Source organism: Ceratotherium simum, chromosome 4, assembly GCF_057802395.1.
Source record: "Ceratotherium simum simum isolate JZ-2026a chromosome 4, ASM5780239v1, whole genome shotgun sequence".
In the NCBI taxonomy this organism is placed as follows: Eukaryota; Metazoa; Chordata; class Mammalia; order Perissodactyla; family Rhinocerotidae; genus Ceratotherium; species Ceratotherium simum.
Window position 1 is genome coordinate 7,416,535 of NC_141903.1, and position 287,697 is coordinate 7,704,231.

At 49.2% G+C, this 287,697-nt stretch overlaps 4 protein-coding genes across 5 annotated transcripts; 1 reads left to right on the forward strand and 3 right to left on the reverse strand.

Annotated features, from left to right (window-relative positions):
* Positions 1 to 2,525: 2,525 nt before the first annotated feature.
* Positions 2,526 to 43,005, reverse strand: ATP6V0E1 (ATPase H+ transporting V0 subunit e1). Its single transcript, XM_004428517.3, has 4 exons — positions 42,829 to 43,005; positions 37,008 to 37,055; positions 9,483 to 9,612; positions 2,526 to 3,019 (listed from the first exon to the last, which is right to left on the reverse strand). The coding sequence occupies exons 1-3, from the start codon at positions 42,930 to 42,932 to the stop codon at positions 9,519 to 9,521; spliced, it is 246 nt and encodes an 81-aa protein (XP_004428574.1). The 5' UTR covers positions 42,933 to 43,005; the 3' UTR covers positions 2,526 to 3,019; positions 9,483 to 9,518.
* A 7,729-nt stretch (positions 43,006 to 50,734) lies between these two features.
* RPL26L1 (ribosomal protein L26 like 1) lies at positions 50,735 to 58,729 on the reverse strand. Its single transcript, XM_087429409.1, has 4 exons — positions 58,655 to 58,729; positions 58,187 to 58,363; positions 51,789 to 51,929; positions 50,735 to 51,053 (listed from the first exon to the last, which is right to left on the reverse strand). Exons 2-4 carry the CDS (start codon positions 58,352 to 58,354, stop codon positions 50,925 to 50,927), a joined length of 438 nt encoding a protein of 145 aa, XP_087285535.1. The 5' UTR covers positions 58,355 to 58,363; positions 58,655 to 58,729; the 3' UTR covers positions 50,735 to 50,924.
* A 6,198-nt stretch (positions 58,730 to 64,927) lies between these two features.
* On the reverse strand, positions 64,928 to 171,308 carry ERGIC1 (endoplasmic reticulum-golgi intermediate compartment 1). 2 transcript variants are annotated; one of them, XM_014786102.2, is made up of 10 exons: positions 171,192 to 171,308; positions 120,426 to 120,487; positions 113,759 to 113,831; positions 103,792 to 103,886; positions 99,584 to 99,708; positions 91,040 to 91,144; positions 86,191 to 86,251; positions 81,065 to 81,165; positions 78,399 to 78,521; positions 64,928 to 66,594 (listed from the first exon to the last, which is right to left on the reverse strand). In XM_014786102.2, the coding sequence occupies exons 1-10, from the start codon at positions 171,209 to 171,211 to the stop codon at positions 66,487 to 66,489; spliced, it is 873 nt and encodes a 290-aa protein (XP_014641588.1). In that variant the 5' UTR covers positions 171,212 to 171,308; the 3' UTR covers positions 64,928 to 66,486. The 2 variants fall into 2 exon arrangements, with proteins under 2 accessions (XP_014641588.1, XP_087285536.1); XM_087429410.1 differs by lacking the exon at positions 171,192 to 171,308 and adding an exon at positions 122,983 to 123,149.
* A 49,306-nt stretch (positions 171,309 to 220,614) lies between these two features.
* Positions 220,615 to 223,924, forward strand: DUSP1 (dual specificity phosphatase 1). Its single transcript, XM_004428518.3, has 4 exons — positions 220,615 to 221,220; positions 221,496 to 221,641; positions 222,237 to 222,456; positions 222,893 to 223,924. Exons 1-4 carry the CDS (start codon positions 220,854 to 220,856, stop codon positions 223,261 to 223,263), a joined length of 1,104 nt encoding a protein of 367 aa, XP_004428575.1. The 5' UTR covers positions 220,615 to 220,853; the 3' UTR covers positions 223,264 to 223,924.
* The last annotated feature ends 63,773 nt before the right edge of the window (positions 223,925 to 287,697 follow it).

Sequence of the window (287,697 nt, forward strand, 5' to 3'; positions counted from 1 at the left end):
CTAATGATCATCCCAGGAGGCCACACCATGTTCACCTAGGCAGGCTTTGGAGGAGGGACATTTCCAGCATCCTTTTAAAGAGCTAGCTGAAGCTCCTCCATTTTGGGCCCCGGCAAGCACTGGAGCAAAGAAACTGTCAAAGGGAACATGATTTGCAAGCACCCATCTCAAACATTGGTCATGTTGTAACAGAAGGGTTCAGTTATTAGGGATGAGGTGAGGAGAGAATGTACATCTGAGTTTACATATTAATTGCATTTAACTTTCTCAAGAATTTCATAAATGAGGAAACAGCCTCAAGGGTTAAATGACTTCCTGGGCAAAGGGAACTTACCAAGTTCCCTCATAAAATCTGAGTTGATTTCACCATTCTGTCATTTCAACAACAGTAATGTAGCTGGGTGGTGACAGAGTACCAGTACTTGACCTTCAGGAACTTGCAATCAATCTTTCTGGGACGTCTTTGATCTCCAATTTGGCTAGGAAATGAGCTCCTCTCCTCTCCATAGGCTTTATGCTGACGCCATGAGGGCGTCCTTAGGAGTAAGTCCCAATAGGGTTTGGAGAGAACTCTCTAGGTTCAGACTTGAGCTGCTGCCTTTTTAGGGCCTTTTACCTCTCTAGAAGGCTTACTGAACAGGATGTTCCCTACAAGGGGACAATCAAAACCTCCCTGGCACAGCACCAGGCCCGTCAGTGCTCACAGCGCTGTTTCCCACTGTTATTAGTGCAGTCAACACACTAATCTTCCTTACTCCTGTCTGTAGGAATTGGCTCCCACCAAATGGCAAATGAGCCCAAGAGCAAAAGCAACGTCATTCCAGTTTACTTCCCAATGTCTAATTTACATCACTCAGAGCGAATGAGAAGTACAAAAACAGATCAGTATAAAGGGACAGAATAAGGCAGAACGCAGGGACTTGGATCAGCCAGGGTTGTGACCCCGGCCTTCGACTATGCCGTTAAGCTGGAATGTGCCACACCATGATCGTGAACGAGAAGAGCTTCCCAGAGCTGCCCTCCATCACCGCTGCAAGCATGCCCCAGCCAAGGTCTGCTGTGCTGAACCCATGGAGGCTCTCTATCAGCTAATGCCAAACACGGAGCTCAACACAGGCAAAAGCAACATTCAAGGGAAGTACCACTACGTCAGGGACATCATGAGGTCAGCTTCAAAAACTTGGTGGTCTGCTGGGAAGCAGTCCAGGGTGGGAGCTGGGAAAGTTTCACACTGACCCCTGGTGATAAAGAGCTGCAGAGCCTGACGTGAAGAATCCAGGTGCACAGCTGCACTGGAGTCAGCCTTCCCCCTGCGGTCAGGACGCCAAGACTGTGGCATCGTTTTATGTACCCACAGTAACCACCAGCATTGCTTTCTTAGATGGCAAATATTGATTAAGGGTCAAATAAGTTGCTCTGACGGGAGACAGCTTGGCCATGCACAGTGGCAGAATTATTCCTTCCCACCCGAGACCCAGGGTTGGCTCCTGGCCAGTGCAACTCTGAGAGAGACAGGGTCGCAAGTGAGAAGTGCTCTAGAGTAGAAATTAGAAAACATGGACCCTACTACTCCCCAGTCTGCCTCTAACCAGCTACATTAAACTGGGCAAGTAACTCTCCCTGTCTGATTCCTTATCTATAAAACGATGGGATTAGCATATATCACTATGGTCCCTTCAACTTCAAATCTTCAGGCTTTTATGGATTCCATGAAATTAGCTAAAGAGGCCCTGTTGCTGGAAATGCAGTGTGGAGTTGCCTAACTCTCAGGAAAACCTCAAGTTCAAAATGAAAGTAAAGAATGGAAAAAAAGAAACGAAAGCAGGAGAGTCACTTCAACTCGAAACTCTCTTTGGTCATAAGAATAGCAAAGCAATGAGTTCAGATAGTTTGGGAGGAATAAAAATGCAAACTGCAAAACAGGAAATCCACTCTTGGCTGGCTGTCAAAAAGCCATGGGCTGGTGAAAATTTTAGATCCATTTTAATTTCTTAAAACTAATAAAGTCCCCAAATTAGTGAATTCTTGAGATGCCTGGTACCAAAACACAGAATTACCGTCCCCATCCCAGGCTTTTTAATCACTCTTGATTTCTTCAGTCCTATTTCTGAGGGTGTGATGGTACAAGGAACTGCTGGCTCCACCTTGACCCCGCGGCTGGGACTGACCCTCTACCTACACACCATCATAACCACTTTTTTATGGACAATGATCAAACATGGCTTTGTATCAGAGTTCTACGTATACCGACCTTACCTTTCAGAATAGCATATCAGCTCTTGAACTTGCAGGGACCCCAATTTCCACATCTTTGATTCCTCCCATGCCTTGGCTACAGCAAGCACTCAAATGTTTACTGAATGATTCAGAAAAGTACTTACCAGTCTCTTCAGGTATGTCAAACAACACGGCCAGGTTTATACATCCGACCTAAGTTTGAACTACAAAATCATTTTTTAAAAAGGCATTATTATCTAGAGATAGAAAAGCTTATAAAAATGCACTTAACAAACACCGAAACCAGATTTCCATAGAAAGCAGAAAAATAATTTATTCAAAAAGATGGCAGAAATAAGAAATTCTTCCTGAAAATATACTTTGGTGTAATTCTCTTGGGACAGATCTTCCCTCTGAACATGCTCTCCTACTGACTGCCCCACTGGAGTCTCACTGTCTTGCAAGTTTTTAAACACTTCGCTGATTCCCATGTCGTGAGCAGGCAGGAGCCATCTTCAAAATCCACAGGTTCCCAGGAGAGACTACTGTATTTCTCAGAAAAACAGCACCTTCTATCTCAGAAGAGTGCATAAACATTTTATGGAGTCAGCACAGTTTAGGTTATGTAGGCACATAATTCATCAAAGTGTAAAAAAGGGGACAGGAAAAATACTGCATTGTAGAATAAAATATTCAAATACGGTGTGAATGTTTAAGGCAGCTGATAGTCAAAACAGGAGAGTCAAGGAAGGTGCTCTGGGTTTGGAGGTGATTTTGCGTCTAGAGGAATTCTCTTCGTGACCTGCAAAACAAAGCCATTCTAGTAACTAGTCCTTACAATTTCCTCAGGAGGGCAAAAGGTTAACATCAAGAAAGTCAATCAGGCCAACAATTTAAAATACACAGTTGCTCAATAAACACTTGAATGAAAAGTGGGCTCAATTAATGTGCAAGCGTGGGTAGGTTTTGCAGGGCTGTGACGAAACATTACCAAGGATGCTGCTGAACTGGGGATCATAAGTCACGGGCTGTGTCACAGGACCAAGAAGAGTGGTGCTAAGTCTGATTGTACTGGAATCTAATGGGTTCCAAGAACCTGTATTTTCCCTCCCCCTATTACAGCAAGGAAGCAAGCTTCCCACAGGCGTGGCAAGCTTTTCTCTGTCAGACTCCCACAGAGCAGGCTCCTTGGTACTCAAGGTTGCTCCTGGTTTGCTCCCCGTTTTTGCCACAAGTGTAGGTGACAAACTTCTAGAAGCTTAAAGCTGCAACACCACCTTTGCAGAGCTGGCAAACACTTAAAAACAGGTATCTTCACACATTAAACTAACAGTGGTTGCATAAACTCCTCTACATAAACCTTATTTTATAAGGTTTATATAAAGCAAGCCACATACGCTACTTTTGTTTTGTTTTTTTTTATAGATTTTATTTATTTATTTTTTCCCCCCAAAGCCCCAGTAGAGAGTTGTATGTCATAGCTGCACATCCTACCAGTTGCTGTATGTGGGACGCGGCCCCAGCATGGCCGCAGAAGCAGTGCGCACCCGGGATCCGAACCCGGGCTGCCAGCAGCAGAGCGCGTGCACTTAACCGCTAAGCCACGGGGCCGGCCCGACATACGCTACTTTTGAAACTAAAAAACCAATAAAGAGAAAACAAAAATGAAATAAATAGTGTCTTTCAAAGGCAATTTCCACAGAAGGCTTGAGTTGGCTGGTGTATAAGAAAACAAGCTGATTATGACACATAATTTGCCAGAATGTTGAGCTTAAGTGCAGGTAGGGAGAGGGGCTCGTTAAATTCGGATGAGACATGGTTTGCAGCAGTCAGGTCTGAGAAGAGAGAGAGAGCTGATGGGCCCTTGAGGTTTTCCAAATCAGTGGGCACCACCAGAAGAATCCAGAGCGCGGTGTGATGAAATGATAGGTTTCGGGGCCGGTCCGGTGGCACAAGCGGTTAAGTGCATGCACTCTGCTGCAGCGGCCCGGGGTTCGCTGGTTCGCTGGTTTGGATCCTGGGTGCGCAATGACGCAACGCTTGTCAAGCCACGCTGTGGCGGCGTCCCATATAAAGTAGAGGAAGATGGGCATGGATGTTAGCCCAGGGCCAGTCTTCCTCAGCAAAAAGAGGAGGATTGGCAGATGTCAGCTCAGGGCCGATTTTCCTCACACACACACACAAAATGATACGTTTCCCAAGGCCTGGGGCCCAAGGTGCCCAGAAGTGAACAGGAGACTGCTGCTAATAAGCCTTACTGGTGCAAGCTGGGGCAGTCCAGCCGCCCTTGATGGTGGAAAGCACCAGACTGCTGGGGTCCCACTAAGGCAGGACGCTGCAAACAAAATACATTCAACTTGAGATGGAATCAGAGACCATTTTTACAATGCACTAGGACTGGAGGAAGAGGAGAAAGAAGTGATTGAATAGGTTCAGACCCTAAGTGACACGGAAAACTACATCAGGAACCGAAATGGAGACATGACTGAATTTGAAGTGGCTGCAGAATCTCCAGTCAGAGAGGTCAGAGTAAAAGATACACTTTTTAACCACAAAACACGTTGCGCTGTTTAACTTTTCAAAAGAATGGCTTAATTTCAACCTCTCAACAGATCACGCACCCCTTCAGAGCCCACAGCCTCCCCTGAAATCCCCTCTCAGTACCATGCACCTCATGAGCACTCAAATATTTTTGGAATGCATAGAAAAACAGCTCCCTGGGGCAGAAAAGCCTAATTACCAATACCTTCTATTCCTCTTGTGTCCAGACTTTGTAATAAAATAGCATTTCTGCCCTTTAGGACTGCAGTAAACCCTATTAGCTCATCTAACATATTACAATGGTGTGTTAAACCGACTAACTTACAGGACACGAGGTGTGAAGCCAAATCCACTCCAAGGAGATTTCATATAAGCATCACACCCCCAGGGTGGTAGGAAAATGGGACATGGACAAACACGGCAACCTTGATGTGACAGTTCCATAAACATCTTAGGAATGTAGGAGAGGCAGACAAGGCTGGCAGGGGGCGAAGATGGAGTGAGCAGTGTTCTTGGAAGTCCTGGGCAAGATTTCCAGCCAATGAACACAACATGCCATCACTCAGCCTATCAGCAATAACCAGGGCTCAGCTCCTCAATACACAAAAGAAGATCAGGGCAGTGAAAGAGGCTGAAGCAGCACTAGATCAGCGAGGTGTTGAATGTGTTGAAAGACCCATTCAATTTCATCTGTATAAAATCATTCTAAAGCGCTCATGACTGCTCCTCATTTTTCTCTGCTGAATACCATGCCTGGCTTACACCTCCTACTTTTTAAATCGGGCATCTTAAATCATGTACAAAACCAAACACCTTTCCTTACCAGGGGAAGACAGGCCTAAATCTGGTCTCTGCACTCCTTTATCACCTCACTGTTGTGTAAACGTACAAAGTGCAAAAGGGAATGTGGCTCAATCTTCTGATTTTACCACCAAGAAAAGTGAAGTCCTGTCTTAAGAGTGCTATTTGCTCCACTGCTAGGCAGAGACTGGATCTCTGGATGCAATCACTCCAGGGGCCCAGCATTATGGTGCTACTGTAGTCACCACCTCAAACGCAGAATAAAAGTGACATGGTGTTCATCATTAGGGTTTGCCTGGCTGTACCCTCCTACTTCCCGGCATTTTGCATCTAAAGAAACAATCTTTAACAGAAGGGTCTCAAGCAGCCTGGGTGTCTGCTGTGGACCAGAGTGCACACTTCAGGAATCAGCCAATTAGGTTCACAGACAAGTGAGACTGAAAAGAATGGGCAAGTGAAACCTTCAGACCCACACACTCATGTTATTTGGGGCCAAAGGGCCCAATTTTCATATTACAAGGGAAGGAAACAAGGCTCTGAGAAGTTAAATGAAAAGAAATAGTGGAAGGAGATCCAACTCTGAAGCCTGAAGTTCTCAGCTTTAAACCCCAACCAACATCCTTACCTAACATTCACTATAGTTAAAAGGAAGGATGGGAAACAAGTGAATGTGATGGAAAAAAGGCAGGTAAAAAAAAAATTATCTTATGAATCAGATTTAAAAAAAACTAAGGGAAATCAAACTCCTTTGGACAAAGACAGAACTCTAAGAAAAAAAAAGCTGACTAGTGACCTATTAGGTTGGCAAAAATCCAGGTTGTGAGGAAACAGGTACCCTCATATATTGTCAGTGGGAATGCAAAAATGGTACAATCTCGATAGAAGGGAATGTAGTAATATCTAGAAAAAGTATATACATACCTTTAACCCAGAGAGTCCATTTTCAAGGAATCTAACACACAGATCACTGGCAAAAATATAAAATGTCACATGCAGAGGACAGCACTACGGTTTTCTTTTTTTTTTTTTTATTTTTTTTAAAGATTTTATTTATTTATTTTTTTCCCCCCAAAGCCCCAGTAGATAGTTGTATGTCATAGCTGCACATCCTTCTAGTTGCTGCATGTGGGACGCAGTCTCAGCATGGCCGGAGAAGTGGCGCGTCGGTGCACGCCCGGGATCCGAAGCCGGGTCGCCAGCAGCGGAGTGCGCTCACTCAACCGCTAAGCCACGGGGCCGGCCCATTACGGCTTTATTAACAATAGCAAAGGACTGGAAACAATCCAAAAGGACATCAATGGCTGTAGAAAGAATTGAGGAAGATCTCTACACACTGATAGAAGCAATCTCTAGGATATATTGTTCAGTGACAAAAGAAAGGTACAGAGGGGCTGGCCCGGTGGCGCAAGCAGTTAAGTGCGCGTGCTCCGCTGCGGCAGCCCAGGGTTCGCTGGTTCAGATCGTGGGCGGGCACCGCCGCATCGCTTGTTAAGCCATGCTGTGGCGGCGTCCCACATAAAGTAGAGGAAGATGGGCATGGATGTTAGCCCAGGGCCAGTCTTCCTCAGCAAAAAAGAGGAGGATTGGCACTGGATGTTAGCTCAGGGCTGGTCCTCCTCACAAAAAAAAAAAAAAAGAAAGGTACAGAACACTATATATAATATCTTTTCTGTAACAGCTGTGTGTGAGGGGAGGATGGACACATATGTGCACACACACACATATATATGTATATATATGAATGTATGTATTTGCTTATCTTCGCAAAATGAAAACTGGAAGGATAGATTTCTCTGAATCTATCTTGTTTATAATTTTGACTTTGGAAATATGTTTTACATATTTAAAAAATAGTAGCAAATAAAAAAATTACTATGAATTGAACACAAAATAAAACAACTTAATCTAACTATATATCAAACTGATAACCACTAGAGGAAATAATTATTTCAAGTGACCATAAAAAAAAGCATTTTGTTCTTTTTTGTTCTAAGGACAAATAAAGCAGCAAAGAAATCCTAAGGTGCATTCAATAAACTTATAGTTAGTAGTTACATTGGTGTTATTTTGAAACTACTTTATATGTATTGTAGAATAATGAAAGTAAATAATTAAGTTACTGTCTTTAGGGCTGGCTCACTGGCATAGAGGTTAAGTACTCGCGCTCCGCTGCTGGTGGCCCGGCTTCGGATCCCGGGCGCGCACCGATGCACCGCTTGTCAGGCCATGCTGTGGCTGCGTCCCATATAAAGTAGCGGAAGATGGGCACGGATGTTAGCCCAGGGCCAGTCTTCCTCAGCAAACAAAGAGGAGGACTGGCATGGATGTTAGCTCAGGGCTGATCTTCCTCACACACACAGAAAAAGTTACTGTCTTTAGGAGCCAAGATTTTCAGCATATGTGAATGATATTCAAACCAAAGAAGTTAAGTAAAAACCCTGAAATGTTAAATTCAAATTAGAAATACTAACATGAACTCATGACTTTTTTTCTTCTTAGAAGTACATACTTCTTGGCTCTGTCCACCGTAAAGGCTTAGAAGCAACAACACCCCAGCAGAAATGGACGTACCTAGGAAGCAGATCTTGGTTTTTAAATACCATTCCCACTGAAAAAAAAACCAGGGCCAATTGGGCTTGAGGACTGACTAGTGAACCAGGGATCCTTGCAGTGGGAAATTTAGAAAGCAGCTGGAGGAACAGCTGATTTCAAGTCTGGGACAGAAAACATACAAACAGGGATCTGGGACATCTTGATATCATCAGAAAGTAAGGAAAATATCCAAGACTACTATCAAAAGGACACAAAAGCCAGTCTAGACAGGCTCCCATAGGCCAAAGAAAGAATAATTGGATATAAAAAGGTGAATAAATGTAATTGATTAAAATTAAAAAGGAAAGAAAAGAAAACCTCACTGGATACCCTGGGGGTAACTTGGGCACCAACATCTTACTCTGAAAATTAAAAGAAAAGAACTAAATACGTATTCTGCTTTTCCTGTATGATCTACATTTCAAGGTTACTAAATAACCCTAGTTGATGAGAGAAAGTTCATCTTTATAGAAACATTTCATCTAATCAAATGTAGAAGTAATGACAGAACTAGAAAATCACCCTTCTATAATTGCTACTGAAATGCTTAATTCAGGCTAAGATCATCAATGGATAAAACCACTGGATGAAGGTTGACAGAGAACTTTACAGCTGGAGGGACCAGGCTGTCATTACCTGAACCCACTGATCATCTTAGCATCACTAAAGATAGGAGAGCCAGACGTCATATCTCCTGATATGAGGCGATATGAAGGTCACATACCACCTAAGAAGTACCCTTGCCAAAAAGGTTGAACCAGAATCTAGTCAAGCATTTAGCACTGACTTCCATTTATCAAAATAATGGAGGTAGAGGAAGACACTAAATGACAGGTTGTCTGACTCTTAGCCTGTGAATAAATCTTTCCACTATACCACTCCTTACCTCTCTGACCTTCAGAACCAATAAAACCTGCTATTTTAAGACCAATTTTCAGAACCACTTCCAAAGCATTCCAAAGTCTCTCTTTATCTAAAGCATTCAGAAGTGCCCTTAATTTTATATGTCAGCCACTTCTTAAAGTAGCTGAATCTTGCAATATCAAGTATAAATAATCACGTTCCTGAGCTGTGTCTGATAGACTGCATGCAAACTTACTTTATTTAAAGAGCAGGGTAATAGCAGAATTTAAGAGAATCTTACGGATAAATCCTTTGGTAAAGTGAATGGCCTAAGTTTCAAATTTATTTCTGCTCTTCAGATCATGTCTGCTTTCAGCAGCCTGCCCTTGCCAAGTGTTAAAATTTAGCCACAAAATTCTGAGGAAAAGTCAAGGCAAACTAGCTGACTGACTGACAAGACTGACGTGGAAGGTCAAGGGTATCGTTACCTCAATGACTGAGCACTAGACAGCGGGTCTTCTCCCTCAATGCCAGTGATGCTTGAGATACCAGATGGTTTCATTTTTCAGCTGTGGTCCAAAGAGAGGGTTGAGTTGGGCCAGAATTGCAATCAGCCAACTAAAAGAACAATGGGGGAGAATGACAACAAAAAGTGGTGAAATCATGTTGGAACTAGACCATTTTCAATTCGGATTAAAAAAAAAAAGTGCTTCAGTAAAACTTAAATCTATTCTGTTGAGACCAAACCTTTAATACACTTAAAGTTCATAACACATTGTGCTGATGGGAGCATGTCGTGCAACAAAATGCTTCACAGAACACACCCTGCCTTCATTTCGATACATATCAACAAAGCGGTGAGGTTTCATCACAGTATGTCTCTGTCTTTTCTCTCATTCTCTTAATTCCAAGTATCCAAGGTTTCCTGGATTCATGTATCTTTACCTCAGAGTGTTTTTACCTAATCTCAATTTATCATCATCACAACTTCCAGGCTCAGGGTGTCACGTTATCCATTCTCCAAATGCTAAGACCCACATGCCCATTGTTACTGGTACAGCCAAGGTTAAATTTCAGCCCACCATCTCGCAATTAGACTCCAAAACTTGAGCTCACCTTCTCTAATCACCATCGCCACTCAAATATGTGACACATCTTTTGAGCCTCAGTGAAGCTGAACCAAGTGGGCATTTAATTCCTCCTGCTTACTTGAGAATCTAAGTAACAAGGTATTCCTCTGTATTATAGACTAATTATGGAGGAGTACAATCGTGTTACATATTACCTCAGGGATGGGAGTGAAAAGCAGCGCATAGTCAAAATTGTTTTTAAAATGTTCTTATACTGCTCACAAAGTTCTGAATAAATGGTTTTATATCTGATAGAGTAATTCATATACCTAACGAAGTTTGAGAATCACTGAGTTAAGACCAAAGCAAAGAACAAAAAGATAAGATAGTAAGCAAATGTCTGGCCATTCCAACCATTCCAGGTTTTACTTATTAAACAAATATTTAACGAGCACCTACTAGGTTCCCGGCCCCGGATACAAAGGAGAAAATGAACTATCACTACCCTCACAAAGCTTACGTAATATAATGTCTGGAAGGAAACAAAGTGGGGTGAAGAACAGAGAATGATGGAGGGAGTGGGGCTATTACTTTGACAGGGTGGTCAGGGAAGGCTTTTCCAAGGAGGCAACGCTTGAGTGTGGACCAGAATGAAGCAGAACACACGCTGCCTCTAATTCCTATTCAAAGCACATGAACTGATTAGAATTTCTCTCATTTTCTGGGAGTAGGTGTGGTAAACCTACTCCTGCCTCCATCTCCTGATCTGGGAGAGTGGCTTTTGGTACAATAATCTGATACTGCTATCCTCTCTGCATGGGGTACAGGGAATTGCTGTCTAAGGAAAAGGAGATATATTGCTACAGCAGTCTCTTTCTAAAATTTAGGGCTTGAAATTCCCCTATAAGAGGGAAACGAGCCAAATCCAACCAGGCCATTATCTGGTTGGACCTCTTTTCTTCCATTTGCTGTCATTTTTAGAGCTCTTCCAATCAAAGGATCAAAAGCTGACTCTCATCACCCACGGTCAGACTGCTGGAGAATCTGCCAGCCCCACACCCGAAGCTTGCACTTACAGAAACAGTGCCCCTATCCTCCCCACCAAAGGAGGTTTTGTGACAGGAAACACGATACCTGAGAAAATCAGGCCAAAACAGATACCTCAAGCTGACTCACTTTATAAACAAAAACTTAATTCAGATGAGATTCTCTGATCTGTCCTTAGAACTAGAGTATTAAACACAAATAAAATACCAAGACTTATAGTTAAGGTTTAACATCTATCCGTCACTGTAAAAAGAAAGAGGAGGAGAGCACAGGCAGACACGCTGAAAAGCTCTGTGACTGCAGTGAACACTGACAGTGCAGAGCTGGGAGTCATGGAAAATTCCACACAGACCCAGGACTTCCCCAATCCCAGCAGGCAACAGAAGCTGACTGTAAAACAGTTGTCCATCTTTTCGTAAGAGACTGAAGTAACTGGCCAATGCTTAGAAATCTGAATTAAAAATATGTGAGAACCTGAGCTAGTCTGTCTCCTTTCCTCACCAAAAATACATAGTACCGAATAAAAACACCATCTCCCAGCACTCTTTATGAGCAGTGCTTCTCAATCCTGGCTGCACATTATAATCACTCACGGAGCTTTTAAAAATTACTGATGCTATACTTTACATGTAATCTTTCTTTTAATTCTCTCAGACACAGTTAAGGAAACTGAGGCAGAGAGAGGCTAGATGGTTTGCACGTGGTCACAATACTAATTAGGTGGTGGTAGCTCCCGAAGCAGAAATCAGGTCAGACTAATATTCTCACCACAGAAATGACCTTCTGAAATATTTTAACTGCCGACATTTCAGGAGGCACCAATTTAGCAAAATCTAAACTGTCTGGGAGTTAAGAAAACAAAGAACCCATCTGCTGATTACTGATTAAGTCCATCACAAGCCTTTGGTACCTGAGGGAAAGAAGAAATATCCAGACAAGAACGATGTTCACTTCGCTTGCTGAGATCAGTATTCATAAACTTTTTTGAATTTAATTTTATATACTATTTTTAATGTTTCAAATCAAGGAAAACATCTCACTTAAAAAAAACCCCAACAAACCACAGTCCAAGAAAATTCCTTGGGAAACAGCCCAGGCCAGTTCCTTTGAAATTTCATGGAGGAATTATCCCCCTTTAAGCAGCTGAGCTCTGTGCCTGCCCTTCTGACTACCACTTGACTTAAAATTTCCCTTTAAAGCTGATAAACATGGCAGAGAACTGGAAGAAGAAAAAAAAAATCCATTCTGAATTGACGGAAGTGTGTGGAGGAAGAGGTCATATTCCAATGAATCTATTACTTCATGTGTCCAAGAAAAGAGAACCAAATGTACCCTTCATATTTGCCCAAACTGTTCCACATGTCTCCATAACCTGAAGTCCAGACTAAAACTAACCATCTGAGATTATTCAAACTACTGAGGCAGCTATGGTGCAGTAATATGTTTCAAAAAATTGCAGAACTGGAACGGACCAGAGGTTAAGTCCATGTTCCTCATTTTAACAACGAAGAAACTATGTCCTAGGGAGCTTAATACCCTACAGTGAATCAGTGATAGAGCTGGAAGGGGAGCCCAGGACTCCTGAGTCCCACTCTACCAGGCTGCTTCCACAGGGTATTAAGGATGAAACAAATGAAGGAGCCTAGGAGTTCCTCACTGATTCCACAACCATTTACCAATGCCGTGCTCCACGTCAGACTCTGAGGATGCAAAGAGGAATCGGTAGGGGCCACCTCCCAGGGGCCCATGAGCTTAAGGAGACAAACCAAGGATAGTAGTAGAGTGTGCTTCTGTAGAGATATGCACAGCAGCTTTCATTCTACAAACACTCTCTGGCCCCTTATCATGAGCTCAGCTCCTGGTTATTAGAGTTCTCCAAGCATAAAACACGCCCTCCCCACAGAGAAGCCTATACTCAGCTCTCTCAAATCTTGCTTTGTTCTTCTGTTGCACATTCAGATATGAGAACAGGGAACAAAGGCATGGTCCTTCCTGGTGATGCTTAGATCTAGTGGATAACTGCCCGGCTTCCCTGCTGGAATGGGAGAAGTCTGGCTAGGCCTTCTCTTCTGATCCACCGTCCCTCCAGCGAGGGCCATGATAGGAGTGATCTCCATCAGTGGGCTCCTTAAGAGACAGCAGAGATGCAGGAAATCGACTTGTCCCACTTCCACCGAGACTGACCTCTGTCAAATCCCCTCATCCCAATCCAATGACACAAACTCTTTCAAGAGCAGCAACGTTATTAGATGCGATTAGAAAATACGGGATTCAGAATTAGACAGGGTTGGATTTTAATTCCAGCTACACCAAATATTAGTGGAGCGACTCCAGGAAAGTGACCTTATATTGTAAGCCTCAGTTTTCCGTTTTGTAAAGTGAAGATAATAATCCCTGCCTCAAGCTGTTTAGAATTAAAGAGATAATATATAAAAGTGCTCTGTGTAGTAGCTGAAAAATAGATGTTCAATAAATACTAGTTATTCCTTCTCTTTGTGAGACAGCTAAAAATGTATTCATGCCACGGGATGAAACACAACCTATTTACTTTACAAAGGAGTTTCTCATGTAGCACTGAGTCATTCGCGTCTCCACCTCCTCTCCCACCCCCAACTCCTCGGTGGTAGGCAGAATTCTAAGATGTTCCCCCAAGACTGCCAGCCCCTGGCATATACACACTGTCTAAACCTGGGATGGTGAATATGATAGGATAGCCACTCCTGTGATTAGATTATGTTATATGGTACGGCTGCCTTCAAGAAAGGGAAATTATCCTGAGTGGAACTGACCTAATCAGGGTGAGCTCTTAAAGGGGACAGGACTCTCCCTGATGACAGGTATTTGGAATGTGTGTATCACTTATGAATTTACTGCCAATCAGCTTGGAACACATCCTTTAATATGTGCTCTGTAATAAATAACTGAATTCTTTTTTCTCCTTTGAAGTGAGCACAATGTTAAGCTTTCTCAGCAGAGGGAGCTGGAGGGACACTGCAGGTACGGGCTGGAAGGTGGCAGAGCAGGCATGAGGACATTCTGTGGAGCCTGCACAGCCTGAGGCCCAGAACATGGCTGCTCTCTGATCTTGTGGCCTCGGCCTGGAAATAACCTTTCTGCAGCCTTCTTGACTTGGAAACCAGAGCCGCTGCATGACCTACAGGCTTTGAAGGCCTCCTGCTGGCACTGGCACTGAGACTTCCACTACATACCAATGCCACTGACTGCCCGCTCTCCTGCCCGTGTACTCCAGAGGGTGGCCTAGTGCTTGCCCACCATCTCCAGACCAACTCCAGCCTGGCCAAACCAACTAACTTCTCTACATCTTGGTGGGCTGAACCACCCTTCACTAAAGAGGTTTGAATCCCCCCCAAGCTTATCCTTCCTTGGGTGCTCTCCCTCAGCCCTAGGGTACCACATAGAGTTTCCTGATATTTACTTGTTTGTCATAGTTAATAATAATTATGTTAAACTTCCCCTGCTTAATCTACTGTGTGGTTTTAATCTTCTTATTGGACCCAGATTGCTACAGGATGAGAAGGATTGACACAAAGGAGAATCTCTGTGGCTGGCTTTGAAGACAGAGGTGACACATGGCAAGGAATGTGGGTGACCTTTAGGAACTGTGAGCTGCCCCCCACTAACAGCCAGCAAGGAAACGGGACCTCAGTCCTATACCCACAAGGAACTGAATTGTGCCACAGCCATGGGAGCTTGGAAGAGGGCCCCAAGCTGCAGATGAGAAAGCACAAACTTACTCTCCATTAACCTTCTGCCAACCCTGTCTCCACCATGGCCCTTTCAGAATGTAGGAATATGCCTTATTTTTGCCAGCTCTAAATTTGAAATATCTTTCCTTTATTTTCTCCATATTTTCTATACCAGGACTTCCAGTTCAATATCTGTAACAATCTTCTTATCTCCCAAATTATAAAGGAAAGGATTATAAAGTCAGAGTAAGAAAATTAAACTTTTTCATGTAACAGATAATAATATGCTGGGCCAGGTACCTAGATTTCCCTTCCACTATAAACAGCCAAGATATCCAAATATTTTAACTGTATCCATGACAGAAACGTAAGCAATTCTCAGACCAAAAAACTAAGAAAAGGCAAGTACCCAGAGAGGAAAATGAAGTGACTGCAGGTTGCTTTCCACACCTTGCAAGCACAGACAAAACCAGACAAACCTGAGCTTTTGTTTTCAGACCTCACAGGGCCTGGGAAGCAGTAGACAAAGCCTAGGGGCCATACAAGGTAGAGAGTCTAATGTAAGTTTCATTCCCCACCCCACCCCCAAAAAAGCTGAGACTCCCCAAAGGGTTCTAAGTAAGGATAAATTAGACTGTACCCCCTCAAAAGGAATGCTAGGAAAATCAACTCTCTCAAATAGAAGCACCAAGAAGGAGAAAAACACTGCCACTGAGAACTGGCCTTCACGAAGGTTTGCAATTCAAATTCATTCTACATGGTTTTACAAAACCACATACTGAGAATTTTACTTAATTTAATGCCACACTGGTGATGGCCTTAGGCATCTGGCAGAAGCAATGTAAATCCTTTCTAGAGGAGCCCACCTTCATACCAGGCCTCAAAGAAGTCATACATATAAAATTATAGGGAAAATGAAGAGCTGGCAGTCAAATATAACTAAACACATATGGAAACAAGGCACCACAACTGAGAGCCAGCAAAGACAGCAAGAGCAGACACAGACCTACAAGGACTTCAGATACTGGAATTACTAGACAACAACTAAAACTAAACTATGTCTTAAGAAATAAGATAAGCTTAAAATATGTGCAGGGAGAAAGAAGCAAGGAAGGGAGGGAGGGAGGAAGGAAGTAACGGAGGGAGGGAGGAAAGAAGGGAGGGGGAAAACAAAATCGTAAAAGAAGCAAAAACAACTTGTATAGAAGTGAGAAAGATAATAAATACCTGAAAATAAACAAGTCAATAAGTGAGGTTCTGGTTCTGGTAACAGCACAGTAGCTTATATCAGACTCATCCTATAGACAGTAACTATAAACTCTGAACAAAATATGAAAAACAACTATTTGATGGTATTAGAGAGTGCTCAAAAGGAGGCAGAAACTGGAGGGGCCTGATCCTTGAAAGAAGGAAGCCACACGGGTACCCTGATACAGCACTTCCCTGAGGACACTGTCCAGGTTAGGTGTGAGGCAGGAGAACTGAAGCACAAGCAAGAAGCTGCCGTCTTATTGGCTTGAGGCATCAAAAGATGAAGCTCAGAGCTGCCAGAGCAGGTGTAAATTAAGAAAGGAAAGCTCAGGGCCGGCCCCGTGGCTTAGCGGTTAAGTGCACGCGCTCCGCTACTGGCGGTCTGGGTTCGGATCCCGGGCGCGCACCGGCGCACCGCTTCTCTGGCCATGCTGAGGCCGCGTCCCACATACAGCAACTAGAAGGATGTGCAGCTGTGACATACAACTACCTACTGGGGCTTTGGGGAAAAATAAATAAATAAACTTATATCCTCTCCTCTGTAAAAAAAAAAAAAAGAAAGGAAAGCTCAAAAAGAAGTTGCCACAAAGGGGTGCCCCAAAACCTGTGTATAAATTCCCCTTAACTCCTTGGCTGATCCCTGAACCAGGTATGTGCCCAGAGAAATGCCAAGAACTGGTGGAAAACACTGAGAAAGCTGAAAAGACAGACCAGAGATCTCAGCTGCTGCCTACCACTGGGGAAAGAGAACCTGGAGCCTTAAGTTAGAGGGGCTTGGTGTTTACACCAACATTTTCCATCGAAACCCCAGAAGGGCCACAACTTACCAGAGAACTCATTCTAATCTAAGGGCAAAACTGAAATAGATCTGCCTCAACAAAGTGTAAAATCAATCCTCCTACAAACTTAAGGTGATCAATTAATATTTAACTGTTTGTGAGAACAGAGTTTAACCTTTTTCAGAGGAACACAAAAATCCCGAGTCTCCATGCTCTATAATATCTAGTACAGTAGTCCCCTTTATCCATGGTTTTGCTTTCCACAGTTTCAGTTACTGCAGCAACTGGGGTCTGAAAATAACACTACGTCATCCACCTCACTTCATTTCATCATGTAGGCGTTGTACCATCTCACATCATCACAAGAAAAAGAAGAGTGAGCACAGTACAATAAGATACTTTGAGAAAGAGAGAGAGCCCACATTCACATAACTGTGATTACAGTATATTGTTATAATTGTTCTATTTTGTTATTAGTTGTTGTTAACCTCTTACCGTTCTCAATTTGTAAATTAAACTTTATCAGAGGTATATGTATAGGAAAAAACAGTATATATAGGGTTTGGTACTATCTGAGGTTTCAGGCATCCACTGAGGGTCTTGGAACATATCCCCCACATATAAGGGGGGACTACTGTATTTAGTAAAAAATAGATGTGCAAAAAACCAAGAAATGTGATCAACAGCCAAGGACAAAGGAATCAAGGGAAATGGATTCCAGGATGACACAAATGTTGTAGTTAAAAGGTAATGACTTGAGGGCCGGCCCCGTGGCTTAGCGGTTAAGTGCGCGCGCGCTCCGCTGCTGGCGGCCCGGGTTCGGATCCCGGGCGCGCACCGACGCACCGCTTCTCCAGCCACGCTGAGGTCACGTCCCACATACAGCAACTAGAAGGATGTGCAGCTATGACATACAACTATCTACTGGGGCTTTGGGGGAAGAATAAATAAATAAATAAAATCTTTAAAAAAAAAAAAAAAAGGTAATGACTTGAAAGCAGCTCTTATATAACAAGGTTGGTTAGAAGATGGCAGAGTAGGAGGATCCTGAGCACCCCTCCTCCCACGGACACAACAAATCTACAACTACAAGTAGAATAATTTCCTCAGAAGGAGATCTGGAAACTGGATGAAATGAACCTCCACAACAAGGAACGACACCAAGAGGAGTGGAAGAGGCAGAGATACAGTTCTGCTGAAGAAAAAACCACACCTTAGCCATGGAGATTCACGGTCAGGAGTGATCTCAAACGTATGGAGCTTTTCCTGGAGGAGTGAGGGATTCAAGCTCCACATTAGATCCAGCACAGGAGAGATGAGACCCCAAAACACCTGGCTTTGAAAACCAGCAGGGAATATGCCCAGGAAAACTACAGAACTTCAGGGAAAGGAAAACCTGCTCTTAAAGGGCTCACACACAGACTCGCTCGACCTGGAAATCAGCACAAAAACACCAGAGAGAAAAGTGCACAGTCCATTGGCAAAAGAGACTCACTTACTAAGCTTGGAGTGCCTCCCAGAGAAGCAGGAGGCAGCTGGGACAGCCCCAAAGGGACTGAGACAGTGGTGGCAGCCATTTTTGTGATCTAGTTCAGCTGTGCTGATGTCAATGCTGGCAGGTGCCATTTTGGAATCCTCCATCTGGCCTGTTAGTTGGGGGGGTTAGGAGGGGCTGCCCCACCCACTAGGGCACCTGAGGGAGTCACGTGCAGCTAGGCACCCACAGGGGCTTGTGCCGCCCACCAATGAGCTAGCAGCAGTTGCCCCCAGCCTAGCAACCAGCCACACCATGGGCCTGCCCTGCCCACTAGTGAGCTCGCAGCAGTCATGTACCACCAGGACTCACAGCCAGGTGCATGCTCCTCCCAATAATGTGCCCACAGCAGCCACATGTGGCCAGGACTTGAAACCAGCAAGCCCAGGGGCCAGCCCTGCCTACCTGCTCGACTGCAGCAATTGTGACCTTGCCACAACAGAAGAGCACACACAGGCCACACAGGGGACACCCCTGGAACATGTGGCATGGGTGATGAGAGGGAGCACACTGCTGGACCCCATAAGACATCTCCTAAATAAGACCACTTTTCCCAGATAAGGAGATGCAGCTGATCTACTTAATACATAGAAATAAGCACAGAGAAACAGGCAAAATAAGGAGACAGAGGAATATGTTCCAAATAAATGAACAGGACAAATCCTCAGTAAAAGAACTAAACAAAAGAGATAAACAACCTACCTGATAAAGAGTACAGAGTAATGGTCATAACAATGCTCACCCAAATCAGGAGAAGGATAGATGAACACAGTGAGAACTTCAGCAAAAAGATGGAAAATACAAAAAAGAACCAATCAGAGCTGAAGAATACAATCACTGAAATGAAAAATTCACTAGAGTGAATCAACAGCGGAAGATGAGATCAGCAATCTGGAAGACACAGTAGAGGAAATCACCCAAGCTGAACAGAAAAAAGAAAAAAGTATTAAAAAAAAATGAGGATAGTTTAAGGGACCTCTGGGACAACATCAAGCGTACTAACATTTGCATTATAGATGTCCTAGAAGGAGAAGAGAGAGACAAAGGGGCAGAAAACTTATCTGAAGAAATAATAGCTGAAAACTTCCCTAACCTGGGTAAGGAAACAGACATCCAGGTACAAGAAGCACAGAGACGGGGCCGGCCCCGTGGCTTAGCAGTTAAGTGTGTGCACCCCACTGCTGGCAGCCCAGGTTCGGATCCCGGGCACGCACCAAAGCACCGCTTGTCCGGCCATGCTGAGGCGGCGTCCCACGTACAGCAACTAGCAGGATGTGCAGCTACGACATACAACTATCTACTGGGGCTTTGGGGAGAAAAAGGGGGAAAAAAAGGAGGAGGATTGGCAATAGATGTTAGCTCAGGGCCGGTCTTCCTCAGCAAAAAGAGGAGGATTGGTGTGGATGTTAGCTCAGGGCTGATCTTCCTCACAAAAAAAGAAAAAGAAAAAAAAAAGAAGAAGCACAGAGAGTACCAAACAAGAGGAACCCAAAGAGACCCACACCAAGAACACATTATATTAAAAGGTCAAGAATTAAAGATAAAGAGAGAATCTTAAAAGCTGCAAGAGAAAAGCAACAAATTACATACAAAGGAATGCCCATAGACTATCAGCTGACTTTTCAGCAGAAATTTTATAGGCTAGAAGGGAGTGGCATGATATATTCAAAGAGCTGAAAGGAAGAAATCTACAACCAAGAATACTCCACCCAGCAAGGTTATCCTTCAAATGGAAGGAGAGATAAAGAGTTTCCCAGACAAGCAAAAAGTAAAGGAATTCATCACCACTAAACCAGTCTTACAAAAAAATGTTTAAGTGGAAAAGAAAAAGCAACAAATAGAAATAAGAAAACTATCAAAGAAAAATATCACTGGTAAAAGCAAATATATAGTAAAAGTAGTGGATTAACCACTTATGGAGCTAGAAGTATAAAGGTCAAAAGACAAAAGTACTAAAATCAACTATTTGCAAAATAAGAGATTAATGGATACACAAAATTAAAAGAGGTAAAACATGACATCAAAAACATAAAACATGGGGGGTGGTAAAAAATGTAGGGCTTTTAGAATGTGGCTGAACTTGAGAGACCATTAAATTAGTATAGCCTGCCAAATACATAGGTTGTTATAGATGAACCTCATGGTAACCACAAACAGAAACCGATAAATACACAAAAAATAAAGACAAAGGAACCCAAACATAACACTAAAGAAAGCCATCCAAAGGGAAGGGAGCAAGAAAACAAAAAAGGAACAGAAAAAAACTACAAAAACATCCAGGAAACAAGTAACAAAATGGCAGTAACTACATACCCATCAATAATTACTTCAAATGTAAATGGACTAAATGCTCCAATCAAAAGACATAGGTGGCTGAACGGATTAAAAAAAATAAGACCTATATATATGTGCTGCCTACAAGAGACACACTTCAAATCTAAAGACACTCACAGACTGGAAGTGAAGGGATGCAAAAAGATATTCCATGCAAATGGAAACAAAAAGCAAGCTGGGGTAGCAATACTTCTATCAGACAAAATAGACTTTAAAACAAAAACTGCAACAAAAGACAAAGAAGAGCATTTACCTAATGATAAAGGGAATGATCCAGAAGAGGATATAACACTTGTAAATATCTATACACCCAACATAGGAGCACCTAAATACATAAAGTAAATGTGAACAGATATAAAGAAATTGACAGTAACACAATAATAGTAGGGGACTTTAGCACCCCACTTATATCAATAGATAGACCATCCAGACAGAAAATCAATAGAGAAACATCAGCCTTAAATGACACATTAGACTAGATAGACTCAATAAGATATGTACAGAACATTCCATCCAAAAACAGCAGAATACACATGCTTTTTGAATGCACATGGAACATTCTCCAGGACAGAGCACATTAGCCACAAAACAAGTCTCAATAATTTAAGAAGACTGAAATCATACCAAGTATCTTTTCTGACCACAATGGTATGAAACTAGAAGTCAACTACAAGAAGAAAGCTGGAAAAGTCACAAATATGTGGAGATTAAATAAAATGCTACTGAACAACTATTGAGTCAACAAAGAAATCAAAGGAGAAATCAAAAAATACCTGGAGACAAATGAAAATATGACATACCAAAATCTATGAGATACAGCAAAAGTGGTACTACCAGGGAAGTTTACAGCATACAGGCCTATTTCAAGAAACATGAAAAATCTCAAATAAACAATCTAACATTACACCTAAAGGAAACAGACAAAGAAGAACAAACAAAGCCCCAAATCAGTAGAAGGAAGAAAATAATAAAAATCAGAATGAAAACAAATGAAATAGAGACTAAAAAGCAACAGAAGAGATCAATGAAAGAGCTGGTTCTTTGAAGAGATCAACAAAATTGACAAGCCTTTAGCTAGGTTCACTAAGAAAAAAAGAAGGCTCAAATAAATAAAAATCAGAACAAAAGAGGAGAAACTACAACAGATACCACAGAAATACAAAGGATTACAAGAGAATACTATGAAAAGCTATGCACCAACAAACTGTATAACCTAGAAGAGATGAACAGATTGTTAGAATCACACAACCTTTCAAAACTGATTCAATTAGAAATAGAGAATCTGAATAGACTGATCACTAGTAACGACACTGAAAAAGTAATCAAAACCCTCCCCAAAAAACAAAAGTTAAGGACCAGACAGCTTCCCCAGTGAATGGTACCAAACATTCAAAAAAGATTTAATACCTATCCTTCTCATACTCTTCCAAAAAACAGAAGAGGACAGGATGCTTCTGAACTCATTTTACGAGGCCAACATCACTCTGATATCAAAACCAGAAAAGAATTCAAAAAAAGAAAATCACAGGTCAATATTGCTGATGAACATAGATGCAAAAATCATCAACAAAATATTAGCAAACCAAATACAACAATACATTAAAAAGATCACACACCACGATCAAGTGGGATTTATTCCAAGGATGCAAGGATGGTTCAACATCTGCATATCAATCAATGCGATACATCACATTAACAAAATGAAGAATAAAAATCACATGATCATCAGGGGCTGGCCCTGTGGCCAAATGGTTAAAGTTCTGCATGCTCTGCTTGGTGGCCTGGCTTCACAGGTTTGCATCCTGGGTGGAGACCTACTCCACTTGTCAGCCATGCTGTGGAGGTGTCCCACATACAAAATAGAGGAAGACTGGCATGGATGTTAGCTCAGGGCTAATCTCCCTCAAGCAAAAAAAAGAGGAAGATAGCCAAAGGATGTTAGCTCAGGGTGAATCTTCCTCACCAAAAAAAAAAAAAAAAAAAAAAAATCACATGATCATCTCACTAGATGCAAAGAAAGCATTCAACAAGATTCAGGATCCATTTATGATAAAAACTCTCAATAAAACGGGTACAGAAGGAAAGTACCTCAACATTATAAAGGCCATATATGACAAACCCACAGCTAATATCATACTCAGTGGTGAAAAACTGAAAGCTATCCCCTCTAAGAATATGAACAAGAGAAGGGCACCCACTCTTATTCAACACAGTACTGAAAGTTTTAGCCAGTGCAATTTGGCAAGAAAAAGAAATAAAGGGGATCCAAATTGGAAAGGAAGAAGTAAAACTGTCACTATTTGTGAATGACATGATTCTTTATATAGAAAACCCTAAAGAATACACCAAAAAAATATTAGAAACAATCATCAAATACAGTAAAGTTACAGGGTACAAAATCAACATACAAAAATCAGTTGCATTTCTATATACTAATGAACTAGCAGAAAGAGAAATCAAGAATACAATCCCATTTACAATTACAACAAAAAGAATAAAATGCCTAGGAATAAATTTAACCAAGGAGGTGAAAGACCTGTACACTGAAAACTATTAAGACATTATTGAGGGCCGGCCCCGTGGCTTGGTGGTTAAGTGCGTGCGCTCCGCTGCTGGCGGCCCGGGTTCGGATCCCAGGCGCGCACTGACGCACCGCTTCTCCGGCCATGCTGAGGCCGTGTCCTACATACAGCAACTAGAAGGATGTGCAGCTATGACATACAACTATCTACGGGGGCTTTGGGGGAAAAAATTAAATAAATAAAAATTATATAAAAAAAAGACATTATTGAAAGAAATCAAAGAAGACATAAAGAAACGGAAAGATATTTTATGCTCATGGACTGGAAGAATAAACATAGTTAAAATGTCCATATTACCTAAAGCAATCCACAGATTCAATGCAATCCCAATCAGAATACCAATGACATTCTTCATGGAAATAGAACAAAGAATCCTAAAATTTATATGGAACAACAAAAGACCCTGAACAGCCAAAGCAATCCTGAGAAAAAGAACAAAGCTGGAGGCATCACAATCCCTGAATTCAAATTATACTAAAAAGCTATAGTAAAACAGCATGGTACTTGCAGAAATATGGACACACAGATCAATGGAACAGAACTGAGAGCCCAGAAATAAAACCACACATTTATGGACAGCTAATCTTCAACAAAGGAGCCAAGAACATACAATAAAGAAAGGAAAGTCTCTTCAATAAATGGTGTTGGAAAAACTGGACAGCCACTTGCAAAGAATGAAAGTAGACCATTATCTTGTACCATACAAAAAAATTAACTCAAAATGGATTAAAGACTTTAATGGAAGACCTGAAACCATAAAACCCCTAGAAGAAAATATAGGCAGTATATTCTTTGATATCAGTCTTAGCAGTATCTTTTTGAATACCATGTCTACTCAGGCAAGGGAAACAACAGAAAAAATAAACAAATGGGCCTACATCAGACTAAAAAGCTTTTGCACAGCAAAGGAAACCATCAATAAAATGAAAAGACAACCCACCAACTGAGAGAAAACATTTGCAAATCATATATCCAACAAGGGGTTAATTTCCAAAATATATAAAGAACTCAACTCAACAAGAAAAAAAACAAAACAACCCGATCAAAAAATGGGCAGAGGATCTGAACAGACATTTTTCCAAAGAAGATATACAGATGGCCAACAGGTACATGAAAAGATGTTCAGCATCACTAATTATTAGAGAAATGCAGATCAAAACCACGAGATATCACCTCACGCCCGTCAGAAAGGCTATTATTAAATAGACAAAAAATAACAAGTGTTGGAGAGAAAGGAAACTCTCGTTCACTGCTGGTGGGAATGCAAATTGGAGCAGTCATTATGGAAAACAGTATGGAGATTCCTCAAAAAATTAAGAATAGAGCTACCATATGATCCAGCTATTCCAATTCTGGGTATTTATCCAAAGAACACAAAAACATTAATTCAAAAAGATATATGCACCCCTATTTTCACTGCAGCATTATTTACAATAGCCAAGACTTGGAAACAACCTAAGTGCCCACTGACGGAGGAATAGATAAAGAAAACGTGGTATATATATACAATGGAATACTACTCAAGCATAAAAAAAGATGAAATCTTGCCATTTGTGACAACATATACAGGGCCGGCCCTGTGGCTTGGTGGTTAAGTGCGCGCGCTGCGATGCTGGCGGCCCGGGTTCGGATCCCGGGTGCGCATCGAGGCACCACTTCTCCGTTCATCCTGAGGCCGAGTCCCACATACAGCAACTAGAAGGATGTGCAGCTACGACACACAACTATCCACTGGGGCTTTGGGGGGAAAAAATAAAATAAAATAAAATCTCTGTGACAACATATACAGACCTTGAAGCTATCAGGCTAAGCGAATTAAGTTAGACAGAGAAAGACAAACACTGTATGATTTCATTCATATGTGGAAGATAAAATAACAACAACAAACACACACAGATACAGAGAACAGACTGGTGGTTACCAGGGGGAAGGAAGGTGGGGGAAGGTGAAAAGTGGTAAACGGACATTTGTATGATGATGGATGGAAACTAGACTTTTGGTGAACACGATGTAGTCTATACATTAAGCCAAAATACAATGATGTACATCTAAAATTTATACAATGTTATAAACCAATGTTACCTCAATAAAAAATAAATAACTGGGCCAGCCTGGTGGTGTAGTGGTTAAGTGCACGTGCTTTGCTGCAGCAGCCCGGGGTTCGGATCCCCAGCAACCACTGATGCACACCGCTTGTCAAGCTATGCTGTGGCAGTGTCCCACATAAAGTGGAAGAAGGTGGGCATGAATGTTAGCCCAGAACCAGTCTTCCTCAGCAAAAAGAGGAGGATTGGCATTGGATATTAGCTCAGGGCTAATCTTTCTCACCAAAAAAAACAAAAATAAATAAATAATAAATAAATAAATAAAATAAAGCAGCTATTATACATATTTAAGGACTTAAAAGAAAAATTGGTTATAAGGAATATACAAATTAGGAATCTCAGAAAATAAATTAAAACTATAAAAAAGGACCAAATAGAAATTCTAGAACTAAAAAGTATAATATATGAGCTGAAAACTCTCTGGATGGGCTATCAGATTGGAGATGATACAAAAAATAATGAACCTGAAGAAAGATCAACAGAAACTTTCTTTTTTTTTTTTTTTTTTTTTTAAAGATTTTATTTATTTATTCAGTTTTTTCCCCCCAAAACCCCAGTAGACAGTTGTATGTCATAGGTTCACATCCTTCCAGTTGCTGTACGTGGGACTCGGCCTCACGTTGGACGGAGAAGTGGTGCCTCAGGGCGCTCCCGGGATCCGAACCCGGGCCGCCAGCATCAGAGCGCGCGCACTCAACCGCTAAGCCACGGAGCCGGCCCAACAGAAACTTTCAATGTGAAAAAATAAGGGAAAAAATATTAGGGAAAAAAATCAAACAGTCTAACATAGGTGTAACTGGAGTCTCAGAAGAATAAAAAGACTATAGCAGAAAGAATAGAGTCATGTGTTGCATAATGATGTTTCAGTCAATGACAGACTACATATACAATGGTGGTTCCATAGGATTAATATCATATAGCCTAGGTGTGTAGTAGGCTACACCATCTAGGTTTGTGTATGTACACTTTAGGATGTTGGCACAATGACGAAATTGCCTAACGATGCATTTCTCAGAATGTATCCCATCATTAAGCGACACATGACTACAGAAGAAATATAGGCTGTAATTTTCTCAAATTTGGTGGAAAACATTAACCTACAGATCCAAATAGCTCAGCAAACCCTCACCAGAATAAACTCAAAGAAAACCACCCCTACACACACCATAGTCAAACTGCTGAAAACCGAAGAGAAAAAGAAAATCTTGGCCACATCCAGAGGAAAAAGAACGCATAAAGAGAAACCATTCTTCACGTTAACAGCTGAGTTCTCAGCAGAAACAATGAGGCCAGAAGACAATGGAGGAGCATCTTAACGTTGTTTGAAAGAAAAAAAATCCTGTCAACTCAGAATTCCAAATGCAGAAAAAACATCCTTCAAAAATGAGAGTGAAACAAAGACATTTTCAGATAAATGAAAGCTGAGAGAATCTGTTGTCAGCTGACCTGCCCTACAACAAATAGTAAAGGAAGTTCTTCAGGCTGAAGGGATAACAGAAACTCAAATCTACAAAGAGAAATGAGAACTCTAGAAATGGGAAATACATGGGCAAATAGAAAAGACTTTTTTCTCTTAATTTTTTCATAAGGCATATGATTAAAGTAAAAATTATAACACCGTAGAAAGGGTTTACAACATATACAGATGTAAAATATACGATAACAACAGCACAAAGGATGGGGAGTAAATGGAATTATATTGTTGCAAGGTTGTACATTTTACCTGAAGTGGTTCTATATTAACTCTCAGTAGACTATGAAAAGTTAAGAATGCATATTGTAATCTCTAGAGCAACCCTAAAAAGAAAATATTAAAAAAGTATAGCTAGGGGCTGGCCCAGTAGCGTAGTGGTTAAGTTCACGCGCTCCGCTTCAGCTGCCCAGGGTTCGCCAGTTCAGATCCTGGGCACGGACCTACTCACCACTCATCAAGCCATGCTGAGGCAGTGTCCCACATAGAGCAACTAGAAGGATGTACAACTATGACACACAACTATCTAGTGGGGCTTTGGGGAGAAAAAAGGAAAAAAGGAGGAAGATTGGCAACAGATGTTAGCTCAGGGCAAATCTTCCTCAAAAAAAAAAAAACAAACCTGTGTCCAGTGAACTCGTGTATCCACTCATCTGCTTAAAAAAAAAAGTATAGCTAAAAAGCCCTTAGAGAAATTAAAACAGGGCCGGCCCTGTGGCTTGGTGGTTAAGTGCGCGCGCTGCGATGCTGGTGGCCCGGGTTCGGATCCCGGGTGCGCATCGAGGCACCACTTCTCCGTTCATCCTGAGGCCGAGTCCCGCATACAGCAACTAGAAGGATGTGCAGCTACGACATACAACTATCCACTGCGGCTTTGGGGGGAAAAAATAAAATAAATAAAATCTTTAAAAAAAAAAAAAAAAGAAATTAAAACAGAATACTAAAAATATTCAATTATGGGCCGGCTCGGTGGCTTAGCAGTTAAGTACCCACGCTCTGCTACTGGCGGCCCGGGTTTGGATCCCGGGCACGCACTGATGCACCGCTTCTCTGGCCATGCTGAGGCCGCGTCCCACATAGAGCAACTAGGAGGACGTGCAACTATGAGATACAACTACCTACTGGGGCTTTGGGGAAAAAAAAAGGAGGAGGATTGGCAATAGATGTTAGCTCAGAGTCAGTCTTCCTCAGCAAAAAAAAAGAGGAGGATTAGCACGGATGTTAGCTCAGGGCTGATCTTCCTCACCAAAAAAAAAAAAAAATTCAATTAACTTAAAATAAGGCATAAAAGAACAGAGGAACAAAAAACAGATGGGACAAACAGAAAAAAATTAACAAAATAGTGGACCCAAACCTAGCTATATCAATAATCACATTAATAGCATATGGAATATCCATTTGCCAATTAAAAGGCAAAGACAGAATGGACAAAAAAGTAAAACCCAACTATATGCTGTCTGCAAAGACGGCACATTCTAAATATAAAGATAGGGATACAATGAGCATAAGAAAGGTGGTATGATTACTAATATCAGACAAAGTAAAAATCGGGTCAAAGAGTATTAAGGATAAAGAGGGATGTTTTATAATGATAAAAATGTTAATTCATCAAGAAGACATAACAATCATAAATGTGTATGCTCCTAATAACTGAGCTTCAAAACATATGAAACAAAAATGGAAAGAATTAAAAAGAGAAATAGAAAAATCCATAGTAACAGTGATGATTTTAACACCCTCTCTCAGTAATTAATAAAAGTTGACCAGAAAACTCAATAAGGAAATAGAAGATTTGAACTACCCTGACCTGATGTTTATAGAACACAACACTCAACAACCACAAAATATACATTCTTTTCAAGTGCACATGAAATGGTCATCAAGGTAAATCATATGATGGGCCATAAATTAAGTACTAATTTCAAAAGAGTGGAATCTTACAGAGTGTATCTTCTATAAGATATCTAGAAAAGCACCAAATATCTGGAAATTGAACACCATACTTCTAAAAAAGAAAATATAGCATCATCAAAATTTGTAGGTTGTAGCTAAAGCAAAGTTTAGAGGGAATGTTATTGCATTAATTGCTTACATTTAAAAAGAACAAAGGTTTGAAATCAACGATCTAAGTTTCTACTTCAAGAAGCTAGAACAAGAGCAAATTAAGCCCAAAGTCAGGAGAAGGAAGGAAAGAAGAAATAAAAGAAAATCTAAATAAATGGAGAGATATACCATGTTCATGACTGGACAACTCAGTATTGTTAAAATGTCAGTTCTCTCCAAATTGATCTACAGATTCAACACAATCCCAATTAAAATCTCAACAGGCTTTTTTGTAGAAACCGACAAGTTGATTCTAAAACTCATATGGCGGGCCGGCCCCGTGGCTTGGTGGTTAAGTGAGCGCGCTCCACTGCTGGCGACCCGGGTTCGGATCCCGGGCTCGCACCGACACGCTGCTTCTCTGGCCATGCTGAGGCCGCGTCCCACATACAGCAACTAGAAGGATGTGCAGCTATGACACACAACTATCTACTGGGGCTTTGGGGGGAAAAAATAAATAAATAAAATCTTAAAACTCATATGGCTATTTTAGAACAGACAAATAATTTTGAAGAACAAACATGAGGTGGGACTTACACTTCTTGATTTCAATATAAAGCTACAATATTCAAGAGTGTGGTATTGTCATAAGCATAAGACTTAGACAAAGAGATCAATGAACAGGAGGGATAGTCCCGAAATAGACTCACACGTTTATGGCTAAATTATTTTGAACATAGATGCCAAAGCAATTTAATGGAGAAAGGAAAGTCTTTTCAACCAAAGGTGCAGCAACAAATGGGTATCTGTATTGGGAAAACACTAACAACAAAACAAAGTTTGACCCCACCGTTCTAGTGCCTGTGGCCCTTGGAAGGGGTCGTGCCTAACTGCCAAACCCTCTCCACTGCCAAGCTATTGTGGAAAGCCTTCAGGTCCAAGTCCTTGCTTAGTAACAGGTCTCATTTCTTAGTTTACCTCAATTTTTGCCAGAAAAAATTTTTCCAAACCTCCCAGAACCATTTATTATGGACCCAAATTCCATCCCCAGACTGCTCTGCTCTCACCACTAGATCCACCTTCCTGTCCTTCCCTTTCTTCCAAACCCTTGCACTGCATTCTCTGTAACTTGCTCAGTTATCTGCCACTCATTCACACACCTCCTTCTATTCTCAAACTTCCTGTTGCCTACAGCTTCACTGAAACCTGGCTCCCCCCAGAGGCTCTCTCAAGCAGAGAAGGTTGCTTATTCTTGCACTAGATAACTCAGGCTTTGGCAACGGGGTTAGGAATTTCTTTGCTCTCCCTGTGCTGCCTCCAGACAATTCTCTCTCATTCTTGCGAAAAACTGACCTCTTTGGGGTGCATGTCTGCTGATTTAGCAATCTCTCATCCCTTTTTACAGTCCAGTCACTTCCCCTTATTCAACAGTGGAGGCTCAAGGTTGCCCTTTTCTGGCTCTTCCTCATCTAAATGTTGGCATTCCTCAGGTTTGGCCCTATCCTCTCTTCTCTTTAGGGTAGGGTTTCTCAACCTCAGTACTATTCACACTTGGGGAAGAATTAATTCTTCCTTTGGGGGAGGTGGCTGTCCTGTGCAGTGTAGGATGGTTAGCAGCATCCCTGGTCTCTACCCACTGGATGCCAGTAGCAGCCCCAGTAGAGAACCACTGCCTTAGGAAATTACATACATTCTCACGGCCTCAAATCTCTCTCCTTACATCCAATTTCCCATCTGACTGATATGTCTTAGAAGTTTTAGCATGTCCCCACCTGAACTTTTGTTTTGAAATTCATCCCGTCCTAAGTCTTCACCATCTTAGTAAATGGTCCAAACCAGAAACCTGGGAACCATCTGACTCCTCCCACATCCTATCCATCGGCAGGACCAATAAATTCTACCCCTAAATTACCTCTCAAATCTGTGCACCTCTCTTCATCTTCACTACCATCACCCCAGACCAAACCAAAGATTTCTCACCCAACTGAATGTAATAATCTCCTAACTCGTGTCCCCACTTCCACGCTGGCCTCCAAGCAGTCTATTCTCCACAGAGCAGCCCGAGTGATCATCTCACCAAATCACTCCTTTATTAAAAATCTGAAAAGATTTCCAATTCACTTAATATAAAACCTAAACCCCTTACCCTAGCCCATAAAATCGTATACAATCTGGCCCTTACCTAAACCCCAAACCTCCCACTCCCCTGCCTCACTATTAAACCCCAGTCACATAACCCTCCCATAACATTCCAAGCTCCTTACCCCTCAGTGCCTTTGCATTTGCAGAAGACCCTGCCTGCAGTTCCCCCCAGGGCTGACTCCTCCTCCTCCAACAGGCTTTCTGTGATCACCCTGAATAAATCTCTTGCTCTCTCCCACTCTCCCTACTGTCCTCTGTTCTCCATCACAGCACCCTGTCTGGCCCTTTAAAGCACTTGCTCACTTTGTCTATTACAAACCAAGAACCACCCGGCTGCTGCTGTTGTTCCTCTGCTTGTCTGACTCCCCTCACTAGACTGTCAGCTCAGGAGGGCGGGATCTGGTTCTCTCCTAGATAGCCAGGACCTGGCACAGAGTAAGTGTTCTATGAAAAGCTTACTGGATGAACTCCAGGTGAGGCTGGATAACAGGCTGCTCAACAGACAACTATAAATAAGAGATACAAAAAGAAAAACCCAGTAAAGGGAACAAGCAAATTAGCTAAAACAACACATTGCTTCCTCTGGCTATCCATGTGGGAGCTCTGAAGCTGAAAGAAGCAAGGGCCGGAGGGCCTCACATTTCAGGAACAAGCTTAATTTGAGTTACCCAGTGTTTTCCATTATTGATGCTGCTGTTTCCTGTTATTAGCAGACATCACCAAATGAGATAAGAGATACACCCGCAAAAATTACCAATCTGTGGAGAGACAGAGACAGACATTCCACCTATACAAAATACATGTCCAGTCCTGAAGGAGCTTCAAAGCTAGAGGGAAGACAGGGAGCACCAACCAGTTAACAGAAGGTCAAAAAAAACACAGTGCTTCCACTGGCCAAAGATGGGACAATCTGAACACCAACAAGGCTATTAATTATACTGGGTTGAAATACCTCAAATATGTTTAAATGTATCAGATCATAATGATACTAACACAAAACAAAAATCATTATTCACCACTGGAAGATGCTGGGGAACCAATTCATTATTTTGAAAACTGGTAAGTAAAGAGAAAACTACACATATGCCCTAGCTTTCCTTTATGAACTGTTTTCAGTTATTTGGATAACGAAATAGTTGATGAAGTAGATCTTTATTTATGGGCATGTTCTAGCTAATGAATAAACAAAAAATTATAGAAATAGAATATCATCAATTTTGTCAACAACTCAAAGAAAAATCAGACATATGTACCTCCTGATGAAAGCACCAACACCATTTATGAAACAGACTTACCAAAAAGCTGAACCTGAATGTGATCTAGCCCCTAGATATGACTACCAACTTACAGGAATACAGAAGAAAGAACACATTAAACAACACCATGGGTATGCAATTAACAAAGACCACTACGGAAAACTACGGGGCAAACAATCCAGTTTTTTTCTATTAACATATGCAAGAAAAAAAAAGAGAGATATGGAGAAGAAACCAATAAAGACAGACTTGAGAGACACAGTCACCAATTGCAATGCATGGTCTTTATGTACATCTTCATTCAAACAATAAATGTAAATAAATAATGAGACAACCAGGGAAATTTAAGATATTTGATGGTATAAAGGAATTAACTTTTTTGTGTGTGATATGGTATTGTGGTTATACTTGAAAAAAAGAACGATTATCTTTTAGAGATATATACTGAAATATTTATAGATAAACTGATATGTCTGGGATTTGCTTCAAAATAATCTGGGGCAGAAGGGGCAAGTGTGTGGAGATGAAACAAGATGGGCCATGAGTTGATAATTTTTTTTTTCTTTTTGTGAGGAAGATTAGCCCTGAGCTAACATCTGATGCCAATCCTCCTCTTTTTGCTGAAGAAGACTGGCCCTGGGCTAACGTCTGTGCCCATCTTCCTCTACTTTATATGGGACGCCGCCATAGCATGGCTTGACAAGTGGTGCGTTGGTGCCTGCCCGGGATCCAAACCTGCAAACCCTGGGCCGCCAAAGCGGAGTGCGCGAACTTAACTATTGTGCCACCTGGCCGGCCCCAGAGTTAATAATTTTTGAAGGTGGGTGATAGGGCAAATGAAAGTTCATTATACTATTCTCTCTACTTTTGTACAAAGCATACAGTAGGTCTTAAAAGTCCAAAAACAAAAAGTTAAAAAAAAAAAAAAAAGCATGCTATAGTAGAGCATCCCAGAAACTGACCAGCTTGTGGCTACTTAGTTGGAAACCAAAGTGGGACACCCTAGCCCTGGGAGGTGATCATGTCCTGGGCCCAAACTGGTTCCAGAGCCAGGACCAAAGGAAGGCTGGGCTCAGCTGTGGATCTGCAAATTCCTGGACAAGCAGACCGAAGTTCCTGCAGGTCCTTGTGTGACGGGTAGTGTTAGGGGGCTAGAGGGGTAGAGGGACTTGCTTGGGGTCACGGAATAGGGGTTTAAGGGAATGAGTAGATGAGGGAACTTCTCTGGCTCTTTGTTTACTGTCTGTCTCCCCTCACTGAAGAGGGCAGGGGAGTACATCTGTTTTATTCACTCACTGCTATATATCCAGTGCCTGGTACATAGTGGACTCTAAATAAATATCTTGAGTGAATGCACTCTAATAAGGCCTAACAAAATACACACTACAACAGCCTTGTAAGCAAATTGTGCTTACAAGTAACATACAGTTCTTTGAATTAAAATAATTTACTAAAAAAAAAATCACTGGTAATATTACTTTACATTTTTCTTGTCCTATGTTATAAGTTTTCACACACAGCATCTTATTTAAAAACTCACAAAGCCATCACACAACGTAATCAGGCCAAATATTATTCAGCCTAGAAGAACCAAGTCAGTATCTCTTTTTCTATATCACTCTGCTGGCAAGATTTCCAGTTAGTAAAGTACTAAAGATATAGCACATTTTCCAAGAAGCAATTGTATCTTCACAACACAACAATAAATTTCTAATTTACCCTGAAGATGTGAGTTTTGTGACTCTGGGTAAGCTACAACATAATTTGACATTAAAAATTGACCTAAGACCAAGAGAAAGTATAGAAATCGTAACTAATAGGATTGTACACTTAAGAAACAAAAGTGATCTTGTGCCTCAAAAAGTAAACCAGATGTATAACATTCAGACTTGCCTCTGCTGAACTATTAACACAAACTGGTTCTACTGGCCGAGATCTTGATTTATTCCAACTTCAAACAAGTTACACCCCATGGAATCAAACCTTAAACTAGAATAAACTGGAAAGAGAAAAAAATTGCCACAAACAGAAGGCTATTTAAAGGTCCATGAACACATTTCAAAACATGACTTTGTTTAGGAAATCCAAAGTCTCTTTGGGTGTGTCTTACTTCAAAAGAGGTGTTTTTAAGAAAATATATTTACTAGTGCCAAACAGTGAGTTTTCTTTGAATTTCAAATTTATTATAGAATCCCACTCCTTTGTGGAATAAGGTACGTAAAATATTTGGGGTCTGAATTCCACCTATATGTTTCAGGCAAATATTCTGCTAAATACAATATATGATCAGGTTTCAAAGAAACAAAATGAAAAAATAATTTCATAAAGTCTGAACTACTCAACTCATTCCTCCATAAAATGGCCTCCAGAAGCACTTAATGTTGGTACACTGTACCACCTTTATCAATACGCTGATGACTTTACTGATCCACTGTCAAGAGAGCTGCCACTAGCACTGGTGGACAAAGGAAAAAATGGTCTAAAATCTAGACAGCAAGAGGTAAAGGTTTATGGAGTTCTCAGTCAAGTCACTAGGACTCAGAGGGAAATAATTTCCAACCAAGTCCAAATATTCATTTTACACTTGAAAATGAAAAATAAGAGGCATGAGGCTGATTGGAAGGTTTTTTCCTGTTTGTTTTAAAGAGAATATCATAAAAATTAACCAAAATTCAAAGATGATGGAGGACCAGAAAGTTACAAAACATTTGCACCCCATCTTGGTTTAATCTCAAGTCATTCCTCTGTGTGATCATCTTCTCTTTTTTAAGATCTCACCACCAACCTCACTGCTCATACAGCAAAGATCTTCAAAAACAAAAACAAAAACAAAAACAAACCCAAAGGCCTTTCCCATCACAGGACCACTCCCTGGCTCCTGGATGGACACAGAGCTCCCTTGTTCAGATTTCTATAGGAGATTCAGTAGGATAGGCTGGCGTTCAATCACCCTTACTAAAATGATGAATGCGTCATGACGCATGCATGTACTTCTTTCTCATTTACTCTTCAGAGATGCACACAGCTGGTGTACGAGTTCCCTTCATAGGTTACCTGTCAGACATCCATTCTGGAGGCTGAACTTGCACCTGAAAAAGCCTCTTTTACCTCTCCAACCAGAAAAAAAAGTAAGGAAGCCCACTTGAGAAAGCCTTATCACCTAAACCCCAGTGCTAAAGCAGCAAAACACCACCACCATCGTTTAGCAAAGCTTGTACAGGGCATCATGGTTCAGCTTTAAACTCTTAAAGCCGCTCTTACACAAGTGACTGAATGATGGACCAGACAGCCAAAATTCACAGGAACAACTCTGTCAGGGGTGCATTTTGACCCATGCAAAGAACTAGAATTGGCTCATACCCACATTATTTGAAAAACCTTAGGGAAAAGCCCCAAGATTTAAGAAGTTCATAGATTCAGAGTCACAGAGAGCCAGGGCCCTTCATCACAGGATTAGAACTGTTCCTTCCTACCTCACACGGGCACTCAACAACAGTCTGGCCAACACTAATACTTTCCATAGAAGGCAGTCTCAGGAAGCTAGAAAGCTCTCTTTTAAGAAAAGAGAATCACTGGTTCAAAACTCTAAAAAGAAATCCCTAGAAGGATGCATTTTATGGTATGTGAAATATACTTAATTAAAAGAAAAAGGAAAGAAAGAAACCACAAGGCCTTTGAATATTCTGAAGTGGTTATTTTCTCCACGAATACTCAGTTTTTTTCTGGGGCTTGACTCCTTCCATTCTTCATGGAAGGGGAGAATGTAGAGCAGAGTTGAAAACATCTTTAAAAGTTCAACTGCAGTTCTGCCATTGCTGACACTCATGAGCATAAAGAACAGTATTCCAAAAATGTATGTTAAGGAATTACCTTACAAATCCCAAAATAGTTTTCATTCAATGGTTTATATAAACTATATAATCTATTCAAATAGATGCTAATTATCATACTTTGAAATAGTGTACAATGAATTGTTTAAAAAAATTATCCTTACTCTACTTGATTACAATTCTAACCCAACTTCTGTTGACCAGATAAACAAAAAAGTCATAATAAAGAATGGCTTTATTCAAACACGTGGATAAAGAGAACAGATTAGTGGTTACCAGAGGGGAAGGGGGTGGGAGGATTAGCGAAAGGGGTAAAGGGGCACATGTGTATGGTGACGGATAAAAATTAGACTATTGGTGGTGAGCACGATGCAGTCTATACAGAAACTGATACATAATAATGTACAGGTGAAATTACATGTTATAAACCAATATGACCTCAATAAAATAATTGGGAAAAAAAAAAAGAATGGCTTTATTGGCTTCCTAGTGAGATATTTAAGTGAAATGAGAAGGCCTAAATACTTCAGAATAGTAAAATATAAAGTAGCACAATGACAATTTTCAGCTGATTATAAGCTTTAAATTTGTGCCAAATAAATTACACTTGTAATACCAGAAGAACAAAGCATCTGTACAGTTCTTACGTAAATATACTGAATATAAGAAAAGTATGCTATTTTCAATCGAAGGACACTATTTCTAGGAGTTACATGAGGCACAAGCTCCAATGAAACAAAAGTATAAAGTTTCACAACAATCTTGCTCCAATGATTTAATTTTCCATCCCACAAATTATAAATACCAAGAGTAATTACTTATTATTTTAGGAAAAAACTACTTACAAGAGAAACATACTTACAAGAGATAGCAGCAAACTGAACAGGTCACCAACATGGTGATGATAACTCTAAAAAAAAAAGAAAAATGCAAACATCATTAGATAACTCGCAAACTATGCAGACATTGCAGGATGGATTGTGTCTTCCCAAGTTATCAAACTGGCAAAGACTGTGCACCAAGAAAATGGATCTGAATCTGTTCAAACACCCAGTAGACTGCAGTGGGCCCCGGGTGCACTCACAAGAAGTTTAAGTAAGTAATTAACATTTGTATTTAAAGGGATTTGTATTGATGCCACAGCTCAGATGTCTAATCCAAATTCATCTGAAACTGAACAGAAAACGCTGCAGTGACAATTAGTTCTCTGCAATGAAACGACACTATACTTCTAAAAATATGACTCCCTAGCATTGACCTCTCCCCATCTCCATCCCTGTCTGAAAGAGTTAAACTTGGATCTCTAATCAGCTGAATTTCTTTTTTTTTTTTTTTTTTTTAAAGATTTTATTTATTTTATTTTTCCCCCCAAAGCCCCAGTGGATAGTTGTATGTCGTAGCTGCACATCCTTCTAGTTGCTGTATGTGGGACTCGGCCTCAGGATGAACGGAGAAGTGGTGCCTCGATGCGCACCCGGGATCCGAACCCGGGCCACCAGCATCGCAGCGCGCGCACTTAACCACCAAGCCACAGGGCCGGCCCCCAGCTGAATTTCAACATTTCTGAAATTGAATTCTCGTCCCATAGGCTCCCCTTATAAATTTCCTACTCCTCAGAAGAAGCTCTGCCATTTCCACCCACCTGCCCACTCTCAACTTGGTCATCTTTTTGTTCATGCCTCCTCTGTACCCTCTGTCACCAAATGCTGTGGATCAGTCCTCTGAAGCATCTCTCCCTATGTGGATTTCTTCCTTTCTGACAATTCCCACTGTTAGCACTCAAATTCATCAGGTTCCCCTGGCTAAACTAACTGCTAGCAGATTCAAAACTTTCTTCCTTCTCCTTCATTCTATCCACAATCACCTCAGGTTAATCTTTCTAAAATACTCCTTTCACAAACCAGCCCTGATGGCCTAGTGGTTAGAGTTTGGCGTGCTCCGCTTCCGCAGCCCAGTTTTGGTTCCCGGGCACGGAATCATACCACTCACCTGTGAGTGGCCGTGCTGTGGCATCGGCTCACATAGAAGAACCAAAAGGACTTACAACTAGAATATACAAGTATGTACTGGGGCTTTGGGGAGGGTAAAAAAAAAGAGAGAGGAAGACTGGCAACTGATGTCAGCTCAGGGCGAATCTTTCCCAGCAACAAAAAAAAGTATCTCTTAAAATATTCCTTTCCTCACATAACTCTGCAGCTTAACACCATTTTTTTTTTCTTTTGGTGAGGAAGATTAGCCGTGAGCTAACATCCGATGCCAATCCTTCTCTTTTTGCTGAGGAAGATAGGCTCTGGGTTAACATCCGTGTCCATCTTCTTCTACTTTATATGGGACCCCACCACAGCATGGCCTGACAAGCGTTGGTGCATGCCCAGAATCCGAACCTGTGAACCCCGGGGCCACCAAAGCAGAGCGTGTGCACTTAACTGCTATGCCACCGGGCCAGCCCCAGCTTAACACCTCTTAATGCCCACCATCATCCACAGGAGTAATTTCCAAAGAGGGATCTCCATACTCCATGGAGTAAGCAAGACTATCTCCTAGAATGCAAGAAGCAAATATCAGAACTCCTATTTATATGTATTTTTAACCCATCCTGTAGAAGTTCTGTGTGCATGTATTTTTCGTGGTTAAATAAATTAACCACATACTCCAGAATATGCCACATTATGAATGGCACATTCATTCGTTCATTCATTCAACAGATTTTCACTGAGTGTCCAGTACACACCAGGCTCTGAGGAGAGAGCAGTGAACAAAATGGAGGAAATCCCTACTCTCGGGAAGTTTACGTGAGCGAGGGGGAGACAGACAACAAACAAGACGAACAATAAACAACAACTACCTATCTATCGTTGGTAGCCAGATGGTCCGTAAGTGCTGATGGAGAAAAATAAAGCGGGAAACGCGAAGAAGGGTACACAGGGGCTTGGAGGGTGGGGTTGCAATTTTAAAGAGCGTAGTCAGGAAAGGACTTGCTGAGGAGGTGGCATGTGCACGACCTGAAGGAGGTGAGGGAGTGTTCCAGGCAGGGGAATAGCAAACACAAAGGCTCCAGGTGAGAGGGGTTCAAAGAGGAAGGAGGCCTGTGTGGCTGATCGCAACAGGGGGTGCCCAGTAGGAGGTGAGGTCAGAGGTATCTCAGAGTCCCTGAAAGGAAAGGGGAAGCTATTTGGAGGGATTGGAAGAGAGAACGACAAAATCTAATTCAAATTCTAATAGGACTTTGCTGCTGGGCGGAAACAGACTGGGGAGGAGGGGCAAAGGGAAAAGCAGAGAAACCAGTTGAGGGGGAGGGGGAATAATCCGACGGACCAGGCTGGTAGCAGCGCAGGTGGTGAGAACTGGTCAGAATGCATACATTCTGAAGGCAGATTCTTCAAAACACCCAACTTTTACATTATGCTTATAATACACAAATAAATATGTATGAGGGTTTGTGCTAAAAACTTTAACAGGTGCACAAAAATGTTTGAACATCTACAGGATCAACTCTAGCTCCTCACTTGTAATCACTTCCCTCCACTCACCCTCCTCATCTCTCTCTACTTTCAAACAGCAACTCTTCATTCCTGGAGACAGGTGCCCTTACAGTCCCCCCAAACACATATGTTCATTATTCTCCATTCCAAGCTTTTGCTCATCTTTCTCCAGTCCCTTGCCCCAACCTGGAATCTCTCAGTCTTCTATCTTCCCCAAAAGACCATCTCAGAGCTGAAACGGCCAAGACTCCTTTGTATTATCTGCTTAACAGCTTCATTTCAGAAGCTCCCTCTTTAAAATATCAGCTCTGAACGTGCTGCTTCTTAGTTGCTGCATGCTGAAGTATTTAGGGGTGAAGTGTCACCATGACGGCAATTTACTTTCAAATAGCTCAGCAAAATTGTATATGTATGTATAGGTATATGTGTATGTATGTAATCTACACATACATGTAAAATACATGTAAAATACACATACACATACACACACTCACGTATTTACAGATAAAGCAAGTATGAATATGTTCCCAATTATCGAATCTAGGTGGTGGTACACAGCACTTGTAGTACTCTTTCTACGTCACTGTACATTTGAAAAAACTGGAGCTGACTAAACTCCTGGCACACATTCCTGTGCTCCACCCCCACCCCCTCCCCCACATCTACTGCTCAGGGAGCCACCGTGAAAAAAGCTGAAGCTTTTAGAGAATCCGTGGATTCCCAAAGAGAAAAGGGAAATCACGAAACACAGGAATGGTCAGGAAAGCTGAATCCAGGCACAGACTGGATTTTATCCGGCCCTTCTCGACTTGTAGGAGAGAACAGGGTTTGCTGTAGGTGTTACACAGATTCAGGACAGCTTTCTCCTTTGCCTTTTCTCCTCTCTGCCTCACCAGGTCCTGAAAACCTCCTCATCACCCAATTTTCTGCATTCCGATGGGCAGGGGTCTCAAAGGGAAGAGGATTTAACCTCAAACTCTCCCTCCTTCCCTTCTCACACAGCACCTTTACTTATCACCTTAACAAAGGTGTTTTTAATCCTTCAAATCAGACATGCTCTCAGAAATTAAAAATTCATCATAGTCCTTGAAGCCATTCAGCTCCTCCATGTATTTAAAAAAAAAAATTGATTTGCAGTCTTTTCTGGAGGTAAAGAGGAACTAGTACTAATATTTCCATTTTACAATGAGGAAATGGGAAGATGGAAAAGTTAACTAAACTGTCCAAGGTCACAGGGATCATCCAGCTAAGAGCAATGTTTCTCAAAGTATAACACAGTAACTTCTAGGAGACACTTCGAGTTTTAAGACCTGCTCAATCCTGCCAAGAGCGGGAAACAGAAGGATGGTGGTGGCGGCCGAGAAGGAGACCTGGATAACATATCGCTAGCAGGTCAAATACCTGAATAAACGGAGCTCACATAGTACAGGAGGGGTTTCACAACCCTGGATAATAGTAGTGGCACCAGGGCCCAAGGCTGGGCATGGCTGACCCCAAATCGGGCGGACCTGACTCTTTAAGAAAGGAGTGGTCAATGCTACCAGTACTTAATTAATAAACGCTTGAGTATGAAGGCTGGAAAGGCAGACAGTACAGTAATGAAATAGTTGAAGACAGAAACACAACAAAGAAGTATTTTGTTGTTCTCTAACTGCAGTAGGAAAACCAAGTCTAAGAAATTAAATTTGGGGGTCGGGCCTGTGGCTTAGCAGTTAAGTGCTCGCGCTCCCCTACTGGCGGCCTGAGTTCGGATCCCGGGCATGCTGAGGCCGCATCGCACATATAGCAACTAGAAGGATGTGTAACTATGACATGCAACTATCTACTGGGGCTTTGGGGAGAAAAAAAAAAAGGGATGAAGATTGGCAGTGGAAAAGGGATGAAGATTGGCAGTGGATGTTGGCTCAGGGCCAGTCTTCCTCAGCAAAAAGAGAAGGATTAGCATGGATGTTAGCTCAGGGCTGATCTTCCTCACAAAAAAAAAAAAGAAAAAAAAAAAGAAATTAAATTTGGTTAATACAAATTATTTTAATAAACCCAAAATTCTGACAGTCTACATCATCTATTACAGGCTGGAGAGATGACCCTACATAACTGGTGTTAAGGGGGGAGGGGAGGGGAGAAAGAGGGGACCCAATGCTAACCTAGAAATTCATCTACCATTTTTCCTTTTTAAACAAATTATGATTTACTTTTAAGCTAGACAGAAGTAACAGATCTAATATAAGTTTATTCCAGTAAGCAAAAGGGGTTCAAGTCACAAAATATTAAGGAAGTAATAACCTTTTCTTCCTATAATGTAGGCAATAGAATTATCCACTCAACAGACTATGCAGGCAAAGCACTGTGAAGCCACCAATTCATTTCAAAGAATAAAGCACGAGACGGTGTTTCTGACGAACTGTCACTTCAGTCTAAGTCTCACCCCACATGATCTGGCGCTGAGAAAAAATGACTAAAAGGCAAAAGAGGAACCAGAAAGAGGGTGTTCCAAAGCCGCTTTGAAGATAAAGCTCTATTTCATACTAGAATAAAAAGTCTACTTACGAAGTAGACAAAGCTCTATTTAACAAAAAAGTCTAGGAAAAAGTGCCTTTCTTAACCAACCGTTCTAAGAACTCGTTACTCTCACATACAAGGGCGGTAGCGCCCTCCGAAAGGTGTGACGCAGGGGTTTCTAAACAATACCTCCTGCTGTTCGGGAACTAATCTCGCTTTAGCTCAGACCCCACTACCTCCTGGCGCCCACTAGATGCAAGGCCTGGGCTCAACGTCGTTGCACAAGCTTGTCCTGTGCAACTGCGACAACACGTGAGGCAGAGGGCAATTTCTGTTTTATTTATTTCATCCTTTAAAGTTTAGGCAAACGAGGCCTCATTTGGGTGTAGGGCAGGGCTAAAGAGGCGAAAGTCGTTGGGGACGAACCCCGACTTCTCCTTGAGTCTGTATAAACCCATTTCCGACTGCACCCTCCGCACACAGGACCGTGATGAGAAAAAAATTCCCCTAAAACTCCTTTCCCAAGGAGGGTCCATGAGGTCACCGTGCTCACGCTCGGGCCGGGGACACTGAAGCTCCTGCGATAACGAAGTCGGGGTGCTGCACGGGGGTCGGAGCCTGGCTCTGGCGTGGGGGCCACGCCGGCAAGGTCGCCCCCTCCCCCGCCCGGCCGGTCCTCCCGCGCGTCCCTCGCACGCTTACCCCCGGTTGGGACCCTTAGGGATGAACCAGGGCACCAAGAAGCCGACGAAGCCCCAGAAGACGCTCATCACGATGAGAGGCACCGTGAGGCCGCTGTACGCCATGGTCGCTGCCCGAGCTGCCAGCCCCTGCCCGGCGGCCTCACTTCGGTCCCACCCGGAAGTGTCAACACCCGGCCGCGCAACCAGCGCGCGCAAAGCCCCGCCTCCCGCGCCCCACGTGACGGAGCGCCGGACTCCGCCCCCTGGGACTGGGAGACAGCGCCCGGCCCTCGCCCGGCCAGTCTCCAGACTAGCTCTTTCTTGTGGGACGTTACTCACCCTGGAGCCCCACAACTAAGGGTCCAGACACCGGGGGCTCAGCAAAGTTTTCTAAAAACGTGGCCCTTTTAGGAGAGGAGTGTAGTTATTTACAGCTTTATCTTCTTTTTATGCAACAGACATATATGGGGAACTTAACAATAGTTAAGTTACTGTTCTAAATTCCTGTGTGCCGGGCAGGGGGCTGTGAGCTTTAAGTGCCTGAGCTGTTTGAACACCTCACTACAGTCTATGAGGTGGTTATAATTATTATCCCCACTTTGCAGTTGAAAAAACTGAGGCCCAGGGAGGAGGTTTAGGATCTTGCCCAAAGTCACATGTCTAGTTAGTGGCAGAGCCAGGATTCAGCCTCCAATGGTGTGGTATTCAAGGCCAGTGCTCTTACTACTGCACGACTGTACATTTTGTGCAGTGTGCCAGGTTCTGGGGTGACAGAAATCAATTAGACCCCTAAGGGAGTTCACAGGCTGGTGATGAGGTGGACTTGCAAGCAGGCCACTCAGTGCAGTGTGAAGGGAGAGTGGAGGAGAGTGCAGGACCCTCCACCTCGCGCTGTCCTCAGCTGGGCCTTGAGAGAGGAGTAGAAATTAGCCAAAATAGTAAGGAAAAGATAAACACGAAGTCTCTAATGCTTGCCAAGGATTTTCACACGTTAATGATAGTTTGTGACAACCTTAGAACAGGAGGAAACCAATTCTCAGAGAGGTTAAGGAGCTTAGTAAAGCTCACAGGCAGAAGCAAGATGGAAGCAGATTATAAACTAAATCCTGCGTGTTTCACCGAGGACCATAGTGTCCCTATGATAGTCACATTTCCTCACCTCGAATGACTTCCTGATTTCTTTCTTCACCAAATAGAATGGATTCCTGGATTAAATGGAAAGTTAGACCCATAATCTTTAATCTGTACTAACTCTTCAAACATGATTCCAAGCCTTTACATGACCAACAAGGTAGGAAACTAGTCACCTTTGCGCTCATACTGCTCCCTCCAAACTCAGCCCAGCAGAAATTCTGTTGTCCTTACATTTCAGTCCAAGCCCTGCCTTCTCCAAGACCTGTTTCACCTTGCTAGTGCATCTCTTGTAGCCTTGTACTTGTGTGTGTATCTTAAGCAACCCTCTACTGGAGGGCAAGCTCCTTCAGAACAGGCACTGTTTTAACTGATCTTTGCTCGTTAGGAGCACTCTATCCATAAAATGTGCTCAATAAACACTTGTGCAACTGAATTGAATAGTTAAGAAAGGGTGAGACCAGCCAGAACTAAATTAGAGGAAAAAGTTTGCTCCTTCTTTCTCCCCATTGCTTTTTTCTAAATTTATTTTTTTATTTTATTTTATTTTTGTGAGGGAGATCAGCCCTGAGCTAACATCCATGCTAATCCTCCTCTTTTTGCTGAGGAAGACCGGCTCTGAGCTAACATCTATTGCCAATCCTCCTCCTTTTTTTTTTCCCCAAAGCCCCAGTAGATAGTTGTATGTCATAGTTGCACATCCTTCTAGTTGCTGTATGTGGGACACGGCCTCAGCATGGCCGGACAAGCGGTGCGTTGGTGCGTGCCCAGGATCCAAACCCCGGCCGCCAGTAGCGGAGCGCAAACACTTAACCACTAAGCCACGGGGCCAGCCCATAAATTTATTTTTAATTGTGGCAAAATATACATAAAATTTACCATCTTAACCATTTTTAAGTGTACAGTCTGGTGGTGTTAAATGTATTCGCCTATGTACCCAATCTCCAGAACTTTTCATACCGACTAAACAACAACCATTCTCCCTTCCCCCAGCCCCTGGCAACCACGGTTCTACTTTCTGTTTCTACAAGTTTGACTACTCTAGATACTTGATGTAAGTGGAATCATACAGCATTTGTCTTTTTGTGACTGGCTTAATTCACTTGGCATAATGTCCTCAAGGTTCATCCATGTTGTAGCGTGTGTCAGAATTTCTTTCCTTTTTAAGGCTGAATAATTTTCCACTGTATGTATATACCACATTTTGTTTCTCCACTCATCTGTCAATGGATATTTGAGTTGCTTCCACTTTTTGGCTATTGTGAATTTTTTTCTGTTTCTTAAATAAATGCATATATTTTAAGTTGATCCTGTTAAGTCTAACTTTTGCCTCACCTTCTCAGCAGCCTCTTTGAGATGTTGAGGATCACAGGGATGACACCAGTTCTGTCTAAATCTGTCCGTTTTATCCTCTGTGAAATGAGAAAAATCCTTAATCTTGGTATTATATTTCTGGACTAGTATTGGCCAATAGCTCCCTCTATCAGTCAGTCTGTCAAAAATATTTTATCACATGTCCCAAATGAAAACTGTGGGGAAGGTGAGAAACTAGGATTCCGTGATTCTGTCTTCAAGGCATTTGGAGTCTGCCTCAGGAAATAAATCAGACTCTGGGCAGTGTGGTGTGTGGACCCCTGGGGGTCCCCGAGACGCTCCTCGTTTTCTAACCACCAATCTGTGTGAGGCTGAATTTTCTTCCTATGCTTCCCCCAAAACAACATATTGCAACAGATTGAATGCAGAAGAATTATAAGAATCCATTTATCTTCTATTAAGCCAGACATTAAGGAATTTTACAAAAATGTAATGTGTCACTCTTCTTGCTGCATTTTTCTGTTTTGTTTTGGAAGAAATAGTTATTTTCCATAAAAATGTTATTTCTGAGCCAGCCCTGATGGCCTAGCTGTTGAAGTTCATTGTGCTCCACTTCAGTGGCCTGGGTTCGGTTCCCAGGTGCAGAACCACACCACTCGTCTGTCAGTAGCCATGCTGTGGTGGTGGCTCACATAGAAGAACTAGAAGAACTTACAACTAGAATATACGACTATGTACTGGCACTTTGGAAAGGAAAAATAAAAGAAAGGAGGAAGACTGGCAACAGATCTTAGCTCTGGGCAAATCTTTTCCAGCCAAAAAAAAAAATAGAGCGAGATCTCTCCTTTAAAAAAAAAATCTTATTTCTGTTAACATGTTTTGGGCTTATTATTATTATTTTTAAAAGAATGTAAAATAAATGTTAAAATTTTGTTTTCATTTCTAATGTGGTAAATTATATCAATAGATATAACCCACATAAATAAGCTCTTTGGGTCCTCAATAATTTTTAAATTAGAGGAAAAGCCTCAGAGGCAACCCCAATAGGATAAAGTACACAAGAGCTGACTGAAACAGTATAGTGCAAACCCCACCAGACCCCTAACCAGGTATGTGGAGTTACACAGCCATGGAGTCATAAAGCTCCTTTCCAAGCTGACCTGGAAGCTTGGAAGCTGGTAGAGAAGCTGAAAGCTCTAGCATGATTCACTACTCATTTGCTCAGCACGTATGTGGGGAACATGCACTGTGGGCGGCCACCACTGATGACAGCAGCTACATTTCTTGAGTGATGGCCACGTGCCAGGCATTGACCTAGGTGCTTTGAATTACCTGTCTCATTCAATGCTCACCACACCTAATACAGATATGATTAAATCCATTTTACATATTAGGAAAGAGAGGCTCAGATTTGTCACTTACCCGAAGTCTAGCTGTTTTAAGTGACAGAACTGGGATTTGAATGTAGGTCTTCATAGCTCCTCTTCTTCCCACTAAGCCACGCTTCCCCTCCTATTTCAAAAAACCTAAATTATACACCACTTAACAAGAAGAGACTTTAGAAAATCTGTTCCAGAATTAGCTGCCCTCCTACTAGGGACAGGCTAGGATGTGATTGATTCCATTATTTCTGAGGGACAAAGAATATTTTATTTATTATTTGTGCATGCTTATATTGTAATTATGGTGTTCAGGCAATAAACCAGTCTTATATAGCTGTTTAAATTTGGACGACCTGCCTTTCTCATGAAGACTTCTTCATGGATCAAACTTTTAGTGAACACCTAATCATATATGCATAGATTATTTCTGGAAGGATTCAAAAGAAACTGGGAACAGTGACTGCTTCTGGGGAGAAGTGGGTGACTGAGAGTCAAGGTGACAAGGAAACTTACTTTTCACTGTATACCATTTTTATGTTGTACCATATATAAGTATTACTTCTATTAAAAAAACTAATTTAAAAGAAAAGTGAAGACCCAAGTCACCACCAGATGGGAACTACTCAACATTTGTAGCAGCAGCAGACAGAGTACAGTGGACTCTGTTAGTAGAGTTCTGTCTGGTTCCCGGAAGATCCAATTACTTGCCTCCACAACTCACACTGAAGGCTCTGTAGCGGAGCATCTCATGCCTGGGTGTGATATGAAAGCAGACATTCAGAAGCAGTCATCTGAAGTTAAAAAGTCTGGAGTCTTACCAAAATAGCACAAGGGGACTCACTCAAGTGAATGGACCTCTGCAAATTTGATGAAAAAGTCAGTAGGAAACTGCCTAATTCAAAGTCATTCCAAGAAACATGTTAAAACCCCAGGGCCTGAACCTTGATAGGCAGACCCACCCATCTCTCATTCTCCAGTTCCCATTTCCTGCAGCAGCCCAAACAAAATGCTGCTGCTCTTCAACCCTCCCCTTCGTTCAAAAACCAGCATTTGGGGGCCGGCCCGGTGGCGCAAGCGGTTAAGTGCGCGCGCTCCGCTGCGGCGGCCCGGGGTTCGCTGGTTCGGATCCCGGGCGCGCACCGACGCACTGCTTGGCAAGCCATGCTATGGCGGCCTCCCATATAAAGTGGAGGAAGATGGGCACAGATGTTAGCCCAGGGCCGTCTTCCTCAACAAAAAAAAGAGGAGGATTGGCGGATGTTAGCACAGGGCTGATCTCCTCACAAAAAAAAAAAAAACAAAAAAAACCCAGCATTTGTCTGAACTCCCCTGAGAAAAACTTTTCCCTTTGCTCCTGCAAGCAAACCCACTGCCAATCTCCTCTAAAAGACAATAGCTAAAATTTCCTGAGTTCACTGTGCTTGACATGCACCATCTCAAGTAATAAGCCTGACAACTCTATGAGGTAGGTACTCTTTTTATCTCCATGTTATAAATGACAAAACTGAGGCCCAGAGAGGTTAAGCAGTTTGCCCAAGGTCACACAGCTGGGAATTGATGGAGCTGGGATTAGAACTCACGTTTGATGCTGAGTTCCTGCTCTTGATCATGCACTATTATTCACATGGCTAGTATAAGCAGTCTGGTATGACTGGATGCCTGTGGGGGGATTACAGTTCTCAAAGCTCTTATCTATCACTTGCATTGAACGAGTTGCTGAAAACAAGCCAAGTCTGACTCCCAGGAAATATCACAATCTAAGTTCACTGATGAGAGTAATGGCTGGAGCCAGACCAGACATCAGAATATGTCATCCTTACTATAAGTTTAATCTACTATGAAATCTGACTCGCATGCAAATTTTGGGGTCCTAAAACATGCTGGTCGAGAATAAAGACAAGACTCAAGTTAGAAAAACAAACTACACATCTTGCTGGTTGACCTACTCATTATAGTCACTAGACATACAGCTCAGCATGCTCATAACACAGCTGCCCGGTGTGGGTCACCTACTCTATTTTACGTGCTGTGTATATATACTTTCCTACATCCATTTCCACAATTTCCCAATCCTGCCTGGTCGTAAGCATCACACAAGAGCCATGTGAGAAATACACAAGCACACGAGACCTGAAGAGGTCTCTCATCAGACCCACTGCATCACAGACTCTCCAGGGAAGGGGGTGGAGACTAAAACCAGCAAGTACCACGTGACTCCTACAATCAGGCGAATTTGGTGGACTGTTACATTAATTTTCACAACCTTGAACATAAGCGTTTTTAGCTTCTTACCTAGATAGGGAAACAGGCTCACAAAAATGACTGTGCAAGGATCAGAGCAGGATTTGAATCCAGACCCATCTGGCTCCAGAGCCAAGACAGTATTGTTCTGTCTACTCTTAATGCCAGAAAGTCAGAGAATGTAGATCAAGTTTTGTGGTTTGTGATCCCACTGATTTCTTTTGTGAAAAATCATTACCTCTTTGAGTGCAGAATGAATATCAGAATTGGAAATACAAGTAAACTGAACAATAATAGCGATATTAGCATTTGTATACTCACAGCTTTCAAAAAGGGCTCAGAAATAGCCCATCTGATCCTGGCATTTTCCATGAGACAGGAAGGCAATGCAGGTATTACCATCTGTTTTACTACTGAGAAAATGGAAGCTCAGAGATGAGTAATTTGCTCAAAGGCTTCTGATCGTCCAGTGGCAGAGTTGGGATTAGCGTTTAACGGCTGGTAACCATGCTTGTCCCACTAAACAGCACTTCTGCTTCAGATACATAGGTGCCTCTCCGTTCCCTACAAATGTCCAGTCGCTTAGACTCCAGTAAGGGGCTGACAGACTGACAGCAGAACACCAAAACAGCTGGCTAAAATGGCAAGTGAATGGCCTTGGATGTAGTCAGCCCTGGGTTCAAATCCTGGCTCTTAGTTCTCTGGGATTTGGACAATTAACCTGAGCTCATTTTCTTCGTCAGTCAAAATGGGAAATAACTCTGATTCAATCAACCTTTATCGAGAAACTCCAATGTGTCAGATAAGTCCTGTGTTACTAGAGAGCCATAAAAGGCTGTTTGATCCATTTTAATCAATAGATTATTCATCACAGAGGCAAGGGAAGATTTTAGATGCGGCTCTGGAGCTAAATCTTAAAGAGTAACTCCAAGTTTGACCTGGAGTCTAAAGCTCAGATGCTGTGGGGCCCAGGCAAATAGGGTACATGAGTGGAGCAGGCTGGCTAGGGAGGAGGCAGGTCCCCGCTCCACACAACTGGTGCTGTGCAGGACCAGGGCCCCACGCAGCCAGATGAAGCACAACATCTGGATCTCTCTGTGGAATCTCCCAAGTTTTAAATGTTGGAAATTGATTTTTAAAAATTATGAAAACAATAGAGGACAAACTATATCTGTCTGTGAGCCAAATCTTGCCTAAAGGCCATCAGTTTCTTGAGTTAGCCTCAGGAGAGAGGAGGGGCATTTCAGTTACACGGAAATGGCGGTTGCAGAGTCCCGATCTTGGGAAGGGCAGCCTGCTCAGGGAGCTGCACACCATTTGGTTTGGCTGGAGCATAAAGGACAGGAAGCTGGCCAGAGAGCACTCTGTCAGACCTGAGACATGGGCGTGCCAAGCAGCACCATCGCTCAGTGGGGCCTCAGTGCATGCCACTTCACATCATGACCTCCACTGAGTGAGACAAATCCGTGCATCAGGGACCAGAGCCCTGTCCTGTCCATCCCATCAGCATGAGGGTCCAGGCAGGAGCAGGGCTGTCCTACCACTGCTATTTTTTTTTTTTTTTTTGCTTGAGGAAGATTGCCCCTAAGCTAACATCTGTATGACTCTTCCTCTACTTTATATGGGACGCCACCACAGCATGGCTTGACAAGCAGTGCGTAGGTCCATGCCCAGGATCCAAACCTGCGAACCTCACGCGACCAAAGCACAGTGCACAAACTTAAGCACTATGCCACCAGGCTGGCCCCTACCACTGCTGTTTTAATGCTCTATAGATGAAACATATGAAAGACTGGCAAAGAGGAATTGATAATAAGATGGATTGTATCTATAAAACAATGCAAATTCCACTTGGAATTAGGAAACATTTCCAATTTTTATTCATAAAATTATTAATCAAAACAGTAAAAGTAGATTTACAGAGCCACATATCAATAATAAAACAGGAAAGAAATAAAATGTTCCAGAGACACCTTGAAAAGTTTCAAAGGAATACACACCAGACTAAAAATCTACAGTTAAACCGTGGTTGCACAACAGGTTATAGTCACTCTTGCATCTTCTCAATAAGTTCCTCCTTATATTTGCCTTTCTCTTTTCCAACTTGTCGAGATTTAGCTTTGCGTTCAAGAATTTTTTTCCGATCTTTGTCTAGTTTTAGCCTGGTGATAACCACCTGTTAGGAGGAAGAAAACAAACAGATTTTTATTTTTTCAAGTGAAAAGATTTATAACCACAATTATTCTGTAGAGGAGAGCTTCCCTCAACAGCAGCAGCCTGGGTTCCTTCTGCTACCCAAACTCCTACCGGCTAACTCCTGAGGACCTAGGAGACCATTCAGATAAGTTTAGGGATAGGAAATATCATTTAGGATGGGAAAAATTATATTACCAACATGTTTCTGGTTTGTCTATTTTCTCCTGTCAGGCAAAATGCTGTTTAAAAAACATCTGTATTCCCACCAGCTACTGGGCAATATAGTGATCATAATAAGGATAAGTAAGACCCCAACCATCCTCCCCTTAAGGATCTGAAACTCTGGAGGACAGAGACCCTACAATACAGTGTATAAAATGGGAGTGTGAAGGAGGAATGGCATATTCCATAGGTGTGAGGGTCAAAGGAGGACATGCTCTCTTCTCCCTCTGGACATAATCTAGTGGGAAGTGATGCCTGGAATGCCTGGAACCCTCTTACTACCCGCTTGAAGACAGAGCCTTCACCAAGGATAACAAAACAGACAAGGAAAGAATCTGGATCCTCAATGATATCACTAAGCCAGTGAATCAATCACGACTGCCTGACCTCCCTCTAGAAGCCCGTGCCAGGGCCACCTGTATAAACAGTACCGACATGTCAATAACCCTGTGCTACGCTACATGGCTGCTACCTGGCCAGTGCTGGGCCGTACCTTGCTCGGGTGGATGCCCACGTGGACAGTGGTGCCGTTAGCCTTCTCACGTTGCACCCGCTCGATGTAGATGACATATTTCTTTCTGTACACCTGCACCACCTTGCCGATTTGCTGACCTTTGTAGTGTCCTCGAACCACCTAAGAGAAAATGCAGCAAAGAATTCCCCCCATTTCTAATGCATGACCATCACAGTGAGGAAACTGATTATCAGGAACACACAGGCTAACACACAACTTTTTGTACAAAAGCAGATTAATCCTCGCAGTCAAAAGTCAGCTATTTTTTGGTATAAATCTGCTCTGTTATTCTAAGTCAGGTGGAAATTCTTCACCTGAATTTTTTTCTTCTCTTATCTGAAAAACAAAAAATTCCTTGAACTAGGATGGCTATCACAGAACAAGTCCTGAGAATAAAAACATAAAATTTAAGAAAAACTATAATTACTCTCAAGATCTAAATAAAGAGTGGTTAAAGACATACTGAGACTCTCAGGCAACCATTTAAAATCCGTATTTTCAAAAAATAATTTATGACCTAGGAAAATGCTCAAGATACAGCCTTTAGACCAAAAAAAGGAGAATACAAAGCTATATATAGAATATAGTCTGACTCTTGTGTGTATATGTTTCATATATGGTATATAACATGATGGGATGGAAATATATCCAAATGTCGAGAATAGCTGCTATTAGTCAGGAAGTAGGATTACAGACGATTATTTTTTTAATTTATATTCTTCCAAATTTCAATATTTCTACAATTAATATAAATATTTTAGTCATAAAAAAACTAAAATGTTAAATTAAAATCTAATGGGTTGTTATTGTGTATGCACTAAACATCTGCTCACGTTCCAACCCTATTAGAAAACCAACTAGATTATGGGTTTCCTGAAGACAAGAGCCTTTTAAACAGTAGCCACGATATAGGTGATGCTGATTGATAAGCATAGAGGAAATACCACATATAAAGAACTGAACAATCTCGATATTCCTAAAATGTACCTAGACTGCTCAGCTTACTTACCAAGGCGTTTTTCAGGTTGAAAACAGAACAGCCATGCCTCACTGAAAACCCACCACACTCTAGATCACCAGAGACTCTCACATGGAAAAGTCTGTGAAAAGACTCTATTAACTATCCTCAAGACTGAAGAAAGACGTTAGTAAAACGAGTCTAAAGGAACAGTGGGTTAAAGAGAAGTGGACAAACGCTAGACCCAGTGAGGAGGGGGCGGGATAAGACTAAATCAACTGAACTGGAAAGGTGAGGGAGAAGAGGCAAGGATGATATCCAGTCTGGCTGGGCAACTGATGGATAGATATGCCTTTCCCAGAGGCATGGGGGATGGAGGAAGAAACAGGTTTCAGGAGAAACAGTTTAGTTTAGAACACGTTGATTATGAGGCATCTAGCGACATTCTAGTGGAGAATTCCACACACAGCTGGAAGGCCAACTGTGTCAGCAACAAAGACCTGGGAGTCACCCATAGTGACTGTGACTGAAGCCTGATTCTGCTTGGGATCTGGTGGTATAAGAGGGCAGAAAGTAGAGATCTGAGAAAAGCCAACATTTTGGAAGAGCTTGCGAGAGAGACTGAAGTGGCCAGAGAGAATGGGAAAATGGGGGACTGTGCTGTTAGAGTAGCCAAGAGAAGAATGTCAAATGCTGCGGAACGGTTAACTAGAGGAAGGATATAGGAATTGATCTGACAAGCTGGTCCCTGGTGATCATGGCTAAAGTGCTTTCGGCGGAGCGGTGGGATGGAAGCTGTCTACAGTAAGGTGATGAGTTCAACAGAGGTGAGAAGACAGTCCCAAGGAGCCTGGCTCTGAAGAGAATGAGACAGAAGATATATGCTCCAGGGAGATGTGAAGTTAAGGGAACGTTTTTATTTTTAGAGAAGGAAAATGTGAATATATCTAAACGCTGATGAGAACAAGTATGGAGGAAAAGTTAAAGGAGACCATGGAGTTCGGGGATAATGGACAGACCTCGAGAGGAGAGGAGAGACTGGAGGACCACACAACATACAGTGGCAGATGGATTAGCTTTAGAGAGAAATAGAGGCATCTCTGTCATTGTAACAGGAGAGAACCAAGACAAGAGAGGCGGACCTGCAGGTAAGTCAGAGCGTGTGCAGCCAAGAGTTCTGAAAGTTCCTGGATGATAGTTTTAACTTCCTCTGTAAAGTAAGAGGAATAGTCACTGCTCAGAGAAAGAGGCAGGTGAGGTTCAGAAGATCCCAAGAGAGAAAAGGCAGTTTTAACAAACCCAAATGGGACTATTTCATTCTCCTGGTGGAGAAGTGTTTATCCAGTACAGCCTGTGGAGTCAGACCTGGATTGGAACGTCATTTTCTGTATTATTTCTTTATTATTTAACTCAAGTTTCAGTTTTTTCGTATATAAAAAGGAAACAATTCCTACCTCATAGGCATTCAAAAATAACAGCTCCTCCTCCCCTGCCCTCCTTGTCTTTATCTCCCCTTCCACTTCCATCCAGTCAATAATTTTTTCATTCATCCAACAAATACTGACTGTGCCCGTTGTGTGCCAGGCTCTATAATGAGGTGAGACAACAAAAAAGAGAAGTTCTCTAGCATCACGGGGCTTAGTCTGATGGGTGGTAAGCAGTTAACAAGTAAACATACAAATATACGATCACTAACTGGAACATGGCACATAGGGACTTCCTGGGATGATAAAATGGTCTGTCATAACTAGGGTGATGGCTACATGGTTTTACATCTGCCAAAACTCGCCTGTGCATTTTACTGTATGTAAATTATGCCTTAAAAAAACAGATCTCGGGAGCTGGCCCCGTGGCTTAGTGGTTAAGTGCGCGCGCTCCACTGCTGGTGGCCCGGGTTCAGATCCCGAACGCACGCCGATGCACCGCTTCTCCGGCCATGCTGAGGCCGCGTCCCACGTACAGCAACTAGAAGGATGTGCAACTATGACATACAACTATCTACTGGGGCTTTGGGGAAAAATAAATAAATAAAGTTAAAAAAAAAAAAAATCTCGGTATTCATTGTTATGAAGGAAAATTAAAAGATGCTATGCTGTAAAATTGATTCAAGTATCTGGGAAGCCTTTTCTGAGGAACTGACATTTAAAATAAGACCTGAAAAATGAGGAGTTAGTCAGGGAAAGGGGAAAGGAAGAACACTCCGGGCAGAGGAAGCATTCTGGGCAAAGATACAGAGGGAGAAAAGATCAAGGCGTATTTAAAGACTGGAAAAGGCCAGGGTGTTTGGAGTAAAGAGCACGTGAGGGATGGCAGGGTGAGATGAGGGTGGAGAAGCAGACCAGGACTGGCTCACAGGGGCCGTGTGTTAATGATTTTAGATGTCACAGTAAGCACATCGAGCACCGCTGATAGGTTTTAGGTAGCATCTGATTTACAAATAATACCCCTCTGTGGAGAATGCCTGACAAGGGTAAGACTGGAAGCTGGAGATACCTTGAACTAAACTGGAAATGTTGGGGCCGGCCTGGTGGTGCAGCAGTTAAGTGCGCGCTCTACACTGCGGCGGCCCGGGGCTCACAGGTTCGGATCCTCGGCGTGCACTGACACACCGCTTGTCAAGCCATGCTGTGGAGGCGTCCCATATAAAGTGGAGGAAGACGGGCACAGATGTTAGCCCAGGGCCAATCTTCCTCAGCAAAAAGAGGAGGACGTTAGCTCAGGGCTGATCTTCCTCACAAAATAAATAAATAAACTGGAAATGTCAAGAACTGGTCAGATTCAAGTCTTATTTTAGAGGTAGAATGAGCAAGACTTAGTGATAGATTAGAAGAAGCGGGTGAGGAAGCGAGTTGTTAAGGATAATTAAAGGTTTTTATGGCACATGCAGGCGAAGAAGAGTTGCTTATTGAGGTGTGGGAGATGGGAGGAGAATCCCATAACAGAGGCAGCAGGAGTGTTAGGATCAAGAATACTCCTGGGTAAGAAGCTTGAAATGTCTATGAGACATCTTCATAAAGACATTCAGGGGCCGGCCCAGCAGTGAGCGGTTAAGTTCCCGCGTTCCACTTTGGCGGCCCGGGGTTCGCAGGTTCGGGTCCTGGGTGCGGACCTACTCACCTCTCATCGAGCCATGTGGCATCCCATATAGAAGAGCTACAACTCTACAACTAGGATACACAACTATGTACTGGGGCTTTGGAGAGAAAAAAGAAAAAGGAAGACTGGCAACAGATATTAGCACAGGGCCAATCTTCCTCAAAAAAAAAAAAAGAAGAAAGAAGGAAAGAAAAAGAATAAAGTACGTTTGCAAAAAAAGACGTTGAGCATGCAGTTAGATCCTCAGCTCTATGCTTGGAAAAGTGGTTTCGAGTGGGATATAGAAGAGGGAGTTGTTGACATAGAGAAGACATTTAAAGCTCTGGGAACAGATATTATCATCTAGGCAGACAACGTAGGCAAGACGAGGTGTTAAACCAGGTGCAGGCCTTGACGCACTGCAGTATTTCGGGATCAGACAGAAGAGAAACAGCCGGCAAAGGAGCCTAAGCCTAAAGTAAACTGAGACTGGACTGTCTCAGAAGCCAAAAAGAGACTATTCAAGAAGTAAGGTGGAGCCACTTATGCCAAACGCTGCTGAAAAAGTCCAGGATGATGAGACCAAGATGTCTCCACTGGATTTAGTCGTAAAGAGCCTACTGGTGACCTCAGCCAAAAGCAGTTTCTGTTAGGTAGTGAGACAGAGATCAGACCAGAGAGGGTCTAAGAGTGAACGGAAGGTGAGGAAATGTAGATAACTCTTTTGAGGAGGCTGGCCATACATGGAGAGAGCAGTAGCTGGAAGGAAATGTGAGGCTGGGAAGAGAATCTAAATTTTCTAGTTCTCTTGCAAAATCAAAGAATTTGACAACAATGAGCTTGCATTTCCCTAAGGCAGCAATGGGCTGAGATATACAACTCTCTCCTTTAAAGATTTTATTTATTTATTTTCCCCCCCAAAGCCCCAGTAGATAGTTGTGTGTCACAGCTGCACATCCTTCTAGTTGCTGCATGTGGGACGCGGCCTCAGCATGGCCGGAGAAGCAGCGCGTCGGTGCGAGCCCGGGATCCGAACCCGGGTCGCCAGCAGTGGAGCGCGCTCACCCAACCACCAAGCCACGGGGCTGGCCCTACAACTATCTCCTTTAAATGAGGCATGAGCTCTCCAGTTGCCATTTTCTGGTCATCAGCCCATTTCTATTATTTAATTTGCCTAAGTTGCCCCAATACACATTTGCGATTCTTCCATTCTAGAACATTCTGATGGGAAGGATCCAGGAGAGAAGTTGAAATTGTTGATCACACCTCTGAACTATTCTTTCTACTCTTCCTGTCACACCCTCTGCTTAAATGATCCCCTACTTCCAATCTTTTCCTTCTAAAAATGTTCCTCAAACCTTGACAAGTCCCAATGCCTTAGATGATACACCATATCACTTAAACTTGTCGCATTTCATTCTCTAAAACAATGGCTCACAACTAGGGGAAGTGCTGGGGGCAGGGTGGATTTTGTCCTTGATAGACATTTGGGAATATCTGGAAATATTTCTGCTTGTCTCAACTGTGAGGAGGTGCTACCAGCATCCAGTCGGGAGAGGCCAGGGATGCTGCTAAACATCCTACAATGCACAAGAGAGCTCCGTATGACAAAGAATTATCCAGTCCAAGACGGTAACAGTGCCGAGGTTAGGAAACCCTGCTCTAAAATGGGAGCTCCGTGGTAACAGGGGCCTTGTCAGTCTTGTTCACTGCTGGTGTCTAGAACAGCGCCTGATAAGTGCTCAATCAATATTCCTTCAAGGAGTGAATCCAGCCCCTGCCTATTTCACTCACTCCCCACTCCCCTTTCCCTACCACACATCCCAAGCTCCAGTCAGGGAGAACACAGGGCTTACACTTTCCCACACGGGCCATACTCTTTCTTGCCTCTGACTTGCTGCTGCTTCTCCATTCTCTCTGCCAAACCCAGTACCATCAAATGCTCAGCCTCCACTAAACTCAACCATACCCAATCATTACTCTTATCGCAGCACTTTCTCTGCAGAATCTAGTTCAAAAAATCACCCTGAGCAATGCATAGCAAACCAATAGCCACAGCAAATCAGCAGCTAAATCAAAAAGCAGAGTTTGGCGTGGCTGACATACTACTTTTAAAGAAATTATTATTATTAACGAACTGAACTTGAACGCTCTTAATTAAGTTGGGCAGGCACTCTGTTGGCTCTGGGCCCCAGCTCCGGTCTCACACATCTGCAGACCATGTTACTTGCTAGGGTCCTGAGGGCATGGGAGGCCCCCACGTCCAAGCGCACACGACGGTCTCAGGCAAAGGCGGCGCCGGAGCGCCACGCAGCTGGGGACCCAGAGCCCGAGGGAGACGCACCTGGACCTCGTCGTCCTTGCGGATGGGCATGGAGCTCACGTTGTACTTCTGCCGCAGCTCCTTGGAGAGCGGCGACGACATGATCTTCCTGCGCACGTGCGAAGGGGCATTGAAGTGGCGTTTGCGGTTTTTGCTGCGGTCCGAAGTCACGAAGGGGTTGAACTTCATGGCGACCGCCTGCAAACAGAGGGAGCGAAGGGGTGTGTAGTGAGGTCCCAGGGCCCGCTCTCCACCAGGACGCTCCCCACCCCTGCGCAGGCGTCCTACGGGAGGAGGCGGCCTCGACGAAGGCGACTGAGGGCGGACCGGCATGTGAGGGCTCCGCCGGACACACAGCGTAGGGCGTGCGCGGGGGGCGCGCCTGCCCAGAGGGGGCGTGGGAAGAGTGCGGCACTGGGGCCTTGACGCTGACCCGGGGAGGAAGGCTCGGGCTGGAGAAGAAGGCACGGTTGGGGGTCAGGCAGAGACCTGGGGAGGCGGGGAGTCCCGCGGCACGGCGGGGAAGGGTCCTATGGGGCGGAGGGCTTCACTCCGAGAAAACAGTACCTCTTCCCCACTTACCTGGCGCCGGGCCGGAAGTGAGGCTGCCTTGCCGCGCGAGCGTAGACAGGAAGCGGTGCCCCATTCCCGTCGGAACTAAACTGAGTGGCGCCCCCTGTGGCTTGGGGTGGGATCGCAGTGCCTCGTTCCGAGGGGCCGCGCAGCGCTACCACGAAGCGCTGGCGTCGCTGGGGAGAAGGGGCATACTTCTGTCGGGCCTGCAATAGAGGCTTTTGATATTTTTTGTTAGGTACACCAATAGTGTCTTTCCTATCCCAAACTCTTGCTTTGCCTCTGTTCCCCTCCACAGAGGTCATCTAGGCATATTGTCGGGGTGCTTTAAACATCATGATGATCCAAATGCAATCTGCAGACGTGCTGCTTCAAAATGACTGAAAAGCCTGATCAAAATGCGGATTTTCGTGCTCCATCACAGTCCTACAAAACCAGACAGTGGTAGGTCAGGGTCCGGGAATCTGAATTTAAGGCAAGCACTCCCTGCCCCCTACGGGGGCAGAATTTTGAGGCGCACCAGGGTTTGAGGATAGTTTCGAATCAACCACCTGGCTTTGCAAAACTTCCCCCCAGGTTTTTAGTACTGTTCGGGAGAGCTGGGGTTGTAGAGTCAGGCCTGGACCCAAGTGCCTCTTCATGTTGCTGGACCTTGGAGAGACGCCTCCTTGTTTCTGAGCCTCGGTTTCGTCATCTGTGAAATGGAGATGCTCTTAGTAGGTGCCTCAAAGAGTTGTTATGAGGACTAAAGGAGTTAATCCTTTTAGAGTGTTTAGAACAGTGTCTGGCACAGAGCGCTCAGTTACAGTCAGCCATTTTTCCTACTATAAGCGGAGGTGTATGTGTGGAGCTTGCTCCAGAGCGGCCCTAATGCCGGGCCTCACATTCACCACAGTCCTCACATTCAGACTTTTTCCCTTAACTCCCAGTGACGCAAACTGTAAGCTTCGTGTGTTCGATGTAAACGCGCGCTATGCGCCACGCCGGCTGGAGCTCGGGTTGCGCAGTCTCCCTTTTTCAACTCTGCGAGAGCCTTTAGAAGACGCCTACCCGCTCAGCTGGGACTCTGCGGCCCGAGCGCCTGGGGTTTGCGGACTCAGCCCTGCCCCGCCCCTCCAGGCCCCGCCCACCCCACCGCGCCCCGCCCACCTCGGGCCTGCCTTGTCCCCGCCTCGCCTCGCCGGGTTGTGCCCCAGCTCCGCCTCCCGACCCGGGAAGGCTGCCCGGTGGAGCGGGCGCCACCCCACGGCTCCGTAGGCCGAGACACCCTGCGCGGCCCCGGGGAATGAACGGTCTCAATCCTGGCTCGGAGACTCCCATGATTGATTCATTCATTCACTTAATTCATATCTATAGATCTTCCTCGGCATAGGATGGGGTTACGTCCTGATAAACTCACCTGAAATTGAAGTAAGCTGAAAATACATTGAGTAAGAAGTTGAACAGGATCAACAGTTTTCAAAGATTTTGTAAAAGCAGTAGAAACCTTTACAAACTGTTGTTTCACAAGATGATTTGTGTGTGTGTATTTCAAAAGGAAAAAGAAAAAAACCCGAAACAGTCCGTGTCAATGTAGACATCTTCATCCTTTAGTAAATCTTTGAAGTAAGATGAATCCCAATGCCGACCTCATCCCAGAGTTGTGCAATTCAACAATACATTGAACTCCCACGTTGGGGCCCAGCATCACAAAGTCGAAAAACATAAATCGAACAATCATAAGTCGGGGACAGTCTGTACTGAGCACTTACTTTGTGGCAGATGCCAGACAGAAGTCTGTGGTGCTCAGTTAACAGATGGACACCCTGAAATTCAGAGAGGGAGATGTCTTACCAGACTCAGGCAGGTCCCGTGCTCTCTCCAGTTTACTAGTGTCCCCTGAGATGAAATGGTGAAATTGTTAAACACCAGTATTTACTAATACTCTGCATCAACCAGGGCACCTGGCTTGATCCTTGGACTTGCTGGGTCCTATTCTAGGTTTCAATCCAGACCCCTTGCAGCCAGTATTGGAGACCTCTGGCCTTCAGACTCAGGGAGGATGGCCACACCTGGGCTGTTTGCAGAAGCCAGGGCAGCAGAGTAAGTACAGTGAAAGTTGATGAGGCAATAGCAACTGAAAGGCCACCCATTGTGTGTGTGTCAGGCTCCAAGAGTAAGGAGGTGGGAGAAGATCCGTAGGTGTTCTCACAACAAAAAAAGAAGTGGTATTATGTGAGGTGCTGGAGGTGTTAACTAATGCTGTGGCAGTCATTTCACAACATGTAATAAGTGTATCAAATCAACACGCTGTACACCTTAAACTTACACAATGTTATAGGTCAATTATATCTCAATAAAGCTGGGGGGAAAAAAAGGAAGTCACTTCCCATGGGCAAGGCAGGAGCAGACACTGTTATGACTGAGTGCACATGGAAGGTCAGAGGGTTCTCAGAGCAGCCCTTGCAGTGTTCATCAGACCCAAGCCCCTGATAAGTTCGTTCGTTCAAGCATTCATCCACTCACTCACTCACTGGCTCCTTCTCTGTTCATTCATTCACTTCTCTGTCACGCTCATTGATTAACTCATTCACACAACACATCCATGCATTGCTCATTAAGTTAATCATCATTTATTTGGTACCTACTTGGCACCACAGGTACAGGGCTAGATCAGAGATCTGGGGGGGAGTGAGATCTGGTCCCTGCTCTCAAGGAGCACAGAGCCTCACTGTGAAGGGCAACCATATGAGGACAGATCATGACAACCCAAGATCATCAAGGTGTATTCATGATCAACCAGGGCGGGGAGGCATTTCTTTATCCCCAGTGTGGCTCAGTAGAATTAAGACAGGTGCAATGACATCAGGTAAGATGCCTGAGGCTCTGTCACTCTAATGAGGACTTAGTGGGATTGGCCCTTAGAAACATGCACAGAGACTGGGATAGAAGCCTGGGGACCTAGCACAGTGGCTGGCACAGAGGAAATGCCCAGGAAATGTTTTTATGTCTCTGAGGCAGAGGGTGATGTGGTGGGGAAGTATGTGAGCCCTGGATTCCGACTGACTGGGTTTGGATCTGCATCACTTCCTGGCTCATAGCTTTCGATAAGATATTTAGCCTCATGGTCACTCACTTTCCTCATCTGAGAAATGGGAATAATGATAGTACTTACTGCATCAGTTTGGTGTCAGGATTAAATGAACCCTTAGCACAATGTCTGGCACAAAGTAGGCACTTAATAAATGGTAGACATTTTTTATTAAATGAATGAATAATAATGGCTAATCTTGTGAGGCTGAGCATTTAGTCAGGCATTGTGCTAATAGCTTTACAAGCATTACCTCATTTAATCTGGTAAACAACCCTCTGAATTGTCCCCTTTACAGGTGAGAAAACAGAATGAGATGGGAGCAGAATATGAACATGATCCACTATTAGATACTCAATATGGTTATTGTTATCTTGCAGCTGATACGACAATATTGAAATAATGACGAGATCCATAATCATTAAGATAGAAAGGTGTCTATTAAGTGAGGAAAAAAGTAACTTGCAAAAATAATAGTAACAGCATGATCCCATTTTGAATATGGAATGATGTCACCAAAATGTTAATAATGATTATCTCAGATTAGTGGAATTATGGGTGACTTTAATTTTCCCTTTTGCTCTTTTCTGATTTTCCTCCAATGGGGCTATGAGCATATATTATTTGCGTAATTAAAGTCATGTTTTAAGGGTTTTAAATTCTTGTTTAAGAAGATCCCCAATGTTCAATTTATAGCTTTCCTCTGCAGGCTGTTTAAAGGAAGAAAACAAAAGTACTCACACTACTTTCAATTTTCCCTTTTTTTGGGGGGGGTCAGTTTTCCCTTTTGACACAGATAAGAGGATCTTGGAGATGAGGGGGAACCACACAATTCTTCGTAACCCCGGAGTTAGGCGGCCGTGGGTTTGAATTCCAACTTTACCACCTGCTGGCTGTGTGATGGAGACAAGTTACTAAGTTTCTGTATTCTCATTCCTAAAAAGGAGGTCACACCCCTCTCGTAGGATGGCTGTGAGGATTAAGAAAGACCAGGCCTAAACAATCTCTTTGCCTGGTACGTGGAGAACGCCCAACCAATGGTGCCTATTACTGCAAGAGTTAAGACAAAAATAATTTATTTTGGTCAGAATAAAGTGCGTAACCTCATCACTCCATGACTGACAGAAGACAACTGCTAGGGAGGGAAAAGGGTCTTGGGTGGATGTTCTCCTCCACATGGCCCCCTCTCACATTCCTGGACCGCTGCATCTATCTGCTGCAGCAGCTAATGAACCAGTTTCTTAAGAAGGGATTAGGACCACCGGTGGCCTGCCCCATTGAGAAAACGTCTATTTTTGTTTCTGGCAAGAATCAAAAACTAATTTGTGACATACAGTAATAAAAACTAACTACAGCTGCCACTTATGAGCCCCATTGCTGCACCCCACTTCTTCCCAAGGTTCACACCTGCTCTGCGATACCCACCCAGGCCACGTGGGCCAAAGCCCTTGAGCTTAACTCTTCACTGACGCCCCTCTGTAACTCCACCTCTCCTGCATCTGCAACATCCTCAGGAGGAGCCATTTCCGCCTGAACCACCACAGCCCTAACCTATCACCCACGCCTCTATGGGTTTGTGCTGTAGTCCCTGACTGGGAAATCCTCTTACAGGAAAACACTGTAATCTGCACTTGGTTAGATAACTGAAAGAAATAGTTTAAGGAAGAAATAAAAAAAATGACACATACAGAAATGTTTTACGTCAACTTAAAACATTCGCCAGTCTTCTGAATCTGAAGCAAGGCTTTTTCAGTGAGAAACCTGCATTGGAGGTCTCCTTCATTTTCCTCATATAAACCATGTCCTTAAATAAACCAACCCAAGAGTTCCAATTTCTGGTTTCTTTAACTTGGAGTGAGAACTTAGACGCTTTTAATGTGAATGCAGAATCCTCAAGGACTTCCCCTGCCCCCTAAATCTTTTCGGGGGTCTTGTTCACATCTGATTCAGTAGCATTTTGAGGAGGGGGTGGCAACTCACTTTTATCAGGTCTCTCCAAAGTATTCAACTTAGTTTTAGTAGCTCCTTTCATTTTCCAATCATATTTATTGGTTAACTAAGTCACATCAGTACACCATAAAGCACAGCTGGCATAACCAGGTTTGGGAACCCACGTAACTGACTGCCTGGTAGGCATATTCCTCTTGACCACTAGCTTTGAGTGTCACAATAACTCAGGTATCAGACAGGATGTTCAAAAGAGAATGGGGAAGGTCAATGACAAGTTTCTGGCAGACTGTTTGCTCCCACATTCATCTCTGATGTGTTTATCCACGTTCGTGCTCTTCCGGGGGAAGGCCTCGAAGGACTGCACAGCAGGAGGGCAAGTATCCGTTAAGCCCCTTTCTCATAGCTGCTGCTGATCTGCTTTTGCGGAGCTTAGGGTTGAAAAAGGAATGCCAGATCCCTGGGAATCAAGAATTTATGAAATACCTTTCACTGATGCAGCCCTTAGCTCAAAGCTGCGAGAAGAGGTTAGCACTGTTCTCAAGGAGATTATATTCTGTTGGGGGATTCTACGGCACAAGTACCATTTTTGAAAATTTACCATGTACCGCTTTCCTGCACATGTGAGCTCATTCTGATCCAGTATGATTTACTTGCATATTATAGATTTAATTTCCGCAACAGCCCTATGAGGTTATTACTATCCCCATTTTCACCAGAGGAAACTGAGGCACTGAGAAGGACCTGGCCTGAGGCTGCACAGCTCGAAAATGGCAGATCCAGAACATTCAGTAGGGATTCAGTAAAGGAAGGGCTGCATCCAAAGGGTCTTGACTTTCGGATCCTCCTCACAGATTTTTTTCCACATTTCCCAATTCTCTCCTCTGGAATTAAATCCCAGGCCGACTGTGACTCCAGGCTACTCAGCCACAATCAAGTAGAAAGAAACACACAGCAGTATTTCTGAAAATCAGCCTTTTAATCTATTTGAAACCAACGAGTGGGGAAAGAGCTAAAACATTTTGTTCCCTGGAGATTTTGTTTAAAAGAACGGGTCAGAGGTGTCTCAGAGGAAACCGACATCCCATATGTCCGCAAGAGTTTTTTTAAAAAATGCATAAAAGTGGAATTTCAGCTCATGTGCATGCCACACATCTCCCCACCCCGCCCTGCCCACCCTCTACAGGCTCACGTATTCACACACCAAAAGGACTCCTTCTGTAACTGGGGAACAGAACGTAAAAAAAATCCATTCACTGGCCACAGATACCAGAAATAACCAAATGCAGTTTACATTCACAACATCAGTCAACTCATATGCAAAAGGGGAAGCTTTTCTAATTGGAATTCTGAGCCCAACATTACAAATGGCAGAGACTTGAGCTATCCATAAAGATAATTTAAAAACTCCTTCCACTGGACACTCCCCTTAATTACAAAAGTATGCAAACAATCTTGATATAAATGGAAAACAGGCGGGCAGCTCTTTCCCTGGGAGAGGAGGGCATACCTAAAATTCCCTGCGTGGAATTAGTGCCTGGACCATTGCTGCTCCCTTTCAGGACTAAAGGGGAAGGATGAAGGGGAGCAGTGGGGTAGGGACCCACGCCAGGAGCACGTGGGGAGACAGTGGGGCCGCCCAGGGACAAGGATCATGTTGGTGTGTGGCCAGCCAGTGGGTCAGCTCAGTGGCAAGTGGGCTACAACTGAGCTGCAGAGAGGTCCCAGTGCTGTGCACCCCTGGGAGCCCGGAATGTGGACGTCCACAGCCGGGAGATGGGCTGATCTGCTTTGCTTCCCCCACCTAAGGCCTTGGGACTGACGGTGGCCGTCTGGGAGAGGCCGAGACCTGATTATTTTAGGGTTGCAGAGAAGGATGCTTCCCATCTGGACATAAGTGCACAAACCACGTCTGCTTCTCAAAGGATGACTTCCCAGTCACAACCAGCCCCTCCCCTAAGAGATGCTGTTGCCACACAGCACAGGGGCCGAGGCACATTGGCACAGGGTTAAAGAAGCAAGGTGAGAGAGGAAGGGAACTTGCCACCCGCCCACTGACCAGTGGGCAGACTTGAGTCTCCGCCGCTGCTGCCCAACAACTGGGCATCTGCTTCTTGGGAGAAAAAGAAAGGGATGGGGGTAAGGGACTTGAGGCCTGGACTCGAGGTCAGGCAGGAAGGGTTGGAGCGGGAGTGAGGGTTCCATCTACAGCGCCACATCTCAGGGCCTTGCCTGGGAAGTACCATCTTGTGTTGAAGGCGCCAGGCGGGAGGTACCTTTGGACAGCCTGGTCCAAAGCCGAGAGCCCAGGTCTGTGGGTTGGCTGTGCCAGGGGAGAAGCCAAGCGATTAGTGTGTCCAAGTGGTGGGGGCTTCGAGATTGTCAGAGGCTGGCTGAGAGCTGGTCAACGTAGATTCTGGGCTGTTCTCCTAAGAGGAAAGGGACTGCAGCCCTCAGGAGTGGTCCCCAATATCCCTGAGCCCCCCTTGCCTGACTCTGATCTTGGGGCTCTACAGAGAAAGGGGCACCACTACTTCAGGCAGCGTAATTCGTCTAAAATTAAACTCGGGGAAAAGAGGTAGCTGCGAAACCATGAGCCACCCCCACCTCCTACACCACCACTTTGGGACACAGCCAGATCCTCGGCCAGATAGAGGGCAGGAGGGGACAGGGCGCTGGAGGCAGGGCTGGCGGTCTCCCTGGGTTCTCGGCCATGGGGCTGGGCGGGTTGTCAATGCATCTTGCCCAGCTGAATCTTCTTCCAGGCCTCTGAGGCTGTGAAGATACATGAGTCCAGAATGCCGGCAACAGTGAAGGTCCCACCAATGATGGCACAGATCTGAAAGGGGGGAAGGTCAGAGGTCAGCACTGGAGCGAGTGCCAGGCCAGACCCCTCCTAAATCATGAGATGATGAGCTCAGAGATGATGAGCTCAGCAAGTACAGATGCTCTGCCCCATTATGCCCACCACATGATAACCATTGGGGTCTGGAACATACTTAGGGCTCAAAAAAACCCATTTGTTGGATGACGAATTTAATAATAATCATAGTAATCATCAACTCCTTTAATTCCCATATTAACTCTCTGAATGAGGAAGGGGATTATTAGACCCATTTCACAGATGAGAAAACTGAGGCTTAGTTAGGTAACTAAGTTCACACAGTAAGTAGCAGAGCTGTCACCTGAATTCAGGTGTGTCTTGACCCTGGAGCCTGCGGTCTTAACTTCTACTCTAAATTTATCAGATATTCATAATCCCATTTTCAGACGAAGGAATGGAGGTTCAGAAAGGCAGCACCACTGGCCCAAGGTCATACAGCCAGGAACCTGAACTTGGGTCTGACAGGTCCAGGCCCAGTGCTGCCTTGACTGAGATCTGGGGCGGGCTGACTAGGCAGCGCTGGCCTGGATGGCCCGGAGCAAGAAATAAATCTCTCACGCTCAGAAGCCTGAGCGTTGTATCAGTGGGATGGGTAGTAATCAAATAATCATACCAATAAATGCAAAACAGAACCCAGGCAAGTGCTACAGATGACAGATGGGCCTACGGTGCCACCAGAAAGCTTATATTAGGGCAGAGTTCCTTACGGTATCACACTATTTACTTTTGGGACCAGATAATTCTTTGCTGTGGGGGCTGTCCTGTGCATTGAAGGACATTTAGCAGCATCTGGGCCTTTACCATCAGATGCCAACAGTACCCTCTCCTCTCTGTTGTGACAACCAAACTGTCTCCAAACATTGTCAAAACTGTCCCCGATCAAGAACTGCTGTAGCAGTGGGATGATAACGAACGCCACCTGTGTGTCCGTACTTCCTAACCTCCTGCCACATAACAACATAATGCCCACAACAGACGGACAGCGCTCACACAGCACCTTCCTGTGCCAGGCACGGTCTGAAGTGCTTCCCGCCTCCCACCTCACCATCCCCAGGCCAACCCCAGGAGGTCAGTACTACTCTTATGCTGATTTTACAGCCAGGGAAACTGAGGCAGAGACACTGAATCGGTTGTCCAATGCCACAGTGATTAGTGGCTGAACTGGGGTTCAAAACTTGGGAGTCTGCACTCTTAATGTGACACTTGCTGCTTCTCAGGCATGAAGCGCCCCGCTGAACTGAAGTGCTCACTTTACCTTGAAGTCGTCAGAACTCCACTCGTGATGGACAAAAATAATGCTATGTTTTACTCAAAAATTTCTGGTCTGGGCCGGCCCCGTGGCTTAGTGGTTAAGTGCGTGCGCTCCGCTGCTGGCGGCCCGGGTTCGCATCCCAGGCGCGCACTGACGCACCGCTTCTCCGGCCATGCTGAGGCCGCTTCCCACATACAGCAGCCAGAAGGACGTGCAACTATGACATACAACTATCTACTGGGGCTTTGGGGGAAAAAAAAAAGGAGGAGGATTGGTAATAGATGTTAGCTCAGGGCCGGTCTTCCTCAGCAAAAGGAGGAGGATTAGCATGGATGTTACCTCAGGGCTGATCTTCCTCACAAAAAAAAAAAATTTCTGGTCTACCTATCAGTTGGCTTCCTGGTGCTATAAAAAAAGCAAATTATGGATGATAGAAGATAAAAGAAGTTCACAGAAGATTTGCAAGGAAACTTTTTTTTTTTTTTTTTTGCTGAGGAAGACCGGCCCTGACCTAACATCGTACCCATCTTCCTCTACTTTATATGGGACGCCGCCACAGCATGGCTTGACAAGCGGTGCGTCGGTCCATGCCTGCGATCTGAACCTGTGAACCCCGGACCGCCGAAGCAGAGTGCACAAACTTAACCGCTATGCCACCACAGGCCAGCCCCTGCAAGGAAACTTTAAATGTATTTTTCCCCTTGAGAACATACTTTATGCCATTCATAAGAACCAATAACACCCATCACCCTGTATGCCTAGGAGGGAGGCACCTCTTCACTCACGTACCCATGGGGCCCAGAGAGGGAAATAATTTGTCCAATGTCATATAGTAAGTGTGTGGCAGAGCCAAGTCTGTCCACTTCCAGAGCTCTCACTCTTTCTCCCATGCCACATTTAAGCGACACTTAAATGACCACAGGACTCAGGAGAAGCCAAGTTGGACAGCCCCAGAGGGCCCCCGAGGCCACCCTGAAGGCACCGCTGGGTAGCTGGCCAGTCACTAACACTCGACCACTGGAGGGCTCTGGGAGATGGCAGTGCCTTAATGGATCCTCTGGCGCCACGTGGAGGAGGCCGGGAGACACAGGGGAGGCAAGAGGGAAGTGCGAATTGAACAGGCGTTTATTTTTAAAATGATATTTCCAAGAGATGAGCTAAGTGGAGGCCTGTGAGGCCCAAGACAGACAGAGCAGGTCTGTACGGAGGGCTGTAAGTGGAGCAGCTGGCATTCCAGTAATAACAGCCCAAGAAACCAGAGCAGCCCCCCAGGGAAGGAAGAGGACGGGGGGCGCTGGGGAGATTATTATGAAGTGTTTTCACCAGGCACGGCCTCTCCCTGCCAGCCTAGGAGCATGACGCAGGGGCCCTTTTCAAGGAAGATGACGGCAGGGAAGCTGACTTATTTCGGTAGAGTGGATCAGATGATGGGAGATTTTACACCACAAAATGCTTTTAGAGCTTGGATCAGAGGATAGGAAAATGTGACTTAAGTACAATGAAGCAAATAATAAAAAATAAAAAATAACCACACACACACATCTATATTCATCTGCACACTCCAGAACCCGAGTGTGCCTATGATTCACATACACCTGGCACCCAGTCTGAAGCCTCCTTTCACTGGGCTGGCCCAGAGCAGGAGGCAACAACATGTGTATTGATGTACACAAGAAACACACAGCTGTGGGGAAACTGAGGCCCTGGGAGCATGGACCACTAAGCAGCAGACCCTGTCCCCGAGTGAGTCTCTGTCGGCCTGGATCTCAGGAGGGCCTGCAGTGAGCTCCCCGTGTACCTACTGATAGTTCCCAGCTCAGCCGCCTGTGCCCTATCACCCTACATCTGTGGAACGTGCTGGTCACCAGTCAACTGAGGGGGGGAATTCTGGCACATTCAGGGGGGCCCCTCAAAAGCTGAGAGAAATCTAGCAGTCTGCCTGCTGCTGCCATGGCCCCCTGCTTTCATCATTTTGCCTTTCGCCTGTTTGGGTGTCCCTGACACGCTCGTGTCCCCAGGTGGTGATTGGTGTGAGGTGAAGCGGGCATCGTGAGGAGAGGTTCCTGGGGTGCTCTCAGGCTGTGGTGCTCCCTGGATTCTGACACATGGATGGCCACAGAAACCCCCCCACCAGGAGGTGACCACATCTGGACTTGTCCAAGGAAGTGGTCAGTCACGGCCCTCCCTCGTCCTGAGAAGGCCACAGTTCCTATGTCTGAAACATAGGGAAATAAAACATAGCCATGAGGCTGCACCAGATGGTGTGTTTGTCTCTGGAGTCAGGCCCTGCACTGGTGATGGCAAGATAACAGGCTTCACCACATTTGTGATTCCTTGGCTGATGTGGGGAAAAAATGACCAACCACAGATGTCAGGAGGCTGAAGTGGATCTCAAGAACAGACTGAGGAAGGGGCTGGCAGAAGGGAGGACACTGACTTGGCATATCCCTGACCTGTGGGGACGGGGCCCAAGATGAACACAAATGAATAAAAATGAAAATAAAGCAATTCATGCCCACGACATGTAGTTTCCAAGGCCTGCTGCTCTGCAGGCAGAAGCGCTAGGGGAACCAGGCCTCCATGGGGCAGAGAGGCTAAGAGCCATGGACCTCCTCACTGTACACTCTGGACTCAGGCAGAGTGGGGTGAGGGGAGCACTGAGGAGTCCACCGGGGCCTAACCTGCTGTGGCAACAGAAAGAGCTTGGCCTGTGGAGGCTGAGTGGTGGCTGTCACTGACTAACTCCAGCCATGGGAGAGCCTTTCTGGGTCTCAGTTTCTTCATCTAGAAAATGGGAAAACGACCCCTACCTTGCCAATCGTCACGCTGCGGGAAATGCCTCCGAGCGCCGGGCACCTAGCAGGTGCTCAGTAACTGATACCCGACCCCATCTTTCAGTTGACCGGAAGGCTCCAACCTTGTTGCTAAGATCTGAGATTCTCTAAACTTCTCTGAGACCCACTCTAAAAAGAACAAAGGGTAAAATATCACTTACTCCCCAGAGCAGGCCTGTGGGTCCGACTTCCATTTTCTACCTGGCTCTTTAATCAGAGTACAAGTCAATTCACAGACAGACAGGACAGCAAGGGTGTCCCAGGCACCATCAGCAGCTTCTTGGCAGTTGCCCAGGCCCCAAGCACTCCAAGGGCCCACTCTACAGATGGGGTAACTGAGGCCTGGACAGGTACTTCCTCCGGTAAGCGCCAAGAACGTCCGTGACAAAGAACATCCCTTGGGGGCAAAGCACCTAGGCCAGAGGTTCTTTCCTTACTTTGGCCAGTCAGGGACTCCTCATGTCTCCCTAGGCCCCCCCTCAACCCTACTGCTTCAACTCTTGTTTTCCCAAGTGCCCAGGGGAGAGAAGACAGCAGAGGTACCTGACACACAGCAGGCACTCAGTACACGTTCACTGAGTAAGTCAAGGAGTGATTAGGTGAGAAAGAATGAATGAGGAGTGGGTGAGTGAGTGCAAGAATGAACGAATGAATGAATGACTTTTCAGGGGAGAGCAGAATTCCACGCCCAAGGCCGGGGCAAAGGTTGCCCACTCTCGGGCGTCAGCCAGGAGCAAGGGTGTGGAGGAGGAGACTCAGGATGGTGTAGCGAGCCCTTACATCACCCCAGCTCCCGGTGCCTGAGTTCCTTACTTTTAAAAATGGGAAGGCTACTCCTCACCCCTCAGGACTGCTGTGAGATTGAACAGGAGTGTCCCTGTCACACATGCACCCTTGAATGCCTGTTCCCTTGGTCCCTCACTACTGCCATACTCTTGTACCTCACAACCAGGCCCCGAGGCAGGGGGACAACCTGTGGGTGTGTGTGTGGTGGTGATGAAGGAGCAGGGACACTGAGCCAGGAAAGGCCACCACAGCCAGCACAGGCAACTCTACTCTGGTCAGCAGCCCCAGCTCCAGAAATGAAAACAAGGACAATTCGATATCCAGGCCCCAGTGAGTCTGAGAGGAGCACAGTACTTTGCTTTGACCAGAAGTCATCAATAATGCCCCTTTGTTCTTCAGCAGAGACTTCCTCCCGGTGGCTCTGCCAGCTTCCTGGCCTCCTACTGTGGAGAGAATGAAGTCAGCTTGTCTACCTTGAAAAGAAGGGTGTCTGTGTGTATTTCTCTCACATTTTAATTACGGCTCTTAATTTCTTATAATATGGAAAGGATGTGTTCCAACCACACTGACTAGAGGGCTGAATCCCTCTGTTGTTCCGGCAGCACTAACGCTGTCCAGGCCTCGCCCCTCCGCCTCCACTTACTTTTCCATAGTGTGCAATGTAGAAGCACCACCCCCCCGCCCGCACCGGGGGGAAGACTGCAGGCTCTGGAGTAAACATCTCTGGGCTCCGATCCCAGCTCTGAGACCCTGGCTGCGAAAGCCGGTTAACCTCTCTGAGCCTCAGTTTCTCTCATCTGTAAAATGGGGCCCACTCTGAGGACGGAGATGCCCTCTTGCTAGCTGCCTGCTGTACTGCAAGTGCTCGGAAACCATTCATTCACTTTCCTCGTCCAGTCAGCATTGCTTGAAATGCTTGTGGAAAAGGCACGGTATGAGGAAATAAATAATGAATTGGAGTCCCATCAGATGCCAGTGGCGGCAGACAGCCTGGAGCCTGGGATGAGAACACCCAAGCCGTCGCTAGATGGAGGTGGGGGCGGTCGTGGAAGGGAGGCTGGTGACTGGGCCCTGGTGAGGTGGGGAGGAGAGCATGTGTTGGTCTCTCCCCAGCGGTGTCACACCTGGCAGCCCCCCCACTCCCACCCTCTAGTGCAGGGGCTGGGGAGGGAGGAGAGCGGAGTCCTCTCCCCGCCATTTTTACAATGGCTGCAGCTGCAAAATACCCACCTTCCTCTCTGAAAAAACCCACCTCAGTTGAGCACCTACTGTGTGCCAAGCCTGAGACGGCACTTTCTTCTGCTTTCTCATTCAATCCTTGCAAGTACTAGGAGGAATGGGGTGACCTCCATTTCACAGAGGGGAAAACAGAGGCTCAGAGAGGGATTGACTTGTCCAAGGTCACACGGCTACCAAGTGGGTGAGGGTGATGAGAATCCAGGTCTGGGAGGCTGCAAAGGGCCTGCTTTTCCTGTTAGACCACCTGCTGCTCCCCCAACCTGAAGGCTCCCCTCAGTCTCCGTCTTCGTGCACGGACGGCTTCTTTATATTTTGTTTCCTCAGTTCTGTTAAGTTTTACCTATCAAATGTCCTGAAGTCAGGGGTCCCATCAGCAAAGTTTATGAAGAAGCTGTGTGGCCGTAAAAATAAGTGTAGTTTGTAAAATGGAGCCATTCCATTCTAATATCCCTTATATACATCTCAGAATCTGCCTCAGAAAAGCAAGCACCAGGAGCTTCTGCTCCAACTGAGAAATCTGTGTGCAGATCAGCTGGAGCAATCTGTCTCCAGTTCACAACCTTCTGGAAGATCTAGCTCTGCTCAGACGTCCGGAAGGATCTGAAGTTTTTTGCACGTTGCCAGACCCGAATAACTGAGCTGCTAATTTGGGTTCTGTTCTGTTCCTCAGATAATAGAAACTGTCCTGGGGGGTGGACCAAGGTGCACACCCCTCTATCTGACTGCTCATTGTCTGACACCCATTTATCACCCACCTGGAGACCAGGGATGACTAAGCCCCAGCCCTGCCTCCCTGCAGCTCACGGTCCTGGGGAGAGAGACACACGGAGGGACGTCTGAGTAGGTGAGAACTGAGGCTCTGAAAGGGCTTTTGTGCTGGTCCAGCTACAAAGCTGCTCTTTTCCCAACTCATACGTTAGTGGGTAAAACATTCCGTCTCCTCTCAATTCTTTTCACCGTCCCAGGCACCTGCTGCCTTCTGTCTATGACAGATTTGTGCAGGTGCCCAGATGAGTGAAAGGTAATCAGATATGGGCAGGCACACTAGTAAACCACCAGCCAACCAGTCTCAGATGGACAGCTTGCATTTTTTTTACAGTTTGTATGTGCGTGACTGTGATTTTATCACACATGTTCACAATATCGCTTTGTTTCCTGCTCTGATATTTCTTCCTGAGTCCCAGGATGGAAGTCACTGTATCAAGTGACCCTGGTGTCCTACCAAGGGCTCTGTGGCTTCCAGTGGCTCTGTTGCTGGAACATCCTTGAGAGCCTTTGTTTTTTTGTTTTGTTTTAATTTTTTTTTTTAATTTATTTTTTTCCCCCAAAGCCCCAGTAGATAGTTGTATGTCATAGTTGCACATCTTTCTAGTTGCTGTATGTGGGACTCGGTCTCAGCATGACGGGAGGAGCGGTGCGTCCGTGCGCGCCCGGGATCGGAACCCCAGGCCGCCAGCAGCGGAGCTCGCGCACTTAACCGCTAAGCCACGGGGCCAGCCCTACTTGAGAGCCTTTGTTCTGGAAGATGGAAGCTCCCAAGCTGGGTGGGGGTGGTGGGGGATGTGGCAGAGGCAAGCGTTGGGGTCAAGTCCTAGCCTTGCCATTTACTGGCTGTGTGATCTTGGATGACTTTCTTTACCTCTCTGGGCCTCAGCTAATTCATATATAAAACAGAAATGATAACATCTACCTTGGAGGGTTCCTGGGAGGATTAAAGGAGACAACTGTAAAATTGCCCAGCACATAGGAGATGCTTAAGTGTAGCTCTATGATCACTTCTTCAAGCAGCTGTCCCTTGTATATTTCTGAGCACCTCTGTCCAGGCCAGGCCCTGCACTGGATGCTGCAGACACAGAGGTGAATCAGACCTGGAGCTCATCACAATCAGGCCTGGCAACAATGAAGCACAACCTAAAGTTTGCGGGATTCTTCCACGGGCAAGGAGCACCTTCAGGGCAGGCACTCTGTCTAATTCATTGATCCCTGCTGCCCAACGGGAGCATGTCACCACCAGCCCATACTTTCTGGTGGCCAAACCTGTCATGGCCATACTGGCCCAATTTGGTACATTGCGACTTCTGGCTGTTCCCCCCCAATAGAATAAAACACACAAGGAAAGAGATGTGACACCTCCGAAGCCATCCAATCTGTCACCACCACCCACTTGAAGGCAATCTCAAAAATGGGGCTTCAGCAAGTGGCAGGGGCAGGGGACAAATGTGCATGTGTGGGAGGAGGCACTCTGACAGGGATCGCTTGCATATGGTTAAACACCATCTGCTTATTCTTAGTGGTGGAATTTTCTGGAATAGCACAAAGCGGAGGTCTGAGCAAGTTGTCCTGGGGGCCCAAAGAGAGGAGCCCCGGGGCAGCCTGGTGGAGGCTTTCTGGAGGACGAAGGCTCCTCCGCTAGGCCTCGGGATGAACAGGTCCTTTCTGGCCATAAAGACCCTAGAGGGACAACCCTGAATCAGCCAGGTGCTTGATACTTAGAAATGCACTGGGGAGGCCCCACCTGCCTCTCCCCTCCACACCCACACCCCTCTGCTGCTCCCACCCCTCATTCCAGCCCACCCACAGCTGCCTCGGCAGCCCCGCAGCCGCCACATGACGACATCCTGGCCTAAGACCCCTCTTCAGCAGCCCCTCTGAGGAGCTATTTGCAGAGGCCCCCATGTGGGGCTTGGGGGCTTTGCACACAAGTGTTAGATTCTAAAAAGAGAGAAAGAGAAGTCACAGCAGGTGCCTCCACTTCCATCCCGGCCCCACCCCACCCCTCGAGGGCTCCAGGGGTCTTTGTGCTGTGTGTCTGCCTGCGAGCGCCATCCCCACATCTGCTGCCCCGTGACAAGGGCCTGTGAAGCTCCACAATGACGCCATCTGCCAGGGACAGCCGGCTGCCTCACTCGGGGCTGACCCCACGGTTGCCGTGGCAACCAGGATGGCAGCGTGAGGCCTCTAGAAAAGCCAGCAGGCTAATGACGTCAGGAGGTTCCCTGCAGCCGGCCCTCACTCAGGTGGAGGTGGATGGGGCAGAGATGAGGAGGGGCCGGGGGCCAAAGGCGGAGGTTCGGGGTCTCAGAGGCGTTCGGCCTCTGGGCGGTGAAGGACCTGCTCCTCCCCTGTGACGTCTCAGGACCTCCAGCTCCCAGAAGTCCATCCCTGTGGAAAGAGGCCGCCTGGCCTTCACAAGACACGCTATGCTGGGCACCTCTGCACGTTCTCTTCCCCTGCTTAGACCCTCTCTCCTTCACTCACCGGTCTAGAAAAGGTCTCCTCACCCTTCAACACCTCTCTCAGGATTTCCTTCTTGGAACTTTCCAGAGGGGACTCTTGGCCGCCGCCGTGCCTGATGCACAGCTCCACTGGAGCCCCCGCTGGATGGGACCGCAGCTCTGCGCGCTCACCCATCTCCCCCACCAGCCGGGAGCAGCTTGAGGGAAGGGAACAGCTATCCCTGCTTCTCAGCAAGGGCTCAGCACGCGGTAAATTTTAGCAAATGTTTAGTGAATAAATGAAGACACTTCATTCCTCAGCCACTTGCCAAAGGGTTTTAAGGCTCAGAGCCTCAGCTGTCTGGCGTGCAGGAGCAAATGAGAAGGGGGACATGAAGATCCTTCTCAAGCCACCGTGATGTGTGGGCTTAGGGGTTTCTCTGCCACCGTCAATGCCGCAGACCCCAGGGCCTCTGAGGAGCAGCCCACACCTGCACAGAGGCACCTACTCGTGTCTTCGTTTCTGTCTTATTCTGGGTCTGCAGTAGGAGTACAGGGCTAAGAATCAGCACCAAGACCCACTTGGGGTGCTACCCTGTGGGGCCTCAGGTAAAATCTCTTGCTCACACATTCTCTGACTTGTGGGTTGAAGGGTTTGTGCGTCTCCCTCCAAAGTGGCCGACTCAACTCACGCGTGCACCAGATGGTACACGCAGGCCTCCCCTACTTCACATCCTCCCAATCTTTGCAGTGGCAGGTCTTTCATTTCTGCCAGTCTTTTAGGATTGAATTGGGTCTTGTTTTGAATCTCATTCCTCCAATTTCCAGTGAACTTGGGCATCTTTTCACTGCCAGTATGGTCTCTTCTGTGAACGACTGAGTCCTTACCCATTTTTCTTTTTGGTGACTTAACTTTTTCTTACTGATTTATAGGAATTCTTTGTATATAAATTCTAAAGATTACTCCTTTCTTGCATGTGTGGCAAATATCTTCCCCCAATCTGTGCCTGGTGTTTTAGCGTTATGTTAGGTGCCCTTTGTTGATCATGAGTTTCAAATTTTTATGGAGTCAGAGAATATCAAAAGGCTGTTCTGAGGCTCACAGAAGCACCAGACTTTTGACGCCCTTTGTACCCACATGACTTTCTGTAAGTGCAAAGAGCTTCCCTTTCTTGATCTCCTACGAGGCCTGGGCATAGGAAGAGTTGGGATTATCATTCCTATTTCATCGATTAGGGGATGGAGGCCTTGGTGCCAACATCTGACTCTTCTTCCTCCTAGCACCCACTCCTCCTGCTTCGACTAACTGGCCCCTGAGTTTTCTCTTGGGGAACTCCACCCCCTCGCAATCCTTGTCCTTGTGGTCGGGGTGGGGCTGGCCAACTGGAGCAGTCCATTCATTCTCCAGGCCACAAGGATGGCATGGGACCTGAGCTGGGCCAATGACAGCACTATCCTATCCAGGACCTGGGGTGGAATTACTGAGAAAGAGGCACTTTCTATTGGTAATTCTATTTGAAAATGAAGCCAGTACAGAGGAAAGCAGGATAAAGAAAGACCTATCTCGGACAATGTTCATGCCTGGATCTAGCCATGCCTGAGGCCTACTTCTCAAGCCAGCTCGATGTGGGGTTCTGTCTCATCTGTAACAGAGTCCTGACTAATACAAATCTAGTCAGAGCTGGAAATGAAAGATCCAGGACAAGACCCCTGATCTTGAATCATTATTAAAAGTATGAAGTGGTACTGCAGAGAAGCATAACGGCCTTCGGGCCTCAGTTTCCAAATCTGTGAGGGAGGGATAATCACCCATCTCTTCTACCTCAGCTGACTCTGGCTTACCAAACATCTCCAGGCCTCTTGGCTGAAGCAGGGCACTGTGACCCTGCTGTTCTGACCTCAAGGACATTTTGAATGGGAGGCCAGGAAACAGTATACTTGATAGAAAAAATCAGCATCGAAGAAAACTGACATCAGCTTGAAGCTGCCCCACAAAACACTGGACTTGATGGAGATGACAGAAAAAAAGAAAGAAAAGAGAACAGGCAGGAAGGAAAGAAAGACAAAACCAGACAAGATCAGCAGCTATAGCTGGAACTGAGACGTGGGGAAAAATGAGTCAAATCTTCACTGTAAAATTTACACAGAAAAGGATAAACCCTGCTAAGAATAATTTCCATAAAAATAAAAATCTGGAGAAAATTATGAACATCTAATTGAGCTATATAAAGATCTGCTTACGGAATTACATTGATTTAGTGGCATTCCCTCTGGAGAGTATTTTCTTGATGAAATGTCATTGGTATTGACATGATTCTGACGACATTTCCAAACACCCTGAGGGTCAAGCCCCCTGAGTAGAGCCTGAGCCCCTAGCCCTGCGGGCTGTGTCCTGCTTCTTCGAGGACCGGTGGGGGCGCCCCACCCACTCACCGTGGTGATGAACCTGTACAGAGGCTGCCGTCTCTCCGTGTACTTGACCGTGATGGGGCTGAGGTCGTAGCGGAACCAGATGGCAGGGATGATGCGGCCCGTGTGGCTGTAGGCGACGTACTCCTGGGGTGGAGGAAGAGAGAAGGGGGGCGGGGGGATGTGAGAATCAGACCCACAAACCACATCTCATGGTGGGTGGGGGCTGGATCGCAGAGGGTCCCCTGGGCTGTCTTCCCTCTCTTCCCGCCAGAGCCACACTCCACCGGCCCCTCCTCTCACACCCCTTCCCCCGGAGGCTCTGGACGGGCAACAGTGCTGGGGGCATTTTTGAACCTTTTGGTGGCTTAGAAATTGACAGTATGACCTAGAAGCAGAATCAAAATATGGATCTGAGAACAGAGATGTAAAAGGACAAGTGTGATTTGGGCTCCGTCTGAGTAAAGGCCTATTTCCCCCTTCGACTCCTGGGCCACGCAAAATCTATTCATTTATTCAACGATGGTTTACTGAGCACCTTTCCTGTGTGCTCGCCCTGAGCTGGCTGCTGGGGACCTTGAGGGGAGTAAGCCCTGCCCCATCCCCAGAGGGGTCACAGTCTGGAGAAGGAGGCAGATGTAAAAATATCTGCAATACTGCAGCATCATATGTGCTGTGAGAGAGGGACACAGAGTGCTGAGGGGGCCATGAATGAATGACCAACTCTTCCTGGGGGCGTCTGGAAGGCTTAGTGAGGAGGGGACATTCTAAGCCACACATGACATCCTGAGGGGTGGCAGTGGGGGGAGGGGGAGGGGGAGGGGGAGGGAGAGAAGGTCAGCCCTGCCACTAGCCTTCCTGAGAAGGCACCGGTGGGACTTAAAGGATGCTAAGGGGCTGAATGAACAGTGTGTCCTCTCTGATCTGGGCACTTTGGGATGCTGAAAACCTCTGGGCTACTCTCATTCGTCTACATCAACTGGAGACCAAACTAAACCAAAGGGGCACTCCCAACCCCAAATGCTAGGGCCCGAGCCCTGAGGCTTCCTCCAGGGACACCCCAAGACCTGCCCTCTCTGTCGGATTGCCACCGGCCCTGCAGCCCCGCCTGCTCACAGGGCAGGCTGGGGCCAAGGCCACAGAGAGAGCTGAGCAAGCTGTTCTGGCTGCTGGGCCCTTGCCAAAGCCTTGGGGGAAGGAGCCTTGGGCTAAGTAATATCAGCTTTCTCCAGGGAGAGCTGATGGGGCAGAGTGACCGGCTGGGTCACAGACCAGAGCTGAGGAACAGAGGAAAATAACGAAAAATGGTAGCAGCAGGTATCATTTACCCAAAGCCTGCTTTATGGGCTAATCAGTTTTAAAAACATCACCTCATTTGCCAGCAGTCTTACAAGGTGGGCACCATCCCCGTTTTACAAATGAGTAAACTGAGGCATGGCGTGGTTATGTGACTTGTCCCAGGTCACATAGTGAGTGAGTGACTGAGCGGGTCTGATCTGGCAGTCTGCTCCACAGCCCAAGCTCTTTCCACTCAGACTGCATCCGCCTTCTCTGTTAGATGCTCTCAGCACTTGAGGGTTACAACGAGATGCCCTCCAAGAGACAGTGAATAAAAGAAAAGAGATTCCTTCTGGAGAGTTACACCAGAACACCAGCACAGGTGGATCAGAGCAGAGGGACAAGTCACCCAAAAGAGAGTAGCTCCCAGCCCGGCTGACCCGAAGGCTTTTGTTCAGACTGAGTGGGTGATGTGATCAAGAGGCCTGGCTCTGGAGCCCAAGGAGACCCTGGTTCTAATCCCCACTTGGCCACTTTGTAACTCTGTGACCCTCTCTCAGTGCCTCAGTGGACAAATCTGTAAAAGGAGAATAGTCTCAATGTCAGAGCTGTCATGCAGACTGGAAAAGATGTGGAGAGGGACAGCTTAGCATAATATCCATCCCATAGCAAGTACTCAATAAATGATAGCTGCTACTCTTAATCTTATTATCATAATTAATTGAACTAAACGACATATCACTTCTAAGGGGTTTGGACAGCCCTGGAATAGAAGAAAAAGGAGAGGCCCGGTGGTAAACGGAAAGACCCACCCATCAGGGTCTACAGAGGGGCCTCAACCAACAGGCTTCAAGCATTCACGGTCCATTGGCGGGGTCATCTCCGGGGAGACCTGAGGCTGTCTGGGCTTGAAAACACTAACTGTTGGCCATTCCATTCCACTGGCTCTGACCATGCTCTGCTTCCCACAAAGGCCTGCCTGCTTTTCCATGACTGAGTATCGGGGTCCTGGGCCATCCCAGTGTGATTCTTCAGCCTCATGATTTCGGATAAAGTGCTTGTGCCCTGAGAGCCAGAGCATGTCGTGTGCTGGCCAATCAGGATCCTGAGTCTGAAGGACTGGGGCCAAGTGCAGGGCTGTGCAGACATCTGCAACCCCTGGGACCTTGAGGGAAGCCACCTGCCTGCTCTTTCTTAAACAGATCACACCCTATCTCCTGGTTAGACTTCCTCCCCTTGACTCTGAGACTGCCCTCTCATCTTTACCCAGGGACAGAGCCTGGCCACAGCAGCCTCCCAGGAAAGGCCCCTGAAGGGAACCTGCGGACATCACGCCCAGACACTTGTTGCCTCTGCTGTCGGCCAGCAGAGGGCGCGATTGCACGCAGCTGGGCCCAGGCGCGGCCGCATACCTTGTTGGCCACCGTGTACTGGTAAGAGTACCGCTGCTTGCCACTCTTGTCCTCGTAAACCGTGGGCACGATCTTCAGGATGTAGTCGTGGGAGGCAAGGGCTGTGGGAAGAACACAGCAGGATGAAGCAGGGATGGCTGGCAGCTTGCCTTTTTTTTTTAATTTTTTGTTATTTTTTAAATTAAACTTTTTATTTTGAGATAAAGAAATAATACAGAGAGATCTCAAGTACCCTTGATCCAGGTCATCCCAATGGTAACAGCTTGCAAAACTATCTACACTCTCACTACCAAGATATTGACATTGATACAATTAAGATACAGAATGTTTCCAGCACCATAAAGATGCTGCCCTTTTCTAGCCACACCCTCCTCCCTTCTAGCCAAACCTTTCTCCTCCTTAATCCCTGGCAATCACTAATCTGTTCTCCATTTCTATAATTTGTCATTTCAAGAATGTTATATAAACGGAATTATACAGTACATTTCCTTTTAGGAATGGCTTTTCTTCACCCAGCATAATTCTCTGGAGATTCACCCAGGTTGTTGTATAACTATACATGTCCGTTCTTTTTCACTGCCGAAAAGTATTCCATGGTATGAACATAACCACTCACCGGTCAAAGGACATCTGAGTTGTTTCTAGTTGTTACCTATTACAAATAAAGCTACTACAAGCATTTGTATACAGATTTTTGTGTGAACATAAGTCTTCATTTCTCTGGGATAAATGCTTAGGAGTGCAATTGCTCGGTTGTTGCATGTTTAGTTTTTAAAGAAACTGGCAGCTTCTTCTATGTCATTTCAACCCTAAACCTGCTTGGCATCGCCAGGGGTGGGAGGGAGGGTGAGGCTCACTCCCCACATTTTTACTACCAAATAACCCCTCTTCATCTTTTCCCCTTGGACAGGAATTGAGAGACTCTGCCTGTCAGTATCTTGACTCTTGCACTGCATATAATATTAATATTCTGGAAGCGACCCAGATGTCCATCAATAGGGCTGAAGAATGGGTGCTGGGAGAAGGCCACTCTCCAAGAGGTACCGTTAAGTGGAAAGGACCAAGTTACAGAACAGGGTGAACAACATGTTTCCATGTACTGGGGGCAGGGAAGACTCTCTCTGTATGTGTGAATATACAGAAGAATTTTCTGGAAAGATCCCCAAGAAACTATTAGCAATTTAGGCTCTGGGGAGGACGTTAGGATTTGATAAAGGTCACACTTCATTGTGCACTCTCTGATCCTATTTGAAGATTTTATTTATTTATTTTCCCCCCAAAGCCCCAGTAGATAGTCGTATGTCATAGCTGCACATCCTTCTAGTTGCTGTATGTGGGACACAGCCTCAGCATGGCTGGAGAAGCGGTGCGTCGGTGTGCGCCCGGGATCCGAACCCGGGCCGCCAGCAGCGGAGCGCGCGCACTTAACCGCTAAGCCATGGGGCGGGCCCAGATCCTATTTGAATATTGTTATTTTTGAAACAAACTGGGTTTAAGTTTTCAAAAGAAAGAGCCCACCAACCAGAAACACTCCATCTATGAAGCATTGATTAATTTCTTTCCCCATTTTCAATTAACGGGAGATCAGTTCTGCCTCCACCGGGCCTTGTCATATTCCACTGTAACTCGTACCCCACCCCGCTGGATGGGGGAGGCTGCAGGGGGCAGGGACTGAGCCTTACCCATCCTGTGTCCCCAGAACCCCGCGCAGAGCCTGGTACGGAGTGGACAGTGGCAAATGCTTACTGAATTAATGAACGGATGGAGGGACGGCTGTCAGAGGCATGAGTGTAACAGCAGATGGGTCAGCTCCTGATGAGCATGAGGCAACCAGAGTCAAACACCAGGTTGACAGAATGCTGGCCCACAGCTGCCCAATATCACCCGGGAAAGGTAGGGATTCCCTCAGGCTTCTGGGATGCTAAGAGGCCCTCAAGGACCCCTCTATTATTGCCTTCTAGAATCTCAGGTCACGGACCATGGAGCTACAACAACACAGAGATTCAGGCCTGTGGGCTCTAATCCTGGTCTCGTGGCTGAGTCGGTCCTGAGTCCTTGGGCTCACCTTCTGTAAGAGGGTAGGGGAGGTCGATGGCGTTCACGGCCTCTGCCTGCCAATACCACATCTTGGTAATGAAAGGACAGTGCTTCCTCAACTGTCTCGAGACCTGACTCCTCTGAGAACCTGGGACAAGCCCCGCAGCCTCAGCCCATGAAGACCCCAACACCCCTCTGCTGAAGCCCGCAGCGCTCCCCAACGTCAGGAGCGCTAGAGTCACCCGGGGTCTAAAAGGCAGACACCGGGGCCTCACTCCAGAGATTCTCACTCGGGGGTCTGGGGTGGGGCTCAGAACCTGCATTTGAAACTAGGAGCCCTAAGATCACCACTGAATATAGTGTTCCAAACGCCCATCGCCCAGGCTAAACACTTGAAGGAACGAAAGAGGGAATGCCTTAAGAAGACCACACCTCTATAGTCCTGTTAAAATTTGTATAAAACACAGACGATCACACAGAAAAAAATAAAAATCACCCATGAATCCACCATCCACAGAAAACAGGGATTCGTATTGCCATGTATAAACTGCCAGACTTCTATTTATATGTAGATTTATGTTTTCCTAAAACTGGGTCATACCGTACCTTTTTCTAAGAACTGAACCTTGCAGACACTGTTTGAGGCCTAAGACACAGACTGCAAGCTCCAGTGTTTGTTCTATTCGCCTCCATAGCCCCTGGCACAGTGCCTGGCACACAGCAGGTGCTCAATAAATGTTTGCTGCTGGATTGCCATCGAGGTTCTGACACCTCACAGTCGGCGGCCGCACGGACCCCACGGTGTGGCCACGATCAGTGTCCTCTACTAGCTGCCGAGGCTGGCACTGGCGCTCTCCCTCATTTCCACCCTTGTAAACAATGACCTAATGAACATTATTTTCCTACGTCTTTGCACATTCTCTTAATTATTTCCTTAGCTTGCTCTCCTATGAGTAGAACTGATGACTCAAAGGCAATAACCATTTTTAAGGCCTTTGATACAATTTGCCAAATGCCCACCAGACACTGCACCTAATTACACCCACGTGGATTCCTTGTCAGCTGACCCCTCCTAAGGGCTGCTGGCTCCAACCTGATCCAGGCAGGCCCACACACCCTTCTGGCTCCCTCCCACCCTCCCTCCCAACATCTTATTACGGGAAAATTCAAACATATAAAAAGTAGGGACTTGAGGCGTGAACGCCCACGCACCCACACCCCAGCTTCAGGAATTAACAGCACACGGCCAGTTCTGCTTCATCTCTGCCCCACCGCTCCTCCTCCCCCATTTTATTTTGAAGCAAATCTCAGACATCACATCAATTCACCCACTAATATTTTAGTTATGTCTCTCTAAAAGATAAGGACTCTTTAAAAAAAAACCACCACTACAATGCCATCATCAGAGCTAAAATATCAACCATCACTCCTCAGCATCTTCGAAGAGAGAGGTCTGTGCCGGGAAGAAAAATAGGTTTGTTACTAGAGTGCGGGTTACTTTAGATGAGGTGGTCAGGGAGGACCTCTCCGAGGGGGTGGCGTTTGAGCTGAGACCTGAATGACAAGAAGTTGCCCCCTGGGAAGACCTAGGAGCAGAGGGACCCACAAAGGCAAAGGCCCAGCGGGGGGACAGGGCTTGAGAGCTGAAGGAATGAAAGCCAGCCCTACCCTGTCTGTGGGTTAATCTAACGCATTTTCCTTTCCACCAAAGCCAGCCGGCGATGGCTTTTGTCACTAGCCCCAGAGCAGGAAAGGTTTTGTGCCCACGTCCTCTATTGGCTCGCACACTCTGGCCTTCCTAGCTGATCCTAGTCCAGCACCAGGCAGCGGAGGGGTCCATGCTAAATGCAAGTGTGTGGGAACAGCCGCCTTGGGACAACACTCTGCCCTTACACAGAACGATCACGACTACCTCACCACGAGGAGCATCATCTCCCTCTGCTATGATCGGACATTTGCTGCTAGAGGCAGCACGCGTGGGCACACGCCCAGCTGGGAAGCAATTAATGTAAAGCAAACACCGTAAATATTAAAGGCGTTACTGTGATGGTGAAAAACCAGAAACCACAGACATTCTCCATGAAAAGGCACTACCTGAGCACAGCACGGCAGAGCTGCTAGATGGGCAATCACGCCTCGGGTACCAATGGAGAAACTGTACGGAAACTGTGGTTATATAATAATGCAAAGGACAAAATCAGAAGGTAAGGCGCTATCTACGCTTGGAAAAAATGACTCCTGCTCACTGACAAGGAGTCCCAGGGACACAGAGAAACAAAAAGCTTTGTTGTGGGGGCAGGTCACGGAGGGATGTTTGTTTTGCTTGGATTTCTGACTGTTAGAGAGTAAACGTATTTTGAGAAATGATAAATGATATGTGGGTGAGAAAAGGGAGCCCAGGTCAGAAAATGAGAAAAGTCCAGATAACCTGTCCTGCAGGATCCACCTGTAGACAGGCCTCCCGGGCCCAGTCTGTGCACAGGTCCAAGGCCCCACATGCGTGTGCATGCGTGTAGGTGTGCACGTTCTTCTGTAGGGATGTAAAGATGTGGTGCTCTCTTTAATCCGGGCCGAGGTGCCGGGGAGCTGAGGAGGAAGCGGGCTCAGGGAGGGGCCCGTCATGGGTGGGAGGGGTTCACGCACAAGGAGAGGGTGGGGTGCGGGAGGCAGCCCAGGCGGCCAGACCAGGCTGAGCCACCCGCAGCCCTGTTCTCAGGGTGCCACTTGGAGCCAGGATGAATTCTGGCTCTGCCATCATCCCTGGGATCTAAGGTGATTATCTCAATCTACAGCAATGGCGGGCACCAATGCTAACAATAACAAAGAGAGCAGCTGGTGTTCACTGAGCACGTGTGATGTGCCTGGGGCTGCCACACACTTTCCCCAGGACCAGTCGCTTTTCTCCCCTTCTCTGTAAGACAGGGACGATTCCTCCTTGCTCACAGGCTGGCTGTGGGAGTGAAGCATTAACAGCTTGGCTTACAGTGAATGCTTGAGAAACGTCCCCTCCCCTCCCTTCCCCCTCCCCTTCTCTGCTGCACTGGGAGTCCCCGAGCAGAAGGCTGCTCCCAGGGATACGGGGTACTTACGGTTGGAGGTGAGTCTGTCTGCTCCCCCAAGAGCATTGAAAGCTCCGTGGACGTTCTGGACCTGTGGAGAAGCACAATAAGGGGACTGACTCCACGGTGCCGCCACCTCCAGGCCTGGCCCTGGCTATGGGGGGATGGCAGGTGCAGCCTGGTTTAGGGACCTTACCTGTGAGTAAAATGGGGATCCAGCAGGGTCTATCTTGTGGAGAAGTTGTGGGTAGGATACAGACACAGCACAGGGCTAGCACATGGTAGGCTCTAGCTTGCTTCCTATTCTGAGTACCTACTATGCGCCACTCTGTCCTGGATACTTCATGTCATCTCATTTAATTCCCCCCGAATGATGTACCATGGGCCCATTTTACAGAAGAGCAAACCAAGGCTTGGAGAAGCACCAAACTTGTCCAGTGTCCAGCAGCTGATAAGTGGCTGAGCCGAACTCCAAATTCACGTCTGTCTGACTTCAGCCTGAGCTCTTTCCACTAAGCAACACAGAAAACTCAAGCAAAGATGGACCTGGCTCCCAGCAGGCTCCTCCTGAGACACCCACAGCCCGCTGAAAGAGGACCCAGGCTGCTGGCCTCCCACCCCCTCTGCTACAGGGAACACATAGCAGTTGTGAAGAGACCTCTTCTCATGGCAGCCAGCCTGGCTGTGTCCCCCTACAGGGGCTGCTACATAGTGGAGCAGAAGGCCACACCCAGCTTCTTCTCTGAGGATGACAGGAAACCAGGTCAGCCTCAAGGAGAATCTAAAGCAGGACAAGGCACACCTGGCACATGGGGCATGCCACTGTGGGCACAGTTAACAGAGGCTGCTGAGCTAGACACCCTGGAAGGCTTCCTGGAGGAAGTGACACTAACACCAAGATCTGCGGGAAAGTGGGAAGTTAATCAGGCAAGCAACACATGCAAAGGCGTGAGCCTGGATACTGAGGGGGTAAGGAGTGGGAAGGAGCAAGGTCAGAGAGGTGGGTGGGGACAGGCTCCTGCAGAGACGGCCATTCCAGGAACAGTGGGCAGTAGCTGGGTGGCCTGACTGATCCCTGATCCTGGTCTCAGCTGATGTTTACTGAGCACTTAACAGAACTGCACACTCTCAATAAGCCCAAAGGAAGATGTGTCCATGTGCTGCCTTGGGACTGACCATGTGACGACTTGGTTTCTGACCCAAGAGGACAGTGGTTTTGGAGACAAGAGTGCTAGAATGTTCCCTCCCATCATCACGTGTCATGGCTTTCTCTCACATTCATCTATATGATTATTGATTAACTTCTGTCTTCCCCTCTAGACTGTAAGCTCCACACAGCAGGGACCATGCTCATCCTCACCAATGTGGGCAAGGCCTGGCACGCAGTAGGTGCTCAGTAAAGATTTGCTGCATAGATGGATGGATAACAGATGGGCAGATAGACCCTCAGCTAAGGTTTTTACATTTAAAGAAACCCTATTTCCACCATAACAATGCCTAAGCGGAAGGCTGGCACCGTCCTTCTGTTCTGCCCACAGCACACAGCAACACAAGACGGCTCCCTCTCCTCCCCAGTCCCTCCTCCTCTCTTCTCCTCCGCCCTGCTGCAGCCCGGGGCCTGTCTCCCCTGGCCTTGGCTGCAGCCCTTCCCTCGCCCCCCTGCCTCCAACCTTGCCTCATGGGCCTGTCTTCCACACAGCAGGTGGGTGCTCTTCCTAAGACCCCACCCTGCCTGGTCAGCCCTCACGTTCCTAAACCTAACGTGGGTCTCCTGCCCCACACAAACCCAGCTCCTTGCTCTCCTCCAGGTCGAAACTTCTGAGCCCTCTCAGCCGACTCTAATGCCCTCATTCCCTGGGTCTTTTGTGGACAGGATACCATTCTGATGTCGTGGACACTTGCCGATCCATTTTTTTCTAAAAGTAACCTGGAGGGTCTTTTATATGAAAATGACCAGTTGGGTGTGTCATACAGCGGGTGTTCTAGGAGAGGGGTGATGTGTAAGATGCCCCCTGCCCATCAACTTCCCTGTCCTGTGCTTGGCCAAAACCTTCTCATCATTCAGGGCTGGCTTAGATGTCACCTTAGGGGTCACCTCCTCTGGGAAGCCCTCCCTGACCTCCAGGCTCGGGGATACCCTGCCCCTGCCCTCACGTCACTGCCCGGAATCCTAGGCCTCTCCAGTCCTCAGCCCCCAGTCCTACAGGATCCTGTTTATTTACACTGGATCTCTTCTATGGTTGAGGGTGAGAAGCCTGTATTGTTTATTCATCATGTAGCCCCAGGGCCTGGCACAGAGCCTGACACAGAGCAGAAATTTCAGGAGGGGCTGATGAATCCATGACTGTATAAGGCATAGTAAAGGAAGACCCAGGGCTGGACACACCTGGTTTCTTATGAGCTGTGTGATTTTGGGCAAGTTACTGAATCTCTCTGACCCAGTTTCCTCATTAGGAAAAATAAATCCCATCCAGCATCCCTGAGGGAGTTTTTGTGAGGATTAAACAAGGGGTCATCTACAATAGTGTCCTCTGGGTAACAAAGTGCAGGCTGAAGGTGTCAAAAGTTCCCAGGAGGAAGGAGTGTGCTGTGGTGCAAACACTGTGTTCGAATCCTGGCTGTGCCACTAAAGAGCTGACCCTGGACTCGTGACTCTGTGCCTCAGTTTCCCCACATGCACACTGGGGTTCACAGTGCCTCCCTTCCAGGGCTGTTTGAGGATCTGGTGGGCTGGTGGGTACACAGGCAGCTGGGGTGCTGCCCACAGCTCAGTGTGTGGAAGGCCCTCAGCCACCACCTGCCTGTGGTCTGTCAGGCCTGACCCGCTGGGGTGGTGACCCCCTGCGCGCCTGTCTTCTCCGTGGCTGAGAGTCCCTGTGGGCTGGCAACATGCTGTATCCTGTGAGCCTGGTGCAGAGGAGGGCACAGACAACAACAATTGTAATGGCTTGTTTCACTGGCCACTCACTCGGCACTGGGCATTGTTCTAAGAGCTCCACGTGCATCAACAATTTTATCTTCACTACAATCCTAGGAAGCAGGTACTATTACCGTTCCCATTTTACAGATGAGATAACTGAGGCTCAGGAGGAAGAAATAATCTGTCCGAGCCCACACAACTAGTAAGTGGGAAGCCAGGACTTGGCCCCAGAAAGGCAGGCTGGGAACCTCCAACCAGGAGGCCCTTGGATGGAGAGATGGGGGGTGTGGGTGAATCCTGTGTGAATTCGCCTGCAGGAAGCAAATCCATAGGCCCAAGGCGGCCTTGCTTCAATGAGAGTGTGGACAGGGAGTCTGGCCGTGGCTCCCAGGGAGGCAGGGCCTTCTCTGTTCCTGAGCCCTGTCTCCAAGAGGAAAGCCTCTGGGGTCTCCAGAAGGACTGGAAAGGCAATGATGAGCCACTTGGGCTGGGCACAAGGCACCCAAAGGGAAAGAAGCACAAGGAACATGTGTGTGTTTGCAGGACAGTGCATGCTCAGGAGTGTGTGCAGGGGAAGCAGTACCAGCAATGCAGCCCGAAGCCAGAATCTGGATGCAAACCTAGGCTCTGCAGCAGACTGCACCCTCTCTGTGCCTCAATTTCCTCATCTGTAAAACGGGGACAATAAAGTACCTACCTCTGGGGCTGCTGAGGGAGTGAAAGAGGATGGTGCTTGTAAAGTATGGTACTAAGCACACAGAGGCATTCAACCAACATCAGGCATTCCTGCTGTAAGTGGGTATCTGCACACGTCCGTGTGAGTGGGGCAGTGCGTGCAGGAGTGTGTGTGTGGGGGGTTCTGTACGTGAGACATACCAGCCTGGTGAGTCTGTGGTGTCCCTGGGTGGTGAGTGTGTCTGTGTGTGTAAGGATGATTACACTGGCGTGGGGGAATGCTTGTGAGAACGCCATACACCCAGGTGTGTGTTCCTGTGGTGTGTGTGCTCAGGGATGGGTTTTAGGACGTACGTACAAGCACACATATGTCAGGGCACATCTTTGAGAGTGTGTCTGATAAGTGTGTGTACGAGTCTGAGCAGATGTGTATGCACACAGCTGTCATAATGGTATGCGCGTGTGTGCTGGTGGGCCTGTGTGGGCCGTGTGCACATCACTGTGCCTGGGGGCACCCGCCAAGCAACCCCAACCAGGAAACAGATTCTCATCAAGCAACTCTCGGGGTCAGGACCCGGGTCCCAAACCCAGCATGGTGGCCGGAGCAGTTACTTGCCCCTTCTGAGCCTCATTCCCTCTTTGTCAAATAGGGTGTAAAAGAATTTCCCTTTTGCACCATGGTGCGGGGCGTGGAGAAGAGAGCCCATCAAGGCTCCCTGCCTGCAGCTGGCAGAGCCAGGGCGGTCAGGGTTTGCTGCCATGGGGAGGAAACTGCTGGGGCTGGGCTGCCAGAGGCGGCCCTCTAGATCAAAACAACAACGAGGACTCGCAGAATCCTTCCTTCATGGCGCTCCCCTATGTAATGGACGTGGGCCCTGGGCAGTACAGCGGACAGGTACTGTGACGGGGAGTCAGACAGATCTGCTGGGGGACCCTGGACGACGGCTCTTCTGGGCCCAGCTCCAGTCTGTAAAATGCACTGTCCCCTCCTCCCTCCAAGGCTGCACCGCACAGAGAAAGCACTCGCGCTCAGGACTTGCTCCTGGAAGCGAGTCCCCTCCCCAGCCCCAGGTCTCAACCCGAGGTTCCAAGTCCAGCATGCTGCTGAGGATACTGTGTGCTCAGAAGGAACAATACAAAGGAGCTGCTGGATGGAACAGAAGCTCAAAGGGGGGGGACCCCTCTGGAAGGCATCCCTCTGTGACCAAGGAGGACAGAGGCTCTGGGAGATGCAGCCCCTGTACGCCCACCCCGGCCATGCCACTTTCACTGTGCTCTGCTCACCTGTAGCGTGTCCCCAAAGGAGAGCTTGTGGATGACATGGGTCATGTCTGGGTTCTGTGGCTGGGCTGTGGCACTGTGTGTGGACACGTGGAAGTTGCCCGGGACCTGGGGGAGAGAAGCAAGTTTCAGGAGTTCAGTTGGCTGCCCCAGACGGTGGGGTGCAGAGCTTCACCCTGGAGTCAGACAAATCTGGATTTGGATCCCAGTTTGGTCCAAGCCATGGGACTGTAGAGCAGCCACTGCCCTTCTCTGGGCCTCAGGTTCCTCATCCTCAGAATGGGAGCAATAACAGTAGCTACCAGAGGGGGCTGCTGTGGTATGGGGTGAGCGAATGCATGTGAAGCACCCAGCTGGGCGACTGGCACAGGTCAGGGCTCAAAACAGCAGCTGCCCACCATCAGCTCCCTGGGTGTTGGCCCCACGGCGGGTTGGGGGACGACCTCGGGGCCCACAGGCCAACAGGGCTTCCTCAAACTCCAAATCCAGATCATCACTCACCCAAATTTGCCCTGTCACCCTAGACTGGGGGATCCTTGAAGGCAGGACTGCGGTGGCCTCCTTTCCTCCCTGGGTCTCGAGGCCTCGCAGAGCGCAGCCCCTGAGAGGTACTGAATGAGTGTCTACAGAATGAATGATGCTGGTGATAATCCTGTGGCAAGGACCTCCACGATTCTCCCGGAGCCTCCCTGTTTCACCAAAAGGCCCCTCCTCCTCCCAGCTGCTCAGACCAAAACCCTTGGCGGCATCCTGGCCCCCTGTCTCTCGTACACTGACCTCCCACCCGTCAGGAAATGCTGTCCGCTCCGCCTTCAAGATGCCCAGCATCTGACCTTGTCAAGTCTCCACTGCTCCCCCGGACTGGACAGCGGCGGCAGCCTTCCCACTGGGCTCCCAGCTTCTGCCCCTGGCGCCCCCAGGCCTTTCCCAACAGTGGCCAGAGGGGTCCTTTGAACCCTACATTTGATGCTGTCATTCCTCTGCTCAGAACCCTCCAAAGCTTCCATTCTCTTGAGTCTAAGCCACATCCTCATACGTCCGCAGGCCACGTGCGCTCTGGCCGATGGCCACTCACTCTGTCCAGCCTCCCTGCCTCATCTCCCACCACCCTCTTCTCTGCTTACTCCCTCTGGCCACACCGGCCTCCCTGCTGCTATGGGAAGGGTGCCAGCGAGGTCCCACCTTGGGGCCTTGTGCCTGTGCCCCTTTCTGGAACCCTCTTCCACATGGCTCTCCTTCACCGCCCTCAGGCCTCTGCTCAAGGCACCCGGCCCCCATTCCCCAAGCCCCTTGCCCTGCTACAGCCCTCAGGATCACCGGCCACCTTCTTCTCGTCTGTCTCCTCCCACGAGAACATAAGGTCCTTGCTAGCAGGGGTTGTCTGATGTGTTGCTGGATTCCCTAGACCCTGGGGCCGAGCAGGTGCTCAAGAAATGTTTACTGAATGAATGAACAAATGAATGAATGACATTAATCCTTAAAATGGCGTTTTTGACTTTGGCACCTGGTAATTCCCATTTTACAGAAAAGGAAACTGAGGCTCAGAGCAGTGAAGAAACTTGCTAAGGTCACATGTCAAGAGCTGCAGTTCCAGACTCGGCGCACTGAAGCAGGACATGACACTCCCTGCCACGGAGACCTAGATGCCATTCACCTCAGCAGCCCTGGGAGGACGGCTATGTGGAGCCAGTCCTTCCGGAGGTGACAGGTTTGGAGTGAGACAAGAGCCTGGCCCTGGACGAGTCCCTGGCCTGCTGTGACACAGACCTGGAACAGAAAATGAGACTCCGCGTGACCCACACTGGACCAGAGGGACGCACAGACTGTGGGGGCCATGGGGAGGGCCCCCAACTCAGCTGGGGGTGTTCAGAGAGGGCTCCTCACTGGAAAAGGCCCCCTTGTGCTAAGGCTCTGAAGCCGAGTCTACACTGCTCAGGAACAGAAGGCAAGGCATCTGGGCAGAGGGAAGAGCATGAACGAGTGTGCAGGTCAGAAACTGCCCAGTTTGTGGGCTTGTGTAAGGAACTGAAAGAGGTTGGTGTTACTGAACCCCAAATAAAAGAGGGGCGTGAGGTGGGTAGCACCAGGAAACAGAGGCATAAGAGGGAGGTGGGGCTGTTTAGCAAAGGCCCCAGATGCCACAGTGAAACACTCAGGGTTGATTTTATTCCAGCTCAATGAAGGTTTCGTGAGCTGCATTAGAGGAAGGAACGTGGAACACGGTTTACAGCTCACGCGCAGCAGCCCACCCAAGCCCGCTTCGGTGGTAAGCACGCCTGTCCCAAATGCGAGGCCGTGGACTCCCACAGGAATATTCCTGTCTTCACTGGGACCTGAGCTCTGGACTGATGTGGGAGGTACTAGGCTGAAGGCAGGCCCAGCCTCCACGACGCACAGCTGAGTGTGCCATGGGCTAGAACGGTGCCTGGGATCTGAGCCTGGGGAGCCAGAGGAGGGGGCAACCCAGCGGGTCAGGGTGAGCAGACACGACAGCTCGGCAACATCTCCCTGGAGGCACCACATCGCCCGCTTCAGGGGCCCGGTTACCTGTGGAAATGTAGCAGCTGAGTCCCACACGTGGGCTCTAGTCCGGCCCCACTGCCTAGCTGGGGGACCTTGGGCAAGTAACCCCGGTGCCTCTGTTTCCCCACTGGCAAAATGGGGATAGTTACCACAAAGGGGACTGGGAGGATTAAAGGAAGGGCTGAGTGCAGAGCCGATGGCAGTTGTTACTGGGCTGGGTTCACAGGATGAATGTGTGTCCTCAGAGCCAGCAGGGAAGGGCCCTCCCGGAAGAGGGAACAGCATGTACACAGGCAGAGCCTGGGGAAAAGCCCGTTGTATTTTAGTTATGTTTTTTAACTTCATTTTTACTTATAAATAATACCTGGATATATTCGTATTATAAAAAATTCGTGTGATATAGTCAGGACTAAAGACCCTGTTGCCCACCACCCCCGGAAGTAAGAAGCCGACAGCATCAGGCGTGCGTCCTTGAGAGTTTTTCTATGCAGTGACATGGGGCCTCCCGCAGACCAGGCCGTGGGCAGAGCTCAGAATCAGGTTTGGGGCCTGGGCCTCAAGCTCCCGGAGTTAAGTGAGTCAAGGAGGTTGGCTCCTGTGCATCTGCCACCCGCGGCCACCCCTCGAGGCTGTGACTCAGTGACCCACCCCCCCAACAGGGAATCCATCACAGGTGGCTGACTCATGCCAGCACACGCTGGGCTGAAGACAGAAAAGACCACGCTTTTAGAGCCTGTGACTTAGGAACCTACGTCAGTGTCTCTGATGGATTTTAAAAACACATAGATGGAGCCAGGCGCCAAGCCCCAGCCCATCCTGCCCTCCTCTTGGGGAGTGGGGTGATTAAGCGAGGGGTCCAGGCTGCCGGGGGCTGCTGGTGCAGCTCAAAACATGCCAACTCTGACATCTGGCCGCTGGCCAACTTCCTGATAGACGGATAAGGAGGCCCCAGGGCAAGGGTAGGCCTGATGAGGGGAGACAAAGGGCTGGGGGCCGGCTGCTGAGCTCGCCCGCCCGTCATCACAGCTGGCTTTCTTATCTGAGCACCCCTTGGTTGAGAGCTTCTCGAAGGCATGAACCCTTAACAAGGGAGAGTGGGCACCTCCACTCCCTCCAAGGGTTGGGGGCAGAGGCTGGCCTGAGCTGTGACCCGGAGTGAAGATGTCAGCAAGAAGCAGCAACAGGCAGCGGGTGCAGGAAGAAAGAGCGGGGGCCCTGCGGCCAGGCTGCCCGGGGTTCAAATCCAGCTGTGGGCCCTTGAGCAGGTCACTTAATCTCCTAGGCCTCACTGTCACAAGAACTAAATGAGTTAACAAAGGTAAAAGGCTGGGGAAGAACCCAATAGGTGGCAGCCATAACGTGTGGGCTGGCGTGACCTTTTCCTAGAACTCCCGGCCCTCCCCGGGCCAGAAGACCTGCTTCTTGGATGTCATCCACACACATTTTCCAGCACACTTGTGCCCACGGGAGGATGGGTGCCAGCTGATGAGATCATGGACATGCCTGCTGACTGGAGATAAGGCAGGCCTGGGAAGGGCACTGAGGCTTGTCCATCACCACCGTGTTACGTGCTATCTGTATTTTAATTCGTTCCTGTCTCACACCTGTGAGGTCAGTATTATTACCCCCATTTACAGATGAGGAAACTGAGGCTCAGAGAAGCTACATTGCCCAGAGTCATCCACCCAGCGAGCGTCACAGCCAGGATTCTTGACCACAGGTCTGTCTGACACCAAAGAGCAAGTTTCAGTTCACCCAGAGCCAGCCAGCTGGGGGCCCCCACCATAGCCTGTCTGGGGGGCGCTGACTGCAGTCTTAGGTACGTTTCCCAAGGTGGGGGGGTGTGTGGCGTTGGCCGTCTCCTGTGCCCACCCCACGCTGGGGTGCTGAATAAAGCTGGTCCTTCCTTGTTCACTGGCTGGGGCTTCATGTGTTTTTACCCAGGTGATCACATCCCCTAGGGGAGGTCCCCACGGTTGGGAGCCTTCCCTTACCATCCTGTCTCCACCATAAAGGGTCCCCTCCTTTATTCTCCATCATAGCACCCCCTTCATTCTCATGGCTGCTTCATCAGAATGACATGTTGGCTTGTTCTGGTGTTTACCTGTGGGCTGGCTGTCACCCTGTAATAGACCATAGGGGACACCAAGGGCAGGGACCACGGCTGTTTCTCTCGGCACTGCACCCCAGTGCCAAGTGTGGAGCCAGGCATACAGCAGACACTCAATAGTATGACGTACAAGTGAATCAGCAAGGGCGGGGGGCAATGGTCAAAGAAGTCAAGAAGTGAAACAGATAATAGCAACATAAGGGTCATGACAGAGGGGGTGGTCACGGGAAGGGGAGGGCTGGCTTCCCAAGGGGCGCACGTCCACCAGACATGTGGACGAACAGCAGCTCTCCAGGCACAGAGGTGGGGACAGAGAGACGGTATCAGAGGTAGAACAAAAGCCTGGCCCACCACCAGTTCACCCACCTCCCTGCCCTGTGCCCACAGCCCTGCCCTCCCTCCTCTCCAAGGCAACCCTCCACTGCGCCTGGGTCCCAAGAACCGGCTGTGCAGCAGCCCCGTTCTCCCCCACGTCGTCGGCTTTCCCCTCACACCGGGGTCAGTGGTCCGCCCTGCCCTCGCAGCACCGGGCCTACTCTCTGATGTGTTCTCTTCTATTCCGGGCCCGCCCACGCCTGGTTTCCTCTACCTGTCTGGCTGCTCCCTGTCCTACCTTTTGTCACTCCGCTCCCCATTTCCTGACCTCTAAACACTGGAGTGCACCAAAAATCAGTCCTCAAACTGCATTCCGACAGAGACCTAGGTTCTTATATTTCTGGTGCCGTGGACCTTTCGCCAGTCTGGGACACCTATGTTTTAAATGCTTAAAATGTTTTGAATGCATAACATACAGAGGATCACAAAGGAAAGAAATGATATTAAAATATAAAAAAGAATATTTGAATATGCTTCTTTATTAATGCAGTGAAGAACAAGACCTGGTCATAGGTCAACTAATTACTGTAATTTCCAAGTGGTGGTGATATAAACGTATCTTGAAATTATCTGCAACAGTTTTAATGGGACGTCAATATTGGCAATTTCTATTGGTGGCAAAGTCAGGAGTGCTGCTAATGCTACTATGGTTTGTTGCCTATGTTCATCATGGAAGAAAATGCTAAATTTGAGTGAGAATTTAGTAAAAATAAACATGTCATTTTTCCCCCATCGAAGTTCACAGGCACTTTGCAATTCAATTCTCACTCCTTGGGTGTCTGTGGACCCCAGGTTTAGAACAATGTCCTACACCCTCTCCTTAGGTAATCTAGCTTAGATCAATGACCCTCAAACTCTAGTGGCATCTGAATCCCCTGGAGGGCTTGTTATGACAGAGTCAGTGGCTCTGGGCGGGGCCCAAGAATCTGCATTCCTACCCAGTTCCCAGGGGACGCCGGTGTTGGTCCGGGGGCCCCACTCTGAGTAGCAATGAGCCAGACTTTGACTGCCAACGTCACCTATTCACCAATGACTCCCACATTTACATCTCCAGCCCAGAACTCTCTCCTAACTCCAGAAGCACACCTCCAACTCCCAATTTAACACCTCTAATGGGAACCCCAAAGGAAATACGTCCAGAATAGAACCAGTGATTTCCAGCCTTACCTACTATAGAATCCATGAGCTCACAAGCTTCCATATGGAGAAAATGGGACCACTTGGTTGTCAAGACAAAACCCTAAAAGGTTTCCTTGATTCCACTCTTGCCCTCACCACCCTCATCCAGCTGATCAGTGAGTCTTGTTGACTCCACATCCCTCAGCCGGCCGCTCCTCTCCAACTCCACTGCCACCACCACTGCCCGTGACCTCTGCTCCTGGCCCCGTCCAGGTGCCCCCACACAGCTGCCAGAGAGACCTTTCTAAGATCCTGCTGTCCAGCAGTACTTTCTCTGATGATGGAAATGTTTTATACCTGCACTAATACAGTAGCCACTAGCCACGTGTGGTTATTGACCACTTGAAATGTGGCTGGTGAGATGGAGAGACTGAATTTTATTTAATTTTAATTAACTGAAATGTAGCTAGTGGCTACTGTACTGGATAGTGTAGTTCTAAAGCATAAATCCGCTTGCACTGCTTCCCTTAAAACCCTCAAATGGCTCCCCATCACAGCCACCATAAAATCCAAGTCATAGGGCACAGTGAAGACCCTGTGCGGCAGCTAATGTGCAGAAAGAGTCCCCATGAACCACGCCTCCCAGCCCCCACGCCCTTGGGTAGTCCCCTCCCACCCGAACCTGGGCTGGCACGTGACTCAGTGTAACCCATAAAACGTGGCAGAAGTGACATTCTCTACTTTAGCATCCAAGGGAGCCCTGAGCTGTCACAGAAGAAGTCCACCCTGCTAGAAAGACCACATGGAGAGACCCCATGGAAAGGGAGAGCCCTGAGACTAGGGGAGAGAAAGATAGGTCCAGTCTTCCCAAGCACCCGGCCGAGGCTGCAGACCCCCCTGGGGCCTGTGGGAAGGGAGAACACACGCCCTGTCTAAAGGGGTGGTGGCTCCTCAGCTCCAGGTCACTGCTGCTAGTGGGACACGGGACCAGTGTGGCCAGGGCCTCTGATTTCTAAAAGCCAGAAATCTGGACTCTCAATCTCTCGATATTGGCTCTGACGTGTTTGGCTGTACAGGACACATGTAACTTGTCTCTGGGCTGAGTGTGGCCAGTGAGTTTGCAACCTCTGATTCAGATGGCAGGAAGGGTGTTCTGGGTAGAGACTACAGGAGGGCAAGCAGAAGCCAGGAGTGGCCAGTGGGTCAGTTTGGATGGGACTGGGAAGGGGAGGCATGGGACACAGGGATAGCTGTGTGGCCTTGGGCAAGATACTTAACCTCTCTGGGTCTCAGTTGCCTCATCTGTAAAATGGTGCCACCTCACAGGGTTGTTGAGAGGCTCTGCTGCGATGATACATAAAAGGAGCTGAGAAGAGTCTCCCGTGGGGTTCCTTGGCACCCCCAAACGCACGGCACCCGCATCCTTAAGATCTGAAGTTCCTGGTTCTAGCAGTGAGATGATGGTGGCACCTGGACTGGACGGGCCCTTTGGAGCTGACCAGGTGCTTCCAAACCCACCCCTCGCCCTCCCCTGCTTTACTCCTCATCACAGCACCTACCGCCCAGGGACGCGCTTTTCAGCTTGTCCACTGCCTGTCTCTCTCCACTAGCGCAGGAACCCTGCCCACCTACTCCTTGCGTTGCCCAAGAGCCGACAGCCCACCCTGCAACACAGAAGGTGGTCCATGAAAGTTTTGTGAATGAATGAATGTGTAATAGCTCATCTAATCCTCACACAAGCCTTGTGAAGGGCCGGCCCCGTGGCTTAGCGGTTAAGTGCGCGCGCTCCACTGCTGGCGGCCCGGGTTCGGATCCTGGGTGTGCACTGACGCACCGCTACTTCGGCCACGCTGAGGCCGCGTCCCACATACAGCAACTAGAGGGATGTGCAGCTATGACATACAACTATCCACTGGGGCTTTGGGGTGAAAGATAAATAAATAAATAAAATTAAAAAAAAAAAAAAAGCCTTGTGAAGTGGGTGGTATCATTATATTATTATCATCAGCACACCCTCAACGTAAAGAGGTAAAAACCGAGGCTAAGATGGGTCAAGTGACTTGTAGGGCACTGCCTGGCCAAGAGCGGGTAGAGCTGGGACTCGAGCTCACGGCTGCAAATCCTAAGGCCTTCTCACCACACACTGCCTTCCCCAGTGGGGAGAAGAGCAGCCCCTTCCTGAACCAGCCAGCAGGGGCTCCACACCTCAGGGGCCTGGAACGGGCTCCACACCTCAGGGGCCTGGAACCCCTACCCAGAGTCTCAGGAGGAACCGCCAGGCGCCTGGATGCTGGCTCTCAGCTTGCCGGGGACTCTGCGGGGAGGCCAAGTGGGCGCACGGCTCCCCACCAAGTTTCAGGGAGGAAAGGGATGGAGGGGACGGGGAGCAGGTAAGAGGGGCCCCCGCAGGATCTCCGTACCTTGTTGATGCTGAACTGTCCCTCGAAGCGGCAGCCTGCCCCGTTGTTCAGCGGGATCTTCATCGAGTTGTCGATGTGCCCCACTTCGTGCCTGCCCATCTCATCCTGTATGTCGAGCCCGACCACTGCAGGAGCCAAGGACCGAAGAGGGTCAGAGACCCCCAGAGAAACGGGGGGAGGCTGGGGACCAGCCCCTCCTCTCAGGACCCCTCCTTCATCCACTCCATGGAGCTCACGGTCTGGGGCCCAGAATCACAGAGAGGAAGTCAGCCAGCAGAGGAGGACGACAAAGCGATGGCTGGACCAAGAGGGAGCAGGCCCACAATGTCCCCATCTCCTGCCACCGCCTGCGGCATGAAAGGAGAGGGGAGAAGAGCTGGGGAGCCAGCAGCTAATGGGGCCAGGGATGGAGGACTGCGGGGTACAGGGGTGATGACTGCTGAATGAGGCTGCAGGGAGGCAGCGGAGGGTCAGGGTTAAAAAGGTGCCTGACTTCACTCACATGGAAGATAAACAAACACAGATAAGGAGAATAGACTGGTGGTTATCAGAGGGGAAGGGGGTGGGGGAGGGCATAAAGGGTAAAGGGGGACATATGTATGGTGACGTATGGCAACTAGACTTTTGGTGGTAAATAAAATGTAATCTACATAGAAGTCAAAATATAATGATGTACACATGAAATTTATATAATGTTATAGACCAATGTGCCCTCATTAAAAAAAGGAAAAAAAAAATAGGGCGTCTGAATCCTGGCCCTGCCTTTTACCAGCTGTGCAACCTTGGCTGAGGCACTCAACCTTTCGCTGCCTCAGTTACTGTCTCTGTAAAACGGGGGTGATGATAACTACACCCTCCTCAGAGGACTACAAGGATCACATAGTTAATATGTGCAGACATGCTCAGAACCAGCTCTGATGCACAGTGCGGGCAAGTGCTAATAAACATCAGCACTTAACTATCTCAGCCTCTGGGTTCACTGGGTGGACAGGCTCAGCAGTCATGCATTCATTCATCCTTCATTCATTCACACCTCCTTTACTCAACGCCTATTCCTTCAGGCCCTGCCCTCCAGGAGCCTGGGCACTTTTGTGGGTTCCTTAGTTCACTAAATGGGAAACGTGGGGCCTGGAGTCCTGGCCCTTGACTCCAATGTCACTCTCCATCCCCTCACTGTGACTCAGCTTCCCCATCTGTAAAATGGGCCAACTGCATTCTTTGAGATGGCCCAAGTGGTAAGGGGGAGGGCGGCTGTAAACTATGGAAATGCAGGAATTTCCCTGCAAGAGGCACTAGAAAAAAAGTTGCAATACAGAGAAAGAGCAGCTGGAAGCAATTTTAAGGGAGCCAACCCTAAAAGGGAAAAATGGGAACAATCCCGTGTTCCTCAATAGGGAAGGGGAAGTGAGTGAGGGCCCGGCCGCAGAAGGGAACGTGATGCAGCTATTACAAAGGGCACTCACGCGTTTGTAGTGTGTGGGGATGCTGCTGCCGCAATGCTCGGTTTAAAAGAAACGCAAGCAGGTCCCCATTTGACTCAGCAGTTCCACCTCCAGGAGCCCGTCCTCCAGACACACACGTGTCCAGACGTGTGCACAACCCTGCTCTGGGCAACCTTAATTGAAATCGTGACAACTGGAAGCAACCCAACTGCCTGTCAACTGGGGACGGGTCAATGGAACATGGAACAGCCTTCTCCGGATGCTGTGCAGTAGGTACAGGAATGAGCTAAATCCGTATGTGGGGAGGGGCAGCTCAGAGCGGGGCAGTGGCTAAGAGCGTGGGCTCCTCTGTAGTTCCTGGCTCTGCCCCTTACTAGCCGCGGGACCTTGAGCAAATCACCTAAGTTTTCTGGGCCTCAGCTTTCTCCTCTATCCTAGACTTGGGAGGATTTTAAAAATTAAAACAGCACTTACTACGTGCTGGACATTTTTCTAAGTGCCTTTTATGTAAGAATGCACCACCTGAACATCCCTGTGGGGAAGATAATATTATCAGACCCATCCTATACTGGGAGACACTGAGGCACAGAGAGGTTAAGTAACTTGTGTGAGATTTCATAGCTAGGAAACAACGGAGCTTGGACTGGCACTCACCGAGTCTCGATCCAGGGCCCACACCCTTTGGCCGCTCTGCTAGAACACTCGCGTCTTAACGCAGTAACACAGCCAAGGGATTCAGGACAAGGCCCGGCCCGGCGTAAGAGCCAAATATACGGCAGCTGTGGTTATTATTTTACTAATAGTATGAGTAACGCAAGAACAGCGCCAAGGTGTTAGCAGAAAAAACAAGAAACCCCGGAAAGGTCCCATGTCATTGGGTCCCAATTATGTAAAAAGAAAAAAAAAACCCAAACGTGATAGATGTTGATAGACAGACAGACACACACACAGGGGTACCAGCAGAAGCTTCCTCTGGGGTGGATGGCACCCTGGGGAACACCTACTTCTTTTACTTTTTTCTTTATACATTTCTGTATTTTGAACATGTATCTTTTTTAAAAACAAAAAATGTATTCCTGTATTAGTTGTGTAACAAAAAATATTGTTTTTAAAAGCAGGATATGAGATTGCACACGCAGATGATCTCAGCCATGTTTAGAAAGGAGGGCCAACAGGGCGGAACGGTGTCAAATGTTAACCGACGCTGTCACTGGGGGGTGGAATTATGGGCGATTTCTCCTCTCTCTGCTGCTCTGATTTTCCAAAGGTACAATGATGAGCATGCTTTTTTTTCTATAGTAAAAATTTGAAGTTCTTTTAAAGAAAAGCCAGGGCGAGGGGCTTGAGTGGGAGCCGCCTGGGTTCGGGTTATAGCCCGGCAGAGCAGCAGGACCTGGGGGTGGTGCAGCCAGCAGCTTGAGGTCGCCCGGTCCCTCCTGGGCCACGGCCCGGAGCTGGGACGGAGCCTGGAACCACATCCCTTCCCTCCCCTGGCCCACTGGTCCCAGCCCTCTGGCCTGACTAAGAATTTCCTTGTTCCAGAGACATAACCAACTCCTGAATGAGAAGCTGCCAGACAAATTATTTTTCTAAGAGAAAGAGAAAAAATAAAAATAAAACCAACTTATTTCAACAGGTTCCTTGGCTCAGGGCCCACTGTGGATTCAAAATGGTGACGTAATTCTCACCAAACGCAAAAACAGGGCTGAATCTCTCCCTATCGCTGGCCGCAGACCCACTCAATGTTCTGCTCTCGGTAGGAAGGAAGGGGGTGGGAGGAGAGGAAGGGCCTGCATCGGGTTATGTGCCAGGCTGGGGCAGAGGGATGGTTAGAGCCCCAGTCCAGGAGGGGACACCCAGTCCACTTGACCCCTAACAAGTCTAGAAACCAGCTCATCAGACCCTCCCAACAACTTCAGGCACTAGACAGCACTACACCCATTTCACAAATGAGGAAACTGAAGCTTTGAGAGGTCACCTTCATCAGGGTCATGCAGTTTTAGTGAGCAAAGGAGCCAGAATCTGACTCCAAACCAAACTTCCCATGAGTTTTAAGTAATTCATTCTCTTGGTGGAAACAAATGAAAAAAACAAACAAAATAGAGTGAGAAGTAAAAAAGGAAATTTCCCAACGGCTGCTGACAGCTCAGAGCTGCATCCTTTCCAGGTGCCTGCTCTTGGCTGGCTGGAGGTCTCCTTGCCTTGAGATGCTGGAGAGGTTGTGTGACCCCCACGCTCCCCCACACACCACCCTGCAGCCATTAGCCAAGGATTTGGATAATAGCAGCCCGGCCCCCTTGGGGCTAGATGGGACACACTGAGGTGTCATTCCCACGTCATAGCTCCCCGTGGGATCAGGCTGTGAAGAGACTACACCTCTGCTTGTCCTCTCTTCCCCCTCGCCCTTCCAGGCTCCTCCCGAGAGCCCTCGCTCAACAAATCAACAAATCGTGCAGAGACTCTCAGGCTCTGCTCCTTGGGAACTTGACCTAAGGGCCATCCCCGACCCCCACACCAACATGGCTCCTCTTCAGAGGCAACCCTTGTTAGCAGTTTCTTGATTTTTTTTTTTTATTCCAGAAAACCTCCAAGTGCATGCACATTTGATCACATTCTCCCTCCAAGAGTGGGGAGAATCTGATGCTACCTGTTGTTTGCAGCGTGCCCTGCTCGCTTCACTTGTCCTGGTTATCTCGCCATTTCTGCACATGCAGCTCTGCCTACAGAGGTGTCCTGCTGGAGCAGAGGGCTGCTGGGAATACTCACATTCGCAGTGCAAATTGGGTAAACTGATGTTCAGGCTGACGTCGATTTTGCCGCCACTGTCCTTGTCTGGGTCATCGACGTAGAGCTCGTTCACGCTGAGGGAGACAAGTAGAGAAGCCTTCGCTGAGATGGGAGCTCCCGTCCCGGCTGCAGGGGACAGCCAAGGGCCACTTCACTTAGTGACCACTGCTCAGATAACCTGGACCCCCATCTGAGAGAAGTCTGTGCCTGCTCCGGCATGGGGAGCAGGGCTCCCACCTCGAGGGCGCTCTCCAAATGCTCGCCTTACCACCTAGAGGGAGGGGAAGGGCGGGCACTGAGAGCAGAGCTTTCAGTGTCAGGCAGACTCAAGTTCCAGTCCTGGCTCTGCCGCTTTCTATGTGAACTCGAGCAGGTGACTCCCCTCTGCGAACCCATGTGTGAAATAGGGATACCACCACCCACTGTTCATGGGGTGGTCTGAACACTTAAATGAGAAATGTGGGCCTTACTAGGGATCAGGGCCTGGCACCAACGGGCACACAGCACCTTACTCCCTCCTCTCTTGAGCTCCCTTCCCACCCAGCTGGGAAGTCGGGGACTCCCTGGGTGCTCATCTTCAATGTCCCAGCTCTCACGAAGCCCTGGGGCGGGCACCAGGTCTGAGACACGACTAGAGTAATATATTCGTTTCCTGTGGCTGCTGTAACAAATTATCACAAAGCTAACGGCTTAAAACAACACACATTTATTATCTTAATGCTTCTGAAGGTCAGAAGTCTAAAATGGGTCTGCAGGGCTGTACTCTTTCTGGAGGCTCCAGGGGAGAATCCATTTTCTTGCCTTTTTTGGCTTCTAGAGGCCACCTCAGCTCATAGCCACCTCCTCCATCTTTAAAGCCAGCCCCAGAGCATCTTCTCTCCTCTCTGACCTCGTGATTCTCTTATAAACTCTTGTGGTTTCATCCTGCCCACCTGGGTAACCCAGGATGGTCAGCCCATCCCAAGACCCTTGACATAATCACATTTGTCAAGCTCCTATTGCCGCGTGTGTTAACATAGTCGCAGGTTTCAAGGACGGGGACGTGGACATCTTTGTGGGGGAGGCACAGTTTGGGGGCAGGAGGCTCCATGAACAGCCATGACACCTTGCTATTGGTGACAAGGGCGCCACAATAGGATCTGTTAGTAACATGCATTTATTTAACAAATACTTCTCGAGCACCGACCGCCAGTCAGGTACTAGAGACAGTGAGGAACAGACAGCCGTGGTCTCTGCCTCCATCGAGCTTACAGACACCACTCGTCTCCTAAACCAATACCTTACACCACCGTGATGACCGCTTTGATGGAAAGCTGAGGCACGTCATGAGAGAAACTATCGGGGTGACTGACGTCTGGGGAGAGTGGGCTGGGCAGACCTCTCTGAGGAGATGGGAGCTGAGGTCTGAAGGATGAGGCGGCTGCCCTGACAAGGAGGAAGGGAGAATTCTTGGGATGGTGTGTGCAGACGCCTGGGAGTGGGAGGGCACGGCTCTGGGAGCTGGAAGAAGGTGGTTGTGGCTGCAGTGTCAAGCACAGGGAAGCATGGTGGGTGACGCGGCCGGAGAAGGGGCGGGGCCACGGTGAGGCCTTCACACTTGACCCTGAGTGCAGAGGCATGGACAGGCCTGCCCTTTAATAGGCTCCTTCTGGCTGCTTCAAGGACGACTGACCGGAGGGGCCACCGTGCATTAGGGAGAGCACATGGGAGGCTGCTGCAGTAGCCCAGGTGAGAGATGGCGGCCTGGACGGGGTGTGGCGGGGATGGAGAGGAGGGAGGGAGGGATGCCGGGCAGGCAGGACTCGCTGATGCACGGGGTGTGGGGGTAGTTTGAGGGAGGCATGCAGAGGGCCAGCCACGTTTCTTTCTGGAACCATTCGTTGGGCTGGGAGCCCCTGGAACAGGAGCGGGACTGGTGGGGAGGGATAGTACCGAGTTCCCGTGGCCGTGCTGAGCTTGAGGTGTCTAGGAGACATCCCTGAGGAGCTGCTGGGTGCATGTCGGATGGCTGTCTCTGAAGCCCACTCCTGATTCTCAGATAACTCCCCACGGGGAGAGGGAACTGAATTTAAAGGCTGAGCTAGTGGGCAGTGACAGGGCAGTGCTGGAGGTGGCCGGGCTGTGGTTATTTTAAACACTAATTAGGCCCCTTGGGTGCCGTCCACAGGCTGTAAAGGAAGATTGCCGGCTCTAAACAACTGGACTCTAGGAGGGCCCTGTAAACGGCCACTTTGGGAAAGAATGAGTGGAGCAGGGCAAGGGAACTCGCTTTTACTAAGAGCCGGTCTCCGTGCCCCTAGCTCCTCGTGTGATGCAGCTGGAGCTCAGTTAACAAGGAACGGCAGGCTCAAAAGGATACCTGGGACTTGTTTCCTTGTAGGGGTCACCAGGATATTCCCAGAGACAAGAGAGCGACAGGGGCGGCTTAGCCTTCAGACTGCTGCACCTCCAGCCCACTAAGCCAGGAGAGGCCCAATCGGGGCCTGTGTGCATTCACGTTATCCCATCTGCCCCTGTGAAACGTCCTGATCCCCACTGCAAAACCAGGAAAGGAGGCTCAAAGAGGGTGAGTCCCATCCCCAAGCTCACACAGCAGGAAATGGCCGAGCTGGAGTCCCACCCCAGGCCTGCCTCCTGCCCGGGCCCCAGGCTCGCCAGGGCTCCTGCTGCCTCCCCTCCCTCTCCTCCTCAGCATCCTGGGTCCAGGGAGAAAATGAGGGGGGCCTGGCCCTCTGAGGCCACAGGGTGTGGGGAGGGGAGACAGGAGCCTGTGCTTGGCAGCCTCACAGCACTGGCCCCCATCAGAGGACAGGAAGAACAGACGAGCCAGTGCAGGAGAGCCAACAGGATCACAGGAGGTTCTGCGGGGGCAGAATCAACTTCTCCACAGCCAAATGCTCCTCCTTAGCCTTCAGCTCCCAACTTCTATTCCAGTCTTTTTTTTTTTTCTTGTGAGGAAGATTGGCCCTAAGCTAACATCTGTGCCAACCTTCCTCTATTTTGTATGTGGGATGCCACCACAGCATGGCTTGACAAGCAGTGCATAGGTCTGTGCCTAGGATCCAAACCAGCGAACCCCAGGCCGGTGAAGCAGAGCACGCGAACTTAACCACTGCGCCACCAGGCCGGCCCTTCTACCTCAGCCTTAATTCGAAACTTGAGAGGGTTGTTGAGTAACGAGATTGCTGGGAGAGTGAGACTCTTGAAGCTACTCACCTTTCCCACCTGGGAGGCGAGGCCACTGCCCATCACTGAGGGATGATGTCACCCCCTGGCAATCCTCTGGGGGTGACCTCAGCGCAGAACCAGGTGAATCCCAGGTGTGGCGCCAAGGTGAGCTCACCCTCGGGGCCCCAGGAGGCCTTGCCCAGCCCACTGGCTCCCAGGGGCTGAAGTGCCGCCCAGGACAAAGGGGCCGAGGGGCCAGGGAGGGATGGAAAACGCACTGGCCTGCAGAGCTTGGGGCCAGTCTGGTTACGTAAGGCCAGAACTGGCTGCTCCCAGGCGCCTTCCTGAAGGGCCTCGGGCTGTGGAATAAACACGGCTCAATCACCTGTGCCGCCCACCCGCTGAGGTCAATACAGCTGCCTTCCGAGTCCAAGGCAAATGTTCCAGGGCCGCTGGCTTCCTGCCACCCCCAGCCAGCGTCGCAGACCCGACCACAGCCGCCACTCGCAGGTGCCTGCCAAGGCTGGCTAACATCATTGGCTGGGGCTGAACTGATTTTAAAAGGCCAGCAATCGGCCTACCTGGAGGGGAAATAAATGTTCTGTGGATTCACTGCTGTTTGGAGACTTGTGTGGGCCTGACTCCTCCTGTCACTAGTGTGGGTGATGAGAAGGCCCATGGGGCAGCGGCAGACAGATGTGGGCTCACCTCCTGGCTCTGCCACTTGGGGGGGGGCACCTGGGACAAGTTGCTTCACCTCTCTGAGCCTCAGTTTCCTCATCTGTAAAACTGGGAAAGCTCTCTATGAAGTTTGAAGATAGGCAAAATCAATCTATGCACTAGAAGTCAGAATACTGGTGGGGGTTACTGACTGGGAGGGGGCAGAAGGGAACGTTCCAGGTGGTAGAAGGAGTTGTCTTGATGGGGTGATGGTGACAGGGGTATAAACATGGGCCAATAGTCACCGAGTCTCACCCTTAAGACTTCTGCACTCTGCTGTTTGTAAGTCACCTACACCTCACTAAAAAGAAAGAAAGGAAAAAGGAGGGGAGGGAGGGAGGAAAGAAAGAAGAAAAAAGGGATAAGGATTCCAGCTACTTCATGGGGCTGTGAGGACCGCTGGGTAGCTGTAGGCTAGCTTGGGGCAGGGGTGTGTATGTTACTCAGCTCTCTAGCACAGGCTCTTCTAGGTAAAGAGAATAAAGCATCATGGAAGAAGTCCAGGGTTCAAATCCTGGCTCTGCCACCTGCTGGCTGATTGGCCTAGTGCAAGTCGCTTTGCCTCCACTAGCCTCAGTTTCCCCAGATGTAAAATGGGGACAAAGATTTGGCACAGCCTTAGTAAACAGTAAGTGCTCAGTAACCGTCCACTACTTTTACTGTTATTAGTAACATCACTGTTTACTGGGTTGATAATAACAGGTATACCAAGAGTACCACCTCCTAGCATTGCAGTGAGGGTTAAACGTGCTAACTTGTGTACAGCGCTTAGTGCAGTCCCTGGTATATTCTAAGGCCTGCATAAAAGCTGGCCTTGCTCACAGCTAATCAAAGATGTCCCAGTTCTGAGCACCCAGCTGGTGCCAGGCCCTGAGCTGGGGGCTTTCACATGTAGCACCACATTTAATGCTCACAGCAAGCCAGTGTTTAATAGGGGTTACTGTTCTCTTTTCACAAGGAAGAAACAGGGCTCAGAGGAAGACAGATAAAAGACTGGCCAAGATCACTCGGCCAGGAAGAGGCAGAGGCAGGGGATCTGAAGCCAGAGCCACCGGAGCCCAGAGCCATACTCTTTCCACTGCATTACACGGATGGGACAGGAATCAAAAACTGAGGAGCAAGTGGCCCCGAAGTAGACCTGTGACGCAGGAGTCACCATCTTTCTGATAATCTTCAGATGCCCACCCCTACCCCACCCTACAGGGCATGGAGGTGCTAAGGGGTCCACTCTCTTTGTGCTCCACAAGCTTCCCTCTGTCACCTCCACCTGCCACACCCCAGTGGGCGGCAGCATCTGACTCCCCCACCAGGACAGGGCTCCCTGAGCTGGCCACACAGAGGTGCTCACACCTCTGCGGAATGAACCAGGGAGGTGACCAACGTGCACTGGTGGACAAGTGGGGGACTCTAGGCAGCGTCAGGGAGTCAGGCGGACTGTGTGGGGGTCAGTAAGCAGTGGCCATGTAGGGAGAGAGGAAGAAAGGGACTGAGGAGGTAGGGGTGGGGAAGTGTAGGTGGAATGTAAGGGAGGGCCGTGAAATTCTAGGCTGAGGTGTGAGTCTGATGACATCTATGGAAAACAATTTTACTTGCTTTTAGAAGAACACTTGAATAGTTTGGATTCCTGCCCAAAGTCACTGATCTCCATGCTTAATAATTTGATTTAATGGAAACTTACACAGGAGTGGGGCCGACAGCAAGGGCCTGGGGTGAGGAGGGGAGGGGAGGGGAGGGATGCAGGTTATGCAAGCAAGTTCTCCGGGACCTTGAGTTTTAAATCCTGACTATTCCGGGTGTAAGTGCATCCATTACCCACCAGGCATCTCCAAAATCATCCCTTCACAGCCACCTAGTCCTGCCCCCAGCCCCTTCTCTGTGGTCATTGTCCTTGGACCCTTAGCCCCTCTACCTCGGGTCATCACCTAGCCTCCTCACCAGGGCCTTGGCCACCAGGGTCGCCCCGGCCCAAGCCCTTCACAAGAGGTCATCTTCTGAGGCATGAACCCGATCCTGTCCCTCCACGCTCAGAAGCCTTCAGGCCTCCCACTGCTGCTTCACGTGACCTCCGTGTCTCTCCACCTGACCCTGGCTCACAATCCAGGTCTCAGAGTGGGTAACCTGGGCTCCGAGGGAGACGTCCGGCTCCTCCACCTGGTTAAGCTCCTAACTGGCCTCCCCACTCTGGGTCTGCTACCCGGAGTGTGTGAGGACACAGTTAAGGTAACCTCCAAGCTCCCACTGGGTAGGCAATGGCTTCCTGGAGTTCCGCAGCCACCTCACCCCAGAAGGGTGCATCCAAGTCTTCCGGTCAACTATTCTGACCAAAGAGCAGTGGCTCCCATGCACCTGGGGCTCCCAAATGCTCTGGGCAGAAAAGGGTCGGGTGACCGTGCTGGGCGCCGAGTCTGGGCTCTGGTGACAGACAGACCCGGGTTTGACTCTGGCTTCACCACTTACTAACTTCATTGTGGTTTTAGCCTCCTGGTGCCTCCACAGTTTCCCCAGCTGTGAAGTGGGACTAACGCTAACAGCAGGACTTAACTCAAGGGGTTTTGTGACGCTTAAATGAGATAATCATTGTAAAGGTGCTGGCACGTGATTGCCTATTATAAATCATAACTGGAAAGTATAATGAGTTGTATTATGCTATAAATGATCAATGGAGAGTTCCAGTTACTACACTTTCTTATTATAAATCCTCACCAGGTTAATAATTAAGAGCAGCCAGAGCCTGGGTAAAGGCTGGAATGTTCTGGAGCCACGTTCTCCAAGGAGAGGGGGCTGCTCCCCTGGAAACACGAAGCCTCAGAGCACCCTGTGGGGCCACTTTCCCAGGGATAATTAACGGCCTGTCTAGAGCCCAGGTTGGAGTCCAACCACGCAAACAGGCCTCCCTCCCTCCGGGGCCGGGCCAGAATAGCATCTTATGTCACTGATAACCACAGGCCAAGGTTGGAGCCATGTTGACCCAACCAGCGATGACCTCATTTCCTTGGGTTACAACCTCATGGCAGGTGGGGGGGCTGACCCACTGTGATCACAAAACTGCCAGGGAGAGCCAGCCACCCAGAAAAGGAAAAGAACTGTGACCTTCAGTTCCTCCTGAATTGGCAGGGCTTCCCAGGGGTCAGAGAAGCTTCTGACAGAGGGAAGAGCCCAGAGGAGCAATCCTTTTTCCTCTGGATTTTTCTGTGGAGTCCTTAGTCCTCAGCCCTGTAGATTCTCTTTGGGCAATTCCTGCACCTGGTCACGAGGCCACAGAGAGAAAGGGGGCATTAGGGTCCCTGCATGGTCATAGAGGGAGCCTCTGGCCCTGGACAGGTCTCTCCTCTCATCCTCGCCTCGCTCCCTCTCTCCAGCCACTTACACTGCAAATGGAGAAGTACTTACTAGCACAGGGCTGGACACAGGGCACACACTCAGTGAACGGCCCCCAGCGTTTTTCTCTCTCCCCACCCCTCATCCTTCTTCCTCTCCAGGGGTGTGCTGGGACCAGAGTGTCCAGAATGCCCCCAGCAGCCAGGAAGAGGAAGTCCTGGAGAGGGCAGGGGGCAGAGCGGCAGGAACACACCGTGCTCTTGGGAAAGCAGCAGCCCTGCCCTGGGTAAACAGAGTGAGCTGTCAGGCCTGCTGGAGTGTCCCTCCACACGGCAGGTGGGGCCCCACCTGCTCCAGTCGCAAGCTCCGATGTCAGAACTCACCTGTCGGGGGCCCACGGCCTCAGCACCCTGTCTCACTGTGGGCTGAGCTGATGATAACAAGCCACCCCTCACAATGTCAGCAGGAGACACGGGAGGGGACGAGGAAATTAATACACACGGAGCACTTATTACATGAAAGGTCCTCAGTGGCCCTATAACCTTTGTAGTGTTAGATGGGGAATAAATATGAAATGGATAAATGCACGCAGAGACATGGATCTATTGATATGAAAGTATATCAGATGCTACGTTAAGTACCTTTCAGGTAAATAATCTTGTTTAAGCCTCACAAAATATCACAAACCTGCTCTATCTCCTGCCCTGCTTTGTTTTTCCTTGAGAGCCCTTATCACTAATTGATACATTCTAGCTTTGCTTGGTGACCATCCGTGTCCACCGCCGGCATTTTCAGCTCCTCTGAGCGTGGAACCACATAGTGGTGAATGAGGCAGGCCTGGGCCGACTTCTGGAAGCTCGGGACCAAGGAGCTCATTAATACACAGCAGTGTCCACAGCCTGCCCTGACTCAGTTCCACCTCCTCCGTGTTCTACCCTCCTGCTCGCTCACTTTGCTCTGGCCATGCCAGCTCTCTTTCCGCTCTTCACATAAACCAGGTAATTCCTGCCTTGGGGCTTCTGCACTTGCTAGTGCCCCTGCTTGGAACATGTAAAGCCGCCTACCTGGTATCTGTGACACGGTCAGGGCTCCCTCCTTGCTGCTGTCACAAATATACCCCTCTCACCTTGCTCAGAACAGGAAGGGCCTGCACAGCAATCCTCCTCCCAGGCAATGGGGTGCAGCCTGGAGAGACCAGCAGGTGTCTGCACACAGTAGGTCCCTCATAGCACCAGCGCGTCTCAATCTCTTGCTGCTCTCCCTGCTTCCTCCTCCAACTCATGATGGGGTGACCCTGGGATATGCAGTGGCCCAAATGTGCACAAAGGGAAAGATGCTTGACTCAGATAGTCACTCCCCTTTAGGGGCTGGGTGGGAGACGAAGTCCTTTCTCTGACCCCCGCATGGTCAGTGGTCACACCTTGGGAAGCAGACAAGCCTCCTCAGGCCTGGAAGGCAGCTGTGACTCTTATCTGCCCTCCCTTGTTTGGCCAGCAATACTGAGACCCAGAGAGATTTGGCAACTTGCCCAGGGTCACAGAGCAAAGTGGTAATCCAGCTGAGACCTGGCCCTGGGTTTCCCAATGCCCTGTCTAGTGCTCTTTCCACCACTCCACAAATCCCCCTGAGCTTTGGTGCCACCAGGGTTAAAAACAGGATGAGAGGGACAGAGAAGGCAAACACTCCCACACCAGTGGAGGGTGGGAAGCTACATCCAGAAACGAGTTAAAGGGAGGTGAGACCGGCAGGCCTCGGGAGCCACCTCCTAACCACACGACTGTGGGCAAGTCCCCCGCCTCTCTGAGCCTCAGTCTCCTCATCTGTAAGGTGGGACAACTACCTCCCAGGGCTGTTTGAAGATTAAAGGTGGTAACATGGATACAGCAACAAGGACCACCTTGGGCTAAGCAGCTACGTTGTCAGTTTCCTACTGTCTTGTGGCTGCGAGGGAGGCGAAGGAAACCAAGAAATTCCATGAGTGAAAAAGACCATTCCAATGTTGAACAGGGGAGTGGGTGGCCAGGGCCCAGCCCCGTGATGACTTTCTGGGCTGTAAACATGGAAATGAAGAGGCTTGGAAGCCTTAAGCCAGTGGCGAAGGCAGGAAGCTGCTGGGTCTGACTCCGTCTCCGAGGGGCGTCCCAGGAGGCCGCGACTGAATGATTCCAGTGGCATTCTGTGTTACACACGCCCCAGAGCGTTTACTAGATCACCCAGACAATGAAGGATTCTAGGAATCGGGGATGCCTTCACAGTGCGTCAGTCGCTGCCAGGAAGCCACGCTGACTCCTCACCGTGTGGGCCCGAGCACAGGGGAGGGGGCTTTGCCGAGGGGCTGGGCTCTGATGTCAGCAACCTCGCCCCCCCGGGGTAGGAAGCTGCACCCATTTCTCTGAACTCTTCCAGCTTTACATCAAATGACCCTGTGATGATTCAGAGGAAAAAAAGCCCACTGGCCAAACAAAGGGACGGCACAGATGAGCAAATGATTGCAGTTCATCTGCGGGCCCAGGAGGCCCCCACAGAAGGAAACCAACATTTTCTCTTTGGCTTTAACACAGCAACGTTCACTTCTGCTCTAACTTTAAAACCCCTTTAAGAAACAGAGGAGTGACAGACACCACAGGCTTGGAAACAGGCGTTGGAAGGTTCAGAGGTCTCTTCTTTTTAAAGCTCCTCCCTCTTCTCATCTGGGGTCCCAGAAAGCTCTAGAATGGGCCATCGGGGGGATGTAACTTACACTTCTGTCGTTATAAATCCGGTGAGCTCCGAAAGGAAGAGGAAGAGGATGAAGAGACAGCAGCAGATAGAGACTGGAAGAAACAACACAGACGCACAGTTAAGGGCAGTGGGCACTGAAGGAGGGAGGCCGGCCCCTCCCTTCCCCTCCTCTCCTGCCCTCAGAGACAAGCTGCTTAGAGGGAGGGGGAAGAGGCCCCGCAGACCCTCCGAAGCCCCTTCCTACTCTTGGCCTCAATATGCAGCAGCCCCACTCCCAGAAAGGGAGACTGACATTCTTTGTTTTCTTTTTAATTTTTTTTCTCTTTTTTGTGAGGAAGATTAGCCCTGAGCTAACATCTGTTGCCAATCCTCTTTTTTTTCTTTTTTTTTGCTGAGGAAGATTGGCCCTGGGCTAACATCCATGCCCATCTTCCTCTACTTTATGTGGGACGCCGCCACAGCATGGTCTGACAAGCGGTGCATTGGTGCACGCCTGGGATCCAAACCTGTGAACCCCAGCCGCTGAAGCGGAGCGCACGAACTTAACTGCTATGCCACCAGGCCGGCCCCTGAGACTGACCACATTTTGCACTAATCTGACCCTCCCATGTGGACCGATCCCCTACATAGGCCAATCCCCCTGGGGGCCAGCCCGGCTTTCTTTCACAAAAGCACTTTAACGAAGAGGTCAGTCAAAAATAGAGGTTGCAAACTGGTGGCCCACAGAGGTGTTCTGTTTGGCTTGAGAGATATATATTTTAAAATTTGGAGTCGACATGGAACAATCCGGCAATTTCACATAAAAGTCCAGATTTCTGGCTGCTCTGGAATACTCAAGCCCTTGTTCCCACACGAGGTCTGAGCTCACCAGTTTGCACAGGCCTCACCACTCCCTCCTGCCTTCCTGATGCTGAGGCCAAGGTGGAGTGTCTGTTGCCATTTATCACCACTCCCCATGGTACAGTCAACACATGCCCGTGTCCCCATCAGAGGCAGGAAAACGAGGACACCGACTGCTGTGCTTCAAGAGAAGGGACAATTCTTTACAGAGGTGAAGAATAGTCCTACAAGTCTGAAATGCAGAGAGAGTGGAACCGAGTGCCAGCGTCGGCCACTGCACTCAGATTAACCTCACCTGCCTGGCCCCTGATGATGATGACTTGTGGCCCCTGGAGTCACTCCCTGGGGCAGGACATCCAAGGACCCTGGGGTATGGCCCTCGACCCGTCTCCAGCCTCAGCTCCTGATACTCTCCAACATCCAACCACCCAGCCACACCGAGCTACCTGCTGTGCCCTAAACATGCTTCCTTTACACCTGCGGTTCCTCTGCTGGAGTGACCTTCCCCATCTTCCCTCCTCCTCCACGGTCATCCTGTCTGCCTGGTGAACTCCTACTCATCCTCCCAGGCTGAGGCCCAACTCAAATGTCCCTTCTGGTGGGAAGCTCCTCCAACCCCCAGAAGAGGAGCTGGTCACTATTTCCTCTGTATTCCCAGCCTCTATTTTAACACTTTCCACATTTTATTGGTTATCTGTAGCTGTCTCTCTCACTAGACTGATAGCCCAAAAGGCAAAAATGGCACAGCTCCAGTGCCCAGCCTGGGGGTGGGTACACAGGAGACAACAGTAGGTATCCTGTAAGGCAGTCAGCCCCAGAGTACAAATGAGGGCTGAACCTGCCTTATCTGGGCTTACCACAGAGGCATGCAGTGGGCAAGGGCTTGCATGGTGTGGCCCCACTACTCAACCTGCTGTGTGTCCCTGGGTAAGTTACTTAACCTCTCCTTGCCTCAGTTTCCTCATCTGGAAAATGGCAGCAGTGGTACTACCTGCCTTACAGGGATGCCCTGAGAATTTCCACAACACAGGGCTTGAAACGGTGCCTAGCAGACAATAACAGCTCGAGCATTAGCTCATTATTATGACCTTCATCAGGGAGACCTTGGAGGGTCTGGCGATTTGGGGAAGGTGATTTGACAGACTGGTTGACCCTTCGTTTCCTGCAAAGAAAAAAGTTCCCAGTCCCACTTGCTGATTCTGTTACATTCTTGGCAGCCTGACCCGGACTGGCTGAGCCATCGTGACGGAGGACGCTGAAACCACCTATTTATCGTCACCCATCTATCTTACAACGACCCAAGATGCGTCCCGAGTGAAGAGGGAAGAACGCGTGTTTGCTGGGCACCTGCAGTAGGAGCGTCAATGGGCTTCCCGTCATGTCACACCCACGTGACAGGGCAGGAGCCCACGCCGAGGGTGTTGAGAGGGAGGCTCCGAGAGAGGGAGAGACTGGCCTGGGGCCACATCGGACGGGAGGGGACAGGACTGGAAACTGCATTCTGGAACCAATGCCCTAAGAAGAGAACCCCAAGAACTCGGGCTCCAAGTGAAGGGCAGGATTTGGAGACAGCCAGAGTCTCCACCAAGCTTCAAAGACAAGGGGCAACTAGAGTTACTCCCCAATTCTTCCAAACTTTGAAAAAGCTGCATGGGGCAGAGTGTAAGGGTTTTACTGTTTTTTTTTGTTTTTTTTTTTTTTTTTTAGGAAGAGGTAACACATGCACACGATAAGAAAAATAGTTGAGCTTGTATAAAAAGGCATACTGTTTGAGTCTCTTTCTCACTGACTCACAAATCCTGGCCCAGAGGTACTGCTGTTACAGTCTTGGGTCCTTCCACACGCATACGAGCATCGATGTAGAAGTCCTTTTTCCTCTGGGCAAACAGCAGCGTGATGTGCACGTCCTTCTCAACCGCGCTTTGCTCACTCAGCAACCTACGTCTCAGCAGGTGCACGTCAGTTTATGCAGAGGGGCCATGTTTGTTTGTTTGTTTGTATGGCATAGAATTCATTTCCAATGTCTTCTCCAGCTGCTGGATGAACCCACCACGGACGATCGGCTCTCAATGCAAGTGTCCTTCCCCTTCTCACCTGCAAACTGCAGTTATAACACCTCTTGAAAAAGAACCCCGCTGAGCAGGCAAAACAGCCTTCCCTTGGAATCTGAAACCCTTCCTGAGGAGTATCACAGGACCCACATTTCAGAATCACTTTCAAGCCCCTCGCCCCCTCGCCCCGACAACCCATTGGCTGCCGTAATGATCAACAGGCAGAGCACACGGAGGGGTTTTGGTAGGTCAGTGCTGACTTAGACCAATCCAGGTCTTCTAGATGTCTTCCTTGCCCCAAGCCCGCAAACAGGCCCCAACGTTCTAACTCTCTCCAGATGGGAGGTGGGGGTCAGGGCTGGGAAGGTTATTTTCAGGTTCTTTGTTCTTTGTTCAAAGCTGTGTTCTTTGTTCAAAGCTTGGACCTGAGCTTGGTCAGCCCAGAATGTGGACATGATAAGCGCAGAGTCCGCTCAGCTGAAACCCAAATGTCCCATAGTCCTGATCATACACGCTCTGTGTCTGCTCCCCCTACTGGTCCCCAGACTGGGAGGACAGAGACGGTGTCTCAGCTCCACCGTGGCCTCAGGGTCTAGCACGGTGCCTGGCTCAGAGAAGGTATGAAACAATCATTTGTTGAAAGAATGAATGAATAAGTGAATGAAAAACATGAAGGCAGGTAGGAAGTATTTCAACCAGAAAGGCCTTCTGATACTGAAGGCTTGATTTGGGTTTTCAATCCATGTTTGGGCAAGACACTAAGGCTCTCTGACTCCAGGTTTCTTCTGAACTGACTCAGGCCCTGGGCAGTAGGAATGTGACCCTCGGCGAACACTCGCTAGTGGGAAACCTGGTGCAGCCTGCACAGGGGGCACTGGACCCAAGACTCCGGGAAGTCAAGGAATTTGTCCAAGGCCACATGGCCGCTTAAGTGGAGGAGGCAAAATTCAAACCCCGACCTGTGAGTCTCCAGTGCCCCTGCCAGTGCCTCCAGTTATTAATAGCACTTATTACGACGTAACGAAACGATGTGCTTCTGGGCCTGCCGGCCCGCTCAGCCGTGCGCTCCTCAAGGACAAACACTGAGGCCTATTCATCAATGTGGTCCCAGGACTTGGCCCGGGGCCTGGCCCCAGGACCTGGTTAATAAACATTTGTTCACTAAATGGTAGCTAAGGGCTGGCTTCCCAAGCCTCACGTCTTTCCTCTTGTGTAAGGGAATTCGCCATCACATCCCCAGAGGGCCATCTGGCAGTACCTTCTAAATTTTACAAGGCACATGCCCTTTGACCCAGTAATTCCTCTTCTAGGAAAGCTACCTTACAGAAATAACCATACAAGGACACAAAAATATATGGACAAGGATGTCCATAATAGCAATAAACTGGAATCAGAAATGTCCACCATCAGAGGGCTGGTTACATAATCGGTGGGTCGCCTAGATAATGGCATACAACACAGCGGGAAACAAGAAGTGGTGGCCATGTGTGTGCTGAGAGGTGTGAGAGGCGTCCAGGATGCACCAGCCGGAAAAAGGGCAGAGAAGAACGGTGTGCAGCATGTTCCTGTCTGTGCTGAGAACAATGACACAGGCATATCAAAGCCTGAATAGATTTTTTAAAAATTCTCGGATACATACTTGATCGTTGAACATACTTGACAAGGGAGAGACTGTTGAGAACTGAGAAGAGGTTTGAGCTGTTGGTTGGTGGGAGGAAGGGGACAGGGAGCCTTATTTGAATTTTTTTGATCAGGTTCATAAACTAGCTGAACAGATAGATGAACAAGCCCCTTCCCTCTCAGGTCCCCTGAATATCCTTTCCATGAGGATCAAGGCACAGTGTTACAGCTTCTGCAGTCACAGACGCTCGTGGGCTGTGGGCCCCAGGAGGACAGTGATGGGAAGAGGAGTGTTGTCCATGCACTGAGGACTTAGCACGTACCCCACACCTGACAGGTGCAATCTCATTTAATCCCCAGATCAGGAAACTGAGGCTCAGAGAGGTGAAGTGACTTCTCCAAGGTCACCCAGCTGCTCAAGGGGAGAATGAACCCAGCTCCGCCGGACCCCAGCCAGTGGGATATGAGCCCTGCTGCCTGGCTGCCCTGTGCCCTTCCCCAGGGATGTGGAGATGCAGGGCTCAAGAAGGTATCCACAGCTTCACAGCTGAGCTGGAGTGGGGGACAGCTGGGCATGGCTGGCCGGGGTGGGGGGATCCCCAAGGTCATCCCCCTACCTGACAATGGCCTGCCCTGGGAGGCAGCAGTGGATTCCATCCTGACTGCCCGGCCCAAGAGCCCTGCTCAGGGGACAGTCCGCAGGGAGGATCCCTCCCCACCAAGCACTGGAGAGGCCAGGGGGTGCAGGGAGACCCACATTTTGTGAAATTTCAGACAAGTCACTTCACTTCCCTAAGTCCACCTTCTCATCTGGAAAATGAGGGCAAAGTATTCCTGCTTGCATGGCGCTTTTGGTTTGCTTTTTTTAAAATAAACTTTTCATTGTGGAGTGATGATAGAGGCTAAGACAGTACAGTGAGTTCCCAGACGCCCTTCCCCCAGCACCCCCATTTAACATCTTATGGAACTGGGGCACCCTTGCCACATGAAGAAAGAAACATTGTGCGACACTATCGACTAAACTTCAGGCTGACTTGGACCACCGATCCCCCACTAACGCCCTTTTTCTGTCCCAGGACCCCACCGGGAGCCCACTTTGCATTCAGTCATCACGCATCCCTAGTCCCGAATCTGTGACAGTTCTTCAGTCTTTCCTTGGTTTTGATGACCTTGCCACTTTCTAAGAGCACTGGTCAGGTGTCCCATAGAATGTCCCCCAACTGGGCTTGTCTGATGCTTTCTCCTGATTAGACTGGGTTGTGGTTTTGGGGTGCCCTTCCCATCGCATCCTATCGGGGGTGCGTGGCGTCCGCATGACTCCTCACTGGTCGGCGCTGACCTTCAGAGCGCGGCTACGACGCAGTCCAGTTTCTCCACAGGAAGGCTCCATTTCCCTTTCCATTCTCTACTCTTTGGAAATGTGTCACCAGGTCCAGCCCACACTCCAGGAGAGCATTCAGCTCTACTTCCTGGAGGGGGACATATTCATGTATATTATTTGCAATTCTTCTGTAAGGAAGACTCAGCCCTTCTCCCCATTTACTTAGATCAGAATGGACTCATGGACTTTTTTTCTTAATTCTTTGGGTTATAAGCCAATAATGCCATTATTTATTTTGTTACTCAAATTGGCCAGCGTTGGTCTTTGGTCTCTTCCAGGTTGGCTCCTGTGTCCTGCTGACACGGCCCCATCATTTTTTGGCTCTGAGCACTTCTCTGCTTTCCGGTACAAGGTGTTCCAGGCTTATTTTGTACTCTTCCTGCCCAGGCCTGCAATCAGCCATTTCTCCAAGAAGCCCTGGGTCCTTTTATTGAAGACTGGCATTTGGAAACCAAAATCTGGGTGGGATTATTATTTTTTTAAAATGCACAGAAACATGCTTATGTCAAAAACTCAAATAGTCTAAAAGGTATGAAGTCAAAAGTCAGTCTCCCTCCCACCCCGGAGGCCCCGTTTCCTCTCCCAGGGCAGCTACTATTGATGGTTTCTGGCATCTCCTTCTAGAAACAGATGATGCCCACACCTCCAGGGTTACGGTGAGGACAGAGATGAGATGCGGCACTACATGAAGGGCCTGGCAAGATGCCCATCACTTCTTCCCTCCCTGGCCCAGCAGTTCTGCATAGGGAGAGTGGGGAGGGGGAGGGACAACAGTGAGAAGGGCGGCTACTCACTAATAGCCCCGGTGTACGTCGGCTGCGTAAGGTCCTTGGGCACCTTCCTGTAGATGTCAAACCTGCGGAGAACAAAGGAGACAGGGGTGAGGGGGGTGCAAAGGGCAGGTCTCAGGCAGCAGGGGCAACAATGTGGCTGGTGTGCCCCGCGGTCAACAAGCCACGCTTCCTCTCAGAACCAGCTCCCCCAAGAGGCCTGTGGGACACCCCTCTGATGGGACCTTGCCCCCACACTGCCCTGTTGCACTTCCCCACAACACTATTACCCCCCAAGATGACCTTGACCTCTCATTTGTTCTGTTTCTTGATTGGTCTTCCCCTCATCAGAATGTAACCCCCAAGAGGGCAGGGACCTGGTCAGGTTTTGTCCCCAGCCCCATCCCCAGACCCAAGCATGAGCCTGGCGCACAGCAGGCACTCAACAGGCATTTGTGGAATGAACTGAACCCCCAGGGTCTCAGGTTCCTCTGATGCTGAAGGGAGTGGGGAAACAGTCTTTCCTGAGCTCTGTGAGGGCGCTGCATTCTTGCCTGGCGTCACCTCTCCACCCCCTCTTCCCTTTCCTCCCTCCACCTCCCCTCCTATTTCCACTCCCCCCTTCCCCAGCTCCTGCTTCTGGGAGATTCTTCTTAACTCCAGAGGTTAACATAAAATCCTGCCTGGGGCCCACAGGCTCAGCATCCACTCGTGATGGCTCTGGCTCCCATCTAATGTGGGTTTACTGTCTCCAAATGTCCTGCATGCAGTAGGTGCTTAATCTACATGGTTCAACGAATGTAGTCCACCCAGAACCATCCCAGACACCTGAGTGGGCCTAGGGCCTCTGTGCTGCCCCAGAGATCCTTGACTGGCTACCCCAAGGAAAAGGACCAGGACCAGCTGGATGGAATCTCCAACTCCTTGACAGGGTGGTTTCCATGTGCTTTTCCAAACTCAGAAAGGCCACATCTCAGAGATGGGTGAGGCAGACTACTTTTGGATGCAACCACGATCCACCAGGGTTGACCCAAGAACATGTTTTATGAAACAAATATAAGGGCATCTCACGTGTCAGTATATCCCACTAAGTATGGCTGCTACCTGTTTATTATTGCAAGAGAGCTGCTGGGTTTCCGCCCCAGACGCAGACCAGATGCCTTTCTTTCATGTGGATCCCACCAGAGCAGACAGGGGTGGTGGGGTGTGGTGGAAGAATTTGGGGTTTTGGACTAAGACAGATATGGGTGTAATTTTGGCCAGCTGTTTAAGAGTCAAGGCCCAGGAACCAGACCGCCCTGGGTTCAAATCTTGGCTGGTCTTCTTCCTCACGGTGTGACTTCGGGCAAATGACTCTCTCTCTGAGCCTCAGTTTCCTCGTCTGTAAAAACGGGGCTACTACTACGAGACCCTGCCAGGCTATTGGGGAGTAAGGGAAATAAATGTCTGCAGAGGATTTGACGTATAGGGTTCGTGGGAGAGGCTCCTCACGAACTTGGCTTCCTTCTCTTCCCCTGAACCTGAGCAGACAGATCCCACAGAGCCGAGTTCAAGTGACCGAGCTCCAAGCCCAGTGTTCCCAGGCCCTCAGGTAGAAGGTGGCTCGGAAGAGGCAGGCTGCTCCGGCCCTCGGGGGTGACAGGCTGGTGACTGGGAAACAATGTGCGCCCTGCTAACCCCTGCGCAATGACTTGGAAATCTTGCATAAGATCTGATACTCAACTCCCGGGTGTTCACTCTAATTACACGTGAAATGTGCTCATTTCCTAAGACCTCAGGGGAGAAGAAATTCCTATAGGCTGCCAAGTTAAAAAGTATCACTTTCTCTCAGGTCTGCTCCGCCACCACTCGCCTGCACTCGGGCCCCTAAGAGCACTAGCAACTGGGGCTGGGAGTGTAATGGGGGTGGTTCATGAGACAGCCATTCATACCCACTCACCTCCTTTATTCTGAAAACGCTGACCCCTTTAACTTCGAGAGGCACATGGAAGGTAAGAGCAGGTACTGCGGAGTCAGCCTGCCTGAGCTCAAACAGAACCCCACCGCTGTGCGACCTTAGGCACGTCATTAACCTCCCTGTGCCTCAGTTCCTCTGTCTGTGGAATGGGGGCAACGGCAGTACCTATCTCGCAGCACAGAAGTTAGGGCCAAATGACTCGGAGCATATAAAGCACTTAGACCTGTGCCTGGCACCCAGGAAGCTATGTGAGTATCTGCTGTTACCATTACTAATGCTCATTTGACTACCATTCAAGAGCACCTACTGTGTGCTGAGATCTCGTTCAAGCACTAGGGACATGGAGATAAAATCGGCCCCATGCACCTGTAGTTTAGCAGCAGAGACAAAGAAGGAAATGGAAGGAGAATGCAGTGGGGCTCCATCGTGGGTTAGCTGGAGGTGCCGGAGAAACCCAGAAAGGCACCTGTGGTGGTCCGTGAAGCTTCCTGCAGGAGGTGATCGTCTGGACAGAGCAGGAGGATGGGAGGAAGGGGGGGTGGAAGCAAAGAGCAGTCCAGGGGGCGAGAACAGCAGAGCAGAGGCCAAGAGGCCCAACCCTGACATGATGTGCACTGCATTTACCTGCACGTGGAGCCAGGACAGGGATGGAGAGAGTGGAGGCTGGGGAGGTGGGAGGGATTCCCAATCCAGCTTCCTGGTCCAGTCAATCCCAGGTCACTCTCGAGCACTGACAGGCAGAAACTGGGCCTCACAGTAAAAAATATATGATCCATCATTTCAAAACCTGGAGCTTTATGGGAAGTCAGAGGCTGCTCAGGGTGAGGAGGTGGGGGTGGCCTGGGGCAAAGTGTTAGAACCCAATAGGGGTGAGGAGGGAAGAGATAAGAGACTGTTACATACAGGAGACTGACCAAATATGTAAATATAATGAGGATAATGGGGGCCAGCTGCCTCATTGGTGGGGAAGGGAGGTATAAACAGAGAGAAAAGTAGAATAAACCCTGTGCTGCTAGAGTGGACATGGAGGTATCAGTGTGAATTCACGATTTTCAACATACAGAAACTGAGAAATATACACGTGTGTACACATCATATACACATATACTCTCCCAGCTCTTTCCATAGAGAGGGTACAGGAACGGTGAGGGCCTGATAGCAATGAGCACATCTGGCACTCAAATTTTGGCTTTTAAATATCATTCTCTGCTCAAAGGAATCAGTCCCTTGAAAAAACGCCTCATTCCAGGGCTGGGTAAGAAAAATACAAGATGACCTCAGAGCATCTTCTTATGCCAGAAAGCAAGAAAGTACTCAAAGAATGATGGGGACATATCAATAGGACAAGAAGCCAGCTTAAAGGGGCTCCCAGTGGCCAAAGAAGGGACAATGTGAGCATTAAAATCATTAGTGAGAGTAACAGATTGCAACCCACTGGGTAAAACAGGAAGCCATGAGTCTATATAGACATAAGTAAAGAAATGAATAAATCAAAAGTTTGATGAGGAACAGGACATTTAAATACTTTCAGAGTACCTCCCCACAAAATCCTTATTAATTACAAAGGGAAAAAGAGTAACTTTACAGTGAAGTAACTTGACAGACATCATCTTAACCAAGTGACCAAAGTGAGTGTCACCAGTAAGGAGACATGTCATGTGCCTCCTGATATGACGAACTGGGGACAGCACACCATCGCTCTGTGGGGATCTTGCTCAAAACGCACAACCTCAAATGAATCATGAGAAAATATTAAACAAACCCAAACTGAGGGTCATTCTACAAAATGACTGGCCAGCATTTGTCAAAAGTGTCAAGGTCATGAAAGACAAGACTAAGGAACTGTCACAGATTGGAGGAGACTAGAGACATGACGACTGAATCATGAGGGATGTCCTGCATCAGCAAAGGGACATCAAGGGGACAACTGCTGGGATCTAAATAAGATCTGTGGATTAGTTAAGAGGACCCTGTAGTATTATTTTCCTGGTTTCGGTAACGATCTTTCAGTTATGTAACATTTGGGGAAGCTTGGGTAAAGGGTATATGGGAAATCTTTGTACTATTTTTGCAATTTTTCTTGCAAGTCTGAATTATTTCAAAATGAAAAGTTAAAACATCTTTTTAATTTAATGGAAATGAAAAAAGAATTTTAAAGGGGGAGATTTCATTTAACAATCCCACCCAGCCTGCTTTCTTCCTATATGCCTGGTCCCTGTAGGCATCCCTCTCTGAGGGGCTGGTTCACAAATGTTTGCTGAGTGTGCTGGGCCTCAGGCAGAGCATGTCTTCATTGTGGGTGGGGGTGCGGGTGGGGAGGAAGGCTGGGTGAACAAAGGGCAAAGAGAGGAGCTAAGACTTGAACCAAAGGAGGCAAGGGCGATCAAAGGAGGTCAGTGCTCCGGACAGAGGGAATGATGCGAAACCAAGATCACTTCCAGCCCATGCTGGGCGCTTTCACACATATATTTAATTCTTATAATAACCCTGGCAGATACTGATGTCCTATTTTTCCAGGGAGAAGACTAAGGCTCAGCTATAAGCAACTAGCTCCAAGTCACCAAGCCAATGATTAGCAGAACTGGGATCCAAACCCAAGTCCGAGTCCACAGGCCACGGTCCTTCCACTGCCCTGTACTTGAGGGAATCAGTTTAGAGCTCACTTATTGGTAAATTAGAGTCTCAAGGTTTTGCTTATCTGTTTTTCCAAGGATGCTGCCCAGAGCAGGTGGGAATCTCCTGGAAGACAGAGACCAGTTCAAAATACACAAATTCATTCAACAGATATTTACTAAGTATCTACTGTATCAGGCATTGTTCTACATGGTGGGGAAATGGAAGTGGTCAGGGTAGACATGGCCCCTGCACTCATGAAGCTGCCAGTCTAGCAATGGTTTTGGCTCCCTGAGAAGGGCCACCTAAACAGAATGTTCTCTAATAATGATCCCATTCTCACGCCACAAACCCAAGCTGGGGCGTGTTGGTGGGGTAAAGGGAGAGCTGAAAAAGACCCTGGGTTCAGAGCTGACCACAAGCCAAGTGAGTCAGCAGTGAATGTCACTGAGAAAATGGGCGACCGGGAAGGCTGGTGAGAACCCCAGGCATGTGACAGACCAGGAAGTGAGCCGTCCTCTCTGGCTCACATTAGTCAGTCCCTCACTGCGGTGATGCGATATGATTAGCTGTGGCCACCCGCTGTCAAGAGAATGTAGAGGAAAGGGTAAAGAGAATGGGGGAAGGGGAAGGGACACTTACTGTATACCTACTGTATGCCAGGCTCATGCTAGGCCCTTCACTGGCATGTTCTCATCCAATTCTCTTGCCCAACCTGTGAGTTAGGGATTGTTATTCCATTTTACAGATGAGGTTCAAAGAGGCTGGTGACTTGGCTAAGCTCACACACCTAGGAAGTGCCACAGCAGGGATCTGAATCCAGGCCTAATTTATGTTCTTGATGCTCTTCCCAACAATGTGGGGACAAACCGGACCATTTGGATGGAAAATACTTCTTAGGAAGAAAGGTTCAAGAACTGGAATTGCTTAGCCTCAAAGAGAGAAAGCTAAAGGATGGATTATTTATGGTTGTCAAATAAAAAAGGCTCTTCCCTGCCCTCTCATTAGACTGTGAGTTTCTCAAGAGCAGGACCTAGGCCTCCTTGCTGCCCAGCCCTGCCAGATCCAGGCCCTTGGAGAACTGACCCAAACGAATGAGTCAATGAATGAATCTGCATGAAGACAAGGTCCACTGGCTGGCCCGAAAAACATCAAGACGAAATGGACAGTGGGGAAGCTGGGTGATGGGTCATCGGGGGTTCTGTGTACTGTACTACCTGTGTGGATATTCAGAAATTTCCACTTACAGAAAGGCAAAATGGGCTTAAATTAAAGCAAGAGAACAATCAACTGGACTCAAGAAGACTGACCTGGGGCAGGAGAGAGGGAGCAGTGACCAGAGTTAGGTGGTCAAGAGGGCTGTCACCGCTGGGACAGGACCCCCAACACAGAGACCCCACTAGAGACTCTCGCCTTCAATGCCCTCCACTGTTGGGTCTAGAAGGTCCTCTGAGACCACCGTGTCCACCCCACTCATTTCATAGATGAGAAAACGGAGGCCCCAGGAAGAGGAGTGACGTGTCTAATTCAAGGTATAACTAAACTCAGAGTACTTAAAACAAATACGAGCTCATAAAAAGCCTGTGAAGTCCTTGCTGTCTCTCGTGCTTTTGAAAAGTCATATGCTGGTGGTTCCCAATCCGGGGTGATTGCCCCCAGGGGACATCTGTCAATGTCTGGAGACATTTTTAGTGGTCACAGTGGGCAGCAGGGGTGCTACCGGTACCTAGCAGGTAGAGGCCAGGGATGCTAACGCACCCTACAGTCCTACAGTGCACAGGACAGCACCCACAATGAAGGATTACTGGCCCCAACGTGCACAGCGCCAAAGCTGAGAAACCCCGTTACACGCAGAGCTGGACACGCATCTTCCCCGGGAGCCTGTGTTCCCTCTGAGAGGCCTCCGGCGCCTCTGCTCCGGCTGGGGAGGTCACGGTCACGGCCTGGACGGCCCCCACGGAGACCAGGAATCCAGATGAAGCAGTCTTTCCCTCTCCCTTTTTGCTCTGTGCCTGAGAAGACAGAGCTCACTTGGAGAGAACTGGGCAAGGGAACCCACAGGGAAAAAATAAAGTCCATCTGGATTTCTGACTGACTTAACGGTGAAGTATGTGTCACTATTTTAATCAAAAAGGTGCCGAATCCGTGCCTCTAACTTCAGTACACCTTAGGATACAACAAATTCCTTAGGACAAAACATACATCAACATCTGTACTAGGAGTCAAGGAGAATATAGGATTTACTTAGCAGAAATTCACTCCACAGGCCACATCCAGCCTATGGAGCGAGGAAGGGCTACATCACCTTGTCCAAGATAAACACGCGTGGCTTCTCCCGCTCCCGAGCGAGGGAGCTGCCGCTGGACATCTCTGACTCGTGGATTTCTTCTGTAATCTCTTTTCATGGCCGAGCGCCTCAGCTTTGCTATTTTAACTTTCGCGGCCTGGGACCGCGCTTCTCCCTGCTCTCGCAGACCAATCTCAGAGCACCCTGTGGTTCGCCATATGTAGGCGGCTACCAGGCAGGCACTCGTGATGTCACTGTTTCCAGGGCTTAATGAAATTAGACGCCATTTAGGAGCAAGGCATTGGAAGTGGTGGGTCATTCGTTCCAAAAATAGCCAGCCAGGCTTTTAGTTGGCACTTGGGCCTGGTCACTGCTGCCCACCGGCCTGTCAGAGCCCTTGGTGCCGAGTGCCAGGGAGTGAGGTGAAAAATGTGCTTGTTTGTTCACTTACTCACTTCCTCCATCTCATGGAGAACCACTGGGGCGTGTGTGCGTACACGTGCACGCACGCGTGTGTGTCGGGGGGCACGCAGAGGCAAATGAACTCACCAGAGCCAAGCATGGGCAGGGAGAGAGCCCTGTAAGCAGGAGTTCTAACGAGTCCTAGAACCACTCTCATCGCCCCCCGAATCCTGCCTGACACTCAGACTGCTAACAGGAGTTCACACCACTCCTCCCTCTGTCAAAAGGAAGGAAAAAACGTCTTCTCCCTCTCCAGCCCACATTGTGGTGCTTAAAGGGAGGAATAATAATAACAATCACAGCCACGCTGCTGCTGGCCCATCGTGGGGGATCATTGGGCACCTGCCTTGGACCTAGACTCTGCATTCATTAGCTCACATCCTTCTCACAACCCTGGGCAGTAGACACCATCATCCTTCCCATTTCACTTGCCCAAGATGCAGGACCAGGACTCCAACTCCCAGTCTGGCTTCAGGACGTTGGCTCTAACCACTGTGCCACACGCCACAGGGAGACAGGCTGGGGACTGGAGGAGTGGAGGCCTGTATTTACAGGGTCATCTGGGTGACGCCCTTCTGTGCACACAGCATTAACACACGCACAGTTTTCTCCCTCCAGCCCATCCCCTGAGGTCCTCTCCCCAAATCTTGGTGCCCATGTGGAAGTCTCTATCTACAAGGTGACGGCCCAGCTCCAATTGCCTCCACCTGTGACCTTTCCCATTCCAGAATATCTTCTCCAACCACAAAGTCCTGGCCAAAGTCAAAGAGGAGTAAATCTGACTGCTGAGCTTCTAGAAGGCCCCTCCTGAAGCAGCCCCCCACCACCTCCCCAGGCTCTGTGGACATACATATGTTTCTGGCACAGCCCCGAGGTGGCTGCAGGGTCTCCAGATTTGTTCCTGAATCTCCTGTGGGTTGTATAGGGCACGGCCCATTAACGGCATTCAGTCAATTCCAGGTGAAAATATAAAATGACGTATACACGGGGCTATTCGGCGCAGCACCAGCTGTAACAGCAAACGACTGGAGACCATTCAAACATCCATCCAACGGGACCGCTTAATAAACTGCAGAGCATCCATAAAGTGGAGATGATACAGCTGTAAAGGTGAATGAGGACGGTCTCTCTACACAGTAAGAGAAAAAAAGCAAACTGTGGAACGCTGTGTTCCATTAAATTTTATGTGTGTTTGTGTATGTGTGGGTGGGGAGTGGGTAAAAATAAGTTTACATTCTTGCTTATATCTTCATAATGAAACAATGGAAGGTGCAACCAAAAGTTAACACAAATGGTTACTTCTATTATTCTTAGGAGATGCATAAAAATATTAAATATTTAGGGATAAATATGACAAAAGAAGTGCAAGAAGCATACCATAAAAACTATAAAACAGGGGCTGGCCCAGTGGAGTGGTGGTTACGTTTGTGCGTTCTGCTCCAGTGGCCCGGAGTTCGCCAGTTCAGATCCTGGGTGCGGACCTATGCACCACTCATCAAGCCATGCTGAGGCGGCGTCCCACATAGAGCAACTAGACGGATGTACAACTATGACATACAACTATCTACTGGGGCTTTGGGGAGAAAAAAGGAAAAAAGGAGGAAGATTGGCAACAGATTTTAGCTCAGGGCCAATCTTCCTCAAAAAGAAAAAAAACTATAAAATATTGTTTAGGGAAATTAAACAAGACCTAAAGAAATGAAGAAATATACTGTTAATGGGTCAGAAGACTCAATGTCGTTAAGATGGCATTTCTCCCCAAACTGATCTGCAGACTCAACTCAATTCCAAACAAAATCCCGGCAGGCGTTTTTGTAGAAACTGACAAGCTAATTCTAAGATTCATACGGAAATACAAAGGACTCAGAATAGCCAAAACAAACAAAAAAGAACAAAATTGGATCTGACTTCAAGACTTACTATAAATCTTTTAGAAAAAAACATAGGAGAAATTCTTTGTGATCTTAGGTTATGCAAAGTTTTTTTTAGATAAGACAACAAAAGCAGGATCCATAAAAAAAAATTAATAAGGCTTCATCAAGATTAAAAACTTCTGCTATTTGAGGGCCGGCCCTGTGGCTTGGTGGTTAAGTGCGTGCGCTGCGATGCTGGTGGCCCGGGTTCGGATCCCGGGTGCGCATCGAGGCACCACTTCTCCGTTCATCCTGAGGCCGAGTCCCGCATACAGCAACTAGAAGGATGTGCAGCTACGACATACAACTATCCACTGGGGCTTTGGGGGGAAAAAATAAAATAAATAAAATCTTTAAAAAAAAAAAAACTTCTGCTATTTGAAAGGCACTATTAAAATGAAAAGACAAGCAACAGACTGGGAAAAAAAAATCTGTGAATCACATATCTGATAAAGGATTTATATGCAGTATAAAGAACTCTGAGCAATAAGAAAAGAAACAACCCACTAAAAACTGGGCAAAAGATTTGAACAGACATTTCACCAAAGATTTACAGATAGCGAATAACCACATGAAATGATGCTAACATCCAAGTCACTGGGGAAATGCAAATTAAAACCACAATGAGACACCACTCTACTCCTATGAGAATGGGTGAAATTATGAAGACTGATCACACCAAGCATTGGTGAGGATGTGGAGCAACTGGAACTCTCAGACACTGCTGGTGGGAATGTAAAGTAGTAAACAACTATGGAAAAGAGTCTGACAGTTTCTGAACAAGTTAAACATACACCTACCATATGACCCAGCCATTCTACTCCTAGGCATTTACCCAAGAGAAATGAAAGTATATTTCCATACAAACACACATTTATGAATATTCCATGGAAACTTAATTTGTAATAGCCACAAACCGGAGACAACCCAAATGTCCATCAACAGGCAAATGGATAGACAAATTATAGTATATCCATACAATGGAATATTACTCAGCAATAAAAAGCAGTGACGTATTGATATGAGCAACAATATGGATGATTCTCAAAATAATTAAGCTGAATGAAAGACAAACTATGGTACATACAGCATGATTCCATCTATATATAATTCTAGAAAATGCAAACTAATCTAGAGTGATCATCGGTTGCCTGGGGAGGGAAGAGGGGAGGGACTCTGGGGGGTGATGAATACCTTCACTATCTTGATTGTGACGATGGTTTCATGGGTGTATATATATGTCAAATTTCTCAAACTGTACACTTTAAGTATGTGAAGTTTATTGTACGTCAATTATATCTCAATAAAGCTGTTGGAAAATTTTTTTTTTTCATGAGGAAGATTGGCCCTGAGCTAACATCTGTTGCCAATCTTCCTCTTTTTGCTTGAGGAAGACTGCTGCTGAGCTAAGATCTGTGCCAATCCTCCTCTTTTTGTACGTGGGACGCCACCAAAGCATGGCTTGGTGAGTGGTGTGTAGGTTTGTGCCCGGGATCCAAACCCAAGAACCCCAGGCCGCTGAAGCAGAGCATGCAAACTTAACCACTACGCCACCGGGCCAGCCCCTGGAAAGATTTTTTTAATGATAGTTGTGAATGAAACACATTGAATACATTAAACGATCTATGAGTGTATAACAATACTTCAAAAAACAAAAATGCTTCATTGGACACCTTTGGAGATGCTAGACCACCAATTCACTATTCTGAAAATTGGTAAATAAAGAGAAAGCACTCATATTGACTTTTTTGGCATACAAAATGTATTTCTAGGTAACCAAATAGTTGAGGAAGGCAAAGTTCTATTTTATAGAATAATTTCAAAGAATAATGTAGAAAAACTGACAGAATTAGAGAAATCATTGTGAATCCTCTGATGAAATACTGGATCTAGGCAATGATCAGCAATGATGGGAAATTTCATAATAGATGGATCAGGCTGCCATCACCTGAACCCAATGATCAACTTCAGTATCTCAAACAGAAGACAACCAGTTATTCTGTACCTCTCAATGTGATGCAACAGGAGGTACACAGCACACTTCTCAGTGACTGGCCTAGAATAACGTCACATTTCAGCCTCCATTTGATCCTTACCCCACAGCAGTCTGACGCCAGCCCCAATCACCCACTCTCTCTTCCTGCTCTAGCTAAGATCACCCACGAGTCACTAAGGGCCAGGTGCCATTGGCTCTCCGGCTCTCCTTAGTACTGCCCCTGCGCTGAACCTGCTGACTCTCCCTTCCTTCTTGAATCTCTTTCTTCTCTTGGCTGCCTAACATACCATGGCATCCTCACTCTTTGGGATTCTCTCTGTTTGCTCCTTTTCCTTCTCCTGCCCGACACCTGGGTATACCCCCAAGGCTCTGTGTCCAGGCTCCTTCTCTTTTAACTTCACAGCCAACTCATCTATGACTTAATTTACTGTGCCAAGTTCCAGAGAGACAGGAGAAAGTCAACAAGACAGACGTATTCCCTGTCCTCGCAGAGCTCACACAGTAATGCCCAAGGAGCCTCCTCATTCCCAGAGGTATCCCACCTGCCAATCACACTTGACATGTCCAGATCAAAACTCAACAGCTTCCCACACAAAACCTGCCCTTAGAAGCCCAAAACAACAGACGTAGGAGGAACCTCAGGGACTGTGGAATCCAAACTTGTGCATCTGCAGATAGTTAAAGTGCAACACAGAAAAGGCAGCAGCATTTTGTGTTAGAGTGAGCAAGGATCCCGATTCTTTACAAGTCACAGTCTGTGTCCTCCTGGGGTTCTCAAATGCCTAGGAAGTGGGCAGATGTGCTCGGCTGGCCGCTGGGCCACGATGATGAGCAAGAGAGTAAATTCAGCTGATCATGAAGATGACCAAGAAATTCTCAGGGAGTGTTTTAGATGATCTAAAGATTGGCAAAAAGATGGAGCCTCACTGGGCCGGACAACGTCCTTGACCTAACTGTTAGAATTTAGGATTTTCACAACAATGGCAAATACTAGCATGAAGCTTCCTGTCTAGAGACAGGAGGCAGAAATCAGTAACAAATAGCTCTTGCTTTGCAGAAGACTCTTAACCTGTTCAAAGGACAATGACAGTCCTCAGCAGTGGGCAGACTCAGCCAGGAGATGCTCCCTGCCAGCCGGGCCCCAGCTCGTGCACAGCTGGGAGGGAGCATCAGTCTTATGTCTCTAAATCCTAACGCGACCTGTTCCTTGAGCAGTCAAGCAAGCTTGCTCCCCCCTCAGGCCCTTTGCCCTTGACATTCTCTCTATCTGGAATGTTCTTCCCTCAGATATCTGCATGTCTTGCTCCCTCACTTCATTTCGGTCTATATTCAAATGTCAGCTCCTCAGAGAGGTCTGTCCTGGCCACCAACTAAAACACACTCTCTTTTCCTTACTCTGCTGTCTTTTTCTTCATAGCATTTAAGATCACCACCAGATATTACGTGTATTTGTTCACTGCTAGACTCCACCACTAGAATATAAGTGACAGGAGAGCAGGGGTCCTTCCTGCCTTTGAGTTCCACTATATCCCCAGAGCCTAAAGAAGGGCCAGGCACATAGCAGGTCTGCAGAAATACCTGTGGAATGGATGAAAGAGGTGGAATTTCTCAGTGTGGTCCATGGATCACCGCCTCAGAATCCACTGGGAAGCTGGTTACATTTGCAGATTCCAGGGCCCCACGGTGGAATGAACTAAACCAGGCTGGGGCGGGGAGGGCGGGAATCTGCACTGTGAAGAAGTGCAGTTCGGGAACGTCGGGGCATGCCAGAACTGCTAAGGTATAAGCCGTGTGTTTATTTCCAACTTAAAATTTATTCCCTCAACTTTCAGCTTGTACCCAGCTGAGTGACCACACGTCAACAGAGGTATGGGCAAGGGGACTGCACTTCCTGGGTTCCTAACCTAAGAGCCAAGCTCTGCTTAAGACACTTGACCCACTCTATCCCACCAAATCCTCCCCACTGCCTATGAAGTACCTTCAACAAATGCAGAAACCAAGACTCAGAGAGGCTGGGCCACTTGCCTAAGCTCACACAGCCAGCAAGAGGAGGAATCAGGATTGGAATTCTGGACAGCCTCACCCGGAGGCTGAGCCTCACCACGACCCTCTCCAGCCTCCCAAAAGCTCCACCCTGGCCCCTGGAGGCCTTGGCTGTCTGTGCTCACTGCTGCCCTCCTGGCCCGTGCAAGAGCCTGGCGCCAACAGCAAGCTGTGGGCATGTGGCGATCGAGTGGAGGAGGAAGGGTCCCGTGGAGCTACAGAACTGGGGTGCAGCACCACCCTGAGGCCTTGGCAGAGCACAACTGGACAGGGGTCCCCTCACCCCTATTTGCCTCCCCCACCTGACAACAGCCCGATGAGCCCACGCTGTCACAGAAAGAGGAAAGGCCTGGTATCAGAGTCTGAGGGCTTGGTTGGGAGTCAGGCTTCCCGCTCGTCAAGGCCACAAGGAACATGGGCCTGGGGGACAGCAAGGGCCCCTAAAGTGTTTCCAAGTCACTGGAAACAGGACGCAGCCACCAGCCCCACACCGAGACACAACATCCCGAGTGCAGACGCTATAAATGGAAATGTATTCTTAGAGGGACAGAACACGAGCGGGGGTTTTTCAGAAGTGACCCATCATCGGATAAAAATACAGACGGCATTTAAATGCTGAGCGGCAGGAGCTATTCCAGGGCTTGGTTTCTCATCCCCATGGCTCCCCGCCAGGGCACGGCCTCAACCGAGATTTAAAAGGAAGAAACTATTGGTGTCAGTGTTTTTAAGTTTAAGAGGAGAGTACTGGGGGAAAGACAGTTGTGCCAAGATACCTGTGGAAGGTGCCCCTTCAGGGGGAGCCCAGACGTCCCTCCACCTCCATCCACACCCGCCATGTGATCCCATTGTCCTCTGGGCAGGAGACCCTCTTCCGGACAACATCCTCAGCTACCTTGAGAAGTCAAGGCTGAGTCCTGGCTCGGCCTTGGGGTAAAAGCCTAGGACACGATCAGGATTTTAAGAGGTTTGCAGGGCAAGGAAAGAATATTAGAGAAGAAGCTGGCGAGGGCTCTGGTGTCATGGGGAGAAGGAGCGTATTGCCTGAGCCAGCCTCTTAACTCACGCCATCTCATCGAGTCCTCAAAACCGTCCAAGATACAAAAACTAGGTTCTTCCCCATTTTTACAGAAAAAGAAACTGAGGCTCAGAAGAGATTGTGTAGAGAGGGTGACTCTCAAGGCTGAGACCCTGAGTCCAGAAAAACAAGCAGACACAAGGCTGGGGAAAAAGGGCACAAGCCTGTCCCAGGCAGAGCACCAGCTTCCGCTGAGGCTCATGGCTCCTGAAGCCCAAGGTCACTTAATTCGCACGTGGCACAGCTGGGACTTGTGTCCTCATCTGTCTGAACACGACGTTATTGTGCCACACGAGCTGTGTGCCTTAGAGAGCGAGGTCTGGCTCACAAGTTAAAAGGTGGGATTTTCAGACAATCCCATGCAAAAAGGCATAAGGAAAGGGATCAAAGTGTTCTCCTCATCGGCCTGGGTGGGAGGGGCGTTGGTGACCATCTTCATCGGGGCACATTTCAGTGCTACTCAGCTGTTCTGAAATAAACAGGTTATAAACGAAAAAGCAAGGACAGTCAGGGTCTCTGGCTGACCAGCCCATCTGTGTATTATACGCCCCTCCTCCCCATCAACACTTGTTCCAGAAAGGCCCGTTCTGTCGCAGCTCCGTGCCTCTGTCCTATGCCCTCTGCACTGTGCCCTCTGTCCTGTGGCCTCTGTCTTGCGCCCTCTGCACTGTACACTCTGTCCTGTGCCCTCTGCCCTCTGTCTGCATCACTCGTTCTCACCATCTTCACCAGCTCATTCATTCTTTCTGTCATTACTGAGGGCCGACTATGGACCAGGCACTGTTCTAGGTGCTAGGAACACAACGGTGGTCAGACCCAGAACTCCCTGCCTTCACGTGGCTTACATCCTACTCAGGGAGACAAACAAAATGAACTAATAATGTATGTCCGTGCTGAGAAGTGCTATGAAGAAAAATATAACAGCTAAGGAGACAGAGGGTAATGTGGGTGTTGTTTCAGATAGGGTGTGAGGGGTGTCAGAGAAGGCACATCTGACAAGGTGACATGCAAAAGGAGATCTGAATTAAGTGAGATTGCAGCCACATGTATATCCAGGGAAGAGCATTCGAGGAAGAAGGGACAGTAAGTACAAAGGCCCTGAGGCAAGGAGCATATGTGGCAGGTTCTTGGAACAGCAAGGAGGCTGATACGGCTGGAGTGGGAGGTGAGGTCAGAGGCCCCTGGTAATTCTTTAAAACTCAGCTCACACATCCCTTTCTCTGAGAAGCCATCTCCATCAGCCCCAGGCCAGCTGGGGCACCTCTTCTGCCACAGCCCCAAGCTTCTCTCTGTTATCATCTGGCACGAGGTGTGTCGTAACATGTACAGACTGCAATCACGAAGGAACAGCATAGCCCACTCTGTCTCATTAATACTACTGGTGTCTTCCAGTTGAAGCTGCCAATTCCTCAAGGGCAGGAACTGGTCTCATGCATCTTGGGGTCCCCAGTGCCCGGCACTGCACTTAAGTAGGGAGTTATCAAGCAACAAGAGGCCCACTGAGTCACAGAAGACTGTGGGTCTTTCCCAAGCCAAGAGCTCACCTGAGATGTACAGGTGAAGTCCCCTTAAGGAGCCATCTGGCTTCCTAACCACCCACCAGCAACGAGACCTCACAGATGAGACCTATGGGAGGCAGCGAGTGAGCAACTGAGAGAGGGAGGGGAAGGGGACCTCCTTCCCACCCCGTATTTCCAATATCTGCCTCAACCTGTGCTTTCCTCAACAGTTCATGGCTTATCTGAGCTCTTGCTTTAAGGAAAGCCCACATGGGAAAATAAAAATATAAAACCAATTCACCAAGGAGTGATTATTCACAGACAGAAAACACCTTGCCCTCTGAAAAAGATTCCAGGAAACGTTAAAAATCCCAAAAGAATTAAGGGCCTGGGCACTGATCACCTAGCTGCTCACTGCGCATCACGTGTCTCTGAAAGAAGCGCATTCTCCCCAGGAGGAAATGCCTCCTGAGGCGAGGCACGTACTGCAAGTGAAAGAAGTGGACCGGGTGCGGCCTGTGGCAAATTGGAGGGTCCACAGACCATCTAAAGGGGGTAGAAGGCCCCCTAGCTTGGCCCATGGCTGGAACAAGGAGCCCCAGGGTGGCCAGAGCAGGGAAAACCAGAAATCTGGGGTCTCATGTGAAGTCACCAATTAAAAAATTATGGCAACTAGTTTTTTAAAATAATACAGTACAAAAATCAAAGAAAACACTTCTATGGGTCAGATTCGGTCTGAGGACCATCAGTTTGGGAACTTCACCTTAAATCTTGAAGTATTTTTTATCAGAATAGACAATAGAACTGAAAAGACAGAAGAGGGCAAAGAGACGTAAAAGTTGTGGAGCTAGAAGGGAACTCTGAGATCACGGAGTCCCCGTGGGGCCAAGCAGGCCAATCTCAGGGATTAAGTCCAGTGGCTGCCCTGTTGCTAAGGCTGAGACCGGAGTCAGTGTGCAAGTGCTGAGACGGATTAGCAATGTCTGCCAAGGACGCGGGAATGGGGACAGTAGAGACACGCTTCCTGGGTATTCGGCAAGGCTGATTTAGTCCAGACTCATTTTAAAGGCAGAACTGAGGTCCAGGAAGCTACACCAAATTTTTTAACGTTACAAGTGAGAACTATATGTGCTCCCATCGGGGGCTCTTCCTACAACAGCCAGATGTGCCGAAATCTTTAGGTTTTGGAGCTATTATCTACCAAAGAGTAATCTTAGAAGATATCTCTAAACCAATAATGCACGTCAATAAGAAAATTTGATTTTTCCAGTGATTCATTTTACCCACAGCTTCTCAGGGACAAAACCTTTTCTAAACAGCGAGGGGGATCTGAGCCCTGATGAAGCCATCTGAGGATGCTGCCCGCAGCACACACACTGGTCCCAGTGGAGGCCCTTGAGCTGGCAGAGGGGCCTGGCACCAGAGGGAGCCTGGGCCCACGCAAGGCCGCCGCCTGCCTTGAGCTCGGCGCTCGGCCTTCAGCCCTCCTCCCTCCCACTCGGCTTGAGTCACGGCTCTCGACTTCACTGTGCTGGCTGCAGAGTCTTCAGTTTTACTTGGCTCCTGAGCAAAATGTACTTTTCCAAAGGATATTGATTCAACCAAGCCTAAATTTTTCAATGCTCTGGCAGTGGAGAGGCCAGCCTCTCCTGAGCACACGGTGTCCTGGGGAATGGGGACCAAAGAATGTGGTTATCACCTCCCTCACCTCCTTCTTCCTCCTCCCCAAGTGGAAGCATCAGTCCACCCCCTGGCAGAGCCTCCTGGCATGGCTGCCATCCCCTCGGCCTCCCCTGGTCACCTAACTGTACCATTACCTCCTCCAGCTCCCCGTGCAGTGCACACTCCTGGCCTGGATTTCAAACCACACCTGACAGCAGGCCTGGAAGAACACCTGGAAAAGACGAGCCCACAGATAATCCACCAAGGAAGCCCGCACACTCTGCAGAGCCATGCCCCCCTCACATCACTGCTGGGGGTTGTGGGAAGAGCACACGCCAGGGGGTCAGGCTGGTGGCGGCTCAAGCACCAACAAGTGCATTGCGTACGTGTTTGCCTTTTCAAAAACAGACTATGGTTTAGAGCAGTTTTAGGTTCACAGCAAAATTGAGCAGAAGGTAAAGATTTCCCATACACCCCCTGCCCCCACACACGTACAACCTCCCCATCATCAACATCCCCCACCAGAGTGAGACATTTGTTACAACTGATGAGCCTGCACGGACACATCATCATCACCAAGTCCAGAGTTCACATTAGAGCTCACTGTTGGTGTTGTACATTCTGTGGGTTTGGACAAATGCACAATGACATGTATCCCCCATTATAGTACCATACAGAACAGTTTCACTGCCCTAAAAACCCTCTTGCTCTTCGTATTCATTCCTCACCCCCACCGATGGCCACCACTGATCTTTTTACTGTCTCCATAGTTTTGCCTTTTGCAGAATGTCATATAGTTGGAATCATACAGTGTGCAGCCTTTTCAGATAGGCTTCTTTCACTCAGTAATATGTATTTAAGGTTCCTCCACATCTTTTAATGGCTTGGTAGCTCGTTTCTTTCTAGTGATGACTAATATCCTGGTGTCTGGATGTCCCACAGTGTACCTGGTTTTTCAGTCCCCTGGGTGTGGATCTGCAGAGCCAGGGGCTCTGCTGCCTCACGCATTCATGCGGTAGCTGCATGCCTTTGGATAAACTTTTCTCTGAACCTCCAGTGTTTTTCATCTGTAAAATGGGGATAAAAATACTATTTCATGGGAGTGAGGGTTACATGTGGAAGCGCATGTCAGGCATTGACTACACTTCACAGCATGCGCAGCGCACGACAGACGTTAGCCGCAGTTATCTTCACTAGCACTGTGGCTATCACTGTCTTCTCTCTGCAGGGCAGCACGGGGCGGGTGGGGGAGTGGAGACAACTCCAGCCTTGGGCTCACAGACGCAGGCTGGGGTTCATATCCTGATTTTGCTTAGGCAACTGGCTAGATCTCTCTGAGCCTCAGTCTACCCATCTTTAAACTGGAGAAGGAGGGATTACATTTCCCTCCTAGTGCGATTTTGAGAAACAAATGAGATCACTAACTGGAACGCAGAAACAGCCCTTGGCACCCAGTAGGCCCTCACAAAAGGTTACGTCCCAGCTGTGAGAGATCCTTGGCATTTCCTGTGAACAGCCCTGCTGAGCGCACAGTGCAGGGAAGGTAAACCGTGGGTGTTTGAGAGGATGGAGACGAAAGCCCGCTGCTGAGTACGGGGGCCAGGAGGGGTGCCTTCAAAGCAGAGTGAGTATGGGGAGAGGCGAGTGGCGTCCTGCTCAGCCAGGACCCAGTGGGCAATGGCCAGGAACGGGGGCAGTGACACCTCTGCAGGCAGCCAAGGCCTGGCTGTCTTCTTGGTGTCAAATGACAGCAGAGGGATGCAAGGAGGAGGCAGTGGCAACAACGGCCAGTCAACTGTTCCTGTGGCCTCCGAGGGGCAGAACTTGGGACACAGGAAACACTGTGGGGCGGCATCAATCCAACAGCTCACATGTGCCCCGGCGGGCTCTGTGGAACTGCTGGGCCTGAACAAGGACTCCTGTGCTCTCTCGCCAAACGACCACGGCCTTTCACCCGCAAAGGACCCACCCACCTGGGAGGTCCACCGCCCCCACGTGTACCCAGGACAGTCTGTGATGTGTCACACCCTGACCACGCAGTGCCAGCCACCCCAAGATGGAGGGACGGTCACGATCCCCGCTTCCCAGGTGAGGAAGCTAAAGGTCACCCAAGGTGGCACTAATGCTGGGGAGCACTGGAGCTGGGACACAAACCCTTAACTTTCGCATTCCTCACAGCCCGGGGTTTGCCGAGACTCCACTCGGAGGCCTCCTCACGGATGGTGTCCCACTGCTCTGCATCTGCATTATTGCCCACTCATTCATTCACTCAGCATCCATTCTGCAAGTATCACTGGCATCTACTCCGTTCTAGATGCCAGGCTAGGCCCTTGAGATCCAATGTGAGCCAAAGGCAGGCCCTGCCTGCCTGCAGCTAGAGGCAAGAACACCTCTGTCACATGGGTAGTTATAGGAGGCAAGGAGGACCCGGAGGGAAGGCCCGTGGGCCTTCTGCGCTCTGCTAGAATTGGGGCTGGAAAGTGTATGGGGCACGGCGGGCCTGGAGCTGGCCTTCATGGGTGTGAGTCTCAGCACCACCAGTCGCCAGCTGTGGCCTTGGGGAACTTAGTTCACTGCCCCGGTGCCTCAGTTTTCCAGTCTGTCACACAGTTCCCACCCCACTGGGCTGTTCTGAGGGGGTCCATGTGTTGGTACATGGAAGGTGCTTACTCAGCACAGTGCTTGGCCTCATGAGTGAGTGCTCACTGTGTTACCCATTACCACGAGGCTGCAGGATGTGAGGTATAGAGGACCACAAGGAGAACCTCATCCTCCCCCACAAGTCCCTCTGAGGGCTGCCTTAGCAAGGAGGTGGCACCAGTGGACCCAGGAAATCAGGCCAGAAAGAGGGGCATGTTGAGTTTCCCACAGGTCCAGGATGAGACAGAAGGCAGTGGCATCGGGGACCCCTTAGGTTACAGCTGCTTCACTCAGGCCTGGAGCGTCTCCCCCCTTCACCCCCTCCTGCTTCCCGGGCCTCTATCCCCACTCTTCCCTCTTCCTGCTTCTCCCCAGCTGGCCTTTCCTTCTGGACTCTGCTCCAACTCTCTTGACCTCAGTAGAACAGAGCTGAGGTTCTGAATTCCAGAAAGACCTAGAACATTAAAAAAAAAAAATTTTTTTTTTATCTGGGCTCAGCAGTGCAAAAAAAAAAAAAAAGAACACACACTCAAATTAAGGATCCATCAAGAATTTACACACAGGTAGTAAAAATTTGCTGACACGCACAGGAGGGATCAACACCACATTTAGGAGAATATTTACACTGGGATGGGGTGGGGATGCATCAAAGATGGAAATGCGAAAGCAGAAGAGGAGGAATATGCGGGCTTCAGAGTCGTTTCTCAGATGGGAGGTGGGTCTGGCTTATTCTCTATGCCATTTGGTATGTCTAAAACAGTCTACGAAACTGAAAAAAAGCTTAAAAGTAACAAAAAGAAATCAGAGCTACAATAACAAAAAAGAATGGATTACTGACACACACACACAACATGGGTGAATCCCACAGATGCTACACTGAAGGACAGAAGGCTGACACACACACACACACTGTGGGATTCCATCTATGTGACACTGACAGACAGGCAAAACTAATCAGTGGTTAGGAAAGTCAGGAGCAGGGTGCCTCATGGTAGGGTACTGACTGGGACGGGGCACGAGGGAGCCCTCTGGGTTGCTGGAAATGTTCTGCGGTTTGATCTGGGGGCGCCCATGTGGGTGTATGTATGTAAAAAGCCATCGAGCTGTACACTGAAGATGAGAGAGAGCACTTTATGGTGAGGTATATACCTCAATTTAAAAATTAATTAAAATTTAAAGAGAAAGAAAATCAAATCATTGGCCAAGTTTGGGAATCCCTTGCACTGGCTCAGTATAATATTAGAGACTGTTTTTTCTTTCGTTCTACACCAACTTGATGTTTGATTCCATCATTCATGGATCTATTGAGACCTGCTCTGTGAAAAGTCTTGAGCAAGGTGCAATGGCAGATACACAGGGGAAGTGTTCCAAGTCCCAAAGGATGTGGGCATAAGTCAGGCTGACCCAGGTGGGAAGCCTGGTTCTGCCCTTACCTACTATGTGAGCTGGGCTAAGTGACGCCTCTCTCTGAGACCTGGTGGCCTGATGTGCAAAATGCAGTCAGGATTAAACAAGATAGTGTTCAGCACTGTGCCTGGCATATAGTGGGTACTCAAAATATGGGACCTGCTAATACGGTTCATGCTCTAACCCTCTAGAGCAATGTTTTACCAACTGCAGGTTATGACCGATTAGTGGGTTGAGAAAACAATTTAGCAGGTCGCAGCCAGCATTAAAAAAAAAATTAGACTACAACAGAATAGAAAATATCTGTTTGCATTGCCTGCAACAAGGGAAGCATTGTTGTGCTGTTTTTATGCATTGATGCTGGATTGTGATATAAAATGTGTTTCTTACAAAGGGTAGATGTCAAAAGTGATTAACAGCCCTGTTCCGTTGGACCCCACACAGCTCTGTGACTTCGCAGGTACCAGCTCAGTGCAACAAAGCCCGGTTCTTGGAATTAAGTGGGAACAACGGTGCACTATGAGAATAACTCTAATACCTCCAAAAAGACACACTTTTTTTTTGTAGGGCCAAAATGCTCTGAAGTTGAAGGAAGTGTCTAGAGGAAGTGGCTTCAGACCCGGATCTGCATAAACAGTCAGATCTGAATTCCTAGGACTGGAAGGAAGAAGTGGGCCAGGACTGACAGTGTGGCCAGCCATGCCCCAGGGCCCTTTGTCTCCTGTCTCTCAGGAAGGGCCAGGTGGCTGTGTGGGCTTCACAGTGGTCCCGCACAAGACGGTTTTAGGTGGAACTGGACAGGGTGGCAAACAGCACGAATCCCTGGTGAGGGAGTTACTCCCGTTCCACTTCTCCCTCCGTTCTCTCGAATGAGTCTAGGACAAAGTCTCATTTGGTACTAGCAGGTCTTTTATCACCTAATAATCTTCCTTTTTTATTAAAGACAAATCAGGTTTCAGGCTCAGAACCTTCTACCAGCAACATCCCTGAGCTAGAACCTTCTTCTCTGTGCTTTGAACTTTCTACAAACCTTGCACTCATGGCAGGTGACACTGGTTTTCCATTTCTAGGGATAAGGTAACATGTTTACCTTTGTTTTTTTTTTAAACTCATCTATTCAATTTTTTTAAAGTGGGTCTATTTAAATAAAATATAAAGCTTACAATAGTATGGGCAAAGGTAGATATGGCAAAAAGTGTGCCAGCAGCCCAGGAGTAGTTGAAATTGGCAAAGGCAGTTAAGGACTTCCCGAATCTGTGGCTGGGGAATCCTCCCTCAGTTCTGCACAGCCTGACATCAATGGGTATCACAAAAACGACATGCTCCCTGCTGAGTAAGGGGTGACAGAGCTCAGGAGGGGAGAACCAGACCCAGCAGCCAACCAGCGGTGGAGAATTTCTTCATGGAAACAGGATTTTACAAATTAGAGGTCTGCTCCTGTCACCACCACAAGGGCTTTCTACAGAAACGTACTCGTTTGTGTGGTCTTGACGCCTGCTTACATTTTTCTCTACTGCACTTCATCTTTCCCTTTTATCTCATGCCATCCTCTAAACACTTCATTTCGAGACCATTTGCATCTTACAGAATAGCACAGAAAGTTCCCACACACCCTTCACCCAGCTTCCCCTAATATTCACATCTGACAGAACCTAGGAAACCACAGAAAAATTCTCAAAACTAAGAAATTAACCTTGGTATAATACTATTAAGTAACGACACAGTTAATTAGGATTTTACCAGTGTTTTCACTAATGTCCTTTTTTTCTGGTCTAGGATCCGATCCAGGGTCCCACACCGCATTTAGCTCTTGTGTCTCCTCAGTCTGTGGCAATTCCAAGGCCTTCCTTGTCTGTCATGACCGTGACACTTCTGAAGGGTGTTTGTTAGTTCTTTTGTAGTCTCTTAAACCGGGTCTGTTGGACGTTTTCTGGTGACGTAGGTCAGGTCGTGCATTTCTGGGAAGAATCCCACAGTGATGTGTCCTTCTCAGTGCACCCATCAGGGGACAGGATGTCATATGTCTTATTTCTGGTGACGTCAGCCTTCATCACTTGGCCAAGATGGGATCTGCCAGGATTCTCCACTATAAAATTACTATTTTCCCCTTTGTAACTACTAAATATCTGGGGGGAGATACTCTGAGACTATACAAATATCTTGTTTCTGCTCAAACTTTTCCCACTAACTTTACCATCCAGAGTGGATTTTAACTGAAACAATATTGTGGTGTTCTAATGGTGATTTTCAAATTCCATCCTTCTTGCTACATTTATTAATTGGAATACCTGTGCCGTTTTTTTGGTCTTAAAAATAAAAGTCCTTGGCAGGAATTTACAAATGTTCCAGTGGGCAAAGCAGGCCTTGAGATAAACCATCTCTTTCTAACGTTTCCACTAAATAATAGTCCACTGCATCCCAGGACTTTTCATTTTTTTCCTCTTTTCTTCTTTCCTTCCTTAACCTCATCCTGCCCCACCCATCACCTTGATTTTTGGAGCTGGTGAGCATCAGGCCTGGCAATGTCAAAAAACATAGCTATGCAGTGTACACGGAATCTCAACTAGGCTGGAAATTCCCACTCGGGCTTCAACACTTGCCTTATTTATCAGTACCTACGATTTATCAGTACCTACTAAGTACCTACTATGTGCCAGGCACTACTAGGCACTTTAATCTTTATACCAAATACACTCTGATCTTTACACCAACTATAGTAAGTCAGCAAGATGCTTCTATTTTATAGATGAGGGAGCTGAGGCTCATTCGTTTAGCTAACAAATAGTGTCTGCAAGTGCCGGGCACCACAGACGGTGTTGGGGACACAGGAGTGAGCAAGACAGACAAGTCCCATGAACTGAAGAACTTATGTTCTCATGGAGGGACAGATGATAAACTTTCTGACCAGCAAAAAGATGTGATTGTTCAGAAGTGTGCTGAGAGCTATGAAGGAGCACACAGGGTGATGTGGGAGAGCGAGACAGGGACACTTCAGGCTGAGTGGTCAGGGAGGCCCCTCTGAGCAGAGATCCGAAGGAAGGGAAGGAGCCAGCAGTGCCGAGAGCCTGGGAAGGGCATTCCAAGCAGAGGGGAAGGCCGGTGCTCAGCAAAGCCTCCGAGGTGGCACTGCAGTCGACCTGGTCAAGGAGCAGCAATGCCTGCGGTGGCTGGAGCACAGGGAGGGGAGGATGGCACAGGATGAGGTCAGCGAGGAGGGAGAAGGATGGATCACGCAGGGCCCTGCAGGCTGGGGAAAGGACTCTGGATGCTTCTCCATGGTGGATTTGAAGCAGAGCACTGAGTGCCCAGGAGGGTGGACTGAGTTTCACCCAGAGTGACCCCAGCCGTCAGTGACAGAGCCGGGCTCTGGCTGAGGCTGGCTTAGCCTCCGTCCGCCCTAGCCAGGCCCTTCCTCCTCCAGGCAGCACCGGCCAGGCCCTCAGGCAGAGCTCTAGACACCGTGGAGCTCAGGGTCTGGCACTGCAACATGTTTTTGTGCTCACAAAGAAACACAGGCGTGGCTAACGCTCTGGACCTCTTCCTCCCACACTATCCCTCTGGATCTCCCCCTCTGGAAGGACCTGAGCCGCTGTCCTTCTCCCTGCCCTGACCCTGGGACTTGCGCTCAGGACCAGCCCCAGGACTGCTCCCGCCCAGGCGCCCGCCGGCCTCCATGCTGCCACACAGGCCTCGGAGCATCGGTTTCTTCCGCAGTTCTGAGACGTGCACACGCCGCTCCCCTTCACCTGGCAAGCTCATGTTCACGCAGAATGGTGCTGTGGTTAAGGGCACAGACTCCGGAGCCAGGAAGACTGGGTTCAAATCCTGGCTCTGCCACTATCTGGGTGACCCTGGGCAAGTTTGTTCCTGAAATGTAAAACATTCATAATAGCAGATCCTCCCACCTCATAGGGGTGGACAGGAGGATTAAATAAGTTAACGGATCTGAGAAGGCAGTGCAGGCGCCCTTCACTGAGAAGGCTACTTCAGTGTCGGCCATTCCCACTGTCACCGTCAAGGCCTAGTTCAAGTCTCACACCTCGCTCCCAGCCCTCCTCTGCTCCCCCATTGGACCACCCAGCCCACCGCCTCATATGTCGTGAGACCCCTGAGGATAGGGACACAAGGAGTTCACTGCTGTCCCTGCCCCCGTCCCTGGCACTGAATACATGCTGTTTGATGAAACAATGAATAAATAATGAGCAAACATGCAGGAGTACAGGATGGGTAAACCTGCGTCAGAGGTAAGATTAAAGGTTTGTAATTACTCAGGACAAACACCTTCAGCAGAAGTGTCTCTGGCAGAGCTGAGTGATTAAGACAAGGCCTGCTAGCACAGCACGGTTTAAAGACAAGAAACACAGATGGAAAAAAAAAAAAAAGCAAAGGAGATAAGAGGGCCAACCAAGAATCCAGGACCACAAAGAACTGACTTTGGAGTTTGTAGTTAGGGAAATCTGGCTTCCAAATCCTGGAGCCACCACCTGCTGGCCGTGCTGTGGTCTTAGTGAGGCCACCGTGTACAGCTGGGCAAGCTGTCCCGACCGAGGACACCTGCCCGAGGCAGAGGGCGGCATGGGGCTCCGGGTGCCCCGAAGAAGAAGGGCTTTTTACAGTGACTCCACCAGCACCCCAGCAACCTGCATCAGCTCCCTCAGCCTCAGTTCCAACCTGCCAAGCGGAGTCGATGACAGCAGCCACACCTCGCTGGGCGGGCGCATGGCACGGTCACCTCTGTGACACTAGTTAACTTCCAGTCTTTCTATGCCCAGCGCCTAGAACAGTGCCTGGCACACAGTAGGTGCTCAGTGCATCTGCTGAACGAATGAACAAATGAATGGGCTAATGTACTTAACAGACATCACCCCTGTCCTTTCCCCACAGCAGCCTGGAAATCCGTCCCGATGCAGTGGGCTCAGACACGGCGGCGGACCGTGAACTCTGTAAACTCGCACACCCCTCAGTCTGGAAGAAAATAGACAGGAGGGAGCGAGGCTAATTTCAGGCTGGAATGCAGCCTTTTTCAGTCAGCTGGGGAAGGCGATAAGGAAGTGGCCATGGCAACCATGGGAACTGGAGGTGGGGTTGGGGGAGGGGTAGGCCCCATTGACGCCGAGCACAAGGCTGTGGCCCCTGCCAGCGGAACGTGGGCTGGGTGTGGGGCTGCGCCTGGGAGCAAAGTTCTTGAATGACCGGCTGGCCAGGCTGGGGCCTCAGTCCCCTCTTGGGAACCTGCACAGCCAAGAGCAGTGTTTCATCAAAACAGGAAAAATCATAGAGGAAAAATGCACATGTAAGGGGACTGGTATTTACATGGAACAGCCCTGCCTTGACCCAAGGGCCGAAAAGACGGACTGGGGGTTGGGGACAAGAGGGGGGCATGCAGGGGAACAAAGCCCTCCCATGTAAGGCCACCTACTGCCCACCCAGGCCTGGGGGATCCCAGGAAGCTGAGGGCGGGCCTGGACTAGGAGGCCTCAGAAAAGGAAGGCAGCAAGGGCCTCAGAAGTCACAGACAGAGGCCTCCTGGTCACACAAAGACCTTCCTGACCTGGTGTCATCCGTCCAAAGGGCTTCAGATTGGACGTGCTCTCCCTGGTGTTACCTAAAGGCAGGGAAGCCCGGACTTTGGTCCCACACGCCTGGCAGGCAGCAGCCTCGGATCGTGGGCAAGTCTGAACCCTGTTTTCTTTCTCTGGACAACAGAGCATTCCCACTCAGGTCCAGGGCGCTGGGACGGTTAGCTGAGCTTATGAACTTGGGTCTGCGGGGCACACAGCAGGGTCTAAATAGACAGGCTTTTCCTTGGTTCCTCAGGAGAGGCCTAGATTACAACCGCCATGCCCTCATGATAGACCGCGATTCAGCAAAGGCTCCTCTGCCCACCCCAAGCTTCTGGGACAGACTCTGGTGTCTGTGACCTTCTTCTGAATCAACACAGGATTCTGGCCTCGCCAAGTGCAAGCCCCGAGTTGCTCCTCTTGTGCGTGATTAAAGAAGGAGCCAGTGTGTGCGGGAGCAATCACCACCATCCTCACTCGACCCTGCAGGAGGCTCTTGATGGCTCTGCTCTTTCCCTTCAGCCCAGAGAGAGCTTTTCACGAGGATCTGCTTAAATACTTCAAGGGCTGAAGGCTTCTTAAGATAAATGACAAATTCCTAATTGTGCCCTACCAGGCCCTCATGGCCTGGCCCAGCAGACGCCTCCAGCTGGGGCACTCCTCAGCTTTGTCTCTGCCACCTCCACCTGCGACATTACCTCCCCACCTCAGGGCCTTTGCCCACGCTATTCCCTCCACCCGGGCCTCCCTCCCTTTCAACAAGCAGTGAACTCAGCATCTTTCAGACAGCAGCTCCAACATCACCGCAGTGAGGCTCCCTTGACCCCTCGAACGCCAGGCCCCAGAGCCTCCTGTGTTTTCCCTTCACAGCCCTCATATCAACTGGTAAGTACAAATTTAATTGGATGTTTGGTTTAATTGCTGAAACCGAAGACTCCATGTCAGCAGGGGCTATATCACTCTTGTTCACCACTGGACGGCTGGTGCCTAGTGCAATGACCAGCATAAATGTCTGTAAATAAACGAGTGAGTGAGTGAGTGACAGAACAGCCTAGGGGGGTGGGTGTGAAAAGGGAAGTAAAGCAGAGAGCAGAGGAGGGAAGTATAATGGCAGGAGGAGGACAAGAAGCAGAGGAGACAGCCGAGTCATAGGTAAGGAAGGGCTGCCTGGGGTCCTGGGGGTACGTGAGACCCCAGGAGCAACGGTCAGTGAGCTGGGGGCCATGGTGCAGCACTGCTGACAATTCACCTATGCGATCTCATTTTGCCTCACATAATGCTTGGGGGGGCACTATTATTAGCCCATTGTTACAGAGGAGGAACCTGAGTCCCAGGGGGAAGAAGGACCCGCCTGAGGTCCCATAGCTGGGAAGGGGTGGGGCCAGACATCCCTGCAAGAAAGTGAAACAAATTTATAAGCATCTCCTGAAACTGCTGGGCAGAAATGCTTACGCTTTTAGCAAGTAAGCAAGGTAAGCGGGAACGAACTGGACTGTTCAGGGACATCAGCTGAGAGCCCACCCCAGCCAGGTCCACGGCTGCGTGTCCCGCCTGCACCCGCCCACGGAGTTCTCAGAACACCCTATAAGGCAGGCACTGTCAGGCCCTTTTTACAGATGAGGACACTGACGCTGTTATTCCTAATTTAAGATGCCTAAACTTTCACGGGTATTCTCTTTACTATATGATTTTAAGGAACTTCAACATACATCCACATGTTCGTCACCTCTACTAGTGGCCTTGGGACCCCAACAATATTTTCCAAAAGTCTTTTAAATTCCCTAGCTGTGAATTTCCTGCTGTGGGGTCTTCAGGGGCCCCAACCCTTGGCTGCGGTTCCAATGTTGCCCACATGCCTGCAACAAGCTGTAGGCATTTTATACGCAGGAATTCAGTCTCAGTCTCAGGTTGGCCTCCAGAGTCTGTCTTCTGTCTCCATGAGGGTCTGATTAAGGAGCAGTCATCCCATCGGGGAGAACACTCCCCTCACGTCTGTGGGAAACACACTAACCCATGCCAATGGGCTTTCTGTCCCCCTTTGTCCACGCCCTAGGGAGTTTTTACATTCACTTGACCCCTTTCTTCTTCCTAAGCACTGCCTTTGCTCAAGAACCTGCTATGGCTCCCCACTGCCTGATGCAAAACATACATGCAGACCCAGAGCCAGGTCCACAAACTAGGCCCACCTCACCCACCTGCTGTTACTCTCACTCTTTCCCACACTGCTATCTGTGCCTCCTAATCTCTCATCAGGCTGCAGAGCCCCTCAGCTGAAATGCCATCCCTTCGTCTCCACTGAGCCTACCCCGACTCATCTCTCAAGTGTCCCTCCTTCAGGAGGCCCCCAGCCCCCTCCCTGTGCATGCATGTTCTGCCATCTGCTTCTTTTCTAGTCAAGCACCACTGCCTACGTGGCCTCGACTCCTCTCTGCCCTGTGTGAACAGACCTCACCTACCCAACGGGACTCTGCTTCTTGCAACAGAGGCTCAAGTCCACCTGCCTGGGTTTGGCACAGCTTCTCCGGCCCGGCTGCTAACCCAGCCTCACTGTCAGTCCAGCCTCTCACAGGAATGACACTGCCCGCCTGCCGGGGACATGGGGGGTTGTCACTGATAAGGCATCTGTCTTTTCTCTGGCCTCAAGTGCCGACAAGTTTCCTCCGGCCAACAGGCCATGAACTAAGTCACCGGTCCATTGTCCTTTTTTTAATTGAATAGGATGTGACACAATTTAGTAAGTGATATTTTATTAGTTGAAGGTCAACATTTTCAAAACATCAAGTCCATGTGGAAAATGTGAATCAGAGGCCTCTTGGCAGAGACTGGACACCACAAGAGCCAGGGACTGCTAGCCCAGCCCCTGCTGGGCTGCACCCAGGCCGGTCTCCGCAGCACAGCCTGCTCAGGCTGCCCACACCACAGATCGAACCCGGTTCCCTGCTCCAACTCGTCCTCGCTGTGCTGAGGGTCAAGGGCACACTCACCACACCGGCGATGCACTCTCCAATTCGCTGTGTGCTTGCAGCTCCCTCTGCCCCTGCCTCTGGGCGGCCCGGACCCCTCGCCCTGGCATGTACCCAGCCCTGCTCATCACTAAGGTCTTGGGGTGGCATTGTGGGAAGGCCCTTCTTGAACCCCAAAGTTTGGTCAGAACAGCCCCAGAGATCTCAATTTTGTTTAGAAAACTCTGGATCATTTAGTTGTCCACCTTCTCTGTTGGAATGGAAGCTCATGAGAGCAAGTAGTGTGTCCATGGTGCTCAGCTCCATACGCCAACCCCAGCACAGTGTGTGGCACACAGTAGGTGCTCGACAGGTAGCTGTGACATGAACGATGAGCAAAGGAGCAAACGAGGCACAGCTGGGATTCAGACCTCAGCAGAAGTGCTCTGTGGGGGACTTCTGGCCCAGCCAAGCTGCCAGCAAAGTGTGGGGCACGTCGGGGCTGTGTTCCCTGGATCCAGACCAGGTAACGCAGGCAGGCGGGCAGCTTCCTCTCCCGCCCCCGCGGCCCTCCTGGAAACCAGCACCCCCATCCCTGCCCCGCAGTGTTTCCTGGTGTTCTGAGAAACGTCACTCGGGGTGGGGCGAGGTGGTGGGACATGCGGTGACCTGGACCACCCCAGCCGACTGTGCCCTCTCCCAAGGCAGCCACTCCAACACCTGCCTGCCCCCGTGGGAGCTCAGCCCAGGCAGCGCTCTGAAGGGGTCCACTTCAGGAGCCCAGAGCCATGGCGGCCGAGTGCGTTCCATAGTTCAACCTGCCCCCTCAGTGGCTGCATCCCTAAAACAGGGGCAGAGCAACCTTGATCCCAGCATCCTGTGAGACTCTCGCTTCAAAGGAGATGAGAAGACACTACCGTAAATTACACACACGGATGTCTTTTTTGTTTATTTCTCAAATTGCTTCTGTAACAAATCCCAGGTGGAATAATAGCAACAAATCCACTTTCACTGAACCCTAAGAGTGTGACACGACCGACCGCTTATGGGATTTTCACAACGACCCCCTGAGGTGGGTACCATTACTCTCCCCACCTCACCGCTGAGGGAACTGGAGGAAGCCCAGAAAGGTGACATGCCTGCCCGACAAGCAAACAGCAGGGCCAGAGCACAAATCCAGAGCTCCTGCTTGGGTTCCCACTCTCCCGATCACTACAACGCCCCAGAGAGGCTGTTTAAAATACGGAGGCTGCGGCCCTGATGCCCCACATCACAGTCTCCAAGTGGAGCCCTGCCTATCTGCATTTGAACCAGCAAATTGCCCCCAGCCAGCTGTGGGCCCTGGGCCTCAATTTTCCCATCTGTGAAATGGGCGACTCCTTCCCCACAGAGCTGCTGTGGGCATCAAGGGAGGGAAATGCTGGGTATGTGTTCTAAAAACAGCCGAGGGGTGCCTGGCAGAAGGCTCCACTGAGGAAGATGCCTCTGGGCAGCCTGACCAGCCCCTCCGCCTCACCTCCCGAGCCCTTGGGGCTACAAAGGGGCCTCTGAAGGCCAGCACACACATCGTGGGGCTGCGGCTGTGACTCCTCCAGCTGCTTCCACCTGAGGCAGTAGCAGACCTGGGAGCCACTCACAAGTCACCGGTCCTGCGGCCTAGGGCACATGCCTATGTAGCGTATCTTCTGTGCATTATCTTTCCAGGGAAGAACAGCACGTGGCAACCTTTCAGCCTGGTGAGAGGGCCAACACCAAGTCCACAGCCCACGCCCCACACCAGGGAGCCCTGCGGTGGGACACTAGCTGGGGTACTTGATGGCCACCTTGTCTTCGGCAAAGACAAGGACACACACAGTTTCACAACATACACACTCACACGCACACTTATACACACAGGCACTTCTTTGACAAACAGAGGTGGCCCTCCCCTGAGGTCAAAGCCGCTTGCCCTTTCTCTTCCAGGCTGTTACTGCCAGCACGCTCAGGTAGAGATTCCAAAATGACTGTTGTAACACTGTCACCCGCAGGGCCAGAGTCCCACGTGGCAGCCTGTATCGAGGTTCAAACACAGAAATACCATGCAAACCAAATAACACTCACAGCCATGTGTACTGGGCACTGACCACGGTGGGGGCCACACTGAGCGATTTGCCTGAGTTCTCACCGAAGCTCCACTGTTCCCCAGGAGGAAGGAACCATCGCCATCACCGCTGATGACGTGGATGAGCTGCTAGCAAATCAGACAGCCTGCAAGAAGCAGGGCTGCCACTCAAACCCAGGAAGACTCTGCTCGTTCACTATTTGACATAAGAGCCTTTAGTGTGTCTGGCACTGTCCTAGGCCCTGGGGACCAGCAGTGCCCAAGGCAGAGCATGGCACTGACAGCCCAGTGGGAGACCAAGCTCCAACCTTGGTGTCTACTATCTTCCAAAGGCCACTGGTTCCTTCCAAAGGGACACCTCCCTGTCCGGGCCCTAGTGTCCACTATTGCCAGGAGGCCCCTAGGAAGACCCTATGAAGAGGTGGGCTGGGTTAGATGACACTGGCCCTGCAGGCTAGCCCACTGACATAGGGCACCCAGGGAGACCGCGCCAGCGTACTGGAAAATCAAGAGCCACCTCTGGGCCTCACTCCCCATGTCTCTGCTCCTTCCCTGCGGGGTGGCCTTCACAGCATCTTTAAGCACTGGGCTCAAAGCGGAGGCACTAGAAATGCAACACTGTCCCACCCTCCCCCCACCCCCAGGGATGACAATACACCTGATTCTTTGGCAGTTTCCTTTTGGCAGCACAGACTCAATTACACTAGTCTCTGTTTGGGATCTCTAGACACAGGCCGATCTCTCCAGGGATCTTTCCAGACCATCTCTTAAAGATCTTAGGCAAATCCCCCATTTGAGGATGGAATCCCACTAGCCACTGACATTTATGGAGGGCTTACCATGTACCAGGGCACACATCTGAACAACCCATTAATCTCATTTTGCAAATGAGGAAAGTGAGGCACAGAAAGGTTTAGTGACTTGCCCTAGGTCACAGAGCTGGTGAGTGGAACACTTGAGTCCTGGGAGTCTATCTCAGGAATCTGGACTCTTAAACTCCATGTCCTCTCTATCAGGTCAAATCAATTCGGTTTCTTTGCAAGAGTGTCCTCATGTTTCAGAGAGGTTCTTGGGGTGCCTGAAGCCCCTGAACCGACTCACCTCCCTGTCCAGGCCCTGGGCCTCTGACCAGCCCACACACCTCCTCACCCACTTGCAGGGTCCCAGGGCTTTGCCCAGCCCAACTTCTGCCTGTGGCCTGTTTCCCTTCAGACTGCCCCAACCCTGTAAGCTGCTCCATTAGGAACTAGGGTGCAGGTCTCATAAATGAAGGGAGCTGCTGCGTGTGAAGCCACAGGGAGTGGGGGGAGCAGGAGAGTGTGTGCCCCATCCACAGGGGACGGGCACTCCTTAGCAACAGCTGCGAGCTGCCACGTGGCCGGTGAGGCTGGGGAGCCCCCGTTTTTGTAGAGGCACTGGAAATTCAGATTTTGACATGAAATTTCCTAATCTGAAAAGGCCAACATTGAATTCAAAAATTTTTTTAAATGTGAGGACCAAATAGTCACACCTGTGATTGGGCAGAATTTAACCCCCCAATGCTACCAGTTTACAATCTCTGCTTTAGAAGATGAAGTCTGTCGGGAAGTTTTATAAGTAGCGGAAGTAAAGTAGAGACACTGAATTAGGATCTACTATGAGGCAGGAGCTGTGGGAGGCTCTCTCCTTAACTCTGCACAGCAACCCTGTGGGGTCAGGGTTCACGTCCCCATTTGTAGACTAGAAAGCAGGCTCAGAGTGGTGAAGTGAGCAGCCCAAGGACACACAGCGAGGGCGTGAAAGCGCTGGGATCAGGACTCAGGTGCGCCCAAGCTCCAGAGCACAGCTGTCCCAGGTCTGCCCGGCAGCACGCAACAGTGGCTCTAGAACCAGCCGAGTTCTGGGTGACTGACTCGTCATGCTCCGGTGGGTGTGGGGCAGGCGGAGGTCCAAGTGTGGTGACGTGCCTGTGTGGCCCTGCTTCGAGGGGCCTGACCCAGGGTGGGGTGGGGCGGGGCAGGGAGGAGGCGGGCGGGGTGGGGGGGGCAAACCTTCTCATACCTCCTTTGACTCAGGCTTAACTCAGCTCTGACAAACCACCTGGCTTTGAGTGTGACCCAGTTTCACAGCTCGGCCAGCTGAAGCCGAGCTAGGGAGAGTCGGGCAGGTCCCAGAGCAGAACCAGCCCCTGCCACCTGGCTTGCTGGTGAATTTGGGTAGGGCCCCTCAGCTCTCGGAGCCCTGGGTCCCCCAACTCCAAAGGAAGGGGCTGGCTCCATCCATCTCAAGGGCCCCCCGGCTCCCAGGTTTACTGATTCTATCAGCCCAGAACCTTAACACACACCAACGCTGGGGCAAATCGCTCCACCTCAGTTTTCCCACCTGTGAAATGGGGGAGATAAAAGCCCGCTATTTATGGGTTTGTTATCAGAACTGAATACAGTGGTATATTCACAGCACACAGCACTGAGCCTGATACCCATGGGGCGCTCAGTAATGCTGACTTCTACCATCACCACCACCCTAACCGTCTGGCACCTGCAGCACCTCACAGAAAGTCAGGTCAGTTCTCCACACCAGGGACAAAGAGGGGTCAAAACTCACTGCCACGTCACTGGGAAGGATCTGAGGACTTAACACTCACTAAGATGCAAACGCCTCCTGCAGTAGACTAGAAAAAGCATGGGATTCAAGTTCAGATAAGCTGCCTTCCTGAGGCCCCTTTCCAGCTGCGTGACCCTCTGAACCTCAGTGTCCTCATCTGCAGAGAAAACAACTATCCCCAGGACCACACGCATCCTCTAAGGGCTTTCTAACCTCTTAAGTCCCATATGATGCTTTGTGATAATCGTTACTTAATTAAGATTTCTGGTACTCAGTTCCAGAATTACACTTGAATCATAATGGGGAACACTTCCCCAGCATTTCCCCAGCTTGCCTGATCCTAAGAATCACTTTGAAACATGCAGATTCCCAGGCCCATCCCAGGCCAACTGGACGGGACTGAGTGGTGGGGATGGAGGCAGCACAGGGCCCAGGAGATCAGGGAAACCTGCCACTTCTAGAGAGAACAGAATTGCTCGACTGAAACTGAAAACCAGGCAACCTGGATCTCCAGGGTCAGGTGGGTGAACAGAAAGCATCACTTTCTGGGGACCAGAGAGCCTTGAGTTTAGAGGCTGGCTCTGTTACCTGGCCAGGCCTCCCTGAGCCTCTGTTTCCTCAAAATGGGAACAATGAGGCCTAACCCTCAGGCTGGGCGAGTGTGGAACGTCAGGTGTCCCTCTCTCCCAACTTCCCACCTCAGATTCTGGGGGCTCATGAGCCATTTCAAGCAACGGGAGCTAGCAGGGGTGGGGGCACCTGTGGCCCCCATTAGGACGGCAGCCGGGCACCCACTTGGGCCGGGCCTGAGTAATGTCTGATTTCCCAATTCCTCGGGACACAGTGGTGGGGAACATCTTCCGTTCCCACTGCTAGAGAAATAAATCCTTTCTGATGCACTTATACCCTCAGGAGAAAACTGAAAACATTTTCCAAACACAAAGAGACATGAGGGCCGGCCCCGTAGCTTAGCGGTTAAGTGCGTGCGCTCCGCTACTGGCAGCCCGGGTTCGGATCCCAGGCGCGCACCTACACACCGCTTCTCCGGCCATGCTGAGGCCGCGTCCCATATACAGCAACTAGAAGGATGTGCAACTATGACATACAACTATCTATTGGGGCTTTGGGGAAAAAAAAGGAGGAGGATTGGCAATAGATGTTAGCTCAGACCCTGTCTTCCTCAGCAAAAAGAGGAGGATTAGCACGATGTTAGCTCAGGGCTGATCTTCCTCACAAAACAAACAAACAAACAAACAAACAGAGACATGGCAACAGAGCACCGAATACAGTGGAGCTAGACCCCCTCCCCCAGATCCTAGGCAAGAAGTCTCACCTTGTTTAGGGTTCCGAGCTGTTCTGCGGCAGGTGTGAGGTGGGGGGAACATGGGCCCCACATCCACAGACTTGGGATCTGATTCCGACTCGACAGGCCCCTCCCTCCCTGTCCCTCTCCTTCCTCCACTTAATAACTATTTTCTGAGCACGTGCTGTGTGCAGACTCCGGGCTCGGCACCAGGATCCAGTGGTGAGCAAACAGAGGTGGTCCTTGCGCTCAAGAGCTTATATTCCAGTGGGACAGACAGATGGTAAATGACAAACTGCACACACAAATCACAGGAACTGTGGTAAGTGATCTGAAGGACATGTCCAGGTGTGATAAAGCTGTCCAGCCAGGGACAGGGTGGGGGCGACCCAAATCAGACTGAAGAGTTGGAGTCTGGGCACATCTTTTCGGAGGAAGAGTAAGAGCTGACCAAGCCAATCCAGTTAGCTCCTCCTCTATACACTCCACCACCCCATCGCCTCCTTCCTTCTCAGTTTCACCACAACGGAAAATAACCATCTGTGCAATTATGTGCACAATGTCATTCTGCCATCTTCCCCACTAGCCTGGGAATGCCGTGAAGGTAAAGACGATGTCAGTCTTGTTTTCCCTGGAATCCTTCCCAATAAATCTTTGAGTGAGTGAGTGAGTGAGTGAGTGAATGAACAGACCCCGCTTCCCCGGGCCTCAAGCTCCTCCTCCCCACGGTGGCAATAACAAGACCCCTTGGCCTTGCTGCTGGGAGATCGGGGCACACTGCCTGTTCTCAAGGGGTGGGGCTTGGTGCCGTTCTAACGTGGGCTGGGTGGGACGGGAGGGGAGGGGAGTTAGGGGCGGGAGAGGAAGCCGGACTCCTCCACCCTGTGAACAAATCACTCGTGGACTCCACCCGAGGTGAGAGGACAAGACAATGTCAGAAAGGCATGCCGGGACACACGGGGAGCGCTCCCTTCAACAGCACAGGGCTGAGCAGTTCCCCCAGGGGCTGGCACCCACTGATGCTGTCACTGGACAAATCTTATGTCACCCGCTGGGCCAGCAAATGGGTGACAAGTTCCCAAGCATGGCCAGGACCACCTCCTGATTTCCTGGCTCCTTGAAGCAGGCCTGGGAGTCCGGCTTTCCTGCAAACACTGCCACATGTACCAGGCAGGTGATGGGTGACAGGGACAGAGAGATGGGAGAGCAGCGTGAATACTCAAGACCCCTGCCCAGTGCGGTCCCACCTATGGCAGGAAGCCTTCCCCAACCAAAGATGGCCGGGGACAGTGGAAGACGCACTCAAGTCGACTGTGTGGCCCTTGGAGGTGGGGGGGGTCATGCCCTGCCCTGGGCCTCAGTTTCCCCATTGGTAAAGTGACACCATTAATTCCTCCCTCATAGGTCAAGGTGCAAACTGTAGAGTGGTGACTGCTATGAGATGAAAGGGTGATTTCCATCCACCTCTCCCTACACCAAGTTTCAGATTTGTCTGTGCACAGATTGTAGGCTGGCTGTCCCCTAAGCCAGCACTTCCTAAAGCATGGCACCCACGCCACCAGCAGGCCTGGGGTGATTTCAGGGCAATACCAGGACCTGGTGGTTAAATGGCAGTAGACTTCACAGTGAGAAGGTTGTTTCCTGTTCAGTTCTCATTTGAACGTTCCAAGAACATCAAAGAGCAAGTCCCAGGTGGGTGCTCTTTGGTCCTCCACCACTCGTCTCTCCAGCACCTGCTGACGCCCCTTTTTTAACAGACTCAGCAACTTGAGCTAGAACTGAACCACCTTGCATAACATGTATCTATGGCAGGTGATACTGCGTTTCCATTTTCAAAGATGTTATCAAGTTACCCTTTATAAATAAAAATGTTAAGTTCAAAAACTGAGTAATTTAAAGAAAAACTAAGCAAATAACACATGTTGTTTATGACTATGCCCCCAAATTATGAAGATGGTACCAGAATGGTGGAAGATTGAAAATGGGCTGAAGTTACCACAGCAGAGACACTGACATGAGCATCAAAGCCCACTCTTTTCTCCTCCTCCTGGGCACACGGCTAGACCAGGCCCCCGGAACGCTCCTGGAGCTGGGTGAGACCAGGTCCCGGAGTTCAGGACAAGGGAACGTGAGCAGAAGTGATGGCGCCATGTCCAGACCCTCCATATCCTCCCTCTGTCTCCCCCCACCGCCAGGCCTGAGAGAGGATCCAACACACTCTCAAGGAGGACAGAGCCACGAGGTGGAAGGAGCCTGGGTCTCCGGGTACCTGAGAGGGACAGAACATGCCCCCCACCCCGCCTTGGGACTTTATATGAGTGAAAAATGAACTTCTGTTGCATTAAATCACTGAGATTTTCAGGTTGTTTATAGGAATTAGCTGATTTAGGCCAATATAAAGGAAGTACCTCTAGTGTAATTTCCTGCCAACCTGCGCATCTTCTATGACAGCCCGGATGTCCTGGTGCTTTTTTCCGTAACGAGTAACTACCAAGCACCTAACAGACGCCAGGCACGGTCCTAAGGGCTTTACAGAGACGAGCTCAGCCATTCCTCACAACAGTCCTGGGAGCCAGGCACTACTGATTAGTAGGCTTGTCTTTCAACGAGGCGACCGAGGCCCAGAGGGGTGAAGCATCTTGCCCATGGTCACACATTTAGGAAGTAGTGAAGCGGAGACTCGAACCCAGGTCTGTCGGAGACGCAGAAAGCCCTTACTTTACCACAATGCCATGCAGCCTTACTGGGCAAATCACCCAGCGACTGCCATGCCCCGACTATGTGCCAGTTCCTGGGGTCGGTCCTGCAGGAGACAGCACAAGTGTGACCTTGCCATGGCCTGGAGCCCTGCGAGTGAGACAGAAGGGAGGCACGGGGCAAGAGCCAGATGGAGACAGGAGGGACTGGTGCAGTCAGGGAGGGCTGCAGGAAAGCACAGTGCAGTGGGAAGGGCAGCCCCACTCAGGAAGAACTGGGAGGGTTTCTCGGAGGAGATGGTGCTTGAGGCTGGCTGCGGAGGGCGGGTGAGATTTCAGCTGGCAGAGATGGGTGGGGAGATGCTGTCTCACCTACAGCCAACAGCACCTCCTGGACCCATAGGAATTAGCACGGGACAGGCCCACCACCCCATGTACCATAAGGGGCCTAAAAAGCTATGGGACAAGACTCACGCTCACTCCTTAAAACACTTCCCTACGCTGGGTGAAATACTCCTAGTCCTTTCAAGGGTTCTCCTGTGGGCCGCGCTGTCAGCTCTTCTTTCAAAGGGCATGGGGTGTAGTGGAAAGATTGGGGGAGTGGGGGGTGAAGCCACTCCACGCCGTAACGATACCTCCTACCCCTCAGAAGTGATTCGCACCCCACTGCGGTGGGTCCTGCACCCAGGGAGCAGAAAGAGGCAACGTTGAGTCACGTGAGACAGCACAAGGGATTTTAGAAGCTGGTGGTCCACTTCCCTACAGGAGGGCCAGTTTACAGCGAGCGGGTGGGGAGAAAGACGGCCGACCAATGAGGAGCAATACGGGGGGCAGCCTGGCAAATGCCACCTGAACCAGGTGCTAAAGGTCAAGGCCACTGGTGATGTCACGAGGACGTCAGGTACCCCCGACAGGATGCACTGAGAAGGGCACTCCACCCCTGACCCAGTCCAATCATGAGGAAACACGGGACAAACCCAGACTGGGGCCCATTCTACAGGATACCTGGACAGTGCTCCTCAAGACTGCCAGGGTCATGAAGAACAAGCAAGACTGAGGAACTGTCCCCAACCAGAGAGACGGGGAGACATGACCACGAATGCAGTGCGGGACCTTGGAGTGGACCCTGGAGCAGGAAAAGGACATCCGTGGAAAACAGGTGAAATCCAAATTAAGTCTGGAGTTTAGTTAATGAGCACGTACCAGTGTCAGTTGCTCAGCTGTGACAAATGTGGTAATGTATGGTGTGACCCATGGAGAAAACTGGATGGGGGTATCTGTACTATCTTTACAACTCTTCTGTAAATCTAAATTATTCCAAAATAAAAACTGTATTTAATTTAAGAAAAAAAGAGAGAGAGAAAAGCAAAATCCCAGAACTAAAACATCAGTCCCATGAGGTTGGGGGCAGCAGGTGTGTGATGGCTCAGTGCTCTATCCCAGCTGCTAGAACACTGCCTGGCACACAGTAGCCCTCAATAAATACGTTCAATGAACCGATGACTTCACCCCCACAGCCCACTCCTGGCCTGCTGAAGGGGGCTCCAAAGACCGGCTGGAGAAAGGCCGGGATGGTCAGCCCCACCCACCCCACAGGAAGGGCTGCACCCTCTGCCCGGCTCCCCAGCAGGGCTCAGTGGTCACCTGCCCACAGATGCGCACGGTGACAGAAAATGGTCACCAGGCCCGGCCTCCTCTCAGTGACCTCGAGGCCCCCCAAGGCTTCCATGGCTACAAACTGTAAACACAACTAAGTAGACGGCAGCTGACTTGGGGGTGTCCATGGAGCAGCCCCAAGAAGATCAAGGCGATAACACTCCCCTCCAGGGCACTATTCCTCCAGGAAAGTGTGGTGAAGAAAGCCAGCTCTGACATCACAGACAGAGCACTGGAGTCTCAACTGTGTCACCTACGGTTTGTGTGACCTTGGCCAGGTCCTATCCCCGCTCTGTGCCCAGCATCCTTATCAGGCAAATGGGAACAATGCCCAGCTGCTACCTGGCATGGGGATGAACTAAGGGAATCCAAGAAAGGCCACTGGTCTGGCACTTGATAAACAGGGACTACTGTGGGCACTGTTGTCATCACAGCACAGGCCTGGGAGGTCACCTGAAGAGACACCCTGGGGGCTGAAGGTATTCAAGGATCTGGAGCAACAGAGCGTCACTCAGACTGAGCTCTGGCCAGCCCTGGGACTGCCGAGGAGGAAGGTCAGGTCCAGTTGCAGAGCTGGCAGTGCCATCCCAGAGCCCTCCAGAGGGAAGCCCTGCTGCGGGGCCTGGAGGGATCACGCCCCGAGGGGCCTCTGCCCAGCCTGTGGGTCCCGCACTCCTCTGCCTCCGCCTCCAAGTCTGCGCCCACCAGACCACCTCCCAAGAGTCCCAGGGCTCTGCCCCAAGTCCTGTCCAGCTGGCCAGCATGTGCTGGTCACACTGGTGTGTGTGATACACAAGCTGCATGCTGTGTGCAGCTGTGCAGCCACAGACCATCGTCAGCCCTCAGAAGCCTCTGGTTTGGCTTAGCATGAACCATTTTCACACAATTTATAACATTTTCATCATTTCCTTAAAAATTGGGGAATCTGTGGGGCAACAAGCCACAGAGCTGCCCCTTCCTGATGGACTATCACTGTCTGGTGGGCCAGAGCCCACACCAAATCACCCACTGAGGCACCTGCCTGGGCGCTGGGGGCATCTGGGGCATGACTGACCATCTTCTGTCTCACCACAGATTAATGCCTTGGTGAATGGGGTCACCGTGTGGATGCCACGTAGAGAGAGGAGTCTGGCTCCAGATGTAATGGCCCCAGGCGTTCTCATGTGAGTGTGACACCGGCCCTGCAAACCCAAGGGTCCCTGGTCTTACCATGTCCACCCACCAGATGACCCTCTGCTGAGGTCGACTAGGGCTCCACAAGGAGTGCCAGGATGGCGCTGCCACGCTAGGCCAGGAGGAGGGAAACGTACTCCATTTCTAAGCACACCTGTCTCGCATTCCACGTGAGCTCATCTCATCCTCACAGAAACCCTGCAAGGAAAGAGTGAGCACCCCAATTTGCAGATGAGGAAAACCGAGATTCAGAGAGGCAAAGCGTCACGTCCAGGGTCCCATGGCTAGTAAACACAGGGAAGGGATTCAAATCCAGAGATCTGCCGAATGAGCACAACGTGAGGGCCTGTTCCGAGAGTGGCCTGACTGCGGGGCGGCACCCTGCAGGCAGCCCTTGGAGGGACTCGCAGTGTAGGAGGACATTCTGCAAGGGTGGCCAGGGTCAGCCCTCACCTAGCACTTTCCCCTGAAGATTTGGAGACATTTTCTCCATACTCTTGGAGGCAGCAAAACATCAAAAGAGGCCAAATGTCACCAGGAGTCCCCCAAAGTTCTCAAGGAACATTTTGGTTAAATTTAAATTCTATGTGTCAGTGGCTCCTGGTGTGAAAGCAAGAAAGAAGACCTAGAGAGGAATCATAAAAATCGACAATGGCAGGGTATCAGTGAGGTGGGATCGCCCCGGGGTGAAGCACCCTGCCTCTGGAACCACAGACCCAAGTTCAAGTCCCAGTCCTGCACCTCCTCTGCTATGTGCCCTGGGACAGTCACCTCCCAGCTTTGAACTCAGCTTCCTGTTTTAAAAGTAAATAAAGGGAACAATTAACAGGGTGAAAAGGCAACCTTTTCACTGGGAGAAAATATTTGTGAACTATATATTTGAAAAGGGGTTAATGTCCAAAATATATATGAAACTCCTTCAACTCCACAGCAAGAACAAAAACAAAAAAACCCACCAAATAACCCAATTAAAAACTGGGCCAAGGACTGGAACAGACGTTTCTCCAAAGAAGAACAGCCAACAGGTATATAAAAAGATGCTCAATATCACTAATCATCAGGGAAATGGAAATCAAAACCCCACTAAGATATCACCTCACATCTGTTAGGATGGCCTAATGGCCAAAATAAACAAAGGATAACAAGTGTTGGCGAGGACCTTGCACACTGTTGGTGGAAACGTAGAATGATGCAGCTACTACGGGAAACAGTGTGCAGGGTCCTCAGAAAATTAGAACCAGGAATCCCACAACTGGGTATTTATCCAAAAGAACTGAAATCAGGATCTTGAAGAGATATCTGCACTCCCATGTTCACTGCAGCATTATTCATGATAGCCAAGATATGGAAACAAACTAAATGTCCATGAATGGATGAATGGATAAAGAAAATGTGGTATATACATACAACGGAATATTATTTAGCCTTAAAAATGGAAATCCTGTCACGTGCAACAACATGGATGAACCTAGAGGATGTTATGGTAAGTGAAATAAGCCAGTCACAGAAGGGCAAATACCACATGATATTACTTATATCAGGTATCTAAAATAGTCAAACTTATAGAAAGTAGAATGGCAGTTCCAGAGGCTTCGGGGAGGGAGAAATGGGGAGTGGCTATTCAACAGGTGTAAAGTTTCAGTTATGCAAGATGATTAACTTCCAGACATCTGCTGTACAACAGTGTGCCTCTAGTCAACAACACTGTACCGTACACTTGAAAATTTATCGAGAGGGTAGACCTCATCTTAAGTGTTCTTACCACAATTTTTAAAAAATTGAATGGTGTGACTATAAAATGATAGCATGAGCGCTTCTTGGTGTGGTGGAATTGTTCTGTATCTAGATCGGAGGGTGAAAGTAACGATGTAATGTCTTAAATTTCGTAGAAGAGTACGCCAAAAAAAGGTCAATTTTACTGCATGTTAATTAAAAAAATAAAATAAATTACGAATAATCACATCTATCTCCTGGGGCCAGTGTGACTCAAGTCCAGGGACGTGTGCAGCACAGCGCTCCACACGTCACAGCTGAGGGCTGGTCAGGCATGCCTAATAAGATTAGCACTGCCTCCTTTCCTCCTTCAGAGATTCCAGCCCCGGACCGGAACTCGAGAGGGAAAAGCTAATGCCCCAGAGGGGCTGCTGCAATGCCAGTACCCAACGTTTTGGGGACCTGTGACTATACTTAAGTTGAATAACAGCCAGGCCTCTCATCTTGAATAGGGTTTCTACCTTTTGGATAAACAGAACATTCAGTCCATTTCAACTGGATCTTGCTTCCTGTCCAGCTGGGCCACCCAGCAGGTTCCAGGAGGAAGGCGTTCGGGGAGGGGGGGGAGGATTACACTGTCAGGGGTGCGCCGGTCCCCAGGGGGCCCCTTGATGCACCAGCTGTGTGACCCAGCATCTCAGAGGGTTGATTTCCCTGGACTTAAAACAGGAATAAGGCCCACTCAGAGGGTGAGGAGATTTGCAAAGCTACCTACATGTCCCCTAGCCCTCAGCAGTGCAGGGAACCCCCAGTTCCTCCTGCCTCTCCCAAGGGACACGACTTTTAAAAACAAATACACGGTAGTGTTGGAGGTTTTTTTCGTGTCCTGTATTTTTCCTGCATATAAAACCAATGTAATTAAGTTAACAAACCTAAATGTTAAAGTTGACAACAAACAATTAGGCTAATTACAATTTCTTTAAAGGATCAATTAGGCCTGTGTTTCCCAAACTGTATTCTGAGAAATGGTACTGGGCGTCCTACAAACAACAAGGTCGCTTAGACAACGAGTTTGGCAAAACTTGGCTGAACCAAGTGACTCGGGTTCCTTTCGTGTAGGACTTCTCAGAGCCTTTAGTAAGTTGTGAACCTCCAAGCGGGAGACGCGGCATGAAGGAGCACAGATGGCAGATGCTGAGTCAGATCAATCACACAGAGCAGGGCTTCGTCAACCTTACTGTGCATCCAAATCACCTGCAGATCCTGCTAAACTACAGATTAGATTCAGGGTGGGCGCCGGGAGTCTGCATTTCCAACAAGCTCCCAGGTGAGGCTGAAGCTGCTGTCTGGGGACCACACATTGAAGAGCAAGGGCGTCAATGGAAAGGCAAGACACTCTCCCTCCCCCTACTGACCATTTTACTGGTGAGGAACAGGCCCAGAATAGGGAATGGGCTTGCCAAAGGTCATGCAGGAGTGACAAGTGGGACCAGACTCGGCTCCCCAGCCCCTCCTCCAAGGACCACCTCCCCCATCCTGCGGCCCCGGCTATCTCGGCCTTGCTTGCTGTTGGTTCTCCCCATTTAGAGCAATCCTTCTCAGTCCCGGCTGTGCACCGGAGTCATGTGTGGGCCTTTAAAATTACTGATGCCTGGGCCCCCACCCTCAGAACCTGATTACTGGGTCTGGACTGCAGCCTGAATTTGGGGATTTTTAAAACTCCTCCCGGGGCGGGCCCGGTGGCTTAGCAGTTGAGTGCACGCGCTCTGCTGCTGGTGGCCCGGGTTCGGATCCCGGGCGTGCACCGACGCACCGCTTGTCCGGCCATGCTGAGGCTGCGTCCCACATACAGCAACTAGAAGGATGTGCAGCTATGACATACAACTATCTACTGGGGATTTGGGGGGGAAAAAAAAAAACAGGGAGGATTGGCAATAGATGTTAGCTCAGAGCCGGTCTTCCTCAGCAAAAACAGGAGGATTAGCAAGGATGTTAGCTCGGGGCTGATCTTCCTCACAAAAAAATAAAATAAAAAATAAAAAAAATAAAACTCCTCCAGTGATTCTAGTGCAGAGCCAGAGTTGAGGTTCTCTGACGTAGAGGCAGCGGGTAAACTTCACCCCAAATGCCCTCCTCACACCTGCCCACCCCTCCAATGCCGGATGAAAACCGCCTAGCAGCAAGTCCAAAATAAAACATGAAAGGATTACCAGATGCGAAATGGAACATAACAAGGCCCCAGCTGGCTAAGGCCCCGTCTCAAGATATTACAGGACCACAGTCAGGAATCCAAACCGCCTTGGGAGGAGAGATTGTCCATCTCATTCCAAGTCCAGATGAGCAGGTAAATATGCTCTACGAGCTAAAGCCCTAGTGGCCGAAGTGGGAAAATCTGGACCCTCCAGAGTGAGAGGCTCTAAGCTGGCGTGAGACTGTAGTGGGAGTCTTTAAAGACCATTTCAGAAGCAGGTGTCAGACCACGTGAGGCTAGTAAAAAAAAAAAAAAAATGTTGGTAACTTTAAGCTTTGTAATGAGCACTGTTGGGAAAGGATTAGAGGTGAGAAAGCCAATGAACGCAATGAGAGGAGGTTTCAGTTCTCTCTGAACTTAGTGAACGGAAGGGAAAGCCTGAGCAAGGAGGCTGCAGGATCCAGTGGGCTCTGGAGCCAGACGGTGAGTTCCAACCCCAGCGCCTTCTGCTGATCCGCCACGTTCCTTCATGCCCCTCCGTGGCCCACCTGTAAAGTGGGACAACAACAGGGCCTGTCCTGCAGGGCTGTAGAGGGATTACACGGGCCGATGTGAGATCCTTACAACAGCGTCAGGCACTAGGGAGTGCTCAATAAAGGTGAAATACTGGCTTGATTTTCACACGTTTCCTCTGGCCTAATCTTTATTTCCCTTTTGCCCTGATTTTTAAGTCTATATATTTTTAAACTCTTTAAAACATAGAAGTATGTGTTTCTGTCAGCGTCCCAACTTCTTTCCGGAATGAGGCAGGGCAGAAGTACAGGCACTTATGTTAGCAACTACGTGCTGAGTGTTAACGATGTGCTCAGAGCCCCCCTTGGTGGCTGGGGCTTACCTTGGTGTAGGGAGTGAGGGGCCCCTTGGGTGAGGCTGCGTGGGGAGCTAAGGACTTCATATTTGACCTTCAGAGCAATGGGCCCTGCTTGAAGGTCGAAGCCAGGACATGAGACAATCAGGTCAGCTTTGGAAAGCTCACTCAGGGCTCCTGAGGAAGGCAGAGCCAGAGGCACCGCAGCAGGGCCGGCATCATGGGTGTGCGACCTGTGTGATCACACAGGGTCCCACACTCTGAGGGGTCCACGCTTAGCTTAATGCTCTGCTGTCGCTGCCCTGAAATTCTTAATACTTTTCCAACAAGGAGTTCTGTATTTTCTTTTTTTGTGTGTGAGGAAGATTAGCCCTGAGCTAACATCCGTTGCCAATCCTCTTTTTTTGCTGAGGAAGACTGGCCCTGGGCTAACATCCGTGTCCATCTTTCTCTACTTTATATGGGACACCGCCACAGCATGGCTTGGTAAGTGGTGTGCAGGTCCGCGCCTGGGATCCAAACCTATGAACCCAGGGCCACCGAAGCGGAGCATGCAAACTTAACCGCTATGCCACTGAGCCGGCCCCTGCATTTTCATTTTGCACTGGGCCCCACAAATTATGTGGCTGGCCCTACCTTGCAGGGACACCTCACTTGCCCCTACATCTATCCTAACAGGTGAGGCAGGAAGGTTACCATTCCCTCTTTAAGATGAAAAAACTGAGGCCCCAAGAAGGTAAGTCAACTGTCCCAGGGCGCAGTTGGTCAGTGGCAGAGCAGCAGCACACCCCAGGTCTTGGGGTTTCAACTTGGGGACCACCATTGTGGGGGAGCTGGCCACCTCTGCCTCCCTGAGAGCAGTGCTCAGGCTCCCCTGGGCCTGGGCTGCAGGAACTTCCCCCCCTCGCCTACCCTAGGCTGAAAGAGGCAACAGGTGCTTGTTACCCCCTGCCAGCCGGAACTGGGTACCGTCAGGGCCAACGCCCACGGATCTGGGTCACAAGGCCAGTGCCACATCAGCAGTGTGCAGCGATTAACGAAGCAATGCAACAGGAGCACAGCAAACACCAGTCATCCTTGAAGGCCCAGGAGCCCTCCTCTGCGCTCTGCCTCCTCCCCCACCCCAACAAGTCAGAAAGAGCCAATTTAAGAAGGGAGGGGGAAAATTCCCCACCAACAGCTGCCAATCTGCCCAGTAAAGGAAGAGCTGGCATATCCTATCACTCCATGCCCTTGGCTTCCCTGACAGGCGCTGAGGAGCATTTCTAAGGGGGAGCTTGGCCCAGACACTGTTCTGGGAGCTGGAGTTACAACAGAGAATATAACAGATAACCATCTCTGCCCGAGGGAGCTCAGGTTTTAACCGGAGGGAGAAAGGGAACAAGCTTAACAATTAAATGGGGCCGGCCCTGTGGCTTGGTGGTTAAGTGCGCGCGCTGCGATGCTGGTGGCCCGGGTTCGGATCCCGGGTGCGCATCGAGGCACCACTTCTCCGTTCATCCTGAGGCCGAGTCCCACATACAGCAACTAGAAGGATGTGCAGCTACGACACACAACTATCCACTGGGGCTTTGGGGGGAAAAATAAAATCTTTAAAAAAAAAAAAAAACAATTAAATGAATTATGTAGTGTCAGGAAATACAGGTGCTTAAACGAAATAACACAAATGATGAAAATAACGGTCGAAATTTATTGGGTGCTTCCTCTGTGTCTAAATGCTTTACACACACGACTCTTAATCCTCTCCACGACGGGTCCCGTTCTCATCCCCATTTCACAGACAGGAAAACTCACAGGAGGCAAGATGCACAAGGTCCCAGAGGCAGTAACAAGACAAGGAGCATTGATGAGAACGGGCGAGAGGTAGCTCTTTTCCCCCTCTCCTGATTTTGTTGTTTTAATGAGCAAAACAAGCAGGAAGCCTGGTTTTCTCTCTGGCCTCAAACTGCGGGAGGGGGTCCAATCAGAGGATGCCCCTCTACTCTCCCCTTAAGACACCTGACAGGGTGGTGGGCCCCTCCAAGCCCTCCCTTTTCTCCCGGAGCTAAGGCTTCCAAGCTGACAGCCCTGAGTTCAAATCCCAGCCCACCAGCACACGGCCCTGGGCAATATGGGCCCTTCCCTTTGATTCAAAATCCCTTCCCTTTGATTTAAAATGAGGACTAAAACTCCCTCTCACAGGCGACAAGGGAACGGATGTCAAGTCTGCACTCTGCAGTGCCCGCACAGTGGTGGGTGCCCCACACATGCCCCACTCCTAGGGACCCCGGATGCCCTCCTCCCTTCTCTCCAGTGCTGAGAGGGCAGGGCCACATGGCATCCAGCTCCACACTGTGGGGCACGAGGCAAAGGGCTGAGCACGGTAAAGATTTGATGAATTAAAACTGAAGAGAGGAAGTCGCGGGGGACGGTGGAAACTTCCTTAGAACCTGCGCCCTGGAATTAACAGACTTTCAAAAGTGCAGGTCACTAGGCACAGATGCTCACCCTCCAGTGTGCACGGGCGAAGTGGTGGATCTATTCTCCCCGTTCTGTGCTGAGCCCAAGCCCTCGAGACAACCGATGAAAACACCTCATGAAGCTGGGGCCGCGATGGCACCTGGCTGCTCCAAACCTCCAACTCAAGGCGCACCAGGTCAGGAGCTGTGCGGGACCCGCGACCCCGGCCCACCCTTCAATCTAGCTCCCGTGAGGGGCAGGGCAAAACCCAGAGTCCTAGGGACTCGACTTTCTCCTCTTAAAATGGGGGATTAGGTGCAAAGTGAAAGGATTAAACGACCAAAGCAGTGATTTCCCCAACAAGGTCAAAATCAGCGGGACCTAGTGAATCACCTGGAGATGGAGGAGGAGGGGACAGGAATTATCAGCCTGGGTAAGGGGCAGCTTTGTGGAACCAGGAACCACAGGCCAACCTCAGCTCGCATGGTCCAGGCGTTAAGTGGCGGTACGAGGACTGCCCCTGACTTCCATCAGAGGGGCTTTCCTTGTTCAGATCTGCCCTTCGTCTGCAAGCACTTGTCTGAGACCTTGGGGCCGGCCTCAGGGCTGCACGGAATGGGCAGCAAGCCGGCAGACATCTGCTGGAGTATGTCAGCCAGGGAAAGAGGTGCAAGGCCAACGTCCTTTCCAAGCCTGAACCCCAACGTGCCCACAGGCTGTGGGGGTCACTGCCAGGCTCTTCTTCCCAGAAAGGCTGTCACCTTACCCTGACTTCAGTCACACCTGTATGGAGGGAAGGAGCAGGCAGGAGGGAGAGCTCCCCGGGGCAATGAACCCCTATTTTGCGGATGAGGAAACGGCCACGTGGAGAAGCTCCTCACCCAAGGACGCCCCACTCCTGAGCTCCACGCCCTCCCAGGTGGAGTTCACACTTCTCCGCACTCAGTCGTCACAGGTGGGACCTTATTTTTAGCTCCAGGCTGCAGGTGGTGAAATGGAGATGCTGAGAGGGCTCTGACACTTGCCCAGATCATCCAGCTGAGCGCTATAGGAAGCTCTGAACCCAGAGCCTTTGCCCCTAACTTCTAGAATATACTGAGCTGCTCAGCAGAGGGGGCAGAGCCAGGATTCTAATTCAGCTCCTCTCCAGCTAAAGCCCTGCTCTTCTCCTGGCCAGATACCCACAGCACAGCTGCCTCAGGCCAGCGCGTCCCCTGGGGCTGCACACCTCAAGCAAAAGTCTCGTGGAGACCCCTTCCCAGGCAGGCTTGCAGAAGGCCTAGCCCAGCACAACGTGGACTATGAGGCAGCTGGATCCCACAAAGGACCCATTGTGGTGACTGTAGAAAGCCAAGGCCAGCCAGGGCTAGGCCCTCTGCAGAGCCCTGCCCATGGTTCCCCCGGCCTCCTCCCCTCCACGTGGTGCCCCCATACCCAGAGCACAGGACCAGGATTGGCGAGGGGACAGCCCTCCTGTTCTGCCCAGCCTGGGGCAGCCTCAGCCTACGGAAACCTAAAACCCTCCAGCTGCTGCCAGGCGGGATGGGGCTGCAGACCCCTGCGGAGCCCTGGGGGCTCAGTCAAGGTGCCCTGGACGCACCTGTCAGCTGGGGTGGGGTCCACGGAATGAAGCTCTGTAGAGGGGAGGAGGGGGATGGCTTGTTTGCTCCCATCTCGGGGAGCGAGGAAATCTGTTACCCAGTATGGGGGGGGAGGATGAGGGTGTGCAAAGGGTCGGGGCAGGCTGGGGAGGGGGCTCGGCGGAGGGAGGGGGTGGGACGGTCCCGGGAGGTGAGGGGCTTTCCCTGCCGCTGCACCAGGGCGCCCTCGGCGGCTCCCGCTGTCTTTGTGTGCTGCAGGGGGACCGCCCGGGGTCCCCGAGAGTCTGCCGAGGCGTGCACAGGGCGGGGGGCCCCTTTTGCAAGCCCGGCGGGAGGGGTCCGCGGCGTGCCCGGGCACCCCCTGTGCCCGCGGAGGGGGCTCCCCGGTGGCCGGGGTCGCCACACTCACCTCCTGAAGTCAAAGGGCATGGTGCCGCCGCCGCCAGGGGTGGGAACGCTGCAGGCCAGGCGGGCCGCGCGCCGCGTGGGTCCCTGCCCGCTGCCAACGCCTCCTCAGCCGCCCCGCCCCCGCCGCCGCCCCCCGCCCGCGACACCCGCCACCGGGAAGTGACGCTCCGCGCAGCCCATTGGGCGCCGCCCGCCGCCCCCGGCCGCCCCTTCCGCCGCGCGGTTAAAGGGCCCCGCGGGCCAGGGTGGGTGGAGGCTCCCTTGGGGGTCGAGGCTCTCGGAGGGGAAGGGACCCCGCAAAAACTCACGCATCCGTTCCTTCCAAGCCCCCCTGAGTTTTCCTTCATTTTATCTCTATGTAGCCTCGGGCAAATCCCTCTGCCTCTCAGAGCCTCTGAGTTTTGCAGTTGTGAAACAGTTTCATTGAGTTGTGAAGATTAGATGTAATGATCCAGATTTGGGCCGTGCACGCGTCTAGCTCTGAGTAAGGGCCTAATACTGTGTGAGAAGGGAGGTCAGGCAGTCCTAGATCTGTAAAGTGGACCTGCCACTCCCCTGCTGTGCCTTTCTGGGAAAGACGCTTGGCTTCTCTGAACCCCCATCCCTTTCTAATCACAGAAAGGACGATGGCACTTACTCGAGGGGCTGTTTCCTGGGGATCCAATGAGAAACTTGGAAGACTGGCTTAGTGCAGAGCCTGGCACCTAGGAAGGGCTCAGTCACCTGCAGCTGCTGTGGTTGGCCTGGTAGCTGTCTCTGCTTCCCTCTTCCATTTACGGTCATTCTGGTGGTACTCGCTGAGCACCCCCTCCAAGCCGGGTCTGTTCAGGATGTGCAGGTTGTTCCAGAGGCAGGCTGAGGCCTGCTCTGTGACTTGGCCCAGGGCAGACCTCTCTGAGCCTCAGTTTCCCTCTGTGAAATTCACAGGCAGTCAGCCTCTCCCTCCAGGATTGCTGGATTAGAGGAGATGGTAGTTGAGGTAACATAGGACCCATGTAAAGGAAACTCATTCGGAGCTTCCCCTGGTTCTGTCATTGGTCCCACCTCCAAGGTTGTGGTGACACAGGGCTTGAGAAATCCCAGGGGAGGAAAGTGGGGGCTCCTGTTCAAAGAGCAGGGCCAGTGGGCAGTTTCCTCCGCTATCAATAGAGGACAATGGTGGCGGGTACCTGTTCCTGGAAAGGATTTGGAACGCACAGTGCCTGCAGAGAGTCTGGCACAGGTGGGGGCGTTGAACCAGACTCCTCCTCTGGAACTCACTTCATGGCCTGACCCGTTGCCTCTCCTTCCTTCTGACCTCCAGCATTCCCTTTGCTTTCTCTCTTTCATTGATTCATTCATTGATTCATTCATTCATTGATTCATTCATTCAACAAAGGGCTGGCACATTTGGAAGAGAGAAGGAAATCTCAGCCTGAACTGGAAACCTGGGGACAACAGGAAGGGTAAAGGGGCCTTGAGCAGCCTCTGGGCCCAAAGGACTGTTCGCTGGGCCTGTGCAGGAGGTGGGTCATGCAGTGATGGGCATTTGACCACAAGTCCTCCCTCCTCAAAATGTGGTCCACAGTCTGGTGGTGGTCCACAGGCCAGCTGCTGGGGCATCGTGGGGCAGATTCTCAGCCCCAGCCCAGACCTCTTGAATCAAGTGTGCATTTCGTGTAATCTCCAAGAGATTGGCTGGCACGGTTAAGTTTGAGAGGCCCTGTGGTGAAGGACCTTGCAGGGAGGAGTGGGGGTGGGGGTGGACCTTTTGCATTTGCTGTTCCTTTTGCCTTGAGCACTTTCCTCTCTCTGTCTTCCACCCTGCTGTGTGGGCAGAGAGTGTGCAAGTCTCTCCAATAGGATTCTCCCTTTCTTCATAACTGTTAACTATGTTAAAAGAGCCCATACTCTGGAGCCAAACTACATGGGTTCGTGTTCCAGCTTATCCTCTTACCAACTTATTTTACCTCTGTACCTCAATTTCCTCATCTGTAAAATGGGGGCAATAATAGTACCTTCTTCGTAGATCTGTTTTGAGGATGAAATGTGTTGACAGATGTCAAAGACTTAGGACAGTGCTTGGCACAATCAGTACAAGGTAAGGTTGACTGTTGTTGCTGGTTTTTTTCATGATGATGGAGCTCCCGATTTTTGGCTGGGCATATGGGTGCTCAGAATGAAAGTTGCCATTTCTCAGTTTCCCTTGCAGCTAGGTGTGGCCATGTGACTAAGTTCTGGCCATTGAGATGTAAGGGGAAGCATCTTGTGGCAGCTTCACGGCTAGTTGGTGCATATTACCCTCTGTGTCCCTGTCTCCATCTGGCTGCCCAGAACATGGATGTCACCATCCAGGACCACGTGGTGGAGGCTATGCAAAGCAGAGCAACAAGATAGGAGCCTGGGTCGTTGTCACTGAGTGGCACAGTACTTGTCCTCAAACACCTACCCAGACTTCTAGGCAAGAGGAAAATAAACATCTAACTTGTTTAAGCTACTGTTATTTTAGATTTTCAGTCACTTACACCTGAACCTAATGCCCAGCCTAGTTAATTACTTGACTTGGCTCAAATACTACATGCAGAATAGGCCAGGTTGCCCATTATGTGCTTGCATGGTACCCTGTAGTTTTTTTGTTTTGTTTTGTTTTTTTGAGGAAGATTGGCCCTGAGCTATCATCTGTTGCCAATCTTCCTCTTTTTTATTTTCTTTTTTCTTCCCAAAGCTCCAGTACATAGTTGTATATCCTAGTTATAGGTCTTTCTGGTTCTTCTATGTGGGACGCTGCCTCAGCCTGGCTTGATGAGCAGTGAATAGGTCGGTGCCCAGGATCTGAACTGGTGAACGCCGGGCCACCGAAGTGGAGCGTGTGAACTTAACTGCTACGCCACCAGGCTGGCCCCTGTAGTTCTCCTTGGGTGAACTCGTCACAACTTGTGATTAGATTATTACAGATTGGCCAGTGTCTGCCTCCCCATCTTGCCTGGAAGCACTCCAGGGAGGATGGACCTCTGTTTGCTCACCGTCGGATCCCAGCATCCAACCAGGGCCTGCACGTGGTGAACGTGCAGTAACTACGTGTGGAAGGCTGAATGGAGGCTTCCCCGGAGGTGGGCCTTCCCACAGAACAGAGAGGATGGGGAGGGGGACACATCAGCAAGGATCTCTGTGGGGACACTTGAGGTCTGTCACTCGGACCAAGCTGCCAATTCCAGATAATCCACACGCCCAAAAGACCATGGGAGATGGAGCTAAGGAAATCAGATTGGTGCTGTGGTACGTGGGAAAGCTCTGGATCTCTTTGACCAGGGAGGGACTTAACAGAAGCTGAGTTTTAGGGTTACTAACCTTGTGGGGCCCTGTGGTAGTCAGCCTCCAATGGTCCTCATCTCCTGATGTTCCCAATGAATAGGGCTGACCTGGGTAACCAACAGGACATTGCAGAAATGACAGTATGTGGTTCCTGAGGCTAGATTTAAAGGGCACTGAGGCTTCTGCTTAGGCTCTTCTGAACCACTTGTTCTGGAAGAAGCCAGCTTCCTTGTCCTATACTCAAGTGCCATTATAGAGGGGTCTGTTTGGCAATTAACTGAGGCCTCCTGCCAAGAGCCATGTGAGTGAGCCGCCCTGGAGATGGATGAGGAGATGGTCCTCAGCCCCAGTGAAGTCGTCCAAGCCGCAGCCCTGACCCACAGCTTAACTACAGCCACGAGAGACCCTCCCTCAGCACCACCCAGCCAGCTGCTCCTGAGTTCCTGACACTTAGAAACCGTGTGAGACAATAAATGTTGATTTTAAGCCACGAAGTTGTGGGTAATCCGTTACACAGCAGTAGATAGTTAATACAGCCTCTCTCCCTGTTTGCTTTTCTACCAGCACCTTCTCTCTGCCTTCCTCACCTCACCCGCAACTGGTCTAGTGAAGTGGAAAACACTTCAGTCAGACAGCACTCTAGCTGGGTGACCTGGACGCGCTGCCTAACTAGCTGGGTGTCTGAGTATGAAATGAAGGATAATAATACCTTACTTGTGGAAGGTAGCCTCTAAAATCGCCACCCCAATTAATGCACCTCCTGCACCCCAATTAATTACACCTTTGTGTAATCTCCTTCCTTAGAGTGTAGGCTGGACTTATGGACGCACGTCTAATCAACGGAAGACGGCAGAAGAGATGGCATGTCGCTCCTAAGACTAAGTTATAAAAAGACTGTGGCTTCTGTCGTGGACACTTCATGCCCCTCAGATCAGTAGCCCTGGGCAAGCCACCTGCCATGTTGTGAGGCAGCCCTGTGGAGAGGCCCATGGGAGTGAGCTCTGGATCTTCTGAGGCCTGAGGCCTGACGACAGCCATGTGAACGAGCTTCGAAATGGATCCTTCAGCCTCAGTTGAGCCTTGAAATGACCGTAGCCCTGGCGGACAGCGAGATGGCAACCTCATGGGAGACCTTGACCCTGAGGCATCCAGTTGAGCTGCATCTGGATCCTATGAGACAACAAACATTTGTTGTTTTAAGCCACTAAGTTTGTGGTAATTTGTTATACAGCGACAGATAACAAACACATGGCCCTCAAAGCTTGCTGTAAAGATGAAGTAACACTTATAGCACTTAGCACATAGTGCATGCTGATTAAATGCTTGCTGAATGAACTAGTTAAGAAATCAATGAATGTTCTATCGTGTAGAATGTTCCCTGGATCCAAATGCTCACCCGCATCCACCCGCTCCTGCCAAACATGTCACTGAAAGTGTCTTTTTTTTGCCCCTTTTTCTCCCCAAAGCCCCAGTAGATAGTTGTATGTCATAGTTACACATCCTTCTAGTTGCTGTATGTGGGACACTGCCTCAGCATGGCCAGAGAAGCGGTGCGTCGGTGCGCACCCGGGATCCGAACCCAGGCCGCCAGTAGTGGAGCACGTGCATTGAACCGCTAAGCCAGGGAGCCGGCCCTAAAAGTGGTTTTAAGCAGGAGAATGGCCGAGTCAAATTTGTTTTTCTGTAATGGGAGACTAGTTTGTGTTCCATGGGTGTTGCTGGTTTAGCTGTGGTCTGGGTGAAGAGAGATTAAGCAGCAATAATCCTTTGTCAGCTCAGAGAGGTCTTGAAGGTAAGCTGGACCTCGTAGCAGGTAAGGCCTTTGAAGAAACAACTCTCCTTTCTTGCTCTACTAAAGTCTCCTGACCAACTAGAGGACACTCATTCACTCATTCATTCATTTATTCGTTATACATTATTCACTGAACACCTCTGTGTGACAGGTCCTCTGGATGTAGAAAGGAAGATGACACATGCGTGTTTTCAAGAAGCAGAGAGGAGGTAAACAAAAGTGTGGTGCCATTATGAAAAATCAGGGGCAGGGGCACCAGTTCCTTGTGCAGATGCAGCTTTGTGTGGTAAGTGCAGTGGTAAGGGCAGCACGAGAGGTTCTGGAAGGCCAGGAGGGGTCCCTAATTCCACCCATGGGGATGAATTGGTCTGAACTCTTTCAGTTGAAGGTGACAGAAATCATCTCAAATCAACACACCCTGTCTCAGGCAAAAAGAAAAGAAAAATTCAGCGGTAGAGTTGGGTTTCAGGCACAGTTGAATCCAGGCACTTCAACAATTGCATCAGGAATGTTTCTCCCTATCCCTAGGCTTATCCTTTTTCCTCTGGCTTCATCTCCAAGCAGGCTTTCCCTTTGTGCTGGCAAAATGTCTGCCTGTAGCTCCAGGCTGATGGTTTTCCCACTCAGCAACTCCAACAGATAAAGATGACCTGTTTTCTGATACCTCCGGCAAATGCTCCTGGGCTGACCCTCAGGGGCCTGGCTTAGGTCATAGCCCTGAACGATGGGCTCCAGGAGAAGGGAGCACGGGGATTGTCCAGGCACAGGCTGAACACCAGCCCCTAGTGCAGGGAGTGGAGTCAGGCTCATCCTACATACACAGACTCAGATGGGAGAAGGGTGGTTTCCTAAAGACAAGTCAGGGCAGCATTGCCAAAGATGGAGAGTATGTTGGGAGGCTAAATCATCAGATATCTCCTACAAGGAGTCAGGGAAGGCTTCTGGGAGGAGGAAGAGTCTGAGCTGAGACCTGAAGAACCAGTAGGAATTAGTCAGGGGGAGAAAGGCAGGCCAGGTGAATTAGTTTTCTACTACTGTGTAACAAATGAACCCAAACAAAATGAACACAACAAACATTTATTATCTTGCATTTTCTGAGAGTCAGGAATCTGGGGGCTGTGAACAGGGTGGTTCTGGCTCAGGGTCTCTGAAGACACCTGGAGCTGGAGGATCCAGGCTCCCTCACGTGGCTGTTGGCAGGAGGCGTTAGTCCTCCTCACATGGGCCTCTCCGTAACTCTGGCCGTGACGTAGCTTCCCCTGGTGTGAGTGATGAGCGGGAGCCGGCCTTTTATGAAGTGGTCTGCGAGGACACACCGTCACTTCCACCTTCTTCTGTTCACAAGTCCAGCCTACACTCAAAGGAGGGCTCACACAAGGGTGTGAATACCAGGAGGGGGATCACTGGGGTCACCTTGGAGTCTGGCTACACACTGGGTAAGGACACTAAAGCACTGAGGCGGCAGAGTGGACAGCGTGGCTGTGACCTAGGTCAACAGCAAGCTGGAGAGGTAAGCAGGTGGGGCTGGACTGTGAAGGACTTTGAGAGCCATGTTAAAAATGTGCACATTTTTCTGTAGGCTGTTAGCGGCCCTGAAGCATTTTAAGTTGGGATGCATCACAATATTTTGATTTGCGGGTTTGAGGGAGTCCAATAGATAGCACTCTCTTCCCTGTCCACGCTCTGAACAAATGTAACTGCTATCTGCAGGGGGCTTCCTAATGGCGAACCTCAGAATTTCGCAGATGGACCCATCCAGCTGCAGAAATGGCAGAAAAAGTACAGGACTCCCTGGGCAGGGTTGGGGGAGGATAGAGTGGAACTTGGCTCCCTGCAAGCAGTCTCTTCCCCAAAGAGCTGGACAACAGTCTCAGACCCCAGTCACCAACTTACCAGTCATAATTCACCCACCTCCCCTCGTGGTGTGTGAAGGGAGCCCAGAAGTATTGAGGGAAATCCCTCTTTGTGGAAACCAGAGGAGTGGGGAAGCACATTCCCCACCAACCACTTGAAATTTTTCGAAGTATCACTCTGGTGGCCAATGTGGAAGATGAGCTGGAGTGGAAGACCAAGGAGAAGCCTCTTGTAATCTCCAGGCAAGAGATGGGGAGTGGACCCAAGTCTTGGGAGTGGGAGGAGGGTCTGGAGGCAGTTAAGAGACTTCTTGTCAAGCTACTCAGAAGAGTTCCAGAGGCCAGGGGCCTCAAACACAAGGACTTACAGGGCCAGGCAGGCAATTCCTCAAATCTCTTAAATTTGTCCCACTCTCAATCTTCCCGTCACAGTTGCTGGCAACTCCATCAACTTCCATTTTCCCATTATCTTTGTGTCTTGACGTGAATACAGCCATGTTTGGCTATTCCGTGAACCTACAGCCACCAGCACACAAAGGAATATAAAGCGGCTTTCTGTGTGGTGGGAACTGGCCTTTCTCCCACAGAGATAGTTGCAATTTGTAAGATTACGAGACTCTTTGGGTGTCATAGCCCGGGACGGACTGGCCATCTGTGCCAGGCTGGGACGATAGCCAAGGGGCTCAATGCACGTACACAAGTACCGGGCTAGGACAATAGCCAGGGGGCTCAATGAACGTACACCACTGATAACCATTTGTGCATGAGAACACCAAATGCTTACTCTGCTAAAGCTTACTCTGAAACTTGCCCATACTATATAAGCTGCTGAGGACTGGGGCTTGATGAGAGTCTCACCTGTCGGGGGGACACCTTGCCCAGGACCACTGTCGATCGGAACTCCTGCCTAGCCATGTCAATTGAAGGACTCTCCCCGGTGTAAGGGCGTGGATGTTGTGAGCACCCGATCTGATGTTTCTCTTTTCCGTCAATCTGATATTTCTCTTTTTGATTGATCTGATGTTATTTCCCTTTGGTCTGTCTGATGTCTCCCTTTTCGATCGACCTGATGTTTTTCCCCCTTGATATCTGACCTATTCGGACCTGTTTGCTGCCTTTGCCTTTACCCTTCCCTATATAATAAAGTGTACATTCAGTCCATTCATCTGGGTTGGAAAGTTTCTTTTATGTCTCTGATCGAATCCACCGAACCTCTCAAAACACCTTGTCATCATCTTTGACTACTCTCTGTCTCTGCAGGGTTGCTATAATGAGTATAGTAGATATGAGGTTCATTGAGTTTATTGAATCTGAATTGATGTCTTTGCAGTGTTCTGGAAAATTACCAACTGCCATCTTTTCAAATATTACTTCTGCCCTATTTTCTCTCTTCTCTCTTCTTGCTTTTAGTTTCTCTCTTCGTTCTGCATAATTTCTTCTGACTTATTTTCCAGTTCAGTAATTGTCTCTTTGACTGTGTTTAATCTGCTATTAAACTTATCCACTGAATTCTTAATTGTTGTATTTTTCAGTTATGGAATTTGTATTTGGTTCTTTTTCAGATATGCTGTGTCACTGTGCCAGGTGCCTTCTGTTTGTTCCTCCAGAGCAACTGCACTCTTCACCCTTCTCTGTGTGCTGGGAGGTAGACCTGCATTGATGGCCCCCTTACCCTCTGGCCTCCAGTTGGCTTCAGCCTGTGGGGAGCACCTGCAGTAGATCAGAGGAAGAAGAGAGCAGTTTTGGTATTTATTCCCCCAGTTTTCACCCTGAGGGGGTCACCCAGGTTGGTTGTTTCCCTCCATGAATGTTACCATTCCCGTCAGGTGGTCCTCTCCGTCTAGCTCCAGCCGTCTGAGTTCTGGTACTGCTTCCTCTCCTTGCCCTTTCAGGCCTGGGGATACTGACGGCACGCCACTGTCACTAGCTCTAGGGTGCCTCTTATAGTTTCCCTACACCCTTCCCATACTGTTAAAAGCTTTGCTTTGTTAAACTCTCCTCTAACCACTTAAGAGTATGCCATCACTTTCAGACAGGGATACTCTCTGATACAGTTACTTTGCATGGTTTCCAGTTTCCCTGCAGAATTTTCATGGCTTTTTATCTCCTTGGACATAGCAAACATCATTACATTACAGCCAGTGTCAGATAATCCCCATGTCTGGAGTCCCTGATGTCCAGTCCTGCTGATTCTGCTTGTTATCGCTCATGGTGTCTTGTCTCCTCATGAATCTAGTGATCTTTGATTATGTGCTGAAAAATTGCACTTGAAAAAATATTTATAAAGATAATTTTAGGCCTCAGATTTTTTTTATTGCTTTTGCCCGGCACCTGGGACAAACCAGTATTCTGAGATCACCTTATTTCAAGTTCAGAGCTTGAGATTTACTGTGTCACCCAGACAACTGGAAACTGGACTCACTCTGTGCAAAAGCTCGTCTACTTTCATTTCACACCGACTTTGATGGTGCAGCCTTTCAGGGGCACAGCCCAAGCTCGGGGGAGAGTTACCAAAGTCACCACCTTTGGCAGACCCTGTGCTCTGATGTTAGTCTCCTCGGCGTTCAAAATAAACCCAGGAGAAGGGCATCAGGACAAAATAAATCCAGCATCTGAGCCCTTTTGACCATCTCCCATGGCTACCACCCTGATGTAAGCCACCGTCACCTCTCACCTGGATCAGACGTCTCTGCTCAACTGGTTTCCTGTTTTTCGTCTTGTCACCTACAGCCATTCCCAGCACAGCAGCCAGAGCAGACCTTTTACATCCTAAGTCAGAGCGTGTCCCTCCTCTGCTCAGAACACCCCTCATCTCACCCACTCACCCCATGTCACTCAAGACATTGTAGAAGGCAAAGTCCTTACAATGGCCAATAGTCCACAAGGTCTGCCCCTGTTATGTTCAGGCCTCCTTTCCTGATACTCTTCCTCTTGCTCCCTCTGCTCCAGCTGCAGGGGCTTTTCGTTGTATCTCGAACACAGCGGGAATGCTCCTGCCTCAGGGTCTTTGCACTGCTGCTCTTCTCTGCTGTCTGCTTGCTTTGCGCATCTTCAAGTCTTTGCTCAAATGTTCCAGTGAGGCTTCCCTGGCTCCCCTCTGTAAAATTACACGCCTCCCCGATCCCTCCTTTACCCTACTCGATTTTTTCATAGCATTTATTGCCTTCTAACATACTGTTATATTCATTTATTTATCATTTACTTATTTTGTGTGTTGTCTCTCTCCTCCATGAGAACATCAGCTCCAGGATGACTGGGATTTTTTGGTATGTGCTGGGTCCCTGCTATGTCCCAGAATCTAGGGTAATGACTGGTACATACATAGTAGGGGATCAATAAATGTTTATTGAAGGAGTGAATGTAAATCAGAGTGAAGTGATGCCAGGGCCAGCAGGAAGTTGGCTTGTGTGGCCACTGTTCTGCAAGGTGGAGGCCTGCATAAATGGGCGATTGTTACATGCGAGGGGATTGAGCAATTAAGTATGTATACTGAGGATGACGGAAGTCAGGTTCTCACTGTTGGAGAAGGGAGGTACAAATACGGAAAGGTGGAAGATGTGGTTTTGAACTGGAATTGGAGGTATTGGTATAAACTTATGGATTTTAATATGTAGATGGATAGATAGATATAGAAGTGCGTGTGTGTGTGTGTGTGTGTGTGTGACTATATATACATCTCCTTCCTGGCTCTCTTATCAGGGAAGGCCTAGAAGAAATGACACACCTACTGCCCAGATCTTGGTTTCTAAATATCATTCTCCACTGAAAAAACAGGACTCCTTGGAGAAGTAGTTGATTCTCAGGCTGGGAGAAGGAAAAGTACAAGATAAGGATGGAACATCTTTTGGGGTCAGAAAGTAAGGACACGCTCAAGGAATGAGGGGGACATGTGAAAAGGACGCAAGAGGCAGCTTGAAAGAGCTCCCACTTACCAACTCTGCGACAATTTAAACATCAAAGCGTAATGATGGGGGCCGGCCTAGTGGCGTAGCGGTTAAGTGCGCGTGCTCTGCTTGGGCTGCCTGGGGTTCGCAGGTTTGGATCCTGGGTGCGGACCAATGCACTGCTTGTCAAGCCATGCTGTGGCGGCGTCCCATATAAAGTAGAGGAAGATGGGCACAGATGTCAGCCCAGGGCCATCTTCCTCAGCAAAGAGACATTGGATGTTAGCTCAGGGCTAATCTTCCTCACACACACAAAAAACACAACAAAACTGGTAATGATACTGGATTGTTACACGTGGAATAAAATCAGAATCTGTGAGTTTATGCTGATATAAATAAACAAACAGATAAATCAACAGGGGAGAAGAGAGAGCTCTTCCTTGCAGTAGGACGCCAACTAATAAATGTGGGTGGAACGATGGAATTAGAAAATCACCGTTTGGCAACCATCACAGTCATGGATTCAGGCAAGAATCATCGATGGTGGTGATGCTGAGGGTATTCTTTACGTTTGCTCCCACACTCACCCATGCAGGTCTCCTCCCCTCACTGAGAGAGAACACATATACACAGCCTTTGAAGGGTGATTGGAAGTCTGAGTAGCTAACTTTTCCTGCGTGTGAATCTTGTCTGCCTTGGAGCATGGACCCATGGTGACTACTCTTTGTAACACCTGTGCCTGATGAAGCGCCACACGCACAGCAGGTGCACAGGTAACACCAGTTGAACAGGTACCATATATGTGGAGGGCACATGTGTCCCTCTCTGTCGCCAGCCCCTGGCAGGTAACTTTCTAGCATTTTCAACGCATTTGAGGAAATCTCAGTTCTTTGGGTTCTCTTTTTCTGAGCCCCATCTTTTCCCTTTTTCATAAGTCTTCACTCTGTCTCTGAATCCAGATAAATCTAGGAGGGTCAAATTTCCCTTGCAAGCTGCAGTTCAGTCCTGCCCCTTTCTTGAGACCCACTTGCCTGACCCTTTTCCCCTTGGCACGTTAGCCACTCACTGGGCCCCTGCTCTGTGAGGCTCGTGACCTAACGTGATTTGGATTGTGCTAGCCTCGTTTCAATCCCGGCTCCCCCATTCTCCTGGCTGTGTGACCCTGGGCAAGTTACCGAACCACTCTGTGCCTCGGTTTGTTCATTGGTAAACCAGGGTTAATAATGCTCAGATCATAATATTAAATGACTTGCTGTAGATCCAGAGCTTAGCATAGAATCAGCACGTAGTAGAAGCTCAGTAAAATGGCAGTCTGCCCATACCCTCCTACTCTGAGGAGAACTCTAGGGAGGGTGTATGCAAAGGTGGCAGCATTTGGTCCATATAGGAAGGGGGCTTTTGTTTCAGACAGGTAGTGGCCCTCTGGTCTGCCTGGGGAGTGGGATTTCCTCCACACTTTTCAAGAGCGGTAAAGTTCATGAGGCTGAGGTCTCACCCAGGCGGCGCTAACTTCTGCCTCTGGCAGTTGGCTCTGCAGCTGTGTGACTCAGCCACCTGTTCACCTTCTTTATCTCTTTCCCACCTGGAGCTCACCTGGACCTTTCCTCCATGGTCTGTGGCTTGGGCCTGGGTGGGGCTCTGCCGCCACCCCCTCCCCACGGGCTCCGCCCTACATTCTCCCTCCTTGGTCGGAATGGAGGAGCCTGGGAGGCCTTTGTGTGGCCCAGGCGTGATCGTGTGTCACGGTGTGTTGGTGTCACCATGTGTTGGCAGCACTGACGTCCAGGGCAGATGGGTCTGTTCTCCTGGCTGATGACTGCGCTGTGCCTCCTCAGGGTGGGCCGGTGACTGGCTGCATGTCAAACCAACCTGGGCTCTGAGGAGGAAACAGAAAAGGGAGGCCTGAGTGACTCTGGGTGTGATTCCCATGTCACTGAAGTACGTCCCTTCACCTCCCTGACCCTCAACCTCTTCATCTGTGAATTGGTCATCTGCGAGGATTAGAGGTCATTCACTCATTCATTTGCCGATGATACGCCAGTGAACAGGACAGAAACTGCCTTCACATACAAGTGCTTAGCACCCCATAAATCATGATACGTGTAGATAAGCCCAATAATAATCTGTTCCAGGTGTCTCGGCCCAGATCCACATGGTCCAAGGTCCCTGCAAATAGAGAAAGGCCACGTGAAAACCAGGCTCACTGTCACCCCAAGAAACACAAGAGAGGTGAGGTCAGGGGTGCAAGAGAGTGCTTTGGGGTCAGAGATCAGGACCCTAAGCCAAGGTCAGTGGATTCCTGTCTGGATCACCGTGGGATGTCCCTTTCCTCACCATAGCCTCGCCTCTCGGGGTCGTTGGAGGGTCAAGTGTCTATTCTGTGGTCATATCTGAGCCTGCACTACTTTGGATCCGGTTCTAGCTGGACCTCGAGCCCCACGCCCTCCCTGGTCCCCTGGCCGTGTTGAAGTGAGGAGGTCTGTCGGGACATCAGGGTCTTCTCGCTCTGTGAGTTCCTTCCCCTCCGTTTTCATTTTTTCCTCCTTTACAAAACAACGACGTTTTTAGCAGACCCTAGACATGGCTTTTTTATGTGACTTAAATTCGAGAAATCCTCACTGAGCCCCAGGAAGTGTTTAGGTGTTACGGACACAGCCATCACCTGTACCTCACTGTCTGGAAGAGTCATCCCACTCTTCGTTTATATTTAGAGTCATCGAAAGGCTACTGCTCTTTCTGCCCTGCCCCCCCATCATATATTCATCAAGAACTCTAATATAGCCTAAATCGGAGTTATTAAAATAGAATTAGCTTCAGTGAAACTTTTTTGTTTTCATGAACTAATTATTGAATTAAGGGAATAGTAATTATTTAATCTAAAAATTATATGAAAGGTACTCAAGCAGGAGAAAGGGTCCACAGTGGAGAGTGAACTCTTTCTTGTCGCCCCACCCCCAGCAAAGGCGACCACTGCTGAAGATTTTCTTTACGGGACTGGGCTTCTTGACGACCGGGGTGACCCCAGCCTTTCTTTGGGAAGGCGGTGGAGGTGGGTATCTCTCTGCTTTCCCGGCCAGGAGCTCTGAGGCCAGAGGGGAGGAGGGAGAATGGGAGCTTCCCAAGGAATCGAGGGTCCCCCAGAAGGCCAGAGGGATGGCCGCGTCCTCAGGGGCCTGCCGAGGACTGAGTTCAGTCCCTCCCATGTCCTCCAGGGGAGACCTTGGGGTCAGGGGTCCACTAAGAGGGACGTTTAACACATTTCTGAGACCTACCCTGTCAGAGAAGTTCTTCTACAAATATTTTCAGGCTTTCTGGCTCCTCCTTCTGGGGTTGGCATTAGGGTGAATTAGGAAACGGGACTGGAGAGCCCCCACATCTCACTGTGTCAGCAAGCAGAGGCAGGGAACACTGACTGAATGTCTACTCTCTGTCAAGGGCTTTGTTAAGTTATTTTAAAATTACTCTTTAAATCTACAAGTAGTGTAGGAATACATTTTTCGTGTGAAAAACGAAAACTTTACGGATGAAGCTCAATTCCCCTCCGATCTCAAGCTCCAATCTTGCTTTCCTTCTACCTCTCCGGAAGTAACCTCTGTTTTCAATTTGATGTGAATCCTTCCAACTTTTTCTCTGCATTTTTCATACATATATGTTGTATTTTTATTTGTCTTTTAAGATTAACAGTATCGTAGCTATTATTCTGCCACTTAATTTCTGGATTGATAATGTAACTGGGAGATTTCTTTTCAGGTGAGTACGGATCTACACAAGAGCTTCCACGTGTGGTGTTTCATCGGCTGCTCACGTCGGCCCCACTCCAGATGAGCCAACAGTGGCTCAGAGCACGACGGTGACTCACCGCAGCTGGTGAGTGGTGGAGCAGGATTCAGATGTGGACTTGTCTCTCCACGTTTGGATTGTACCTGCCCTTTACCTAACCTGCCTGTGGTTTGTGCCCTAAGTTTCCTTTGGCTTATGATATCATCAAATGGGTCATTTAAATGGCAGATTGATCATAATGCAAGGGACAAATTGGCCACCTCCCTTCCCTGTTAGAACACCTCCATGGCTCCCTAGTACCCAAGGGCCCAGGTCTAAGTCCCTTGACCTGGTAAGAAAAGATCTTCTAGACAGGGCTCCTCATAACTTCTCCAGCCTCGCCTGGCCAAGGCCCTGCCTTGTGGTCAATGCTCCATCCAGTAAGTGTTTTCCAACATCTCTAAGCAATTAACTCAGTTCTGACACTATCTACCTGGAGATAGTGTCAGATCCCTCAGCTTAAGGGCTCAGTCCTACAAGACTGCCTCCCCCCACTTCGGATGCCAATCACAAGCCAGGTTGTCATCTGTGCTTCTGAGAGACTGGCTATAAGTGAGAGGTTCCTACAACCCCCTCTTTGGGTTCGATTAATTTGCTAGAGTGGCTCACAGAACTCGTGGAGACGTTTACTAGTTTATTACAAAGGATACAGATGAGGTACATGGAGTGAGGTATGTGGGAAGGGGCGTGGAGCTTCCATGCTTTCTAGAACATGCTACTGTCCCAGCACCTCTGATGTGTTCACCAACCTGGAAGCTCTCCAAACCCCTTCCTTTTGGGTTTTTATGGAGGCTTCATTACGTAAGCATTATTGATTAAATCATTAGCCATTGGCGGTTGGAAGCAATCTCCAGCCCCTCTCCCCTCCCTAGAGATGGGGGACAGGGCTAAATTCCAACCCTTCAATCACTGGTTGGTTCCCCTGGCAACCAGCCCCCCCCCCCCGCCCCCGCACCATCTTCACCAGCTTTCCAAAACTAAGCTCATTAACGTAAACTCAGGTGTGGTTGAAAGGGGCTTGTAATGAATATCAAGACAACTTTATTTCTCTTATCACTTAGGAAATTCCAAGGGTTATAGGAGCTCTATGCCAGAAACAGGACGGAAAACCAAATATTTATTTCTTAATATAAGTCACAATATCACACTCCAGAAAAAACAAACTGCTTATAGTTCCCTTCATGCCATGCCTTCATGCCATGCCTTTTTCTCCTCCACGTCCTTGCCCATGCAGCCCTCCCTGCCTGGAAGACCAGCCCCTCCTCCTAACCCCTCTTTGCCTAGTTTACTGCAACTCGTCCTTTAGGACTTGATATGAAGGCCGTCTCCTCTCAGTTGCCCTCCCTGTTGCCCCCAGGCTGGGTTAGATGTCTGTCCTCTGTGGCCCACAAATGTCTTGTCCTTATCATTATCAAAGCATTTTCCATCCCATTCTAATTGTCATTATATCTGCCTCCTTGAAGGGAGGATCTCTGTCTCATTCGCCTGTCTCCCCAGGCCTCAAATGAGCCCTGCCACATGTGGTGGGTGCCGCCTACATGTTTGTGGAGTACAACGAGTGCATCAAGAGGCTGAATGATTGAGTTTGTTATCTTGTGTTGGGAGTTGTGCTGTGATGATGGGAGAGAGACTAAGTAAACAACAGGAAGGTACTGGGAAGAGACATCTGAGATCTCTTGAATTAAATTTACCCAAATGGCAATCATGCCATCTGGATCTATGGCAACTGTTCCATCATATTTTCTCAAATCATCTCCTAGCTAAACTATTTCTCTTAGCTCCGTGAGGTTCCTCTTTTTCTTCTTGTTCATCTGATCTTTAAGGCTGTTGAAAGGGGATGCGTGCCAAGGTTTTAATCTGAAATCAATCCCACCCAGGGCTGATTGAGCCGGTGGCTTCATCTCCTTGGTCACGTCCCTTGTTTCAAAAGAGCATTAAAACCCTCTGCCCACTCTTGAAACTGGCAGGGATTTCCGGAGAAGAGGGCTAGGGAGTTCACTTTTTGGAGGACCTGTTGTCCTCCTCAAGATAACTGTTAAAACTTACTATCTCTTAATTAGCATTTTGCCTCAAAATTCCAATGTCATCTTCTGTTAGTACTAGACTTAGGGGAAGCCCAAAGCTTTCACCCATTTCCTTTCACTTCTCTTTTCTCTGAACAAACTTGGGGGAAAAGCTCTCTTCATTTCTTTTTTTCTTAATATAATTTAACGCTTCTTTCACTATAAAAGTATGAAAGAATATTTTTAAAAAGAAAAGTAGAAAGTGAAAGAACCCCACTTACTGAGACGCCATCTCATTTAGAGTGCTTTCAGGCTTTTTTCCATGCATAGAGTTTTAAGAAATTATGTAATATATATACCAAAAAGTGTATATAATACGTATGTATAGTTTAAAGAATTACAGAGTGAATACTCATATATTTCTCACCCAGCTTAAGAGGTAGACCATCACCAATACTTAGAAGCCCCCAGGTGCCCTCCTTCTTCACTCACCCAGGGGTAGCCAGCATCTTGAATATTGGGTAAGTCATTGCTTTGCTTTTCTTTATAATTTTACAGTATATATATTGTGTCCCAAAACAATATAATGTTTTTGACCTTTATTTTTATTTATTTATTTTTCCCCCTAAATCCCCAGCAGATAGTTGTATGTCGTAGCTGCACATCCTTCTAGTTGCTGTATGTGGGACGCGGCCTCAGCATGGCCGGAGAAGCGGTGTGTTGGTGCGCCCCCAGGATCCGAACCCAGGCCGCCAGCAGCGGAGCACACGCACTTAACCGCTAAGCCACGGGGCCGGCCCTGTTTTTGACCTTTATATAATTGGAATGTATTATTTTGCAACTTGCCCCTTTCATTTATTGTGTTTGTGAGGTTCATCCATATTGATAGTGTAGATAATTCATTTTCACTGCTCTCTAATAGTACATTGTACGCATACACTATGCCCCCATTTATTTATCCATTCTCCTGCTGATGGACATGTGGATGGTTTCCAGGATTTTTTTCATCTTTAAAAGATTTTATTAAACAAAATGATCAAGGATATATTTTTTATTGACATCAAATGTACATAAACATAAAATTCGCCATTTTAACCATTTTTAAGTGTACAGTTCAGTGGCATTAAATACATTCACATTGCCGTACAACCATCATCCACCTCCAGAACATTTTTCATCTTCCCAAACTGAAATTCTGTACAATTAAACAATAACTCTCCATTCTCTTCTCCCCACAACCCCTGACAACCATCATTCTACTTTCCGTCTCTATGAATTTGACCTTCTAAGTACCTCATATAAGTGGAATAAGTCTTTGTCTTTTTTGTGATTGGCTTATTTTACTTAGCGTAATGTCCTCAAGGTTCATCCATGTTATAGCGTGTGTCAAACTTTCCTTCCTTTTTAAGGCTGAATAATATTCCATTGTATGTATATACTGCATTTTGTTTATCCATTTATTTGTTGATGGACACTTGGGTTCTTGCCACCTTTTGGCTCTTGTGAATACGCTGCTATAAACGTGGGTGTACAAATATCTGTTTGAGTCCCTGCTTTCAATTCTTTTGGGTATATATCCAGAAGTGGAATTACTGGATCACATGGTAATTCTATTTTTAATTTTTGAAGTACCACCTTATTGTTTTCCGCAGCAGCTGCACCATTTTACATTCCCACCAGCAGTGCACAAGGGCTCCAATTTCCCCACATGCTCACCAACACTTGATATTTTCTGGTGGTTTTTTCTTTGTTTGTTTGAAATAATAGCCAATCTCATACATGTGTGAAGTGGTTCCAGGATTTTTAATAGACAAAACAGCTATGACCTTTCTAGTGTGTATACCCTGGTGCACATGTGCACGAGTTTTTCTAGATTATATAATTAAGAATGGAGTTGCTGGGTCCTAAGATGTGTGTGTGTTATTTTCGGAGGCAGCAGTATCGATGTACACTGTCATCAATAGTAGATGACCATTCTAATTGCTCCATATCCTAACACTTACTATTGTCAGACTTATAATTTTCACCAGTTTGGTGGGTGTGAAAGGATATTTCAATGTGGTTTTATTTTGCATTTTCATGAGTAATAGCAAGATCAAGCATCTTGTCATAGGTTTCTTGGTCATATTTGTTTTCTCTCATGTAAAATATCTGTTTAAGTCTTTTGCCATTTTCCTATTAGATTGTTTGCCTCATGAATTTGTAGGACTGCTTTATCTATTCTGGATGATAATCATTTATGGATTGCACGTTACAAATATCTTCTCCAAATTTATGGTTTGTCATTTCATCTCTTTTGATGAACAGAAATTATTTAATTTAGTCAAATGTATCAATCTTTTTTTGTGTGGCTATACTTCCTGTATTTTGCTTAAGAAATCTGTCTATACCTGAGGTCATAAAGATATTCTATATTTTCTTCTAAGAGTTTTTTTTCCCAGCTTTTAACATTGTGTAAGTTTAAGGTGTACAATGTGATGATTTAATATACATACATATTGTGAAATTGTTACCACAGTAAGATTAGTTAACACATCCATCACCTTACGTGGTTACATTTTTGTGTGTGTGTGTGTATGGTGAGAACATTTAAGATCTACTGTCTTAGCAAATTTCAAGTATAAAATACAATATTGTAAATATAGTCACCATGCTGTATATTAGATCCCAGGACTTATTTATCTACAACTGAAAGTTTGTACCCTTTGACCAACATCTCCCCATCTCCCCCACTCCTCAACCCCTGTCAACCACCATTCTACTCTCTGTTTCTACGAGTTCAATATTTTTAGATTCTACATATAAGTTAGACCATCAGTATTTGTCTTTCTCTGTCTTACTTACTGCCCTTAGCATAATGCCCTCAAGGTCAGTTGTTGCAAATGACACAATTTCCTTCTTTTTTATGGCTGAATAATTCTTTTAAAGGTTTTGAGGTTTTTCTTTCACATTTAAGGCCTTAATCCACCTGGGATTGATTTTTTGTGTGGTAAGGGGTATTGTTTTCCCCATTAGGATAGCCAGTTTTCCCAGCTTTATTTACGGAATCATTGGTGCTTTCCCCATTGGTCTTCAGGGTATCCTCCATCAGAAATTAGGTTTTCTAATATGCGTGGATCCCTTTACTGGGGCCATTTATTCTCTTCCGTTAACCTATTTGTTGACCCCTGTACCAATTTCATACTGTCGAAATGGTGGTTGGTAGGTTAATTCTCTGCCCAGAATTCTGCTTTGGGAGTGTCTTAACCTTTCTTGACCCTTTGCTCTCCCATATAAGTTGAAGATTCAGCTTGCCAAGTTATACGAAAAACTGAGTTGGGCTTTTGATTGGAATAGTGTTAGGACACTTGGAGGAGAATTGCCTTCCTATCCACAAACATGGTATGTGTCTCCGTGTATTTAGGTTTTCTTTAACGTCACCTAATAAAATTTTATAACTGTTGACTAAGGAAAAGTCACTACAATTTAAACAGCAGATATTTATTTGGGCAAATAGAATTCAATTTGGGAGACACAGATTCGGGTAGAAACCCAAAATATGTTCCGATTATAGGAGAGGGGCTTGGGGTTTCTATGGCAAAAAGAGAGGAAGATGAGGTGAGTTGTATTATGGAAGAGTTCACTGATGCCAGATGAGGTGAGGCTAGGTTTGTACTTCATAGATTAGCTTGAGATTCTGTCATCAGACAAAAGGCTAGACTTGCCCTTCATTGATTGGTTAGCGATGCGGTCATCAGCAAAGTCCAGTTTTATCAGTCTTTACAGACAGGATATTCTTGTCCTTACTGACTTCTTGGAATGTTGGTGGTTTGGTCCAATTTGAAAGATAAAAAAAACAAGACGTGCAAGGCAATTCCTCTGAGGCGGCTGTTCCAGCTCTATTTTAATATAGCTCCCCTCTTGTCATCTTTCACGTAACTTTCTTAAAAAGGCCTTGACAACTTATCTGAGGTACCGTATGTTTGTGGTTGCTTTTGTAAATAGAATATTGTGTCCATGTACTTCTAAAAGGTATTCATAGTCACACTGTATATAATGTGCTTTTTCCACTTATATCCTGTTACATTACTCTTTCCCAAGGGTTCCCGAATATTTGTAGGGAGGAGTGACTATCTTGCTATTTTGGACACCTTAGATTTCCGGTTTTCATTTTGCTCTAGTCTCGTTAGATGTTTCGTTTTCCTCGAAGAACTTAGGGTTTGGGGTCTGACAAACTTGAATCACAATCCTTGCTCTCCCTCACCTTAGACCACATCCTTAACCTCTCTGTGCCTTTGTTCCTCATCTCTAAAAGGGAGATCATGATGATACTGAAGCCTGGTACCTGAGGGTTACTGTAAATATTCAGTAAGATTACCTTTCCACCTTGTTATGAAAAGAAGTGAATCTCGTCAATTTGCTGTTTTCCTGTTTAACCTGAGGGGTAACTCAAGGGTCACAAGGATTTATGAGCTTGTTTTACAGAAGAAAGAGAATGCCTTCAAGGATCACCAGATAACCAGCCCCCAGCTGGCCAGAAGTCAGATTGCCCAGGGGCTTATCAGGAGTGAAAGAAACACGGATTACTCCTTTGTTTCTCTGAAACTCCTCCTGCCACACCCCTTAGCTCTATAAAACCCCCTGCCTCCTTCTCTTCTTAAGGCGGATTTGAGAGAACTCATGCTCCCACCTTCTCGTCTTGGGTAATCCGAACGCACCTTTCTCCATCTCCAAGCACCAGTGTCTCAGTGTTTGGCTTACTGCGCATCATCAGGCATGTGAATTTGAGATTAAGAGGTTGGGTATCAATTTTCTCCTTCATGGGTTATTGTGATGATTGAATGAGATAACAGAGTATAATGCCTAGCATAAGCCTGGCACATAGTGAGAGCTTAATGAAAATTAGCTATTGTTATTTCTCAACAGAAACTTTTACTTTCCTTCTATTTTGCTAGATATTGATTGTTCTAGTTGAAATCAGTGTTTGAAAAGTTGGAAAAGAAAAAGCAGGATTTCTGCTTTCTCTTTCACCTTATCTCCCTCTCACACACCTTCTGCCATTCTGCTCCCAGCTCCAGAGTTAAATCCAAGTGGCCAGTGCTGGACAGAGGGCTCCCAGACCCTCTAGTTGACAACAGAGTAGAGAATGAAAACACCTCCTACCTTGAGGATGGCAACTCCAGGCTAACCTTGAATCTGTTACCTCCTCCCCATTCTCCAGCCACTACCTGAGTTCAGGTCTCAAGGCTGCTCCCTGGTCTCCCTGCCTCTTGCCTCTCCCCATCTTGTCATCTGAGCAAGCCTTCCCATATCTCAACCTCACCACCTGGTAGTGCCAGCCCCTGCTTAGAGCATTCCATGGCTCCCCACTGCCCTCAGGATGAAGCCCAAGCTCATTGGTCTGCTTCTCAAGGCCCTGCATGATCTGGCCTCCACCTAATTGCTATCACTGACCAAACTCCTATTCCGCATCTTACACATGTTGCCGGATCTGCTACACAAAACTGCTGGGTAGGAATCATTCTTCCATTTTATAGATGAGAACACGGAGGCTCAGAGAGGTGAAATGACTCCTCAGAGACCTCACAGTTAGGAATTATAGACAGAGGATTTGAACCCAAGTCTCTGGCTCCCAGGCCAGCTTTATTTCCCCCGTACCTTGGTTCTCTCACCAAGCATTAAAGCCTCAGCTTAATCCAGTGTAACATGCAAATGACCTTGGAAAGAGTAACACAGTGATATGAGCTCTTTCACACTACTTCAGCTGAGGTGAGTAAGAGGGTCTGAAATGGGTCAGGGAGAGGGTAAAGGTCAAAAGAACAGCCTGAGGTAAAAGAGAAAGTGTGCCCTGCTGGCCCTTCTCATCTAAGGCTGAGTCCTGGGCTGGGGGGTGGGCTAAGCTCGGGGGCAGGGAGTGGTGACATGGCACATGGGAAGGGCAGGGCGGGGAGAGTAGGTGAGGTAAGGGCTGAGGATGACGTAAGGGGTGATGGGGGAAGTGAGTATGACCAGGAAATAAGCATGCCGAAACCACCCTAGGAGGATCATCAAACTATTCCTGGCATCGACTGACATTTGAAAAATAGTAATAATTACATTAAAATATTCTTTGTGCCACTCATTTGCCTGGCCACTCAATCATTCCAATAACCCTGAAAAGTGGTTGTTACTATTCTCGTTTTACAGAGAAGGAAATTGAAACTCACTCAGAGTGCCAAGGAGACTTGCTCAAGGATGATCAGCTAAGAAGTGACAAAATCCAAAATGTACTACCAGTCTGCCTGGTGCCCCAGCCCTCCCCCCTCACTGTTCCCTCCACCCCTGCCCCATTCTGCAGTCATCTCGGTTCCTCCAGATGTGGCTGAGTTACTTGGGGGCCATATAAAGATCATAAATGTTTTGCTAGATGTAAAATGTTCCAACAATACAGAGGAATCTAAGAGAAAGACACTGGTAACCCTGCCATTGGGTGGATGCAATACTTCATCTCCCTCACATTCTGGGCAGCCAGGATCTGTGCATTCCCTGCCTGCATGTCCCCAAGCCCCCTTCCAGAGGCTGCATAGGCCTTTTTCCGGGTCCTTCCTGACAAGGGTAGACCCAATGCTGAAGGATGACCAAGGGTCTGTTTTGGGTGTGTGGGAGTGGGCCGCAAATGCGGACGGGGCTGTCCCCACAGCTGCCCAGAGGCTGGATCTGGGATGGGAAGGGAAGGGGGCCTCCTTTTGCTCTCTTTCTCTGGGCCCTGAATGTTAGGGACAGGCCTAGACAGGGGTGAAATGGTTGGTGCCACTCTTGTAAACAGTAATCTTTACTATACATATTAAAGATTTTGTTCTTATTATCTTTAAACTAAATCAGAGTTTAGTTTAAAGGGCATTGCTCCGGTCTCTGATGCATATCTAGTAAAACAAAAGATTATCAGGAACAAAGACCAGATGTCTACCCCACCCAGGGACCAGATGCCTCCCCTACCCGGAGACCAGCCCCCTCTATAACTGGCCTGTAGTCTTTGTTCTGGAAGATGGTTCTTTCAGACATTAGTCAGCCATCTTCTCCCTTGCTAGCAAGCTGTAATAAAACCCTTTCTCTCCTACCACCTTGCCTCTCGACTGCTGGCGTGTCTTGTGGCAGGAAGATGACCCCCCTTGGGCAGTAACACAATTACTGTTTAAATATAAAATTAATGTACATCCAGAGAAGAAATTAATTGTTCAAAGGAGTGGAGAATGGCATGCCAAGGCCTCCGGGCCCTCTCCAGAAGCAACCATGGTAAAGAGTTTGTTGTAGGTACAAGTGAGACCCTGGGGAGGCCTGAGGGACAGCAGTGTCCCAGCTTGACGGTCAGCCTGCTGTTTGTGTTACCAAATGCTCAGTCCCCTTAGCTTTGGTCTTCCCAAGTCAGAAATGCCAGGAAGAGGAGGGAAAAAGGAAAGGAAGCCAGGGGGTTGGAGCGGGGAGGGGAGTTTACAGGTAGAGCTGAGAGTGGAGAGCGGGGACGAGGTGGAGAGAGGGGCTTTGGGAAAGGAGCAGGGGTATTTAAATGGAGTTTCCAGAAGCCTCCTGTGTGATGTAACGCCCTTCTCCATCTCTATAGGAAACAGTAGTAAAATCTGTTATTGAGATGTCCATTTCTGGAGATATGGTGGACCAGATCGTGTATACTCTTTTCACGTATATTTCATAATAAAGAAAATTAAAAACAAAATCTACACATTTGGCAATACTTCAGGACTGGGTTTGTAGTTTGGGGGCAGATGGTCAAACATATGCTGAGACGAGCTTCAGTTCAGGAGCAGGGCAGCTGGAGGGGCTGGTTCCCATTGGGTAGCATGTCTGTGCAGTTTTCTCTCTTCCTCCCTTCTTCCCTCCCTCCCTCCCTTTCTTCCTTCCTTTCTTTTTATCTATCTATCTATCTATCTATCTATCTATCTATCTATCTATCTGATCTATCACCTGTCTATCAATCATCTACTCACTTTTCCTGCACAAAATGGATTATACTGTTGTACGACCTAATTTTTAAATTCAGTACTATCTCTTGGACAGCTGTGTCAGCCCATGATCTTCTATCACATCTTATCCAAAGGCTACGTGTGTTAGGAGGCGTATTTTTGAAGGTGGAAGAGATCTCATGCCCACGTGTGGCTTCTGCTACTGGCAGGGCCACCCATCCACTCAATTTTTTTAAAGCGCATTTATCGGATTCTCGCGATGCCTCCCACCTGGTCTCCCACGCCCCGCCCCAGGAGAGTCTGTTCTGAGTACAGTAGCCGGAGTGATTGTCTCTCTCTCCTGCTCACAACCCTCCAGCGGCCCCCATCTCACTGGGGCTCCCAGGCAATACCTGGTAACACCCTGACCCTCTCTCCTGTCTCTCTCACACTTCTCCAGCCACGCTGACCCTTTGCTGTTCTTCAGATAAGCCTGGCACGCTCCGCTCACATGGCCGTGCACCTGCTGTTCGATGAGCTTGGAACACCCCTCCCCCAAGACCAGTAGTGCTCCCCTCATCTTCTTGGGGTCTTCACTCCAAAGTCCCGTTCTCACTGAGGTCTTCCCTGGCCTGTTTAGAACTGCAACCCCTCTCTACCCCAGGTACCCTCCATTCTCTCCCCTGCTTCCTTTCTCCCCCACACTTAGCACCATCTGACAGCTCACCCATCTGACATGCTTTTTACTTATTTGTTTACTGGCCGTCTCTCCCTCTTCCTCTCATGAGAATGCCAGCTCCACGAGGGCAGGGATTTTTGTGTGCTGCTCTATTCTTCCAGAACAAGGCCTGGCTGCCTGCTCAGTGCTGCTCACTAAACATTTGTGGAATGGAAATGAGTGTAGTAGTTGAATTCTGGGGGTATGTTTCCTCCTTGTTTGTTGAAGAGGGAGAAGCACTCCCCTTAACCCAGCTCTGAAGACCCTTCATGAGTTTGCCTCCCGACCACTCTGTCTCTTCTCTGGCCCTTTTGCTGCCAGGCCACCTTCATCCCAGACCTGGCAGTGCACCCTTGGTGACGTCCAGGTCCCCCAAAGGCCACATGTCCTCTCATGTGTCTCTGCCCAGAGAGCTCTAACCTTGGATGACTTCCACTGGCCTTCTGGACTCAGCTGTAAGTGCTCACTCCTGCAGGCAGTGTTCGCTCATCCCCTCTGGGTGACATAACCCCTGGGCTCCCCCAACCCTGGAGCTCCACTCTTTCTGGCCTCTCTCTCTCACCACAGAGGCCTGCTTCTTCCTCTGCCTCCCTGGGCGCTCCTGACCCAAGTGACTGGCACACAGTGGATTCCCTCGCTGGGACAGAGTGGGAGTGAATGGCAGAATGGGGGGTGGGGTGGGCGTGGGGGGCTCACCTACAGCACGATTTGGCGGAAGGCTGCTCTTGCCCTGATCCAATCAGGAAAGAAATTCTCCATTCATGAAAGAATGGAGAAACAGATGAGCAATTAAATGCCTGAGTCCAGAGTAATGATGATTAAGGAATGTTGCGAAAGGACATTATTACAAGGCTCTCAAAGTATTTGAAAGCTCTCTGAGTTTGGGAGAGTGGTTTGGGCGGGCTGGGCCTGACTGTTATCAGAAGATGCCAGGCCCCTCATTCCTGCCCCATTAGGTCACCGTGAACCGTGAACCGAGAGCGAGGCCAGATGTCATCGTTTGCACCTCACCCTAGCTCACCCCCTTGAGAGAGGCAATGATGGACGGATCTGGGAAGGGCGTCCCTGCGGTGGGTTCTCGACAGGAGAATGTGATCTGTGAAATGGGAGGACAATTTGAGACCTAAGATGTCTCATGAAGTGGTTGAGGAGATTAAATGACATCCTGCTGGCGCAGTGCATGGGACAGGACTTGGACAGAGTAAACCCTCAATAAATGCAGGAGGACATTGTTGATGTGGAATTTTCCTCTAGAATTTCAACACCCTGAAGCGGGGACACTGTCTGTCCCCGCAGTGACCCCAGAGCCTGAAACAGTGCCTGGCACACAGTTGGCACTCAACACACAACTGATGAGGGCATTAGTGAACGGTTTACGTAACTGCCTTCTGGTGACGGACCCAGGAAGACAGCTCGGGGCTGAGCGCTTGGTTCCCACTGCTCGGTGCCGCAATCGCCCAGTTTCCCTGCCGGCCCTGCGCAGCCCTGACAGGCGGTGACCACACAGGGCCGATGACTCGCTGGGTACTTCTCTAAACGCTCCCCGGGGCTGCGGAATCCCCAGGGCCTGGCTCATCAGGACGAGCAGATGACTTGGGGCCCATTGCGGCCCACCTTCCCGTTAGCGGAGCGCTGGTCAGCTAGGTGGCTGGACCTTGAGGTTCTGTTTGGGGAAGGGAACAGAACGTACAGCCCCGGGGAGGAGGGACACTGCGCAGGCCCCCTAAAGCAGGAAATGAGCCCAGCCTGTCCCACACCACAGCTCCTTTTGGTTTGAAGCTCACTTCTCCCTCCTCTGACCCTGAGCCCGCCTTCACCCTGGGAAGCTATCCAGTTCTCTGTAGTGAGTCTTAGCAATATGGGCTCACCCCTGGGGGGCAAGTTCATGGACCATCTGACAGTAATAATGGCCAACTTTATGGAGCACTTTCTCTGTGCCAGGTGCTGTGCTAAATGAAAAGATTTTGTTGCATTTCCTCTAAAGAGGCACTCAGGTGTTCCTCAAACACTGTTCATTGACGTGGCTGGGCCTTTGCATAAGCTGTTCCTCAGTTTAGACTGCTCTTCCTGGCTTTATCCACCTGGTGAATACTCACCCTCCAGCACCCAGCTCCTCTGTCACCTCCTCTCAGAAGTCTTCCCCAGCTTGCCAGAGACAATAAGATCACAGCCTCCCAGGGGCCCCCACAGCCCAAGGGAGGTGTGTCTTGGGTTTGTGTGTCTGTCTCCCGCTGAACAGTGGCCCCTCCAGAGCCCCAGGCTTTGCCATGTCCACCTCCTGACCCTGCGTGTCCACCTCCACACTGTAAACATTGGTTTCTCCCTTCTTGATTCTTTGGCACTTCATCTCCGTCTCTCGTATGTCCCTCATCCATTTGTCTTTATATTTGTCTTTATTCCAAGGACAATGCTCATCATGTTGTAGATATTTGTAAATGTGAGTTGAATGACACAAATGAATCAGTGATCTTACCCATAGGGTACCAGACAGGAGGCATTCAACTATTTACCTGTAGAATTCGTGGTTATCTCCAGCAAGAAATCATCAGAATAGATTGGGAAGGATGAAGTCAGAAGAAGAAAGAGAAGGTAGAAGGTGCTGAAACTAACATTTTCTGGGCACCTATATGTGCCAGATGTGTGTTTCATTAACTCTCCACCATAATCCAGTGAAGTGAATATTATGATCCCTTTTTATAGACAAAAAAATGCAGGCACAGAGAGGTGAAATGATTTGCCTAAGATCACACAGTAAGCAAGTGGCAGAGTTGGGGTTTGAGCCCCATCTGCTTGGTTCCATCAGCTGGATGCAGAAGGCTAAGGTATTGCTGTGTTGTGAGAGTGTGGGGAAAAGTAGAAGGGGCTGCAGGAAACTGGGGGAGAGGGAATGGGATATGTCTGCTCTGTGGATCAGATCCAGACCCCTGGGCATGCACTGTCCCTGCCTTCCAGATGTTCCCTGTCATGGTTCCTCGGGACAGATGTTTGCTGGCCTGTGGACCCACCCCAGACTCTTCCAACACGTTTAACCACTTTCTCTTGGGACAGCTCTGCTTTTCCAGTATCATCCTTCTTTTTTCTAATATTGATCCTGTCCTAAACACTTCTCTCTCAGTCCCTGGACCAGAGTTTGGGTAACCTTGACCCCACAGGATTGTGCAACACCCACTGAAGGCTCCAGGAACCCACAACTTCTCAATAATGCTGAACTGGGTGAAATTTCCCAGTAACCACCTCCTCCCCCTGACTAACACTTTCTTAGCTTGGCAAGGCAATGTCCTATTTTTAAGGAACCCAGTCATTTGGTTGAGATTCTTTATTTGTTTTATTTTAATGACCTTCTGAATCATTCATTTTTCTACTTTTGAACTGATTCACTCTTGGACACTTCCTTGTATAGAAATCCAACCCCTTTTCTAAGACTCAGCACCAACAATCACCTCCTCCTGGAAATTGTCCTCATCCATACCATCCCCTCTCCAGGAAGAAGTGTTCCCCTCCCCTCTTTCTGTGCCATTCATCTGGTATTTATTATATTGTCATTGTCATTATCATAATGATAAAAATGTTATGCCAGCCACTTGGGCTCTTTCATATAATTCTCATTATGACCCTAGGAAGAAAGTAATTATTATTTCCACTTTACAGATAGTGAAACTGAGCCTCAAGGAGCCGCTTGCTCAAGGTCACACAAACTAAATGAAGAAGGTGAGATGCTCAGCCAGCCTGGCCAGACTCCAGAGTGAGACTCTTGAAGATAGCTATTTGTAGGGGGTGCCTGGCTCTTGCTGTGATGATGGTTTTGATGTCTGTCACACCCCCAGACTGTAAGCTCCATGATTTGTTTGTTCCACGTTGCATTGTACGTAATAAATATCTGCAATGAATAGCTGATGTTCCGTAGACATTGACCAATGGCTGGAAGACTTCCTGTCCCTCCTATAGTGTTAGCTGCTGGGAGCTTTACACAATTTTGTGTTCTTACAACATCAAGAGCTTGGTAGCAGAAACAATCAATACACATTGAAAGAAGGAAGGAAGGGATGGGCATGGGCTTGGAAGATTCTAGTGGACATATTTTCTAGCTGAAAAATCTTCTATAGGAAATTTAAAAAATTGTCTCTGTAGCTCAGGACCAATGCTGCCAGACAAGACCTCCTCATCCCATTTTTTTTGGTTGAACTAACAAAATTTCATGGACTAAGGGTTCAATTTAAGTTCATTCTACACACCTCTAATGGGTATCTACCGTGGGCCAGGCCCTGTCTCATAGGCTAGTGCTGGAGATGGCTGTGTGAGCCACTCACCACGTGGAGATCCTCTGAGTGCCCACCCTCTCTCCACTCCCCTGGGAGACAAGCTTCCTACTGCCCTGAGAGCAGACAAGGGTGGGGCCTTGGACCGGGGGCAGGGAGGGGCAGTGCCCTGTGTGGTCAAAGAGGACCTGGCAGGAGAGACCTCAGCAAGCCAGCAGCCTCCCGGAAGTGAAGGCAAGCAGCAGAGCGGAGGCCTGGGGGAGGCAGGCTCGTCCCTCCAGGAAGATGGGGAAGATAGGCCTTTGGACCTGAAGTGACAGTGGAAGAAGCGGATGAGGTGAAAGAGCTCTGGGAAGGGCAGCAGAAACCAGAAGCCAGTCGGGGGTGGCACAGGGAGGCAAGGAGACTTAAGGGTCCCCTTCTCCCTCACTTGATGCTTTTCACCTCAGATTCTGTTTCGTCTGTTATCAATATTGCTAGCCCTGCTTTCTTTTCATTTGTCTTTTCCTGATCATCCTGTACCCAGCAGGAACATTTAATTGGCATGCCAAGGGACCCGCATGTTTGGGTGGGCCAACTGACCATCTTTAACTCGAGCTTCTTGACTCTCGGATTTGGCTGGAAGGGCAGGGAGCGCCGACCTGCTTCTTCTCAGGGTCCAGGATGAGATTCAGACATGTCAATGGCAAGGTAATAACAACAGGAGTAATAATACCACTAGCAAACACTTGTTCAGAACCCACTATGTGCCCAGCACCATGCCACGTGCTTGATGTGTTTCATTTTGTTTCCTTTTCTCAGCGTCATGACTAAGAGCAGGGACTCTGAAGCCAGACAGCCTGGGTGTGAATCTCAGCTCTGCCACTTACTAGCTGTGTGAGCTTAGGCAAGTTACTTTACCTCTCGGGGCCTCAGTTCCCTGATCTATAAAAAGGGGCTGGTGATAGTACCTTATAATAGACCCCTGGCACACAGTAAATGGTACATAAATATTACTGTTCCATTTTAAGAAATCTAATATCAGCTTCCTCTTTCCTTGGCTTATGAATGGTGAGCATATAAAAAAGAAAACTGATTGATAGGAGGGAATGGTTCATCTTTCAGAGCTGCAAACAAAAGGGAAGACTTTTCAATAAAGGAGGCATCAGACTTGATAGCCACGGGCTCCATTTACAAATGGGGAAATAGAGGCTCAGAGAGGGTAAATTAGTTTCCTGAAATCACACAACCAACGAGCAGCAGAAGGAGGATTTGAACTCAGATCTCTCTGACGTCATAGCTCATGTCCTTAATCCCAGCACCATGTGGCCAGTCCTGGTGGTCATGGAAAGATCTGGTGCCTGGCCCGGCATTGAAAATGGAAATATGAGTCACTGGCCGTCCCCAGGGATGCCTGGGGAGTGAGAGGAGCTCAGCTATGGGGCGGAATGTTCCGCCAGATGCTGAGGAGCAGCTGCCAACACCACTCAGTCTCTTTCATGCTGAGGAAGGGGAGGAGGAGAGCATGGGGGAGCAGGGGTCACAAGCCAGCGAAGCCCAGCCTGGAATGGGGCCCCGACGTGGTGAGTGATGTCAGGCTCACACATCTGGCCTCTGGAATGCTGAGGCCCCAGAGGACAGGCTCGAGCATCTGCTTCTCCTGGTGGCGGGCTCCTCCTCTGAAATAACCCAGGCGGCTTCATTGAGAAAAGTCTCGGGCTTTCTAGGCTCTCCTGGACCAACCCAGGTGGTGACGTGTGAAACGGTCATTCTTTGCCCACTGATGAAGACCAGGTCTCTGTAGACACAGGATCAGAAGAAGCAAGACTTCAGAGTCAGATGGCCCTGGGATGGATTCCTGGCTGGGCGACCCTGGCCAGTGCCTCGGTCTCCTCGTCCATGCGTGAGGATCATATTCCTCCTTTGCAGGGTCAGAAGAAGGGATGGCGCGCAGAATGCCGGGCACCTGGTAGACGTCCCGTCACCGCTCCCGACCACCTGCCTGATCAATGAGCGAGTGAGCGAACTTGTATGGCGTCCAGCAAAGAGCCAGTGTGCAGTGGGTGGTCACCACCTTGCTGGCCCCTGCGGTTAGAGGCATTGGGCCTGACCTGCCTTTTCTGGTTCCAGTTTCCCTTTTGCTTCAAGAAGAACAAAGTCTTGTCTGGCCTCTTCCAAGCAGTGGCTGAAGGTGAAGAGTAAGAGGCGCTCAGCCTTCTCGCCTTTGTTTTGCCCGCTGATGGGGGCCCCACCTGACTCATTTTTGATGCTTGTGCTGGTTCTACCTGGGAAAGTTTGGGACTGGCCAGTGTGACTTGGTGAAATCAGTGATTCATTTTGGTCCCAAAGGGAACAAAAGCCCAGGTCTTCCCAAGGTCCCCTCTGGCCTCACCCCTCGGTCGGGGAATGAGTAACCCTCCTCCTTAGGGCTGCTCCTGTTTTCACTCTGCCTGGGACTTCAGAAATCAAACAGCACCTTCCTCTTTTCTTTGCTCCTGAGGGAAAAAGGTTAGCATATAAAGGGAGGACTGAAAAGAGGAAGTGAGCCACCCTTCACCCATGGCGGCCATGGGAATAGACTTCTCTGGAAAGGAGCACCTGAAGCCCCGTGTGCCCCTCATCATGACCTCTTTCTCCGCCTGGCTGCAGGTGGGGCCTGCAGCCTGCCATCCAAATTCCCTCCCCAAAGGTGGAAAAACAACCCACTGTCCACAATCTGCTGGAATTTTTAAAAAGTATCCTTGATGATATAATTTGCATGGGGCACTAGCCACTGATTCCCTGCTTAGATAAACCATATGACCTCAATTTCCTCTCTGCGAAATGAAGATCATCATATTGAGCGGGAAAAGCTGTCATGGCCTGCAAAGAAGATGATGGACATGAGGCATGGAGCGTGAGCCTGGTGGGATAAATCCCCTCCTTGAGTTTCACTGAGGAACCGGGCACTGAATGGGGTATGAGCTTCCGTGATTTGTATCTTTGTTCCCATATTAGGGCTCCACTTATCTGGAAGTCAGACCTTCTGCCAGAGGCTGGACCCTCAGTTATCCGGACCCCAGCTGTAGGCACAGAGTGAGCGGACAGGAACTCCGAGTAGGGACCAAGAGCCACAAAGCCCAAGCACATGTCTTTGAAGCCTCGGCTGAGAGAATCGGGATAAGAGACGGTAGAAGCAGGATGTCCTCAGAAGCCATCGTCTCAAACAGTGTGACGTGGGCTGAGTCACTTCCCCTTTCTGGGCCTGAGGGTTTTTCTTTTATCAGTAAAATGAAGATAATAATTCCCACCTCATAGGGCTGTAGGGACTCGGGCATGACCTAGTGATTACGGGCATGGCCCTTGGGTTCAAATCCCAGCAGAATGAGGCCATCTCATCACGTGGAACCTCGCTTGCTCATCCTCACAGTGAGGGTGGTGATAATATCTATGCAGAGGGCGCTGTGAGGATTAATGAGATAGGTGTTTGGTAAAGTGTTTGTGGCTGGTAGATCATGGCACTCAATACCTGATGGTTGCTATCATATCAATCATCAAGTCTAGTCTCTGGCATAGAGCAGGTGTTCCAGCGATGCTAGCTACTGTGGGGATGGAGATGCCATTAACAGAGAACACAAAAATAGAATCACAGGGTGTTAGCCATCAAAGGGAGAGCGGACGGAGATCACAGCCTTATTTTAGATCACCCTCTTATTTTACACAGGGGATGTGGAGTCCAGAAGGGAGAAGCGCCAGCCCGAGGTCACCACGAGCTAAAGGCAGAGCCAAGATGGAAGCTCATTTTTCCCTTCCAGGGCTCTCTGCTGACTCTACTTCACCCAGCAGACGGGGGCCATCTAGACTGAGGACACTCACAGGCCTCAGTTTCTCCCTAGGAATGGCTCTGTGACAGCCCAGGACAGGTGTGGAGAGGCTTCAGGCTGGTTGGAATCATTCAGAAATAACAGGAGGGAACTATTGGTGGCAGCAGAGAAACGCCAATGCCTTTTGGAGAGCTCTGCCCCAGTGAGTCAAGGTGACAGCCCTGCTTTGGGAAGTAATCCTGCATCTGAGACGGCTCGTGTGTGCATGTGCAAGTGTGTGGCTCAGAGACAACTATTGTAGACAATAACAACGGCCACCATTTGGTGAGTGCTGACTGTGGGCCAGGCCCTGTGCCAAGTGTGTGCATCTCACGAATCCTCACAGCGACCCTGTGGGGTGAGCGCTCTATTACCCCAGCAAACCGAGGCACAGAGAGGCTAAGGAACTGCTTCAAGGCCCCACAGCTAGTCCATGGTGGAGCTGGGACTTGAACCTGGGCAGTGTGGCCCAGAGCCTGTGACCCCCCAACCCCTCTGCTGCCCCGATGGGCCATTCCTCACATCTGTGTCCTGATTCTCACTGCTTCACATGGTTTTCACCTCTGTGATCTCATCCTTGTGTGCAGCCCTATGAGGCTCAAAGGCTCCTAGCCTGGGCCCACCACCAGGTAAGGTCTCACTTACTCTGCAGGTGTTTCTGAGCCCTACCACACACCAGGGCCTGAGCCAGGTGCAGACGAGGGTGAGAGTAGGATCAGGCTTGGGGCTGACCATCACTGGGCACGTGGCCTTGACTGGACAGAAATCAACCTGTCCACGATTTGTGCCCTCCCGGGCACTGGAGAAGGGCAGGGTGGCCTCAGTGGGGATGCTCAGCCAGGTGAGGGACGTGGGTGCTGGGGTTAAGAGTCAGAGATTCTGGTCTCTGCTCTGTGCTTGATGATTTGCAGTCACCTTGGCCGGCCCCTGCCCCTCACTGGTTTCCCCCAACAGGACGATGAGGCTGGGGTGAGTAGGGTGGTCTTGAAAAATGCTTTCAGCTGGCATGTGGGGCTATGACTTGCCCAAGCCCCCTGACCTGGCTGGTATCAGGCTTGGGCTCTGGTCTGAGGATCCAGGGGGCAGCCTTTCCCAGTCTGGCCCTGCCTGGGTCTCAGGCTGTTTCCAATCCTTGGTCAGCCCCATCACATGCTGGCTCACAGGGTGACACCAAATGTCCCTGTGAGTCCTTCCTGCAAGCTGACAACCTCACACCTCCATCCTGACCTGAGAGAGGTCTCTTTTGGTCTGTGTCCTCAGGAAGATCAACAGCATCAAAACACATCTGAAGATACTGGGTCATGCTCTTCAAAGTCCCTCTGTAGATACTTTCTCATTTCAAATTTAAAAAATTCAAAATTTTGAATTAATAATTCAAAACAATAATAAAGGTACTATTTACTGAGTTGCAGGTGAAGGGACCTTTATATATGCCTCTAATCCTCACAGCGACCCTTTTACGGTGTAATTCTAATCATCATCACATTTGCGATGAGGAGACTGAGGTTCTGAGAGGTAGGGGCAATTATGTAAGGTCACAGAGCTGGGAGGTGACAGAGCCGGCTAAGGGGGGGTGTCTCATTCCTGAGCCCAGTGTCTTTCCTCTCCAGCTTCGGCACTGTTGGCTCTCCTTTCATCCAGAGTACCTGCTCTGTGCCAGGCACCCCGCTAGGTACTGGGGCACGCAGTGAACGGGCCAGGCCTGCTCCCTGCTTGGGCCACCATCCCAAGGTAGTATTGTTGCTCATCAGAGGCAAAATGGAAGATCTCTCTGCCTCGGCTCTACTCCCCCAGCTCTGCCACTCACCACCTGTGCCACCTTGGGCGACTACCCTCCCTCTCTAAGCCTCGGTTCCATGGCTATAAAATGGGGCAAATATTAATGTCTGCCTTATTGGGAGGAAATGCACATCCAGTTATGACAGTGCCTGGCCCAGAGAAGGTGCTTCGTACCCTGTCAAAGGCTGTCATTATTCCGTCTGCAACCATGCTCTGTAAAGCTGTTGTCACTGTCAACCCCATTTGACAGCCAAAGGAAACTGAGGCTCTGAGGGGCCAAGTCTTTAAGGCCATAGAATAGGTGAAGATGAAATGGAGCCCTTGAGGGTCCCAGATACATGTGCTCTTCCCCTGAACCCCACGGCAACTGCTTTCCTGGGAACCTTCCCCTCTGGGTTCTGAGTCAGCTCTCCAGGAACCAGAGCCCCAACTCGGGGTGGAAAAAGAGGCCCGAGAGACGAGGGGTTAAGCAGGTTGCTGACTCTGCAGCAGAAACTTCAGGAAGTGCAGGGCTGAGAGGACTTCTAAGAAAGAAGGAGGCGCGAAGGGACACACTTGTCCCCGCCTGAGGTCCAGAGGTCAGCCTGGCTCCTGGCCCAGAGGCTGGCTCTCAAGGGGGCCCAGCCTCCAGCCCAGCTTGGCTCAGCCCACACATGCAGTCTTGGAGGCCAGCTATGATCGCCTCTGTCCAGACCCTTCTTCAGGCTTGCCTCGCTCAGCCTTCCTGGGTAGATGCCTGAGGCCCAGGCCTGGGGAGAGGCAGCCAGGGCTGGAAGAAAGCCCTCCGTTTCCCTCACCGTTCAGGTCCTCCGAGAGCACTGTAGGGCCTGTGCTTCTGGGTCAGGGGTCTTGAATTCTGGCGTGGCTCTGCCCTTTTTGTGGGACCCTGGTCATGTGCCCAATTGGCTCTGAGCCCCAATTTTCTTGTCTGTAAATGGGGCAAATAATAGTACTGCCACCCTGGGGCAGGTGAAGCCTTAATTTCTCTGAGCACCTGGCATGGAGCAGGTGCCCCAGTAACTCCAGTTCCTGTTCTCGTAAGTGGGGAATCCGGTGCTGGGACCTTGGCATTCTTAGCGCTGGGGGTGGGGATTTCTCCGTGCTTTCCTGTGCTTTAGGTTTCCCGGGGGTCTCATTTAGGTGACAGACATTAACAGGGCCCCTGCTCTGTGTCTAGCAGGGCGACCACCAGGCAGAGTCCCTGGGAGAGTGTGGGTGGGGGGCTGACCGTAGCCCGGCTCTGCTGGGCACAGGGTGCTGTGGGGTCACCAAACTCAGGGGCCTGGGTGGCGCAGGCCCAGCGCCCAGGTGCCCTGAGTCTGGCCTCAGTGTCCTCAGCAGCCCTCACAGAGCATCGCATGGCAATTACATTAGATAATATGGTCACACATGGTGGGCTTTCTGCACTGCTGCCTGGAGTTTTCTCTGAAACGCCCAGAGGCCGGGCCTGGTGGCTGTGTCAGAGTGAGGTCAACAGGATGACTCGGGCCCAGGACCATGACCCTGTGGAACTCCAAGGCTGGACTCCTGCGGGCCAGCTGGCTTGGGAACCCAGGACCCCAGCCACCTCGGCGCGCAGGGCCCGCTCCAGCCACTGCTCCAGCAGCTCCCTGCTGCTCAGTTACCCAGACCCCGCAGGTCCCGGCTGTGGCCTGGAAGGGGCCCAGGGACTTTTGAAGGGATTTTGGAGGGCTGAGCCGGGCAGCTCAGGCCTGCAGGCTTCGGCTCACTGACTCAGCCCCCACCTTGACCTTTCTTCCCCCTGGCTATTTATGGGTGTTTCCTGTCCCCTGAATAGGTAAAGAAAAGGGAAGCGAAAGCAGCTCCACATGTGGCTGCTTGAACAGCTGGCAAATCATTTTCTTTGAATAATGTTTAAAATGATACATGCTCAGAGTGAGAAGTGCCTACGCCAGAGAAGCACAAACACTGAAGAGTGTGTGTGCCTCCCCCACTCCATCCACCCCCCAGAAGGACCCGTGTGTGTGTGTGTGTGTGTGTGTGTGTGTGTGTCTGGGGGCCTCCCCAGCTCCGTCCTGGGTGACTGATTACAGGTCCACACACAGACACACCGTCTTTAAAAGAGAAAGCCACTCTACGTGTGCCAACCATTCACTGAACGTATGCTGGCACCTACCAAGCGCTGTGCAGATCCCTCAGCAACATGTGCTGGACGATAAAGATAATCCTTTAGGTCAGCAGTTTTCAGCCCTGGCTGGACATCAGCACTCTTGGGAAGATTTTAAAAGTCCACACCCAGGCCCCACCCTTGGCAAGTCACACTGGAAGCTGTGGTGATAGGACCCAGGTGTCAGGATTTGAACCCAGAAGGTTCCAGGTGGAGCCAGGGCTGAGAACCACTGCTCTGGGCTCCTCCCAGCGCTGGGATGGGGAGCTGGGCCTGCTGTGTGGTATGTGGGGTGGGAGCTAATGTCGCCAGGGGCCTCTGCTTTTAACTCTCACAGTGCTGCCTTCTGCCTGGGAAAATGAAAAAAAAGATTTTTTTTTTTTGTTTTTTTGCAAAAAGAAGGGCATGGAAACAGAGGAAGGGCTTGCTCAGAAAAATAACTGTTTTTGATGCATGTCCTTTATTTCTTGCTTACTGAATATCTGCTCTGTGTATTTCTTTGATGTTAATAAATCATATGGCTTTTTAAAAGTTCTAATCTTTTTTTTCCTAACAAATTTTTCCTGGATTTTCCTTTTTTTCCTCTCTGTTTCTGTTCAGAAATTGGTCTGTCTTCTAGTCCACCAATTGTGTTTTTTGCTATTTCTAAGCCATTGTTAACCCATCTATTGAGTTTTTAATATCAGATTTACTTTTTAAAAAGTTTTTTTAAAAAAATTCAGATAAATATCCCTTTATTTAACCATAATGTCATATTCTCTCTTTCTCCTCGGGAAGTTGACTTTGCCAGGGCCAGGACCTGGGTGGGCTGGAGGTTTTCCTGCCTGTCAGTCAAAGAAAGCTGTCCATGTGGGACAGGAAGATGCACTTCCAGGGGCCCAGAGATGCTGCGTCCCATGAAGAGCTTCCTCAGTCCATCCCCGAGCCAACAAGCCCAACTGTCACCTAGTGTGTTCATTTCTGCAGAAAGAATTTGATAAACACTTACCCCCTTTCTGGAATTGGGTGTTTTGACAATGGGGTGTGTGTGTGGTCTGGAGAAGCGTGTCTTGCTCACCTTGTGTCCCGGCTGGCGTGGCCTGTGGCCCCTGTCAATAAATATCTGCCAAATAAAGGAACCTGAACAGGCAGCACTGTTTGTGAGAAGTGGCTCCAGCCCTGGGCTGAGGGCTTCCCAGGCTCTGCCTTATTCTGTCCCCTCAGTGACCCCTGTAGGAGGTGTCGCTGCTATTCTCCCACCCCCAGGTGAGGCACGGAGGCTCAGAGGCCGAGGAAGTTGAGGTGGTGGTGGCACGGTCACGGTCTCCCTGTCCTTTACTGCCCGGCACCCCTGCCTGCCGGGAGCTGACCACTCATCCCTGGGCTTCCCCCGAAGGGTGGGCACTTGCTTAGCCTGACCCCCCTCGGGCCACGAGATGGACAGCTGTGACCTTGAGTGAGCGTCCTTCCGCTCTCTCGGCTTGTAGTATCAGGGGATAAATAGTGATCATGATGCTAACTAGCGGTTTGGTCTTACTATTTGTCACTGTGCTTTGACTTTGCACTGTGAACTCATCTCGTCCTCACACTCCCAAGTGAAGCGAATCCTATTATTATCCTGTTGACACACGTCCTCCCTGTCATTGCCCTGCCCGCAGCCTCCATGCTCCTGCCCCACTCAGCGAGGAGCCCAGGTCCTCTCCATGCCTGCCAGGCCCTCCGGAGTCTGGCCCACTTCTACTCCGAGGCTCTTCTCCCTCCCTCCCTCTCTCTCTTTCTCCCCCCTCCCTTTTCTCCTTTCTTCCTCCCTCTCCTCCTCCCCCTGCCCCTCCCTTCATAGGCCATAATTTTATCATCCAGATACATCAGATTCCCCAACCAAGGTTCTCGTTTGCCTGTATTTTCTTACTTTCTACTTCCTGCCAACCTTTTAGAAGAACGAGTAAATTGTTTACTCATTTCACACACAGGCCGGCTTTTCTTCCTTTTGCCCAGCAGTCTCTTATTTATAGGACAAAATCACATTACATTAAATACACTGGAGTACTTTTGCCCCGCTCTCTCTTTCTTTTTTATTATTCTCACACTCACATAGATCTCAATCAAAGATCTCACTAATGGAATCAAATTCTCCTTCCACTTGGCTCTGCCTTTCCAATGGCACTTATTCATTAACGCAAAGCTGTCGTTGTGTCCCACATGAGCTGGACTTTGCTCTGGGATTCTGAGAATCTGTCCTCAGGAAGGTTATTCCGCAGTGGAGAGCCCAGTGTGTAGACCAAAGCGTTCTACATGAGGCTGTGCCGTGGGAAGGGCTCCTGGGGCAGGCGTAAGCTGAATCTCAACCTGAACCTTGAACAGAATCTTTTTTTTTTAATAGCTTTATTGAGGTATATTTTAAATATCATAAAATCTACCCTATTTAAGTACACAGTTCAATGTTTTGTTTTGTCATTTTTCAAGTGGTGCAACCATGATCATAAATCAATTTTAGAACATTCTCGTGGTCCCCCAGTCAGATTCCCCCCTCATGCCCATTTACAGGTCATCCTAGTTCTCACTCCAGCCTTAGCCGACCACTAATCTACTTACTGTCTCTAACAGTTTGCCTTGTCTGGACATTTCGCGTCAGTGGCATCATGCACTGTGTGGTCTCTGGTGTCTGCCTTCTTTCAATGATCATATCTTCACAGTTCATCCATATGCCACCACCTGTCACTAGTTTGTTCCTTTTTATTGATGAATGATGTTCCAGCATATGGATTTACCGCACTTCGCCTATCTGTTAACCAGTTGATGGGCATCTAGGCAGTTTCCAGCTATTGGCTATCATGAATAGTGCTGCTATGAACACTGGCTCATAAACCTTTGTGTGGACATATGTTTTCGTTTCTCTTAGGCAGGTACCTGGAGGTAGAATTGCTGGGTCACACAGCAGTTTATGTTTAACTTTTTAAGGAACTGCCACCAAGCTATTTTCCAAAGATGCTGCCCCATTTTACATTCCCCCCCGCGATGTCTGAGGGTTCTGTTTTTCCACATCTTAACCAACATTTATTATTATCTGTCTTTTTGATTATAGTCTTTCTAGTGGGTGTGGTATAGATCTTATTTCACATTTGCATTTTCTTAATGACTAACGATTTTGAGCATCTGTTCATGTGCTTATTAGCTATTGGTATATCTCCTTTGGAGAAACATCTGTTCATATCTTTTGCTCATTTTTTGATTGGATTATTTGTCTTATTGACTTGTAGAAGTTCTTTGTAAATATCGGATACAAGTCCTTTATGAGATTTGGTCTTGTAAATATTTTGTCCTAATCTATTATTTATCTTTTTACTTTCTTTTTTTTTTTTTTTTTGTGAGGAAGATCAGCCCTGAGCTAACATCCATGCTAATCCTCCTCTTTTTTGCTGAGGAAGACCGGCTCTGAGCTAACATCTATTGCCAATCCTCCTCCTCTTTTTCTTCTCCAAAGCCCCAGTAGATAGTTGTATGTCATAGCTGCACATCCTTCTAGTTGCTGTATGTGGGACGCGGCCTCAGCATGGCTGCACAAGCGGTGCATTGGTGTGCGCTCGGATCCAAACCTGGGCCGCCAGCAGCAGAGTGCGCGCACTTAACCGCTAAGCCACGGGGCCGGCGCCTCTAGCTGTAATTTTTATGTAGTCGAATTTATCAAGGTTTTCTTTCATTATTTCTGCATTTTGAGTCCTAAGTTGAAAGGCTTTCCTTAATTTTCTCCTGGGTGATGAAAGAATCCCCTCGTGTTTTCTCCTACAAGTTGTAAGGTTTCATTTAAAAAATCTGGATCTCTGGTCCATTTGGTACTTATTTAGGTGTTTGGTGTGAGGTATGGGTCCACTTTTATCTTTTTTCCAAATGGCTATCTAATTGTCCCAAGATCACTTATTAAATAGCCCATCATGTCCCAATGATTTGAGATGCCAACTTCATCATACACCAAACTTCCCTATGTACTTGGGCAAATTTCTGGACTTTCTATTCTGTTCCATTGGTCTGCCTGTTTATTATGTTCCCAACTACACTTTTTTTTTTTTTTGGTTAGGAAGACTGGCCCTGAGCTAAGATCCTTTGCCAATCTTCCTCTTTTTGCTGAGGAAGATTAGCCCTGAGCTAACATCTGTGCCCGTCTTTGTCTATTTTGTATGAGGGACACCGCCACAGCATGGCTTGATGAGTGGTACATAGGTCAGCATCCAGGATCCGAACCCGTGAACCCCAGGCCGCCAAAGCAGAGCACGTGAACTTAACCGCTATGTCACCGGGCCGGCCCCCAACTACATCAGTTTGACTTCTGAGGGCTTAGGCATGTTTTAACATCGGGTAGGGCTTAGTCCCACCCCGCTGTCCTTGTTCAATTTTCCCGGCCATTCCTGATTGTTCATGATTTCACATCAACTTCAGAATCAACTTGTTTAACTCCAGGAGAGAAAAAAAAACCTACCCTCAATATTTTCATGAAGATCGTGTTAAACGGACATCTTTATGATATTGAACATGCATTATCAGGGACTATCTTTGAGGCACAGACTCTGTTATGGGTTGAATTATGTCCCCCCAAAAAGAGACGCTGAAGTTCCAACCCCCAGTACCTCAGAATGTGACCTTATTTGGAAACAGGGTCTTTGCCAAGGTTATCATGTTAAAATGAGGTTGTTGGGGGGGGACCTGATCCAATATGACTGGTGTCCTCATACGAAGAGGAAATTTGAACACAGACACGCACACAGGGAGAAGGCCACATGAAGATGAAGGCAGAGATTGGGGTGATGCCTCTACAAGCCAAGGAACACTCAAGATTGTCAGCAAACCACCAGAAGCTGGGAGAAAGGCATGGAACAGATGCTCCCTCACAGCCGTCAGAAGGAACCAACCTTGCCAACACCCTGGTCTCTGATTTCTGGCCTCCACAACTGTGAGACAATACATTTCTGCTGTTTTACATCACTCACCTTGTGGTGCTTTCTTATGACAGCCCTAGCAATCTACTACAGGCCCCTCGGAGGACCTCGCAGGCCAGAAGTGAGCAGCCCTGCCAAGACTTCAGGACATCAAGAAGCATTTGTGTGCTCCCCTGTTCCCAACCCCAAGCAAACCTAACCAGGCCTGTGTTTTGCCTGCCTGAGGTTGGATGAGTGAACCACTGAAGGCACTGGAAAGCTGGAGGTGTGACTTCACTCGCAATGGGTGGCCAAACCCCCTGAGGTCAATGTCAGGGAATGAATCATTTGTGCAATGTGGCTCAGTGAGTCGGGGAGGAACGGGCAGAAAGCCCAAGTTTGGGGCATATTTTCTTTTCCCTTTTCTTTGGAACCTAGCAGCAGCCCCCTAAAAGTCATCATCCCCAAAAGTAAACAGTGAATGGTGCAACATGCCATCCTCATGACACGCCCACTGCGTGCTGTGAGAGATAAGGACAAAGGACGTGGAGAACAGAGAGAGGCAGCACCAGGCAGCCAGCTGCACTGCTTACTTGCTGTGTGCCTTTAGACAAGTTAGTCAACTTCTCTGGGCCTCGGTTGCTTCAGCTCTTCACATGGGGGTGTAACGGTGCCAGCCTCACAGGGTTAGTGGCACAAGCATACAAGGAAATGAGGCTAAAGCACTTGGCAAAGTGCCAGGCTCACAGTAAGTGTTTAATAGAGACTGGCAATTATTGTTCTTAACAACTGCCCCTGAATAAGTTACCCACAAAGGCAAAATTGGGATGCGCAATTTCTGAGTCTTCCACTATGTTTCTAAACACGCCGCCGATAACTTTTCTTCCTGTTTCCTTCAGGAAAGAGTTTGGAATAGAAAAAGTATGACCTCATTTGCTCCCTCCAGCATTAATTAGCGTTTTCTAATTATGAAAAGGAAATTATGTCTCAATTCATCATCTGACTAAAAAAAATTAACTAACAACAGAAAGCTGTTACTTCTCACGGTGGCGTCATGTCCCCCCAGCCGAGGCAAGGCTTGGGGCTGTGTTGGCAGGCTGTGTCCTAGGTCCAGGGACAGGCCTCTCTGAGTCACAGAGGCCCTGCTACTTCCTGCTCCCGCTCTTGGGCTCCGGGGCTCATCTTCATGTGTTTGTCCAACAAACCTGCTTTGGGTTTGTGCTGAGGACCCAGAGAGGCCAGAACTCACATCCCTGCTCCCAGGCTCATCGGAGAGACAGGAACGGGCAGCCTCGGGGACCGTTCACACGGGCTGCTGGGGCTTCAGCTGGTCCCACAGCGACTCTGAGAGCTGGTCTCCAGGGTTATTACTGTCCCACGTAATAGGGGGGAAACCGAGGCTCCCAGGGAGAAAGTGGTAGATAATTGAGGCCCACCTCTCAGAGGTATTTCGTCCAGACATTTCTATCTTCCATCAGTCTTTATGTCTCCAGGTGATGTCCCCACCTTCAGCATCTTTCCCTCATCACCGGCCCCCAGGTGGGTGAGGGCCCCTTTTCTGGCTTCCCCAATTTCTACCCTGGCACTTAGCACCTGGGTGTACTTGTTTATTAACAAGTCTGTGCTCTGCTAGAATGTCTGTTAATCGAATGACTGCAGGGTTCGAAGTCCTGTCCATCTTAAACCTTTTTACTTTACTGTGTCCTAGTGGATCTAAGGTGTCAGCAATTCTATGGCCCCTCAGTAATTCATGCACCATTGAGAAAGAAAAATGCTGTCAGTTAACTACGATATGCCTCTGATTGTAACTCACATTCCACTTTGAGGAATGTTAAAATATGAAAAATGTGCCTTAGACTCAATGAAATGTATTATAAAAGCAATTACTGCTTTTAAACACATGCTAGGGGAAGAAGACTTTATAAATAGCCATGTATTCATAATAACAAAGTTTACTAAACACTGACCCTGTGCCAGGCATTGTTCTTAAGTGCTTTTCATCCACATCCATGATCTCATATCAGGGGTTGGAAAACTTTTCCTGTAAAGGGACAGAGGTAAATATTTCAGGTTTTGTGAGCCATACAGTGTCACAACTACTCACCTCCCATTGTAATGCGAAAGCAGCCACAGAGGATACGTAAACCAATAGGTGTGGTTGTGTTCCAATAAAACTTTATTTATGGACACTGAAACTTGAATTTCATACAACTTTCACATGTCACAATATTCTTCTTCTTTTGATTTTTCTCCCCAACCATTTAAAATGTAAAAACAATTCTCAGCTTGTGGGCTGTACAAAAAGAGGGAGTGGGCTAGATTTCGCTCATGGGCTGTAGGTTGTGGACCCCTGTCTCATGTGATCTTCATATCATCCCTACAAGATAGATGCTATTATTATCCTCATTTGACACATGAGGAAACTGAGTCTCAGAGAGGTAAAGTAACTTGCCCAAGGACACAGAGCTGGTGAGAGGTCAGGCTGGGATTCTAACCCAGGCAGTCTAACTCTGTAACTCGCTTCTAACAAGTTACCTTAAATATAGTAAATATGGTTTACCCTAGATATGGTTGCCTTTTAACATTTTTAACTTTTTTCCTGATACAACAGTTCCAATTGGCTTTGAAGAATTCAAACCATAGAGTTATAAGGAAGAAAATGAAAGTAACCCCACCCTGCTGAGATAAATGCTTAAGAGTTTGAACACACAGGTCACACAATGCTGACTAGATTTAGAATGTTTTGAACACTGTGTGACTTTGGATGGGTTGCCTAACCTCTCTGGGCCCTCGTATCTCCAGCAAGGGGCTGGCTGAGATGACGCAGCTCTGCGGGCCCTCCCAGGCCTGACTGTGATCTGTCAGTAAGGATTGTGCAATAGTGGCTGGCTCTGTCCTAACTGCCTGGGTGTGGAGGGTGAAGTCACCCCTTGCCAGTCCCTCAGGAGGGCCAAGCGGCTGGGAGTCTCCTTGCCTGTGGCTCCCCAAACCCCAAGCACTGTGTGACTTTGGAGAGGCAGTGGGGACACCGGGCCCTGAGTGGGGGGTCCTAGGAGGCTCAGGTTCCCTCCAGGGCTGGTGCCAGGGACCACTCTGCCCAGCGAGCAGAGCTCCAGGCAAGCTGGGAGTCAGAGGCTTCAGCCAGCACTGCCTGGGATGGGACCTGCACAGGCAGAGCCTTAACAGATGGGGTTCCTCTGGCGGGAAGCCCGGGCCCCAGCTCCATCCCCCAGTCAGACAGACTCAGGGTTTGGATCTGCATCTGATGATTGCCAGCTTCCCGACCTGGGGCGTGTCCCCTCTCTGAGCCTGTTTCCTTGCCTGTGACATGGGGATAACAACCTCCTCACAGAGGAATCATTGATTAGCTCATGAGATGATACTTGTAATGCAGAAGGCACAGAGGAGAGGTTTAATAAATGGCCAGTTCTGTTCTCTTCCGATACTTTTCAACAGTATGCTTTAAAAAAAATTTTCCATCATGTCTCAAACTGTGGACCTACTACGTGCCAAGGATGCATCCAAGGTAGCAATGTGGGGAGGTCCAGAGATGAGAAAAACACAGTCCCTGCCCTCAAGCAACTCAGGGAGTGTAAGATAAGGAGCTAAGATAAGCAACTCTCACACAGTTGGAATGTTCCGACAAAGTCCTCCAGGGCCCAGGTGCAGGAGAAGTTGCAGAAACCAGGGAAGGCTCCATGAGATGGCACTTTGATTGGGTCTTGAAGAATGGGGAAAGATTATGGTCGAGTCCAGAGGGCACAGCATTCTGGCAGGGGGAGGGGGAGCAGTGTGAGCAGAAGCGTAGGGGTGGGAAAGGACTGAGAAACAACATTCGGTGAACGTGGGCCCACTGATTTTGCCTAGAGAACAACAGGAGAGTCAATGAGAGTAGTAGGGGGCTGGGCCAGATGGATGGGCGAGGCCCAGTGGTGGTGGGCTTTGGATCTGGCAGGGAAAGGGGGAGTCAGGAAGGACAGGGAGCAGAGGGAGGAGCCACCATGAAGCACAAGGGAGACAGTAAAAGGGCTGTGGATTCTGCAAGAGAACATGAACGCTGGCAGCCACCTTCCTCTCCTGTGAGCACCCCCTCTGGGTGTGACCCACACCAGGCCCTTTCTCACATACAGTCTTACTTAGTCCTGGATGGATAGTATTCCCAGATTACAGATGGAGAGACCAAGGCTCAGAGTTGTTAAGCTGCTTGCCCAAGGTTGCGGAGCAGTGAGCTGGGGCCACTTTCTGACTGTCGTCTGTGGGAGAGCCACCCTCTCTCCTCCTGTAACCCCAGGACAGATCCAAAATCGACTCTGAGGGCAGGATTCCGACAGGAATTGTAGGGTAAGAACACCCCTGGCTACACTGAGTCTCCCCACAGCCCTGAGAGGTAGATGTTATTATCTCCATCATAGGAAGGAGGGACTGGAGGCTCAGTGAGGGCAACTGACTTACTCAAGGCCACACGTTAAGGATGGGGAGTCCAGGCCAGGCCTTCTGACTTCAAACCCAGGGACCAGCCTGGTAGCAGTTAAGTGCTCGTGCTCTGCTTTGGCAGCCTGGGGCTCGCAGGTTCTGCTCCCAGGTGTGCACAGAGGCACCACTTGTCAGGCTATGCTGTGGCGGTGTCTCATCTCAAGTAGAGGAAGATGGGCACGGATGTTAGCCCAGGGCCGGTCTTCTTCAGCAAAAAAAGAGGATTGGCATCAGATGTTAGCTCAGGGCTAATCTTCCTCACACACACAAAACACGCACAAAACAAAACAAAACAAACCCTTCCTACTACCCCACACTGCCTCCAGGTTTATTCCTAAGCACGTCTAAAATCTGGAAGAGCCCAGGTCAGAAAGGCCCAGTTCTCTCCCCTGAGTCAACATCTATTGATCCTCCTCCTTTGTGCCCCCGTGCCCACCAGGCCCACCATTCCAGCCCTCACTTCTGCAGTCACTACAGACCCGATTATGCTGGGCCTCCCTTTGGCTCCCTCTCCAGCCAGAAGCAATATCTCCACTCCTGGATTGGGGGCCTCGGTGGCTACACCTTTTCCGCCAGACCCCTGACCCGAGTCCTTGTGTGTTAGTTGGTCTCAAGGAGGGACCTTTCCCTGAGCTGGGCCCCTGTCCCAACCACATCTACTGGTGTCTTGTGGTGACCTTCTCCCCAGGTTCTGGGGCCAGACCCTGAAACACGCAGTGGCATGATGATATAAGAAGCGCTCTGCTAGGAAGGGGAAAGCCAAGAGATTCAGTGAATCATAACAAGAGGGAGTGGGGTAGGGCTTGGGTTCCTATAGCCACCATCTCTCACTTGGGCCTCAAACCATCCACGCATGAAGTAGGCAGCTGTAATCCCATTGTACAGATGTGGGCTTAGAGGATCAGTAGGGGAAGAGATTTGCGTAGGATCACCCAGCAGCAAAATGACAGCATGGGGTTCAAGCTATGCTCTTTCCAGAAGGGGATAAAGAGGAAAAACCCACAGAGCTCAGCAGACACCTGACTCCAGGGCCAGACAGTGCCCCACCACTGTAGTATTTGCACAAAAGTTTTCTTTTTTAAAGATGTGGGTAGGGGAAGGTATAATGAATGCTCTCGGTAAAACAAAAATTGGGGCAGATCAAGTTGGTATGCTGTGAAAACTCAGCAGCTGTAACATTTTATGATTCAATGCAAAAAATATGTGAGTTCCTAGCTGAATAAGTAGTATAAACAAATAATTTTTTTCTGTTTTTTTTAAGATGCAGGGAGGGAGTTGCCATTATCTGAGGACCTCTTTGCTGTCCTCGGTCAATGTTTATCTGAAGGTAGAAAACGCCCTTAAAAAAAAAAAAACAACACTCAGCCCTGAACTTTTCTAGAACTTACGAGAAAGTTTGAGCATGTGTGAACACCAGCTAAGGGAGGCAAATGCAGAAGTTGCCTCTCTGGTGATATAATCAACAGATCATCGGCACAGGGTGGCAGTGAAATCCACCCCCACCCCCCACCAGGGGGAGAGGGGAAGAAACCGCAGAATGTTCCTGACTCGGCACCCCGGCCGGTGGCGCAATGTTTCTGTTTGTGTACCTAGCACGTCGCTGCCGCGCTGCGGGCTCCGCTGCCCAGGGGGCCGTCACTATGGCTCCGGGGGCGGGTGACCGCATGGGGTCTTCCCACATGTTTGTCCAGGTCCTGGAAATGCTCCTAAAGCCGTAGGATGGGATTTCGAGGTCAGCCCATATCGACGGCGAGAACCAAGGCGTGAGCTTGGGGCCCCCAGCCCAGCGCATAGAAGGCGCCCAGTCAGCACACATCTGTGGAAATAGAGACCTAGCAGCTCCATCTGTTTTACAAGAACGTGACCAGAAGCGTGTCTGGCGGCCCCTGGGGGGCGCCGTCGAGCCACGCTGGGGGGCGCCTCCCCAAATGCCAAACCCCGCCATCCACAACGGCACCATGCGACCCCCTACCTTGATTTCAGTCCCCTGACCCGCCTTCCTTGGCGCAATGTCTTCTAGCGACCACAGGACTAGGAATATCATTTCTTTCGCTGGGGGTTTGATTGGAAGACATTTTACTTGTTAAATGTACTTTTTTTTTTAAGTAACAGGAAATTCTGGGAAACAGGAAAGCGTTTCCCTGGACCAGTCCACCCCAACTCACCCCACTTGTTCTTGGTGGGAACATTTCTATGAACAAACTTGTTAATTTTTCTCCAACCCTCATTTCAGGCTCCTCTCTGTCCCCCCACCCCCAGCAGCGTGATACCGGGCAAGTAAATCGCTTCTTGGGAACCTGCCTCTGCGCCTGTTGGGGACGAGGAAATGAAAGGGGTACACGTGTATGCAAAAGCGCAGGAAGCCCCTTTGCGCTCCGGCTGGAGGCGGCCAGGGGCGCGGGGAGGGGCACCAGGGGGCGGGGAGGGGAGGCTGGCGGCCCGCCGCCCGCTCTCCCAGCCGCTCGCACCCCGGAGGTCAGCCCTCGGCTGGCAGCGCGCCCTCCTCCCCGCGGGGTCCGGGGAGCGGCGCGGGCCAGGTCCCCGGGGACGCGCCATGCGCAGGCCGGACGGCCGGGCGGGGGCCAGAGCCAGCGCCGCTTCAGCGGATCCCGCTCCGAGCCCGATGACGTCTTCGCCTCTGGCTCCGCCGGCGCCAAGCCGGGCAGGGCGGGTGACGTCACCGCCCATCACGTGACCGCCATTCAAACAAACAAACCCCCTCCCCCCGCGCGCCGGCCCCGCCTCGCCCCGCCTCGCCCCGCCTCCGGTGAGGCCACATATAACCGCGCTCCCCCGGGCCGAGCTCGCTGCGGAGGACACCGGGGCTGGAAGTGCTAGTGGCCGGAGCGGCAGTCGGGGGAGAAGCAAGAAAGCCGAGGCGGCCGGAGTCCCACACCACGCTCCCTCGTTCAGTCCAAAGGCAGTTTTGGGTTCGGCGCAGAGAAAGCTCGAGTCGGGCCTTTCCTCGAAAGCGGTCGCCCAGCCCTTGGCTTTCCGAGGACAAAGAGCACAGGAGGATTTGCACGCTGGGGGCACTGGGGCCGGCCATGGTCATGGAGGTGGGCTCCCTGGACGCCGGAGGCCTGCGGACGCTGCTGCGGGAGCGCGCGGCGCAGTGCCTGCTGCTGGACTGCCGCTCCTTCTTCGCTTTCAACGCCGGCCACATCGCAGGCTCGGTCAACGTGCGCTTCAGCACCATTGTGCGGCGCCGGGCCAAGGGCGCCATGGGCCTGGAGCACATCGTGCCCAACGCCGAGCTGCGCGGCCGCCTGCTGGCCGGCGCCTACCACGCCGTGGTGCTGCTGGACGAGCGCAGCGCCTCCCTGGACGGCGCCAAGCGCGACGGCACCCTGGCCCTGGCCGCTGGCGCGCTCTGCCGCGAGGCGCGTGCCGCGCAAGTCTTCTTCCTCAAAGGTACGCCCTCGGGGAAGCTCGGGGGCCGGCTGCACGCCCCCTGCCGCCTTGTCGGGGGACCCCTGGCCCTCAGCTGCTGGGGGGCCACCCCACCTGGAGCGCATGGGCGCCTGAGTCGTATTCTGGGGACTTGTCATTGGCATTGTTTGGCTCTAGGAACAAAGACTGTCCGGGTCCCTCCGGGGTAAACTTCCAGCCCTGGTGGGTGGGGGAATTGGATGAAGGTGCCCTGTCCGGCGGTACTAACGTAAAAAAATGTCTCTTTGTATTCCCAGGAGGATATGAAGCTTTTTCAGCTTCCTGCCCGGAGCTATGCAGCAAACAGTCGACCCCCATGGGGCTCAGCCTTCCCCTGAGTACTAGCGTCCCTGACAGCGCTGAATCAGGGTGCAGTTCCTGTAGCACCCCGCTCTATGATCAGGTTAGTGGGGGGCCGTGCCAGAGGGGAGCAGGAACAGCTGGCAAAGGCCTGGAAGAACAGCACTAGTGAGGATATAGAAAGTGACCTGCAGGGCCGGCCCCGTGGCTTAGCGGTTAAGTGTGTGCTCTCCGCTGCCGGCGGCCCGGGTTCGGATCCCGGGTGCGCACCGAGGCACCACTCCTCCAGCCATGCTGAGGCCGCATCCCACATACAGCAACTAGAAGGATGTGCAGCTATGACAGACAACTATGTACTGGGGCTTTGGGGGAAAAATAAATAAAAATAAAATCTTTAAAAAAAAAAAAAAAAGAAAGTGACCTGCAGCTTGATTTATAACGGAGGGGACACAGGGGTCTTATTTATCCCATGGTTAAGTGGTATGACGAGCTGAAGTCCCTAATGCCGGCACTACAGAAATGAACTTGTTGGCCCTGCCCAGGCAAATGGGTTTAGTCCCCTATTTATTTATGCTCCGACAGTGCTGAGAAGTTCACCTAGTATTGAAGCTGAGTTTTCCAGCAGGGAGTTTCTGTGGGTGTGGGCATGGCATTGATGTTGAAGAACTTGACAAATATTGGATATTTCTGGATTTCAGGGTGGCCCAGTGGAGATCTTGCCCTTTCTGTACCTGGGCAGTGCCTATCATGCTTCCCGCAAGGACATGCTGGACACCTTGGGCATCACTGCCTTGATCAACGTCTCAGCCAATTGTCCCAACCATTTCGAGGGTCACTACCAGTACAAGAGCATCCCGGTGGAGGACAACCACAAGGCGGACATCAGCTCCTGGTTCAACGAGGCAATCGACTTCATAGGTAAGTGGAACGATGCTTGGGGCTTCTACCTCACTCCCCCCATTTTAGCCACTGAGCCCAAACTCTATGGCAAGGACTTGAATGACATTCTTCTCAGCTTTTCTCCCGAGATTAAATATCAGTCTGGTGTGGGTAACATTCCTGCAAAATGATGGATTTGATGTCCCATTTTACAAATTAGCCATCTGAGCTTCAGCAAGTTGAATTGATTTGTCCGGTATCAGTCTGCTTAGTGGAGATGCCTGGTCTGGGTTTAAATCCCTTGCTGTTCTTTGCACAGTGCCCACATCGCCTCCACCAATAGTTGTCCATGTGATGGCTTGAGGTGCCATTGACTCTCTCTGGACAGGACACACGTGACATTTCTTAGACACCCTATGCCTGGGGTTGTGGTCCTTCTGAGCTCTCGAGTAACCAGCCACCCTTTGTTTTCCAGACTCCATCAAGAATGCCGGAGGAAGGGTCTTTGTCCACTGCCAGGCGGGCATTTCCCGATCAGCCACCATCTGCCTCGCCTACCTCATGAGGACTAACCGAGTCAAGCTGGATGAGGCCTTTGAGTTTGTGAAGCAGAGGAGAAGCATCATCTCTCCCAACTTCAGCTTCATGGGCCAGCTGCTGCAGTTTGAATCCCAGGTCCTGGCCCCACACTGCTCGGCAGAGGCCGGGAGCCCTGCCCTGGCTGTGCTCGACCGCAGCGCCTCCACCACCACCGTCTTCAACTTCCCTGTCTCCATCCCCGTCCACCCCACGAACAGTGCGTTGAGCTACCTTCAGAGCCCCATTACGACCTCTCCCAGCTGCTGAAAGGCCCCGGGAGGCGATCTTCACAACCCCCCAGGCCTCCAGGCTCCTGGAGAGGAGAAATGCAATAACTCCGGGGAGGGGCTCGTGAGGGCTGGTCCTTATTTATTGAATTTCACCCGAGTTCCACTGGGTTCCGAAGCCATCACAGTGACGACTTAGCGTCGAGACGTTTGCTGAACTCAGCACATTCGGGACCAATATATAGTGGGTACATGAAGTCCCTCTGACAGAAAGGGGCAGAAGAGAAAGGACTCTGTGAGCCGATTTCTTTTTGCTTGCCCCCATTTTTTGTAGAAACTCTTCATGCTTGACATACCTACCAGTATTACCATTCCCGATGACACATATACGTATGAGAATATACCTTATTTATTTTTGTGGAGGTGATCTGCCTTCACAAACGTCAGTGTCTACTCCTAGAAGAACCAAATACCTCAATTTTTGTGTTTGAGTACTGTAATGCCTGTAAATATATCCTAAGCAGGTTTGTTTTCAGCACTGATGGAAAGCACCAGTGTTGGGTTTTTTTAGTTGCCAACAGTTGTATGTTTGCTGATTATTTATGACCTGAAATAATATATTTCTTCTTCTAAGAAGACATTTTGTTACACAAGGATGACTTTTTTATACTACAGAATAAATTATGGCATTTCTATTGAAATCACAATTCTTTACTTCTTGGGCAGCCCCACCTGATCCCTCTTCCACTAGTGAAATAGAGAATCCAGACAAGGACCTCCAGAATGTGTGCTGGGATCTGATCCCAGACTCCTTGGTGGCTCCAGGATGGCTGGGTTGCCACGGAGGTAGAGAAGTGTGATCTGTGGACTATCTTGAAAAACCCAGTGTCCACTCATGCCCTTTTAAACAGCTGTATCCCCTACCATGTCACCCAGGGAGCCTGTGTCCCCAGAGCCAGAACTAGGAGGAAATAGCCACTTACCTGGATTGCCCCTTTCACTGAATACTTTCCCCAGAATGATATAAAAAATCTCTCTCCCCTCAGAGCTGTGCTAGAGTTAATGAGGATGATAGTTTTCCAGAACGCTTGACATAAATGCGTTCCTGCTATGTGCAAGGCAGTGTGTGCCACCCGCCCCCAAAACAATGCAGCAAGATCTTTTACAGATGAAGATGCTGAGACCCAGCACAGCTAGCTGGCGGGAGTGGGGGAATTGGGCCCCACATCTGCTCTGTTTCCTAATTCTATGTGCTTTGCACTCTGTCACTTGCTTCTCACGTGCTCTCTTTTTGCCTTTGAAATATCCTTTATGTTTGTGAAAATAACACCTCGGATGGTTAAAAAAAAGCGCTATGAGCAAATACAAGGTAGACAAATCCCCTGAAATCCCCATCCCAACCTGACAGTTACTAACGTTTTGGAGCCCACCCCTGCTGGCCTCTGTGTGTGTAGACAGCATTTTTGGTATCTGCCTTCTTCAGGTCACTTGCTGCTCTAATTTCATAATTTTGTCGAAGAATATAGGCACTTAAGTCTGTCTTGCTCTAGGGCAATATTCTGGATTTTTACTCTCTCTTGCCAAACAGGCCAAAACAGAGAAGGTGTAATTGACTACCAGCCCAGTCTGTAATGTTGAATTAAATAACAGTGAAGCTTCTTGGTTACTGGCCCCTTAGCTTCTGCACCCCCATGCTTGTTTCTAGACAAAGTGCTGTAGGAAGCAGAAAAGGAAAGGTCTTGACTTCTCTGGGAGTGCCCTGAGCAGTGGTCTTGGTCCAGTCCCGTGGTTCAAGGCCTTGACAAAGGATCTGTGTCCTTAATCTTTCCCCACTGATTCACTGTCTGTCACCTGACTCCCAGGGCCTGAAAGATCCCTGTGTTCTAAGTTCTAAGAACTTACCCTGGGCTGGCAAGCTCATTTCCTCGGCTGGGCTTCCGTTTGCAAGTGCATTCACGCCTTTCAAAGCAAAGCGTACCCGGTGTTTTTATCAAACCCTAGAAATTTACTATTGCAAATATCTCCCTTCGTGGAAATGTACCAGCGACTTCGAGTCCGTGGCAGATGCCATGGCTGACTTCCCCATGGGCTCAGGCCATCACTTTCTGCTTGGCAGGCACTGGCTGAACAAAATTAATCTCCGGTGTAATCTACACAGTGGAAAAATACAGCATCTGCCTCAGGGAGCCGCCAGTGAAAACAATTCACTCACTTCTCCCAGCACGAGCCGCTCCACCTCCGGACAGCCCGGTACAGCCAGGGTGATAACCCTCGTTCCCCATGTATCCCATTCCCTGTCTTCAGGCCCTCCAGAAAAATGTCACTTTTGGCCTGAGACTGCTTAGAGGAAAAAAAAAAGGTACTTCATGAGGAAAAGATGGTTGAACTGTTAAAATGTTTGTTTCTCAGTGGGAGGTTGAAATAGAGACAACTCAACATTTAAAACTGATAGTGTGGTAATAATAGCTGTCAACGTTAGACCTGATGCCATGTGCCAGCCACTGTGCTAACTGCTCTCCATATGGTCACATTTAACCTTTAACAGCAGCTCCCATTTTACAGAGGAGGAAACTGAGGCTCAGAGAGGTGAAGCCACAACCCTCTATTTCTAGCCCAGGGTCATACAGCAAGAAAATGGCATTGCAGAGATTGGAACCTGGGTCTGTAAGAAGACTGGGGACTGAAGGCCTCATTCAGTCCAAAAGACAGCTTGAAGGAGTGGGGGAAAAATGAGCTTCGTAGCAGCCAGATGTCACTACGGTTTTACCACATAGTTTTGGGGTGGGAAAGCTATTTTTCCCTTTGGGCCTCAGTTTCCTCATCTGTAAAATGAAGATGATAAAACCTCCTTCACTTGTGAGGAGGAAACGGGCTCATGAATGTAAAATGCCTGGCAGGTCATGGGCCCTGGAGAAACCTTCAGATCCCTTTACCTCTCCTAACAACCTCTAGTGGTTCTCAGGTCTCAGTTTTCCCTCCCATAAAATGACCAGTTTGCACTGCATCTAACGGGTAAAGTTCCTCCCAGCCCTGTAATTCTAGGATGTAGAAAATGCATCAATGCATACTTTATGCTTTTCTGTGGTTTCCAGACACCCATTATTCTATTAGGATACTTCCAACACCAAACATGTCCACCGCATCCTCTCCTTTCCTCGGAATTTTGCAAATCATAGCTAATTTGCCTTGGACCTGCAGCCTCCGGCGTCCGTTTCCCTCCCTCCCTCCCCTGGCCCATCTAGGATGACATCATGGTGTGTACACCTTTAAGATTATATAAATCTGTGATCATACAGTGGCCTCCATCCCCATGGTAACACAGAGGAGTTTCCCTTTTGTGAAGAAAGCTGTCTTGTCACTTCCTGATGCTGACAAATCAGTTTGGGAGATTAAAATAAAGGGGGGGCGGGGTGCGAGAGGCAGCCTCTGAGAACTGCTGGCTGTGGTGGTTTCTGGTTGCCATACACAGAGGCAAACAAAGCTGGGCGATCTGGGGAGCCCCGCCCAGAGCCAGGCCCCAGCTCCCTTTCCCACACCTCACCCAGCTGGTTGGTGGATCCAGGTCACTTCGAGCTGTTTTTCTCTGCAGGTTGCATTCTGGGGAGCAGATGGGAGGGCTGCCCACCTCTGGGGACTTTCCTGGGGCTCTGCAGGGCAAGCCTGTTGGAGATCAGCCTCTGGGTCCAGATGAGCCTCTGCTCTCCCTTTTCTGTTCAGGAGGTGTCTTTCCTCCTGGAGGACAAAGGATACGCGCGTTGCCAGCACCACGGTGGACAAAACTGTGCTGCCGAGGAACATACTGTAAAACCACCTTTTTCTTGACCGTGGCTTTTTAAGCTAAGCAGCAGTTCCGCTCAATCATTCATTCATTCAACAAATGTTTATTGACTCTGTAGGCCTGGGATACTTTGGTACAAGACCAAGTTCTTGCTTTCAGGCGGCTAACAATGGGGGTGGGGGGCATTATCTAAATAAGATAATTAAGAAATAAGATAAGGATGAAGGCTCTGAAGGTGGGATAATAAAAGGGGGGGGGGGCTACTTTAGATTTTGGTGGTCAGGGAGACCTCTCTGAGGGGTGGCTAAGCTGAGACCTGAATGACAGCACCCAGCTGCCCCTTTGAGAGGCCAGCTGAGAAGAGGGTTCCGGGCCAGGAGGGCAGCAGAGGTTTGAGAGGGATCTTCCAGGACTGGTGGACAGAGCACTTGACGTGGAGTCAGCTAGACCTGAGTTCAAGTCCTGATTCTGCCACTTGTTAGCCCTGTGTCTTACTGTGGGTAAGTTACCAAACTCTTTAAACCTCAATTTCCCATCTGTAATATAGGCCAATAACCTGCGACCTTCAAAGGCTCTTTAAGGGTTAGATGAAAGGCAGTCACCTCTGGGCACATCAGAGAGGCTTGGCAAAGGCTCATTGTCCTCTCATGACTCAGCTGGTCCCCATTCTGTCATTGGAGCAGCAGCGCCCCTCCCCAGCACGTCCTGGCGAAGGGAGACGTGGAAGTAGCTGTCTTGCCCGTCCTGACACACCCCCAGGCCTGCGCTCCTATCCGGCTGCCCTCCTATTGGGCCTTCAGAGCTTTGTTTGGGAGCGGCCTTTGCGTGGAGACCACCAGCCCAGCCCTGTTAACCGTGGGCCTCAGTTATCTCATCTGTAAGAGGCACCTGAGGTGACCGTCACCCATCTTCCTTTCCCACTCAACTGCCAGCTCCAAGCCCTCTCCTCACCCAAGCCTGGGAAGGCTCTGGATCCCTGGGGTTCATTCGGGCTGGTTCAGGGAGACAGAGGGGAGAGGAAATAGATACTGTCTGGGAAGAGGGAGCAAGGGGGCCTGGACCTTTGGAAGGCGGGTTGGTGTAATGCAGATGTGACTGGTCCCTGAAGGAATGGGTCCCCCACCATGTCCTGTGAGGGTATCGCATACTCCTGGCCCCCAGGGCCTGCCCTTTTCTCCAGCTCAGGGCAATCCTGTGCCATGGACCACACTGCAAAGCTCGGAGTTAAAAGCTTCATCGAGGTTGACACCAATGCACACTTGAGGCTGGCTGCCTCCTCTTCATTCCTCACATATTCATTCATTCAGTAAACATCAATTTCGTACCTTTGGTTTGCAAAATACTCAATATTGACCTCTCCCCAGACTGACTTAGTCTCTCCTGGGATTTGTGAACCTGTCTACACTCTCCAGACCACACTCACTTGAGCACATGATTCAAGGCCCTCCAGGAGGTGACCACTGCCTTCATCGCCAGCGTCACCGCTCCTGTCCTCGCTGCTGCCCTTCGTGCATGTGGAGACATGGGGTTCTCCTAACTCAGTGCGCTCTTTCCTGCTACCCTTACCTCTGCACATGCTGTTTTTCTGCTTGAATCACCTCCCTCTGCTCAAAATATCACCACATCTGTGACGCCTTTTTTGACCTTTGAGACTTCCTCGTCTGTGCATCAATGTCCTGAGAACATCTAGCTTCATCCTGCTGCTGTAAGCCAAGGGTCATAATCCAACCGCCTACTGGGCCAGGCAGGTCACATAAATGAGAATTGGGCCACCAGGGACTGTGGGTGGCCTAGGAAGTTCATGCTCTGTGCCCCAGGGAAGCTGCTGGTCAAAGTGGAAACACAGGCCCCGTGTTGCCAGACCTTCCTATTTTTAAAAGAAGCCAGGAATTTGTACTTTTATGTAAGATCTCTTAATTTCAGAAACTTTGTAAGGGCCAAACAAAACATCTGGAGCCTGGATCCCGCCCATTGGCTCTGAGTGTGTGACCGCTGCTGGACACCTGTTACCTCTCTCAAGGGAAGGGTCCTCCCTTACGCATCTCTGGGCCCCCAGGACCTAGCCCAGGGCTTACTGAGTAGCAGGCACTCTGTACACATCTTCTGAATAAATGAGTGAGTGAGTGACAGTCATTTATCTCCGAGAAGGTGCTCAGTAGATGTTAGAATAATACAAAGAAAATTCTGAGATTTTGTTCCAAATGCCTGGGACAAAACTGATAGACAACTATTGTCTGTATGACCTTGGGTGGATTACTTCTCTAAAAGCCTGAGTTTTCACATCTCTAAAAAGGGAGTGAGGAAAGTATTTGCTTCGTGTGGTAGTTATCAAGATCAAGTGAAATAATGTACAAGAAATGTTTTGCACAGTACTTGACACACAGCAAGCAATGTGTTAACTATTTTAACCATCATCATCATCATCATCATCATCATCATCATCATCAAGGGAAAGACAAAAGAAAGGAAATAAATGTAGACAGCTATCAGATTTCAATCTCTAGCCTAGACCTCTCCCCTACCTGCAGACTTGTATATTCATAGCCTCCTTGACATATCCATTTGGTGGTCAAATAGACTCTCAAATTTGGCAATTCCAAAAACAAACCTTTGATTTACCCTCAAACCAGCCCCTGTGGTCTTCCCACCTTTGTTACTGGCCACTGCATTCTTCCATTAGCTCAGCTCAAAAACCTTGGAGACAGCCTTGACTCCTCCCATTTTCTCATAACCTATATTTAATGCATCAGAAATTGAAACAGGTCTATTTTCAAAACATAACCATTTTCAAAATATACCTCCTTCTCATCACTTCCAAAACTACTTTCTGGCCCAGCCACCAACCTATGTGGCCTACACTACCGCAGCAGCCTCATGGCTGTTCTCCTTGCCTTGGCACTGTCTCCCTCATTCTGTTCTCAACCAGAATCCAAAGCTATTCTGTTAGCATTGCATATTAGTGCACATGTTATCACGACAAATCCTCTCAGTTTTTGCTTCCCTACAAATATTTTTATTTACTTTCATTATTAAAGAATGTTTTCACTGGGCAAAGAATTCTAGTTTCAACCTTATGTCTTTAATCACTTTGAAAATACATTCCATTGTCTTCTGACTTTTGTTGTGACTTTTCATAAGTCAGCTAACTATCTGAGCTTAGTTTTCCCCCTGAGGGTAATCTGTCTTTTATTTCTGGCTGCTTTAGGATTTTCTTTGTCTTTTGGGGGTTTTTTTGGCAGTTTTATTATAATGTCTCCATAGTTTTCTTCTCATTTATATTTCTTGTGATTTGTGGTGCTTTTGAATCTGTGGCTTGAGATCTTTCATTGGCCTTGGAAAATTCTGTTATTATTTTTCTGTTTTGATACTTTCACATATTAAACATAGTTATTTTAATGTCTATGACCAATAACTATCTGGATCCTCTCGTGTTTATATCTATTGCCTATTGTTTCTCTTGGTTTTTTAAAAAATTATGTTTTATTCCCTCATATGCCTGGTTATTTTTGAGTGTCAGGCACTGTGTATGAAAAATTTTAGAGATCATTTGAGGCTTGAGGTGGTGTTATCCTCCTCTCCGGAGGGTTTACTTTGGTGCAGGTGGCTAGGGGCCTCAGAATTCCCGATCACCTTAATCCAACCAAAGACTGAGATGGCTGGAGAGGACTTGAACCTTGGAATGCTGCTTCATTCTTATTCCAAGAGTGTATCCTTAGGGGTTCCAACTAAAAGCTTGGGGGATTTAACAGGCCACCCAGCCTGGATTACTTTTTTGGGTAATACTCAAAAAAGGCCCAGGAGTGTACCAGATTCCCCATTGGTGTGCCTTGAACACTATTTTTTGACCCATTAGACTTATGAGTCTTTTAAAAACTCTGCTCTATTTCTTGGCCTTTCAGCCTCCGATTTCAGAACTAGTAGACGTCCTTTGGGGAAAAGAGGCCCCCAGATACTGTGCTCACCCCTCTGGGTTTTCCTCGCCAAGATCTTGATCCCACAATTCCTCACTGCCCTTTTAGTGCCTGAATGTCTTCAAACTAAAATATCTAAAAATATTTTGTCCAGCTTTCCTAGTCCTCAGCAGTAGAGTGATCCTGAATTACGTAGTCTGCCGTGACTGGAAGGGAGTTAGACTTTAAAAGCCCAGGATGAAACTTCTAATACATCGGGTCATTTTCCTCCTCTACTCAAAACTCTCCCCTGGCTCTCATCTCACTCACAATAAAAGGCCAAGTCCCTACAAAGCTACCAGACCTGACATGATTGTCTTGCTGATATGCCTCTGGCCACATCTTCTGCCACTCTTCCCCTCACTCATTCTTCCAGCCACGCTGGCCTCGGCACTCCTTCCAGCGGAGGCAGAGCTCCCTCTTGTTTCAGGGACCCGTGATCTTCCTTCAGATCTCCGCAGGGCTGGCTCCCTCATTCCTCCAGCTCTCTGTTCAAGAGCCATCCATCAGCGGACCATTCCCTGACCACCAGCCCCCTTAAACTAGCAGCCCCCTGCCCCAACCCTGGCCATCCCTTAACTTTTCTCTGCCTTATTTCTCGACACAGCACCTATCACCACCTGACATTTACCGATTTGTGTATGGTCTCTCTCCCCACTAGAACGTAAGGCCTCAAGGGCAGGGACCTTGTCTGTCTTGTGCACTGCCAGATCTCCTGGAGTGGGTACTCAATAAATGTGATGAACAAATGAAAGAATTTTGAAGGCTCTAGACAATTCCCCTCCTTTCTGGGTGAGTTCTGGGCCCAAGCTAGGGGGAAGTGATTCCTTTCTGCTCAACCAACCTCTTTCTCTTCCACATGAGGCAACTTCCCTTAGCGACTTTCCAGTAACACACATGGTGTGCACAAGAAATAAAATGTATAAAAGTGCTTTGTAAGCCAGGAGCAAGGTGAGGGTCCTGGCTGTCCAAGACCTGCTATCCTGGGGCTCTGCTCTTGGGATCACAGCTGTAACTCTGGAAAAGACAACGGTGGGAAAATCTGCTCAGGGACTCCACTCTGAGCCCATCCTCCCACCACTTCCCCCCACATTTCCTCTCTCCCATCCGAGGGAGAATTCCCCCTGGCGTGGGCCTCTAATAAGGAGAATGGGGCAGAGGGTGATTCATGGGGAAGTCTGTAGGGCCGCTTGGGGCTTATGACTCACAGCTTCTCATCTAATAGGAGGATTAGATATCCATACTGAATCTTCCGGAAATCTCCTTTGCTAAGGTCTGTAGTGACCATTGGAGATTCTGCCCCACAGAGCTCTCAATAGCACCTTCCTGGCACTTGTCACTTTGTGTAGATGTGTGTCTGTTGTTCAACAAGTACATACGGAACAGAAAAAGCAGGGGAGGCAAGGAGTGAGGGGGGAGGAGGGAGGGAGGCAGGGGAGAGGGCATCTGCCTCCCCCTCCAGACTGTGAGCCACTGAGGGAAGACCATGCCCTTTTCATTTCTGTGTCCCCAGCCTCCAGCACAAGGCTCAGAGTATAGCTGGGGAAGTGAATGTTTCAATAAATGAAGAAATATCTGGGAGGGTCTCGAGGGACCTCATTCTAGGATACTGCCAGCCTGACAGAGCCGCAAGGCAGTGGCAGACGGGGATTGTCAGAGCCAGCCGGGTTGGGGCTGGGTGTCCACTGTGGATGACACTCGAGAGGCTAGGGCAATGGGGCCTGGTCGAGACAGGGGCTCTAAGCCACAGTCTGGTCATGAACCAGCCCCTGCTGAGCTGTACCTGGTGCTGGCCCTGTGCTGGACACTGGACACACAGGGAGGGAGCAGACACGGTCCCTGACCTGCCTCTCCCAGCAAGCGGTGGAGACTGATGGGTTGACCCAGGATGTTAGTGCAGTGGTCTGGGAGCTGTCATGAGGTGTGGGCAGGGCAAGAGGGTGGGAAGATGCAGGGAAGGGTGGGGAGAGGGGAGAACAAGGAGGAAAGGCTTTCTGCCGGGGATGACCCTTGAGCCCTAAAAGTCTGGGGACATGGCTCAGAAAGGACTCCTGTCCTCAAGATGATGAGGAATGGTCTGAAGCCATTTACTGTTGTTCAAGAGATTTTATGGAAGGAAGAAAGGCCCAGGACTTGTCCCAGGCCTGGCCTACTTGCCGGAGGGGTGAACTCCCCAGAGCCCTCGTGAGAGTCCCTGTGCTTGTCCTGCTCTTATGCAAAATGGACCAGCGCCCTGTGCCTCCTAAGGTGGGCATTTCAAAGTGTGGGCACTGTGGTGCCCTGAGCAAGGCCAAGAAACGACCCCAGGGAAGAAGGACTGAAAAGCACTAGCCGGACCCTGGCCCCAGCTTCTCTCATATTGTCACTGGATGGATGGTTTAGGCTGTGCTCTGTCCCTGCAGGCAGAGGAAGGGTCTACTCCACTCCTAGCTGCTTCCCTGGTGTGCAGAGCCCTGCAGCCTTGGAAGGGCAAGGCCTGGGGTCCCACTCAGGCCATTGTTCCTCCTATTGTAAAGTCTACAAGAGACTGGGGGTGACTTTATTTCTAATGTCTCTGGCCAGACTAGTGACCAGTAGAGCTGTGATAGCTCAGAGTGGGAGAAGAAAGATAAGGGAAGTCTCTTTTATTGAGCACCTACCATGACAATTTGCTTTAGATGTGTGGTTTATTTCATGCTCCCATCTGGCCTCTTTGGCAGGGCTTACTATTATTGCCATGTCATGAGGCATGGTCACTGAGGCCTGGAAAAGTAGTGGATTCACCTAGAGACACGAGCTGGGCTGAACTCAGTCTGGTCTGAGGCCCAAGTCTGGCGGGGTCTTTCTACTGCACCAGGCCACACAAGGGTGAGTCTTGCCCACACTCTGGGGCCCACCACCCCTCTTTAAGATCAGGGAAGATGAAAAGTGCTGATGATGGCTACTAGATGAGGCTTCCCCCCAAGGGCTCCTGGGAAGGGGGTTTATGTATTCTTGTGTCCTCAGTACCTTCAATAAATTCACAGACCATGATTAAACTGACTGTGTAGGGCATAGATGGCTGGTTGCCCCCAGTATCTGTTCTTTCTTTCTTTCTTAATAATAGATTTTTAGCCAGTATGTGGCCTACATTTCCCAGTCTCCCTTGCAGCCAGATGTGGCTATTTGAATAAGTCAGGCTTAGGGTATGTGTAACTTCCAGAGTGTGTCCTCAAAGAGAGGGAGAATGCTTTTCTGCCCCCTTTCATCCTTCTTGTTGTCTGGAATACAGATGTGATGGCTGGAGCTGAGGAAGCCATTTTGAACCATGAAGTAATGCTTAGAATGATGGCAAAGCAGCAAGATAGGAGTCTGGGTCCCTGAGGACTCTTGGGGGATAATTCTCCATGGCATTTTTATACCTTTTAGGACACCTTTTGTCTGGAGTCATTTTTTTTCAAGAATGTTTGTATGGCAAATAGCCTGGGGGTACAGAGATAGTGTCTCCTTCTGGAACAGAGAACAGATGTCTCCCGACCAGGAAAATAAACATAATGTCTTTCTCCAGGGCAGATGTTGGCTACATTTGCTAGCAGTCTCTTAGAAGGAGTTTCCCAAACTCAGTGTGTCTCAATTCTGACACAAACCCACTGTGTGCACAGCATCCACCTGGACCTTCCTCACTGGCATCACTGGGGGACAAGGGGAACCAGTGAAGCATGAACCACATGCTGCCTGCCGTGCTGTGAGTAACAAAGTCCATTGTCTCTGACCCTGGAGCCTCGTGTCTTCTGCAAGCATCTACGGAACGGCGGTAGGCTCACTTGTTAGTTTGCAAATAGGAAAAGAATCTCAGACCCTTAGTGCTTCTGACAAGGACTTCACGGAACAGAGCATGATCATCAGCCCTAGTGGGCTTTTTTTTTTTCTGTTTTCTAACTTTATTGAGATAAAATTTACCTCAATAAATGTATCTATTTTAAGCTTACTATTTAATAAGTTTTGACAAATTTATACAGTTTTACATATCCATGAATTTTGACAAATGTGTACAGAATATATTATAGCTACCAACACATCCAAGATATAGAGCACATCCATCATCAAAAAATTCCCTCTTCCCCATCAATCCCTACTCCCTAGCTCAGCTGACCGGGGATATGCTTTTTGTCACCACGGATTAAATTTGTGATTTCCAGAGTTTCACATAAACGGAATCATATAGTACTCTTTCTGTTGTGCCCAGCTTCTTTCAATCAGGATAACTTTTTTAGATTAACCCATGTTGTGTGTATCAGTAGTTTCTAAAAAAATTTTTAATAGATTTTATTTTTTAGAGCAGTTTTAAGTTCACAGACAAATTAAGTGGAAAGCACAGAGAGTTCCCCCATACCTCCTGTCCCCACACAGGCACAGCCTCCCCCACTATCAACATCCCCGCCGGAACGGGACGTTTGTTACAGCTGCTGAACCTACATTAATGCATGATTATCACTCACAGTCCATAGTTTACATTAGGGTCACTCTGGGTGTTGTACATTCACTGGTTCTGGACAAATGTATAATGACATGGTCCACCATCACAGTATCATACAGAATAGTTTCACGGCCTTAAAAATCCTCTACACTCCACCTAGTCATTCCTCCCTCCCCCCCAACCCTTGGAAACCACTGATCTTTTTACTGTCTCCATAGTTTTACCTTTTCTAGAATGTCCTTTATGATTAGACAGTATGTAGACTTTTCAGATTGGCTTCTTTCTCTTAGTAATATGCATGTAAGTTTCCTCCATGTCTGTTCCTGGCTTGATAGCTCATTTCCTTTTAGCACTGAATCATATTCCATTGTCTGGATGCACGACAGTTTATTAATCCACTTACCTACTTAAGGACATCTTGGTTGGTTCCAAGTTTTGGCAATTATGAATAAATAGTTAGAAATATAATTCATAAATAAATATTATAAATACTTATGAATAAAGCTGCTATAAATATCCACGTATAGGTTTTTGTGGACATAAATTTTCTGCTTCTTTGGGTAAATAGCAAGAAGTGGGAATGCTGGATTATATTGTAACAGCATTTTAGTTTTGTAAGAAACTCCCAGCTGTCTTCCAGAGTGGCAGGACCATTCTGCGTTCCCACCAGCAACGTACGGGAGGTCCTGTTGCTCCGGATCCTCGCCAACATCTGGTGTCGTCAGTATTTTGGATTTTGGCCATTCTAACAGGCACATAGTGGTATCTTGTTTTAACTTGCAGTTCCCTAATGACATAAAATGTTGAGCATCTTTCATACGCACATTTGCCGTCTTTATATCTTCTTTGATGAGGTGTTTATTCAGGTCTTTTGCCCATTTAAATAGTCAGGTTGTTTGTTTTCTTATTGTTGAGTTTTAAGAGTTTTTTCGTATATTTTAGATAACAGTCCTTTATCAGATATGTCTTTTGCATGTATTTTCTCCCTGTCTGTGGCTTGTCTTCTCTTTCCCTTGAATCTGGTGGGCTTTTTTGTGGGAGAGAAAACTGTATTTCTATATCCCTATGTTGTTTAAGCCACTGTTATGCTGGGCTTTTCTTGTGACTGAACCTAATTCTAAATAATACATCAAGATGCACTTCCGCTTAGAACCTTCCAGTGGCTTCCCATCACCCCCAGAATAAAGCCTAACTCTTTCTGTGGCTTTCACGGGCTCAGTTAGCCTGGTGCCTGGCAAAGTCGTTAAGAACAAGGCCTTGGAAGCCAGGGTGCGAATTCTGGTGGCGTTGCTTCCTATGTCGTGACCTTGGAGAAGTTATTAACTTCTTGGTGCCTCAGGGTCCTCAGCCTATGATGGATTAATAACAGAACTACCGGGGCCGGCCTGGTGGCCTAGCAGTTAAGTTCGCACATTCTGCTTCGGCGGCCCACGGTTCGCCGGTTCGGACCCTGAGCTCGGACCTACTCACCGCTCATCAAGCCGTGCTGAGGCGGCGTCCCACAGAGAAGAGCTACAACTCTACAGTTATGTTACACAACTATGTACTGGGGCTTTGGGGAGAAAAAAGAGGAAGATTGGCAAGAGATGTCAGCTCAGGGCCAATCTTCCTCATCAAGCTGTTGGGAGGGCCGAGTGAGTTACTACAGCAAACACAGTGTCCGGCACATGGCCAGTACTCAGCCCACATCGCCCGGGCCTGGGGCCTCTTCTGCTGCCGCTGCAATGGGCCTGCAATGGACCGCAGTGACCTTCCCTCCTTTTCAGCATGTGGAGCTTGCTCCACTGCAGAGGATTCGCTCCTCTCCCTCTGCCTGGACTCCAGCCCCACACCCAGCAAACACACACCACACACACTCGCGCGTGCTCCAATACATACACTCACCCCGCACACTCACACATTCATGCACTCACAAACGTGCAGCACACTCACACACACCCGCACACATATACATATCCACACTCAGATACACAGCTCGCACACACACTCCTGCTCACACTCGCATTCATGAGCACTCACACACACATTCACATGCACCACCACACACTCCCCGTCGCGAGGCTGGCTTCTCCCCTCCTCCAGACGTCCTGCCTGCCCACCTGTTCCAACGCAGCCCCTCCCTCCGTTTCTCCACCTTTGCTCCTGGTTGGCGGACTCCACGCCTCGCCCCACACAGCTGCTCCCAGGCAGCCCACCGTCAGGCAGCAGAGGGATGCCCAGGCACAGTCCCGGCTTCCACTCTAGGGTGACGGTGTTGCTCCCCTCCTGCCCTGCAGGCACCTGTTGTCGGGCAGGGGCCATCGAGCTTGATCACGGTTGCCTCCCCAGCCCGAGCACGGCTCTGGAACACAGTAGGTGCTCCAGAGGTATTTTGGGGGATGAACGAACGAGTGAATGAACAGGACCACAGGGCGTGTGACCAGGAGGGCCCTCTGTGCAAACCGCCTGTTGTGGGAGCCGAGGCTGAGTGACGGGCAAGGACCCGGCCCAGGTCGGAGCGTGAAGGGGCGCCTGCCTGGGACTCGGCTTCCTGCCTCCGTGCTCCGGTCTTGTCACACCCTGGCCAGCAGTTCTTTCTCGCTTTTCCACAGGGACAAGGAGGTGGCCTCTGCTCCTTGGTGTGCTGGTTCCCGAACCCACTCTTCCGCTTCCGCTCCCTCACAGGAAGCAGGCAAGGGGGGGGCAGCCCCGGGGGCACAGGCAACGTTTCTGCTCCAGCTCGTGGTCGTGGCCCCAGGTGTGCTGGCCCCAGCCCGGCCCCTCTCCCTGGGCACAGCCCCTTTCCGCCTGCTCCCACCTTCCGCCAGGGCTGGGAGGCTGAGGCCGCGAGGCTGCGCAGGAACCTGGAGCCCCCACTAGTGCTCCCCACGTGTCCTCCTTCTCTGTTGGCCTCGGATTCTCACCGACTTGATGGGAGGCGGGTCGGGGCAGATATCAAATCTGGGGAATAGTAGGTAGTTTGAAAACAGTTTGAAAATGCATAGTCAACCTTCCTTTTATTTTGTTTTTTTAACCCCAAATACAAACAGCAAAAAGCAAGTTTGACAAAAATCTTGGGGGTGGGGTGGGGGTTGTGGAGAAATGGAGGCAAAGGTGTTAAAGATTTGGAAACACTGCCTTAAGAACATGGAGACATTTGACCAGTGGAAATGAGATGCTTGGTGTGAGTGTGTGCGGCTGCTGTGTGTGCTGAAGCGTGCACGGGTGTAGGTGGGCAGGGAGGGAGAGCTGCGTGTCCCTGTTGTGTGCGCACTGCTGAGGCCCGTGTGACTGTCTAGGTCTGAACGTGTGCGATGTGCTGTCTTGTCTGGATGGAGGGCAAGGACATGCCATGGGGCGGAGGAAGGGACATCTCCGGGTGGACGGCTAGGGTAGTCCTGGCCTGACAGCTGGCCTGAGGATGCTGAGTGAGAGCCCGCCTTTTCTGTGTCCGCTGACCTCGGTCGGCCAGACCAGCGGAGCTCATGGTCATTTAAGGTGCTGGCCCGGTCAGGCAGCCGTTTGGGTGGCAGGCCACCCAGGGCCGAGATGGTGCAGGCCTTCCAGGGGGCCCTGGGAGCTATTTTTAGTGGCCTGGGCTGACTCCCAAATTCTGCTGACTGTTTCTGGCACCAGAAGACTGCCCTGAAGGATGTGGAAAATTTTCATGTTAACTATGTCTGATTTTCCTCTGCCTATGCAAGGGCAGAGTGCAGAGACCAGGACAAAGGGCTCGAGGCCCAAGGGCTTCTGGGAAAATTCACCAGCATGAGAGCACGAAATGCCATCTTTCTGCTCTCTGGAGACGCAGGGACTTGTAAAAACACCAGCGTCATTATGGTGACCATCGTCCTGGTTTGCCTGTGGTGTCCCGGTTTGGCACTGAGAGCCTGGCATCCGGGACGCCCTTCGGACCCAGGCAAACTGGGATAGCCGGTCACTTGAGCTCCACTTCTGCTCCTTTTAGTTCTAGAAGTGAAATTCGTAAGAATAAGAATTGAACTACCTGCCTCACCTTCCAGAATGTTCACCATCATCCTCTGCAGTAGGTGCCGTCATCATCTCCATTTTACACTTGAAGAAACTGAGGCACAGAGAGGGGAACCAACTCGCCTCCTGCAGAACAGCTCGTGAGCGGTGGAGCCAGGATTCGAACTAGGCTGCTCCGGAACCGGAGGCCCCCATTCCACAGGCATGGAAAAAAAGTGAATTTGGACCCAGGAAAACCTGAGTTCAGTCACTTCCTAGACAGACACTTAACTTGGGATAAAGAATATCGATTTACCCAGAGCGTCCTGAGGGTTAAATGAGAAGGCAGCATTGCACGAAGCCTGACACTAGTGGGTGCCCAGAGGCATGACTCCGTTCCCCACTGCTCCGCCCGGCAAGACCGGCTGTGTGAATCCGCCCGTCTCAGTTGTCCAGAGGCCGCCCCTCGCCGGCTGCACTGCGCGGCACCTGGGTACCAGCAGCCCCCGATTGCTGCTTCTGGGGCGCCCTTGCCAGGCAGTGAGGGAGGAAAGCAACACCGTGAAGGGAGAGAGACCGGGGCCGTGCGCCCCACCAGTCCCACTTCTCCGCCACGCGCCCTGGTCGCCCTCCTTCGCCTCCACTGTTCCCAGCTGTGGAATGGGCCAGTGAGCCCGCCCGCGGGGCGGGGGTGGGAGATCACGTGGGACCTGCCCCTCCCCCCCACCAGGTCCCCCTCCGCAGGCAGGTCCGGAGCCCCGGGCGCAGTGCGGACGTGCGTGCGGCCGCGGGCACGAATGGAATGCGCTGGGCCCGGGGGACGCGCTGTTCCTTCCGCAGGCCGCGCGTCAGCGGGGCAGGAAGGGCCGGTCGGCTTCGCGTTCCCACCGCCCCCTCCGGGCTGGGGAAGTGGCCGAACAATAGGGCCGCCCGGAGGGACCGTGCCGGGGTGTGGGTGTGTGTACGAGTACCCCGGGAGGAGTTGAGAGACAGAACAGGAGAAAAGAGAGAGGACCCCTCACTGGGTTTACCCAGTGTCGGGCCCTGGCCGCATTATCTCATTTAGTCCCCAAAGCCACCCTGGGAGGGAGGCGCTCGCATCCTCAGTGTACAGGAAACAGGGGCAGAGGGGCCCTCCAGGGGCAAACCCAATGTGTGCATCGCTTAGAGAAGGCCCTGCTAGCTTCTGCCATCTTCCAGCACTGGGTTTGCGACTGAGGCTGGGGCCGGGGGAGAGGCTGGGAAACCTTGCTGCACGCCCTGGTTCTGCAGTTAACAGAAAGCATGCACGCACACAGCTTCTGATAAGAGAACCGAGCTCTCCCACAGGCCAGAATAAGGCTGTGAGTTCACCAGCGTCCCCGTCTGGCAGGTGGGGGACAGGGGCTCAGACTAATGTGCCTACCTGTCCTGCAAGCACATATTTATTGTCCCCAAAAGGATTTAAGCTCCTAAAGAAGGGGAAACAATCAGAATTAATTCTACCTTTCCTATGTAAATGGTACCTACCTCAGGATAATCAAATGGTTGATGAGGGAAAGTTTCTATTTATAGACTTATACCTGCTTAAAAATGTAGATGGAATGATAGAATTAGAGACATAATTGTGCAACCTTTAATGCAGGGACTGGGCGGCGACAGCTGCTCTCGGCACAGGAAGACAGTCTGAGCCTCCTGAGGGGCTCACCCCTCATGCGCCACCCGTGAAGTGTTCTTGCCGCAAACTCAACCCAGAATCTCATCAAGCCGCTACGTCTGAACAGTTTACAGGAACTACAGGGGACAGAGGAACATTCTAAGTGGCACCTCAGGGAAGCAGTTGGCCAACTTCAGATGCAGGTAACTCTGCAGATAAACAGCTGGTTTCTTCTACAAATACATTGCAAGAAGAGAGAGAGACAGAAACAGAAACAACAGACAAATAAGTAAATAAATGTTGGGGGAATCGATCAAGTAAAGATTTGGAGACATACCAACCAATCACCAGATGTAGATCTCATTTAGGATTCTGATCTAAACAAATTGTAAAACAGGAAAAAAAAAAAACCTTCATATAAATGAAAACCATTTATGAAATAGGAAATTGGAACAGATGCCGGAGAATTGCCCAGCTGGGGGCCGTAATCACCGGGGACCCGGTGCTCCCAGATGGGAGTCTTGGGGCCAGGCAGCTTTGAGATTCCTGCCTTTGGGTAAAGTAGGAACTGCCCCAGGACACTGATCCCTGCCGCCTCCTCCCCGAGGGCGCTCCCGGTGGACAGGCGCTCGCTGGGGTTGTGCAAGGAGAGAGAGGGGGGAGGGAGAGATCATTTTCTCTCTTCCGTCCTCTGCCCTCAGGGTCATCTTTTTTTAGTGCATGCATCCTGTAGGTAGCCAGGATCTGGCCTTTTTGTGCTGTCTGCCCAGAACCCGGTGTTTAAAATTAGACCCCTTGAGCCAGTGGGTGCTGTGATCCTGCTCCCTGGGAAACGGCGTAAACAACACGCCCCAGTTGCTGGGACATAGAGCATGTGTCCGAATCCGGGGCGGCCCAGGATGGCGAGGCCCACCCTTCTGAGGACAGCCCCTCTGGCCCGGATCACGGTGGTGGGCACTGGCAGCTCTGTTCTCTTCTCCGGGTGGTCTTTCCATTTTAAAGATGGGGAAATGGAGTTGCCATGAGCCTTGCCCCAGGTCAAGCAGCAAATTTTTATTACTATTAATTCATACATATCAGCTTTAAAAATTCTTATTTAAAATGGTTTGCTTTCATTTCAACAGGTTAAGTCATGTCCCCGGGGCAAGATTCCAGAGTACCCAAGGATCTGATCTGTGATAAGTGACTTCTTCCCACACCTGTCCCCACTCTCCTAGCTCTCCATTCGAGGAACTGATATTATCAGTGTCTCCCGTGTCCTCGCAGAGATGGTCTGGCCAGCCTTTCTCAGTGGGGTTCTACGAGAGAACTAGGTCTTAAGGCCCCACGGGATCGGTGCGTGTAAGGAATTAGCCTCTCTCCTCTGCATCCCAAGTGGTACCAGTTATGAACCATCTTCCAGTGAACTGAGAATTTGTCCCTTGTGTCATCCTCTGTGTTCTGTGCCAGATCCTGACCGCTAGCTGGTCAATTAAACAAACTGTTCCATACCTTTCTTTTTCCCTTAATTTATCTTGGAGATGGCATATTCTTAGCATGCCAAGAGCTGCCTCTGTTACGGCTGTGTGGTACCCCACTGTGGATGCGTGTAGTCAGTAATCTGCCTCCTCTGATGGGCATGTAGGTCGTTTCAGTCTTTTGCTTCTATACATGATGCTTCAGTGTGTATTCTTATGCACGTATGTGAGATAAGTTCCTAGAGGAACAGACCTTGCTGATTTGTGTCAGGGCTGGTCCTACTGCCCAGGCTTCTGGGACAAGGACAAAAAGGTTTTGCAACCAGTCTGGAAGGAACCTGGCCTGGATCTGCAAATAGTCTGGAAGTTAGAGGTGGGGAACAAGAATTGCAGATGTTCAAGGAAGGGAATGAACAGTTATTGTGGGCCTACTACATGTTAGGCACCTCCATGTTGCCTTATTTAATTCTCACGGCAGCTCTGTGAGGTAGGTACCTATTCCCAGTTTGCTGCAGAAGCTCAGAGAGGTTAAGTCACTTGCCTGGAGGCACACAGTGGCTAAGTGGCAAAACTGGGATTTGAACCCAAGTGAGTCTGACTCCACAGCCTGTGCCCTTTCTGCTCTACCACCTGATGGAGGAGGTGGCAAATGTTTCCAGAATGGCCAGGGGTCAGGCTGGCACGTCGCCCACCTCCAGAGGGTATTATTCACGTCGCAGTCTGTGTGCTTGGCATCCCCGGCACTGTGCAGTGCACAGTCTGTGCGGCCACCACTGGGGCGCCTGTGCCCTGCTCTCAACAACAACAAAATCACTCAAAACATCGCTGCCTTTAAGAACATGCAACAGCAAACCAGTTGATTCATAAATTCTTTCTCTTGTGTGTTCATTAAGAAGTTATTAGTAGATACTGAGAACATCAAAGTTGAGGAAGGCTGTTTTCCACCTTCCAGGGGCTCTCAGTCCCTGTGATTTAGAAGTACCTCGTGATCAAGGAAGAGGATTGGACTGACCCTGTTGGGCTGAGGATCAGGGAAGGCTTCTTGGAGGACAGGGCAGTTGGCTGGGCCCTGAAGGATGAGTAGGAGTTCGCAGTGGGAGAGGGTGAAGCAGGGAGTGAGAGTGGAGGAAGGGCATATCGAGCAGAGGGAACAGCCAGCAGAAGGCACGAGTGTGAAATAAACTGGCCTATCAGGAACTGTGGGTGGTTCCCTGTGACCTGGGTGCAGGGAGTATGGAGGAAGTGGGGAGCAGGCCGGGGGCCCTGGGAGGGGATTAAAACACACAGACACACGCACGCGTGTGTGCAGTGGGCAAAGAAGGGACTGGAGCCCGAGACTTGGGCGTACATCCTGATCCCCACTGTGTGACCTTGGGCAAGGCCCTCCCCCACTCTGGGCTTCCTGTCTCCGCGTTGGGGGAGGGGAAGGGTTGGGGTCCATGAAGGGGTCGCTGGTTGGGATGGTGTGTGCTGAGCACTGAGCACACTGCTCATTCGGCTGTCCTTAGCAATGGCTATGCACCTCATTTGCCGTGACCCACCCTCCTGGGGTCAGGCCCAGCCAGTCAACCTGGGGACTCCTGGGGTGTGGACAGGGGCCTGGGTGGGGCGCTGGGAGCCCGGCATGGAGGCCCTCCTGGGGGCCAGGCCCGCGTGCCCCAGGCTGTGGTCTCATTACCTCTCGCCGGAGCCGGCGCCCCATTCCGTCTCACAGAGGAGGGGCCCCAGGGCCCCAGCGGGCATGGGGAAGGGGGTCTCAAGCCCACAGCATCTCCTGCAGAGTCTGGGTTCTTTCTAGTCTTCATCTGTCCTTCGCTGGTTTCTTTATCTCCACTTCAGTGGTGACAAAGTGGGGCAGGGACCAGGTTTGCTGCCCGCCTTGGTGTCAGTGCTTTCCAAGCTTGAGTAAAAGTAGTGTCTTCCAGTCAAACCCGGCACTGTGTGCTCTAGTGGTCGACTCTTCCAGCCCTCCATACCTGTAAACAGGCTCTTCCCTCTGCCTGGAATGTGCCGATTCCTCTCTGTCTACCTGGCAAACTCCTGTGCATCCATCAAAACCCAGATTAACCAGCACCTTCTCCTGGAAGCTGTTCGAGACTTTGTCCTAAACGGAACCAATCCCTCCTCCCTCTGGACCACCTAAGCCCCACATAACGTCCTTCCTGGGTGCCCCCTCTACAGGTGGTTGTGATTACATGTGGGCCTGTCTGTCTCCCAGCTAGATGATTAGTAATCTAAGGGCAGAGGCTGTTCTTGCTTATTTCTGGACTCTCAGCTCTGGCTGCAAGGCCTAGTACATAGTAAGTGCTCAGGAAAGCCTGAATTTAACTGGAATATGTTTGATTTATAAAACTAGATAATGTTTATTGAGCCTGTACTGTGTACAGCACTGTACTAAGTACTTCCCACAACAACCTCATGACATTGGGTTGTTATCATCCCCACTTTACTGAAGAGGAAACTGAGACTCAGAGAGGGTAAGTAACTAGCTCAAGGCCACACAGCCCATAAGTAGCATAGCCAGAGCTTATTCAGTGCTGAAGTCCCCAGTTCTAACTTACATATTGCTACTTCTCAAACCAGCATGAGATGATTTGAACTAGTACTTGGATTAGCTTTTTTTTTTTAAATAACTGAGTATTTATTTTAAAATGTATTAGGAAAAAAAATAACTAGTGTGTCAAACTCATTTGTTCCTGGGAAACTTTTATTCTTATAATTTCACTTTTCATCTTTAGTCTTAAGACCATGTTCACTTGTTCATTTAAAAACCTTCAATAGTTGTGTGTTTATGTTAATGTGTATTAGAAAAAAAGTCATGCATTAAATTCACGACCTTTGTGATACAATTTCCTTTTAAAAAATAAGTTCTTTAAGTAAAAATAACAATTGATTTAAATGAAAATTTCAAGTAAAAACAGTGAACATATTGAAAAAACCCCTACAGTGATGCCAGAATGAGAGGGACTCTTGCCCACGCCCTGTTGGCCTCCTGGAGACAGTGGAAAAGGTGGAGGACAGAGGGAGCCTGACCCTTGAGGAGACTGAAGGCTGTCCTAGTCCCAGCCTTCCCCACACCCACCACCTGTCCTCCTCCCAATGGCCAGAGTGACCTTTGAAAAATGTAAGCCACATCCCATTCCTCTCTCGTGAACCCCTTTAATGGCTTCCCAAAGCATTTAAGAGAAAGCAAACTCTTCCCAAGGCTGAGAAGGCCCTCTATAACCCGCCTGCTCCAACCTATTTTCTCTTCTTCCTCACTGGCTGTCAGGTGGGGATCATGTTAGCCTCATTGCTATTTCTGCCTCAGGGCCTTTGCACATGCTGTTTCCTCCATTTAGACCATTCTTTTTCCAGATCTTCACACAGATGTCTCTTTCTCAGCCACCTCCCCAGAGAAGCCGCTCTCCCCACCCCTCACAAGTAGCTCTTCTAAGTACCCACAGTCACCTCACGCTGGTTCGTTTATCTGAACAGCACCTCTAACACTAACTAGATTTTTTTCTTTCTTTTTAAAAAAAGTTGTGTATTTTTTGTTGTTCGATTAGAGCAAGAACTCTGTCTTGTCACTGCCATGTCACCAGAATAGTGTCTGGCAGTAACAGATGCTCCATAAATCTCTGTTGGCCCCATGTGTGTGTGAGTGGTGGCTGAGGGGGCTGGGGAACGGGTTTCATCAAGCTCCTGCGTCCACAGCTGGGAGGCGAGCTTCTCCCGAAACAGCTCAGAGGTTTGAGGGCCTCCAGCTGAACAGTCCAGGCAGCTGAGACCAGAAATGCACACGGGCTTAGTCACCCTTGGAGCCTGGTAACGCTGGCACCAAAAGCACTCCCCAACCAAACACAGCACAACACTGCGGGCCTCGAGTCTCCAGGGCCCCAGGTGGCAGCTCTGGCATTCGGGAGCTGGCGGCAGCTGAGCGGTGTGGGTGAGGGGCTGGGGTGGGGGCGGGGGGCTCGGGATGAGCTAGGCCGAGGGCCACAGATAGGGCTGCCCAGCCTAGGGACAGGCAGCGGTCAGGGGGGTTTCTGAGCACAAACTTTGAGAAAAGTTGCCCTGAAGAATGAGCTCAAAGCTGTTGAAACAGAAAAATTCCACTCATAAACCGCAGCAGACCACTCGGTTGTGAAGTCCATTTCCATGACACTTTGCGTGTTTGAAAGGGGACATTCTCTCCTTTCTTTTTCGGTTTATAACAGCTTTATTGAAACATCGTTCACATCCCATATAAGTCACCCATTTAAAATGTACGACCCAGCGGTTTTCAGTATATTCAGTTGGGCAACCATCACCACAATCAGTCTGAGAGTGTTTCCATACCCCAAAGAGAAGGCCCCTCCCCACTAGCTGTCCCTCCCCCCGAGCCCCCTCCCCAGCAGCACTGGGCAACTGTGAGTCTACTTCCTGTTTCTATAGATTTTTCCCTTCTGGACACAACATAAATAGGGTCAGATGTGCTCTTCTGGGCTGCCTTCTTTCACGTAGCATGATGTTTTCCAGGTTCGCTCACGTTCTAGCATGTGTCAGTACTTCATTTCTTTTTATGGCCAAATAATATTCCATTGTATGGATATGCCACATTTAATTTATTCCTTCGTTGGTTTATGGATATTTGGGTGGTTTCTATTTTGGGGGTATTATGAATAATGCTGCTATGAACCTTCAACGAGTCTTATGTGGACATATGTTTTCATTTCTCTTGGGTATATATCTAGGAGTGCAATCTACTTTCTTCTAAAAGGAAAAAAACCCCCCCAAATCAAAATATGTATAGTGTGGAGTGGATTTAAAATGTCTCTTGTCGCCATGATAGAAGAAGTGAACTTCATGGCGTGGGGGCCACAGCTGTGCCCGGCACGTACTAGAAGCTCGGTGAGTATTTTTGAACGAATGCCCAAATTCTTACTCATTCTGGTATTCCTAGTAAAAAGGCCTGAGGGTAGAAATTCGACAAAAATGGGTCTCCACTCATTCATTCAATAAATAGAGTAGCACACAGTAGTTCGTTAGATTAGTTGCCAGTTGACTTTAATCAACTGTTGCGAGTTTCTTGGACAGAGATGGAGAAGCCTTGACCCCTGTGTGAGGAGCTCAGTCTAGAAGGGCAAGCAGACGAGGAATGCCAGCATCCTGGCGCAGGAGGGGAAACAGGACTCTCTCCTGCCCCTCTCACTTCAGCTGTTTCCTCCTTGAGCCAGTGACCCTCCCCCAAATTCCTGGTGTGAGGCTCCTCTGTCCCCAGGGCAGGAGCTGCCGTGGGAAGAGAAGGCTCCGTCTAGGGAGGACCTAGATCTGCCTGAGAGGACTCACCCTCGGGGCGCCCCTGCTCTTTTTGTCCGATGTCGAGGACCTTTCTTACTCTCATGCGGAATAAAGAACATCTTGCCTGTGGCCTTCTCCTTATTGTTGACCTATTTCCGCTGTTCTCCTGAGTACAGTCTGAATTGTGCTGGGCGCCTTGGGTGCAGAGATGGACAGACCGTCCCTGTCTGCCTGGACCTCCAGCCTGGGGGGCAAGACACAGGTTACACAAGCAACCCACAGGGATAGGGGACCCAGAGGGGGATACTGGTGCTGGGACCGCCCTTGGAGGCTCCTGTCTGAGAACATACAACCTTCCGTGTTTTATTAACTTGTCAGACGCATTCTTACATCAGCTCCTGGTATACTTTTTGTTCTTAGAATTTTCATATGTATCTTTATTTTTAAAGAAGATGTTCACTCGTAGGTTCATAAACATTTATTGAGTAGCTACCATGTGCCAGGTCCTGCGAGGGAGACAGAGACAAGTAAGACTTGATCTTGGCTGTTGGGTGCCTCAGGGTCTAGCAAGAGAGAAAGACAAGTAAATTACAGACGGCCCTCAGTTTGCGCCATGATGAGGGACTGCACAGGAGTTACTTTATCCTCATTCTATGTCACATAGAATTTTTTTATTTAGAATATATAAATACAGCCATATATATATTTTATATATTGTTTTAGTAACGTATCTTACATATAGTCTGTTCTCATCTGGGTTATATGTAATTTTATATATTATTTTTGCCTTTAAATGTTATATTTTTACTTTTCTTCTCAAAAGATATTTCATACATTTCTATTGTACCTTTGAATTTCATCTTTTTAACAATATATTTTATCATTTAAAAAAGGTGCTTTTTTCTCGTGATTTTAACGGTGGTGCATTTTCAATGGAGAAAATTTAGAAAATATAGAAGAAATAAATACATAAATGAAAATTGCTCATGATCGCACACCACCCAGAGACAGGAATTGTCTACCTGTGGCTGCCTTTCCTCCCAGTCTTTCTTCTAGGCAGTATGCAATATTAGTGTTTTCCTATTGAGACACAGAGTCTTACAGTGCGGTTAATTCTGAGGACACTGGTAGGGGCACAGGTGTCTCAGAGGGTGAAGCATCTACAGCTCCCTTCCCGGAGGAAGGCCTCCATCCTCTTCCTCTCTGCGTCACTAGCTCACCCCGTCGTGGCTACTGAAGTCAGGATCCTAGGGCACCACCAGCCAACCCCTTGGCAGGGAGGGTTTCTGGAAGGCCCGGGACTAGGTTCTGAGGCTGTGCCCAAGGTTGGGGAGTCGGCTGGGCTCCAGACGCTGAACCCTTGCTCACTGGGGTGGGGGTGGGGGAAGGGCCCGGCCCCACACAGCGAAGGTTCTAAATAAGGCCCTGGAATCTGCTGTGTCAAGTGACAGCTGAGAATCTATGTGGCCCAGTGTCCTCTGCCACCCGGCCCCAGAGTGACGTGGGGGGTGCTGCTGGAAAGCCAAGACCCACCACCCAACCTTGAGCCACCTGCATCCTCTCTGAAAAGGAACTTCTCAGAGAAAAGAAACGTGAGTGAAATACATGAAATATTACACCAGCCTGGGAAAGCAGAGTCCTGGTTCTCTCTATCGAGAGGAGGTGGCAGTTGTTCACCAAGTGGGAAGAGAAAGAAGGACCATGAGAGGTTGGGTGCGTGACTGGTCTCACAGACCCCTCCTGACAGCTCTAGGAGGTGGGTGTCACCACCTCCTGTAATGGAGGCAGAAACTGAGGCTGGGAGAGCGAGTGACGCATCCACAGTCACACAGGGCTGAGGTGGCCCTGAGACAGACACTGTTAACGCAGGGCTCTCCTTCTCTCCCCTGGCCATCCCAGGCCTGCTGGTGGCCTCCTTCTCCGCAGGCACTGGGCGTTCGGCAGGATCAACTTCTCCGGTGTCCCAGCCCCTCCTCCCCTGCCCACCTCCCCCTGTCACGGCGCAGGCAGGAAACACGGGCTGCTCATCTCTGCTTCCCAGTAGCCCCCAGCTCTGGCCTTCACATACAAATATTTATCTAGCGAATTAATAAACACAGAGAGGAGGCCTGAGGATAAAACCAGGCTAGAGCAGAATCCTCCACCACGGTTTCTCCTGGGGGTCTCTACGTGCCCAGCTGCACAGCGCTGTGTGTGTGTGTGTGTGTGTGTATGTGTTGGGGGGGGAGGTGTTGTTGATAAAAAATCAGATAGTGGATTACCCTGGTTTGACAGGCAGACTCTGGAGCCAGGCTGCCTGGGTCTGAATCCCAGCTTCTCAGCTGTGTGACCTCAGGCACGTTCCCGCCCCTCTCTGTGCCTGTCTCCTCCTCTGTGAAACAGTGGAGTCGTAAATAGTCTGTACCCCTAATTAATGCAGGAGTGCTGATACAGGCGTCAGCACAGTGCCTGGCACGTAGCAGAAGCTTTTAGAGTGAAATTGAATACTTGGGAAACCGAGTCACGATTCCACGATGAAGTAACGTTATGACAAGGGAGAGGCCGCTTTCACCAGGAAGTTTCTCAGAGTGGGTAACATCTGAACCGTTCTGGAATTCTCCTGCCTAAAACCCGCCGATGACTCCTCTGCTGTCCTCAGAACCAGCCCGGAGTGGGCTTGTTTATTGTTTCCATGGCTCGCAAGGCTCCTGGAACCACAAAGGCCGTCTGGAACCCAAACTAACCTCTCGATGTTTTCACTCCCTGGTTCCCTCTCTCACCTTACAGCCTGTATCACATGGCTGTCCCGCTAAACTGTATCCTACACCAGCCTCCTCTCAGGCCTCCACCAAGGCCTGGCCCGCCATCTCTGCTTCTGCTGGCGTCCTTGGCCCACGACAGCCAGAGAGATCCTCTCAAAACACAATGCTGATAATGCTGCCTGTCAGCGTTGGACTCCCCATCACATTTGCAAGAAAACCCCAAATCCCTCACCGAGCTCTGGACCTCAGGGTCCTCTCCAGCCTCCTCTCCTCCCGCCTCGTCACTCACCCACTTAACCCACAGGCCTCCTTGCTGCTCTCCCTCGGGGCCTGTACACCTGCCATTCCCTCTCCCCAAATGCCTTTCCCAGTTGTTCCCATGGCAGACACTTTCCCTTCCAAGTCTCCGCCCAAATATCATCTCCTGAGAGCCCCCCGGACCCCCTCCAGAGCACATTAGCTCTCTCCCACACGTGTATACACCCGAAGCGTCTCTTCACCCCTTTCCTGCCTGAGTTTTTCTTCAGAGTGCTTATTTCCAGCTGAAATTATATTTTAATAATTTTATTTATAGAATGTATAAATAATTTATAAAATTTATGATATTGTCTGTTTCTCTGAAGTATAAGTTCTAGGAGAGCATGAACATCGCCTGAATGAAAGACGGAAGGGGAAAACCAACGCAGAGAGGAAGGAAAGAATTATGGGTCAGATCCGGCCGCGTCGAGACAGGAAGGAGGCGAGAGGTGAACCCAGGCGCTAGGATATTTGGGGGGATGGCGGGTCTGGCTGGCTCAGAGAGGGCACAGGGCATTGTGGAATATGAGGCTGGTGATGACTTTTGGAATAAAATGTACGGAGCTTCAAATCTGAGAAAAGGGCGCTGTGGAACCAAGAAGCAGGATTCAGTATTGACCCTAAAATCTCTTCCTTCTCACTGGAAGGCAAGTTAGCTTCTAGAAAGGACAGTGAGGGTCGAGTCCTGTAGATCACATTCCAGCCTTGGGCTGAACTGCTCTCCCGACCATCCGGCTCGGCAGCCGGGAGGGTGTGGACTCGGATCTGGGGCCAAGGAGGCGCTGGCAGCATCTCGCCCTCAGGAATGCTGTGGCTGCGATTAACGCGCTCCAGATTCGCGCATTCCCGTCAGAACATGAAACCAGAGGAAAAACCCCATGAGGCCCAGACTGATCAGCACAGAACTTAGCAACAGCACAACAAGCTGTGGCCAGCCCCCTTCTGCCCACTGCTGCAGCCGAGGTGCTTTCCGCCAGGCCCAGGGTTTGGGGACCGGGAGCTGGCTCTGCCATCTCACGTGGGCTTGTGGGGCCCAGAGGCCCACTCCACCCGCCTCAGGGTGGTGGCGCTGGGGCTTATGCTGGAACCTGGAACCACAAAGGCTTCCAGGAATGGTCTAAAATCCCGGCTTTCCCCACGCGCTCCTTCGTGTGGAGCCTGAGAAGAGAACGCTGATGTGTGTCCCCAGCTTCGGCCGCCTTGGGCACTCTGCTCCACTCTGCTGGTTGGTGGGCTCACCAAGTCCACGCCCTTGCCGGGAGCTGCCAAGGGGATGGGGGACTTCAGAGTTTCAGAAACATCCAGATCATCCTGGCATTTCTCGGTGAGTCACACCCTCCAGTCTCCACCATCACATCTGGATGGTGAGGAGCTTGGCCATCTCCCACCCCGGTTCCTCAGTCCTGCCTCCTTCCTTCCAGGCCAGCCTCACGCTCACTGGGCCAGTGTGACTGTATCATAAAATGTCTCAAGCATATGGAAAAGTTCAAAAATTATATTGCGGACAAGCGCCCCTCACTCCTATTTGACCCCTAACGATTTGACTTATTTGCTTCCCATCTTTCACTTTCTCTCTAAAAATAAACAACCATCAAACGTACGAGACCTGTGTGAGCACAGGCATGGTAGGTGGTGGTGGTGCGGTGTCCCCAGGCCTGTCTGGGAGACAAGCAGACCAGCAGAGCTGGAGAGAGGGCTCTGAAAGGGGGAGCATTGCCCGTATCGAAGCCCGTTGCATCTGTCATGCTAATGAGAGGGTGCCTGGCAGGTACCTGACCGTAGGCCTGGCGTAGGTTAGGTGCTCAGGAAGTGGTGGTTCTCCTGATGTTGCTGCACCCTCCCACCCACAGCCTGTGAGGCAGGCAGTCTGCAGATGGGGAAAGATGCCCAGACCGGGGCTCGAGGTCACTCGGCCAGCAAGGGGACCAGGACTATGAGCCCTGTTGGGAGCAGAGAGAGGACAGCCACTGGCCCCCCAGTGCCGTCCCTTCCTGGGGGTGCAGGAAGAAGGGCCGTCTCCAAGCTAGGTCCCTCCAAGGGGGGGCCAAGGGCCAGAACCTGCCAGAGGACAGGGACTGTGGGGAAGTCACCCTGATTTCCCTGATGCAGCCACTGGGGGAATTCGAGGCAGAGGCAGGGGTTTCTCCAGGGGTGGGGGTCTCTGGGCTGACCCTGACGACCTCTTTCTCTCCCATGGCCTGGCTGTGGTGGCAGGGAGTTAGGGAAGACCCCATGCAGCTGGGGGTCCAGGAGGAGCGGGTGAGAGCGTCAGAGCCCGGGAGCGCAGCACCCTCCTCTGTTCGCCTGACTCACGGACTCTTTGACTTAGTGACTGTACAGCTTGCTAAGGACAGAGCACCCAGGCCTGTCCTCTAAGGGTCCCATCTGAGGCCCCATCTCAGAGGTGGGGCAGTAGGGGAGTCCCTCTGGAGCCCCAAGTCCCCAGGGTGGAGTCCCTGCCCCACTGACGAGCGTGTGGCCTGTGAACGGAGTTTCTCCTCCCTGAGTCTCGGTGCGTCATCACCTGTGAGCTGTGGGGACTAAGGGACCAACGTGGCTCATTCCCGGCACCCCGTACACGGCAGGAAGTACTTGGCGCTCCTGCCACCCTCCACAACGCTGCGTTGTTCTCAAAGTGGGGTACCCGCAGCAGCGGCAGCAGTGTTACCTGGGAACCTGCTAGAAATGAAAATTCCCGGCCCCACCCCAGACCCACTGCATCAGGAACTCTGGGGTGGGGCCCAGGGGTCTGTGTTTAACAAGCCTTCTGGGGGATTCAGGTGCCCATTCATGTTTGGGCACCACTCTTTCAGGGCATCAACCTGACTATGTCACTTTCCTGTTCTAGACCCTTCTATGGCTCCCCATGGCCTTTTGGATAAAGTCCAAGGGCTCTAACCAGCATTCAAAGCCCTCCCTCGACGGCCCTGTCTGGCATGAGGTGCTCGGCCTGTTTCCCCTGTCGGATGACAGGCTACTGGAGGGCAGTGCCGGTGACTCAGGCCTCGGTCCTGTGTGCCTGGCCCCCAGCGCAGAGGGCAGGAGAAAGTGATGGTGTGTGTTGGCTACCTATGTTGGTTCCTAGTGGGAGTCTGAGGTCCAGATTCCGCCCTCACTCTATTACTGTGTGAACTGGCAAGATGCTTCACGATTTGGAGCCTCAGTGTTCCCATCTGTCAAATGGGCATAATAATAAAGGGTCTGCTTAGGTCACTGTGAGGATTAAACACGATCACCCATGCAAAGTGCTCAGCCTGGTGCCTGGCAGGTGCCCTAGAGTATCAAGGGTCTAAAATCCCTTCTCCAAACTCTCAGGCCAGAGCTTTCAGAATCCTGAGTTTTTCAGATTTTAGAAAGGGAAATACACCATATATTACACAACACATCCAATGGGGGGTCTTCTGTTAAAAAAACACATGGATGTTTCTGCATCAAAAAGTATGACTATGCAAAGTAAGTGCAATTGATAAAGACTATCCACAAATAGCTTCTCATCAGTTCAGGTCACGCTAAGGCTCTCAGACTTTTCCAGAAGGTGATGGGAAGCTGTCCAAGGGTTTAGAGCAGAGAAGTGACACAGTCAGGTTGATACCCTAAAGATTGGTGCCCAAACGTGGGTAGGCACAAGAGTACCCCAGAGTGCGTGGTCAACACAGACCGCTGGCCCCACACGGTCACTCGGGCCTTATGGTGGCTGGTGAGGAAGGTGCAGTCAGTCTCCCATTTTACAGAATGTCCTACACAACACTGAGGCTCAGGGAGGTGAAATTACCTGCCAGGGCCTCACAGCTAAGTGGTCTGGCTGGGACTTGCCAAATGAATTTTGGGGCCAAGTGTATGAAAAACCTTTTGATTTTTAGAGATGAGCTGCCCTCCTGCTGGACTCCGGGAGAGGCCTGTGACAGAGAGAAAGAACTTAGGCTTCAGGATTCAAACTGGTTCTAAGGCTTCTTGGTTGTTTCACCTCAGTCCAATGACCTTGCCTCTCTGAGCCTCAGTTTCCCCATCCGCAAATCGGGATTAGCAGTTGTCCTTTGGCAGGGTTGAGAGAGGAAGCATTGAGAGGAAGGGTGCTGGGCACCCAGGGGCACCCAGGAGGAGCGGCGTTGGTACCCACTCTGCTCTCCTCTGGGGCGTCAGGCTGAGGCCCAGAAGTCCCCAGGTCCCGCCCCTAGCCCCCAGCCCACGTGCCTGGGCCTGGGCCCCGGAATGAGAAGGAGCCCTTCCAGCCTGTGTTGCCCAAATATGGCAGAGGCCTGTTGGTGGCTCTCCATGGTGAAGGCACCCTGAAGGGGATGGGGGTGAGGAAGCTGCCTCCGTGCCAGGCACCTGCAGGTGCCCTCGCTGTCCCTGGACACTGCAGGAAACAGGCTGGCTCACGCAGGCTGGCATGGCCAACGCTGTCTGAATGAGGCTGCAGGGGCAGCTGGGCCTCGGCACGTGAGCCGTCCGCGGAGTCCAGCAAATGGTGGTTACGGAGCCCAGGTCTGTGTGCGGTACTTTCCACTCCAATCCTGGAAGCAGTTGCGTTTCCAGTCCAGGTGCTGACTCTGTCTCTCTCTCTTTCTCTTGAAAACTCTTCTTTCGAAGTTTAGCATTTGCTGAGCACTGCAGCAGATTGGGGAACCCAAAGTTTCCAAAACCAGAGGCCTGAGTTCAAATCCCAGCTCGCCAACGACCAGCTGTGTGACCTTGGGCACATTGCTTGGCTCTCTGTGCCTTAGTTTCCTCATCTGTAAAGGAGTTGACGCCTCTGTACTTCTAGGGGCTCAGATCAAAACTCTTGGAGACATCCTTGACTCTGCGTTCTCTCACCCCCACCTCTGAACTATCAGAAAGTCCAGTCAGCTCAACCTTCAGATGTATCCAGAACCCAATTACGTCTTTTTCCCTCCAGCTCTACCCCACTGCTCAGAGCCACCACCAGCTCTCACCTCCCTGCTCTTTCTGCTTCCACACTGGCTCCGTGATACTCATTCTCAGCACCCTGCAGTACCTCCCCATCTCAGTCACCACATGGCCTCCCTCCCCTCCTCTTCCTGCCTCGCCTCCCACCACTTTCCCCCTGCTCGCTCTGCCCAGCCACACTGGGCTCCCTCCACCACACCAGTACGGTCCTTCCCTGATGTGTCACCCTGGCTGTTCTCTCTGCCTGGAAAGCTCTTCCCCAGATACGGGCCTGGCTGGCTCTCTCACCTTTGTTGGGTCTTTGTTTAAATGTCATCTATCTGACTCCAATATTTAAAGGGCAGCCCCCTGTCGCCCCAGACCTTCTCTGTCCCCTCTTTGCTTTCTTTTCCACACAGCTCTAAGCGCTAGTTAACACATCCTGTATTTTACTTCCGTTGTCTGTGCTCCCCGCATAGAATATAAGCTGCAGAGGGCAGGGAACTTTGTGTTTTGTTCTCTGCTGTGCCCCTTGCACCTAGAACAGCGTGTGGTCCACAGTAAATACTTAACTAGTATTTGTTGAATGAATGAGTGAGTAGCACCTACCACGGGTTTGTCGCAGAGATTAAATGAGTTAATGCAAAGCACTTAGAACATGCAGAGCTCGTGGCAAGTGCTCGAGAGTTTTGCTATTGCTGTTGGGGTTCCAGACCCCTGCTCGAGCTGGGGTGTAGAGAGACGGCTCGGAGCGCAGCGCTGGGAGGCCAGCTCTGCCCCTGGCAGGAGGACGTCCTAGAAGAAGGCTCCACACGTGCAGATTCCTGAGGCTGTGAAGGGCCCGGGGTGCCCTGGAAATGCTGAGCATGATGGGGTGGCGGAGGGGCCGCAAATGAGGCCAGAGAGGTCGGCAGCTCCACACCATGAAGCACTGGGACGCCAGGCTAAGGGGTTGGGGCTTTCTCTGAGGGCATGGGGAGCCTCAGGAAGGCTTGGGATGGGGATGGGGGTGGGGGTGGGGGTGTGGGGAAAGGGGTCGATGACTCAGAACCAGGATCTGTGCCCTTTGAGGTCTTAATGGGGAAGGTCATGACCTTGAACTGGAAGCTTTGCTGTGGCGGGGGGGGGGGGGGGGGGATGAGACCCTGAGCCCTCCCTAAAGGAACAGTCTTTGTTCCAGACCCCCTCTCTGGCTGGGAGGGGCCCTTCCGGTGAGCAAGAGGGTTCCCCCAGTGACGCCCTGCCCCGTGCCTAGCCCAGTGCTGGGGAGGAAGTGAGCTGCCCATCTCTGGCAGTTTTCCAGCAGAATTCCTGGGATACCAGGGAGAAAGGGAGAGTGGCTGGACTGTGTGTTTCCCTTACCTGCAGGAGGGCACAGATGGTCTCAGTGAAGAGCAGGAGGTGGGCTCTGCGGGCCGGGGGCTTCCAGGGAGGGTATGTTCACCGATTCCTCCAACACGTGCTCAGTGAGCACCTGCTATGGGCCAGGACAGTACCGGGCACCGGGTGTGCAGCGGGATGCAGATGGGCAAGGCCCTGCCCTCCTGGGGCTGAGAGCCTGGGGCCGGAGGCACAAATCAGCTGAAGAGCAGACAGCATTGAATTACAGATGTGGGAGTTTGCCTTTCATGGGAGAGATTGATGTAGACTGGGGCGTCTGGGGAAGGCTTCTCAGCGAAGATGACATGTGAGCCCATATCTGAAGGATGAGCAGGAAGTCTTCCCGCAGACAGTGAGAGGAAGAGCCTTCCAGGCAGAGGGAACAGCTGGAGCGAGGCTCAGAGGCCACTCCTACTCTAATGCTGCCCCAGGTGATGCTGGGTTTTCCCAGGCTGGTCCGAATCTGCATTTGGGGAATCAACTTTTAAAAGCAAAACTATTATAAGAGAGGCCCAATGTCATGCCTACTGTGGTATCCCCTGCCCCTTCAAAAAGCAAAAACATGTTTATCCCTCCACTGCCCCCTACCAGCATAGGAGAAAAGAGTTGGGCCAAGTAAGGAAGAGAGGCAGAGTCAGCACTTTGTCCTCTGGAGGTGGGAACAAACTTACCAAAGAACAGAAGGAAAAATAATCAATTAAAAGATTTCATTAGGGCCGGCCCCGTGGCTTAGCGGTTAAGTGTGTGTGCTCCGCTACTGGCAGCCCGGGTTTGGATCCCGGGCACGCACCGACGCACCGCTTGTCCGGCCATGCTGAGGCCGCGTCCCACATACAGCAACTAGAAGGATGTGCAGCTATGACATACAACTATCTACTGGGGCTTTGGGGAGAAAAAGGAGGAGGATTGGCAATAGATGTTAGCTCAGAGCTGGTCTTCCTCAGCAAAAAGAGGAGGATTAGCATGGATGTTAGCTCAGGGCTGATCTTCCTCACAAAAAAAAAAAAAAGATTTCATTCATTCATTTATTGATCGCTTACTACCTGCCCAGCATCATCCTAGGCTTCTATTTTCTACCTCCTCTCACCTGGCTCTTGGATCTGGCCTCGTCAGCTGGTGACACGCCCAATCTGATGGCCAATTAATTTATCCCCATTCGTAGACAATGGTTGCGAATTTGCCCAGTGTTGACACCTATCGCTGTGGCCAGGCCCTCTGTGGGGCGATGGAACTCTCCTCAGGGAGTTCACAGGTGGCGGGGGCAACAGAGCTACAAAAACTTGGCCAGAGGAGTAAATGCCCCTCCATCCACACCGCCTCCGCTCCCCACAGCCAACTGCCTTTGGTGTGTGGTCTATCGTTTTTTAAAATTTTATTTGGAAAACTTTCAAATCCACAGAAAAGTTGCAAGAATGGTTCAATAACAACCCCCCCCCGCCCCGTTCACCCAGTGCAGTGTTTTGCCCCCCAAGGGACAGGTCCGGAGGCAACGTCTGGAGACATTTTTGGTTGTGACCCCCAAGGGACAGGTCCGGAGGCAACGTCTGGAGACATTTTTGGTTGTGACAACCAGGGGCTGCTACTGGCATCTAGTGGGTAGAGGCCGGGGATGCTGCTAACATCCTACAACACATAGCGTGTGCTGACTGTCCCTCACAACTGAGAATTTTCCGGTTCTCATCACAACAACAAAAATGTGCTGATGGATGTTAACTAAACTTACTGTGGTAGTCACTTTGCAATATATACACAGATCAAATCATTATATTGTACACTTAAAACTAATACAATGTCATAGCAATATTAATATCAGACAAATAGACTTTAAGCAAATATATTAATAGGGATTATGAGGGAAAATACATAGAATTAAAGGGAAAATCCTTTAAGAAGACACAAGAATCATAAATGAGTGTGCACTTAAAAGCATAGCCTCTAATATATAAAAGGAGAAATTTACAAATCCACAATTAATTTGGGATATTTTTAATACATCTCTCTCAAGCAGACAGATAAAAGAGAAAGGATAGATAATTTCAGCAACAAAATATATAAAGTTGATTATATTGTATATATATTGTACATATACCAGCAGAGACTGAGGGGTCCCTCTGAGACCACGTGGTCCTAATCTCATGGTATCTGGGTGGTTCTCCCCTAATAGCCCTGGAGATTACATCATTACAACAAAATGATAAAGTGATGAATTTGGAATTGCCGTATGCAACTCTAAACAAAAAAGGAGAGAGAGAATTTTCTCGTCCAGAATGTTGGTGATGACCAGGTTGAGAAAACCGGTTTTAAACTGACCAGTGGGAAATGTTTTGACTCGTGCTTTAATCTCTCCCTCTCTTTCTTCTTCTTTTTGTTTTGTTTAATTCTTTGGGAGTACATCATAGGCATCACGACTCTCTGCCTGGAAATACTTCAGTACCCCCTGCATAATCACAATACACATTTGAGACAATACGATCATCTTATGTACAATTTATATGCAGATGTTGCCCATTGTCCCCATAATACCTTGATAGCGTTTCTTTTTCCCACCTGGAATTCAGCCCAGTCGTAGGCCTGTATTCAGCTGTCCTGTCTCTCTTCTCTCTTTTCATCTGGAACAGTGAGTTCCTCAGCCCTTTGTGTCTTTCAGGACGTCGACATTTCCACAGAACACAGGTCCCTTGTTTCGGAGCGTCCTTATCCTTCGATGTGGTTTGTCGGTTGTTTTCTCATGATCAGCTCCAGGTCCTGCGTTTCTGGCCGGGATGGGATGGCCAGCAGAGTGGCCGCATCCTCAGGGCGTCACATCAGGAGGCACGTGACATCCAACAGCCCCAGTGATCTCTTGGCTAAACTGGTGTCTGCCGGATTTCTCCACTGCAAAGGGGCACTTTTTCCTCTGGGGATTAATAAGTAATATGGAGATGGATGCTTTGAGACCGAGTATGTATCCTGCCCATACCCAACAAACTTTTCCCCACTGGTGACTCTTACCCAAATCAGTTTTTACTCTTACAGAGCCAAATGATTTTCTAACTCCATCATACCTGATGATTCTGACCTGATGATTCATCCGCGTCCATTGATGACGAATGATTTCTTACTACGATAGTTGTCGTGATGATTTTATAGATCCATCATCCCGTCTCCATTTATTAGTTGGCATTTTTCTTTCCCTCCTTCCTCTCTTCCTCCCTCCTTTCATCTTTCCTTCCTCTCTTTTTTCTCAATTTTATATTTATCATGATGAGTTCATGGTTTCCTTTTTATTCAAGATGTTATAATCTGTTGCCTTCATTACTCAATCCTCAGTTGTCCCCTATAGGCCAATGCTCTATTGTCTCATAGTTGGCAATAGCGGCCTCTTCAAGCTGGCTCCTGTATCCTTTTGATGTATCCCTGTCATTCTTTGGTCACTTTCTTGTTTTCTGCCAAAACTTGATGTTCCAGGCTTGTCTTGTATTTTTGCTGTTTCAGCCTTGGAATCATCCATTTCCCCAAATTGCCTTGGTTCCTTTCACTGGGGAATGATATTTAGAAACCAAGATCTGGGTGCTGGGTGGGCTCATTCCAATTGGGGTGTCATTGATCCCTGGCCATTTCAGCAGACAGAGCTAGAAATCAACATTCATTTGTGTTTAAACATATTTACATCATGAGCTCCTACCTTCCCCTCAAATTCCATTCCAACTCACAGGCTTCTTTCTCGTCTTCCCCTTCCATAGTTGTAGCTCCCTTACTGAAAACCCTGACTCCCCTCAACATTAATGTATGTGCTCCTTTGCTCAGTGCTGCAATCACTACAAAATAGTTGCAGGTGAACAACGGTAAACCTATTACGTAAAGTTTAGGCCTTCTTTCCCATTCCATTGCCTTTAGAGTGAGGGTAACATGGTCTTTCAGCTGTGTTAAGAGGTTGCTTGGATTCATTCTTTCTCTCCTCTCTTTGGTATCATGATATCAAAGTAATATGATATCAATTTGCTATACAGTTAGATTAATTTGCTTTTATTTGTATTTAATATTAGGTTTTTTCCTATTCTTGTTGATTTAATTTAACACCTTGCTTAGTTCCTCTCCGCTTTGCCTCCTGAGGTGTTGGACAATCAACTGAGCTGAGAATGCCGGGTGCTGGTGGTGCTGGGGGCTCCTTCTGCTCCAGGGCTTCCCGAAGTGGGGGCTGCACTCTCCCGGCTCTAGCAGAGATGATTTCACACAGACTTGGCAGTAAATGACTGTCAGTCACACCCTGAGAAATGCATTCCTTTTCTGGTTCTCCTCCCATCCTCCCATCACCTCAAGGAGAAAGTCTCAGGCGGTGCTACTGTAGCTTGAACACGTCTTCAGCACTCGCTGATCTTCCTTTGTAAGAAAGAGACAGAGGAGGCAACACTATTTAGATAGAAGACATGACATTGTTTTATTTGTTTGTTTGTTTCTTGGAGCCAGGCTGCCTGGTTTCAAATAGTAACCCTGCTGCTTTTCAGCTGTGACCCTGGGCAAGTTACTTACATCTCTGTGCCTCGGTTTCCCCATCTACCTACTTGAGATATAATGGCACCCCATCATAGTATTGTTATGGGGGTGAATGAGTTAATGTTAGTAATGTGCCCCCTGGAGTGCTGGCAGGTGGTCAGCACTAGTTATATTCATTTTATGACAACTTTCTGTTGATGGGAAGCGTGTCTAATTTTCCATTCAGAGTAGTGAGGCAGCATTTCCTTTTAAGATACATTTAGTTCAATGAGCCAACTGAAAACAAAGATTAGGGGCTGGCCTGGTGGAGTAGCGGTTAAGTTCATGTATTCTGCTTCAGCAGCCCGGGGTTCACGGGTTCAGATCCGTGGAGTGGACCTACGTACCGCTTATCAAGCCATGCTGCGGCAGCGTCCCATATACAAAATAGAGGAAGATGGGCACGGATGTTAGCTCAGGGCCAATCTTCATCAGCAAAAAAAGAGGAGGATTGGCAATAGATATTAGCTCAGGGCTAATCTTCCTCACCAAAAAAAAAAAAAAAAAAGAGGTCTGGGGGCAGGCTCCATGGCCTGGTGGTTAAGTTTGGCATGCTCCACTTCTGTGGCCTGGGTTCACTTCCCAGGCACAGACCTACACCACTTGTTGGTGGCCATGCTGTGGCAGTGACCCACATACAAAACAAAGGAAGATTGGCAGACTTTAGCTCAGGGCGAATCTTCTTCAGCCAAAAAATAATAATAATAATAATAAATAAAATAAAACAAAGAGGTCTGCAGATTTAGCAAAAATCATCAAAGCACTATGGTGTGAGGTGGGACCCTCCCCTGCTGCTTTTGCTCACTGCCCCAACTTTTCAGTAAAATAATGTACATGAAACAACACTGTGCAAACTGTAAAGTGCTCTCCTTACTCATACTCTCCCTCCCTCCCTTCTCCTACCCTCCCTCCTCCCTCCCCCGTCCAGTCCTCTCTCTCATGCTCTTTTCCTCCTCCCTCCCTCCCTCTCTCCCTCCCATTCTCCCTCCTCCCTCTCTCTTCTTCTTCCTTCACTCCCATCCTCCCTCCTCCTTCCTGTCCTCTCTCCCATCCTCTCTTCCTCCTTCCTATCCCCCTTCCTCCTCCCACCCTCCCTCCCCCTCCCATCCTCTCTCCCACCCTCTTTCCCTCCTCCCTCCCTCCCTCTCTCTCCCTCCCATTCTGCCTCCCCCCTCCCCCTTCCCTCCCTCCCCCCTCCCATCTTCTCTCTGATCTCCCTCCCTCTTCCCACCTTCCCTCCCTCCTTCCCTTCACAAATAATAACAAAGATTCCAGCTAGGTGCTGTGTCAGGCACTGCAGCTCCAGAGGTGAATAAGTCATGAAGCCCGTCCTCCTGGAATTCACAGTCTATTGAGGAGGCAGACTAGTAAGCAGATAATTATCACCCTGCTGTAATTGCCCTGATGGTGGGGCTCAGCAGAGCATGTAATTGGAGCAGCGAGGAGTGGGATTGCTTCACCAGCCGAGGTGCAGTGGGTGGGTCTGAGATGGTTGCTGAGGCCAGACCCGCATCTTGAAGACTGTGTAGGAACTATTGGGGTGAAGCAGACTGGGAAGGTATTCGCCACAGAGGGCTCCACCTGTGTAAAGGTGTGTGGCCTTAGAGAGTGTGCACGGTGTGTTTGTTCCCGAAAATCCATAAGCAGGTCAGGGAGGTGGAGTCAGGGCACAAGGCTTGGGGGTTGAAGCAGGAGGCTGGAGAGGTCCTCAGGGGTCAGTGGATGAAGGAACCAGAAGGCCAAGTCGAGATCTGGGGCTTGACCCTGTACCACCGGGAGACGCTGGACGTTTCTGAAGGACGGCATGATGTGGTTACATTGCACTGGCGGGAAGTCATTCTGGCGCTGCGCCAGCCTGGAGGGGCAGGCCTGGAGTCTGCACTGGGGGTTCTCTCAAGCCTGGCCCCACAGTCCCTGTACCCAAAGCCTCTACCCCTTCCTGAGCCACCTATGAGCCTGGCTCCCAAGAAACAGGCCCCACCTGGCACATTAAGCAAAGACTGGGTCACCTGCTCCAGTCCCCTAACCCAGCCTTGCCATTCTCTGGCTGGGTGGTCTTGGACAAGTCACTTTCCCTCTGGAAGCCTCAGACTCTTCATCCGCACCATGGGCAGAGTCCCCACTTGCTTCAAGGACCACAGTGAAGCTCAGCCATGGCACCACAAGCGGTAGTCCTTCATGCTTTGTATGGGGCCACGTCTGTGCATGGGGTGGGTGTTTGCACCCAGTTTCTCAAACTCCCATAGCGCCTGGCTGAGTCAGAGCCTTAACATGCTTCGCTGCCGTGCTCCCAGCTCCAGCAACTCCACCCGCTCCTGACCTTTCTGGGAGAGGCTCTAGGTCATGTCTTGGGGTTCACTCATCATTGCTCTGTGCGCACAAGAGGTTGCCAGCACCTACCAGCACCCAGCACTGACACCTGCCCCCACTCTGGATGGCCCCACACTGGAGGGCTCTCTACCTGGGTCACTGTATGCTCTGACCTCCTTCCTGTGAGTCAGGGGCACAACACAGGCTCAGGTCAGATAGTCTTTCATCCATCCATCCATTTGTCCATCCATCCATCCATGCACCTGTCCATCCATCTGTCCGTCAGTCCATCCATCCATCCATCCATCCATCCATCCATCCATCCATCCATCCATTTGTCCATCCACCCTTCCTCCTCTCCATTCATCTGTCCATCTGTCCGTCCATCCATCCAACTACCCATCCATCCATCCACCCATCCATCCATCCATCCACCCATCCATTTGTCCATCCATCCTTCCTCCTGTCCATCCATCCATCCATCCATTTGTCCATCCATCCTTCCTCCTGTCCATTCATCTGTCCATCCATCCGTCCGTCCGTCCGTCCATCCATCCATCCATCCATCCATCCATCCATTTGTCCACCTCCATTCAACCTCTGTCCATCATCCATTCATCTTCTGAGCCCTTTCTTTGTGCCAGGCACAGTGCTAAGCTCTGGGGAGAGAGGGATGAACGAGATGGACTCATATTTGCTCTCTTGTGCAGTGTGTTTGTTCAGGAATGTGTAAGTATGTCAGGGTGGTGAAGTGTAGGGTACAGGGTTTGGGGGATTGAGGCATGAGGATGGAGAGGTTTGCAGGGTATAGTCCGATGGGGGTGATGAATGTACACAGGTGAACAAGATCATTTTAGAGTGTCATAGTATCAGGAAGGAAGGAAACAGGGCCATCCAGGAAGAGATGATGGGGTTTGTTGGAGGGCTGGCAGTGGAGGAGAGCAGGGCTCTGTGGGTTTTGTGGACTGGACTTGCTCATGGGTGAGCTCAAGTGATCCTGAGGAGCTGCTGCCAGAGAACTTGCAGGGCCTGAGGAAGACGGCCCTCCAGATCGCTCTGCAGCTTCTAGGCACAGGGAACCATCTGCCCCAATGAGGAAGACTTGTGTTCAAGTCTTGGGTCTGCCACTCCCTGACTGTGTGACCTTGGGCAAATCGCCTCCCCTCTTGGACCTTCAGTTTCATTATCTGTAGAATGAGAATCATAATGGTACTGTCCTCTGGAGTGATGATGATAACGTACTGTCTCAGATTTCGGTGGTGGCTTTCACTTGAGCTTTCTTTCTTTTTTTAATTTTTATTTTATTGTGGTAAGAACAGTTAAGATGAGATCAACCCTCTTAGATTTTTAAGTGCACAATACAGTATTGTTAACTAGAGGCACAGATCTCTAGAACTTATTCATCTGGCATAACTGAAACTTTATATCCATTGATTAGCAACTCCCCTTCCCCATGCCCCCCATCCATCCATCCATCCATTTATTGGCAACCACCATTCTACTCTCTGCTTGTATGAGTTTGACTACTTTAGATACTTTGTATAAGTAGAATCATGCTGCATTTGTCCTTCTGTGACTGGCTCATTTCACTTAGCACAGTGTCCACAAAGTTCATCCACGTTGTTACATATGGCAAGATTTCCTTCTTTTTTAAGGCTGGATAATATTCCATTGTATGTATATACCACATTTTCTTTATCCTTTCATCTGTTCACGGACATGTAGGTTATTTCCACATCTTAGCTATTGTGAATAGTGCCACAAGAAACATCAAACTAAAAAGTTTCTGCACAGCAAAGGAAACAATTAATAGAGTGAAAAGGCAACCTACGGATTGGGAGAAGATATTTAGCCACGATGTGTCTGATATGGGATATATATCCAAAATATATAAGGAACTCCTACAACTCAATAGCAAAAAAACTAACAACTCAATTAAAAAATGGACTAGGGACCTGAATAGACATTTTTCCAAAGATGACACACGAATGGCCAACAGGTACATGACAAGATGCTCAACGTCACTAATCATCAGAGAAATGCAACTCAAAACCTTATACCTGTTAGGATGGTTATTATCAAAAAAACAAAGACAAGTGTTGGCAAGGATGTGGAGAAACTGGACCACTTGTACACTGCTGGCGGGAATATAAAATGGTGCAGCCGCTGTGGGAAATAGTATGGAGGTTCCTCAAGAAATTAAAAATCGAACTACCACATGATCCAGCAATCCAACTTCTGGGTATTAATCCAAGAATTGAAACCAAGCTTTCTTTTGAAGTGGTCAGTACTCTCCTTCCCCAGGTGTCCACTGGCCAGGGGTCACTGCCTTTCTCTCCCATCCCCACTGCCCCTGGGCGTGGGCACTTTGTTGGGGTGCTCAGGAAGCATCTGCTGGTGGGATTAACAGGCCCTGAAACTCACCGTCTAAGTCTGGTTTCTCACCCGAGATGTGACGATTTCGTTGAACAAGGGGCCTCTGCCGCCACCTGCTGGGCATCTGGGGAAAGGGCTCTTACAGTCCCCCAAGGAGCCCTTCGCGTCGTCTGGACGTTTATAAATAAATGCCAACAATACCAATAACAATATCTATGATTTATTAAGTGATTACTCTGTCTCAGACATTGTACTAAGTACCTTCAAGAAACGATGTCTTAATCTCCCACAACCTTGAAATGTGGCTGGCGTTATCCTCATGTATTTATACAGAGAGGAGGAAACAGACTCAGAGAGAGGAAGAATGGTCAAGGTCACACAGCCAGTGAATGGCCAGGGGATTCTAACCCAGGTCTCTCTGGCCCCAAAGTGGGGCTGAGCAGTGTCCTGGGGAAAAGCAGAGAGGGAATGAGAGGGTGGGCAGGAAAGGCAGGAGAACTCAGCGCAGGGCTGTAGAAGACTCCAGAAACTACTCCTGGTGCCCTTCCCGGGAAGGTTCACCCTCAGTTACTCCCTCTCTGGGCGCCCAAGGCCTTGCTCTGAGCGTCCGTCAGGACATCCTTCCATCCACCTCCGGCAGAGCCAATATCACGACTGGGGAAACCGAGGCTCCAGGGGTGGAGAACCAGATCACAGTCTTCCAGGGAGCGTGGGGCTGAGCAGAGACCCACTCTAGGCCCTGAGCCTGTGCTCGGGGTACACAGGTGATTGACCCGGAGAAGGGAAGGTTTCTGTCTATGCCGACTCCTCACGTTCTGTGGGCCTGAATGTCAGGCGGGCAGGCGGGCTGGGACACCAGCTGTGGGACATATTCCAGGTGTGGGCTCTGAAATGACGGCCTCACCACAGTCAAGGGCCCTGTCTGTCACCGTTAGGAGGTCTCTCCGATGGAGCGCTCTTTTCCTGGCTCTGCCACTTTCTAGCTCTGTGATCTTGCACGACTTCTTTCAGCTTTCTGAGCCTCGGTTTACCCTTCTGTAAAATGGGACTAATCACAGTCCCCACCTCTTAGGGCTCGATTGGGAACCGAGTGAAACCCACGCGTAAAGCCCTGAGTGCTCTGTAAATACTTGATAAACGGTGTTATGAGGATCCCCACAGACACACCGGCCAGGCCTCAATGCCTCTTCAAGGCTGAGAAGCAGGTGTTTGTGACACCTCTGCAGGGGAAACTGAGTCACTAGGCCAGGAAGTGCCTGGGCCTAGGCTTCAGCCTGGGTCACAGGCCTAACGCTCCTTGCAGCCCCCTCCAGAAATGCTTCGTGCCTCTGTCTGCTGGCTTCACAGCCTCCTCCCCGTCCCTGCCTCACCAGCCAGGGGATGTTATCCAAAGGAGCCCACTGCAGCCAGGGCAGGCTCGGTCCCACAACATGTATCTGATGGATGAACGATGCCCTGAGACGCACAGTCATCCCCACTCCACAGATGGGGGAACTGAGGCTTGGGAGGGGAGGTGATTTGTCCAAGGTCACACAGCTGCCTTGCGGGAGGACCCTGACTTGTCCCCAGGGCGTCCATCAGAGAAAGCTCCGGTGGCTGGACTCCCTCAGGGCTGATTTATGCCCCCAGCTCAGGCTTGGGATCAAAGGCGGTGTGCAGGAAGCCCTTCCCATCCCGACTTCCCCAGAACTGGGACACGCTTTGACGTCAGCAGGTCCACATTCCTGCCCTCCAGCCCCAGGGTGGGGGCACCGACTTCCTCCCTCCAGTGTGGGCATCACAAACAGGAAGCTGGGTCACGGGGGCGGGTCCAGCCAGGGCGCCGGGAGGAGGGGATGGGAGTCCAGTCCTGGCATTGGTCCCAGCCGGCGCCTACTTGGCCCAGGGCACAGGGGAGGGCCTGGGTCATGTTCTGATGCCCCCAGGGTCACAATGTTCCTGAGCCCTTACAAAGGGCCTTCAGTGGCTTCATCCTTTTGGTCTTCACAAATGATGCGCTCTGTGATCACGATTGACCTCGCTGATGAAGAATGACGGCTCTCATGGGTTCAGCACTTACTCCAGCCAGGCGCTTCACACAGGTCTCTCCCTTTTATAAACAATCCTCTTCTCTTCCTTTAACAGATGAGGCAGCTGAGGCACTGGCAGGTTCAATCAGTTGCCAATGACCTGCAGCTGTGGGGAGTGGGCGGGGATTTGCACCAGGAGGGTCTGGCCCAGAGCCAGCTCTTGGGCCCACCGGGCCCCGCCTCCTCACCTTCCCAGCCCCTGCCACCCGCAAGTCTGATCACAGCTCCCCTTTACCCTGGGGACAAAGACTCGTCTGAGGATGGCGTTCTGGCCCTTTATCTCCTACTGCCCAACCTCCCCAGGCAGCTCTCCTGCTTTAAATACCTAACCACTTCTGACTCCCGCCACCGCTCTCGAGGTTTCACTGTGACCACTGTCTACACAGGAGGAATCCAAGGGTCAAAGAGGGCGCGGAATTGGTGTCAAGTCACAGAACCAGTGAGGGCAGAGTCAGAACTCATGCTGGGTCTGGCTGGGCCAACACCTTCCAGTCCTGCGATTCCCAAATGTTACGGTGCAGAGGAACGGCTGGGGGCCTGTCCAGAGGGCAGCTTCCCGGCCCGACCTGGGAGCAGGGGAGGGGCCTGGGCGCCTGCATTGTTAGTGGTCTCCCCCATAAGTCTGTGCACCTCAGCTCCCCAACCCTCTGCAGCCTCCAGGGCTGTCTGAGGGGACCCAGTTGTCACAGAGGCTGCGAGACATGCTGTGGGGTTTTCCAGCAGAGCGGCCCTGCCCTCCCAGGACTCAGGCCAGCCAGGGGCCACCTCTCCCGTGGATCAGCCCCGACTTCTCGTTCCTCTCCCTCAGGGTCCCACAGCGGCCACTCCACGCTTCCCTCCTCGCCGTCCTCACCCTCCTGGGGCGGGTGCGTTTCCCACACCTGGGGAAGGGCTGCTGCAGCCTGGGGTCCACACTGGGTGGTGCTTCAGAATGCTCTGGAGGCCTTTTAGACACAGGTGGCCCGGCCCATCCCTGGAACCTCTGATTTGGAGGTCTGGGTGGGGCCCCAGAGCATGCGTTTCATTTTTTTTTTCTTTTTCGTTTTTTGTGAAGCCATCTCATATCCCTATTAATCCTTCAACTAAAAGCACAAATTCTCCAGATTCCCAGACGAGGACCTTTAGGTCTGTAGTATACCTTTAGCAATAACTGATCGCCAACTTTGAGGATTTATCTCTGGGTCTTTTCTAGAATTTTCAGCGTAGCTTCTTTCTCCAAACCTTGATGCTCCACATGTTCAGCCTCTCTCATAGGGATGCGAAGGGACCACGCTGCCGTGCCGATGGAAGGATATATCCCTGATGGGATCGCTGATGGCACAAAATGCACGGTCATGTCTGGGTCATTCAAGGTTCACTTCAATATAGGACTCTTTTGGTTAGTTAAAAATCTCATTTGGTGTCACGCAGTATCTCCAGGGCCTACACAGTCCCTAGCAATCACCGTGTATGATATGCCTGTGGTTGGCGAGCATGCGTTTCTAAGTGCCCAGGCCATGGTCAGGGACCACACTCAGAGAACCACTGGTGTGGAGGAGGCCAGACGCAGGGGTGGCCCGCCAGCAGGCAAGGGGTGGCAGGGGGTGGGCAGGGGGTCACCGCTGCCTGCCAGCTACAGCTATGCCTCAGTTTCCTTTTCTGTCAAACAGGGGGACAACAATACCTACCTCTCAGAGTTGTGACGTTTGAATGGCACGTGCGAGTAAGGGACCAGACTTTGTTTTTCTTTCCCACTCAGAAGTCCTTTTTCAGGCTGCTTCCTTCCACAAATGTTTCCGAGTAAATACATCTGTTTCCCCGCTGCGGCTCTTGGGCTCCGGTTCCCACAGGGGCAGCAAGGATTTTTGCCACCACCCTGAGTTCAGTGGGACGGGAAGCCCCAGCTCTGGGGGGCAGGCGCTGCTGGCTCTCCACGCCCACCTGACAGATGGGGGCACTGAGGCTGAGCGCCCACTGCTCACACAGCTGGGACGCTGCCGGGAAGGAGACAACCCAGGTCTTAGTCTCTAGCCGCTCGCAGCGCTTCTCAGGGAGGCCACCGCGCTCACCCCTGCAGGAGGCGACCCCAGGCTACGGGGCGACCAGAGGTGGGCCATTTCTCAGGTTACGGCGCCCTCTGGTGGTCAGTGCGCGAAGGCGAGGACGGCACGAAGCCTGGCCCCGGCCCTGTTTGCCTCCCTCCGCCGGGGATTTATTCGTTGGTTTATTTATCCATCCATTTCACAAACATTTTTGGAGTACCTGCTGAGTGCTTGCCAGTGGGACAGCCACGGGGACACGTTGGGACCAAGAAAGACACCGTGGCTGCTCTTGCCACACTTAAGTCTATCTGGGAGAACAGTTCTTCACACACCCACACAGGTGTATAAATACAGCGTGTATTAAAAATGCACGGAGGAAAAGTTCAGGGTGCATGAGAGTGCCTGCCTGAGGGACTGGCTTGTCGCCGAGTCGGCCACAGTTCCTGAGATGAGAGGCTTGACTAGTAGTTAACCAGGAGAAGGGGTTGGGTGGGGGTGGGCATCAGTGGGGGAGTTTTAGGCGGAGGACACAGCATGTGCAAAGGCCCTGAGTGGGGAGGAAGCCTGGTGAGGGTGCAGGTTGGAGGAGTCTGGAGCCAAGGGGGTCAGGTAGGAGGGGGCACGGCAGTGAGAGAAAGGCGGGGGAGGTGGGCAGGCCTGATCTCGAAGGGCCTCTGAGCCTCAGCACCAAGGTTTCTTGTCTCCTTGCTGCATCAAGATGGTGTGGTTAAGGGTGTGGGCTGTGGCCCCAGGCTGCCTGGGTTTGAATCCTTTCTCTGCCTTTGGCCAGCTGGGTGACCTTGGGCAAGTTGCTTAAGCTCTCTGTGCCTGGGTAATTGGGATGGTAACAGGGTTCCCTTCATAGGGCTCCCGTGAGGAGTAAATGAGTCTGCCTGGAACAGTGCCGGGCCCTTGGCAGTGCCCAGTGAGTGCTGGCGGCTATTATTATTGTCGTCGTCATTGTTATTGGAGGGTTCTGAGGTGGGGTGACAGGATCAGAATCCCAGTGGCAGGAGGACCCCAGCCTCTGAGCAGGGTGGCTTGAAGGGGCGTGGAAGCAGGGAGACTAGGGAGGGGCTGCTGCAGCCCTCCTGAGGGGAGATGACGACCACGTGGCCTAGGACGCTGGTAGGGAGGAGAACATGTTCCAGATATAATTAGGAGGTAAAATCACTGGGGCGTGGTTGATGGATTGGATGTGGGAGGCAAGGGAGAGAGAGGATCCAACACGACTCCCAAGACCAGGACTTCACACCTGGATAGAACAGGAGATGAGGACCAGGTGTTGTTATTTGATTGATTGATAGCTTGAGTAATGACTGCCGGGGGGGGTGGTGGTGCTGGGGTATGCAGGAGGTCCAGAGAGGAGTTTGCAGTTCCTGGCGGTGGCCTGGAGGAGCTGTCCAGGAGACAGGGCTGCAGGGCACAGTGCTCAGAGAGTGGCCCAGGGGAGAAAGGGATTCTGGCTCACCTGTGCAGAGGCGGTCATTAAAGCCATGGGCAAGGAGGCCACCATGAGGGGGAGGATGTAGAGGTGGGGGAGGCGAGGCCTGGTTCTGAGTGCCAAGGAGAGCCCGCCTGCATGGCTGGTTAGGGAAGGACGGGCTGGAAGGGACCCTCAGGGCTGGAGTTTTGGATCCACCACTGCCCGGCCCAGGAAGGCGCATCTCTGTCTGCAGGGCCCGGGCCCTCCTTCCTGAGAGGGCCTGCTCAGCCTCAAGGCGCCATGTGCATGCTCTCTAATTCTTTTAAATGCCCCTCCCCTGCCACCTGTCCTCCACTGTGTGGTCATTCCGGTAACACTTCCTACGTCCTTGCCTCCCCCTCCATCTCTGTACCCTTGCTCTGTGTGCCCCGCTCAGCCGACATAGGGAAGGTATCACCAGTGCCCCACCCCCCCTGCTCCCCACGCTTTCCGTTACCTCCGTGCCCTGAGGGGCCTCTTCCCTGAGGTCTCTCAAGTGGGGTGGTTTGAGTTTGCAAAATTCATGGATCCTGGTGTAAGTAGATGGGTGGGTGTCTTCCTTGATCCCCTGAGCCTCTTCAAAACCCTCCACCTTCTTGCAAAACACCCCACTCCTTTGAGGCCCATGGCCTTCAGCTCTCCCGCCCTTTGCCCTTCAACCTCCTTGGCATTGGTTTCCTTGACCAAATTCCCAGCCATTCTCTGCTCCTTCACGGAGAGCTTTGAGACCCAGTCTTCCTGTTCACCCTGAGCTCTGTTGTCATCTTGGGTGACTTTGCTGGCCACGCAAAGGCCCATCCACTGCCGTGGCCTCTCCTCCTCCCTGTGACTGTGGATTTGATATTTCTTGTTTCAGTTCTGTCAACTTTGACTTCATCTATTTTGGGGCTATGTCCCCAAGTACATAAAAACTTGGAATTGTTGTTGCTTCCTACCGGGCTAAACCTTTCATCATTATGAAGTCTCTCTATCTCTAGTAATGTTTTGCGTAAAGTCTCCTTCTTTGGATATTGTAGATATTGTAGAGCTATACTTTTGATTAATGTTTGCATGATATATCTCTTTCCATCCATCTTTTTACTCTCTACCTTTTTTATCCTTATATTTAAATTCTGGGGCTTTAAAAAATTCTAATCTGATATTCTTTGTATTAATTGTAATATTTATTCTATTTTTAGTTCTTCAAATTACATATATATTTTGAGTTTATATCTACCATATTACTATGTGTTTTCTATGTCTCCTACCTATTCTACGTTCTTTTCTTATCCTTTTTTTTTTCGCATTTGTATTAGTTTCCTAAGCCTGTGTAACAAAGTGCCACAAACTGGATGGCTTAAAACAACAGAAGTTTATTCTCACGGTTCAGGAGGCCAGAAGTCCAAAAGCAAGGTGTCAGCAGCACTGTTTCCTTCCGGAGGCTCTAAAGGAGAAACCACCGCCAGGCCTCTCTCCGAGCTCGAGGTGGCAGCCCGCAATCCTTCGTGTTCCCTGGCTTGCAGATGCGTCACTCCAATCTCTGTATTCGTCTTCACGTGGTGTTTTCTTGGGTCTCTGTGTCTTTACTTGGTCGTCTTCGTATTAGAACACCAGCCGTACAGGATGAAGAGCCTACCCTACTCTAGTAGGTCTTAACCAATCACATCAGCAATGACCCTTTTTCCTGATGAGGTCAGATTCTGGGGTACTGGAGGTTAGGACTTCAACATATCATCTTTGGAGGACATAATTCAGCCCATTCTTTTGAATTAAATGCTTTTTATCATTCTATTCTCCTTCTATTAATTTCTTAGTTACACATTCTTTTACTATGCTTTTGGTGATTATCATAAAGATTGAAATATGCATCGTCTACTTATTCAAGTCTAATATAATTCGTGTTTTTACCATCTCTTGGACAATGCAAGGACTTTGGAGCACCTTAACTGCATTTTCTGTCATACTTTTTGTGCTATTATTGCCATATGTATTTTAATTCTACCTATATTTAAAATTCCATGAAACATTATTATTCTTGTTTTATATAGTCAATCTTCATTTATGTAAACCCATATAATTACTCTCTCCATGTGTATCTTTCTTCTTTTGATGCTTCCATCTGAACTTATTTTCTTTCAGCCTGAAGAAATTCCTTTAATAATTCCTTTATTAAAGGAATATCCTTTAGTTGGGATCTACTGGTGACGAATTTTATGTTTTTGTCTACAAAAAAATGTTTTGTCTTCGTTTTGGAAGGCTATATTCACAGCATATCAAATTCCAAATTGCAGGTTTTTAAAACATTTCACCTCTTTGAAGATATTATTCCATTGTCTTCTGTTTCCATCGTTACTGTTGAGAAGTTAGCTGCCAATCAAATGGTCCTTTGAAACTAACTGTCTTCTCTCCCTCTGGCTGCTTGTGAGATTTTCTCTTTGCCTTTGGTTTTCAGTCGTTTTTCTGCAATGTGCCTAGGTGGGTTTTTGTTGTTATTTGTTTTGCTTGAGGTTCTTAGCATTTCTTGAAACTGTGGCTTGAGGCCTGTCATAACTTCTGTAAAATTTCAGCCACTATCTCTTGAAATATCCACTCTTTTCTCTTTATTCTCTCTTTTCGGAGACTAGAGTTCATGCATGTCTTATGAGCTGAATGTGTCCCCAAAATTCATATCTTGAAGCCCTAATCGCAAGTACCTTGGAATGTGACTGTATTTGGAGATGGGGCCTTTCGGGAGGTAATGGAGGTAAAATGAAGTCAACATATGGAGGTTCTGCCCTCTGGGAGCCCCGGGTGGGTCCACATAAGTCCCATGCAGGGGCCGGAATGAGGATGGCAGCCAGCAGATGCTCAGCGAATGGAACAAGTGATAGGAGGCAGCAAAGGGCACGGAGGGGGACATGTGAGAAATCACCTTGAAGGTGAAGTTAGGTCTGCACGCCAAGGGTTAGAGGAAAATATATTCTAGATGACTCAATTATCTAAATGTTTGTTAGAACCATATCAATGTATTAGAAGATAATATTGGTAAATATTTATATAATCTTGAGGTTGAACAGTTATTTTGAAGTTTCACACCAAAGGCAAAATACATAAAGGAGAAGATTGATAGCCTTGACCACATAAATTAAAATTTTTTCTTTTCTAAAAAAACATCTAAACAAAATTGAAAGCCCATAACAAACTGGGAGAAATCTTTTCACCATATATGACCAACAAAGGATTATTGTTTTTAATAACACTCTTACTAACTGATAACACTTTGCCAAAAAACCCACAAAGGATAAGGAAAAGCAATTCACAATAAGATAGTCAATATGCAAATAATATAATGTCTTCCTTGCCAATAATGAAATAACAGTATATTGCAACAGCAAAGAGATGCCGTATATTTAAAGTATCTAACTGATCAAAGATGCAAAATAAATAATACCCACAGTTGTTGAGGTTACTGGGAAGTGGATATTCCCATATTGCTGTGAAGTTTAAATTGTTTCAATCTTTTTGGAGAGCATTTTGGCAGCCTATGTCTGACGTTTTGGATCATTGTGTATTTTTTGACCTAACAATTCCTCTTCAAGGAATTTATCCTATGGAAGCAATTGTGAGATGAGCAAAAAGACAGCTTCAAGGACCTGCATGATAGTGATGTTAATAAGTAAAAATTTTTGCATGCAATCAAAATGCTTATGAATAGGGGAAGGATGAATAAATCATGGAGCATCCAGTCAAGGGAATACTGTGCAGTTCTTAAATCTAATGATAAAAATACACAGTAGCAATTCAGAAGATGCCAATACTGCTCCCTGGGGAGGAGTTGCTCTAGAAGCCACCCTCAGCTAAGGGCCACATAAGTAGAGCGAGGTGAGAGCCTACCCTCCCTGAGAGACCCTCAGGATCCCGTCATGCCTCCCAGCCCTCCCAGCCCTCCCAGCCTTCCGTCATCTTCCAGACTTTCACTCACCTCTGTCCTGCCCTGTACAGCCCCTCAGCTGACCCACCCTATCCATCTTCCCTCTTCTCTCTTCTTCCCTCCCTCCCTTCTCTCTCACACACACAATACACCCACCAACCCACTCTCACATTCACTCACACACCCACCCACACATACACACACCTACACACCTACACACTCACTCAGACATACCACCCACACTCACACATACTTTCACATACACACTCCCACAAACTCACACACATTCCCATATACTCACCCTCACACCACTCTTACACACCCACACACACTCACACTCACACACTAACACTCACCCACCCCTATATTCATATGCACTCAACACTAACGTGCATACACTTTCACTATACCCCACACATTTACATTTGACACATTTACACACATCCTCACACCCTCACACCCCACACACTCACCCACCCACACTTTCACACAAACACTCTCATATACACTTCCACATACTCACCCCCACACTCACACTCACTTATACACACTCACATTCACTCACACACACTCACTAACACTCACACTAATACTCACCCACCTGTATATTTGCAAACACACTAACACTTTCACCTACACTCCTGCATTCACACTTGACACATTCACACTCACACCCACCCCTCCACAATCATTCACTCACATTCACTTGCAGTCCCTTCCTCTCTGCCTGGACTGGCAGTGGGCTGTCCCCTGAGGACATGGCGCCCTCTAGGTATCTGAGGCAGAAGATGTTTCCACCCTCGGGGGTGCTGGGAGCCTGGAGATGAATTTGCAGTTTCCTGGCTCCCTCTCCTCCTTTGAGACTCTGCATCTGGCCGTGCCACCCTCTCTCCCGCCTCATGGCTGCCATCTGCCAGCCCCCTGGACGCCCCCTAGTTCACAGAAGACCTGAGCTCACCTGGGGGGACTTTGATGCTCGTGGGGGTAAGTGACCCACCCAGATCCCAGGCCTCGAAGCTTTACCCCTCTCCATCTCCAGTGACCTTCCCATCCCTCCAGCTCAGCCACCCGCCCCACTGCACTCCGTGGACTCTGTCATCGCTGAGGACACCTCAGGCTCAAAAGCTCAGCCCCCACCCACCACTTCTCGTCCTGCCAGCTCACGTGCTCAGGAACCTCACTGTCACCCTTCCCCCTCCGTTAGTCTCTTGGCCTCATCTTTTCCTTGCTCTCCATCCTCCCCCTGCTGCCTCATTCCCTCCTTCCCCCGCTTAGATCTCAGGGCCCACCCTTCACCCCCTTGTACACGCCCTCACTGCTCTGCCCCTCTCTTCTCCATCTTGCTTGCCTGGCAAAACCCTGACCCTGAGGGACCCAGCCCTTTGCCGTCCTCGGGCCTGACCCTGAGTAGCTGAGCGCTGCCGGAGAAAATCCCACCGCCCAGCTGACTGAGCTCACCTGCAGTTCAGTTTTGTGATCTGTACGGACATTTTCCTCGGCGGAAAGTGTCCTTCTCCCCACCACAGCCACCACGCCTTCTGGGCTCTGGATCCCCTTGGCTTTCTCAGGAGCCTTGTTTGTTTGGTTTTCTCTCCCGTCAGCATCATCAATACCTTCTTCAGCTGATCCCCACCAGCGTGCAAGTGTACCATGGCCGGGGGGGCAACAAACTACAGCCCACAGGCCAAGTGTGGCCTGCCAACTGTGTTTGGAAATAAAGTTTTATTGGCACCAAGCCACACCCATTTGTTCAGCCACGTCTATGGCTGCTCTCGCACAATGGCAGAGTTGAGTAGTTGTGACAGAGACCTTACGGACCTCAAAGCTGAGAACTTTTGCCATCTGGCCCTTTACAGAAGAAGTTTGCTGGCCTCTGTGCTACAGCTCTGGTTCATAGCCGCATTTTGGGATTGCACATGAGGGGGCTTCTGGAAATGGGAGGGTGGTTTTTGGTTGTCACTCTATTTGGGGGTCTCTACTGGCCTGTACTAGGAGGAGCCAGGGATGTTAAGCATCTGCAATGCACAGAATGGTGCTGTGTCTCAAAGAACTCTCTTTCCCCAAATGCCAATATCTCCCACCATTCAAACAAATCAATCATCAATCAATTGCTCGTTCAGTCAAACAAGCAAAAAAACCCTCATGACACCACGGGCCTCCAGCTACCATCCCACTTCTCTACTCACCTTTACCGCCAGACTTGCAGAAAGCTTGTCGAGACATTTTCATCTTCCCTTCCCCAGTCACTCTCCAGGACACTTTAATTGGACGTCTGTGTCCACTATTCCATTGAAGTTGCTCTTTTCAATCAACGCAGGGACCTCCCTGTTGCTAATCTAACGGCCGCTTCTCTGTTCTCATCATACTGCCTCTTCTGCCAGCATCTTCACAGTTGACTGCTCTCTCCTGGAGAAACTCTTCTCAGCTCAGGACACCACGCCGGCCTGGCTCTCTCTGGCTGCTCTTCCTCTATCTGATCTCAGATCTCAGGGACCCTCAGATGTGGGCCTGTGGATGTAAATAATCAATAATCATCCGATTGCAAAAGAAAAGAAGAGAGTTTTATTTGAGCCAAACTGAAGACTATAGCCTGGGAGTCACAGGCTTTGCAAGGGGAGAAAGCACTCCAGAGAAGAGTGATTTTCAGCACAGTTATATACCATTTCCAAACAAAAGACATACCTCAAGCATGACAGGGGCACATCCTTTCAAGGGTTAAGGAGATGTTTGTTACCGATTAGCACGTACACAGTGGGTCAACAAGACCCTGGAGTCACGGGAAGGGAGACTTATCTTCAAAGAGTACTGGCGTCACAAGAAGGGAGGCATCAGTTCTTATCTTCAGAGTACATTCTTTAGGGTAATGGTTAAAGCAGATGTACAGTGTATGTTTCACAGGCTGTAAGTCAGGCTTCTTTGGTTTACATAAAATTTAGGCCAAATCAAGTTTAAACCAGAATGGTTTCCCCATACACCTCAATACATAAAATTTTCTTATATAATTTCCCCCTTTTGATAAATAATCTTTTGATAGAAAGCATTGATGATCAAAATATTATCCCTCTATGCCAAAGTGGTTCTTCCTGCCCTGGGTCCATCATGTCCCTCGGAGCTGGGCTTCACTTTAATTGACCTACCCGGTTATTCATGTTGGGGGGAACCAGTCAAATATAATTGATAATCATAGAGGTACGGACCGACGGGGAAGTATTTTTACAGGATGTGTATATTTTCAATTAAGCCGAATTGTCGTGCAAACATTGTACATGTGCTTTTGTATGACCTTTTATGATTACATGGTTTATAACATTTATAAAACAGATATAGTAACAATAATAAGAAGCCAATCAATAATATTTGAAGTGGCCACATATGAACAACGCGGAGGCCATCAGGAGATGAGTCTTAGGCATAGTCTTTGTCTAGAAAAGAATCAAGTCTTTTGTTTCCTTGGAGTTGCAAGATGGGTCAATCATCTCAAGGCCTTGAGCAATCATCTCTCTAGCAGCAGAGACAGGCGTACAGCTTCGTGAAATGCAAACCATTAGCAGTTTAAAGGTGGCAAAGACTGAACAAATCAGAATGATAATCGTTAGTAAGGCCTGGAACCCTGATCTCAAAATAGCTCCGAGCCCAGAGGGCAGCCAACCACACAGGTAAAGGGGTCTAGGAGGCCAGCAGTATGACCTATGTCACTGAGGAGATTGATAGCATCTTTTGTGACCTTTAGCTCCTGTTTTATGTGACCAGACTCATTTATATAAATGCAGCCTTCTTCTCCCAGGAGTGCACGAGTGCACCCTTGTTGAGCAGCTAGGATGTCAAGCGCTTTTTGACTCTGAAGGACGACTTCTGCCATATTGTCTAGCTGACTCTGTTGATATTCAGTAGCTTATTGGGTGGCATTGAAGGTTGAAGCCATCACGAGGGAGAGGTTACAAATGGCCTTTTCAAGGTCAGTTACCCCAGAAGCGGGAGATAATGCTCTAGCAAAGGCACCTCACATTCCTGTTTTAGCTACGGTTGGAATGTATGTGGGAAGCCCCTGAAAGTCATAGTTTCTTTGGGCTCTCCTGAGTTGACGTGAGAAGGAGCCCAGATGTGGGAGATGAGCAGTGGAGGGGAGATGTGTTCCCAGTGGTAGCGTCAGGGGCGAGTGCTGCTATTTCCATATCGTCCTTTCAGGAAACAGGAGAGTGGGCAGAATATTGGAGCCACACGGGAAAAAAGTATCCAGTGTTTCCAAGAGATACCACATAAGTGGGCCCGCATGCTCAGACTCTCTTGTTAGGTTCAAAAGAGGGATCTTATGGTCAGAAATGTAATCATTCTCACAGAGGACATGGCAGTCAGGACTAGTGGGGTTGTGAGAACCATTATAGGAACAATGAAGGTTTCTGTAAATTTGGAGCAAAAGATGAGATTGATTTTGGCCAGTAGAATTTTGTTGAGGGTCAGTTGGGTCATTAAGGCTATAATAGTTTTTACTTAATTTCCACCATTCTCCTGATTTTTGGTCTATACCCCAGTGGGCCCGTTAAGGGGAATATGTCAGCTTCCCAACTGCTGGTTCCATTATTGGGAGTCTCCTCACTATAAAGAAATATCAAGGATGTAACATTGTAATAGTTCTCTGAACCCCAACGGAGTGTGAATTCATGATCAAGAATCATAGAGAAGGGTGAAGTTACATATATTAAGTGGTAAATGACCCAGAGTTTTTCCAGTGCCATTAACACTTTCAATATACAAGGAAAGATTATGGGTGAGCACCCAAATTCGGGTGAGAGAGACACCATGGTGAGCTGGAGGTGCCCAATGAAATGAGGTAATATCTGGGGCTTGTTTTCTGGAGGGCAAACGAAAGGTGGTTTCAAAAATGCCAAAGGAAAACCCTACGTCTTTTCTGGTTAGATTCCTCTAACCTGCTAAGGACAGAGGCCACGCTACCAGTTCAGGAATATTGTGAGTGTGGTTTGCCCTTGCACATATCCAGCGAGTGGTAAGGTTGGCGCTCTCAGTGAGTTTCTGTAGAGTCGGGACGAAAGGGTGAGATAAGGGGGAGCAGAGTGGACTGTAGCCTATTGTGAGAAGCACCATTAAGGCAGCTCTCATCCAGGTCCCAGACATTTTGTTGTTAATTAATTGGTGATTTAGCTAAACGATATTAGATGGTTATTATGAAAGGATTATTAGAACCGAGTTTTGTGATTAGGTTTTAGGCTATTTTACATGAAATTTAGAGGAAGTGAAAAATAAGGAGTGAAGTACTGAGGTGGGTAAGGACAATAGTTAAATGATATTAAAAAGGCAATCTAAAACACAAGGAAGGTGACCTGCGTCATGTAAGAGTATTAAAATTGCTAACATACTCAGGACTAGGATTATTGTAGCAATTATAAAGTAGGCATATGATTTGTGCATTATAAGGGTTCAAATGGGGAAGATGTAAGGTTAGAAACACAGGCCTGGTCCTGTGTCTTGGGATTCACAGTCTACATCAGTTGTCATCTCCTTCTCTTCCTGGTTGGGTGGTGTTTGTTTTAGTCAGTTGGAGCCGGGTATCAGAAAAAGGAGATGAACCTTTTTAAAATGAGAAATGTGAATCCATGCGTTTACTTCTTTTAATTTCACAGCGCATGGATTAGTCAATAATGCCTGATAAGGTCCTTTCCACCAGGGTTGCAAAGAGTGTTTTATTTGATGCTTTTTCCAGTAAACAAAGACCCCACGTTGTAGTCCATGATCCTTGAGGTCTTCATCTCCCAGGAGCTCAGTGCGAAAGGAAAAGTTCCCCATATACCTCAATGTACAAAATTGTCTTATATTGGTCCCGAGCTCCCTTCTGCTCTCTGCTTACACTCTCTCCCCAAATGAGCTCATCCAACCTCATGGTTTTAAATACCTTCTGTATGCTGTTGACCCCATATTTATATTTCAAATCTAGACCATTTCCCTGGCTCCAGATTCATACATCCAGCTGCCTATGTAACTCCTCCTCTTGAGTGTTTCACAGACATCTCAACATGAATATATCCCGAACAACAAGTGTAGGCTTTCCCCAAAACCTGCCCCGTTGTCCCAAGTCTACTGGCACCATCACCCACACAGTTGCTCCAGTTGGAGACTTATGGGGTTATCCATGATTCCTCTCTTTCCCTCCCCTTCAATCCAACCCATCAGCACATTGTGTTATCTCCGCCCCCAAAGCACATCCTCCCTCTGTCCACTTGTGTCTGTCCACCTCACACTCCCTGAGTGCAGACCACCTCCGTCTCTGCCCTGGACCACTGCAGTAGCCCGGCACGTCTCTCTGCATGGCCTCTCTCCCACCCCAGGTTACTGCCCATAGCTTTCTTCAAAGATTGACTGAGAACCTACCATGAGCCAGGTGCTGGGGATAAAAAGTGAATAAGACAGGAAAAGACAGGAAGACCTCTCTCTGCTTCCACTCACCTTCTAATAGGATGAGAGAGTAAGTAACCTGACAAAATGTGATCAATGCTGTGAAGAAAATGAACAGGGTGCTGAAATAGACAAAAGTCTGCATAGCATGGCCATGAAGGGTATATCTGAGAATGTGAAATTCAAGCTGAAACTTTGAGATAGCAAGACCTTGTGGCCCCCCTAAAAAGCTTTGCACCTGATAGGAGAATCTTGAAGGATTTTAAGCAGAAGAATTATATAATCTGGTTTATGTTTTAAGAAAATCCCTCCAGCTGCTGTGGACAATGGATTTAAGATAGGGTGAGGTCAGAGGAGGTGAAAAGCGCGGATCTGCCAGGCTGTGTGCACAGCTCTCAGCCAAGGGAGTGAGATCAGCTGGCAAGATCCACAAGGGTGGGGTGGGGTGGGGTGGATGGCTGGATGGCTCCCTGGAGGAAAAGCGAGGTGCTGTTGCCAAAAGAAGGAGAATGAAGGCTGGGCAGGAAAAAGTAATAGCTGTCCACGTCAGGGACCAAGGTGGAAAGTATCAAAGAGAATATTATACAGATGAAGAGTGTAAGAAAGTAAAGGGCCTTCTACACCTGGACACGTGGGGCTCAGTAAAAGTTTACTGAATGAAGAGCTAGCATTGGTCTAAATATGGAGGAATGTGCATGCCAGGAAAGGGAGCTCTGTCTTCCCTTCTGCTGATCCCGGAGGTGTGTGGAAGAAGAGGCAGGAACTACTTATCGTGGTTTCTTGGGGACGTAACGCATATAAAGCTGTGGTCCATGCTGAGAAGAGCCCTGTGGGATCAAGGCCACAGTCCAGCAAACAAAAAAAGCACCGTCAACAGAGCACATTCCTCCACTTGCCATCCTCAGTCGCCGTGAAGGTATCTGGCGTCCCACCTTCCTCTCCCACCTGCAGGTGCTCCGGCCTCACTTCCAAATGCCACACAATCCTTCCCCCGGCCCCAGCCTGCCTGCCTCTGTGCTTCTCCTCCTCTGCCTCTCTTCTGCGAGTCCTTCCCAGAAGTGGAGAGGGGAGAAGTGGAACAAAGTCAGCAGGCCGGAGGTAGGAAATGCTCAGAACATACTCATTCAGGAGTAACGGTCCCATGGGTGTGGCCTGACACCAGTTCTGCAGCTCTCAGAAGTAACTCCCTCTCGGACACCTTCCCCAGCTCTCCCTCCCTCCCCCACCATACAGTCATTTGTTTAAGGGAAGAAATATCTATGGGGTGCCTATTAAGAGCCAGGCACCGTTCTGAGCATCAGAGATACAAGAATGAACTAGATCTTATCTCTGCCCTTGAGGAGCTAATGGTTTACTGAGGGAGACCGAGGAGTAAGCAAATTATTAGAGTAACCCAGCCTGGTGGTGACAGGTAAGGCGTGGGGTCTGCCAAGGAAGACTTTCTGGAGGAGGTCATATGGAAACTGTGAAGACTGAACAGAGAGCAGGTGAGTAGGTGTGATCCAGGCAAAATGCGTGTGAGTGTGTGTGTAAATGTGTGCACTTGGAGTGCGGACGGGGGAACATTCCAGATGGAGACAGAAGCAAGTGTACCATGGGTATGAATCTCGATCCATAAACCCAGGCATGCATGAAATGAGCTTATTTTCCCCACAACTTCACTTCTGTTTTGAGGTTCCATTCCACCGGGGTTCCTTCCTTTTCCAAGGTCACTGCAAAGTTCCAGGGGCTTGTATGGTGCCAAGGTGTTGATGGGGAGTAGGCATAGAACCCAGGAGTTGATCCTCAATTCCACCTGTCTGCATGGTAACCCAGACTGGTCCTGGAGCATCAGTTATGCACTGAGTCCTTGCATCCTATTTGCTTTCTGCCCTGCGGCATCTTTCCTTTGAGTAGGGAGGGAGAGAGAGACCCCAGGTAAGAGAGGAAAGTGCTGGGTTCAAGGAAACTCAGTTAATACTTTAAAAGTATGAGACTTCCACGTCTGTAAAGGTGATTTACTCGGGCTAGCACACAGCAAGGTGCAGGGTGGTGGTGGCGGTGGTGATGATGGTGGTGGGAGGAGGGGCAAGAGGGGAGCAGAGTTGGGATGGACCCTGCACATCCTCTCTCTTTCATCCATAAAGAAGGGGCGGCCTGAGCCTGACAGGTGCACTTCTGTCTCCAGCAGAGGTGGGTGGGCTCTTTTAGGCCACCTGGGGGGTCTCACAATTTCACTCCACCCAGAGCACGCAGTGAGAGGTCTTCTAGGAGGTTGAGGGCTATTACCTACCTGTTCTGTTACTAGAGAAACTGAGGGTGACAAGTGCCAGTGACTTTGCTGGGATCAGGGAGCTGACAGAGCCTGCATCTCACCCCGCCCCAGGCTCCTTCCCTTGCAGACAAGGAGGGAATGATAAAGCGCCATTGGAGACGTGTCTTCTGATTTAATCCGACTTAACTGCTTAGCATCAGCTGGGCAATTTTGCAATTTATCAGGAAAACCGCAGCTCTGGGGAGAGGCTTAAAATGTGAATCAGACCTTAAGTGTTTTCTATTTTATGTGAAGGAGGAAGGAAAAACACAAGTGAGTATTTAAAAGGAACTATTCAGAAGCTATCCTCAAGGTGGAGTGTACCATCCTCTCCAAACCGGCTTCTTATACCTTTGTGGGCTTTTTTTGAATTTTTTATTGGCCTGATGAGGCACTCAGGCTGGAATGAGGCTGCCTTGGGGCCTTTGCACATACTGTTCTATCTGCCTGGCAAACCCTTCTTCCACTTGGAGACCATCTGTTCCCTCTTCAAGATTCTCCTCAAGGGTTCCTCCTCCTGGAAGCCTCCCGGACCTCCTCAGTTCTCCTGGGCTTACCCCGGCCATAGTGCTGGCCACTCTTGTGACATCTGCTCCTGTTCCTGTCCCCACTCCCTGACGGGGAGGTTGGCAGAGACTTCGCTGTGTTTGGTTAGTTTGCTCATTCACTGGGCTGCACTTTGTCCCCTCCCTTTAGGAGGTCGTCTCGTCTCATCAGTCCTGTTTTCATGCCCACTGTCCAGATCCTTCTTGCCTCAAACAACTATAATAATATTTTTGTTATTATAAGAGCATCCTTATGGAATTTTTTTTTACATACAGAGAAGCAAAGGAAGAAAATAAAACCACTCCTAATTCACTGCCACCATCTCTCCATCCAGATAATCACTGTTAACATTTTGGTGTATTCCTACAGCTTTTTTTCTGTCAATTATTCATGTATATTTTAACGTTATCAGATTGTATATATGGTCTGTAACTCTTTGTTTAAACTTAATAACTCATCACGATTCTTCTCCTGCTCAGTTTGTCCCGGTGAGACTGAGTCCCAGGCACTGTGCTGCCTGACGGCAGGAGAAGCCTGACCTAAGGGAGGAGACGACCAGGCAGTTGGGGCTGCGTGCGCAGAGGCCGCGGGAGAGCAATGGTGCTGGCACTGTGCACACCCCGTCCAGCCCTGCCCATGGCCGTCCACGGCCACCATGATGCAGGCTGGTCGCGCTGGGATTCTGCCACCTCCACCTCAAAGACGGCTGGGTTGACCATCTACAGAGCTTGGCACCAAACTAGACCAGACTTCCTGCAGCAGCTGGGTGACAAATGATCTCAGGTTGTTATGCATGGAATCGTGTCCCCCACCCCTCAATTCACATGGTGAAGTCCTAACCCACCGTGTGCCTGTATTTGGAGATGGGGCCTTCGGTAATTATGGTTAAATGAGGTCATACTCATGGGCCTCATCGAGTAGGACTGGTGTCCTTATAGGAAGACGAAGAAACACCAGAGATCTCCCACTCTGCACGTACACAGAGGAGAGGCCGTGCCGCGACACAGCAAGAAGATAGAAAGAGAGGTCGCCAGACACCATCCCTGATGGCACCCTGATCTCGGACTTCCAGCCTCCAGAACTGTGAGGAAATAAATTTCTGCTGTTTAAGCCACCCCGTCTGTGACATTCTGTTATGGCAGCCCCAGTAGACTAAGACACAAGCATGGGGGAGTGGCTCCCGATGGCCAGAGATGCAATTTTAGCAGCATTACCATTCCTTGTCTATATTTGAGGGGTCTTTTCTTTCCAATTTTTAAAATTGTGGTAAAATATACATGACATAAAATTTACCATCTTAACTATTTTTAAGTGTATAGTTCAGTGGCATTAAGTACATTCATATTGTTGTGCAATCATCACCATGATCCATCTCCAGAACATTTTTCATCTTCCCAAACAGAAACTCTGCCCATTAAACACTAATGGTCCATTCTCCTCCCCCAACCTCTATTCTAATTTCTGAATCTATGAATTTGACAACTCTAGGGACCTCATGTAAGTGGAATCACACGGTATTTGTCTGTTTCTGACTCGCTTATTTCACTTAGCATCACATCTTGAGGGTTTCTTTTTATTGCATCCCCCTACTTGTTTCATTTTAATGTGCCTAACACAGGGTTGCATGTGTGGGTTAAACCGAGTGGTCAGATCAGTGGCCCGAGGTGGGACATGTACCATCCCCCCAGCAGTGCAGGGTCTGGGGAAGGACCCTGTCCTGGGCCCAGTCCCCCTCCTCCCCGACCTTAGCTCCAGCCCAACCCCAGACTCAGATGTGACCTCAGCCCAGCCCCAAAGTCACCCTAACATGCCCTCCTCAAGCTTACCCGGACCCTCGAGGCCATTCGCAGGAGCCTGGCTTCCCAGGTTATCTGACGATCTGCTCAAGGATCTATCTGCTCTGGCAGTAGATCCGCCCAGCACCTGGACCTTGACTACCTGTCCAGCAGTTTCTTTCTGCTCAGGTCTTGCTGCCTCTCACCACGGCCACTAGAGGGCGACAGTGCTCCATCTTCTAGAAAGAAACTGCCCTAGCTGGCCCAAGGAGGAGCCCAGAAAGCCCCTTCTCTGGACCTCAGGACTTGCAAGTTCACTGCCTTACCGTGAGAATGGGGGACAGGCGGTCCTGAGGGGGTGGGGCCCTCACCCAGCGTGGCACGGCCATCCTGCCTCCTGACCCCCTGCCCAGGCTACTCCATTATCCTTGCCCGTCTGTCTGTCCTGTCTGGAGCCTGCGCTGAGGGAGGAAGCCTGCCCAGGAGCCGCCAGCGAGCGGGGCCGTGGGAACCTCGGAGGAAGAGAGGCTGTTGTAGCAGAAGGATGAGGGGCCCCTCCTCCGACACGCCGCCTGCAGCCCCTGCACCGGGCAGCTCCTTCTGCAGAGCATGCTCGGCCGATCTCTGCCGGCCAGCTGCGGTCCACCCTCCATGGCCTGGCTCTTGTGTGACGACCTCAGGGAAGCCTCCCCCGGTCCCAGGGCCTCTGTGAAGGACAACTCCAGCTGAAACAACCTCGGGGTGGAAAGACAGCAAGGCCAGGCTGGGAGGGGTGGCCCTGGAGTGGGATCTAGACAGCCTTGGACCACCTGTCGGGGAGTCAGAGGCTGAAGGGAGACGGATTGCTCATAATAATGGAGAGGATTCTTTTCCTGTGGAGGTGGGGATGGCACCAGAAAAGGGAGAGCGAATCAGCTAGCTCCGGAAACTGCGGGGGGACGGGAAGGCAGGGACACGTCACTGGGAACTCTCTGACACTTCTGTCCTGTGGTGGCAGCGGGAGTCTTCTCCCAGACCTCATCTCCATCCTCCGTGCTGGGGC

Bases quoted from the DNA above. Each gene is read 5' to 3' on its own strand.
- ERGIC1 (XM_087429410.1), bottom strand. From the start codon at position 123,137: ATGATGGATCATATATTTTTTACTGTGAGGCCCAGTTTCTGCCTGTCA. The intron at 91,145-99,583 runs GTACGGAGATCC...TCTCTCCCCCAG, and splicing joins GACAGTTCAGCATCAACAAG to GTCCCGGGCAACTTCCACGT. The intron at 78,522-81,064 runs GTATGCGGCCGC...CCTCCACCCCAG, and splicing joins AGTACACGGTGGCCAACAAG to GAGTACGTCGCCTACAGCCA.
- RPL26L1 (XM_087429409.1), bottom strand. From the start codon at position 58,354: ATGAAGTTCAACCCCTTCGTGACTTCGGACCGCAGCAAAAACCGCAAA. The intron at 51,930-58,186 runs GTGCGTCTCCCT...ATTTTCTCTTAG, and splicing joins GCAAGGACGACGAGGTCCAG to GTGGTTCGAGGACACTACAA. The intron at 51,054-51,788 runs GTACGGCCCAGC...TCCTCCTAACAG, and splicing joins TGGGCATCCACCCGAGCAAG to GTGGTTATCACCAGGCTAAA.
- DUSP1 (XM_004428518.3), top strand. From the start codon at position 220,854: ATGGTCATGGAGGTGGGCTCCCTGGACGCCGGAGGCCTGCGGACGCTG. The intron at 221,221-221,495 runs GTACGCCCTCGG...TTGTATTCCCAG, and splicing joins GCAAGTCTTCTTCCTCAAAG to GAGGATATGAAGCTTTTTCA. The intron at 221,642-222,236 runs GTTAGTGGGGGG...TCTGGATTTCAG, and splicing joins GCACCCCGCTCTATGATCAG to GGTGGCCCAGTGGAGATCTT.
- ATP6V0E1 (XM_004428517.3), bottom strand. From the start codon at position 42,932: ATGGCGTACAGCGGCCTCACGGTGCCTCTCATCGTGATGAGCGTCTTC. The intron at 37,056-42,828 runs GTAAGCGTGCGA...TTTTTTTTTTAG, and splicing joins CCTAAGGGTCCCAACCGGGG to AGTTATCATCACCATGTTGG. The intron at 9,613-37,007 runs GTAAGTATGTTT...TTGTTCTTTTAG, and splicing joins TCAGTTTGCTGCTATCTCTT to TTGGCTGATTGCAATTCTGG.